The following is a 226931-nucleotide window of genomic DNA, read 5'->3' as shown; positions in this document are numbered from 1 at the left end:
AAAAAAGAGCTATATAGCTCAGTGGGCCTTACCCGGTAAAATGAACAACATTTTAGTTTAGGTGGTGGTTGCCAGATAATTGCATGCCAGGATCGAAGGTGGAGAGATGGGGTGGTGATATCTTGGGGGAGGCTTTAATCCACCAGCGGATTGATCACGGCAGATGATAATTATTTAAGATGTCAGAATGTAACACATTTGTTTTTCTCTCTCTCTCTGTTTTGACACTGCGAAGTTTTTTTGGGGGGGGAATAAAAGCGAACACAAGTGCGTGTCATTTTGGCACAGTGTAGTAACGAGTATGTTTAATATGCGTTTCTGTACAACAATCTAGGGCACAAATGTTTCCCGCAAAACAGACACTCACGCTGCGCTTGGGGATATAATGTTGACGGACGGTCCACGATTCATTGATTTGTGTGGCGTTTGATGTTAAACTACCCGCGCAAATATCTTCAAGATCTCCCCCGCGAGTCATTTGAGACCAAATCAGCTCTCCAATCGCCCACCGCAGGCTCTCGCAACGGGCCACGGACGTGGCTTTTCACGACTTCTCTCTCTTTCAACCAAAACTACAAATCTTGATACTGGGGGGCGAGTGGAGGTGGCCAGGAGCTGGTGGCAATACAGCAATGATTTCCTGAGTCTATCTGTGCGGAGCTTTGAGTGTTACCGACATACACGCGTGTGCTCGCGAATGTGGGATTCATCCGGGATTTTCCTTTTTTCACCCCCTTACTGCCACTCATTATCGGATGGAAACGATGAAGCATTGCAATCCAAGATTGTCCGGAAAATGTTTTGAGGCTTTGCTGGGTAAAGGGCATTACAGTTTTATTATTATTATTATTATTAACATAAGTGATGAATATTAATGATGGCTATCAGGTAGCTACGATGTGATTAATGATTGGGCACAGCACGTGGCTTGCTCCTCCACCCCCCCCGCCCCCCCCAGCTTCCATTTGACTGCTCGTGTATTTCCAGGCCCATGTTTCCACCTCGCGTCATAAGAAAACTCATCAGGGGAGATTATCTGCGAGAAACCCCATCTACATGCCACCCCCACCCCTCCCCATTATTTTAATAAAATCAAAACCTAATGCCAAATCTAAATTCCAATGTTCACCATGATCATCTAAATGTGTTTTTTACCTAGGTCAAAGGTCATCAACGATACCATAGCCCTTCTGGTTTCCATCCGACAAGAATAAGTCCTTCTCTCGTCGACTGTGATCAGATAATTACTCAAACATTGCGACTGACTCACAGACGGTGAGATTACGTTTGTTGTGAATTACGTGAGTTCTGGTTGTGCCCCCCCTCGGCTCCCCCACCTCCTTGTATCACCGAATGTCTTTACTTAAATTACGACACACACACACGTGTGTCATTTGGAAGCAGCACACACACATGACGTCAGCCGGAGCTGTCAGGGGCCTGAGCTCCGGAATATATTTCACTGCCTCACTCTCAGTCACCCCTCGAGGGTGGGACCTGGGCGTTTGGGGGTTGAATCCCCCTGCTTATTGTCCCCTGGATATTAACAATCGGTTATGGTAACTGATTAAGTCTGTCTGGTTTATTATTATTTTACAAACACAAATTGTAGCAATTTTATACGTCGGCTGTCACGACCAATATGTTTTGTAGCAGCTATACACGCACACACGGCGCACACGTGACATCCAGTGCTGAACTATTCTCCGTTATAAATACTGCACGGTCATTGAGTGGGCTAGCTCGAACTCAATTCCATGCAGTGCAGGGTAACACAGTAAGTGTAACACTTTCGCCATCTAGTGGTAATTCATTGGTATCAAAGATTTACAAACTTGGTTCTCAGGCAATTATTATATTTTGTTTCAAGATATCAGAACGTACGTGAGGCACAGTTGTTATAAATTTTAATTTGCACGTGTAAAACCGACGCATGGGTTAAATCGGAGCTTAATTTCAGCCGGAGTTGCGTCCAGGGCTGAATGCTGGAAAATATTTTTTTCTGCCCAACTACCTACCCACATCCCTGGTGTGGGTCTGGGGGGCTTTGCGTTGAAGTTGAAATTAAGCCTTCGTTAAAATATATATATTGTAAACACACAAGATATTACATTGACATACGTCATAAAATATATACTTATAACAAATATTACGAAGAGCGGTTATTTATACTGTTGCATTTATATTGTCTATTCAAAAGGCTTTGACGTCGATTCTAAGCATTCTATAGAAAAATATACTTAAGTATGAAAAATAAACGTTGAAATTAAAATGAATACAATATGTAACTTTCATTTATGGAACCTGAGTTGTCGAGTAGCAAACAGTATTCGGAAACAGGTGACACATGCTCCATTATACAGTGTCCTCAAAAAGACATAATAATGGCGCGAGACATGGGAAATTGGTGGGCGCCAGGGTGGTGAGATGTTAACTATCTCGCCTGGTATGCAGGAGGTCATGGGTTTGATCCCAACCCTGACGACTGTATATATGGAGTTTGCGTGTTCTGCCTGTGGTTGCGTGGATTTTTCACATTTAGAATCACGCGTTTAGAGCATTTGGCTGCGATAAACTTCCACACGACAAGCCACTTCGTTGAGCTATCATTTGTGGCCAGGACGCTTCTGAAAAAAGAGCTGTTATAGCTCAGTGGGCTTTACCTGGTAAAATAAACATCGTTTAGTTTTAGTGGCGTCCCAAGCAAGAACCTCACTCGACTCTCAACCGTGTCCAATCAAAACATGAAAGGTTTGAGTATGTCCTCTAAATGGAAGATCAGGACCACACCAAACTGTGAATGACGTGTGGTGAGAACCATCACGCTTGAACCACTGACGACTGGCCCCAATACAACCACGTGGTACTCTGGCGGAGCAAGCGGGACGTCTCCACACAAATACCAACCAGAATTCCGTAGAATGGCTTAACACATTAAAAATACAATAATGGCTGTATGCTTTGTTTAACGTCATATGAAATAAGTAGAAGAATGGGATATGTTTTTGGGGGAGGGAGGGAGGCGGGGGGAACCCTTACAAAAATAAATTCTCGTCACACTCGCGAACCTCAAACACCTGACTTGTATCCACCGCCACTGCGTCTCTGTGGCGCGCAGAAACGTCACGTGGCACGCGGCTGCAGAGTCGGCTCGTCACTTTCGGTGGCTTCAGTTGGAGATATGTAACCTTTCTATCGTATATCGATTTTGTTTATCCTATAATATAATAGACAATATTTAATGGAATTTCAATCTGCAGGTTTGATAGATGTGGTCTTCGTGGAAATAATGGGGTTTTGTTAATAACCCGGTTATATCATTGGCACTTGCACCCTTGAATTCGCCCACTATTTTCAGGGATCCCACTGGCAAACTTTCAGCGTTGGAGAAAATGCACGCTCGGACACTGTTGTTTCTTGTCATCTTAAGATGCCGGGAGGTCATTAAGATCTCTTCGTATTATCTCTGAAACTGAGAAACAAAAACGTGCAATCAGGATAAAGTACGCACAAGCGAGATTTAAAATCACAAAGCAACATTTGTTCACTCAAAGTTGGGGGCGAGGTCCTGGTCTGCTTCTCACATCCTGAGGCGATCTTCAACAGACCACAGCCGAAATGTTAAATTGCCAGCATTAATTTTGATGATGAAGACAATAATGTCATCACTTGTGTGTAATCTATAATTCAAGGCCCCCATTTGGCCAGACATGGGTTATAACGGTTGGTTTGTTTTGGTCTTTGTCCGTTCATTATTCATTAACAATCATAATAATTATCATCAGTGGGTGAAGGCACACGGCTGGATATATGAAGTCTTCACGGCACACGCCTTAATCCACTGCTGGATGAAAGCTTGCCCAAGTAGTTGTTATCTCTGGGTCTGGCGATGTAACAATTTATCTCACTCTTGCACACGAGACGATTCGGCAAGTTCCCATATTGGGCTGTAAAACGATTGGCCAATCATGAGCCAAACATCCACACAGGAGCACTGGTTGCAGTTGAGTAGATACATATATATCACGTGTTCCAAGGTGTTTAAAGTGTTTGGGAGAAAACACTGTAACTTTAAGTCGCCATTGTAAAAAAAAAACTGGTGTGGCTGTCATTTTTATTGTGACATATTGGTCAACATTATATTTGTGTTCTATTTTTGTAGCCAAACTGGAACATTCAACATTAAAATAATGAGTATTTTAAACAGTGTCCGAGAAAATCGTAACACACACTGTGTGGACATCCTCACCAACACCTTTCCATTCATTTAATCGAACTCGACAAAGAAAAAAAAATGTCCCTTACCAGTCATTAAAAACTATTGAATGCAGCATGCTCATATTTCTATAAATACAGCTCGCTCTCATGTAGATGGGTGCAAGTTACTGGGAATAATAACATTTCCCACTACCCTATGACTAACAGTTATTGTTATAGATATGGGCAGAGATCTGGTCCGGGCACCTGACCGCACATTGCAGACTCGAGGTCTGCAATGTAATCGTCGGGGTTTTGAAGGAAAATTACGTTGGCTGACTAACTTGAGCCAATGGCTCTGCTAAGAGCCTCCGGTTGATGTGGGTGTTTGAGGTCAGTCCAGTTACTGGAAATGGCCTTTCCGTCCATTGCCCAAGGAGATTTTGGTGCCGAATTTCACCGTCCTACGCGCGTCACAGCTCGCTCGCGCACACGCACACACGCGCACACGCACACACAACAACAACAACCGCCATTCGCCACTAAGTGGCGGTGACGTCACCATGACGCTTGTGCCAGGTTATGTGGTTCCTTGAGGCCACGTGAAGTGTCAAACGCCCGCTGGTAGGAGGTCACGGGGCAGACCCAGGTGCCACGGGTCGACTGACTGAAATGACCGAGATGACTGGCTGATGCACCACCTATGCCCCCTACTGTGCCAACTTGTTGTGCTTTAGCCACTTGGCGCTCCGCTCGTTGTTGTGAGCGTCGCTCCTCCGCCCTCCGTTGTTGTTGGAGGGCGACTGCCTCCAACTGCCCAGTAGCGTCCTTCACGAGCCTCCTCCACAGAGGCCGATCTTGACACCGCTGTTACCAGTCATCGGCAAGTCCACTCAGCTCCACGTCCTCCTGTACCACATCACTCCATCTCTTCTCTAGCCCGTGCCGCGCACGTTTAGCCCCCTCTATCTGGCCGAACAAAAGCTGTTTAGGCATGCGGTGGCTGGGCATGCGGGCTACATGACCCAGCCAACGCAGCCTTGCCTGCCGGAGTAGCTCGCCAATGGGACTTTGCCCAGATTTTTCATGCACACACACACACACATGCACGCACGCAAACGCCGACCCTAACCTTGCTGTGAGGTCACAGCACCCGCTGTGGTGGCAGGGCTCTTTGTGTTTGTTATGGAAACTGACGCGCGGTCACCTACCATCCTCCAGCATGCTGAACTCCTTCATGCCAAACACGTCTCCGTCCGGGGGTTCCTCCTTCACCGCCGCCGGGTTCCACGCGGGCGCCTCTCCGAATGGCACGCCGCAGTTCGCCCCCCGCCCTCCCACCGTCCCAAATGGCGGCCTCTCACCGGGCGAGCCCTTCGACCCCGCGACCTCTGCTCCGCCGGACGCCGGCATCGCCCCGTAGGCGGACGGCGTCCGCTCCCCCGACGCGTCGCGGCCCGCCCGGTGTCCGCTCGGCGGCGGCGGCGTTGGCTGCGCCATCCGGTAGGAGCACGAGGCGTCGGCCCGGCCCGCGGAGGGCGGAGCGGCTCCGGAGATGGCAACGGGCCGGCGGAGGCCCCCGCCCTCGGGCCACCGGGCGGGCTGGCCCACGAGCAGGGTAGGAGGCTGGGCGCCGCAATCTGGCCCGAACGAGAGGCGGGAGGCCTGGTTGGGGACGTCGGGCGCAAATGCTTGCTGCCGGCCCGCGGGGCCGAACGCGATCGCGGGGCCTCCCGGAGGCCCCGCGGCCGCGACGTTCACCGGAGCGGCGTGGGCGACTCCGCGGAGCGGCGAGAAGATGCCGCCGCCGCCGATGCCGATGACCGAGGCGGAGGGGGAGCACGACCGGGGCGACGGCAAGCCGGCGGCGGAGGAGAACGCGGACGACCGGCCGGGGCTCGCGGAGAGCCTCGCGCCGGAACCGGCCGTGAGCGTCGGCGAGCTTCCGGGTGACGCCGCCGCTGCTTTGTGGGACGGGGAGAGGCGGGCGGAGACGGTGATCTGCTCGGAAGGAGATGAGGAGAGCCGCGCGGGGACGACGAGCGGTTGGGGCGAGGCCACGCCGCGGGAGACGGGGAACGCCATCGGCCGAGGCGGCGACGGGGAGGCCCCGCTGCCGCCGTACGCGGTGGCAGGTAGTAGGGGGGACGCGGGTCTGAACGTGTGGACCATCTGGTGGGCGAACTCGCACGGCGTCTCCTGCTTTATTGGGACACCTAAACACCGAGACAGAGGGCAGTGTTTTTTTAAGCAGTGTCAGCATTGCGCAATTGAGATATTTACGAATAAATGTACATACAAGGAAAAAATGAACTGCAGATATGCTTCCGAGGTTCATATCTTTCGGAAAAAACCCTTACGAATGATATGGCGATACCGTGATACATTGTATGATACATAAACCGTGATAAACGGATTGTCCATTTTTGTAAAATACCGTCATTTTTTTACTATTGCTGGTCTTTGAAGTTCTCGTACATTTCTGAGAATGTTTGGAGAAGAAAAAGTTCACAACCATAATTAGCTTACAAAAATATATATATGAGAATAGGTTTTCCCCTTCTTTTTGGCAACAAAACAAGTGTTAAGATACTAAAACACCAAACTGAAACCTTTTACATCTCTGCATTAACCACAATGCTTGTGGTCAAAATGCAAACAAAAAACATTACTCTGATAATATATGCATTGTCTTTGAAATTGATTGATCCACACCAGAGACAGCTTTTTTTCGAGCCTAGTCTCAAACGGTGTTAGACCAGAGGACGCCAAAACATATATTACCCTTTAAATTAGTGTCCTGTAAATCGTTTTGTGGCATAAATGACACACGCCAATTCAAACCGTAATCGTTTTTCTAACAGTGAGTGCATTGTGAGCGGATGGTAAAGTTTCAATTAATATATTTCTTTCGAACTGCTTTTTGTGTTTAGTTTGTTGTCCTTCCCCCGAACCTCCGATTAGCACGGTTGGCTACGTACGGTGCGAAAGAAGTTCTACATACTCATGGCAGGCTTATGTTGAGTGAACTGCAGTTGAGTAACGTTTCAGCTGTATTTATCGCATACTTGATTACATAAAGGCACAAAAACAAGACTATGAACATGCTAAACACAATTGCAAAATTAACGGGATCTGATTGCACGATAAACATCACGGTGAAATGTACATTTTATTGGATAATGTCGAAATTACAATGCAGCAGCCACTCATGTACATCGAGTCTTCAGTAAGCGCTAGCTCGTAAGCAAAATGGGGTAACGTTTGTTGAAATTAAAGTTAACTATTGAATGAACAAAAGATCTAATCACTGCGTGTTCAAATTCGCGCGCTTAATGAACAGTAAACCAACCACGTGTCCGTGTCTTAAACCTCGGCGCGTATCATTTAATCGAGCCCTCTTTTCGTGCCAAGAGCAGTGGCCAACAACGGCCACACTGATCGCCGCAATGAGAATGACATTTGCATAGACAAGCCATCAGCATTTTGCGGCTTATAATGAGAGAAACGTCTTAGATCCTGATACCGAAATGTGCGCTTGGCTGACAGCAACGGGTGGGGGAGGGTGGTGGGGGGGTGGTGGCAGGGACTATTTTTAACTGCTGGGGGCACAGAATTCCAAGGATTGAATAATCGTGAGACCACAAGGGCCTCCTGCTGGTGACGTTCAACACTCCTGCTCGTTGAGATAACTCGGCGTCGTTGGCTTGGTCAGCTTCAGCTTGTACTTTGATCACTCTCTCTCTCTCTTTCTCGCGCCCGTGTTTTTTTAATATACGCGTACGTGTGCCCGTTTCCGCATCGGTTTTTAGGTAACGGGTGTCTATTTATGGTCACCAAAACTACGTTCGCTTTTCGCCGTAATGAAGTGCCTAGAATCTTGTATATGTAAAATACTTGGTGACTACTCTTGTGAAGCCAAAACAATTCCAACCTCACGTCAATTCCCAGCCGCCATCGTTTAGAAATAATCGTAGCGAGTTTTGTTGATTTTGTCACTAGCCCTGATGCAACAGGTGTCATAGGTCAAGAGTCATTTATTTTTAAGTACAATTGAAAATTCTAGATTTGAAGCTTTCGTGACTGCAAGGATTCATATTCTTTACCTATGTGACTTTACCGAAAAAACCTAAGAATATGTACCATTGAAAATGTCTAATTATATATTTTTATTTTTGTTTGTAATTTCATACCAGGTTCAAATCCTGAATGCCACAAGCTCTCTCAAGCAGCTGAAATGCAGTTACACTTAGTCTGTGCATGTGTGTTGCAGTTTTACCATATGCTGTATATTTTTTGTGCCACTTAGGCCTATTTTATCTGATACAATGTAAAATAAGTCTACCTTTAGTTCATCTTCTCCTGGCTTTTTATACATGTAGCGGTAAGGCAAAAAAACGAATCGCTGTAATACCTTTTCACACTTGTGCCTTTACTGCCCACACCTTTTCATCACTTGATGTCTTATTTCTAATAAGCCCTCCACTAAATTTGAAATAACACGATGAGCAAAGCTCCACCAATGTTCGGCTGATGGTGCACTCAAGCTTCGAAAAAGTGAGAAAAATCCCAAACTATTAATTGTATTTATAGAACGTATGTTTCTAACTTGTTCGCCATCGAAAGTGTGAACTATACTTTGACACGGCTCCCAATAAGAGCTTTTATCTGATAAGGGCTGTTACCACGGAGGCTGTTTTAGGAGCACGCTGGGCTTATCTATGCAGGGCAGGCACTGTTGTGGCAAATTTATTGGCTTTAACAACCGCCGTCCCCCCCCCCGTCTCCCCATTTTCCCCCCACCCTAAACAAAAAGAAAAACATGAACATTGATCGCGTGAGGCGTGAGCCACCGGCTGATCCACATTGAATGCAAGTTCTATTTCTTGCAATTATATTTAGTTGGTGTTCTTCCAGTTGCGTTGTGATTTTTGCTTCAGTGCTTACAATTTGCCGCTTTGAAATGCTTTGGCGCGAATGGTCAAGGGATCATCAGAATTTTTGCGCTATTTATTCACTGAAATTGCTGTTATGCATTCATGCTAGCCCTACTTTTTTGTTTCAACCCCACAATATTTACACGTTGTTATGGTTTCGTGGCGTATTTATTTGTCGATATATATGCTGATAATATTGTGAATGGTAAACATAAGAAACGCATGCTTGGAATGGGATCCCATCTTATATTTGAGATTTACGTTAGTGAATCCTTTTTAAATTGTGCATCGATCAGATCTTGGTGCGATCAAGATCAAAGCAAGTCCTGATCAGCTTATCAGCTGCTCTTTTACTTGACAGTCATAAAAGTAACGCTAGATGGCTGGCGAGACAACCCTGTTGAATGTTTAGCTGACGGATGCCATTAACAAGTGGAAATCAATAATAAGAATAAATAATTTGCAGCTGAATGATATGAAAAATACGAACAGATATTTCTTATTTAATAATGACATATGGTCTTTTATAATCTAGTGCATGAATTACAAATACGAAAAAAACATTGTTTTACTTTAGAGTTAACATTCTAAACATTCCCCCTTGAAATCAAACGCAGGCCCTCGTCTTTGAATATGCACATATACTAAGACATAGATTCATCTTTTGTAGCCTTCAGCATACTGTTGGAAATTTCTAGCAGCGAGCACTTGATAAGGCCGGCGCGGCACACGAGGTGCCGGGTGGATAGCACCACGCCCGTGCCACCTTTATCTCCCCAATGCTGATCACACACAACACCGGCTACTCATTAAATGCTGGGTCCACTTAGGGGAGGCCCGGGATCGGTTCAGATATTCTCTCCCGATGTTGGCTGTTCGCGGGAATCAAATTCTGATTGCCGAGTTCGTGGTGTTGTGCGCAAACCATTACACTCCTGCTCCCCCCAAACTTATAAATTAACAACCACCCACATTCATGTGTGTGTGTGTGCCTGAGACCTATGTGTGTGTGTATCAGTACAATAGAAGTTTTATTTAAAAGATCTAGTGGTGAATAATGGAAATGATATCTGCGTTGGGGTGAGCGGTGGACAAGAGGAAGAATTCTAGATTTGAAGCTTTCGTGACTGCAAGGATTGATACTCTTAGTTCTTTCGGTAAAGTCACGTCGGTAAAAAATGAAATAAAAATTATTAATAATAAAATAAAATAACAAACTATTATTTTATTTTTATTAATGAAATTTAAATTAATAAAAATAGAATAACAAATTATTATTTTATTTTATTTTTATTAATTTTAATTTCATTTTTTACCTACGTGACTTTACCGAAAGAACTAAGAGTAAGAGGAAGAATGTTCATCGGTGGGCAGATAACGGGGAGTGTCGCAGCATGTTCATCTGCAGCAAGATGTCCGGTGTGGGTGTCGCTTGCCTGTGAGCGGCAGGTAAGTGAGGGAGTGGTTCTGGCTCTTTTCCCGCTTTCCGTTGCAGACGTAAACCTGCACGCTCACGGGCGCAGCGACGTTGCGGTCTTGGTACGGTGGGACGCGCACCAAGGCACTGGCCTGCACGCACACGCGACACGCACGCACGACACGCAAGACACGCGACACGCACGACACGCACGCACGACACGACACGCATCAATCACGGGAGTTCCTCGGCAGCCAGGATCGGTTTGCGTGGCTGAATGTCCATGCACCGTGCACGGCATCCGTAGAGTTAAAGTCCATTGTTAAAGAATCATAAATCGAGGGCAGTTTGGGCTCGGTTGATAAAACTATTCAAAGACAAAAATCCCACATAGCCGTGAACAGACTGTTGGGGCAAGTGATGTTAGCGAGCTCCTGTTAGGGCGGCACGACGCACAAGTGGGTGGGTGGCCAGGACCACATCTGGCCGCCTTTGCCTTCCCAGTGTCGATGTTTCAGACACTGCACTGGGTACTTAAGGGACATGCTGCAATTGTTTTAAACGCTTTCATTGACTGCTGTTAAAGATCACTCTAGTTTCTCACGTTTTTGCCATACACGATATATTTGATGTCACATCAACATTCAATCACATCGTGCAAACGGCTGTCCCACTGTGAGTCTGTAATGATGGATGATGCCTCTACAGGGGGGTGGACCATCCTCTACACTGCTGCGTGTATTAATACCAGACGCAAAACATTTTATTTGACCGTGGCATATTCCATAAATTGTTTCAGCTCGGGGTCAAAATGCCATTCAAGAAAATGTTTGTTTTACATTGTGGTGATGTAGCGGCCGCTAGTGGCTGCAGGGGTCACAGTAACCAAATGCATACGATGTCTATGAATCGAAACCCATTGGTTATTGCAAGCACAGTACTATACATGCATTGTGAGCTTAAACGTGAACATTGCTGAATTGATGCATCTGTTGCACTTCTAAGACTTTATATGAAAGTACAATTATAGACATGAAAATTGCAATCAAGTAAACTTTTACAACCTAGTTTGGCATTACAATCATACGTTACTAACATATGGGATGGATATAATCTTATGGCATAATATATTTAGCTCTTCAAATTTCTAATGTAACATTGCTTCCCGCTACTTGACTAAACATTCCCAACTAATGAACGTTGCGAGCGATATCTGGACCGGTCCAGGGCCGAATGCTTCCATCACCAACACACACTGACCAGCATGGAGACCTATGGTGGTCAAACAACCCCCACGACATGGGTCAATTTGGTTCCTTTAGCGCGCAGTGGATTAACACAGAGCTCTACGTAATTATTGAGGCCACCGAGGTGGATTCAGCGATGGGGGAGGGGGTGATTGGAGAAATTGCCCCCCCCCTCTCTCCACCCATCCGTTGTATGTACTGTACGTCGAACTTCTTTCGTACCGTACGTAGCCAAACGTGCTAATCGGAGTGTGCGGGGGAAGGGCAACAAACTAAACACAAAAAGCAGTTGTCAAGAAATGAACCCCTTGATGACCCATGCATTTGTATTTTATTGATATTTAACATGGACTACACATTGCTACTTAGTTATTTTTGTACGAACATTGGGGGGCCCCTCTTGGGGCGTTTCTACATCCGCTTGTGCGGAGTAGTGTGCGTCACCAGAACCGTGAGCTAGCAACTTAGTGACACTGCTCCCATCCGCAGCAAACCCCAGGCGGTTAGCCACAGGCCTCTTGGGCGAGCCGCACGCTCTGCGAAGATGCGACGCGTCTCGCCGTGCGAGCGAGGCACTGACCTCCGCTGTCAGCGAGCGTCAAGGGGGCCGAGTTCACGTTCCTCGCTTTAGAAACGTCGTCCCCAATGTCGCCGAAGCTTTCCCGATTTTTGTTCCACTTTAAAAAGCACAAAAGAAAGTTCTGGGCTCTTGCTTGACTCATGATACGAAAATAGGTTTATATATATTGTTGCTATATTTGCAAAGCGTAAAGATGCCAATGACAATTTATTTACACCCATAGTGTGGATAACGTTCAGTATTTTAGAACCTTCCACGTGTGAAACAGCAAGGGAAGGGCGATCTGGGAAGCGGGGTTGGGGTTGGCACAGGGCTAGGCGGGCCCTATGTGAAGGTGGGGGCCAGCTTTGAACGAGTAGAGCCACCCACTGCATGGGGGCTAGTGGTTAAGTAGGCGTGGCTATACCAAAGTGGGCGTGGTTGACCGAGGGGGAGGGGCTGCCAGCTCAACACGTGTGTCTCAGTTGAGCCTCCCAGAAATTTGCCAGCCTTAATTCCCCCTGTTTCTAAGCGAACAAACAGCACAATGCAATCTCGTTCCGTCTCTGCAGTCTGCAGTGTTTCGAGTGCAAATACAGCTTTCACCTTCACAGCAATTGGGGTTCTGTTGAAACGGCTTTATCTACTCACCGAATGGAAGTTCTCCATCGTAAGGTCGACCTCCTTCTCCCACACAGTCCGTCCATCTTTGAGAGTAAATATTCATATACGTTATGACTTTCAAGGCAATGTGCCAAAAGGCAACGGCGGGTTATGAACATTTTTTTAAATTAAATATCGTGCAGGTATTTTGTCATTCGGTTGAGCATTAAAAAAAAGCCAAGCCCTGTATCTCAGCAGTCAGAAAATGTTAATATTACGCGTCCCAGATTCTCACTCTTCTGCCGTACGTTTCCTTTATACGTATACAATGTTCATCTTCTTGGTTCTTTCGGTAAAGTCACGTAGAAGGGAAGTAATAAAATAATAAAAATAAAACATAATAAAATAATGCGCTAGTAACTTAGTGACACTGCTCCCATCCGCAGGGAAGTAATAATAAAACATAATAAAATAATTATTTTATTATGCTTCATTTTTATTATTTTATTACTTCCCTTCTACGTGACTTTACCGAAAGAACCAAGGAGATGAATCCCTGCAGTCACGAAAGCTTTAAATCGAAGTATACAATGTTGTTATTTCCTTGCGATACATTTTCACCCGTAGCTGGCATTCCGAGCGTACGCATTATTCAGTTGCGTTTCATGTTCCTGTTTGCGTTTGGAGTCCACATCGCTTCATAAATATACATCCTCTCAACCGTCTCGCGCCTTTTGTTACCCCGCTGTACGGGAACTAACGCGAGGGTTGTCTCACCCAGCCTCCGATTTTACTTCTTTGTATTTCCCTTCTCAGCGGAACTTTTAATTGGCCCCATGTGAAACTCTACAGGGCTGAAAGCAACGAGTGGTGGTGACACTTTTGCCCTTCCCCGTTTGTTCCCACAGCCGGGTTCGGAGTGAGAATTTGTACAGCTGAGGTGATAATTCACCATGTGCATTACAGCTGCCAAATGACAACCCCCCCCCCGCCATGGGTCGTCTTAGCACAATTTTTCAGCGGCAGGGAACGCGACTGGGATACAATTACAGCGATGCAAATTCGTTTCCAAAGTGAAATGGTATAACCCCACGTGCACGTTTAATTGTTAATGTTTCAATATGGATGTTTACAAAAAAAATACATTTATTTACACACTTTTTTACGATATGAACCAAAACCACCAAACTTAACAAAAAAAGGGGAGGTCACAACTTAATGAAGCTCTGTATACAGTGTACACCTCATAAAATATATACGTGTGCAGGAATATTAAAACGTCTGGTTGCCGCTTAGCAAGAAAAGAACGCAGACAAAGCGATAACAAGATCAAAGCCCTCGTGGTGGGGCCGCTCACCTTCCCCCTTCTGTGTGAAGATGACCTTCGACTCTGGAAGAAAATTGCTTCCAGTGATGACCATCTCGTCTCCACCCATCACAGAGCAGCTGTTGATGCTCAACCGCTCAATCAGAGGGTGCTTCTGTGCAGATCTCTGAGCTGGAACGGACATCATCATCATTATAATTAGTATTACCATCATCATTGTCGTTTTCATAAAAGTGCCATTGCTTTCCATTACCAATGATTACCAATGTTAATATCATCATCGTAATAAGTGTCATCATTCACAATTTATCACGGTCATCGTAACCGTCGCCATGAATGAAGGATATCGCTTTTTAGTGGCCTTTTGATTGTGTTTTTTTTTTACATAAATACAAAAATTAACATCAAACCCCGGTTCTAGAAATCTCAGAAGTGGCCGCACTTGAATTAACACGCATTGTCCAGCAACAATGTGGGATTCATCAGGATATTCAAATCCCATTATCATTGAAGCTTCTGCACTTCAATCACGGGCCCACGTTGTCAGGTGGTTCCGTGTGATATTGAAATTGTCTCCGCAGCCTCATTACTGCGAGGGGCTTGAACAAGTGGCTCTCCAGAGAGCCGCCCGTTGCTGCTGCGCCTTGTGGCCACACGGAATCGCGACGCCACACTTGTTCATTTGCTCCCCGCTAACATTTGTTTGCGTGCGATTTGCAGAAGCGACGTGTGGAATAGCTGACGCCGACACAAATTGGTGAATAGCGTGCATCCAGCCCTCGGCGCTGACGAGGGGCTGCACTGTAACACCCTTGACAGCGAGAGGCAGTTCCGTTCAGACGCGGCGCTAAGGTTGTAGGAACCCCAGTGAGAACCATTAACAGCTACCCCCCCCCCTGCAACCACATTTGTAATTATTTATTTTATAGCTTACTATCTTCTATCGATTGTGGGCTTTAGTAGGGGAAGTCAAAAGACAAAGATCCCCCGTATAGCCTGAACAGACTGTTGGGGCAAGTGCTGTTCGCGTGCACCTATGAAGGCCGGAACGGTACACAAAGGGGGTTGTGGGTGGCGAGCACCATGCTCAACCGCCTTTGTTTCCCCAGTGGCGATGTTTTGTACATCTCCACCAGGTACTCATTTGAGGTTGAGTCGACCTAGGGGAGGCCCAAGACGGGTTCAGATATTCGTCACTGGCGTTGGCCGTCGGCGGGAATCTAACTCGGGTCACCGGGTTCGTAGTGCAGCGCGCTAACAACCACACTACACTACCGCTCTAACAACTACACTACCGCTCTAACAACTACACTACCGCGCTAACAACTACACTACCGCTCTAACAACTACACTACCGCTCTAACAACTACACTACCGCGCTAACAACTACACTACCGCGCTAACAACTACACTACCGCTCTAACAACTACACTACCGCTCTAACAACTACACTACCGCTCCCCCGCGGCCAGCTAAGTGATGGGTCGGGGCCACGTCCCTCGAAGGGATCCTCCCCGATGGTCGAGACGAAAGTCGGAGAAGCAGCCAAATGAGAGAATGTGTCTGAGGGTCTGTCCAGCCCATGGAGATGGAATCGGTAAGACAGGAGCCAGATGGATTGCTGCATCCGCGTGTGTGAGGAATGGTGACGGCTTGGGGGAGGCCTTCACCCAGCAGTGGAGAGAGATCATGGACATTTGCATTGTGTGTATCTGCAGTATGTCGTAAATAATAATGTCACAATTAATTGCTCCACTTCGATCCTCCCAGTCATTCCGCTTCAACGATTCGATCAATTGTCACAATTTGGCCGAGCGATTTAATCCGCGAATTATTTCTCGTTTGTATAGTTTCGTCCGTTCCATTGGCCCAGATGTGGCGTACACATATCATTTTCAAATACATCAATTTGTATATATTAACAATACATTATCATAGGCACAATAACGTGCTATTCTCATAGGCACAATAATGTGCTACTATGCATCGTCACATGCCCAATTATAAATATTGATGTTGTTCAGCGACAAGCATATTACACCCTCTTTGTCAATCTACTGCTGCGTGAACAATCGTCGGGGTTCTTTGACTTACTCGCTGGTCACTGCGGATTTGTGAAGCTGTCCCGAACTGGTTCAGATATCGCCACTGAATCGAACTCTGGTCGCCCGGCTCATAGTGCCCACCGAATGTAACTGCAACTCATGCCCAGTATGCATTGCGGAGGAATCGTTGTTCTGCGGTCATCCTTGTGACCAACAGCCCTTGCCACTGCGTGCAACCGTCAAGTCGGCCGCACCGCGCGCTGAAGAGTAAACAGTGCCGAAGGAAAGCGCGTCACCCGTCAACCAAGCGGGTGTTTTTTTAATTTGTATTTTCACCAGGTAAGCCCCACCAGGAGCTATGCAACTCTCTTTCAGAAGCGACCTGGCAGCCACAAATGATAGCTCAACGAAGTGGCCCATCGTCACGTGGGAATTTAGAGCAGCCAGACACTCTAAACGCGCGATGTTGATTGTAAATGTGGAGGGGGAAAAAACCGGAGAACCCGGAGAAAAAGGTGATTGCACCATGCCAACAGTATTGCCGCTGCGAGACATCGAGGTGGCACGGGAAAAGTAGCCACAGCAACGGCGAGAGAACGCCAGGTGCTGTGGTTGTCGTGGTGTGTCGTGGTGTGTCGAGTGAAGAATCGCTTGCCGGGTCACCAATCCCGACAGAGCCAGTTCATGATTAAGCCCTCATTGTTTGACGGACATTTGGACCCCTCCAAATGTCCCCCACGGACACAGTTGTTGTAACTTGCAGACCCCCCCCGACTGGACATATTTGAAAAATAGCTTCGTGGCTCTTCGGATTCCTCCAGGATGAATAAAGATTCTATAACTAAAGATTCTATAAACAAAAACAAACGATTTTATTTTTGATTTTACCAGGTAAGGCCCACTGAGCTGCTATATGGCTTTTTTTACAGAAGCGACTTGGCCACAAATGATAGCTCAACGAAGTGGCCTATCATCACGTGGACATTTATAGCAGCCAAAAGCTCTAAAAGCACATTGATTCTAAATGTGGAGTGAAAAACCGGAGGACCCGGAGAAAAATAAACGCGACTAACCGCCGTGTACTCACTTATACTGCGGTACAATTTTTTTGCGGTATCAAAATGATGAAAGCAGAATAGGCTTTAACCTTACACACGTAATTATCAAAGCACTTTGCGTGTTTTATCACAAGCATGTGTGCTTAATGCATGTGGAAATGTATAGCAGCCACATGCTCTGAACGCGTGTTCCTAAATGTGGAGGGGGAAAAAAACCAGAGGACCCGGTGAAAAAAATCCACGCGACCACGGCGGAGAGAGACATGCTAATTCCACATAAACAGGCGTCGGGGTCCAAGTCACGACCTCCTGTATACCAGGCGAGGTCTTTAACATCTCGCCCGTAATCCGTGGCCATCTGACTCCGACAAATCAGGCGTGCGCGACTGTAGCTGCACGACGGCAACCGCCAGTGCAGTGGCGAGGCACTCCTCCTCTTCCTGGTCTCTCCGTGCCATTTGGAAGCACGCGGAGAGAGAGATGGGGATGGGGGATACGGGGAGTGGCAGAGCAGAGCAGCCAGCAGCAGCAGCAGCAGGTCGCCGCAGGTGCAAACTGTTCCGGGAAATGTGTGAAAGGCAGCTGGAGTGACTGAGAGGCACAACCTGACCTATAGCAAACAGGCGCATGGATGGGTAATGCATTGCTGGTTGGATTTTAGCAGATGCGGCGAGGCGTTACGCTTGGAATACACAAGCACAGCCGGGGATATTATTTGGTGCGTGCATATGAGTGTGTGCGCGCGTGTTGTGTGGGAAGCATACTGCGGGGAGCGGTGGTGTAACGGTTAGCGCTACGCTGCGTTCCGAACCCGGCGACCCGTGTTGGATTCCCGCTCACGGCCACCACCAGTGACGATTATCTGAACCGGTCCCGGGCCTCCCCTAGATCGAGTCGGTCTCAAATGAGCACCTTGTGTGGCGTGTAAACATCGCCGCTGGGGAGACAAAGGCGGCCAGCCGTGGTGCTGGCCACCCACCCCCTCGTGTGCCACAGCGCCGGCCTTCATTGGTGCTGGCTAACAGCACTTGCCCCAACAGTCTATTAAGGCAATACGGGGGATCTTTGTATTTGTGGGAAGTGGTGGTGTTGTGGTTAGTGCGCTGTGCCTGGCGATCTGCACTCGATTCCCAGCCATGGCTAACGTGAGTGGTGAGTGATTTCTGCACCGGTTTTGGACTTCCCCTAGGTGCACTCAGCCTTAATTGAGTACCTCTTACAGGATGTAAGCATCATCACTGGGGGTGAGAAAGGTGGATCGGCGTGGTCGTGGTCACACCACCTCTCGTGCGCCGTTGCGGCCTTCATAGGTGCTGGTGAACAGCACTTACTTTCACAGTAACAGTGTGTGAGGCTATGTAATAGGTCTTGGCTAACAGCACTTGCTTTAAACAGTGTGTCAGGCTAAGTAATAGTTCCTGGCTTACAGCACTTACTTTCACAGTGTGTAAGGCTATTTAATAGGTGCTGGCTAACAGCACTTGCTTTAACAGTAACAGTGTGTAAGGCTATGTAATAGGTCTTGGCTAACAGGACTTGCTTTAAACAGTGTGTCAGGCTAAGTAATAGTTCCTGGCTTACAGCACTTACTTTCACAGTGTGTAAGGCTATTTAATAGGTGCTGGCTAACAGCACTTGCTTTAACAGTAACAGTGTGTAAGGCTATGTAATAGGTGCTGGCTAACAGCACTTACTTGCACAGTGTGTAAGGCTATGTATATATATTGTTAAAAAAACGTCATTCATGAACGTACGGTTATATGCTCAACATTGAACAGATGAAATGCCCACATCACTTCCAGTACAGTGGTGGAAAACTGGCAGCACGACTGGGTAAGGATATTTACATAAGTTCCAGGTGTGTGTTGAGTCATGGGGCTCGGTTAAGATTTCATGTCAAAATAATGGGATTTTTAAAAATAGTTTTTTATAGTTTGGAATTCATTTAATTACACTTCCTAATATTTAACCTTTTTTTAGACATGAATGAGCAATATTTAGGTTTTAGTCGGCATAGGCTGCTGCTAATTTGAAACTTTGAACCGCCATTCTTTGTCCGTGTTTTAAAACAATAAAAATAATCTAGAGGCCTTTGTCATGCACACATCTACTGTTGACATGTGTACGGCGATAAGAAAAAAATGCAAACATCAGTCCCATACTTGCATATGTCAGGGTGTTGCATTGCAAAGAATCGAAACTAAATCCCACGTTTGTTAAAAAATAAAACAGCTCAATGGCCATTAAGTTTATAGGTAGTTTGACCAAAGTTGAGCAGCTGCGTGCTGTGGCAAATGGGGGCAGGGGGATGTTGGGGGGGGGGTGTTGGGGGGGGGGTGTTGGGGGGGGGGGGATGTTGGTGGGGGGGAGATGTTGGAGGGAGGGGGGGGATTTTGGGCGGGGGGGAGCTAAAATTCAGCTTGGTCTGTCCAGGTCTGGTATGGAGGAGGTCGTGGGTTCGATCCCGACCATGACGCCTGCATATTTGGAGTGTGCATATTCTCATCGTGGTCGCGTGGATTTTTCTCTAGGTCCTCCAGTTTTTCCCTCCACATTTAAAAACACGCCTTTAGAGTATATTTGTCTGCTATACATTTCAACGTGATAAGCCACTTCGTTGAGCTATCATTTGTGGCCGGATCGCTTCTGAAAAAGTGCTTCATAGCTCAGTGGGCCTTACCTGGTAAAATTTAAACATATTTACGTCCCAGAAAACACCACATCCAATATTACGGTTGCCATCTCCAATGTACCTGTACATAAAACAGGGATGTGTTATTATGAGTAGTCTGAGACTTTTAAAGTCCCTGGAATAGTTACAGGTGACCCAGGATGGACGCCTCAAAAAGGAGATGATCACCGTAAAACCAGGACAGGTGACAAAGTAGAAAACAAATCAACACATCCATGAAGAACACTGCCCTAAAGATAACATTTCTCTGATATGAAGATCGCCCAAAATGTGACCCAATATACATGTCTTCCTCGTCAGGACAACGTTATCGACAAACGTGTTTGTCTTTTCCTACTTTTCCTTGTGCACTGCCGCCAACGAACGCAGCGTCACCACCCACCACCACCAACCACCCACCACCACCACAATTATTTTGGACGATATTCAGCGTGAAATTAAATCCCCCGGGGCGTTGCGTGCGATTGTCATCGCGATCGTGTCGGCTCTCTCTCGCTCGCTCTCGCGCGCGTGTGTGTGTGTGCGTGTGTGTGTGCGTGCGCGTGTGCGTGTGTGTGTGCGTGCGTGTGTGCGTGCGTGCGTGCGCGTGCGTGTGTGTGCGTGTGTGTGTGTGTGCGTGCGTGCGTGTGCGCGTGCGTGTGCGCGTGTGTGTGCGTGCGCGTGCGTGCGCGTGTGTGTGCGCGTGCGTGCGTCACCACGTACAGCACTCGATGGGGATGGAGGCGACCTGCAGCGACACGGGCTCCGCTCCTCCGGCCTGGGGCACGTGGGTGCGGAACACGAGGCGCACGCGCGTGTTCTTGCGGCCCACGTCGGTTTCGCCCGAGCGCAGCTCGATGTCGGCGTTGCGCAACTTCAAGATGCCCGCGCAATCGATCCTGCGGCGGCAGTGGAACCCGCGGAGCGAGCCGTGCTCGTTAAGCGCAGCGGGGGGTGTGTGTGGGGGGGGGGACGCTGCTGCCACCGTCTCGGAAGCCCGTTACACTCTTTGCTCCCCGCGCGTTATTAATAAAGCGGGGGGAGCCGGCACTCCATCACTGTTCTTTTATTTAACCAGGTGGAGGGCCGTTGAGATTCATCGGTTTTTTTTGGCGAGCGAAGTTGCGAGCCAGTCGTCGTTACTTTTTTTTGCTGCTGTTTGTTCGTCATTAGAGAGCAACGGTGACTGTCGCTGGCGTTATGAATTCGAGATGATTAGTCGTGTTATAAACGAGTCGCGTCTTGCGGACAATCTAACGAGAGCCTGCAAATGAGAGCACGGTGCAAAAAAATATGTCAAAGGACACCAGAATTAAACGGGTGAAAAATTGCGACCGCGATTTTTCCTACAATTTGTTGCATGGAGGAAGGACATAAATAATCGGCCCTGAACAATCGATGCTTTGAAGATGTAATGGAATAAATAAGCATCTTCAAATTGTTCACAACATATTCATCCATTATATGGCTAAGTCATTAATGTTCTGATTACTGAAAAGCATATTCATTATGATTAATAAACACGACCAAGGAGAGAGAGAGAGAGTATTAGCTCAAGGCGCAGGGTAGTTTGCTACTTTGATTGTATTCACTGGCGTATGTAGCATTGCAATTCAAGTGCTATAGTGCTGTTGACTTGAGGTTCCCAATTTGAAAACACAAATCTGCGATGTTGCGGCGCCCAATCATGATAAGATATTCACTGGGTTTTCTTTTCAAAAGCATGTGCATTTGAGATAAACGTGGTATATTTTGGCTTTATGCAATTAAAACAAACCTCACGTGCAAAAGGGTCTGGGGCATTTCAAGACTAGGACACACACACACATTGACACAAACAAACACATGCTGAAACACTGACACGTACACTGACACACACACTGACACACACACTGGCACAAACACACACACTGATACACACACTGATAAAGACAAAGACAAAGATCCCCCGTATAGCCTTAACAGACTGTAGGGGCAAGTGCTGTTAGCGAGCACCTATGAAGGCCGGAACGGTACACGAACGAGGGGGTGGGTGGCCAGCATCACACTGACACACACACTGACACACACACTGACACACACACTGATCCACACTAAAACACACACTGACACACACACTAACACACACACTGACACACACACTGAAACACACACACACGTACACTTATGCACACACACGTACACTGATGCACACACACGTACACTGATGCACACACTAACACACATACTAACACAAACACACACACTGACACAAACACAAAACAAAGACCAATATCACCCGTACAGCCTTAAACAGACTGTTGGGGCAAGTGCTGTTAGCGATCACTTTTGAAGGCCGGCACGGCACACGAGGGGGTGGGTGACGCACACGCACACACGCACGTGTGTTGGTGAATTACACGGCCTGACCAACAGAGCCCAGGAGGGCTCATTTGGGTGGCACGTGAGAACATAAAAAAACAATCGCAGACATCCGAACAAATGTATGCAAACACCCAATGCCACTGAACAGACCACCCGGAATGGGTTTCATTCTCATCAGATCTCGGAATCTCCGCAGCCTCTGGCCTGGATAGTGCTTGCTGATGGATGACGACCACTCTTCATTGTCCGAGGCAGCTGCGAGACCGGCGCTACGTGACGGGCAGCCGAGGGCAATGCAAACAACACAATCTACGGTACTGCACTTCTATGCTCCCACGTCGTCTATGCTATTCGTACATTCCACCCCCCCACCCCCGACTGACCAGCGTGGTGAACTATGCTCAAATAACCCTCATGATAATTGTTAGTTTACCCTTTTATCTGGCAACAAAACTGACACCTTTTTTACAAGGAGTCATGTTTGCATAGACCACAATACCTGCAGTCATAATGCAAACAAAAACACAACTCTGATAATGTATGCACTGTCCTTTTGGCTTCATCTGGTCCATCACCATGTGAGACTAGGCTCTAAGGACAGCTGTCTCGGGTGTGGACCAATCAACTTCAAGGACAGTGCATACATTATCAGAGTTATGTTTTTTGTTTGCATTATGACTGCAGGTATTGTGGTCTATGCAAACATGACTCCTTGTAAAAAAGGTGTCAGTTTTGTTGCCAGATAAAAGGGTAAAAAAACAATAATCATATTTTTACTGGCAAATGAGGTTCCAATGGTGTAAACCCTCATGATATGCGCGACTTTGGGCAACTCATCCAGCAGTGGATTGACACGGAGGGTGTGGGGGGAGCAGTACGTGTGCACAACTTCCACTTTCACTCTGGCCACCCGCTTTATATTTCTCAACACAAAACCCACGCCGCATGGAATACCCCCCCCCTCACCGTGCCGTCACGTTCCCTCATGCTGCTGCTGCGACCACACTCAATACAGGTCGCCTAGCTGGTCCTGGAGGTCGGCAATGAAGATCAACGTTCTCCCGGGGGGGGTGGGGGGCACACATATTGGAAGTGAGTTGTGCCCCTATGTCGTAATGTTTGACATTTTGTCTAACACCCAAAGGAGGGGTAGGGCGGGGGGGAAGTTTGTTGCTTTGTCGCTGGGCCCCGCGAACAACCGCGGACACCCATGACCTGCATGCACGGGTGTAATAGGCCCTCTCTGCAAAGGCGGTGTTGGCCTTGCTGACATTTTATTCAAACAAACGGGAGGGAGAATAATATGGAAAATTACAATATGTGTGTGTGGTGTGGAACATCGTGTTTAATGTTAAGGGCCGCGACGGCGGGCTCGTCTGCAAGGAACAACCTCGCCGGCACTAAATCCCAGCCCCACGGGTTGACCCAACAAGCCCAAAGTTGTAACAAGCTTTGCGGACGCCCAACCAACCAAATGGCAAATATTTCCCATCAATTATGCATTGCATGCGAGGCTCTTGCATGCGATCAAATGAGCCTGGATGCGCCCGATCCCATCGGCGGCTAAGCACCGGCAGAGCGCTGACGGTGCTTGGATGGGAGACCCGCCAAGCGCAGAGAGGCCGCTCTGGGCTGCCGCGTGACGGGCTGGGGGAGGCGATAACCGCCAAGTCCGTTGTTTTGCGTATTTCTATGGTTCCATGTCGGCTCCCGCCGCCTTCGACCCACACTGACCAGCATGGCGAAGTATGATTAAAAAAAAAGATATCCTCCTATAGAAAACCCGCACAGATGCGGAAAGATCCTCTTCGACTGGGGTATTGCCAAAGAGGGCTGTAAATGTGCATTTTGAGCCTAACGACGAACACCCTACAGAATTCCCTGCGCTGCTTAGCAGCGAACGCATAAATGCATCAGCTTAAGCTCAAGGATGCTGGCGTGCCGTGACGGTTCGCACGCTGCATTGCGATCCCCACCGGTTCGATCTCCCGGCGCATCGATTGTAACGATGGGGAAAGTTTAAATCCCACGCCACCGCCTGTGTTCACCCAACAGTATAAATTGGTTTACAATTTTTTTTTTTTATAGCATTCACCCTTTCCGGCAATGATACAGGAGGTGTTAAGATGTTCAAACACCTAATTATAGACACCTATTGCAAGGCATCAAGTCTGCATTAAGCACACATGCTTGTGGTAAAACATGCAAACAAAGTACTTTGATAATAATGTAAGGTTGAAGCCTATTCCCTTTTCATTATTTTGATACCGTAAAAAAAATGTACCATAGTATAAGCGAGTGCACGATGGTTAGTCGCGTGGATTTTTCTCTGGCGGTCCTCCGGTTCTTCACTCCACATTTAGAATCAACGCGAGTTTAGAGCTTTTGGCTGCTATAAATGTCCACGTGACGATAAGCCACTTCGTTGAGCTATCATTTGTGGCTGCCAGGTCGCTTCTGAAAAAGAGCTGCATAGCTCAGTGGGCCTGGGTAAAATAAAAATAGTTTATAGCCAATTGGCAGCCTGCGTGTAGTGGGGTAAACAGTGCCTGTGCCTTCGTGCGTGTGGGGAGCGGTGGCGTAGCGGTTAGCGCTACGCTGCGTTTCTCTTCCCGCTCACTGCCAACACCAGCGACGATAGTCCAAACTGGTCCCGGGCCTCCCCCAAAGTCGACTCAGCCTAAACTGAGTACCCGGTGCGGTGTGTAAACATCGCCACTGGGGAGACAACGGCGGTGGGGCTTGGTGCTGGCGACCCACCCCCTCGTGTGCCGTGCCGGCCCTCATTGGTGCTCGCTAACAGCACTTGCCACATAATAAAGGTTGTTTGGTTTAGATCGCGTAAGTATAAATGTGTCGTAACCCTCCACCACCCGACACAGCCAATTAGTAAGGGATTTACTAATTCACATTTACTCAAGTCAAATATATGGATTTACACTCCAACACACCGTGGGCTGAAGTAGTAACTAATTGGCGTTTTGTTTACGTGACAAATCCCTGAGTAATTGGCAGTCTCAGGTGGTGGAGGGTTACGACACAACATTTGTACTTACGCGATCTAACCCAAAAACCTTTCTTATGAATAATATTGGTCGCGAAAGCCTACTTGTTCAACTGAGCACTTGCCCCTGACAGTCTGTTAACGCTATACGGGGGGGGGGGGGGGGGTGGTGGGGTGGGGGATGTTCTTTGTGTGCGTGTGCGTGCGACGTGTGGTGGAGGAACAACGTACGTGGCGAGCATGCCGTTCTCGGGCAGCATGGGGATGTCCAGCACCTTGGTGTCGCCCAGCACAAGCTCACGGCTCGGCGTCAGCACCGTCTTGCCGGTGACGCGGTGCACCTGGTAGAAGGGGTGCGGCCGCACCGGACGCTCGTCCGCCGTGCCGATGAAGAGCTGCAGCATGAGCGGCGTCTTGCTGTAGCCGCAGAGCTGCGCGCGGCACGGAGCGGGGGCGGCGATCGCGTCTCGCGGTTTCAGTCGGGGATCAATATCGTCGCGCGCGCTCGCCTTGCGGCGCTTAGAGTTGCAATCCAGAGAGGTCGCGGGCTCGAATCGATCTCCCGGCTGAGAGTTTTATAAATCCTACACACACCTCCCCCCCCCCCGAACCCCCAGCCTCTGTCAACCCAGCAGAATAAAGAGGTAGAACGCCACGGAGCGTCGATCGTCAGGTCGCGTGCGGCGTGGGGTTAAAGTGCGGGGGTAGTCCCAGCTCTTCCGAGATGTCTGACAAGTGTGGAAGAGGCGGCCAAAGTAGCCTTCAGAGGGGCGTTCTCGAGATTCCCCGAGTGGAGGCCTCCCCGCGCTCTGTGTTGGTCTCGTGGGGGACGGGGAGAGGTTTTCATCATACTTCACCACGCTGGTCAGTGCGGGTTGGTAAAGGGCGGGAACATGGTCATTGGATAGTACAATACAATGAATGTCGCTGTACTGTATTGCCCTCCCTTGCCGACACCGTAGCCCTGCAGGAGCCTATAACACCTGTTTCACGCACGCTGGTCACCCATCCAAGCGCTCAGCTTTGCTATGCTTTGAAATCTACGTACCACTGGATCACAGGTGCAAGGGTCCGTCTGTTCAGCTGTCAACCCCCTCTGTTAACTGGCCACCAGACGATGCTCAACAGTTGACACTCATCCGTGGGGGCCATGGCGGTCATAATGGCGTGAGTCGACACCGGCTGGAACCCTCCTTGATCCCTACTGATCTCAAATTGAGCTAATCAGCAGCTTTTGCTGATCTTATAGGTGGAAATTCAAGTAACATTGTTCGTGGAGCGAGGACCAGATGCTTGCAGCTAACTCAAGGTGTACCTACGTCTGTTCATTGTTCGTCACAGGTAATGCCACGGAACAAACGTGTACCTAGGGGTGCAGCGGCGCAGTGGATAGCGCTTGCTGCGATTCATCCGGTGGGTGACCTGAGTTCGATATTGGGCCGCGGCTTAACATGAGAGTGATTTCAGAACCGTTCTTGCCCTCTCTTCGCCACCAACCCACACTCGCCGTCCTGGTGAAGTATGGTCAAACACACTCCCATGATCAACATGATGGCGTGAAGAGGCATTCACCCAGCAGATTGAGTAAGGGCGATAAGTCAATTGATTGATTGATTTGATGAACATATTTCAATAATGGCAGTGCCCGTCCAGTGCTCGCCGAGCTGCGTTGGCTTCCAGGTTGCCGAACAAATCCATGATAAGGTCGCACTCATCCCACACACGACGTGCTTGCCACCACAATACCTTGCTGATCTAGTCAAGGAGCATAAACCTTCAAGTAAACTCCGCTCATCCTCGCGTCAGCGGCTTTTGGCTCAGCCATCGAACAAAGACGGTCACCGCATCGCGTGCCTTCAGACGCGCTTATGCGGCCGTCTGGAAAGCTCTCCCTGCCAATATTAGAAAGCCACTGGAGCTATGCACTTTGAAATCATCGAGATTGACGAACTCATTTCTTTAGAATTGCTTTTTGTGTTCAGTTTGTCGCCTTTCCCCGACTAGCATGGTTGACTAAGTACGGTGCGAAAGAAGTTCAACATCCGTACATGCATACGAATCGGACGTTGCGACCCACCTTCTGTGCACGACACCCGAGTGCCACGCTCAATTCCCAAGGTGCAAATCGGTCGCTTTATCCGACCGCTGCGTCATCACCGTTACCGCGGCACTGTTTGTCTCCTGTGCATTAAGGAAAGGCCGGGTTGGCCTCGTGGTCTGCGTGCCCGCCTCTAATGTTCGGGGAACGCAAAGTCCCAACCCCAGACCCCCCCCCCTCACGATAATGCGTCTCGGGGGGGAGTGATCACGCGAGTGTGCTGCGTGATAATTAGTGGCGAAAGACAGAATCCCCACCGAATCGTTCGGACTGTGAGCTGCGTCCACGGCCAAGTTTGGAGAAACACCAGCAATGACTGCCATAGAAACGCCCCAGTAGTTTATTGCTGAGCTCTTAGCCCACAGCTGAAAGGCCTTGTGCTCAACGAATGTACAAGATGTTGGCACATTCATTTGATCAAGGCTATCGGATAAGTATCTATATACAATATTATTCATGTATATATAAATATCATGTACGTAATTGTGAATTCTTGAATATCCTTTTCCCTTTGTGTCAATGTGTAATGTTTGTGTTAATATGAACTTGTTTGGTTTCATATTTCATTCTACATTTTAATCTGTTGCACTCTTGAAATCCGTTTTCTCTTGTGACGCTTAACTATGCATTTACATTCTTTACCAACAAACATTTTTTGCCGTCAGGACCTTTACCATTTCATATGTTGCAGCAATTGTTATTTATTGCAATAGAAATTTCACAGCTTCGTGTTGACTTTGACCCACATCTGCTTCCAAACCTTCCCAAACACCTTTGTTCCCGACAGAGTATTGATCATTCTAGTAATAATAATAATTATTATTATGATTATTCACGCTCCTCTTGTCCATCGGCTTCCGAACGAAGGCTTCCCCCACGCCGCGTCAATCACGGGGATCGTTTGCCGGCACTTCACCGCACCGATCAGTGCCATTTGGTGGCCCCGGGCAAGGGCTCAGAGCACATCGCCCGCCGCTGATGTTAGCCACAGACGGGAATGAAACTCAGGTCGCCGCCTTCATCGCGCCACGCGCACAACTTCACGCCACCGCTGCACCCCTTCTCACGGGGCTGTCGTGAACTTTGGAGAAACTTCATTGTGAACAAACAATACAGTTACAGTCCCCACAGCACGAAGTAAGTCTGTACCTCACTGCTCGGAAAACGTTGCGATATATCAACAGAGAAATGTATGACCATGTAGTGCTGGTTATGGTATAGATTACAGCCATAAGAAGTGAGTAATGCCAAGTGGCTCGTCTAGCCAGGAGGCATCACGGAAACGTTTTGCCCACGTGAGATTTACGCCCCACCCCCCCGACATCACAATCACGCTCATTATTGCCTATTGGCCAGCGTTTAGAAGCGACGGCTCCACAGGAGGACACGTGCAGTGGCCATTGTGGGCCTGGACACAGCAGGGGGGTGGTCGTCGCATCCTGCAGCCCGTGTGTTCTGTACTCCACCTCTTCTGTTCTCCACGTGTGTCCCAGCTGTTCCCCCACAAACTCACCCCCCCCCCCATCTGCTTTTGCTCGTAAATGAGGAAGGCAGCGGGCGCCACGCGTTGCTTTTCAAACAGCGAAACATCTTTCTCCTCTTAACCCATCCACCCACAGTTTCCAAAATACAAGGAAAACTACTTAACCGCGACAAGCTGGGCGCACGCGTTCGCTCGCGCCCTTCCGCTGCGCACCTGACCCGCAGCCCCCCGCCGCGTCGTTTTAGACCCAGGTGAAAGTCACCTGCCGAAACCGTTTCTTCTCTTTGTCCTCAAGCATGAACATTTTGGTGTCGCGCAAACCTTCCGAGTCCAGTCCGTCACGAACGCGCACTGAGCGCACGTAGCGAGCTCTTCGAATAGCACGCTGTTAAGTCTGCTGTGGCGCCACGCTAGGCAGGGCTTCGTTTCATTTCGCTGAATATTGTCCCAGGTACCCAGTAGACTGGCGTGTCGGCATGTGACTTGGTAGCCGCATCCGAGGCGAAGGTTATCCTGGATGCGGTCTTGCCGGGTGTGGAAACGTTTTCTGAAAGTTAGGCACTGATACTCGGGCACAGTGGTGATGCTACCGAGTGTGCAGGCGATGAAAGAACCAGAGGTTGCCCAGGCACTGGGCTACAAAAATTTGGGGAAATTGGACATGGAGGCCCCATTTCACTCATTAGACCAATTCTCATGCCCACCATTGTACGTTGTTGTTGTTGAATTGAAAATGACGTGTGTATGTTAAACATTTTTCAAAACTGTATTTAGCCAATCGTGCAAATCAGAGGTGCGGGGAAAGGACAACAAGCTAAACACAAAAGCAGTTCTGAAGAAATGAGTTTTGAATTTAGAATTAATAGTGCAAAGCTCCAGTGGTTTCGTAACATGTTATTGCTAGGGCTATGAGCATGGTGCATACCATAGGGTTTAAATTCAGCCGGGTCTGTCCAAATCAATGACTCTAAAAACATCTACACGACCCAGCGCGCCACACCTCTTATAGCCCATCGCTCTGGATGTGGCTACCAGTTCATTTGCCACCAACTCTCGCCTACCAGCGACCCAGACAAAGAAATATATTGAGTACAGTCTGTTGTCTCATAACGCGGTAGTTGCGTTCCTTAAGAACACCGCATTATGGAAAAATCGCCTTAGAATACATAATGTATAATATATGGGTAAAGCACAGTCCACGATAACACGTGAGATGCTTACTCATGCTGAACAAACACTGAGGCGCGTGGGTTGTATCTAGAAGCATCCAGCAGCATCCCGCCACGCAGTTCCGTTCGCTCCATCGCGGTGTATCCAATTCGCATCCGCGTTATAAAAAAAGATGTGTTCCCTAATACATCACGTTACATCTAATTCGCGTTACAAGACAACAGACTGTGTCAGAGCCCGTGCCAACTTCGCTCCGCCCCCGCCAGGGCTGCGAGTCGAGTCGCGGGTGTGCCCGTGCGCGTACCTTGACCCTGATGTGGCTGCCCTCCTGGGCCTTGACGGCCCCGCGGCTGCCCTCCGTCTCGTAGTGGGCCCTGTGGTGAGAACGCGGCTGGGACTCCAGACGGAGGTCGTAGGAGCCCGACTGGCTCGGTAGGGGCCAGTCGAGCGGCGGGTACACGTCGCTCCTGCTGGGGCACAGGGGGCACGCGCTGTCAGCGGTGGCGGCAGCAGCAGCAGCGTCGGCGCTTGCTTAGACTCGGGGAAATGGGTCTCTGATTATGATGATGGTGATGATGGTCATAATATTTGGTGTGTAATGATGAAGTTATATTTCATATCTGTATGCGGATGACACAATACCCACTTGTGCATGGATGATGATGATGTACACATTTGCAAGACTACGATGGTGATGATAATAATAATAATAGATGATGATGATGAAGGAAATAGATGGATGCTGCTGCTGATGATGATGATCCGTTATATTCACGATCTACATGTAGATGTTGCAATGTATAGAGGCATGTGAAAGATGATGATGATTTTGTGTCCGAATGAGTTAGAGTTCAATATCAGTAGATGTACAATAATTATTGTATACACATTCCATAATGCATTGTAATAAACGCTGTCTTTATCTGTCATATAGCTCATTCAGCTGGGTTCCAGTGCTGACGATCCACCTTGCAGCATTTCTGCACTCAATTCTGGCAGCATAGTCTGTAATTGGTGGGGATTTCATGTGCACAATTCCCTTTAAATTTGAATGAAAAACACGGAACTGTATCCAGCCCATGATCAATTTCGTACGTACACAATTCAGCCGAGGATATTGTTTGCTGAAGATCACAGTCCAGAAAATTGTGTGGGTTTTGAATGCCAATTTATCTGTGGATTGAATTAATGAACGTGCTCAGGAAATGGAATTAAGGGCTGAAAAGGGGACTTCATACTAGATTAAGCAGGAATGTGCACTAAATCCTAATGGTTGATTCACCATTTTTTTAATGTTCACAGAAACAAAGAGTACAGTAGTAAAACAATACGATTAGCAGCCCTTTGTCAATACTTTGCTGGATGAAGGCCTCCCCATACCGTGTTGGTCATTGGGGTTGGTTTGACCATACTTCACTGTGCTGGTCAGTGCGGGTTGGTGAAGGGGGGTACCTAATTGGGCTGAACGATTAATCGATTTCAAATCGAAATCGCAATTTGAAACAATACGATTGGCAAATCGCAAAAGCTGCGATTTGTCGCGACTTGAAAAGTCCTCTTACTTTCTTATTGGAATTGTTTTTTTTATTATAACTTTATTTATTTAACGTAACAATTGTTCTATGTCTGATTGTTATATTTCAATGAAAACATTTTAATAAATACATGTTGAAATCAATTCATGTATTTTAAGTTCTCATCCTTGAATTAGAATATAGAGAGCAGTTCATATTTTGATGGTATCATGTGGTAATGCTCCATCACATGTTTGAAATCTATTACACAGTGAATATTTAACTGAAGCTTGACAAATCAAATCGCAATATCTTTCAGAAAAATCGCAATTAGATATTTTCCCCCAAATCGTTCAGCTCTAGTGCCTAAAGACTGGCCTAGATGCGACTCGCCGCCGATGTTAGCCGTGTCCAGGAATGGATCTCAGGGTCACCGGGTCCATAGAGTGCATTGTTAACCGCTGTACCACCGATCTCTTTATACGCATCAAATGTCTATATACGTCACAATAAATAATAAATGCATCGCAATCCTTTAGTTGTCATCAAGTGGAGGAATTAAACATGTTTGAATGCATGCCACAAAGTGTTTGCTGCGTACGTGTCAGCTGACAGCCGGTGCCCCCTTGCAAGCGAGACGTTTCATCTCGAGGGAATTTGTGATATTATTGTAATAATAATAATAATGTGTACATCACAATAATAATGTGTACATCAGCGGGGGCCCGACGCATGGACATGTCAATGCAGTGTGATGCCTCCCGAGATGAACGCAGGGCCAACCGCTGGTGGCGGATTACTCACTCTGGCGCAGTTTCAGTCGAATTGTAAAAGTCCCACATTCAGTGGCACAGAGGTGGGGGTGGGGAGGTTCCTGCAGCTATGTCCACACGCACACCCACGCACAAGCAGGTTGCTATCGGGCTGCAGGGCGATGTTGTGTCCAGCTAAGGGCTGTTGCATCATATCAACTGCTTCTTTTTTGCAATTGTATGCTGCTATATCCATGCCTCCTGTCTTCACCGACACACGCTGATCAGCGTGCTGAAGTATGGTCAATTAACACCCACGGCTCGCACGGCATGGGAAGGCCCTCATCCAGCAGTGGATTGATGGAAGAGCTGCGCGTTGTATATGCGAGCGGTAGAATCTCATTTAAATGACCTCGTTATAACGAAATTCATGTTGTGTTCATAATGGCTTAATTTAAATGCAATGAAAATACATAATTTACATAATTGGCTTCATTGAAATAACGAATTGCTCTTAAAGTTTATTATAACTGGATTGAACTGTAATTATACTGTGATTATAATATATGCACATGTACCATGTTGACAAGTCTTTTGGAAAAAATAAATAAAAGCAAAACACTACTCTATGTAATGTACTGTTTTCCGGAAGGTTAAGTTCCTAGAGTAATAAATGTTTACAATCTGCACGGCTGTGTGCGCTGCAGCATCCGGTGCCGTGGTGTGGGCACAGCGGGGAGCGCAGCTGGTGCATCTGCCAGTCAGGTGTTCGCTCACAGCACTTGCCCCAACAGCCTGTTAATGCCATGCGGGTGATCTTTGCTTTTGTATCTCAGTCAACCCACGGCACCCGGGTCTGTTCGGCGACCTCCTGCCAGCGGGACTTGGACAGATCACGTGGCCTCAGTGCACCTAGCATGGCACGAGCGCCGTGGTGACGTCACCAGCAACAACATATGTCTATACGGATATTTGTTTGTATTATGTGCTATGGTGTGCCATGCTCAAACTACGAATAACCCGACACTAACGTGGCTGTGAACGCGCTTTGAGTTTGTGTACCTTTTGAAACGGCTCACTCAATTGTTGAGCACTCTAAAATAAAAAAAAAACAGTTGTGCTGGAACACAACCACTTAAATGAGATGCTAATGCCCGGGAGAAAACAGCCAATAGTTTAAAATAAAATGTACAAGCCATCAGTACGACTCTATCGAAAAATAGTCGGATATCAAACCCTGTAGACAAGAGGGGCTTTCTGAAGCTTCTTCGAGTGGAGACCCTTCAGCCAGCAGTGGTGTGAGCGGGGCTGCACTTTTACCTTCATCTAGATTTTAAACACATTTCTTTAGAATTGCTCCTTGTTTTACATTTGTTTATCCTTCCCCCACAACTCCGATTATCGTTGTTGGCTACGTACGGTGCGAAAGAAGTTTCAACACACACACACATACGTACAACCCTACTACTCGGACAGGTGACCTCCGATTAGCGCGGTTGGCTACGTACACATTCAGCGAAGATAAAACGTCGAGGTCACCGGCTGGGGGGGGGGGGTACGTACCTAAGGAAGGGGCTGTGGGTGCACATGTCTGTACCTAAGGAAGGGGCTGTGGGTGCACATGTCTGTACCTAAGGAAGGGGCTGTGGGTGCACATGTCCGTACCTAAGGAAGGGGCTGTGGGTGCACATGTCTGTACCTAAGGAAGGGGCTGTGGGTGCACATGTCTGCCGGCTGCATGCTGACGACGGGCGGCACCGCGAGACGGTGATTGCCGAGCCCGTGGTAGAGCAGCGAGTCGTAGTGACGCCCTCCCACAGAGGGCCGAGCCTCCTTCCTGGCCCTCGGGGAGTCGTGGCCACTGCCGTCGTGCTGGTAGGACGACGCGTGGTGCAGCAGCTCCGTGCTGCGCGTGAGGTTGTAGGGGCACCCGAGGCCCGGGGCCAGTCCCTGCGTGCGCTTGGGGGACAACGATCGTGAACGCGCGTGGTGCTGCTGCTGCTGTTGCTGCTGCTGCTGGTAGTGGTATAGGTGCTGGTAGTGAGGGTGGTGGTGGTGAGGGTGCTGCTGCTGCAGCTGCTGCTGCTGGTAGTGGTGGCGATCCACGGCGAACGCCATCGCCAAGTCGCCACCGACGCTGTCTCCGTCTTCCCGTTCGTCGCGCTCCATCGACTCCGGGTAGCGCCTCTTGCACGGCGACCCTGGCCGCGTGTGGCGCGCCTCGGGCGGGCAGCCGCCCTCGTTGCCGCAGGGCGAGGGGAGCAGGTTGATCCTCTCGGTGCTGGGCACGATCTCCTGCTCGACGTCGTCCACCTCGTGGACGTATCGATCGCCCCCCTGGGAGCTATCCGAGTGGCAACTGTGCGGGGAGAGGCTGCGCGTCGGGCTGAGGCTGTGCGGGGAGTCCCGGTGGGACAGGAACGAGGAGTCGTAGGCCAGGACCCTCGGGTCCACCTGCTCGCCGGGCGTGATGTGGATTTTGGGGCACTTGAAGAGGCCGCCGCCGCCGCCGGCGTCGTAGCTGAACGGGGAGGGGTACGGAGCGCCGCTCCCGTTCCCTCCCGCCGCGGCTTTCTGGCCACCGGCCATGAGGTAGCCGGGACCGAATGCGGCTTGGCTGCAGTCGTGCTGAGCTGCGAAATATCCTGCCGAGAAGTTTACATCTGACACGACAACAACGACAACAACAACGACAACAACAACAAAAATGCCAGCCGTCACAACTGTATGGATTATGAGAAATCATTGCCACAGCAATTCATCATTTGTCAGCGATTATCCGTTTGCTGCCGGATGAAGGCCTCTCAAAACCATCATCACTCTTTCTCACGATTGGGCGATGAAATAATACGGATAGCACCTGCACATGAACTGATCCCCTCGCTTCATCTCCCCAACGGACATCCTCTGGGACATATTTCATTGATTAGCTGCCCCTCCATCATTATTTTGACCATCGGTTATCATCTCCCCCAGCGACGTCTTCTACCCAAGCCCCACGTGACTGCTCTTGAGTTTTAAGCTGTTCATCATATTTCTGGCGGACCTTCTGGGATGGCTTTGTGTCACAAAAAAAATGGATTTATGGTTTTGGGCAGAGAGATTTACGAAGTTATTTTCATAGATTGCACTTTACATGTATTGAATCATTGGAAATGTGGAAAATTATAAGCCACCAAAATAATCAACAGTTCTTGAAGTCAGCGGTGTGAAGGTGTGATCTTTCTGCCCTCTCTCTCTACGCCGTTTAATGGACACTGCCCAAAACATCAGCCAAAGGTATATTGTCTATAATGAGGCAATATTAATGGCAAAGGTTGTGAGTTCATGTTGGTTTAATGTTTGCTTTTTCACCGTGCCTTTGATCAAATCTCCCAGATGCATCTGATCTCATATCTTGGAAGCTCAGATCCTGGATCGTGTTTGTATGATTGCTCACCATGCATGGCCGGTGATTAAAAGCTGTGGAGCTACAAGCTAGACAACTGAGAAAAGTGGTGGAAAATCCATCTCCATCAACAACCTGCACTGACCATCATGGTGAGGTATGGTCAAATAATCCCCACAACCAGCACGGTGCGAGGCCCTCATCCAGCAGTGGATTAGCAATGGTGAATGTCCGTTCACCATTGAAAATGCAGTCCCTTAAATTTGCACTTGACTGAAATGTCTCCGCTATCGTCATCAATGCCATTATGATGATGTTATGTCCTCGTTTACTCCCGTAGATTCTTGCTAAACGCAGCATTACGCAAAGCCCAATCCAACAGATCGTCTCTGTCGATCGACCTGGCCGAGCGGAGATTCTCCCTGGCCTGCTCCGCTCATTTGGAACTTTGTGCCGACGCACGTACCAAGTATTCCACAACTCCCAACGTCTACGTTTAGGAGCCCGCTGAAGTGGCCGCACTTATTCGGCAGCCTGTTCCCCGCGCCTCCCGAGGAGTTTGCGATCGCGCAGTGACTCTCTGTTTCGCGAAATTGTTGCACATTACAAATTGCACGATTATTTTGATCATGGTCATTATTATTATTGATGGTTATTATGATGATGATGGTTCGGTGACAGATACTGCCACACGTTCACCCAGACTTGAATTGCGTGAAGTGTTATTTTTTAGTAATGGTGCATTAAAAACCACCAGGAATTGTGCAGTAGATTAAATACACGTATTGCAGTGGGGAACATCAGGTGGCCCCTAATGTCGTGATGATGGCTTGCCCGCTCAAATTCCATACGAGAGAAAGAAGACAGTGAGTTTACTATTTCTAACAGATTGGACCCCCCCCCCCCCCCATTATTGTATGCAAATGGTTATGGCATTGGATCCCATTGAAAGCATTGAGGTAGTTGTGAACAAGAAACAGGAAGCATGTAAATGTGACTTTACCAAGAGGAAATTGATATTACGAGTGAAAGCGATTAGCAGTTACAGTCGAATACAAAAAAACCTCGCAAGCTGAGAAAGTGGAAGTCGGACGTACCCCTAATGCGTTCACTGATCCCATTATGCCCGCGACTCTGACTCAAGCAAAACTCCACGTGATTGAAATACACAGGCGAACCCGAAGAAACGAATGGTTCTCGCTCAAAGGCACACTCAGTCTCCTTACTAGAAACGTGCACATTTTCACTCAACCACTGCCTGCAATTGTATTCATCATCATTGTAACTTAATACTTTTACCGCAACTTCGCATCCCAATAAATATAGCAGTGCAAGCCAAAATGGTTGAGCATGTTTCCCAAATATCCACAGATCTAGAAAAAACAAGTTAAAGTTCAACATCCAAGTGCATACAATGTAACAATTATAAAATTCTGTAATCCATCTGCTTCTTCACACAATTGTCTTAGCTAACTTGAAAACGTTAAGATCTCTAAGCTGTTCTTGAATTGATCGGTCAATGGAGTGATATGGACAGGCAACGTCGCTCTCTCGCGACCGCGAGAGAGCGAGCGTGCAAGCTGTATGAACAATGGCAGTGTTTGTTTAACAGCCACGATCTCCTTCTCTCCTCCTCCCTCGTCCTCAACTGCGAGCGTTGCCTTTGCACGGAGGCAGAACGCGCGAGGCGCAGATGGCCGTGGGGCTCAACGCGCTCCGGTCAAACCGCGCGGCACCGATCGGCGAAGTTTTTGCGCGAGGGCACGGGGGGGGGGGCACGGGGGGCACGGGTGGGCACGGGGGGCATGGGGGGCACGGGGGGCACGGGGGGCACGGGGGGCACACGCGGGGCAGTGGCCACGGCGTGCGCGGCGTGCGAACGAGCAGTGGTCGCGGGTGTCTCGCGAGAGAGGAGAGTTGCTGTTGTTTAAGGGAGGAAGACGAAAAAAGATGTATATTTTGCGCGTTGCGTGAGCAATCAAAACATCTAAATGAGGCACTGAAAAAAAATTGTCAATTGTCTTACGTCATCGCCGCAAGAGAAAAGTCCCAGGAGCGGGGCCCATCGCTGTCAATTTTATCGCACCAATTCACGAATTTGCAACGTTTGTGGCGCGAAAATTAACCAAAGGTTGTGTGCGCCGACTGGGGGAGGCTTCTCTTAATTTGGCAGCTCGGAGCTGGCATATAGTCTCCCATTACCGCTGTCAATAGCAATGTCAAGGCATAGTTTTTTTTTACAAAGATGTTAACGTCACGAATATGAAATGAAGCGATCCACTCACCTTGCGTGGACTCAGCTGACCGATTCACCACCGATTGCTCAAAGAGCAAATTCAAAAAGTTGTCTTCGAAGCTGTCGCTCATGTCAGAGGTATAAAATAAAATATTATAATTCAAAAACACAGCTAACTATATAAACAACAACAACAAGAAAAGTTTGTATGCTACTGTATATTTTTTTAAGAAACAAACCCATCAACTTTGGTCAATAAGTCATGTCTCTTCAATATCCGCTCAGGGAGTCGATCTCAGAACGAATTTTGGTGGAATTCAAAATGCCAACCCCCCTTCGCTGCAAGCCGCTCTCTCGTGTCGATATTTAACCCGGGTGCAGACTTCCTTCCTGCCCCGCTTTCGTCAGCCTCACAAAACCACAAACACCCCACGTGCGGGTTCTTTTGTTATTAACAAAGTACACTTAACAACAGCAAGTGATTTCTGCGGATGAAAATTGACAAACAACTCATATATATTTGGCCTACATTATCACGAACCTTCACTAATTGGAATGAATTAGATGAAAAAAATTATTATAATTTTCACCTCAAATGACAACATAACTTCATTTTATTTTACTGACGATATATCCTGCCGTGTAATAATTGCTGGAAGGGTGGAATTCGGGAGAGGCTGTGTAATTAGTTCCAAAGATACCTCATCCCGCTATGCAGGTGCTTTGAATCAAGGTATTATGTACAGGGGTTTTTTTTTCTTCTCAAAATTAGGATAATTACCATTAAATGTCATAAACTCATAATCAAGTCACCCGCACTTATCAGCGCTCTCTAATTTGGTACACACATTACCCCTAATAACGTCTCATCTCTCTTTTAACGATTTTAAAATTGTCTCCCGAGATGGCAGATTTTCTCATTGCAGACTCAAAGCTGAACATTTGCTGAACAGTAATGCCCCAATTTCCAATTAGTGAGCTCTTTACGTGCTAAAAAACATGCCCCATGACATTAGGGCAAAGCCGTTTATATACTGTTTCGTAGACCGCAGTAGGAACTCGGCTGCGACACTGTTTTATCTTGCACACAAAGACCCTCCGTACAGCCTTTAACAGACTCTTAGGGCAAGTGCCGTCAGCGGGCACGCGTGTGAAGGCCCACACGGCCTCCATGCAAGGGTTCGGGTCGCCAGCCAGCCAGCATCACGCACAGACGCGCTTGTCTATTCCCCGACGACGTTTACACACCGCAGCGAGTGGGCTCATTTTTAAGGCTGAGTCAACCTAGGGGAGGCCCAGGACCGGCTCAGAAACAAGGTTAGTAGCGCAGCGTAGCGCTAACCGCTACACTACCGCTCCCCACTTGAACGTTGGCGCACACACACACACACGTGGCCTCATTCCCAAGATGTTCTCGTTTGCAAGGGCGTTGCTATGAAGCCGTCGAGAAAAAAATTAAAACCGTGCAACTGTTGAATAAGAATGTGCGTGTGTGTGTTGGCGGTTGTGGTTTTGGTCACATTTTATTTTTGGGTGCAGATACGCATGAGCTACCCACCGAGTGGTTTCTGCCTGCACCGGATGCATACGAGCAGGGCATGAGCCTGCCGCTTACATTCACTGCCACCAAGTCCACAGGTGGGCGCGTACAGTTGCTGGGAATTTCTCGATGCGTGCGTGCGTGCGCGTGTGTTTTGTTCCATGAAGTGACACACATTGTGAGGCCCCGATATATTTTTGTTGTTGTAATATAAGTGGGGGGGGGGGAGGAGGGGTGACGTGAAATGTTTTCTTTGGCAAGTTCAGTTTTCGAACAGCACTCCAAACCTGCCTTTGTCCACCTCTTGATTTCACAAGAATGTTAATTCCACTCTGACCCCCAGCATCCGTGAACCTAGATGCACATATTCTGCTCTTGTGTTCTTTGTTGTAACGTAACATATTCCTCGGGTGTGCACCGATGCAGTCAATTGCTGAGTTGTTTTATTTTTAATGCACTCACAATTGTCGACCAGCATTGGGAGATTGAGTGTTAAATGTAAAGTACCATTAATTGTTGTGCTCGCTGGCCTACGCGTGCTGAGGTCCACCCGCTGTTGTGATGAGAATAGATGTCAGAATCAAGTTTGGGGGCCTTAACTCCCTTAAATGCACCTGGTGACCCCACTCGTTACGGCGCAATTCCATTGAGCCACATCTACCTCATTTGCAGTGTCGGTCCGCGTGTTATGAATGAATATCCCGCACGGTGTCAACTCACTCATCGGGCAGCCCTCCTTACTTCTGTTGTTTTAATTAACGTCTTTGTTGAGGATGTACAACCCTTTGTAAATCCACTGCTGGACAGAGGTATGTTGTGAATCGTGGGGGGAGGGGTGGGGGTGGTGTTGGACCGTACTTGCGAACTGCTCGGCGTGGGTCGGTGAAGTTGATCGAGAGGCTGGGGCTGTGAAGGGAAGGACTGGATCAGATATCGCTCACCAGCGATGTTATCCGTGGCCGGGAATCAAACTCTGCTTGCCGGGTTGATGGTGCAGCACGCTAATTACTGCGCCACCACTTCCCCTAACAAGGCCTACAAAGACAGGGCACTTGGGTTTAATTCGATTTCTCTTTTTTCTTCTTCATTTGGAAAGAATTCAAATTTGCACGTGTCCTTTCCTACGGATATCCATATGCTCACTGCACTTGTGTCCTGAGTAACACGGACAACATCTTGGATTGCTTTTGCATCTCGGCTCAAAGCCAACAGCCGCGTGCAAAATGCCCCACGACATGGTTGGTGCGAGGAGGGAGCGAGGTCGTTGGAGAGACTTCTCACGCATTTCTCACCCTTCGCCGGTAAGCGGCAGTATAACGCAATGGGAAATCATTGCAAGGTCGGGATTATTGTTGGTAACAGACCACATTTTGACTGCATACCAGAGCGGCCCTTGTTTGTTTACTTTTAAAATCGTCGTATTTCTACGGACGAATATCTCTGGCGTGTGTCCAGTGGAAATCCGATCTCTTTTTTTTGTATAATGTCACAGGCCTTCCTGGGGTTTTCCCGAACAAGATATCTCTTGAACAGCGTTGTTTTCTTCCCACGGTTTTCCACGAATGGCTGCAACTCACCACCAGTGGATGAATTTCCGTTCAGTAGGAGGCGCTCTCGGCTTAACGTGGGGTCTGCCAAGATGCAAGTTGTTAAACGTTTTAAAAACGGCAACATTTGAAAAATGCGCGACAACAAAAAAACCCCCGAAGAGATCTGTTGCCACGTTTCAAATTGAACACGGTACCGTACATTTTTTTTTTGAACACTCAAGGCCTGATCTGCAGCAGCCAAATATTTCATCGGATGCATTAATGAGGCCACGTAAAGGAGCACTTTGTATCAATGTAAAGGCATCGTTCTTATCATTAAAGCGAACGCCTTTGGCTGTATCTATCTCCGCTCCTCTCGAGCGCACCGCGATAAAGCCGTCGTCACCAAAAAATACAGAGATCCGGTAATGTATAGACGCGGCGTGCAAGGTTATTTCGAGAGAACGTCTAATTAAATTGAACCAATTTAATAGACTCGTGTACAGTCTAACACCGCGCTAAGCAGATTAGGGTCTATGTGGGCGAGAGACGATGTCGAAAAAAATATTAATTTGTAAATAAGCTGTTGTGCGCAACCATCTCTCTCTCACGGCGTTGAACGTCCAAATATTCCGACGAAGAAAGGATCGCTCCTTAAGATCGTGGGTGTCATGTTGCCGGGGATTATAGAGTGCACTCTTGAATTGGTTTAAAATATATATAATGCATACATTACCTTTATTTTAACTAGGGTGATAGCTCTATTTTCTATGGAAAAATACTGTGAGAAAAAAACCCCTCCAATTTTAAGTCATGAAAGAAAAATTTGCATCGTTGTACACGTAAAAAAAAATCGTTGTTCATATCTGGCAGAAATTTTTTGTACGAAAAATGTCAGTCAAATAATGACGTGAGAGGCACCGCGTTGAATGCGTGGCGCAAGAGTGAATGTGTAGGAGGAATAATGGCGCAGCCCTGCAATGGCTTTCTCACACCACTGCTGATGGAAGGGCCTCAGCTAGAGGGAGCTCTAGGGAGCCCTCCTAGGGGGTATGTTGCATACCCTTTTAATGCTTGGCCAGACATCTCGGAAGAGGTGGCTGTACCCACACTTTACCCCACCACACACGTCCTGCCGATCGACTAACTGTGGTGGGCCCATTTATACTGCTGGGTGGACACGGGTGGGAGAATAAAACAACGAAAACAAAAAATAGTTGCTCCATTGTTTCAACTTCTGCTCTGGGAAAGTCGAATGGGACCAGCGACCTCTGAGTTGCAAGTCCAGTGTGCGAATCGTTGCACGGTGGCAACTTCCTGCGACTCTGCAGCTCGTGTACAATGCAGGGATAATATCACAGAAGTGTCCCGGGCTTGCAGTCCGTAGGAGTCCTTCTCAGTTTCAGTCCTCGGGCTTTCCGTGATTATCCAACCATCGGGTGCTTGGGGGTAAGTGCAGCGGCTTAATTTGCCAATGAAGAGAAAATATTGGTAAAGACGAAGCACAGCCGACGACTCGTGGTTGGGTGGAAGGGGAATGGGCGAGGAGTGGAGTTGAGCAACACAGGTCCAGAGGCAGCAGAACAGAGAGATGCCCTCTTGTGATAACTTCATTGTTGTTTTGTTTTGTTTTTATACCATTTCTCTATTTGTTCATTAAGTTATTTTATTTTCTGAGGGTTTCCGTTTTTTTTTACTTGCTGAATCATTTCTATAAATAGGCTTTAGCCTTTAACGTCACTATTGCATACAATTATTGCATATAATTATTGTACAGCCGAGTGAGATGCAATTAGTATGAATGACGCCATATAAAACTGAAATTATTATGACAATCCAAAGGGCAGTTAAGATAATGTGTGGTGGACTAATCAGACCCACCTGACCAGCATTGCAGAGTAGATTTAAAAACTAGTAATGACGTGCAGCCTTTTATCAATCCACTGCTGGATGAAAACCTTCCCACACCGTATCCGCCGAGGGGGTTCTTTGACCATATTTCACCACATACTCTTAGTTCTTTCGGTAAAGTCACGTAGGTAAAAAAATGAAATTAAAATTAATTACTTTTTATTTTATTAAGTTTAATTTCATTTTTTTACATACGTGACTTTACCGAAAGAACTAAGAGTATGAATCCTTGCAGTCACGAAAGCTTCAAATCTGGAATAAATACATATTTCACCACGCTAATCAGCGTGAATTGCTTAAGCAGTCGGAGGGAGAGGTGGGGGGGGGGAGGCAGCATTGGTTGCAGACATCGCACACCGCTGATGTTGGCCGTAGCTGGGAGTCAAACTCAGATCATCAATCTACTCTAGAATATATGAAATATATATATATAAAGTGCAGTCAATTCATTTCCGCACGAAGGCCTTCACACACCGTGTAGGTCGTCAGGGCTGTTTAACCATACTTCACCGCGTTCAATACACACAATGCCAGGTGACGAATGAAGTCCTTCCGTCTATAAATGCTCTAGACGTGAGGCGTGCCTTTTACAACCATTCCAGGGACGAGCGGTCCACACATTACCGCTGGTGCCACGCTAAATGCTGCCACGCTAAATGTTTAGCGGCTTGGCACCGGCAGTATCGAGGTGGTGCCGTGGTGCAGCTCACTTCAAGCGGATGCCTGTGAAGGTGCTCTTCCGTTTCTCACGCGAAGCGTCCGCGCTTTGCCGGGGCAAGAATAAGAGCGCCTATTGATTCATAGCAGTGCACCTTTAATAATAAATACGTAAATAAATGAGAATGCCTCGCAGTTTTGTTTTCCTGTATAAACACATTAAGTGACACGAGACTGCCGTGGCGGTCTGGAGGTTGGAAGGTGTGTTGTCTCCATTCTCTCTCTCTCTCTCGTGCTCGGCGCTTTTCCAGTGGCTGGCATCCCAGCGTCGGTGTTTAATTAACAAGTCTTTTATGTCTGGCAGGTAATTAAATGCGAGATAATTAAGACACGGTAATGAGAGTAGAAGTGTTTAATTATGTGGCTAAATGAAGTAACAAGGTGTAACGGTGCACGCACGGTCTTGAAGGCACGCCTGTCACCGCGCAAGCGAGTCGGGTCTGTAGTTCAGCAATGACTCCAGGCACTGCTTCCTAATGCACCTCATCGCACTCGTACGCTGTTAAGCAGATCATATTTAAAATATCACCCAATTTTTTGTTGTTGTTGAGAATTCCACATCTCTTTGGCCTTGGTGGGGATGTGGGAGACCGTTATTCTTAGCAAACGTGTCACGAGTCTAGACGTGAAGCTTTCGTGACTGCAAGGATTCATACTTTTCGGTTTTTTCGGTGAAGTCACGTGCCTTTACCGAAAAAACCGAAGAGTGTGAACGTGTCACGGTTTACAAGACGTGATCCATAGTGCCATCCTCCTCATTTCGCTCGTTTGGTATTTATTTATTTATTTATTTATTTTTTACGTGCATACAATGTTTTTTTTTTCCCATGTATACATTATTACAGATTTATTAAATGGATGTTGGGGTCCTGCGACATTATTAGTGATGCGTACCATATTACGCTTTACTATCTGGAAGAATAAGAAAAAATTGCGTGAAAAAAACAAAAAGTCTGTTGCAAGATATGGAAGCGTTTTTCGTTTCTTGTGTTTTACTGCAAATGCTTTTGGAGATAATGTGCAAGATACCTATATTCATCTTGCATAATTGCTTTTTTTTTGCACATAGAAGATCTATCCACCTAATTAAAATTACATGGTGTCATTACGCCCTTTGACAAAGTTTATTAACGTTACGAAGCATTTATCTCGGCGAGCACAATAATAGCATGCATTTGAGAATCGCAATAAAGTCCAAAATCATACATTTGCAGGCACATAAAAAGAAAACCTTAGCAACATCACTTTGGCTTTCAGTGAATGGGAGTAATGGTATTATTTCTTATCAGTTCTGGGGAATGGCTATAAATGATATTGTGGGCCTTTTCTAATCAATTCGCAGAGTAATTTACTGTGCGGCATTAGAGAGCGAATATTTTATTCCCGTAATCTTGTGATATGTAAATGGAAATACAAATGTACTGTCCCTCCCTCCATCATGTCAGACACCAGTAAGCTTTAGACAAATGACTCTAGTGAGCAAAATCCACAGCAGATGTAGATTTGAGACATGGAACGGTAATTGATTTGCAAGACTTGCACCCCCCTCCCTTCCGGCCCCCCCTCCCTCTCCACTTTTTTAAATATTTCCTCCATCTGCAATGACTTCTACCATTAAGTGCTGCCACTATTGCAGAGCATTTTTCTTGCTCAGGCCTGTCCCATTCATTTATAATCCTGAATTCTGATCAGGCCACTTAGCCCCGTGCAATTTACAGCTCAAGGAATCAATAGCCTGTCCCTTTTTTTGTAAAGAATTATAGAAAGCTGCTTCTAACAATACATCGGAACGTTCAGGCCCAAGCATTAACTCCAAATATATCACTTTGTTAGTTCACAATGCCCTTGTAAATTAAGCATATTGAATGTCCGCACCGCAGGTAAACATACATAACTTGCTTTGCGTGACAGCTGGGGTGAATAGGAGGTCAAGCCAGGCACAGCGGCTAAGGTCTCGCCTGGTGCTGGGAAGGTGCCTCATACCATAATTGCTTCCCCGCAATTCTTTACAGTATTTGCCTCGAGTGTCGGGGGGCGGCAGTTGGAGACGCGGGCACGATGTTAATAATGAGCGATTTGTGACCGTAAAGACGTCTACGTCTCTCTCTCGGCGTGGGGGCCCCCCAGAGTCGTGACGACGTCGTGGTCGTCGCTGCACGCTGCTGCTGATGGTGGTGCTGGTGGTGGTGGTGCTGGTGGTGGTGGTGCTGGTGGTGGTGGTGGTGGGCTTGCGTACTCGCACAGCGCGTCCCGCGGGAAACGCAATTAATTGGTCTCCGCCGTGGGAGCAGAGAAGGTGACTGAACTGTTAATTAAACAATGGATGACGAGCCTGGCTTTATATTTAGGTGCCAGGCCCTTTTCTTTGTTGTTCTTGTTGTTTTGTTTTTTTGGGGCACGCTGTCTTTTTTTGGAAGATGTTGAGCCAGCGGCATTTCGTTGATCGTTTTTTAGTGGATAGGTTCCTCCCCGGAGGTCGGTTCCCCCGTGCATTTGCTTCAATTCCTCTCTGTCTGTTTTCGTCAAAAAGAGACAGAAAAAATGTCACCGAGGAAAATCGGCTTCCTAACAAGCTGCAGTTCTATCACACCCATAAACCAGCGCCTTGTAGGCAAATGAGAGTTGGTGGATCACTGCACAAATGTTGTGAAACTCCATAATACACGATTTTTGGGTTAGATCGCGTAAATATAAATGTGTTGTTAAACCCGTCACCACCCGACACAGCCTATTAGTAAGGTTTGTCACGTAAACAGAACATGCCAATTCGTTACTAGTACAGCACACCGGTGAGTTGGAGAGTAAATCCACAACATTTGCAATCTGAGTTCCCATAAGCATCGAGGTGACATGCCCTGGCTTGCCAGGAGAAGGCAGTACAGAAAGTGGACAAATCACCATCTGTGTTCATCTGTACGGAGATCGTGTTGCCCCTTCATGAGCGTCGGTTTTCTCCGAGTGCTCCGGTTTCCTCCGGCACCGTAGAAAGAGCCTGCCATTCTTGGCTAAAAATATCTTAAAATAAAAACCCAACGCAGGACCCTCCTGAAAAATAGCCCTCTGAGCAAATGTGGCTTTCCAGCGTGAGTAAAGTAAATACAATTAAATAACCCAAACTTGCGGAAATATGCTTTGTTCTAATGCAAATAGCCGTGTTTTTGAAAGCAGAGGTGTAAGCTCGCGACGTGTGTCCGGGAGCCTGCATCGTGGACCGCGTGATTCATGAGAACGTACGTTTCATAGAGCACGTGCTTCATTCTGTGAACGGCACTATAAGCACGAGTCTCATAAATCTGAGCAATATGCGCCTCTGTTCTTTTTAGTTTATCCCCTCTACACATACATATTCATGTGTACATAGAGGGCCAGTCAAAACATTTTGAGAACAGGATATTTTAAGGTCTGCATAGACCCACACGGTGTGGGTTTTTTTTGCCGCTATTGCCACCTCTAACGTATCCACTGCTGGATGAGAGCCTCGCCACACCGTGTGTATCATAAAGGTTATTCTGACCATACTTCACCACGCTGGTCAGTAATGGGGGGGGGCGGTGGGGGTCTGTGGGTGGCGTAGATGCCGGAGAATAAAAGTGCAGTGCAGCAATGTATTTTCCTTCGCTGCCCTCTGCTCCCCACCACGTAACCCCTGCAGCCAAAAGCAGCCGCTATGCATGGGTAAGGCCCGGCCTAGCACTGTCCAGGCTCAACCCTACTGCGCTCCTGAGATCTGACGAGATGTTAACTGCCTCGCCAGGTATACAGGAGATTGTGGGTTCGATCCCGACCCTGACGCCTGCTGGTGTATATTTTTTAGTTTGTATGTTCTTTCTCCCCCTGGTCCCGTGGATTTTTTCTCCGGGTCCTCCGGTTTTTCCCCCTTCACATTTAGAAACGTGCGTTTAGAGTATTTGGCTGCTAAATTTCCACGTGATAAGCCACTTCGTTAAGGTATCATTTGTGGACAGGTCGCTTCTGAAAAATAGCTACGTAGCTCAGTGGGCCTTACCTGACAAAATAAAATAATAAAAGTTTCTAGTTTGGATAATTTTATAGTCCTATAACATCGCAGCATGTAGCAATAACTACGCTTTTTATTCAGCCAGAAAGGCCTCGATTGAGTCTCAAGACTTATTCAAGAGGGTCCTGCGTTTGGATGTTTGACCAATTCCCTGAACGAGGTGTTTGGGCTTCGTGCCAGAGGCAACTTGGACGGAAACTCCACCGTGAAACCAAGGCAGGGACTCCCAAAGCTCTCTACAGATGGAGTCAATCCGCCACTGGACAGTGTAGACATATTCTTGTCACCTTGCAGGCCGAATGTATGATGGATGCGTGGCACTTCTAAGTGGTCTGCCATCCAAGTACGAATCGGGCTCAACTCTGCTTCACTTCTCAGATCTGGCAAAGAGTTGGGTGCACTCAGAACGATGTGGTCACATAGTCATTTAAAATTTCTGCTCAAGAGCTTCAAATAAGTAAAACATTACGTCCATATGGAGTTGTGTTTAGGTTGATAAGATGAGTTGTAATCCTAAACACCTTTATTTAAATCAAATAATCCATTATGTTCAAATAAGTTGTGTTTATGTTGATATGAGTTGTCGTCCTGAACACTTTTTTAAACCACCGTTCTTATACAGTGCCCTTCACCAACCTGCAATGACCAGCAAGGTGAAGTATGGCCAAAAGCCTCCACGACTCACATGGCGTGGGGAGGCTTTCATCCAGCAGTGGATTTATTATTATTCATGAGACGTAGGAAAAACACTATAGCATGTCTATTAAACGTCATGTACATCTTCATATTTATAGTATAGGGGTATGTGTCAAACATTACAATGAAACTATAACAATATGGATTAAGTCGTTCGTTTATGTTAAAATCCGATGACACGCTTTATAAAAAAAATACAAAGTAGGCCATTGTTATACCAACCATAATGTGATATTCCCAATTGTCAGACACATCAAATTCCTCAGGGGTACGATGCTGGTCACGCTAACCTTCTTGCGTGCCAAGTCAAGGAAACCATCCAAATGAATGAAGAAATGACTTGGTATTTTATTTTATTTTTTAAAAATAATTTATTTTATTATTATTTTTACATAACAAAATTTGAGTTAATACTCTTGACATGTATATGCACATTGTGCGGCGATAGCTTTGCACTGACGTGACAACACGTCTCCTGCAATCTTCCACATTCGGATGAAAAAAAACGACACTTTTCTGAACCTACCAGCATCATAGTGGAAAGCAAAAAGGTCAAAGATGTTTCTGAAAGTGGAGCAATGAAGTGCTCACTGGTTATAGGCGAGTAGAAACACGAAACGTCTCTCGCGGTCGCAAAATCGCGATTCACCTCCCCAACGCTGCGCTCCCCAAACGTTCTCTCTCTCCCCCCCCACGCCCCCCCCCCCCACGGCCCCCTCCCACGTTCCCCCGAGGTCCCCCAGTCTCGTGCAGCAGAAGAGCGGGGCTCTCTACCCCCCTCCCCGCCACACCACATACACCAACCCCCACCCCCCCATTGCTCTTTTCGTCACGACAGAGAGCATTGTGTTTCCCATAGCTCCTGGTGACACAATATGAAATGACAGCGCAATCGGTCGCAGCCTCGGACAGAGTGACAGTGATGAAACACCAGAATCGGGCATTCATCTTCTCAAATTGCCAGCCGACGGGACAATATTATTTCACTAATGCTATTGTTTGTTTGCGAGAGAGGAGGACCTTGCGAGGTCTGGGGAAGGATGCCCAACACACACACGCACGCGCGCGCGGCCCCAACACAGCTTCCTTTGGCTGAGAAATTCTCATTTAACCCTGTTCCACTGTGATGACATTATTTCATGTTTGGTTTTTCTTTTTTAAAAGTAACACGTGAAAAAAGGCAAAGGTGCAAGCCTATAAGTTCTGCTCTTCACCCTGCTGCTGCTGGAAAAGCCTCTGCTACGTGAAGGGCGTTCTCGACCAAGCCCCTCTCGCAGCGTATTTGGCCTTCTCTTCCACGATGGCCAGATAGATGTCTCAGCTAAGAATCCGTAAAACATATACTTTAAGATGAATCGCCCTTGGCTTTCAATTAACGCGACATCTCTCTTCCTGGATGCCAAAGCAGCAAGTAGCATCGATGTGACCTCGGGGGTAGCTGGGAGGGGGGGGGGCACACTGAGATTTGGTGGATCAGCGGAGGAGGTTCAATCCCAGGTTGAATTGCCTCGGCAATCTGAAACCTGCCTTTAAAGTGAGGCCCGTGTGATGAAGTATGGGCAGGCACAGAGAGGCGCGCTGTGTCTCGTCTGCCACCGCAGATACAAAACACTGCTAAATCTTGGGGGCTTAAACACGCCCGCTGTGTTAATGTTGCGAGAAAGGAAAAAAATAAGCGCAAGGCTTCGTTTTGGCCATGGCCACAATTTGCTCGCTTGTTAGTGGTGCTGCAGGCGACTGGGTTAAGCCGTGCGAGCCTCGACTTTGTTTGCAAAAGAAAACAGCGCATTCCTAAATCCGCAAGTTTTGTAGCGACGTATTCGCATTTGAAGGTCATGTATGTCCATCACTGAATTACTCGGCAGCCTGCTGTTTTGACAAACTTGCGAAGTGAATAATGTGCTCGCAGAGATTGTTTAAAGGGCACATCTGAATGGTAGCGTTCAATTTAAAGGCGTCTAAATGGCGTGATGAAGCGCTCTTGATGCATTTTTTTCCCTTCTTCTCCTCCTATGATCCGATCCCACGTGGAGGGATGTAATAGCCACTCGAAAAAGATACCGGGCTGTTTTGTTGACACTCGCACCACCTGTAACCGACACTCGCCAAAATTCGACATACGTCCATTTGCGCTGTATGCAATCGTGCAATGTGTACACCACGGATGATTTATGTTAAACATGACGTACGCTTTGCATCTGTGCATAATCACTCCTTGGGCCTTCATTTTTCTTCCTAATGCTCGTTTAATTACTCTTACAAGAGGCCTGCTAGACACAGGCTGTGAGCACTCTATGTGCAAATGCCCCCATCACTAAGGATGTGTGCTCCCACAGAATTAACATATCATTTTCACTTTTTTCCACCAGTTCCCCCTCCTTGCCTCCAGGCCGATGCCCCCAACTCCCATCTCCTTTTTATTACTTTGTTTCTATCACAACAGCACATTCACAGTTTACGTGGCAGTTATTCACGCACGCGCACGCTATGCGCACGCATATGTACAAATGGTCGGGAGTCTTAATTATAACAAAAAAGATGCTGGAAGTGCAAAGCATATATTTATGAATTGAGGTTGGGGCGGGGGAGGGGGTGGGGGCGGAGGAGGAGAGGACGCAGTGGGTTGCATTAATTGCCGAGAGCGAGTTATGACGGCGGCGGCGGCGTTGGCGGAGGAGCGTCGCGACTCGTGAAGGCGCACGCAGGGGCTGCTCGTCGTCTTGACAGATGTTGCGCATGGGCCCACGATGTTGCAGACGTCTCGCTAAGAATAGAGCCTGGCCGCGAGGCAGCTGCTCTTCCATATGGACAGAGTTTATACCTTGCGGGATTTATGATTAAACATCCCCTTTTCGGTGTCAAACGTGACTGAGCACATTATACGAATGGCCGTGGGTGGCCATCTATCACGGGGGGTAACGCGGGCCCCCCTCGCCGCGGTGACGCCTGCACAGTCGGCGGCACCGCCCCCCTCGCCATCGACGCGAATTCTCCGCTCGCGGCCGCTCATTGCGTGGCCTTTGCGCGTACAGGTGGACAAACTATCGGCGCGCATCAATCATGAGAATGAAATAAAAACGTAATCGGTTAATGACAATAATTATTTTCCTGCGCGGTAGCAGACGGCGCAGCTGGAGTGCTTGTGACCGCACCAGTTGTGTGTTTTTGTTCTTCTCGTGGTGTGGGTAGTATCAGAACTGCGTCGTTGGTCGCGGTTGCGCTGTGCGCTCCTCCGATGTTGGTTTCGGCACGATGTCTGACGTTTCGCTCCACGTGCCACAGGCCGAACACACACCAGAGGCGTGTCTGTTGCACCGCCTTTAAGACACTTAATTCTAGATTTAAAATTTCCGTGACTGCAAGGATCCATACGCTTTGGTTCTTTCGGTAAAGTCACGTAGGTGAAAATAGAAATAAAAAATAATAATAGAAATAATAAGAATAAAATAAAAATGAAAATAACTAAATTAAATCACAAGACACTTCTCCGCTTTGCACAAAGACAAAGACTCCCCGTGTAGCCTTAACCGACTTTTGTGGCAAGTGCTGTTCGCGTGCACCTTAGAAGAGCCGGCACGACCAGCACCACGCAAGGGCCACCTTTGTGTTTACACATTGCACCAGGTATCATTTGAGGCTGAGTCAACCTAGGGGAGGCCCAGCACCAGTCAAATCTAGATTGAAAACTAATTTCTTTAGAACTGCTTTCATGTTGAGTTGTTGTCCTTCGTTCGCATCTCCGATGAGCACGGCTGGCTACGTATGGTGCGAAACAACGTTCAACATACACGTGTACAATCGTCACCGGCGTTGGCCGCGAGTGGGGTTTATGGTGCAGTGCCGTTAACTGCTGCGCGACCGCTCTGCACTCGTGCACACGGACGCAACGCCGACCAACGTTCCTGCTCCTCCTTCCAGGCCAAGGCAGAGTTACGGCAGCTGTTAACGGTAGCAAAGTCTTTCCAGCCTGTGCTTCTGAGGCCCTGCCAAAGCTTTCCGTGGAATGTTATATAAACAAAATTGCACAAATTGAATGAAGCAATTGATTAGCCGTGGCCAAACATGACACTTTTCACAAGGCCCTGAAGTTTTAATGGTTTTTATCTGGAATGTTTGTCTTAGTTTTCCAGGACTCAAATCCAAGCCCTAGTTGTCTGACCAATTTAAAAGTGTTTTTTCCATACATGCCTATTTTAATTTTTATTCCCAGGTGAAAAATCGCGTGCTGTTCTTTGGCAGTATTTTGCCCACCTCTGTTACCGCTCGCAAAAAAAGAGACATCTAATCCCAATGATCTCCCGCCCAGTCGCAAACAGAAAACTTTTGTTCGCCTGTGAGTTAACGAGTGAAGCGCATGTGCCCGCGCCCCGATTCGAAATTTAGATCGAAAAGAAAGGAAAAAAAAATAACCCCGAGTATAATGATTTTAAGGGATGTATTTCGTTAGTTAATTAGTATGACCTGCGCCGCAACAAATTGTTCAAGTGTTTAATTGAGCAAAGAATCTCAGCACATTTCACACTTTTCATAAATGTTCGGCAGTTGCCCCATATGCCGTGGAAAGACGCATCGATTCCGAGTCTATAACTAAAGTGAGTTAGTATTATGACTGCAGGTATTGCGGTCTATGCAAACATGACTCCTTGTAAAAAGGTGTCAGTTTTGTTGCCAGATAGAAGGGTAAAGAACCAATTATCATAAAGTGAGGGTATTGTGCACAAATCGAGCTCGCCAACTCAGTTCTTACCTGCCTTGTTTTGTAGTGGACCAATCGTGATGGCCATTTCAGAGATTTGTTGATCTGCCCATGCAAGCAGTTTTCCCAGCTGGTTGTGTCTTCGCTGTCGGGTAAATAGGGGAGGTGATTTTTTGTTGTTGTCCCGGAGCATATAATAGGTGAGGTGAAATTCACTTCTCCCATGGATGCAGGATCATCAGCTTTAAGAGACACTGGTCTCAGGTCAATGTTGGCCAATCGATATGTTTGTAACCCAGGCGAACATAAATAACACAGATGTATACACCAGCCAATTAAAATAAATCACGCGAAAAAAAAATACACGTGCAACATTAATAAAATGAATTTGTTTCGGAAGATCTTTCCTTGGTAAAGAGTAACGTTCACAAATGCATATTCTAAGCCGTTGGAAGGCAAGCAGTTTTCATGTAACATTTCTTTGTGTTGGTTATGTTTTAGCAGCCGATACAAATCTTAGCTTCATCGGGGTTAGGGTTAGGCACAATGGCTGACCCAAAATGTCAAAACTGCATTTGTCTCGTGTTTTTTTTGTCTTTTATTAGAGCGTACGCCTCCGCACATATGGACAGCAGCCTAAGCATCGTGAGCGGCGCAACTTTCTGCTGATTCTTAACTGATTAGGCATGCTCTGTGCTCCTGGGTACATTTAGAGAGCTCTTGCTAAGGCATGCAAACCCGTCTTCCGCACGAACGGAGCCACAGTGTTCCGTAACATTTCCTCATCTATCAAATATGGTCAGAAGGAGTGACAATCTGACATTTTCCTCGCGACTGCCGCGTGCAATAAAGGCAAGCCTCCCCAGGGACGTTGTTAGTGCGCTGAATGCATACAGGAAAATGAAGCGATAGGTAGATATCAATTTGTAACAATTAATCAACCTCCCCTCAATTGCTCTCCCACGAAAGTTGTGTGCGACAAGGACAGCCCGAAAACACACCACACGTTCATTTTGATTAATGCCCTGCCCGGCGTTCTCCACTCATTAGAAAGTTATTCGCAAAACAAATGAATCATTAATATTGAATGAGGACACTCCGCGGTTTGTCTTGCATCTGCGCCAGGTAGCAGGGGATGGGGAGGGATGTGCTTTGTTGAGGGTGGGAAGGTAGGGGGGGGGGCAAGAGGGGTGGGGGGGGGGCTGCCGGGGTCCGAGGGGAGGAGGGAATCTGGATTAATTTCGGCCCAACAGCTGCCCAGAGATCCATAAAACAAATGGAGAGATAGCCAGGGTAGCTCCTTGCTCTGTCAGTGCCTGTCCACCAGCAGGATTTATATTTAATTAGGATGATCAAACGCCACGGGCTAGCAAAGCGGGCAAGCCGAATGATGTATACATTTTTACTGACCGACAAGGGTAGAGCATTATTGCATCAAGCTGGCGCAATTGCTTCGCTTGTCCCGTGTCTCGAGGTGACCAGCCAAAAAGGGTACGGGCGCATTGCGCCGATATTCCCCCCCCCCTGACTTTTGACGTCTAAAATCCACTTTGTTCATGAATTTTCACGGACATCCCAAATTTTGGAAGTGTAATGGTTTTCCCTGATAATGAGGTTGCATTTGTGTCGTTGTTGTGTGCGGTTAAATTCTACATTTCTTTTTTTTTGCTCTTAGCAACCTGCAGTATGGCCTACGTAGTTTTTTTTAATATATATGTGAAGGGGCAAAATCGTTTGAGAATGAGATTTTGAAACTACACAGACTCAAAGTTAATACTCTTTTTTGGGGGATTCCAGAACTCCTAACGCAATTGCACTTTTTTATGCGGTCATTCCACACAGATGAACCTTCACACAAGTGTAACATTAGATTGATAAGACTTTCTTTAATGCCTCTTCTTCGCAAAACTTTTGATAGGCATTGGCACACATGGGCATATGTGTGTGTGCGTGATTAAATGCACATACGGTACATCTGGCAAGCAAATAACTGTTCACTGCAAACGGCAAGCTTCATGTTTAAGGCGTCACATCAGGAGCTTAACTAAGCCATGGACAGACCGGCGCACGTCGGATGCCGTCATTTATGTATCGCCGCTAAAGCGCGTCGCGTTATCGTTGTGCGAAGGCGTTCCGCTTCGAATGATCACTTATGAGCGAGTCGATGAGTGGCGCTCAACCTTCCACGTTGTCTCCAACAACAAAAAAAACCCGCGATCAATCTGGCCGTGCCGGATCTGCACAGCGCTAACTACCGAACGGGAGCCATTACTCAAACATTCCGCAAGCAACGCGCAAACGAAAAAATCAAGTCCCCTCGGAACGGATGCTTGCACCACTCAGACGCTATATTGGTTAGTTATTTTCAAATCACATCTTTGAGAGCATCCTCTGACAGAATGCTTGTGTAATTATAGCGCGTCGCCCACTCGGGCCCAAGAAAAAATAAAAAAAAGAGTAGTCTTTCTTGTTCGTTTTAAACGGAAGCGGTCACATTTAAAGGACGTAAAATTAGTCGCCTGTAATAATTTTTGACTCGGGGTTGATAATTTCACGCAGCCCCCCCCCCCCCCCCACTTTATATTTCGAAAAGTGAGTTTTCGACGGCGTGTAGAAACGCCCGCTGCATCTGCTGACCACCGGCAGGCAATGCCCAGTGTCTCGAGGTATCGGGCGAATTCCCTCCGGGAGCCCCGCAGATATTAATGCAATTTTTCATGTCGTGTGAGGGCCCTTGATTTATAGAGTGGAGTGACGTGCCGAAAGATTATGGAATTGTGATTGTGGTAATAATGCCAGGCCTGGAGTAAATATGATAAAATACCAGCCTGCGGCTCCGTCCGTCACTGACAGCAATAAACACAGAGTCCGCAGAACGCCCGCCCCCCGCCCAATCCCCCCGCTGCTCTGCGTTCGTGGCACAATGTGGGCTGGGGCCAAATAAGTTTAGATACAGTCGGCGGAGTGTGCTTCGTTGTCGTAATCATCAAGTTTGGTTTCTCATATTGCTATGTCAGAGACGCGCAATCAATCTTTGCAAAGAACGCTTCCCTCTGTCCCCCCCCCTCTCTTGTCTCCATCCCCCAACATCGCCCCCCACCCTGGTCTCCTTCACCCCTACAGCCCGTGACCCCCTCCCCCCTCCAACTCACTTACCCCGCCCCCTCCTCCACCAGCCCCCCGCCCCCTCCCCCCATAACAAACCCGCCCACCCCTTCTGCTTTTCAACTGAAATCCATGACACGTCATGGAATAAAGGGCATTCAGTAAAGTTGTATTACTCCGATACAACTCGGATTTGTACGCATTGTTTACATTGCGTTGCGCTATTGTGGGGGGTGGGGGCGCGTTCGCCCTAACTCCCCTCTGTAATATCCAGAATTCCTTATTGTGTCTCAGAATAGATTGCGTTGAAGTTCATTCCCCATGCCACAATTACGCACCGCACGCCGTTACCATAAACGTTAATAAACATAAAAGATAAATATAGTAATTAAAACTGTAATATTTATTTTGCCTCGTAAATAACTTCCAACGCCTTTGTAGTTGCAGAAACGCCTCCTCATGGTGCGAAGAAAAGATACAAAAATCAATTGTGAATGCACTCCGGCTAAGTTCTGCTAAGTGAAACAAATGGACCTGTTTCTGCGGGAGCCAGCCCTCAATTTTTGCGAGTTCCGTTCTGCCCTATTCCACATTGATTCTGCGAGTGACGCAACGACAAATTCTCGAAACTGAAGACAATGTGATTAAAAGTTGGCCACGGGAATTGTGTCTAAGGGAGATAGGTCATATGTCGCCATTGGAGGTGCCTTTTAGCCGTTGACAAAAAAATAACCATTGAGGGGCAAGGCAGGGCCCACCCTGTGATTGGTGCCCTTCCGCTGGTGCGGACAGCCAGGCCACTTATGCGTGACGCTCAGTCTTCTGTGTGGTGGTGGTGGTGGTGATGCTGGTCTACTTTGTGTAAAAAAAAAATCATTGTAGCCCGCGGGCCGCGGTTGCTGTGGGCGCCGTGCGGTCATCCAGACACTCCCAACGGTTTTTTTAGATTTGGCTAAGAGCTAAGAGGAACACAAAACAATTACATTTTGTTGCGTCGCTGGCCAAGCCACACGTGGTCGAGTCTTGAGATGACGTTGCCATTTAAAAAGCCTGATCCGTCTCCGTGGTGGATATTTACTTTTGGCGGTTCACGGTTAAGCACCAAGTTGGACTGCTGCATTGCGAGACCGTCTTGGGAAGACCCTCATCCAGCAGTGGATATACCACGGCTGGATATCTGAGATCCACTTAAACTACTTCAATGCCTGTTACCCACAGTTGGGGCTGCTGCACTTTCTCAACTGCCCTGCTATAAAGAATTGTTCATCGCATGGCAGTCATACCGATATGTTTCATTCTCACAGCTGCAATTTTGAGAAAATTAAGTGAAACACCAAATTCAGTATGATCGTTTTCATGCAGTAATTGACAACTGGGCTGACACCATCAAATCATTCCCGCACCTACGATTAGCACGGTTGGCTACGTATGGTACGAAATAAGTTCCACATACATACATACATACAATTAAGAACTCAGTTTAATCACAGGGTGGAAAACCGTGTTTGAAACTAGGATCTCTGCAGTGATGGCTCAGGGCTGCGACCCCTGAGACACCCAGGCATCTTCATAGCGGCGATGTTTAGCTATTGCATCACCCAGGAGGTTGTCGTGTGGTTCAGAGGTCAGAGCACTGAACCTGGGTTCAAAGCCAAGCAGCTGACTGTGATTAAACTGGCTCCTCAAGTTTAGTGAGTTTATAGTCTCATCCCGGCCACCAGTGGCTGCATACAACAAAACATCAATCGCATTAAATATGGTTCTGCAATTAACTTGAATAAAATGGCTCTAGGAATTAAACAAAATGGTTTGACTGTCAAAAGACGGATATTGCACTCACTTGGCAGTATCGGTGGGAAAGTGCTGTTACCCATTGTGCGGACATGAGGTCACTTATGGGGCCCTGGAATATCCAGATCCTATCTCTGGCACCAAGAGGTTCCACTGCTTTGCAAGAGATCCTGGTGGATACTGCATCTCGTGGCGTGATGGTAGCCCAATTGGAATCAATCGGGCTGCCATATAACATCAGCAAAGGGCCACTGCACGATAAGCTTTGTGCAGAAGTGGGACATCTACAGAGGCAGGCCATCTCACACGTTAGCCCCGATTGTCTCACTGCGAAATACCTGTCCATCAACAAACGCTTCCTGTGAACACGGCTGAATTTCCTTCTCCGTGGAGAAGACTGACAAACATGTGGGAGGGTGAGTGATGTGTGGGCGGCGTGAGGAATGAGGTCTGTTGGCTTTCCCCCCCCAAGTTTGATGCCTTGGCATGGCCTCCTGCAGAGTTCACTGGAACACTCCTCCACCTGCGTTCCGCCTGACCGCACAGGCAAAGTCTGGCATCGCTGGCGATGAGTAGAAATGTAAAGATGTATTGGTTCATCGATTTAAATCGATTCTAGAGTTTACGATGCATCCGTTCAATGTCACGTATGTGTTCATTTGGCTGCTGCTCCTGCTGATGCTGATGACGATGTTGATATAGATGGATGTAATTGGCCTATGCGACACCTCTAGAGCCACCAGAGGTGCTCCATTCAGCACAATGTATAAATATAAAAACAATTATTTCTTGAATTGGAGAGGGGTGGGGGGCAGGTGCAGAGAAAACGAATTGTTATGTGCTTAGTGATGAGTGATAAGGGCATGGAGGAGGAGGAAGTGGTGGAGGGGAACATTTGGGAACTCACCAACATTGTCTGAGATTTGCGTGGGTTTGGTCATGGAATGAATGCCCTACCCATGTCGCACGCACATTTCGCATGAATAAGAACAGCAGGGTTAACCCCACGGCATTGCAACGCGATCACTATTTTAATGCAGAAAATGTCTAAATGCTACCGCATCTTAAGATACTGCAGACGCGGAAAGATATTCACCTGGAAAATGAGGGATTCTATTTTATGTTGTTATTTGTAAGGGAAAGCGGGCTAGTTAGAGAAGGGTAGGGCGGGGAGATGTCTTTTTCCTGATTAAGACACTCGGGTAAATGGGAATGGACAGTCACAAAGAAGAGGAAGGTCTTAAGCCTGGATTTGAATAGGGGGGTGGAGGCAGCAATGGGGACTGCCAGGGAGAGAAGGGATTTCCAAACATCGGTCTTCTGTGCTGATTAAGAGGCATTGGGATATACGCACACAATTAGTCATGGGCAAAAGGAGAAGAGGAATGCCTTAAGCCTGCACTTGAACAGGGGGATAAGAGACAGTGGGGCGGATTATTGGAGCCAGGGAGTTCCAGACCCCAGAAGCAGCAGTGGAGAAGGATTAGCCTCCTCTTGATGAGGGGTTGATTGGATGTTTTAATTGAAGGCCTTGATTGCTGGGATAGGGAGCACTTGGAGTGGAGTGCGATGGGAGGGGTAGACGAAGGCGATCTTGAAGGCGGTGGGTGCCACATGACGGTGGGTGCTGGCTGAGCAAATCTCGTATTTTTATTTGTCTGTGATTTTTAAACAGATGTAGTGGCACCATGGGTTTATATGGACCATGTTCTCAGCTGGAAATATTGCTGTCCGTCTTCCTGTGATCAGCAAAGTATGAAATGCTCCACTACCTCCCCAAGTGCAGCTGCAACCCAAGCACAGCCAGAGTTATGTTTACAAGGAGCAATGATTCACAGTTTCACAGCAAGAAAATACTAACTTTCGCAGGCCAGGGCAATACCTCCATGGGCCTCTTTTGATTGGACATTGACTCTCAAAGCCATAAAACTCAACACTTAGCTGCCTGTAAGGTCATCGACTATATATATTGTCCACTTTGTCGGTAATTAGCGCCAGATCAATAATACTGACTTTTCAATTACTGCACCCAGCCCAACTCTTCAGGACCGAAAAACAGGAAGGGTATAAATATATTTCTAAAGCGGCTTGTGCCAGCCGTTCCACGCAAATGCTGCTCACTTTTAACAACAAAGAGCAAAAATGAAAGGAAAATATTTACGTACAAATAAAACTGTACGTCAGGCGCCTTATACCATTCTTTAATGCAAACCTCTACGCACTTTAACAGATGCTCTTGGCAGTAAAAGTCTGAAATACTAAATAAGCTGGATTATTCTAAATTTACGGTCATTTCCATGAATAGTGGTTTACTGCCGTATTACAGTTCACCCCAGACATCATAGCTTCAGGAAGAAAAAAGAAATCCAACATACGGAAGCGGGTTCATTGTAATATTTTCCAGATGGTGCTCTAAAACCAAAAGCCAAGACATCTTTTCTTGCAAACACAGGTTAAAAGTGGTGTAAATTAAACGCATTGTTCAGCTTTTAATTGCTTTATCTATAATCAATCCACGTGTGCTTGTTGTTGTGGTGGGGCAAGGGGATGAAAAGTGGCAATAAAATGCAGTGTTTTGGTAAATGTCTTCATCGGGGTTCTTAATGGTTATGTTTCTATGATATTGTCTTTGCTCCGTAAGAGTAGGCGAGAGGGTTGGGTTTATACAGCGGATCAGGTGGTATAGATTTGAGTGGTGTCATTTTCGACCGGTTAGACAGCTGTTCTCATTGCAATGCCTAAATCTGGAAATTGCATTTATATCATCACAAAGCCTTGAAGTTGCTCCCAATGTACAGAAGCCTTCAACTCACCTTTTTTAATTATTGAAATTGCCATTAACGGAAATGTCATTATTCCATTAGTGTGAAACAGAAAATAACAAAAGCTGGAAATGTTAAATATCTTCTTCTTGTTAGCAGCGAGAGTGCTTGATGTGTTGAATTTTTTTCACACATTCGGATGACACGTGCATGAGGAGAACCCCGTTGCGTAGCGAGGTTTTGACGACGGAACTGATCGTTCCGTGGGAGAGGCAAAGGCACACGCTTGTCGCACGTGGCGTTACTCACTGCTTGAACGGGTTCGCATGTGCGCGTGCGTTGAACCTCTTTCACGCCGTACGTAGCCGACCGTGCTCATCGGAGGTTCGTGGGTATTTTGCGTGCAGTCGTGTTCCTGATCAAATAACGAACTCACCCGCCCCCAATACGCACGTGGTCCTTAAAATTGAGAATGGAAAACATAATGCAAAACTGAAAAACATAATCATAGGATCAGATAGCTGAATAATAAAACTGAAAACACGCCGATATGATCCTCGTATGTGGAATAACATTGCATCTGTCTTGCGTTTAAAAACGATATTCCTTCCCATTCAGTTTTTAATGGGCAGTTGGATTCATTGTTTTGTCATTATGGATGTAAGGGCGAGTTAATAGACCCAGCATGACTATGAATGGGGGGAAGAGGGGATGGGAATCTGGGTACAGATTATTGTTACCCATTCGCTGCAGCGTTATTTTTCAGACCAACCCGATAGTTAACACTCGATTATCCGCGGGCAAAGTGTGCAGCTTGTGGACGTGCGCTGCTTGGGAAGAAAGTAAGAATAAATATATCTCCGTCCACTCCGGTGATAGTAATAATGATTACAATTTATAAAGCGACCTTAAAAAATCGTTCTCAGGGCGCCATAGCTGCCCCTAACTTGTCGACGGCCACTGACAGAAATGTTCACGTGGCCACAAAGTTGTCACAAGTAAAAGCGATTACTGTCTGAAGAGAAGTTGTTTTTTTCGTTCTTATTTATCAAGAGACGTGGACACTGACAGAGCGTACGGATCAAAAGCTCAAAAGTGCACAAGCATCGAGAGGAGCATTCTTGGGATGACACAGGGGCACGGAACGAGTACCACGAAGATTATAAAATACGCACACACGGTTCAGACACAATTTTGACTTTTAAAAGCAAAGGTGGCTTGGGCAGGACTCGTGGCTGGAAGGGCTGATGGGCCAGTGGACGAGGAACACGACCAAGTAGCAACCACGGGAGGCAACGCGCCCGCGGGGCACGTCCACCACGGAGACGGAGCGGCGAGTTTCGTTCGTTCGTCGCTGCTCGGGCGGGTGTGTGGGTCGTTGCACCGCGGCTACCATGAGTGGCGGCGGCTGCGGTGGTGGTGACTTGAAGCGTGAGGCCTTCATCCAGCAGTGGATTCATCTCCGGTTCACCGCCACATTTACGAGTGGGCCCCGTGTCACGGTGACCCTCACTCGCCCCTCCAAATTCACCCGCGGTGGGGAGGGCCCGGGGTGGGGGGTGGGGGTTGGCCTGGCACGACTCTCGCTCCGTGCGTCGGCGGGCCGGCACGGGTTGCTGCCCGGCACGGGTTGCTGCCCGGCACGGGTTGCTGCCCGGCACGGGTTGCTGCCCGGCACGGGTTGCTGCCCGGCACGGGTTGCTGCCCGGCACGGGTAGCTGTCCACTGCCACGTGGCCGCGGCGTGATGGTTGTGGCCGAGGGCAGTGGCCACCGAGGACACCCGGCCGGGCGAACGGCGGCGCTGCCGTTGCATTGCGGTGTTTGTGCGGCGGTGAGTGGGTCATCTGTTGTGTGGCCAAGCGTGTGGGAGGTGGCGACCATTACACCACCCTCCCACATTATTACCCGCCGTCGGCCTGTAATGAGCGAGTCTAACATCACCCTCCACTGGCCAGTGCGACGGGTTGCTGATGGAGGGGTAGATGGGTGGGTGGGTGGGGAGAGGCGCGGGGGGGGGGGATTCGTGGGGGGCCAGCGGGGGTTGGCTGTGGATGTGCGCTGGGGCTGTGGGCTGTGTGGGCAGCTCAGGCAGAGAGAGAGAGGAGGAGGAGGAGGTTTATAATGACATTGCAAGCCATTTCTTTGGAAACTGCATTACAACATAATTAAGTTTAATGATGCTTCAAACTCATTAGGTGCCGGGATGCAGGCTGTAATTCTGCTCTCCTCTGACACATTTAAATGAAGGCGTTTGATTTAAACTGTGGAGCCATCGATGGCAGGAGGAAATTAACAGTCCGTGGAGTTTTTGATTTATTCGCTGTGGTTCCAATGCCAACGCTACCTACCCAATGCCCCCCCCCCCGCCAGCGTTTCTTCTTTCTGTGTATTTTGATGCATGCATACTTGCAAAAGGCTTCTTGCTTTTAATGCCCCCCATGAATATGGTTGCTTCCAAAAATATAAATAATTAAACTGGCATCCTCTCTTCGTCGAAGGGCGGCAATATTGCAAGCAACAGGGGAAAAAAGGCCACACTTTATCACGCCCTTAAAATTGTAATATTAGAATAAAACTCAGTGTACATAAACGCAATAGCTGGTATGACTAATAAAATGGTACACGCCGAGGCACGGCATTCCGATAAGAGAAAGCGTAATTGTGGCGAGCACGATTTATCGTTCGCTGCGGATAACGTGCAGCGTGTTGCGAGACTGCAAGCTGCCCCTTTTGTACATCGCACGCTTTGGGCTATGGAAACATATCAATCCGTAGGCACCTTGATGTCCAAATGTTGCCAGCAAAATTATGACGGCGGCGGCGGCCGGCTGCCTGTATCCCAAACGAGCGACTCGCGCAAACCACGCTCTCGTGCGCGCGCACGCGACCGCCGATGTATCTTATTCTTCTTTAGTTGATGCGGCGAGAGAGAACGGTGGATAATTCCCCGTGTGTCCGTCTTCATCTCGAATGATCCAGCACAGCAACCCGCGGTAAATAAAGAAACGGACAGACCAAATGGCAATAACAACTCTGAAAACACAAGTACATGAACTGTTGGGGGATGTAGGAGGAACATCTTGTTGTTGTTGTTGAAGTCCGAGGTTGAATTACGCTCCGTTCATTTTATTCACTGCACATTATTGACTGGATCCTCGCGGAGTCAAAAGTATGCCGGTGAAACATTTTTTTTTAAATGAACGTTTATCCTCTCAGGTGCCAAAAAAAAAGTATCCCTTCCAGAAAACGCGTGACCTACTCTGCCTTTCTTACGAGGGGCCCGCCGAAAATTAGTGTCATCTCTCTCTAACTGGCAATTAAGGAGCGTAAGCGCACAATGGCCGGGATATGTTTTAATGGCAACGACATGAAGGGGAGGGCGTGGTGTGGTGGGGGGGGGGGTGAGAAAAAGTAGTTTTGATAAATCAACGAAAGTGTAAACCGGTTCCGGAAATAGAGAGCGGTGCTCTGGGTGCAGTATGTCACACACCGTTAACTTCATCATGTTCGCGAGTTTTACCGAAGCATTTTTTGAAGCACGAAAATCCATCCTTCGGTTAAAAAAAAAACGGTCTATCTTCCCGGCATTTTCAAAGGATGCATCACCCCTCAACTGCCAGGAATCTGCTCTAACAAGCTCCTTCGTCTGCACGAGGGCCAACCATTGATACCGGGCAGGGGCCCAATCTGTTGGATTCAGCAGTCTCAGGGTGTGAGCTACTGCGCTCATTCGGCCATCAGGGGAGTGCGCAGTCGGGGACCCCAGCCTGCATGCTTGGCAGTATTTTATCATTTATTCTGAGCAGTGGAAACTAGCATGACGTGTGCTCTGTTTTATTTTTATGGCAGTCCATAAGTCGTCCTTGGATGGTGTCCCTTTAGGCGGAAGGCCAAACCCGAGCAAGAGCTGTAAGTTTGGCAACCGGTTGCCGAACGGTGTTCAAGACAATTTTCCCTTAACTCTCCGAATGTATTCCGCCGCCGTTGGCTAACTTGGTGTTATTTATTCGCAGTTATCACGTGCGCAACCGGTTGCGAACTTAGTGTTATTTGTACGCAGTTTCCATGTGCGCAACTGGTTGCTAACTCGTGTTATTCGTACGCAGTTGTCATGTGTGCAACCGGTTGCTTGTGGATTGCTTTGGTGCGGATCGGTCACTATCTGTTTGGTCGTTTGCTGGTTGCGAGCACATTGACCTGTGATAATAACAATAAGAATATATTATTAAAAATAATAAAATAGTATGTTATTATTATAATTATTGCCTTCCCCATTTTAAGTGCAAATGACCTGTATTTTGGCTACAATTTTTTTTATTGATAACATCTTTATTACACAACAGCATTACAAATCAGAGGCTTGTCAGTTCCCTCGAAGCACAACGATAAATTTAGGCAATCACGTCACCCTGAACAATAACAGAAACAAAGAACGACAATTCTCGCAACCTACAACGGAAGAGAAATTCTTCTTCTCTTTTCCAAAAAAAAAAATCAGCCCATGCTTAACAAAAGACTTCACAAAGTATGGTAAATGAGAAAACAACACAACACATCAAAGGATGACAAGATAGAGAAATCTTTGGGGGTCTCAATTGGGGTCGCACACACTCATCAATCGTGGGAAGGTGTTTCAGAGCCACAGAGTTGTTCTGTGTCTGTGCTCGCCACCTGCAGTCCCATTCCACCCCCTCCTCTTACTCGTAGTAGGCAACTTATCAAAAGTGTACCCTCTGCGTGTGTGTGTGCGTGTGTGAAAGTCACGCTCAAGAGACCCATCTGAAGCCTTGGCCGTTACGTGCGGAGCAGTGGTGTAGTGGTTTGTGCGCAGCGCTACGAAACCGGCCACCCCAGTTCGATTCCCGCTCACGAACAACACCAGTGACGATTATCTGGGCCTTCTCTAGGTCGACTCAGCCTCAAACGAGTATATGATGCTGTGTGTAAATATCGCCACTGGGTAGACAAAGGCGACCAGGCGTGGTGCTGGCCACCCACCCCCTCGCTTGCCGTGCCGGCCTTCATAGGTGCTCGCTAACAGCACTTGCCCCAACAGTCTGTTAAGGCTAAACGGGAAATTTTTGTCTTTCTATTTTGTGAAAGTCACGCTCATGAGATCCATCTCGAGGACAGGCCATGATGTTCCCGTCTTCGCTCGTAGCCAATTTAACCGCCCACATTGAATAAGAAGCAGGTGCATGGGGTTTTCAGTTGGCTCCTTTTGCGGGAGGGAAATGGGAACTTATTACAATCAAGTTGCCTTTTGTTTGAGCTAATGGCGCTTTTCTTATAACGAGATACGCAACGGTGGCAAATGTGTGAATTATTAATGGGGAACTTTTCGCCGCTGCGTTTTTTGGCAGCCGCTTGGAGGGACAGAACGTGGCCCTGCGGTCGGTCGACTGCGTATCAGCCCTCGTTTCAAGATTAAGACTCCGAGGTACGTGTGCTTCCTCGCGACGTGCATCATCAGCCGCGGTATGAAGGAGCGCTGTTGTCGCGTATAATGCAACATAAAAAAATACCCGTTTTACGAATAAAAATATTCCCTCGTTGATGATGCGGGCGTTCAACCCACCGCCGCTTTGACGCGATGCGAAAATCCACCCCGATGCATTTCGCGTTATTGTGGATCTTGAACATGTGCAAGAAAAACATCTCTCTCGAGCGCCTCTCTCTAACGAGGCACAGTCCATATCCCGCCCGTGCCTTTATGTTCGCAAATATACATGTTCGAAATACGCGCAAATGACTTCTGTACTGATATACCGTTGGTTTGCCTGGTGTGTTGCCATGTGCGATGTGGGTCCAATATTTAAACTGTTGTGAAAGGCTGTTTTCACGTGTCGAAAGAGCACGCTACGTGCATGTCCATGCGGACGTGCGGGGCCAGAACTAAACAGGTTCGGGTTTACATTCAGTAGCTTAATAATGGGTGACACGAGATTGTGTGTTTATACACAGTATGTAAAATGTAATTAGCACGTTCACTAAATCAACGTGTTTGTGTGCTCTGCTCGGTAATGCTCGCTCACGTGCCATTTGGCTTTGTGAAATAATAACAGTTGTAGCCATTTGTCAATCCCGTATCGGTGTCGGTCGTGATGGTTGCTTGACCATACTTCACCACCCTGATCATTCGTACGGGCTGGTGGATGGTGAAAGGGTGGGAGGGGTGGGGGCTTGAATGGAGATCAGGAACCGTGTCAGATATCACCGCCCATCAATGTTAGCCGGGTTCATGAATGAAACTCAAGTTGCTGGACTAATGTAGTTCATATAGACCATCTAACAAACATTATGTCTTGCACACACTTTGCCAAACTATTGTTTTAGGCAGTTGTCATTGCATGCAAAGTTATTTCATGGATGATTCAGTGAAATATTGATTTCGCCACCGATTGGGTACGTTCGGTCATTTGCTGGCTGCACGCATATTGACGTACAGTGAATGGCATAATTGACAGGACTTCGTCAATCCACCGCTGGTTGAAAGCCTCCCCAACCCTGCATCAGTGATGGGTGATGTTTGACCACTTGTCTCCGCGCTCATCAGCCTGCGTGTTGACACAAGGAGCGGGCTGAGGCCTAGGACCGGTTCAGATTTCACTGCCCCACTGATGGGGTGAGCCACGGCAGGAAACACCGCTCCGGTGGCCTGGCTCGTGTCGTACGTACATAGAGTATAAATAAGTCCGTCCAAAACTCAATGAATGCTCACGTTTAGTCCAATCAACAAAGTATGGAATCACCTACCCCGTAAGGGGAAGGGGCGATGCAGAAACTCAGGTGTGGCAAGGCACAATTTTAGGACACCTTAAACAAACGTGGAACGCTGTACCGAGTGAGACACAACACGATCAGCTTTTATCTGCCGCGCCTGTTTCTGCCTGAGCTCTCGCTCCGGCTCGCCGTGCGTACCAGGAAAAGCTATGACGCCGCCGGTAGCTTAATTGAACTAATTGTAACTCCGAGAATATAGAAAGGTGGCTGAGCATTCACTAGGGGGATTGGTCTCTCTCCATGACCCCCCCTCCCCACCGCCCTCGAATGCTACAGGGCTAGGGAATATCTGATTTTTAGTCAATTATTCCTACTTGCCTGCTGCCGAATCATCCCTCTGTATTTATTTCCTAAGTGGGCCCATCGACGCTGCATTAGTATTGCTATCAAGCGCACCTTGGGCACTCCTATTAATAATTGTCACCTGTGGGCGTGGCTGGGAATTGTGTTCTTTTTTTTCCCTGTCCCCCGTGCCGCAGCCCATATTTTAAAGACACCTCCGCTGGCATTTTGGGAGGCTGACCTGGCCTACCTTGACTAAAGACGCGCACATTTGTCTAAACACTTAGCCACTGTCTGCATCGCGGAAAGCTCAAAGGTCGCAGCTGAAGCTTGCTAATGGAGAGACGGCGACAACACCGGCAATGCACTGACCGCTCGCTTTCGCCGTTGTCGATTTGTGGCTGCGCTGTGAGAGCAGATAAAGTGTGGCACGATTGCCTAAAACATTACATAGTTTGTCCATGTTAGGTAACTCTGTAGCACTAACAACGGGCGTTTTATACATCTGAACCCCAATCAAGCTTTGCTTGTAACGTTCTATCGTTTTCCTTTTAAGGCCACACAGTGCTCTTGACGAACGCGCTGTGCTTATATCATTTGTGCTTGTGCACCGCTTACCAGCACAATATCACTAAATAATTTGTAATAATAGTGAATTACCATAGGATAGCCAGCCTGCGTCTCTCGACTCTTTATCAGCAGGGCCCTGCATTGGGATGTTTGGACAATGCATATTGACGAGTGTTTGGCTTCATGTGGAGGAAACTGTAATACCTGGAGAAAATCTACCCCCTTTACCCGGGGGTGGACACTCACGGCTCCCTTATCCTGTCCATCTGACACCTACAGCAGCCGGCCCTGGTGGTCACGCATTCAGGTACTGTCCAGGTTCAAAACTGCTTGGCTTGTGCGGTCTGATGAGAGTGGGTGATTTCTAATTAGCCCCGTTTTAATCGGTGCAATTTTAAGTGATGCACATCATAGCGTTTTAAGTCAATTGTGCAAACATGATTTTATATTATATTTTATCATCGCCACCACCACCACCATAATTTGTTACTTTTAGAGCAGGCATCCTGTTCGAGTACCCGAGGGAACACGTCTGTGAGCGCGTCCACCGCAGAGATGGAGCGATGAAGTGAGCTCACGTGGCAAAGGTGGATGATTGCATCGCAGGGCCTTGAGATATGGCGATGGCTTGGGGAGGCCATCATCCAGCAGTGGATAAATGATGGATAATTACGACGACGACGACGACGATGATGATGGCGACAGAAAGTGTGAACCGTTGCCCGACCACGGGTTGGTGGGTGGCGTACACCCGATTGAATTTCACGACGATATCTTCAGCCGCGCACCCAGCGAGACGCGGCGTCGCGTACGCCGCGCGATGCCAGTCGCATGTCCGCGTGGTGCTTTATCGCTGACATTTTTTCCTCTCTCGCAAAATGCCAGAGCAGGGGGAGTTCACCTCCACGGCACCGCCGATTTCGCGTGGGCTGCCACGGCTGCGTGTCGCGCTCCAAATGCGTGACTACGGGGCCCGGTTTTGGCGTGGTGCACGGGGAGCACTTTTGCGGCGCGACCTGCCATTTTCATGAAGTTTCCACGCGGCGAAATGTAACGCCAAATCGAGCGTGAAATCAAATTTCAGATATTTGCGGCAGCATTTACATGCTTCTTTTACCTAGAAATGAAGCCACAAAATTGCCTGATGCGAAACGTTTCCAACGGGGGAGGTGTTAAAAAAAAAATTGCAGGGACCTTGATATCGTGATATGGATGCCTCGAAATGGTAGTCGGCTTCGATGCAAAAAATTCCCTGACATATTTTATGATAACGTAAAAAAAAATTGCAACTGTTTAGTTTTCCTGCATTATCGCTCGGTGTCGACTGGCTTGTGTACTTGTCCGGCAATTTATCGGAATGCCGAGTACAGTGTGAAACATTACACACGTGCTTGGAAAAGCATACATCACATGATCGCATGTGCGCACCCTCACCTATTAGTTTTAATATTACAATAATGATAATAAACAGTTAAGCTCGATATCGCTTCCTACAGCAGAAAATAATGTCATGACTCAAAATAGGTCAGGCTCTGCTTACCGGTTAAAATACTCGGTGAGACCCTAAAGAAATGATAATGTACTATTCCCCAGGGTAGACCAACCTCCCTCTCGCAGTCAAATGCAAAAATACTACAACGGCCACAGCGGCAGTGGAAATCTCACCGCTGGTGACATGATACATGGCTAACCAAAACAGATTAATCTTAAACATGAAATCAACTTTTGAAAATTGCTGTATGTTGCGGGAAGCACCCTAACTATTACAACTCTGGCAAGGAAAATGAATTTTTAAAGGGGGCTATTGCTCCGGAGCTGAGATCCATCATGATTAATTCACTTTGGAAAGAATGCGATAGAACAAAAAGGAGATGCTTAAGTGACTGTTTATTTTTTTCAATTATTTTCTCCGCGTTTTTTTTCTCTCTCTCGCCACACAATATCATGGGCGTGCGAAGCCAATTTGGTCCCTTATTTTAAGAGCGCATTTTTCCAATGAATGGTTACTCATGTGGCACAGTGAACAAATGCATTAGTCCAAAATGAAAACCTCCCAAAAAATGTTTTACAAATTGCAAGGTTTAATCAAATTTTTAAAATGAGTTTGAGCCAAGTTTCAAAAAATGAATATTATTATTGCCGCATGATCATTTATCAAAAATATGAAATATTTGACTGATGATCGCACTGATTGTTGGAATATTCGGGCAACAAGACTCGCTGCTGTGCATTGCATCGCAGCTTGCTTGCGATGCGATGAACATATTCTCAAGCATATATGCATTTGTTGAATATAAATATATACACACGGGAGGAAAAATCTACTCTGATTTATATTCAGCACACCAGCCGTGGAGGGCTTTGCTATAAGGTGGTGCGATGACCCCTATGACCAATCAATCATAATGATTGAAGCATAGGAGATATACAGCACAAATGTTGATGTGTAAGTGTATGATGTGTGGCCTAAATGTTATTATAACGGAATGTTAAAAGTTTACTCCGGATAGCACTGATTATTGCTATATATTTTTTTTTTTACATTGCAAAATGCTTTATGCATTCATTATGATTATTAAATGCAGTAACTCATAACACGAACTGCACGTATTATTCAACAGCGTATGATAGTATACATAGAAAACGATAGCCCTTCATCACGCTGATGAATGGGGGTGAACATAGACGCAGTTGCTAAGAACAGTACAACGTTGGATTTTGCGGCACTGCCCTCTGCTAAAAGCGTGGCCCCACAACAGCAGTCTACAGCGCCTGCTGTGTGCACGATGGGTGGTCGCTCATCCGAGGACTATCCAAGCTCAAACCTGCTTAGCTTTCGAGGTCTGAGAAGATCAGATGCATTACAGGTGATTTGGTTATGAGCACATATATAGTACCTATGTTGAAATCTGTAACACACTGGTGCACATATATGCTTGGTTTTGCATAACAATTCAAATAGGTTTTGATTGACACATGTGCATCCTATAATCACAACAGCCGCTATTCACCACAACGTGGTGGTAAACGTGTTCATGCCGCTTGTGCGAGGCTACCTGCACTTTGAGGCCAAGTGAAAAGTCGTAACTGCATGTGACTCGCAATAAACATAAATACAAAGATCCCCCGTGTAGCCTTAACGGACTTTTGGAGCAATTGCTGTTAGCGAACACCTGGCCACCCACTCACGGCACAAAAGGGGGTGGGTGGCCAGCACCACGCCCGGCCGCCTTTGTATCCCCAGTGTCGATATTTTCACACTGCACCAGGGACTCATTTAAGGTCGAATCGACCTAGGGGAGGCCCAGGACCGGTTCAAATTATCGTCACCGGTGTTGGCCGTGAGCGGGAATCGACCTCGGGTCGCCGGTTACGTAGCGCAGCGTAGCGCTAATCACTACACCACCGCAATAAACACCACACACACACACCACAGACACACACGCACAAACAGCTGGATTTGAAACCTTCACGCATTTTCGGTCACGTAAAAAAAAAGAAAAATCATAAAAAATGTGGACGGGGCCGACATAAAATAGATAATGCATGGGAATGTGAAAGGAATGTGCCAGGTGGCTGCTCCCATCTGCATAGGGAGACAGAAGCAGCTGGCGTCTCTGTCTGTGCGCTCGCTCGCGCGCGGGGAGCGCGAGATGCAGGGATCCACGGTGGGCTGCTGGGCGCTTCTGCTGAATCTCACTTCGCCGCGGCTCGCGAGCGAATTAACTCCGCAGTCCACTCCTGCCGTTGTTCGGTCTTGCCAGGAGGTGGTAACATTTAGCTTCTCGCGCCGGTCCCTTCTCAGCCTTTGTAAGGTGCCGCTAAGCGCGTGGGAGGAAATGTGATCCGGGGTTTTAATGTTTCGCAAGGCCCCTTTTTTTTCACAGGAATCGTCGATTCATATTTTGTAGTTTATTGAGCTTTGTTCGGTTGATCGAAATACAGCAGTTGCAGCTGTTTTATGCCAGATAGACTTTTAATTTTGAATTGAATTAGACGTGAACGTGTTTATCAGATGTTCCATACATCGTCTGTTTCAAACATTATCGTTCGTGATGAATCTGAGTTTCGGTTTTTGTGGTCTTCTTGGTCGCACGTGGTATCGTATTCAAGTGCACGACCCATCCATCTACCGTTGTGATTGGCAGAGAAACATCAAACGGAAGTTTGATGGATGCGTTCACCAAACAATCACGTGTCGATCACGTTGCATGCGAACGACGTTTACATTTGTGATGGAAAGGCGATATACATTACAAACAACATCTGTTAACCATTACCTTCAAAATTATAATCACTTAGCGGAACCTCGCTCTGCACTAATGCAAGTTTCCCATTCTCCATGGCAAACAAATGTTTAAAATCCGCCGTGAAGTCCCACAGAATAATTTTGGTAAATACTGTACGTAATAAAAAAGAAAAACGCTCACGCAAAAGTTCAATACGAGACGATATAACACACAGCAAGTAGCACGGAACATGTTTTATTGCTCTTTATTAACAGCGGAGGTGGTGTGTTTTAATTTAAAGGCCACAGTGTTAGGACAGCGCGTTGATCTTGTGATATTTACAGCAATCGGACCCCATGCTCGTTACGCGAAGCTGTTTCATTTTAATTAGATGCACAGTGGGATGGAGGAATAATTCGCCACAGCCAGAGAGGCACCGGCGAGGCACGCTTTTCCGTCACACGATGGCAGTGGATTTTTGTCGCCATCGTCGTTTGCTTTCGGTTCCCCGTTGTGTGTCTGTGGTGTTGTGTGTTTGTGTCGTTGTGTGTCTGTGGCGTTATGTGTATGTGGCGTTGTGTGTATGTGGTGTTGTGTGTCTGTGGTGTTGTGTGTCTGTGGTGTTGTGTGTCTGTGTCGTTGTGTGTCTGTGGTGTTGTGTGTTTGTGGCGTTGTGTGTCTGTGGTGTTGTGTGTCTGTGTCGTTGTGTGTCTGTGGTGTTGTGTGTTTGTGGCGTTGTGTGTCTGTGGTGTTGTGTGTTTGTGTCGTTGTGTGTCTGTGGTGTTGTGTGTCTGTGTCGTTGTGTGTCTGTGGTGTTGTGTGTTTGTGTCGTTGTGTGTATGTGGTGTTGTGTGTCTGTGGTGTTGTGTGTCTGTGGTGTTGTGTGTTTGTGGCGTTGTGTGTCTGTGGTGTTGTGTGTCTGTGGTGTTGTGTCTGGCGTTGTGTCTGTGGTGTTGTGTGTCTGTGGTGTTGTGGTGTCTGTGGTGTTGTGTGTCTGTGGTGTTGTGTGTCTGTGGTGTTGTGTGTCTGTGGCTGTGACGGTCCCCGGGTTTATTTTTATTTTAAACAGGACGTTGGGGGGAGGGGGTAGAATAAAATGGACATCGCCGCTTGTTATAATTATAAAGATGTGTTCTTTGGCTTGTCTAATGGGCACGTGGTCCCTGTTTTACAGCCGTCTTGGGCCACGATGTTTAGCTGTGCATGATGCTTCTTGGCGTGTATGCTAATTGAATGCTCGGCCACCTAATGCTGCCCGCCTCGCAGTCGTTACTGCAAAACAAGTCTTGAGAAGAAGGTAATAATTGGCAAACGGCAGTCTGTCGTGCGAATTAACGAGTCGGTTAAAAATAGGGGAGGGTAAAAAATATATATCGTAATAAGGCATTCCGCACAAAACCCTTGCACGTCTCTTTTTTTTCTTCTTCTATATTTGCAACGGAGGCCGAACGCTTTGCGACGTCGTCCGACTCAGAAGTTGTGCTTTTGCACGTGCTTAAGCTGTTACATGGCTCGTGCGAGCCTTTTGTGCTGCTGTGATCTCCCGGTCTCGCGAGACCCGAGGAAACCCACTGTGTTTGTCCTGCTGCACGCTGCCGCCTCCAGTCGACCATACACACACGCGAGCAGCCGTCAGTTGGACGCCTGCGTGCTAAGCAGGCGGCTCGAGACTGCTGGGTAATTCTGCTATTTCAAATGAAAAACGTCGTCAAGTTGACGCGAGGTGTTTACACTTGTTTTTTTTTATTTCAAAGGCACTCGTAATTCATTCCAGGCGGTACACAACACGCTTACGCTACCTTTGTCTCGCTACTTTTTTTCCGACCGCGAGGACACAATGACGGCGATGGTCCCTGCAATTGTCCGACGGATGTCCGCGTTGATCGAGACCAGTTTGGCGCAAAACAACAGCGCAGCGACGCTTGCCACGATGCGTCGCTGCGCGGATGAAGACCAAAGCTTCGAACGCGCGCGATGGGCACGGGGAGGACTCGGACGAGGAAGCCTTCGAAGCCGCTCGAGAGCGTGTTGCCTCGGCTATGGCAGAGACCAATTACGGCATGAATAATTTATCGTTATGTTGTTTATCAATTTACATGTGTTGAATTAACCACCTCCCACTAATTAACCGGAGGCTGAGAAAGAACTCCTTTAACCTAATTAGCCTGCGCAGTGCTGACCTCTGTCCGTTACACGTCATGAAGGTTGACCCACCACCACACAGGCAATTTTCTCGCGCCGCTCTGTGTAAAAAGGTTATAAATCCTCCATGAATGTTACACTGCTGGCTATTAACGGACACATCACGGTGGGGGCATTAGCAGCTCGCAACACCCAGTGCTGGCTTAATGAATTATATTATAAAAATGTTTAAAAGAGAAAGGGGAGGGGGGCGGTTGCTGGCGTTTGGTGGCGGTTGCTGGCAGTTGATGGCGGTTGGTGGTGGTTGGTGGCGGTTGGTGATGGTTGCTTGTGGTTGGTGGCAATTGTTGGCGGTTGTTGGTGGTTGGTGGCGGTTGGTGGTGGTTGGTGGCGGTTGCTGGCGGTTGGTGATGGTTACTGGCGGTTGGTGGTGGTTGGTGGCGGTTGGTGACGGTTGCTTGTGGTTGGTGGCAGTTGTTGGCGGTTGTTGGTGGTTGGTGGTGGTTGGTGGCAGTTGATGGCGGTTGGTGAGGGTTGGTTGCGGTTGGTGACGGTTGTTTGTGGTTGCTGGCAGTTGGTGTGGGTTGGTTGCGGTTGCTGGCGGTTGGTGATGGTTGTTGGCGGTTGGTGGTGGTTGTTGGGGGTTGGTTGCAGTTACTGGTGGTTGCTGGTGGTTGGTGACGGTTGCTTGTGGTTGCTGGCAGTTGGTGTGAGTTGGTTGCGGTTTCTGGTGGTTGTTGGTGGTTGGTGGTGGTTGGTGGTGGTGGACAAACACACAAAAAACACTCTTTTGTATTATTTTGTTTACAAACTTCACAAGGCATGAGACTAGCATGATACAATATTCTAATGCAGTATAGAATATGAGTTATACGTAATACCAATCTCATTTTATGACAATAGTAAAACATTTATTGCCATGCCTTGTCTCCCTAAACAAGTACGCACGGTGACTTCAGATACCGACATTGGCATAATCTTAAACGGATCGTGCCAGGCCAGGCTACAACTGTGCTGGTCCAGAAACACCGTGGTGGAGCTTCCACCACACACACACAAGTGAAACAGAGTTAATAACTGACAATTACCCCATGACTACGCTGAGGCTGGTGATGGCAGCGAGCACGGCAATCGGTAAAATTTGAGCAAATATAGTGTCGGGTGTGCCGCACTAGGAAAACGTGTGTCCTGTCCAACTGATAGACGAACGGTGAGGCAGGTGTAATTTATTTTCCGGAGTCCCACCGAAGAGTAATTGTGGTGTCGGTACAGAATCAATATCATCGATTTTCAGCTGTTAAGTGCTCTCCAACATTGCTCTGCAGTGGCCACTCTTGTACGCTGATGACAGTGAATAAGCATAAAAGCACAATCATTCCCCTGTGATTTTTGCACCAAAAGAAAATAGCCACGCACCAATGGGAGCCATTCTCTGTGACCCTCTCGCATGCCGCGTCACTGAATGCACCTCTCCCCGTCACTGCCAGGTCACGTGCTGCGAGACTTGTTTATTCTATCAATAAGATAACGATTTTTTCTCGAGCCCAATGGGAAGTGACGCGAGGTCATGCCGCTGTCCACTTACTTTGACCCGGTTATCAAATTTTTGCATGGCGCATGGAGATCTTTTATTGAAACGAAAAATACATTTTAATAGGCGAGGAGCAGAATGTGCGTGTAGTTTAAGAGGGAGGTAACCACTGGATGTGCGAATGTGGCGATGCTCTCACAACCATTTCCAGTTATTGGCCATGGCTGGCTGATCATTGGTGTCATGATGCCAGTGATGGTGCCACTGCCCGCATCCCAAGGAGTTGGCATAGAATGAAGATGTTTAGGAGTAAAGTCCACGATGGAAGCTCATGCCAGTATTTGTAGTGAATAATAATGATAAGTCATAATTATGTACACGTATTTATCGATCAAAGGCCTCTCAGAGCTGTTAGTCATGGGTATTGGTACTTCACCGTGTTGGTCTATTCAGGTTGATGAAGCTGAGTGCTAAGGACCAGATTTATGGGACCCTTTTTTCTGGTATCAAGATGATGAAAACATAAATAGGCTTTACCCTTTCTGGCAAGAATACACGTGCTAAGATGTCTAAACATCAAACAGACACATCACAAACGTCTTAACACCTGCATTATTTTCGGAAAAGGTAAAGCCTATTCATGTTCTCAGCACGCCAAGGACCAATTTCGATATCACTCTTGATGTTAGCCATGGCAAGGAATTCAACTGAGGCTGATTGGTTCGAAATACAATGCGCAATCACTCTCCCGCCACCATCACCGCCATGCTCGTGATATCAATTAATAGCTTGTACATAATTCTATGGTAAATATTGTGTGAAAGACCTTATTTTGTTTAAAATTCCATTAAGGGCCAAACTATACGTTCGTGCTTGTATATGTTAATATGACAAGGTTTAAATGTTGTTAATGAGGGCCTTTCCAAACATGTCCAACCCAACGAAACTGGTATTGTGTTGATTTACTTTGATACTTCCATGCCAAGAAAGCCCAGGTTGATTGGGAAATGTTCAAGCTGGACCTGAATGGGATGTCTTTATTTGGCATTGTTTTCGGGCTGTGATCACCAAGAATGTATTTGTAATGATGAGTTTAATTGAGAAAGGAAATGGAAGACCGGCATATTTGTTGAAAGAGATTGTGTCGGTCCTATGGCTGTGCCGTCTTACGCAAGTGCGAGTATAAGCGATGCTCTTGACGACCAAGGCCTTTGATAGCAGCAGCTTATGTAAAGCATATTTAAATGAAGGGGGCAAAAAAATGATAATTATATTACACACAATGTGCATCGTAAAGTTACGACCGAAAGTTCTTCCATTTGTTTGGTATAAAAATTAATCAATTTATACATAATGCCCACCGTAAATTTATTTATTTAATACCTTTTTTTTTAAGCTTTGTGCAAATGACCAGGGAGGTTTGAAGACAGGGCATTTGTCTTCCTCATCCGCCCATTGATTTAGGGCAGCAAGGAAAGCCACACGTGCGCTTATTTATAGCATCAAGCTTTCTGAAATGCATTTGTTGAGTTGATTATCATACCGCGGGTGCGATATAGATCAGAGTGAAAGCCTAATCATTCCATGCCGACAGTAATGGGCTTGGCAGAGCAGAGGTAATTAGAGAACGTGTATACACTAGTGCTGCTCTTTGTAATGTATATGCATCGCCAGATTTGTAATGCGCTCTAATGCTTATTACACATCAAATATTTTTTGCCGACCATATTTTACGGGGCAAAAAACCTTTCAGCTAAAGTGATGTATAATGAAACGAACCCCGATTTTCTGTCTTATTCTAAATCCCCTTTAGGAGCCTGGTACTCAGAAACACTAAAACATTCCGTGTGATTATTGCTATTCCCTTTCCGTAGCCTTTACCCTAACTTGCCTGCCCCCCACCCCAACAACATACATAAAAAAAGTAAAAAAGTAAATAAATGGGCGGAAGAAGTACTGTTTATATTAAACACATACAAAAAAGACACCAAGCAAAATAAAACGCGTTAAGTGCAAAACGATTAATATGACACTGCGTTCGCGTCCTGCGGTGAGATGCGACGAGAACGTGCCGGAAGAATTATGAATCGCTCTTTCCTCGAATCCACATTTCATTGAGCGGGTAAAAATGACAGCTGTCTGTCGCATTCAATTTGTCCCTGAAACGTTGTTTTTCTCCTCTCTCTCTCTCTCTCTCTCGTGTCAAATTAAATTATTTATTTAGTTTACCCACATGGCGGCGTTGAAGGCTGAATATGAAAATGTATCGTCGTGGTCCGTGCGGATGAGGGCATTAAGTACATACACTGAGTAGACGCCCTCCAAATGACCCTTCTATTACGTGTCATACATTACGGCCCGTATACATGCAGAAACGCCGCACTGACAATCGTGTGCGTGGTGCCGGTTTTTTGTTAGAATTCACCCGGCGTTTTTGGAAATACTGGACTTTAAAGTCCCGCGCGTGTACCGTAGAAAACACACACACACACACACCCCTTGCTGCGTCGGGACGGGTGTTTGAGGGGGGGGGTGGTCAAGAAAAAAAATCACTGCAGATTAAATTATGAAGCTTAAGATAAACCGATTTATATATATATTCATACGAGAAGTCAAGAGGAAGCAAGCGCTGCGAAGGGAGAGGCCTTTTAAATATCATCGCGGTGTTAATGCTGCAGCGGCAACTTCAATAAATCCAGCGTGGCGACACTGCGCTAACCCAGGCTGGCTGGGATTTTCTGGCGGAGATTACGGCTGTCACTATGGCAGATTGAGCCGGTATTTATTTGATCTTAAAAAGAAACACAGATTTCAGAGGTGGGGCACCAAAGGCGCGCAAACACGGGATTACATTTTCCGCGTGTTAAATATTCATGTGTGTGCGTTCTCGTGTCGTAAATCAGCGTAGTTTATGCGTGTTTTTAATTTATTTTTTTAGATTACCTTAAGCAAAAAAAATGTTTACCACACGCAGTGGCGTTGGCTCCAAATAAAAAAAGGCACATATCCAGAAAAATATTTTTTTATCGGCAGTGCATTTGCAATTCGAAGTCGAAATTTAGATTCAATTTAGCCACAGTCCAGATGTACGACAGACAACTGTGGACAATACTCTGGCACTGGGTATAATCGCTTCATTTTTATTGATACGGCACGCAGTATATTCTCTTGTCTGGCTCTTTGTCCAGCAATCTACAGCATTAAAATGAGCACTGTTAGGGTACATCATGAGATATAGAGAACTTACATTGGAAAAGATTAAATTTGACAAACATATAGTGCGAGGTACCGGTAAAGCATATTTACTCGTAACCTACATGAGATGTGCTTCATGGAAACTTACAATGCAGAATTTTTTGCAGCTCATTTTCTGCAAAAAAAGGTGATGCAATATGAAATTGGCATGCTTTACAATAATACAATTGCGTTTGTAAAAATTTGTTAAAAAAAAAAGTGTAATCAATACTGTGCCAGCAGTGACGTGTAATTATCCATCATTTTTTCAACAACAACAACAAAACCTACACATTTCGGCAAGCAAGCGACAGCATGCGACACGTGCAGCCTTAAAAAAACAAACACGGCAGAAATGCAAAACAAACACGCATCTAATAATAATTAAAACACGCTTTATTTCACTGGCGGAGTCTCCCAGGAAGCATTTAATGATATCTCGGATAAAATGCCACGTTACAAATGGCAAAAATAACAGTTTCCTTGGCACGTAGCACCGTAAATTAGGTGCTGTGCTTAGATTTATTGTTCACTCTTGCCCGGGAATAATTATTCACCGCATTTGCTCTGGAAATATCACACCGTCATCCTGGTGCAATTATCTACCGTGTATGACAGCCGGGGCTGGCTTAAAGGGATTGTTAAAATGGAGCTCAAAGCCGACCCACACAATCTCCGTGCGCTAGCTTAGGAGAAAAGGAGCAGGCCCGAGCGTTGTTTTGTACAAGGCTGGACGAGCTAAAGATGATTGCCCAAATTAAGTGTCAACTCACGGACGGTGTTGGGATCATGTTCTTGACAGCATCGTGGCCATTACAGCAACAAAGTCCGAAGCGTCTCAGCTTCCATTGCCCCGGTTAAAAGTGAGGCCGAGAAACATGTGTATACATACTAGAGGTGACGTTCTTTATTTTGGGCTTCTCAAGCGCCGTCACCAACATTACTGTGCATCGTAAAACAGCGTGTACAATTTCTGGGCTATATTCATTATTTGTTTGGTTCTCTTTTCGTACCCCTTCTTTCTCCCCCCCCCACACCCCTCCCCCTCTCCTCCTCTGCTTTGGCATTCATTTGTTATAGTTATAAACTTTCTACTGCTGAAACTGTATGTCAAATTAGTTCGGGGTGACGAGGTGGTTAACGTTAAGTGAGCTCTGCGTGAGAATTAAAACATCGGGTCAAATTATCCGAAACACGCAGCGCTTGATGGGAGGGCCTGATGTGCATATTGCACGTGGATGATACCACAATGTCCTTATTATATTTGTATTATTATTATTTTATCCACGGACATCTCGTCAAAATTAACAATTGATTGTAATCATATTTTTATTCGTGCATTCCGAATCCTGTGAGGTTTAAAAATAGAACATTTTAGTTTGTTTTCACATGAGCAGGGAAGTGTGTATTTTTATCGTACGATTTTTTTCGGAATGGCTTATCTATAACGGTTAAGAGAAGCTCTGTATGAAGACCCCATAACATCATAACGTGTGCTCATTGTGGTCTCGAAACCGTTTCAATAAAATAGCGTGTAAAGTTCTTGGCCGGTCAGGCTGCAGTCAAGTTGACAAAACGAATCGATTGGAAATCGGAAACTTTGGTGGAGTGCAGTGTGCACGTCCATCTGCTTTATTCAACATTGAAAGCAACAAAAACAACAACTGAAACACGGTGGCTGGTAGCTTAGTGCTGGAAATACACGACATGTCTGGCCTACTAGGCCAGCACGTGTAAGAAGTCCTAGGCTTAGCCACCGTGGGGTGGACAAGTGAATAATGGATGATGTCGCCTCTCTCCGCCTGCTCCTCCCCAATGCAGGTCTCCGTGTGAGCACACGGGACCCTTTGCTGCTGCCACTCACACTTGAGTCTCACGGCACAACTCACGCGGCTCTTGAGGGTGCAGGTTGCGCAACTGCACAGGGTGCACACGGACTGGAGAAGCCCAGGTTCTGGGCTATGCAGAGAGGGGTCCGCATTTAATTCCTTGTGAAGTCATGCCCCGATCTACGCCTCCGCATTTTCCATCGTTTCGCAAATACGTCGTCACTTTATTATTGACACCGCTACCCGATTTGCGTCGCCTCGACCTCCACACTTACGTCGCTGACATCACCGTCCGTCCTTGGTCGTTATCCGTCACCTCTCAGCCTTCGCCTCCACCACCTACTAGCCTGTACATCGCTTTGATTTGCGTCGTTTCGATATTGGTCGTCGCAGCTTTCAGGGGTATTACCTTATCGGAGACCCATGCCAACCGTGCTCCGCCACTTGAAGGGCGCACAATTAGCACGTGTACTAGAAGGGGAGACATTGCCACAATTAGGACGTGTACTAGAAGGGAAGACATTGCCAGCTCGGCCACCTGAGCAGTTTGGGAAGTTTTAGGAGAAGCCCTGTGATGGCGTGAGTGCTGTTTGAGCACCTGCCTACACTCTCAAGATGATGTTTTATACATATGCTGTATATAAATGCTTTATACATTAAACCTTCAATGTAAGCCTACAAAATTATATCAGTGGAGAGTCTGTACGCTTCCCAATGTATCACGATGGGAATTAATTGCTGGTGGTTGACGTTTTGCGTGCTAATGTGTTGTCATTTTCAAATAATAATAATTATTACTTGAAAAAATCTACCTCAACAGAGAGAATTACCACCGTAAATCACCAGCATGCTTTGAAGTTTTAAAGATGGAAATGAATGCGGTGGCCATTATTTTGCACATTCACGTTTTGCCATTTTTAAGAGCATCAAACCCCCTCCGCTTTGATTACTTTTCACATCTTAAATTTATTAAGACTGTAATATGCTTATTGCCCGTCCATAAGCGCATTGTGTGGTATGGTATAGCGTTTTGATTACCATTAACAAGGGATTTGAATTAAATCGACACTCTTCCAATTATAAAAAATATATGCCAATGGACTGCGTGAGGTGGACACTAATACAGGCGTACGTGTTCGCGTCTGCGATTGACATAAACAGCGAGTCGTTGGCTAATTCCCGTATCGTGTTTCGCATAAATGAGAAGTAATTTTACTGAATTGTACCGCATTATCACGATTCGCTAATTACTGGCGAGTGTCCATGGTGCCTTAGCAACTTCATGGACAAGGCATGGAAGTGAGCCGCGAAGACGACACTGAGATGTATCTACCAGCATCCTGCTGGCTCAACTATCACTTGCTCAGAGGGGTCTGCAAATTGAAAACTGTGGCGTTAATTTGCGGGAAGAGGGATGCGATTCTTTGCCCCCCCCCCCCCATGAATTGTCACGATTTGGGCGTCGCAATACGTTTTTAAGAAAATATATTCACTTAAGTTTTTTTACATTACGGTGAATCTCCTGGGTCTAGTGGGTGCATAGATTTATTTATTTATTTATTTAAAAAAACATCTGACGTGGATAAATCCCTTGAGGTGGAAACCTCTCGTTTGCAAAGGTGTCAAACGTAAGTGATTCTCATATTCGCGATGCGATGCACGAATGCAGCATGAACGTAATAATCAATGTTTTGGTTTCTTAGACGAACGGACATATGATTACCGCGTCTCGCGCATACAGACATACGTTCAGGCAGAGAAGGACGGGTTCTGGTGTCGTTGTCACCACCACCGCGAGCCTCTCTTCTCTCACACAGTGCATCGATTGCTCACAAGGGCAGCCAACCACACGAGCGAGACGGGGTTCAGGAAAGGTTTCTCTACCATCGACCACATGTATACGATGAGTGACATACTGGGGGGGGAGCGAGGGGGAAAGACTGACGAATATCAGAGCACCACAATGCCCATCTTTCGTGGACTCCGAAAATGCATCGATGTGGTTGCTTAAGCTCTCAGTAATGAAGGCTGGTGTGTGGTGGTGTTTGTGAGCTTTCGTTTATCATTTATTTATTGATTCAGATATTCGTTTACATTTGAGTGACCAGACTATTTGTTTTGGTTTTTAAAGTGAAAAGCTGGGGGATAACACCAGATGCAGAGAGACACAGCATGGAAAAGCAAGCCCAATGCCACCCAGGTAGAACCTCCTCCACAAGGCAATGAGCACAGAGACACACCTGGGTCCCTTGGCTCGAGTTCACATGGAAAGACATTTTTAAACTGTCGCTAATGCAATGGTTTAGTGCTCGATTTTAATATAAAAAAATGTTTGCTACGTAATTAACAACAATATAAATTAAACGCAGGTGATTTATTATGCCATGAGAGCGTAACTAAATTATAAACCGTGGCAGTGATGGTGTGGATTATCAGGAATAATTTAAAGGCAACCCAATGCTGTGCCCAGTGGTTTCGCAACATCCAAGGTGAAACAGTTTGCGAGTCAGTGGCTGCAGTTTCACTGAAATATGGAATAACGTTCGCTGCTATATGAATAATGCGCCCTTGTTTAGCTCGCAAATGCATTCGTAAGTTTGGCCACTTCCATTAATGAGTGTTTCGTGTGTAGAAGGAAAAGCAGGGTTCCTGGAGAAAACCACGCACAGACTCAAAACTCCACACAGATGGATTCACATGGATGTCTGCAACTAGATTACATTTGCCAAAAACTTGTATTGCTCAATTTTCGATTTAAAGCTTTCGTGACTGCAGGGATTCATCTTCTTGACGCTGTCTCCCCGATAAACCTGGTCTTCACCTGATGACGGCTGCTTGCGTTGTGGCCGAAACGTCGTGAGAATTTTTTTATTATGTTTTATTTTTATTATTTTATTACTTCCCTTCTACGTGACTTTACTGAAAGAACCAAGAAGATGAATCCCTGCAGTCACGAAAGCTTTAAATCGAAATATGACTCTGCAATCGGAGGCGAGCGTTGCTGCCCCGTGTTCATCGCGTGCCAGAATCATCTTCCTCGTTGCTCTGGCCCCTGTTCCTGCGGCTGCAGCTCCTCCGGCAGACAGCACGCGGCATCCTCTCGTTGTGCCATCCACCAGAGATGTACTCGGGTCAGAGTTGGGGAAGGACTTTGAAATGACCGTGCTTGAGAAAATTGGCATTTATAATACTACGTAACACGAGTTTTTTTCCCTGGGTAGTAAGTGTTATTTCCTAATTGCTTATGCATAAAATGTATTGAAAATGTCTATTATTCCCCAGAAACTTTGCTTTTGTGACCAGGACATTGATATTTAGAAATTTACATATTTTCAATGAGAAACGGGCGAATTTGTCTCTTTTCGTTCACAAAAATCAGAAAAAAACAAGATTTGAATCATAATTAATATGTATTAATACTAAAGTAATACAAAAATGACTACAAAAGATGTAAAAGTGAGTAGTTTTTCGAGATTTGCGATTATACTGTAAATCACTTTCACGAATCAGCCCCCAAAGGTAGTCTCCCATCATGTTCTCGTTATACTGTCCTTGGTAGCGGCGTTCAAAGTCCAGTATATCCTGGTGGAAGCGCTTGCCTTGCTACTCCGAGTATGCTCCCATGTTCTCCTTGAATTTATCAAAATGAGCATCAAGGATATGGACTTTGAGGGACATCCTACAGCCCATTGTGCTATAGTTTTTAACCAGAGGCTAAACCAGTTGCCCAGGAAGCCACGAACCACTGCGACAAAGCTGTTCCAAGCCGCTTTCTCCTTGCTAGTGAGCTTCTTGGGGAATTCATTGCATTCCAGGATCTTATTTATCTGTGGTCCGATCAAGACACCGGCTTTGACCTTTGCCTCAGACAGCTTAGGGAAGAAGTCTTGAAGGTACTTGAAGGCTGCCGACTCCTTATCTACATCTCTGATAAATTGTTTCATAAGGCCCAATTAGATGTGCAGTGGTGGCATCAGCACCTTCCGGGGGTCTACCAGTGGCTCCCACTTGAAGTTGTTCCTCTGCACAGAAAAATCGGTCCACTCTGGCCAGTCCCACCTGTGGTAGTGCGCCTTGGTGTTCCTGCTGTCCCAAAAGCAAAGATAGCAGGGAAACTTGGTTAAACCGCCTTGGAGACCCATCAGGAATGCCACCATTTTGAAGTCTCCGCTGACCTGCCAGCCGTACTCATCATACTTCAAGGTGTCCAGCAAGGTCTTGATGCTGTTGTAATCCTCTTTGAGGTGCACTGAGTGAGCCTGGGGAAGAGACGGGTATTTGTTACCATTATGGAGCAGCACGACTTTGAGGCTCCTGGATGAGCAATAAAATGAAGAGGCGCCACTCATTCTGGTTACAGGCGATTCCGATTGCCTCGAACAGACTGGTCACATTGTGTCAGAAGCAGAGCCCATCTTGATGGGTGATGAAGCTGCAAAAAGGTTGGTGACGCTTCCTCCGGTCTGCGACTTGCACACTTTCATCCAACAAGTTCCACTGCTTGAGCCAATACATAAAAAGCTCAGCATTGGGCTTGTTTAAACCAAGATATCTGATCAAGTCGTTGAGGTTTATTTGGTTGGGGTAGTATGGGTTTCTCTACCCAGCTCCTATAAAATTGTCATCTGGATCGACAATGTCTTCCTCGCTCTCTGACTTGCTGCTCTCTTCTAAAGACGGCTGTTCTTTCTCCAGAGAAGTGGGTACGGGGAGTTCATGGCAGTGTGGCACCGGGGCAATGGACGAAGGAAGGTCCGGATACGTGATAGCAGGTGCATTCTTGCCAGTCCGACGTTTGGAAGGGTCCCCCATGCAGAAGTAGCAGTTGCTTGAGTGGTCAGTGGGTTCCCGCCACAAAATTACATTTATTTCACCCATGACTAATGTGTAAGAGATTCTCGCAACATTTTTCATGTATGATATATATTTTTAATAACATTGAAAATTGAAAAACATTTTAAAATAAAAAAAGCTTTTACAATTTAAAAATTTTCAACTAATTTTATAACATAAAATTCCGAGCAGCAATTGTCCATCTTACCTTCCAGAGTTGTTTTGCATTGCTCGCAGGTGAAAGGAGGTGCCCAGGGTTTGTCTTGATCACCGACAGGCATGCCGAAATTTGCCTTGTAGGCCTCACACATCTTTGCAGATGCTTCCACAGAGTACTTTTTCGCTCGTCTTGATAAATTGGCTGCAGACATAGCAAAATGCGTCTGCTGGATGCTTGCAGCCTCTTGATGCCATTTCAGAAAAATGCAGATATGTAGCCATTTAGGCAGCTGGAACTAAACTGAACTGGTGGGCTTATACTACTATTTATATTACTGGAAAGTTCTAGAATGTTCTAGAAGTTACTCCAAGTTTACTCAGCACTGAATCTATCTAGAATGTTCTGGAAAATAGGTACATTTCAAAATATCACGGTCCTGGTCACAAAAGCAAAGTTTGTGGGGAATAATAGCCATTTTCAATACATTTTAGGTATAATCAATTAGGAAATAACACTTACTACCCAGGAACAAAAAAAATAGTTACACAGTGTAATCTAAAGGTCGCGTGCGGGTATATCACCGTTACGTAAAATACCGGGAACACTGCTGCATTCCAAATCATATCTGTGGCATCACCCCAACCTCAACTCCTAAGCCCCAAATGCCACGAATCCCATCAGTCGTGCTCGCCATGTCCCCTACTCTCTTTCGACATCATTTGGTCCCATCCAACCTAGAAAACAGTGGTGCCACATCCACACACACACACACACAAACCTTGATAAAATAGAAATGTAACAATAATAATGTTCAGTTTTGCATTGCTGAGGAATCGCAGACGAGCTGGAAGACAGCAGTCAGACGATGAGCCGGTGCTACCAACAATTGCCCAAGTTTTGCGGCCCTCTATATATTAAGGTGTTATCGGCCAATTAATGATGAGTGTTTCTACGTGTAAAAGGAAATTGGAGCACCCGGAAAAAAACTCACGGTTGGAAATGGGCACGACTCTATCCCGTACAGGAGGGACAGATAAATCTTAGTCTGCATTTTGCTGTACTGCTAGAAAGTTAGGATATGGCACCTCGATGCCCAGGGGAAAAAGGTAAGTTTCGAAACAGCGGTGCGATCCACCAACCTGGTACTCCACCGTGCTGGGTCACAGGCGTGCAAAAGCCACCACTGCCCGGCTTACACGTTGACGTTGGAAACCTTCAGGACACACACGCACGCACGCATGCGCGCGTGTGGCAGAGTATACGTTATACTCGCGCAAGGGGTGGTCAGACAGCGTTAACAACAGGATATTAAATGTATGCAGAGACTGACACTTGCGACTTTATATTTAATAAAGCAACACCCAAAATCAATGCAATTATTTCATTACGTGATTACGAATCACAGATGAGGATTCCATAACAGGCCTAACTTAAGGTTGCTCTCTGTGACTTGCTGTTTCCTGTTCTGCAATCCTATTCTTTTTTTATGCACGTGTATAATTTATATCGAAATTGATTTAATATTTTTATACTTTGCATGTATATGTTTAAACCGTACAGCAACATAATCAAATTATAAACACTCGAGATGGAAATGAACAATTCAGCGTTGAGCCCACAGCAATGACTCGCTGGGCCCAGGTGACCATGTACAATCGGTGAAACTATACATCAATGCATCAATTAATGTCGACTAATGTTTTCGCATGTTGTGAACATGTATCTAGCAGTAATGGTTTCACATTACCTCTGCACCAATTAGACTGCTGCTACATTCATCCAGTGTGCTGTCTATACCATTACAATTTGTTTGCAAACATCTTCCAATGCCAATGTGAACGACGCTTGCCCGACAGCGTGTCACCTCGCCTCACTCCCCTTCTAACATCCCTCGAATTCCTGCATCAGGTAGTCCGCAGGCAACCGCACGCAATCTCGTCACATTGTACGTTTATATTTTACAAATGCAAGTCTGGTAAAGCGGGGTAAATCGTTAGACCTCCGGTACTTATAAATCACACACCACTGGCCATGGTGATGGGTGCACACACGTGAACACGAGGGGCATTTCAACAGATTCTGCTGTCTCCTACACTCCTGGCAAACACCCCGACCTCACGTAATCTTCCGCGTAATTTCATTACATCGCGAGTAAACAACAACAACAACAACAAAGAAATCTATTCTTGAATCGAAGCACGCCTTCTTCTTCATCGCGACTATTCAGTGACCCGCCGCTGCGTGTGTGCGCGGCGGTTGACGGCAGCCGCGAGAAGAAATCGTTGTCGCCACTTGGCCCCATTGCCTTGGGTGGCGCACACCGCTGAGCACAAGTCCGTCCGTGCAGACGGCGGCGGCGGCGGCACCGCCACGCCTCTGCTGAGGATGCCCCAACGCCAAACCAGCAGCAGGAGCCCGTTCACCCGGCCGCCGCCACCGCCGCCGCGGGGCATTGCGGAACGGCCCCCCCCCCCCCGTTTTTGTTGAGGGGGGGCGCTGGGGGCGGTGTGGGGGGGGACGCCAGGTGATCGTGAACCCGAATGAGCCTCTGCCGTTTTATCGTGCCAATGTGTCCGAGACGTTCACGGGACACGCATTAAATGGTTAACTAAGACTTTTAAATGTGTCAAGGATGCGTAATGGCGAATATAAATTACACCCAGCACTAATGCAAGTGCGGCATCAATCTTGCCGTTAAAGTACAAACTAATTACAAATTGTCTAAAATAGTCTGGTTTTTTTTGCTCGCCTGGTGAAGGTGTGCGATGGTGTGGTTGGGAAGCCCTCCGCGGCGATGATCGTTTTCTAGAAACAAGAAAAAAAAATCAGCGGCTGGCATAGCTGCAAGAGAGAGAGGATTTTTTCGTGAAATTAAGAATTTGTTTTATATTATCTCCTGCGCAGGTATACTGTACGCGGTGCTGTTTAAATCATCAATATTTGAAGCGAACTTGACAGCTCTACATTGTGTGTGGGTGTAGAGCAGTCGTAAATAACAGCAAACCTCACGAGACCTCATTAGAGCACAACACAGATTATTCAGATCACAGGATCGCTACATAATGCACTTTCCAAAGGTTATTGCAGTTGTCCTGATTAATAGATTTCACTACTCTTGTTTCCACGCGCCACGTATGTGCGTTAGAAAAAAAAAAGATTTTCTGTTGCAACAAAAGAATTCAAGTGCCCCTATCTTAACCGCTGGACGAGCAAATGTGGTGCATCTTCAGCTGCGTCTGGGGATGTGCGGGCAGCCTTTCCCTGCCGCACGGCGTGAAATTCACAAAAACTAAAATAAACAAGAGTGTACAGCCTTCTCACGAAAGACGTGACAATTAAAAAAGAAATCATTGCTAGCGGAGTTAAAAGGTGAACGATGGTCAATTGAGCATTACTAATGGCTTTGGAGGAGGGGAATTAGAGACTACCTTTGCGCTGATAAAATAATTTATGGCGGGTACATTAGGAGAAATTAATAAATCACATAATGTAAAAATAAACAAGGACGCTCTTTAGCTTTGTCAAGCGCCGCTACTGTACGTCCGTAACCAATTTGCGCGCACGTTCTCCACGCCGGCGATGGAAAACACCGCGGCGATGAGCCATCGACTGTTCACGACCTTCCAATACATAATGTGGGTCTGCTAGAAAAAAAATGAAGTGCTTAAAAAAGGATTGAACGAATATATATATATAACATGCCCTCGATAAAGGGCTAAAGACTAGAATGATTATGCGCGCGTGTTAAAACATTCACACGCAAAAAAAACCCTTCAAAAGCTCAAAGCGAAGGTCCTCCAGTGGGGTGTTTCTGCTCTATGGGTAATGCGGTTGGGGGAACTCGTGTAATTGACTCCTAAATAAATGATCAATAAAGAAAAAGGTAAAGGTCAGCCGTGTTATTGACTATTACAACAAACTCTATATCACTTTAAATTAGCATTTTCTCAGAAACTTTGCGGTGTTAAAAATCCGGTTTATCAACCCAATTAGTGGCCAGACTAAATGTGACTTCCAGCAGCTTGATGAAGTACAGGCCAAGAGACTAATTTAAGATAATGCCACCCCTGAATAATAAGAGAGGGAAACTTTTCTTTTAATTACATTAAATATTCAAAAGCTTCATTTCGCGGCGTATACACGATGCACCAGCGCCGTGTACACCGCGAGCGGCCCCTGCTCCGTGAGAATTAACAAAAGTTTTACATGAGGCCGTGGTGTTGTATTCATTAATGTCCCACTGGTAAATGGGCGCGGAATAAAAACAGCGGCAATTGCGCTCTTAGCGGTTTGTACGCGCGGGAGGGGAGGGAGGGACGGACGGAGGCATAAAAACGCGAGAGAAATTCATCCCCTTGCACTTGCTGACTCCAATTGCACCGCGAGCCAAAAGTTCAAGCCGCAAATTGCTCCGTGCTCCTCCGAAGCAAGCCGCGTCATAATTTGTGCTTCATAAGGATCTTGACCCGTGCCGCAGAGTTCGCGGCCGAACCGTTGTGCGCGCATCTTCGGTCGCGAAAATAAACTCCTCCTATACGGTTCGCATAATGTGAGGACGAGCAGGCCAAGGGCAGCCCTCCTCCCAAACAAACTCGACCGCGCGGCGGAAGTGGCTGACGAACAGAAGGCCGGTCCAAGGCTGCGGAAGCCGCAGAGCACACAAGTAGTGTACGCAAGCGCGCACACCTACGGCCCATTGTTTGCAATGCACTCCTCGGGCGCCGCGGTGGCTAGGAGATGTTAACTACCTCGCCTGGTGTGCAGGACGTCGTGGGTTAGATCCCGACCCTGACGCCTGCTGCTGTATACTTTGAAGTTTGCACGTTATCCCTGCCGTTGTGTATTTTTCTCCGAGTCCTCCGGTTTTTTCCTCCATATGTAGAAACATGCGTTCAGAATATTTGGCTGCTTTAATTTTCCACGTGGTGAGCCACTTTATTGAGCTTTCATTTGTGGCCAGGTCGCTTCTGTAAAAGAGCTACATAGCTCAGTGGGCCTTACCTGGTAAAATAAAAAATAGTTCATTTTAGTTTAGATGAGGAACCTATTCGGAGGGGGTGTATTTTTATTGTATCTCTATGCTGATTGTTGGGGGATTGGTGAAGATGGGAGGAGCATAGGAGTAGAGCACAACCACGGATTCTGCCGCACTACCCTCTGTTAATCGGCACATAGTACGCAGCTCCGCACGCACCTACGGCAAATGGGAGTGCATAGTGGTCACCTTTGCAAGCTGAGGTCTGATGATTTCATGCGCATTGCGGATGCTGTGGCCAAAAGCAAAACATTGGGTGAGTGTCCCGATATAAATAAACCTTTCTTTATAGAGATGTTTGCCCAGGTAAGCATGAAACAAATCTCAAGACGTTGTTTATGAAGAGCCTGCTTGGAAATGTTTAGACTAATTCCACCGTTGGAGTATTTTTGCTTGGAGGCAAAACAATATATATATACTCGTATGCATCAGAGGGAGGTTCACAAACTCCAAACTCAGAAAGGTCATACACCTACTTGCTGTACTGCTGCATATCAGGTGTCTCGCAGACATGGCCTCATTACAATCCACTAGCCCCACCTCCAAGTTGCTGGATTGTCTGCTTGCAACAACAACAACAACCGCCGTTCACCACTAAGTGGCAGCGACGTCACCACGGCGCTTGTGCCATGCTCGGTGCACTTTGAGGCTACGTGCAGTGTTGAAAGTCCTCTGGCAGGAGGTCACAGAACATACCCAGGTGCCATGGGTTGACTGAATAGGATGGATGGCAGATGCACCAACTGTGCTCCCCACTATGCCAACTCTCTGCGTTTTATCCACCCGGTGTTCCGCTCATTGTTGTGAGCGTCACCCCTCTGCCCTCTGTTGCTGCTGGAGGGCGACTGCCTCCAACTCCCCAGCAGCGCCCTTCACGAGCCTCCTGCTGCACCACCACCAACATGACCGCTGCCAACACCATCACCACAACCGCCACCACCAACACCGCCATAACCACCGTCACCACCACTACATAACTACCACTACCATTCACCAAGACGGTAACCACCACAATTCCCACCCCCTGACCGTTGATTTTTAAGCGGTTACTTTTAAAAGTTGACATTTATTTGTTTATTATTTGTATTTTTTTGTACGACGAGCCGCTGCCCAGTCGATGCGAGCCGGCCAGCTGCTCTTCACGTGCGCGCAGTTAATTTATGGTGCTGTCCGCATCCTCCATCAATCACGGCTCACAAGGGATGGCAGACTCCCGTGCATCTGTGTCGAGTGCACGTATAGTCGCATTATGCCGCCCGCAAAAACAACGACGGGGGAAGAGGAGAGAGAAGGTAGCACTGGAACAAACACCGACCTTCACGAGGCTCGTGCGCATGGAAGGGAATGGCCCGGCGAAGATGAAGGTGCGTTTCATTTTGGCTCAAGAAGTGCTCGCACTTGCAACTGGCGCACGCGAGCAGAGAGATGGGCAGCGCTTTCGATTTCATTTACATCACCACCTAAACGCGGATCACGAAAACACCTAAATAATTAGCGAGGTAGAGAGAGGAGAAGGAGGATGGCTTCCGAATTATAAATTCTGCATTGCCCATAACGCCGCTGCCATCTCCGCCATAGCATCATTACTGTTCGTTTGTAAATATCCTTTGTCCTTGAAATTGGCATTTCTTTCATTTGAAATCAGTCTCTGTCAGTGAAGATCTATCTGGGGTCTGCTTGTCCCACGCCTGGGACAATGAACCGATAAATCTCTGTCACTGCCTTTTGTGTACAGTTTTCTCCTCCTTTTGTGCTGTGCTGCACACCGAGCATACAAAAAAAGTGTTGGAGTTAAAAAAGAGAAACTTGTAATAATTAAAGCTGTTTTTTTTGTCATTGTGGCATTCATTACACTAAGAGTTGGTTGCTTCAAGTCCCCACCCCTCCACCTTCAGTTTCTAAGAAATGCAACCATATGTGAAATACCTGAATAAAATTATCCCACTTTAATTTAATGTATTTTTTCCCCTCTCCTTCTTAAAATGTTCAATTTAATTTTATTGAGGTCTCCACAAGACCTTCATTGTTTTTTTTATTATATTTTTTTGCCGAAGCTAAATTGTTTGCAAAACGATATTGCCCTAATTTTTGCCAACATTCCTCCCAGAAGACTGTGGCTTTCATCAGAGTAAACACATGCCATACGTTTGATTAAGTGCAGCTTTGTCTTTTGCATTGCCGGGCCACGGGATAATGTGCAGCAATTACGAGACCACACAACCGCGCTCAAACTTTCCAGCCAAGACCGCAATTCCGCGACGTCCTGCGCTCCTTCAAGTGACTTTGAGGCCAGGCGGTTGAGGGGACGAGGCCTGTGCCTCGCCGCCAGAGTGAGAGAGATGAGGCTGTCAGAAGGCAGCAAGCAGTGGCCGGTCGTTGAAAAACCCCGCAGCAGAAGAGGCAACCGTACACCCCACTGCGTCGACGGTGATGTATCGTCAGCCCACACATTTTTGGTTATCTAATCATACAAAAGTGCGGTCTCTTTAGTAAATAAATAAATACGCCGGAAAGGACTCGTGAGTTTATAAATAATGACGCAGATTTTTCGGAGTATTGCTTTAAAAAAATGATGTATAAAATACAGCGCCTATCTACCCTTAAATGATGACCACGGTGTAACTCGCAGCTACTTTCAGTTGGACGGAAAGGTCACGCTCGCCACACCGATGGTGCTCCTTCAATTCCATTTTTGCAAGAGCCCTAATGCATCTCATCTGGCATGGAGGGCCACCTCTCTGCAACGTGCAGCCACGGTGCCGCACGTAATCATTCCGCAGACGGCCTATTTTACGTGCCTTCTGTGTTAAAACTGAACATTTGCATATGCCCCACTAAAATTGCAGTTTCAGTTCCTCACCCTGTGTGTTTTGCACAAGCACCGCATGATACGATACATAGGGTCGCCACGATGCCGATATGTTAACTACGTGGCATGGCGTATAGGAGTTCGTGGGTTCGATCCCGACCCTGACGCCTGCTGTATATTTGGAGTTTGCGTGTCTCTCTCCCCATGGTCATGTGGATTTTTCTCCCGGGTCCTCCAGTTTTTCCCTCCACATTTGAAATCACCACGCGTTTAGAAGAGTATTCGGCTGCTCTACATTTCCACGTGATAAGCCACTTCGTTGAGCTATCATTTGTGGCCAGGTCGCTTCTGAAGAAGAATTGTACAGCTCAGTGGACCTTACCTGGTAAAATAAAAATAGTATTTTTTTTTATCAGAATGGTGTTCATTCTAAGCTAACTGAATTGAGCAGGATAAAGGGATGGGTTGGGATGTGGTTTAGGGCAGTGGGGGGGGGGGTTGGTCATATATTTAAATCATATTTATCTTTTGAAACCCCGAAATGAGTTAAAATGAAACTATTCCCAGCACTTTACTCGGCAGTGCATCACTTACAGCGGGAAGTGTCACGTCAGCAAACGCGTGGATGGAAATGATGGAGGGAAAGTGGATGATGGAGAAGGAGTGCCTCCTCTCCTACATCTGCTTGCTTGGACGTGAAGACGATCGTTAGCGTTCGCCACGCCGCGGCACCGCCGCAAACAGGTGTAGATCACGTCCGTGCCACACTGCGGAAACATTTTCAGCGGGCTCTTCTGTCGGACGCCAAAATAGTCCTGCGCCATCTGGAGTCCGCCACTCCTTGCCAGATCCTCACGTCGCCGAAGAGAAGAGAGACACACACACACGAAAAAAGGCATCAGTAAAATGTGAATTATTTCTCCAAGACACGTCCATGAACGCTCTTGTACGCCGCGGAAGTTGTCAAACAGCGAGGTTTGGCCCCCTTGATTTTTTACTCACAATTCTTTTTTTCTCTCCCCTGCACTGCGAGACAGCAAAAGTGCAGTAGAGTGCAAAACTTTGGTCGGCCTCCGAGATCGGCGGTGAATGTAAGGGTCAGAAGATGGGAAGAGACAAGAAGGGGTTGGCGTGGGGAGAAGTGTTCCACGTTGTGAGAAATGTGATTCCTGGAAGGGAATTAGGGCAGGGGCCCCAACGAATCCCGCTGTCAGATTTCATTCAATCCCACCTCCGTCGTAAAAGGTTGAGAGGTCCTACTCCTACAGCTGTTGTGTGCGGGGCCCGATTTCTCACTTATGGAGGGCTAACATTTTCATCATTATTTCCAAGCTGGCCGCTGAGCAATTCAACACCTTTGGCATGATTAATCCAAATATCATTCACCCTAATTAATCATATCATCCTAATCAGCATGCAGCCAGTCTCTGCAGGGCACAGCTGGTTTAGTCTTGCAACGTCTCCTCAGTCTAAGGGAATACCCTTTGGGCTGCTTTGCTTTGAAAATCATGTTGTTTAAGTGAGCGGAGCCAAGCACTGAAAATATATATTTGAAAGTTTCATCAATATTGTACTTTGCAGTTTTAAAGTTGTTAAGCATTAAACACGGTTAAATTAGCAATTATCTGCAGTTGGTCCAATGTAGTATGGCGTACGGTATTAATATTGATATCAATAGGTGTCAAGAATTTAATTATGTGGTCGGCTTGGGTTTTTTTTTCTGATGCAGCTCTAATTGCTAAATGCAGAACGAGAGGCCTCTCTCACTGCTCTCTCACTGACACATCAACCCGCAACATTGGAGCTTTCGTTTTCCAGAATCGTCGAAAACATTTTAAACACATCCGGCGGTTAAGAAAACAAAGCAATTGCGGAGGTCGGTGGGTTAAACGCATGAACACACTCCTCCTGTATGGCTGCGTTTTGAGCGCGGCGGACTTGAGGGCTCGCGATAGACTCACGCCGGTATCCACTTTCCCACGGGGGACTTTGCCCCCTTTTGTCTAGCCAGATGTTGGCAGTTACCCTCAGTTAGCAGGGGGCAAACTCGGGGTCTGTCACAGGCACCGAGTGTGAACATACTCTGCATTAGATCCACATGATCACCAATCCGCTCCTGCCCTCTCGGCAGTCCACTAGGGAATGCGCTGCTTCGTTGCGTATCACGACCGCCTGTGCCGCGACGGCACTGTACAGACACCTTTGTTGGCTCACGGCTTTTTTTCTTTAGCATTGCGGTTGCATTCCGCGCAAAAGGTTGGGCCACCTAATCCAGAATTGCACCTCTCGTCGATGTTAATTATCGTTAATATCGCGGCACAGACAGATGACCTTTTTGTGTGCGAAACACCGATATTTTTTAAAGGCCTACGATTTTCCTAGAATTACAGGAGAAACGAAGATTGTTTCATTATATCTTAATTTTTTTAACGTGCTTTTCTAGCACTGAATTATCAGAGTGTTTACACGCAGGCTTTGCAAATGTTTTCATTGTGCAGAGCGACGCGTCATTTTTCACGTGTGTTTGTGTGCGTTGCGGGCCTGTGTTTGGCAGCTGCGGTCGCAATTAAACAGCCAGGCAGCTTCAAACGGGGCAATCAATCACGCTGCTGGCTAATTTTCAAAAGGTCTGAGATTGAAATTATAAATCACACAACGTGAGCCAAGCAGGGCCGGCCGGCCTTCCACACAACCCACGGCAGAGCGACGGTTTTACAGGATCTGGCCGACAATACGAGAGGCTGTCGTCGTATCAGGAACGCAGCTGGTTAAAATGTGCCATATGGTAATTGTGAGATTTTGTATCCTTGCCAATTATGTGCGTTAGCATGCAAGGTAAATTACCGTAACTACATCTTCAGTCAAGAGCGGAGAGATCACGAAATCTGCCACGCTACTAAACAGCATCAGAGGCATGTTATCTTTAAGGAGCATAGCGCAGGATTTTTATCTTGAAAAGGGGAAAATTAAACAGTAAATTTCAATGCAAAAAAAACAGAGGAACGCAAATGTATAAACATATTTTGATTATTTATTTTCTCGATCAAACTTTGATTACGAGCCAAATATTTTACGGTAAGGAAGTTATTCATAGTCCTCCTGAAAATGAGCTCACGATGCTGCTTGACGTGTGTGATTTTTGTCTTTTTGTATATATATACAAATGTAATGAGCGTCGTCATGTAGTCCATCTGAAAGCCTCCCCCCCGCCAGCCTGTCTGACCTTCCCGCTTGCCTGCCTGTCCGCATGTCTATTTGCCTGCCTGGCCTGCTTAGTCTGCCAGCTTGCTTGCCTGCCCTACCTGGGCCGCCTGCCCTGCCTAGCCTACCTGCCTGCCTGCCCTGCCTAGCCTGCCCTGCCTAGCCTGCCCGTGCTATCGCTGCGTCTCGCAACATGTGGAAATGAAAGCGTACGGCGCTGAGACAGCACGGCAATCGAGTCAAGCCTCCAACTCAAAACCAGGAGGGACGTTCCATTTCATTTGGGTTTAGACATGCTAAATAAATAAAAGCAACATTAAAAAAAATCAGAGAGGAGAGGAGGCCACGATACAGTTGACACACCAAAGTAATGAATAATCCAAGCGAATCCTCAGAAGAGTAACCAATATCAATCTGATAAAGCATTTTAAGTTCTTTTTCCCAGGTCTCTGAGCCTGCCCGTGTTTGAGCGTGACACAGAGCGACAGCGTTGTCAGGGGAAATCTGTGCTGTCAGCCCAATGGTGTGTATGTCGGACTTGCGGTTGTAACGCGACATGACGGGACGTGGGACAGGCAGAGCTTAGTGTAAATATGTTTCTGATTTTGTGTCGCTCATGGGTTTTCGGGGCTCGGGGAAGGAGCGAGGAGGGAGAATTCTGTGGATTCTGTCACGCACTCTTTTTGCCGTGTTTGTTTTGCCACACTTGGTTGCTAGGTTCACTCATATTCTCGCGACGGCTGCAGTAGCTCTGTCTTAAATATATATTTTGGATTGTTTATGGGTGATATATAACCAAAGAGAAGTTGAGCTGCAAGAAATAAACTTTTATTCCGGGCACTATTTTTGATGCCTGTTAGAATCGTTGTTTACGGAGCTTGGCTTTCAAATGCAGGATATTCCTGATTTTACACGCATTTTTCTTAATAAGAATCAACTTGTCCAAACAAAGACTTTAAATCCTGCCAAACTACGGCAAAAACAAAAGCAATTAGTTGTTGCAATGGGAACGAGCCTTGTGTGTGTGTGGTATTTAAAAAAAAGGCAATTCAAATAACGACTGTTAATACTTTTCCGCCTATATAAATGTGTGCACCGCGATCCCGTGGCCCACCAAATAGCAGGGAGGGGGGGGCAGTAACGCTTGAAACATCAAAATGGATTGGGGAGAGGAGCACAATTTGATGACAATGTCGACTGCGTATGGAGATAAGGAGGGGACTAAAGCAATTCCCGTGCGGCGGCGCCAGCTGCTGCTGCTGCTGCAAGCACACACGTGAGCATAGCCCCTTGCCCACCATCCAGTATGTGGCACTGCTTCTTCTGCCCACTCGCCCCCCCTCCAATAACTCGCTCCCCAGCCACCCCCAATCTTCAAGCTCACGATACCCACCGCTCCCCCCTCACCACCCGCTCCATCCCGTCTCGCTTTTCCGCTCTCCGCCCCCCCCCTCCTCCTCCTCCTCCCGCGTGGTCGACACGGGCAGACCGAGGAAACACGTGGCAGTCTCCTGCCGGCCGGCTGACTGCAATCGCGTCTCCCACTGCCGATGAGGAGATAATGGCCTCGTCTGTGCGGCAAGAGCGGGAGGAGTGGCCCTTCCCCATGTCGCCAACGCGCACACACCCCGACACTCGCACAAAGACAAAGATCCCCCGTATAGCCTTGACGTACTTTTGGGGCAAGTGCTGTTTGCGAGCACCTATGAAGGCCGGAAACGGCACACGAGGGGGTGGGTAGCCACCATCACGCCCGGCCGTCTTCATTTGAGGCTGAGTCGACCTAGGGGAGGCCCAGGACCGGTTCAGATAATCGTGACTGGTGGTGTTGGCCGTAGAGCAGGAATTGAACTCGGGTCGCCGGGTTCGTAGCGCAGTGTAGCGCTAACCGCTACACCACCGCTTCCCACTACACACGCATCCACACACACGCTCACCCACACGCTCACCCACACGCACTCCATCCACTGCGAAGCCAGCCGCTCTGCTCAACATGCATAGTTGAGCTGCCGTTTCCCTAACCAGTGCGGCTGCGCCTCAGCAATATATTGAAATGCGTTGAATTGGTTTGAGCGTGCAAACCGCAATCGCGGGACCACCACCAAACTCCGCTGCGGCTCCAAGGTGCGGTGGCATATCGTCATAATATAAAGCTTCGCGTTGCGACCGATTCTTTTGGCCCGTTTCCACGAGGCTGTTACGCATGCATCGTGGAGGAGGATGATTACGCCCTGGGAAATTGCGCTATGAGCACTGTATATTATTGATGTGTGTCTGGTTTATTTATCTCGTGAATGTTTCGAATGAGAAACAGGGACGCCTTTGAAGCTGGTGCCAACCGAGTTGTTAAAACAAGCCGACCACACCTTATTTTGCAATCCTGCTTGCGTGCTAATTATTAACACAAAAACGCTTTGGCCATACTTAGGGAGCGTATGCTGCATTCGTAATGTATTATGCGCGTCGCTTGCTGATGTCAGGCAACAAAACATGCACTGCAGCTAACAACAACAATGTTCGGAGATTGCAAATGAATTAAGTAATAAGTCGATCCGATCTTTTGCGCCCGCAAATATCGCCGTGGTTTACGCGGAGACGGCGTTCGCGAACCGCAAATTGTTGTCATGAAAAGGCTTTTTTTTTCCCTTTCCCCATTTACAAAAATCAATCGACGGAACCACCCCAACGCTTCCCGTGCCGTCACCGCAGCGCTAAAGTCTTGACAGATGCGCTGCGATTTCCGCAGCACTGAAACAGAACCCGGATAATTGCAATAATTAGAAGTTAATTCGATTACATCAAAGCAATCTTGTACAGTCATTCTCGGCTGTTGCAAGTTAATTATCCTTTGCAGTCCAGAGTTGCTTCAGCCCCTCTCCGTTTTCAAAAGTCTACTGCCACAGAGCGCTTCGCCTAGCAAAATTGGACTGCCTATGGTGAAAGCAATACGAATAGTAATTTTCAGCGCATATTACCTTTCGGTCATCAGTATAGGTTACCCTATTATTTGTAACATAAAGTTTACTTATAAATCATTAAAACTGAGCCACGGGGTGCAGCGTTTGGCGGCTGACGGCTGAGCGAGCCAAGCCGTGCGGTTTCTGCGAGTGTGTTCGGCATTACGCATAGTGTCAATGAAATGCAATGCATTGATACAATGGTCCTCTAAATTCCAGCGTGTAATGACGTCCGCGCAGAGCAGAAAATCTGGTAGCGTTTCCAGCCGCTGTGTGTGTGTGTGTTATTGAATTGGCACCAGTTTTATCGTGCGGTCTTTGGACCATCACAATTCATGGAAAAGCAGAGCTCAGTCTCTCTTTTAATTTTGGCTTCATGTAAGGGCCCGGCTTTGAGCTTTATCTGTCATGGTGATGAATCATATCTGGGCCCCACCTTGGGTTATTTGCCATCTTCCAAAACATAATCTTCCGTTCCCCCTTTCTCCTCCTCCCCGCCTTCCCCCCTCCCCCTCCTCATGTAAACTCCTCGCTTTTCCCACTGTGCTGATGAAGTGGATTGTACCAGTAATACATTCGTAGAGCCTTGATGCAGTTATTTGCGCACTGCACGATTACACTGCCGAGCTGAATTCGATTACCCAGCCATGGCTAATATCGGTCCTGGGCTCCTTATTCACAAACCGACACTGACCAGCATGGTGAAGTATGGTCAAACAACCCCCATGACCAAAAGGTATGGGAATGCCTTCACCCAGCAGTGGTTTAAAAAAAATGTATGTACGTACGTTGAACTTCTTTCGCACCATACGTAGCCAACCATGCTAATCGGAGGTGCGGGGGAAGGATAGACAAACTAAGCACAAAAAGCAGTGCTGAATAAATTAGTTTTCTATTTAGAAAAGTGGTGGAAGTTATTATTGTTTATAAACTCTTACGCATAGAAACATCGATGGGGAAAAAAGCTGCTTTATCAAGCTGCAGCGTCTACAACATTCTTTGGCACGTGTCGTGACGGGTCCTGCATGATCCGACCGTGTCCATCCAGTGGTCGTTGAGCTGCATTGGCTTCCGGTTGCCGAACGAATACGTTATAAGATCGCACTCATCGCACACAAAGTGCTTGCCACAAATGAACCACAATACCTTGGTGATCTCGTCAAGGAACATAAACCATCGCGCAATCTGCGGTCATCCTCGCAGCGGCTTTTGGCTATCCATTGGCTAAAGACGGTCAGTGCATCGTGCGCTTTCAGATGCACTTCTGCGGCCGTCTGGAACGATCTTCATTCTGATATTAGGAAGCCACTAGAGCTACACACTTTTAAATATAGATTGAAAACTCATTTATTTATAACTGCTTTTTCTGTTTAGCTTGTTGTTGCACGGTTGGCTATGTATGGTGCGAAAGAAGTTCAACATACGAGCTATCGATGGGGAATGAAGCTATCATCCTTGCCTTGGTGGCCGCGGTTTATTTCTGGATGTCCATCACCTCTCTCACAATGGGCACAATTTACTTATCTTTTGTATTCCTTCGCTCTGACAATAGTTGTTGGACAATATTGCAAATTCCGCTTCCTGAAGTTTTGCGTGCGTAAACCAATGTTCGTCGAGCCAATTTTCGCCCCATGACTGCGGATTGACCCAAAGCGGTCGGGGTTAGACCGTGGCCAGCGATGGTGGAAAGTCGCCGCAATTGTGCGGAGGCTTTCTGCCATTTGCTCGTCAATCACGAACCGCAGCGTGGCTTGTGCAGCGGGCACTGACGGGGCATGGCAGACTGATCCTACTCCGCACGAATTCTCGTGGCTGTATTGGCACCTCCGACGTACGAACTTTATTGTCGCAATTTTCTCTTGGAGGAGGGTTTCTCTTTTGGTGGTCTAAACGTTTCTTTGTAAAGTTGACAAATGGAGGCTCACACGCGCACGAAGATGACTGACAGAACGTGATTGGAAGGCTGTGTCCGTTGGTGGGGCGAGCATGCTGACATCATCACGTGTGGCTGCTCTTCCGATTGGGCCTCCCCTGGCTACCGATTGGCTGTGGGATTTTCAGGGGGAATTGGGCCCCATCCATCCTGCATGGACGAATTGGAACTAAATCCTGTGGAATCGCTAATGCCATAATTTCGCAAATGTGCGAAAACAAACTCCGAATGAGTTGAGCTCAATGTCCAAAAAAACACGTAATGAGAAACGGAGATAGGTGATGCTGTGAGTGTATACAGGATGTATTAGAACATAAACCTTTACATCTCTTCCGCAACCCCCATTGACAGGTATGTAATTTTGCCGAGGCTACAATTGTGATCGTTTAACGCAGCTTGGTATGATATAATATCGTACTCTGTGCAATAGTCTTCTTAACAAATAAGAAGGTTTTGGGGAGTATAATCTGTTTTTGTTTGTTTGTTGTTAGTTGACCAATAAAGAAGAGACAATTTGGTTACAATCCTGCTGGGAGGAATCTGATGCAGGATCAACAGTGCCATGTTATGTGACCTATTTTATATCTGGGCATTGATCCGTTTTTTATATTTTTATTTAAATCATTAGTTATCATGAAAAATGGTTGTGATATCCACGGAATTATTATTTTTTCTCCATTGCCTTTTTCTTATGAATTTTTCAAATGAAATAAACCGTCTGCACGCACAAGCTCGCACGGCGATGGTTTCATGGGTTTGGTAATGATACGGATTGTGCTCTGCGGTGGTGTGTTTGTGCACTGAGTGCAAAGCAGTTTGGAAGCCAAGCAACGTTATATTGAATTAAAAACCAACAAATAAGGAAACCAAAACGTTTGTGTGAAAAAAGACGACGGAAAAATAAACGTCATTTGTCTTCGCTCTTTGAGTCCTATTGAGCACATCAAACACTGCACTCTAAGCCAGCACGATATTCCACGACTCGGATGATAAAGAAGGTTATGTTTAATAATTGCCAATTATAATGCCTCGCCCACTGCACTATCGTAGGGTGCACCATGCGGTGTTCGATTGCTACGTTATATATATATTTATTTTCAGTCATCCTTCGCAAGATCCGATGAATAATGTACGGACGTTTTATTTATGAATTATTTTTTTTTGACACGGGGCCACTTCCTGAAAAGTTGCGTTTGTAAGTAGAGGGCACTTTACGGGCTGCCTTTGAAGGTGGCACCGCTGTGCAGATTGTGCACATGTACCACCGTCACCGGTCACACCACACGACTCGTCACCGGGACGGCGTCATCGTTAACCCTGGAAAAATAGAATTCTCAGCGTCATTGGGTTGTTGTTGTTTTTTTGTTTCATGACAAAAAAATACCAGCAAATCATCTACATTCAGGAGGTAGGCGTGTAGGTGGGTAGGTGTGTGGTAGGATGGTTGGGTGGGTGTGTAGGTGAGTAGGCAGGTTGGTACATATATGTGTGCAGGTCGGTTAATGGGTAGACAGGTAGACAAGCAGATACGTGGGTGGTTGGGTTGGTTGGTGGCTAGGTTGGTATTTATATACATGGGTATCCTTTATTTAACCACGTGAGGGACTCATTTGAGACGTGTCTCATTTGTACCACACATTGTGGGTGTGTTTCAGAGTTTATTCAAGGGGTTAAAACATGTACTACCTTCCCGTGCTCGACGTGGCTTTCGTGATGGAGGGCATCTGCTTTGCAATGCCGAATGCATCTGTGCCATGCCTGAACATGCCATGCATCTTCGTGTGACGTGCAGCTTATCAGAGAATGCGGTCATCAGCACGCAGGGAATGCTGGCAACGTGCAGCGTCCTCAAGATGTCAAGAGCCGGGTCACTTCTTCTCGCAGCGCTGGCCTTGTTAATGATCATGTCCACTTCCCAAAGGCAATTTGTGTGGTCCCAATTTGCGTAGTCTGTCTTTGAGTTTGTGTCGACTGATTTTTTTGTGTGTGTGCAGGTGCTCCAAGGAGACTTGAAATTCCACGTGGTTTGCATCTGCCGTGGTAATAATAATGATGCCATTTATATATCTAGGGAATTATAATGTATTTGTTTTGTCAGGAAAGTCCTACAATTTGATGTGAGGCCAATGCCATGAAAAATTGTTTAGTATGTGGGAATAATGATAGGATAACACTCTAAGATCCGTACAGACGGCTTTCAAAAAACAACTTGTACTGCCACCTCCTGCCCCCCCCCCCCCCCCCATTATGGCCTGTTGTATGGCTGTGGAGTTCAATGACCATCTTACAAATGTGAAAATAACGGTTCTTCAGCGGTCCACTCAATGGCCACGTCTGGCCATGATGCCATGTGAAGTTATAACGTCTTGTACACGTGACACTGTGATGTCACATGGCCCAGCAGCACACGTTAATTAATATTGCGTGGCCCGCCACAAAATATATTTGAAGAACCCTGGTGTAAATTGTTTGCCAATGTGCAGATATCGATAATGCAATGTCCCTCCATTCTTCTGTGTTCCAGCACTGGTCCAGCTCGAGGCCCTTGCGATTGACCGTGTACATCACTGGGCTAGAAGGTTCTCAGAAAATGTATGAGTTTCATTGCTAGTGTTGTCCATCTGTTCAATACACGTCATCAGCGGCAGGATATAGTCAATCCACTGCTAGATGAATGCCTGCCCACACCTTGTCCGTCATAGGTGTGGTTTTTGATGATACTTCAACGCTGTTGGTATCACTTAGATATCACCACTGAGCGATATTAGCCGTGGTTAACATCGATATCACTCACCACTCAGTCAGTAGCATAGTGTGCTCAACACTGACCACATGTTAAATTCCAGTTATTCCAAATTGCTGACATTTATTTATTTGATCACGACGTATATATGCAGCGCAGCATTGACGTTTGTTGGTAATATCGTGTGATCCATATTTGTGTTTGGGATACAGCTGATTATGCTAGAAAATAATACTTATTTTTCATTTAGCGTGTACTAGCACGTGGAGCATTGTGTTGGCTATGAAAACCTTTGTTTGAAGCTAATATAATACGTGAAAAAAATAGAACAGTGCGTACATTTTACTGTAAAATCGGGATTTCCCGTTGAGCAAGACGGCATTTTAATATGTGAAATATCTTTGTAACGCTATGGACCTTATATAACCTGACGATGCTACGAACGAATACAGATTTTTATTACATTGTGGAAAAGTTTAACCTTTACGCATATGATGTGTGTGTGTATATACATACACATATGCTGTATATATACACACACACATGATGTATATGTATATACACGTGTACAGTATTCCAATGTAATTTTCTATTTTCATCCTAACGATTCAAGAAACTTTGGTTATTTAATATTTATTAAGCTGTCTTGGCTTCAGCTAAAGAAACATCCACGGAAAAGTAACTTCTTTCAATTAAGAGTAAAGAGTGGCAGATAAACGCATTGATCACCTTTTTTGCTCACGTGAAAGACTACACCGTTTCAAAATGATTCTGCCGTTCCAAATAATCTAGGTCAGCATTGGTTGGCAATGCCATGCATCTGTAGCACATTTTGTAAGATAACCCCCGAAATTCGTGGCACGATGGTGACCAATTACAATCTATCACGCAATTTTCTATCATCCAAAATATACGAATTACCATGTTTTGTAAAATATTATTCATTTGGGGAGGAGGGGGGTGGGGGAGGAGGTCATTTGCAGGCATGCCATCGCAAAACACATCCACGTTGTGAGGCCATTTAAAATCATTCGACATCAATATAACGCTTTCTTGGAAGTTATTTTTATTACTTTATTATACATAAAGAATGAGCACTCCCTTTTAAAGCCGTAACATTAACATTATTGGACAGTTTAACAGTTCTTTTCCCTAAATTAAAGTTAAAACGCTTAATACCAGTGTAACAGTTTCTCACATCATTATAAATTCAGATGCACCTGATGCAGCACTGCCTTCATTTACTTTGGCCTTTACAATACAATTAATTGTCTTCACTGCATTCTGCATAATCTCTCTAATGAAACGGCATGATTTTAAGCACAAATGGCACCGGTCTGGCTGCTCTAACGGTAAGGCAATTGCACTGAAGCTCTATAAATTAAATAAGAGAATCCCTGTCTAATGCATTAGTCACTTGCGGTTATTCTGAATGCTAATGTCAACACTTTTACTTCTGCGAATAGCTTGGCGACTTATTTTTTAATCCATTATTTCCACCCTCCCCCCCCCCAAAAAAAGCCAAATGTTTGTTATATTGTTCACTTTTTACACCAACTTTAACAATAAGGTGCATTATTTTTTTCCTTGCCTTACGCCCAGTGTTTCCGAGACAATGTCAGTTCTTCTTTTCCCTAATTGGATGGTTGTGACGGTGCGCCTTTGTCAAAATATTCCCGCGTTTGACCAAATAAAATAAATACGTACCTGTATTTGACCTTGAATTTTTTTTCTTTTTAGCCAACGCGTTAGTTTTGCACAAGACAGCACCATCGTCAGCTGCATAACTGAATACCAGAACTAAACGATGGCCTTAAAATCATTCTCACTTCACCAGGTAGGCAGAACTAATTGTGTTGGTGGGTGGGAGAGAAAACGAAATTAAACAAACCCTTGGTCCACGAAATTTGAGGTGAAAAAAATCCGAATTTATTTTTAATTGACTTCAAGTTTTGTCAACAATTTCCGAGCAAATTCTCAATATTGTAAAACAAATTGTACACGGGAGGGGGAACAACTGTCCACCTGTTATCATAATTAGCCACTTAATAACCTTGCCAATTGCTTTATTTTATATCATCAATAACTCATCCGTAGGCTGCATGTGCGTGTGTGTGTGGGAAAGAAATAACATTATACGGCGAAATAAAACTCCGGTTATTGTTTTCGTGAAGTCTTATTAATCATTGTACGGACACCCAAACAAAAAAGCACTCAAGGTTTCATGAATTATTTAGAGGCTGTGCTGTTTCTCCAGATCTCGCTCAGGAGGCACACGGGCCCACATACGCACTCGGTGGGGCACTACAACGGACAGAGCGCTCCCCCGTTACGTTTACTTGTCGCGACTCACGCCAAGCCAAACTACGGGAGAGGAGACGTTTTGCGGTATGCGGTCGGACAGTCGTAGCCGAGCATCGCCGCATTCGTCCGTATGCGTGCGTACAGGAAAACTCCCGGCAACAGTGATCGGAGGTGATGGCTTCCCAGCCAACTGCTCGGGCCTATCGTAGGACTTGTCACGCACGTTCACGGGCCGCCCTCTAATTCCACGTCCGTTCTAAGTGAGCGGCACGGGGACGCGGGAGTGGGTAATAGGTGTGGATTTATGACAAAAGGTATCTGTGCCCCGCGTACATGGGGGCCTCTACGGCCACAACGCTTCCGCTGCCAGCCGGAATTTTGGGTATTCTGAAGTTTTTTCATTGTTTGGACGTTTTAATCGTGTAACTTTGAGTTGTTGGAGTATATCTAAGAGAGAAGAGACGCATAACGGTTGAAATACACGCTTATTCGAAGGTGATGGGGAATGAATCCTCCTGAAATAGACGAAAATGTAATCCGTATTTATCTAATTAATTAATTACTTAATTTTATAGATGTATTTAATTATTATTATTGGTCTATGGTTAGAGACGGAAGGATTCATATGCATTCCTATGCCAAGTTGGATTGATTTGAAAGAATGCCATTTTAGAATTGAACGGGCCAATCTGCTTAAATATTTATTTTGAATAAGAAATGAATCTCGCAGCGTGTTGTTGTTCGGTAAAAAAAGTAAAAGTGAAAAAGAAACAAACTCATCCCCCCCCCCCCCTCTGCAATTGTGCAATAAGCTAGATTTAATATTCCTAAAGCCCTTTCTAAATGACTTTTATGAGATTTGTGTTAAGTTAGCTTGGGGCATTCTTCGGAAATTATTGGTATCTCCAAAAATTAAATACCTAAATCCCTGGAATTAAAGGGGCTGGAGGATTAACATATCGTGGAAGCTGACCTTTCCATCACAGCCTTCAAGGCAAGGTTTAATGAGATCATTCATTTAATTGTCATCTGTGTCTTCAAGGGAGCCTTCTCTAATGCTGAACATTATGCTATATTGATTGATTGATGGTTTAATATATTAATTTTCTCAAATTTGATTCTATTTCTTCGAGATATTTTTTTAATGCAATGATATTAAAGGAATATTTTTATGGATAAATGACACGCATACAATTATACATTCAGTGGTGGATTATTCTCCCTTTTCCTGGCATCTTACTGTGGCGTGCATGCGTGTAACACGATATTCCGCTTTACATTATGGTGCATGGTCATTTTTATTCATTTCTGCTTACCATTATTAATCTCCGCTGTCCCACAAGCTCAGTTTACTCCCTTCAATCTATACACGTTTACGTGCAACCGACATTGTGCGCTTGAATTTGCTTCCGCAATCCATTGCTCCGGTGTTTAAACAAAAGACGGAGGAGCAGAAAAACAACAACAACAACCCCTAAACTAAAATTACTCCTAAAAAATAATAATCATATGCGGCTTGATTACATTCATCATTTCGTGTAGCGCACATGCTCTAAACAATGACAACAAGACCTCAGACATAGTTTTGCTTTTGTTTTGTCACGAAGCTCGGTTTACTGGCGTTGCTTTATGACCTGTAGGTCACCCACCAAACAAGTGATTGTGTGCGAGCCTTTACAACGATTTGCTATCAATCACGGCCGGTTCCTGCCATCGTCCACGCTTGCTGCTGTGCCCTGTTTCAAAAGGACGAGCTCTGGGACCCATTGAACAAAGAAGATGCAGCAGCAGCAGCAGCAGTAGTAATAATACATAAATCACCATTCACTTTCGGGGGGGAGGGGGGGGGGTCCCTGCCTAACAGGGGTCAGCCGAACTATTATAAAGACTGCTGCTCAATCATTAAGTTCACGTGCATTTCCGTCCCCTTGCATGAGCAGGATTACACGCCCTAACGAGCACTCTCTTGGGGAGCCGCGATGGCGAGATTTTAACGTCCTTGCCCGACACGCAGCAGGTCGTGGGTTCCATCCCGACCTTGACGCCTGTGTGCTTGGAGTTTGCGTGTCTCTCTCCCCGTAGTCGTGTGGATTTTTACCTCTACATGTCGGAACATGCGTTGAGAGAGTATTTGGCCGCTATAACTTTCCACGTGACGATAAGCCGCTTCGTTGAGCTATCAATTGTGGCCAAGTCGCTTCTGTAAAAGAGCCACATAGCTCAGTGGGCCTTACCTGGTAAAAAACACGTAGTTTAGTTCGTAGTTTTAGTTTAATAGACGCCAGGTCGTCTATTACGCTGTAGTCACGATAACGTCAAACCTCAAATCGCATCCTGAACCCAAGTCGCCAATTTGCAATCACGGCGGCCGCAGCTCTGTTCATTGGTTTGGCGCAATTTTCAAAATCAGCCGTCGGGTTTTCTCTAAGAGAGTTGCCCGCGGTCTCAGATTCCCAGAGCCGCGATGCAACGAGAGGGCTTTGCTGGAAAACACCGCGGTCATTCACTGGGGGCCCTCTTGATTGGAATATTGAGCCCGGGCTGAGATCCTGCCGTGGTGCCGCCCCTTACCGATGCTTAAGCGCGGGCAATCGAGCGTGAAGCTGTCCCTCTGCTCACCGATCGCGTCTCCTCGCGAGGTAGCGGATTTGTCTTGGTCCGCGGCTACGTATTTGCCACCGACGCAGCTCGCAAGGAGATCGCCAGCCGCAAGCATTCGCCGGCTGAGCCGCGCCCTCGCTGTCTTCTCGCAGGCGGTCACGGTGCACGGCTGTGCGTGTCCACGGCTTCCGAATGCGCCCTCCCGCAACTGGTTAAATAAGTAAATGAAGTGCTTGCCTTTCTTCCACGGTCGTAATTAAACAATGTACGTTCGAGCAACATCGCAGCAGTGTGTTTGAGGCGGTGGGTGGGTGGGGGGGTATAAATGTTTCTCGTAACGTGGCAATGCAAAAAAACTGGCAGGATTGAAGGCACCATCTGCTTCTCTGAAGAAAGAAATACCTCCAGAGCAGTGTTGACTATATACAGGTTTTTTTTTCGCGGGGAGCTGCCGTGTGTAGCGGTGAACTCAGCGAACCGACTTCGATTCCCACTCACGGTCAACATTGGTGAGGAGCATCCGAACCAGTTCTGGCTATCCCCAAGGTCGACTCAGCCTTAAATGAATAAACATCAGCACTGTTGTGCTGGCCATTCCCCCCCCCCTCGTTTGCCCTGTCGGAATTATTTCGTGCTCGCTAATAGCACTTGCTCACACAGTCTGTGGAGGCTACGTGGGGGATCTCTCTTTGTTGAGCACTTGCAGTAAGATGGTGCCTAACAATTTCCACGTTGCATTACAGACTCCTTGCTGGGAGTCTAACGGCTGTTATCAGGCACTGGCCATATTTAACTTTGCATTACCACTTTAATAAAGTGCGAAAACATATCATTATAGCGAAATATGGAGAGGCGTAAACTATTCAAAGTACCCCGGTAATGAAGATTCCATTTAGGGTTTGATCTATAACTAGTATGTACACCCAAACTCATTATAATTGTATTTCTTCCTCTGATAGTGTTTACTTGATGGTAAACAAACGCAGCACAATTATTGCGTTTACTTTGCAATATGGTTCATCAACATAACAAGTGAAGAGATTTACCAAAGCCCGCAACTAAATACGTCCTCTGCACGTTTGCACAATGCACAGTCGACTAAATTTCACGTAACTAAAAGCAGCAACCACAAATGACTTAAGGTTAAAGATTTAAAGTTTAACGAACCAATATCCATTGATCATTGCATTATCTAGTTGTGTAAAAATGGCAGCTAAACCAGTGATGTGTATCACTATCCGATGCCTTATGTGTATGTGAGCCTTATGAAATATTAAACAATCTCAAATGATTTTTTTCTCTCTCCCCTCCTGTGTTATAGTATGACTGTACTCGCTGACTGCAAGGAGCATAATTAGTGTCCAAATGGCTTGCTTGATCAATGACCTGGCAAAAATATGTAGCTCTGCAGACAGGTGGACTTGGATTTTAATTAGACTCATTCATCCAATATGAACACACACACACGAAGGGAAAAAAAATCCCCACAGCAAAAGCAATCTGCCCATTTCTTGAGACGGACTCCGGAGAAGATAATTTGGTGAAGTGTGTGTGTTTGTTAGCATTAACCGAACAGAGAGAGAGAGAGAACCCGGCAGACACAACACAAAAATCCATGCTCTGCACCAAACTGAGATTTTATTACACAAGGATTTATTTCCATGCGGCATACAGTTCAGATGATTACTTTTCTCCTACCCCCCCCACTTCCCCACGCAAAAAAAAATCAATGTGCATTTTTCCTTGAGTCAAAAAAAAGTTTGTTTTCCACCATTCAATACCGTTATCGAATGCATTTCCTAAAAGAAAAAAGCTTCTTCGGTTTTTTTTTTGCCAAAAAAAATTCGTGAATAAAAACCTTCGGACGTGGGCCAGGAGAAAGGTGTGAAAAAAAATGTGCGGCACTTGCAATTGCCTGCCCACGCCTCTGCTGGGAGTTCCAGAGAGGGTCCCTCTCTCGAGCCACGTACTTTGGCCTTCTCTTCCACACCGGCCAGATGTCTTGGAAGAGTTGGGAGTAAAAGCCGGCAGTTGGCTCCACCACAAGCGACATTACCGATCGACCAATCTGTGACGTACTGCTCGGGGGGACAGAGGTGGGGGGAGAAGTGGCAAGTGTGAAGGATTGGATGTCTCTTGCCGTGGCGATGCCGTCCGTTGTTTTTTAAACGAAACCCCCTTTGCCTAAACGTGGGATTATCATTAAACTGAAGTCGGAATAGATGCCATTAAGCAAATCACTTCAATGGCTGAACTTCAAACTGAGTTTTCTGCACATTTAATGGCGTTTAGCATCGCCTGGGTATTAAGTGAGGATGGAGGTGGCACGTGAGAGAACATAAACACGGCAGGAACGCTGCAAAGGAAATTGTGGCATTACCGCGTTATTAGCTAAAGACCGGGGACAAGTTGTTTAATGGGTGGGCTTAATCGCGATTGTGTGGAGTCATTTCAAGGTCTCGGAAGCACACAGAGGCTGCGACATGCCAGTCTCAATTAGCCCTCCCCGCAGAGAGAACGCAAAGCATGTTTAGTCTTTTGTGGGCCCCAGCCGTGCGATCTCATTTACCTACAACAACAACAACAAGTATCCCCGCGCTTCGGTTCGCCAAGATCGCCCGCACATTCCCAGAGTCTCGGAGCAACCCAAGTCACACGCCACCGTAAAGCCCTCTCTCCACGGACCCACTCTCACTGGCGATTTGAGCGAGATTAGTGTGTGTGTGCGCGCGCGTATGTTCGTATTGTTCACGCCTTGATTATCACCATCGGCCGTGGTCAATCCACTGCTCGATGAAGGCCTAACGCAAGCTGGGGGCATCTCTCACGACTTTCTCGATGGTAATCGTAATCCTGATTTCGTTGGTCCATCTCCACGGTGGGCGCGTGGACGACGCTACGAGATCGGACACGCTTATGGCGATATGCGCGTAGGCACATAGTGTGAAAATAATGCGCAAATGTAACATATGGGCTAATGTGGCACGCGTGAAAATGTACAAACGAGACAAAAAAAGAAAGACGTGAAAATGTTTTAAGCCAAACGAGAGGGTTAAAAAAACAACAACAGAGCAACCAAGAGGTTCTTAAATCGATCGCATCCCCGGATTGTGACAATCGAATCAATCGGGTTGTGGGTGTGGTGGCGGGGTGTGGGCAGTGGTTGGGGGGGGGGCGAGGGATGAGTCCGTTGCGTGCACAATCTCAATACACGCGCGGATTAAAGAACACGGGCAGGTCGAATACATCTTCACGACTGTTCAGGAAAAGTAAGTGTGCTTGGGCATGACGCGTCGTGAGAAGAGGTTGATGGCCGATGGTCAAAGAATAATGAGGGGGCCGTGAATATAATAAGTCGGAAGAGCAATTTCATGTCAGTCCAGTTCATGGAGACCAATTGATGGCGCTTGTGGAGGCACCGTTTAGCTCCTCCGTTGAACTATCGGGAGCGGTCGCCAGGGAATGGAATCCCTCTGAGAGAATACGTCTAATGAGGAGACGGAGTGATGAAATCGGCTCGCATGCACGAGCTAGTTGGATTATTGCCGTGCAGGATCATCAGAGATGACCGTGGATTGGAGAGGGCTTTATCCAGCAGCGGATGAAACCACGGCTGATCACTGATAACTCCTACACCGTACGTGTTTTTAAGCAAAATTGCAAAATGGAATTAAAGTGTCTTCGCAACGCTCTCCCTCGCAATCCTTTCACTGGGTTGACGCCGTTCTACGACCACATTTAAAATTGACACGTGCAAAAAATATATATTGTTAGATGAAAAATGTAAACAATATCTCGGATATTCGCACTTGCTGTCACGATTTTAAAGATTATTATTTTTATTTATTTTTTATTTTTGACGTTTACTATCACGACCAACTTAGACAAACTGACAATTATCCAACAAATATTTATTTAAGCACGCAATGCAGCGTATCAGAAATGCTGAAAATTAAATTTGGTTTGACTGGTTTACATAAAATGACGCGTTATTTTTTAAACTCTCGCTAATTTTTGTAAATTATGACATGAAAAGATTGCGATGCAGGCATATTTTTGAACTGCACACATTTTTACGAAACTTTAAGTAAATGTATTTACTCAGCATGTCGACATACATACTACGTTTGTGTTCCCGATTTTCAAGTGAATATGACGTGTACACAAAATCAGGGGTTTGTTAAAATTTAGGATGATTGGAACGCTTCTTTCGTTTCAGATTTATCTGGAAATGGCATCGCGTATGTTGTCATGTTGGTGCCTGATCCCCCTCCTCCACCCCCGCACAAAAATCACACGGCCTGTCATCGAATGACATCAACTCTTGCAGCAACGTCGTCACGCAATGTAAATTGTCCCAAAAGAATCCAAAGAATATCTCTGCGATCGTGCTTAAACATGCACAGATCGAAAATTCAGAATGTTTAATGTTATTTTAAACTCATCCCCGATTAATATCCCATGACTTCAAGTTGAGTTGATGGCAGACTAACTTACAGGCCTGCAGTGTGTAACAAAAATACACGTGACCAAATTTTACTCCACGTCGTTATACTCCAACTCCGGTAGAACTGGAGAAGAAGAGGGTGGAAAAAATGTAGTTACAGTGAAAATTTTAATGAAAGCGTGCAATGCAATTTCACGTGGTACTTAATTCCCAAACTAAACAACTGATACGATGTTAACAACTTGCATAACCGTAATTACCACCCTCAAACCCACCCACGGAATAAATGCAATTATTTTGACCATGGATATAATGGACTGTTTCAATATAGATTTTGCACAATTAAACAAGGTCAAGAGGCTTTGCATATTAAGGAATTTTCAATTACATAAGGCTAACGGATCACTTACATGAATTTAGATCTACTGTATTTAACTACATTGCAATGTAAAAAAAAGTAGACGTTGCAGAATTAACCCTTCACGGTCTGCACTGTGCTCTGCGCTGAGCAACCGGAGGGCCTTGACACCAACAAATGTCGAGGATTATCTGCTTGTTATCCATTTGCCCTGCCTGACTGTTTAAGGTATTTTAGACTTTGAGAAAATACATTATTTATATCAAAAGCCCCAAGGCTATGATGTTTTCTATTAATGCACAGCTTAGCCCCAGAGCTCTATTACAGTACCACACCATGACTTCCTAAATTTAATTGTTTCATTAGCATGTAATTTCTAATCTGCATGCTTATTGCCTAATCCATTTCCCACGTATAGCCAGATGATGGAGGAATTCAGGAGCGTGGTCTCTTGACTAATGCCTCCTCCTGCTGCTGCTGCTGCTCCCTTGCTCAGCTGTTGTCCCGCGAGCGAGCGACAACTCCTGAAGAGGCCCCCCCCTGCCCCCCCTGCCCCCCCCCTGCCCCCCCCCCCCCCAATCTAAACCTCCCCGCTCGGTTTTCTGCGGCGACTTGTTAAGTACGAGCGGGGGTGCGGTGCTCACCGTGGGAGCCAAATTAACGGGTCAAAGATAAATTAACCAAAACCCTATTTATTTACCGCGTGCCATAAATTAATAATTTCCCCCTCGCTAATTAGCTGCAAATGAATACAGCGCTCAATCCAATTAGCTCACGGCGGAGAAATTCGCGGGCGGCTTCCAGCGGCGCGGCGTCTCGCCGCGCTTTAGCAGCGACTGCAAATGAGAAGAAGCAAGCGTCAGGGCGCGTGGCAAACGGCGTACGCGCAAAGCCCTCCCCCCACCCCGCCTTTTGGGATCGTGCACTTGTTTGCTGCCGACTGTATTGCACTCGGATACATCATTAGCGGAGCAAATATGTCGTAAATACCACTTAGTGTTACACATTTGTTGTTGCGGATTGTCAACAACAACAACAAAAAATGCGCACGTGAATTGAACAAAAAATTGCAGCCGACTCCGATCCGCGTTCAGATCGGGGACGCGTTTCGCTGGTGAGTTTTGGTCTCGCGGTTTCGGTTTTTCTGCTCGCGCGCTGTCTCCCTCGTTCGCTCGCTCGCTCGCTCTCTCTCTCTGCGCAAAGCTCAGAGGCGGCAATCCAGGCGCAGTCTTACACCGGGTTGGGACATTCACCGCACAATTAGCGGCGCTTTAGGAAACTGCTCCGGGGAGCATTGCCGAAAAGCCACGTGATCTGTGCAGTTAAACGCGAGGAAGAAAAATCGTGCACGCGCACGGCATGGATTACGTAACGCTCCCGATGCGCGTTTTTCCTCGGAGGTGTTTTTTTTTACCAATTCAATTATCAGCGCGAAAACCGATGGGCAGTGGTCAGGGGGGAAACCCCATGTATTTTGATAGTCCCACATGCTTTGCTTTGCGTTTCCAAGCTTTTGGGCAACACTTTAGTGAATCAAGCCTGGTTTGTCTCGGGTAAGTCCGTAAGCAGCGACGCAACTTCACGCTAAAACTTCCGTTCGTATCGGATCATCATTACGCGAGCAATTGTGACGCCACGTTACTGGCAGGCAGCCGGGCGGACAGACGGACGGACGGACGGAGCTAATGCACGGACGCTTTGGACCTTAATTGGAAAGCGTTCGACGTAAACAAAAAATGTGCGAAACGTTTGAGAACTTGGCAAACGAGACGGCCGGCACCGCCTTTGGGGTCCTGCCGGCGAGAGCGAGCGAGGGGCCCCCTCCCGCCTCCGCACGACACCACGGCCCATCGCAGCGTCTCCGCCCGTGCAGATGAAATACGCATTCTTGTTAGCGCCGCAACTTGCGGCAAATTCGTAAAACGCGACGGATGCTAATCTCGCGCTAATGTTGTTTACACCATATTGGTTTATTATGCATCCAATGTGTAATAAACGACGTAACAATCATTGCGCAATTAGCGGCACTATAAAGCCGAACTAATATCGTCGGGCCAGTACTGCACGCGCGAAAAGGGCCCCGCTTTTGGCCCGTTTAATGAATTCATAGAAGTTTGTGTGCGCGGTTGTAAATCTAAACTATTGATGTATTGATTGAACTAATGCCAAGGCATATGACTTGTGGTTTACTGATACATCTCTGGGTCATTGTTAATGTGATGCGCTTCGAGACGAGCTGCTAAAGGGCCTTCCGAGTAAAGTTGCGAATGAGCGAGTGATGAATGAGTTGCAAGCAAAGTGCTAAATGAAAGCACGCGGCATCGTCATGGGCTCACGTGGACTACCAGACCAGTAATATGGGACAAATGGTGACACTGACGGCTGCTCTGTGGTGCTTCCAGTGTTCAGAGGCCTGCTTAAGGCGCGGCTCCGGCTGGAGCACGCCATGTACCACACACATGTTGGTGATGTGCGCGTCTTCTTCGAACGCTGGGGAGCCCGACAAGCCCCTCTCTGTACCAGCGTGCACGGCACCCTCGTGTTCACCTTCTGAAGCGCTCGCTCGTCATCGTGGCGTGCGCGATGACCACCACCACCACGTGGCTTTTCTTTCGTGTTGTGCGCGGTGCTTTTAGCGCCACAGCGCGTGGATTTGTAGCGTTTATTTTCATTTGTTTGCTGGTGACTTTGTGTATTTCATATCGGAATCGCCTCCAGTGCTGTTGCTGCTGGCGGCAATAAAAGTTGTATAAAAGTCTTCTTCCTTCTCGAAACGATAACCGAGTAGGATGTCAACCCATACGCCGTTAACGCCAGGCAACTTTGTACAGTCTAATCGCAGGTGGGGGCTTATCAAATAGGAAACACGATGACGCATTGATTTATTGATCAGTGTCATTTATTGAATCTCGTGTACGTGCATCAAATGGTCAGTCTAAATAGATTTTTTTACAAATCGTCCACATTTACGGTTACTTGACCATGGGTATAAAATATCCACAATATTATATGGCGATGCTACATTTTGGCGATGCTACATTTTGGCGATGCTACATTTTGGCGATGCTACATTTTGGCGATGCTACATTTTGGCGTTACAAAGCGAGTGAAACTGTACAAACAAAACGGCATGTGAGACAATGAAGAATGTAAGAATATATGCCGTGGGTCTTTCGGTAAAGTCACGTAGATAGGTTCAAATAAATAAATAAACTATGATCGAAACGTCGTAGTTTTTTGTTATTTTTTGTGATTTTCTTTGAACCTATCTACGTGACTTTACCGAAAGACCCAAATAATATGAATTCCTGCAGTCACGAAAGCTTTAAGTCAAGATTTAATGTAAGAATATATTTGTGAATTGAACCATGACCATGAAATGTGACCATCATATCGTTTGGGAGGTTTGGGTGAATTGTTGCTAGTACACTCACTAACCTGGTGGTGGTAGTGATACACTAGTACACTCACTAGCTAGTGATGGTAGTGATTCACTAGTACACTCACTAACTAGTGATGGTAGTGATTCACTAGTACACTCACTAGCTAGTGATGGTAGTGATTCACTAGTACACTCACTAGCTAGTGATGGTAGTGACACACTAGTACACTCACTAACTAGTGATGGTAGTGATTCACTAGTACACTCACTAACGAGTGGTGGTAGTGATACACTAGTACACTCACTAGCTAGTGATGGTAGTGACACACTAGTACACTCACTAGCTAGTGATGGTAGTGACACACTAGTACACTCACTAGCTAGTGATGGTAGTGACACACTAGTACACTCACTAACGAGTGGTGGTAGTGATACACTAGTACACTCACTAGCTAGTGGTGGTAGTGATTCACTAGTACACTCACTAACTAGTGATGGTAGTGATTCACTAGTACACTCACTAACTAGTGATGGTAGTGATTCACTAGTACACTCACTAGCTAGTGATGGTAGTGACACACTAGTACACTCACTAACTAGTGATGGTAGTGATTCACTAGTACACTCACTAACTAGTGATGGTAGTGATTCACTAGTACACTCACTAACTAGTGATGGTAGTGATACACTAGTACACTCACTAGCTAGTGGTGGTAGTGATTCACTAGTACACTCACTAGCTAGTGATGATAGTGATACACTAGTACACTCACTAGCTAGTGATGGTAGTGACACACTAGTACACTCACTAGCTAGTGATGGTAGTGACACACTAGTACACTCACTAGCTAGTGATGGTAGTGACACACTAGTACACTCACTAGCTAGTGATGGTAGTGACACACTAGTACACTCACTAGCTAGTGGTGGTAGTGATTCACTAGTACACTCACTAACTAGTGGTGGTAGTGATTCACTAGTACACTCACTAGCTAGTGATGGTAGTGATTCACTAGTACACTCACTAGCTAGTGGTGGTAGTGATACACTAGTACACTCACTAGCTAGTGATGGTAGTGATACACTAGTACACTCACTAACTAGTGATGGTAGTGATACACTAGTACACTCACTAGCTAGTGATGGTAGTGATACACTAGTACACTCACTAGCTAGTGGTGGTAGTGATTCACTAGTACACTCACTAACTAGTGATGGTAGTGATACACTAGTACACTCACTAACTAGTGATGGTAGTGATTCACTAGTACACTCACTAGCTAGTGATGGTAGTGACACACTAGTACACTCACTAGCTAGTGATGGTAGTGACACACTAGTACACTCACTAGCTAGTGATGGTAGTGATACACTAGTACACTCACTAACTAGTGATGGTAGTGATACACTAGTACACTCACTAACTAGTGATGGTAGTGATACACTAGTACACTCACTAGCTAGTGATGGTAGTGACACACTAGTACACTCACTAGCTAGTGATGGTAGTGACACACTAGTACACTCACTAGCTAGTGATGGTAGTGACACACTAGTACACTCACTAACTAGTGGTGGTAGTGACACACTAGTACACTCACTAGCTAGTGATGGTAGTGATTCACTAGTACACTCACTAGCTAGTGATGGTAGTGACACACTAGTACACTCACTAACTAGTGGTGGTAGTGACACACTAGTACACTCACTAGCTAGTGATGGTAGTGACACACTAGTACACTCACTAACTAGTGGTGGTAGTGACACACTAGTACACTCACTAGCTAGTGATGGTAGTGATTCACTAGTACACTCACTAGCTAGTGATGGTAGTGATTCACTAGTACACTCACTAACTAGTGATGGTAGTGATTCACTAGTACACTCACTAGCTAGTGATGGTAGTGATACACTAGTACACTCACTAGCTAGTGATGGTAGTGATACACTAGTACACTCACTAACTAGTGATGGTAGTGACACACTAGTACACTCACTAGCTAGTGATGGTAGTGATACACTAGTACACTCACTAACTAGTGATGGTAGTGATTCACTAGTACACTCACTAACTAGTGATGGTAGTGACACACTAGTACACTCACTAGCTAGTGATGGTAGTGACACACTAGTACACTCACTAGCTAGTGATGGTAGTGACACACTAGTACACTCACTAGCTAGTGATGGTAGTGACACACTAGTACACTCACTAGCTAGTGATGGTAGTGACACACTAGTACACTCACTAGCTAGTGATGGTAGTGATACACTAGTACACTCACTAACTAGTGATGGTAGTGATACACTAGTACACTCACTAGCTAGTGATGGTAGTGATACACTAGTACACTCACTAACTAGTGATGGTAGTGATACACTAGTACACTCACTAGCTAGTGATGGTAGTGACACACTAGTACACTCACTAACTAGTGATGGTAGTGATACACTAGTACACTCACTAGCTAGTGATGGTAGTGATACACTAGTACACTCACTAGCTAGTGGTGGTAGTGACACACTAGTACACTCACTAGCTAGTGATGGTAGTGATACACTAGTACACTCACTAGCTAGTGGTGGTAGTGACACACTAGTACACTCACTAACTAGTGATGGTAGTGATACACTAGTACACTCACTAGCTAGTGATGGTAGTGACACACTAGTACACTCACTAACTAGTGATGGTAGTGATTCACTAGTACACTCACTAGCTAGTGATGGTAGTGATACACTAGTACACTCACTAGCTAGTGATGGTAGTGATACACTAGTACACTCACTAGCTAGTGATGGTAGTGACACACTAGTACACTCACTAGCTAGTGATGGTAGTGACACACTAGTACACTCACTAGCTAGTGATGGTAGTGACACACTAGTACACTCACTAGCTAGTGATGGTAGTGACACACTAGTACACTCACTAGCTAGTGGTGGTAGTGATACACTAGTACACTCACTAGCTAGTGATGGTAGTGACACACTAGTACACTCACTAGCTAGTGGTGGTAGTGATACACTAGTACACTCACTAGCTAGTGATGGTAGTGACACACTAGTACACTCACTAACTAGTGATGGTAGTGACACACTAGTACACTCACTAGCTAGTGATGGTAGTGACACACTAGTACACTCACTAGCTAGTGATGGTAGTGATACACTAGTACACTCACTAGCTAGTGATGGTAGTGACACACTAGTACACTCACTAGCTAGTGGTGGTAGTGATACACTAGTACACTCACTAGCTAGTGATGGTAGTGACACACTAGTACACTCACTAACTAGTGATGGTAGTGACACACTAGTACACTCACTAGCTAGTGATGGTAGTGACACACTAGTACACTCACTAGCTAGTGGTGGTAGTGATACACTAGTACACTCACTAGCTAGTGATGGTAGTGACACACTAGTACACTCACTAGCTAGTGATGGTAGTGACACACTAGTACACTCACTAACTAGTGATGGTAGTGATTCACTAGTACACTCACTAGCTAGTGATGGTAGTGATACACTAGTACACTCACTAGCTAGTGATGGTAGTGATACACTAGTACACTCACTAGCTAGTGATGGTAGTGACACACTAGTACACTCACTAGCTAGTGATGGTAGTGACACACTAGTACACTCACTAGCTAGTGATGGTAGTGACACACTAGTACACTCACTAGCTAGTGATGGTAGTGACACACTAGTACACTCACTAGCTAGTGGTGGTAGTGACACACTAGTACACTCACTAGCTAGTGATGGTAGTGACACACTAGTACACTCACTAGCTAGTGATGGTAGTGACACACTAGTACACTCACTAGCTAGTGGTGGTAGTGATACACTAGTACACTCACTAACTAGTGATGGTAGTGACACACTAGTACACTCACTAACTAGTGATGGTAGTGACACACTAGTACACTCACTAACTAGTGATGGTAGTGACACACTAGTACACTCACTAACTAGTGATGGTAGTGATACACTAGTACACTCACTAGCTAGTGATGGTAGTGACACACTAGTACACTCACTAACTAGTGGTGGTAGTGATACACTAGTACACTCACTAGCTAGTGATGGTAGTGACACACTAGTACACTCACTAGCTAGTGATGGTAGTGACACACTAGTACACTCACTAGCTAGTGATGGTAGTGATTCACTAGTACACTCACTAACTAGTGATGGTAGTGATTCACTAGTACACTCACTAGCTAGTGATGGTAGTGATACACTAGTACACTCACTAGCTAGTGATGGTAGTGACACACTAGTACACTCACTAGCTAGTGATGGTAGTGACACACTAGTACACTCACTAGCTAGTGATGGTAGTGACACACTAGTACACTCACTAGCTAGTGATGGTAGTGATTCACTAGTACACTCACTAACTAGTGATGGTAGTGATTCACTAGTACACTCACTAGCTAGTGATGGTAGTGACACACTAGTACACTCACTAGCTAGTGATGGTAGTGACACACTAGTACACTCACTAGCTAGTGATGGTAGTGATTCACTAGTACACTCACTAACTAGTGATGGTAGTGATTCACTAGTACACTCACTAGCTAGTGATGGTAGTGACACACTAGTACACTCACTAGCTAGTGATGGTAGTGATTCACTAGTACACTCACTAGCTAGTGATGGTAGTGACACACTAGTACACTCACTAGCTAGTGATGGTAGTGATACACTAGTACACTCACTAACTAGTGATGGTAGTGATACACTAGTACACTCACTAGCTAGTGATGGTAGTGATACACTAGTACACTCACTAGCTAGTGATGGTAGTGATACACTAGTACACTCACTAACTAGTGATGGTAGTGATTCACTAGTACACTCACTAGCTAGTGATGGTAGTGATACACTAGTACACTCACTAACCTGGTGGTGGTAGTGATACACTAGTACACTCACTAACTAGTGATGGTAGTGACACACTAGTACACTCACTAGCTAGTGATGGTAGTGATACACTAGTACACTCACTAACCTGGTGGTGGTAGTGATACACTAGTACACTCACTAACTAGTGATGGTAGTGATTCACTAGTACACTCACTAGCTAGTGATGGTAGTGACACACTAGTACACTCACTAGCTAGTGATGGTAGTGACACACTAGTACACTCACTAGCTAGTGATGGTAGTGACACACTAGTACACTCACTAGCTAGTGATGGTAGTGATTCACTAGTACACTCACTAGCTAGTGATGGTAGTGACACACTAGTACACTCACTAGCTAGTGATGGTAGTGATTCACTAGTACACTCACTAGCTAGTGATGGTAGTGATTCACTAGTACACTCACTAGCTAGTGGTGGTAGTGATACACTAGTACACTCACTAGCTAGTGATGGTAGTGATTCACTAGTACACTCACTAGCTAGTGATGGTAGTGATACACTAGTACACTCACTAGCTAGTAGTGGTAGTGATTCACTAGTACACTCACTAGCTAGTGGTGGTAGTGATACACTAGTACACTCACTAGCTAGTGGTGGTAGTGATACACTAGTACACTCACTAACCTGGTGGTGGTAGTGATACACTAGTACACTCACTAGCTAGTGATGGTAGTGATACACTAGTACACTCACTAGCTAGTGATGGTAGTGACACACTAGTACACTCACTAACCTGGTGGTGGTAGTGATACACTAGTACACTCACTAACCTGGTGATGGTAGTGACACACTAGTACACTCACTAACTTGTGGTGGTAGTGATACACTAGTACACTCACTAGCTAGTGATGGTAGTGATTCACTAGCACACTCACTAGCTAGTGATGGTAGTGACACACTAGTACACTCACTAACTTGTGGTGGTAGTGATACACTAGTACACTCACTAGCTAGTGATGGTAGTGATACACTAGTACACTCACTAGCTAGTGATGGTAGTGACACACTAGTACACTCACTAACCTGGTGGTGGTAGTGATACACTAGTACACTCACTAACCTGGTGATGGTAGTGACACACTAGTACACTCACTAACTTGTGGTGGTAGTGATTCACTAGTACACTCACTAGCTAGTGATGGTAGTGATTCACTAGTACACTCACTAGCTAGTGATGGTAGTGATTCACTAGTACACTCACTAGCTAGTGGTGGTAGTGATTCACTAGTACACTCACTAGCTAGTGGTGGTAGTGACACACTAGTACACTCACTAGCTAGTGATGGTAGTGATTCACTAGTACACTCACTAACTTAGTAGTGGTAGTGCTACGTAACAATGCTTAACAAAACTACATTGCCTAATATCATCACAACTTGGCCGCTAAGCATGTATGTAAGTATGTTGAGCTTCTTTTGCGCCGTACGCAGCCAACCGTGTTATTTGAAAGTGCGGGAACGTAGGTTTAAGCCTGGTTAGTCTGTGGATGTGTGACCGCCACGGCCTGCCAGGTGTTGTAGGTGTGGGGCTGGATGTTGTAGCCAGGTTATAGCAGCGCTATACATGTCACCCTCTGGTTATGCGTGGTGGGGTTTCTCCGGGTTTTTCCGATCAACCGAAATGCTCACTGACAGAATTGGCCAAAACATCCCAGTGCAGACCCCTGAAAAGTTCCCGAGACTCAACTCATTAAAGCATCTTTGTGCGTATATCTGGCAACATTTTGATTATTATCATCATTGCTAGTGGACAATCCGTTGTTCTGCAAAGGAAAATAAGAGACGGCTGTAACGTCCATGATGTTCTCACGATGCTGTACTGGGAGCGCAAACAATAATTTGCTCATTTAAAGAAAACAAATATAATGCAAAGATAATATGCATTGTGAGGTTTTGTTAATATATTTTCTAGGATTTGAAAAATATTCTGGCAAAATGATTACATTAATATTGAAAAATTATAACAATTTTAAGTTGCCCGTGTAAGTCTGCTGTATCCGTTACTCTAGCCTCTTCGTGTCACTATCTATTAAATATCTTCCGACATGCTTCCGCCGTTTCAACCCAATGTCAGATGTATTCTTTACACGTAAAAATTAAATTTAGTCAGTTACCCAGCTAGATTCGGTGGCAACAGCGCGCAGCCACTAACAATAGAGTTGTTGATGAGCTGGACAGGAGCCCAGCCAGCAATCAGCCAGGAAGTTCGAGGCATAGATTACGTCCAACGGGAGTATGGATTATCATTTGGACCGTGGCCACAAATGATGCACACGGCTTGAGAAACACGCGTGGTCACTTTTTGTTCGGTGATTCTTCTTCACGAAATAAACTCTTGTTGATTACATTTTTTTAAGGCAGTGCTAATGATAACCGTTTACACTAATAGGGTTTTTCCCCTTTTTTCTGGCAACAAAACTGACACCTTTTGCAAGGAATCATGTTTACATTAACCACAATACTTGCAATCAAATGCAAACAAAAAAGCGTTTACAGTCGTAAGGTATTTTCAGCCCGTGCATGACATATTTTGTCGATGCCAAATGACCTACTGCGCTGCCATCAAGTCAGTGTGCTCCTCACCCTGTTTTGAGGTGTAAAAGACGTTTTAAATCGAAGCATTTCACCTCTTTTGTCGCGACAAAATGAAGGTTTTTCGTTGGGTTTTTTTTATTTTGACGGGGACATCGAATAAGAAAAAAAAACAAAAAGTTCCCGTCTTGAAAGCAAGTTCCTTCACAAGAACAGCTAATCTTAGAGCTCTATCATCTATTGCATCTTTAATGCTACTTTGCAAATGTGGAACGTAAAGTTTCCGCTTTATATAAAAAAAGGTTACTGACCAGATAACCCTAATGCAGAGTGAAAACGATGGCTGAAAGCCATTAAACATTTTAAAGCTCACAAAAGTCTTTCTGCCTTCCCTCTGTGAGTAAAGTAAGGGGTTTTTTCCCCTCATGTTGCCAAGGGTCTCTGTGTCAACAGAGGAATTAAACTTTGAAATCATCAAAGTCTAAATCATTTCTTGCTCAAACAAGCATTGAGGAGGTGCTTATCTCACTTGTACAGCCCTGAGCCGGTGGTGGAAATTCCATATTCCTATGGCGGGGGCCGTTATTTTCATTGGACAACTATTGTTGAATTTCCACGAAGCGGTACTAATTTTATTGACCAAGAAGGATGATGTGCCGAGTCAAACCCCAACCAGGATTTGAACTCGCAACTGATCGATTGCAGGCTGCTCGTTCTACCACTGAGCTACTCTGCAGGTTTTTGAAAATAATATCTTTGGTGCAACTGATGAAGTGTGCAATAGTTATTTCAAAAGGACATTTTCAATGCTTATGGATATGATTTTAAATCAAACGATCATTATTGTGATTGTCAGTATTATACAGTCGCACCCCCCTATTAAATTAGTGAATACACACAGTGATGTTCACTCAATCTGTGCACGCGTTTACAAAACATGATGTGCTAAAATTAAAGCTACATGAAAGCTTTGAAGTGTAAATTAAAATGCATCTCCCTAAGAGGCCATCTCCATGGAGCTCACTCGCTCTCTCTCTCTCTTGACGTCAGGTAGCTCAGCTGTCGGGGTGATTAAACAGGGCCACTCAAATAGGGCCACTCAACCGCTGGGCGGGGTGCTTGCCACCGGGCGAGAACCGTCCCGAAGTGGAGCGAGAATTTGGCAAATCTCCAAGCCACGCAAAGTGTCCGCCCGTGTCGCGCGATCTTGGCCCTACGCCGTGGGGGGGTGTCGCCTTGCACAGCCGTGCGGCCACGTGCGAGCGTGCGAGCGAGCGCACAGGATGCCCGCTCAAGCTGCCGCGACTGTGCCGCACGGCTCTGCGATGTGTTTGTTTGGGAGTTTTTTTTTTTCACGGCGAGGAGACCGACGTCACGGTCCGCGTGCCGGGAGCTCACTCCTTGACGGCAGAGGTCGCAAACGGGGTTTGATTCCTTACCCGTACCCGGCCGCACCAGGGTCGCAAATGGGGGGTATCGGGTACCCGGTTGCGACCTCTGCTTGACGGTGGCCATACGAGCGAAATAAAGCCCGAAGCACACACACAGCGGAGTGCCCGCCGCTGTTCGCCGGTTCCACCGACGCGATGTTGGACTCGGATCGTCCTGGGCGAGGCTGCTCTCGCCCGCCCGTCAGTGAGGGTCACAGCTGGTGGGGGTCTCCGTGGCCACCGCGTGATGCCCAGGGCTTCGTTGGAACGCTTCTCAAAGGTGGCAGGCAGGAAGCGAACCATCACCGGGTCAACGTGGAGCCGCGTGGGAGGTCCTTTGAGTCACTCCTGGTCCCTAATGTTATTGGGGGATATACAGTTAAAAAAAAAAATGTCCAATAGGTTGCATAATGCAATTGCATTTAATTTTGTTCAAACATTTATGAAAACAATCACGACGGATGAATCGATGTGTGGGCGCTTTGATGTGTAAATGCTCGCGCTGGCTGGGGGCGATGTTGCAGTACTGTTTGGAGTCAAGAGGGTGCAGCACGCTCTTTGAGATGTGTCCAGGAACAGTGAGTACACTGAAGGGACACACAGGCAAACTGAGTTAACAATTCGTCCTTTAGAAACCAACGTGGAATCATTGTCACGGGCGAACGCATTTACATTGAGATACAAAACCAAGTCGGTGAATTCCTGCTCGAATTGCCGTTCAGACAGTGCTCATGTCTTATTTGCAGCCCTGAGCTACTGGTGTAAATTCCACATTCCTATGGCATGGGCAAGTTTTTTTCCACAGAACAACCAATGTTGACAAAGTGGTACCCAATGTAATGACCCCGAAGGGATGATGGGCTGAGTCCACCCCTCACTAGGATGGTAACTCGCAGCCTTCCCATTGCGAGCCTCTCTCTCGTGTTACACAGAGAGCAGTCATTCATTTTCATTATTATTTATTACAATACATTTAACTACCAGATACAGCATACAACTTCAACATGATATTGTGTGTATTATCTAAACATGCAATTATAGATTGCATTCTCTCATAATACTAATTCAACACATTGTGAATATAAGAATCCATTACTTACAATGTACCCCACAATTGCATGCAAACAATGTTCTAATATTACACAAATTATTTGGCGATGCTGCGTTGGCAGCGGTTGCACAAGCACAGACAATAAAAAAAACTCAACACATTAAGCAATAAGACTTTGGCCTTAAAAGGAAAAGTGTATAATAGGCGACGTGTTCGGCCTATTGCTTCATAGCACATGTTACATCCAAGATAATGGAGTGAACGAAATTGTATGAATCAGATCGAAAATGTATAAACAATACAAATGAAACGGCAGAATTAACCGATACTTAAATTGAATCATGACCCCGAATTGTGATCATTCATCACTTTGCTAGCTAAGTAAAACGAGTGTATGTGTGGAAAGAACGTGTCCATCATGGGGGTTATTTGACCAAACTTTACCACACTGCTCAGGGATGGGGGTCGCCACTGATGTTCAGATATCACTCGTCACTGGTAGTTCTATGTAGCCGGGAATTTAACTCAGGTTGGGTGGGTTCATGGTGACATGCCTAGCAAGCAACCAAAGATATATTTTTCTCAGGCCTCGCTTGTTAACAGGACGAGTTATTTCAGTGGACTCTCACGTGGCTTAGAGGATTGGATCAATTGATAGATCTGGACAATGACGAGTTAATTGAAAATATACACGATATGCCACGGCGGGGTCTGTCCTGTACGCTGTATTTACCTTCATTGATCAGTCGAGTACAGCTGTTCATTTGGAGAGCACCCGCCACTCGTTACGTAGCTGCTATCCCATCAATGTCTTCGCTGCGACGCGTAATTCACCGTGCAAACGGCACACGACTGAAGTGTAAATCAAGGGTACATTAGCGGTGTTGGTGGTGGTGGACACGAGCTAACGACCATTATCAAAGTAAAGTTACAACGCGGCGCGTGTCCTACTCGCTGGGGACCAATTGTAGAGGCGGATATGTGGAAAGGTCAGATATGTGAGCATCGATAGAAAGTGACAGTTTTACCGTGCACAAACACTGCATTGAGTGTGCGGTGGGGGGGGGGGGGGTTAATTGGTTATGGCGGATATGAGACATTTTATTCTGATAATAATAACAGCAGCAATAATAATGCCAATTACCCAGCAGAGCCTGACGGACTTCCTGTCAGGTGGTTCCCGTGTTGGGATGTTTGACCGACAGCATTCGTCAATGTTTGATATGGAATAACCCCGACATCGCCTACCACGAATTCCACGAAATGAAACTCAATGTCCCGCACAGACGGATTTCAATGCACGGACGCACTCCAGCGAGCGGACCACAATCTACGAGTGGCCCGAGCCCACGGATGTGCGGGGTCACGTCCCTCGCTGACCCGGACCCTCAACGACGCGTGCTGTGCACCAGTGGTACATTCATTCGGGCACTGACCAGGCTCAACTTTGTTTTTTTTTTCACCTGCTTAGCTTCTGAGATATGACAAGATCGTTGAACCTCCAGGTCAATTCGGTCGTTGCTTATTGAGCATATTTGATCGTAGATAAGCAAGATGCAATAACTCTACTGTAAACTTATTCGAAGCCAACTCTGAGCAGAATGTAACGCCGCTGTTTACAACGCCTCCGTCTATCGCCGTACAGTCCGCTATTAAAACATTGGCGCCTTACCATCGGATTACCGGGGCATTCGTTTTCAACGTGCTCACGCTATTTCAATGAAGTCATTTGTATATGTTAGCGGACGCCATTGTGTTTCAATTGGGGAAATAATGAAATAGTCATAAAACACTTTGTAATAACAGTGCTTATAACAATGGGCTCATGCTGCGTGGATGCGCACACAGTCGCGCGCGTGCACGCACGCACACGCGCGCGCGTGCGTTCGTTTTTGACTGCGGAGAAACCTAGAATTTAAAATAAGTAGCTCTGTCAGGATTGCCGCTAACACACCCGGCCGTGAATGTTTAGGTGAAAGTGCAGACGTGAGTGATCCACGATATGTGTCTCTGTGAAAACACACGCGCTCAGGCCAAGAGGGGGGGGGGGGACCTGCGAGCACACGAAACAGCGTCCGTGGTGGTGCGTGAGGTTGCCAGCCCCGTGTACGCTTTACGGCACTCCGAGTTCACCTCCTGGGGTCACTACCGCGCGTTGTTCGGCACGATTACGTCACGCACATGCTGGGAGAGGTTTTTAAAAAATAAACAAATCAGTAAGAAAAAAATACATTCGAATTCTATTTTTAAAAATATGTTTCTCACCTACCACCAAATCACACTAAATGCACCTCATCTTATCAGATCTCCGAAGCTGAGTGGGTTTAAGCCCGGTTAGTACTTGCATGAGAGGCTGTCTAGGAATAGCAGGTGCTGCAAACATCGGCTGCCAGGTGGCCAGGCGACGGCTGGTACAGCAATGGATTATCGAATCCATCTGTGCAAAGCTTTGAGTGTTATCCCCTTCTCCAGGTACTTCGGATTTGACACAAACATCCCCCAATGCAAGACCCTTCTCGAAAAGACTTGAGACTCACTCACGTATTTTCGCGTCAATAAGACAATTAAGCGTGCGACCAAATCACCCGTAAGGAGCCCGATTCCGGCAGATCTCTGCAGCTAAGCAGGTTTAAGCCTGGAGAGTAATTAGATTGGGTGGTGACCACAGTGCACAGATTGCCTTAGGGATCCGGGTTACGTTGTAGGAAGCACAACAGGGCAATGCGGCGACATCCATTGGCGTACTGTACTTCTACGCTTCCACATATAAGCTTCCCTCCCTCACCAACCCGCACTGACCAGCGTGGTGAAGTATGGCAGAGTAATTCCCCTTGACCCGCACGGCCTGGGCAGGCCTTCGTACAGCAGCCGATTGACTGACCAAAGGTGTGTGGTGAGTGTCCCTGTACAAGATAACGAAACATAAGCACATTTGTGTGAAAAGGGCAGCACGCCAAATGCCAAAGACATCATCGTGTTCATCATCATCAATGTTCATCTTCTCTGAGTGAGCAATGCCGTAATGCTGAGTTATCGACATCTTCTGATTCGCAGTCTTTTTTATTTATTTTGCCGCGAGAATGCGCATCCCAAAGAGGGCATACCAACATCAATTAAAACACACAGCACGGTCACTCGTGCCTACCGTACACATCTACACCTACCTGTCCCAGCCGCTCCATATGAACCGCAGCAGGTGATTATTATAACATTGGGGAGAATAACTTAAAACTGAACTAAAACTAAGCTATGTTTAATTATACCAGGTAAGGCCCACTGAGCTATATAGATGCTTTCAGTCGCGATCTCGCCACAAGTGACAGCTCAACGAAGTGGCTTATCGTGTGGAAATTTATAGCAGCCAAATACTTTAAACGCATGTTTCCAAATAAGTAGGGAAAACAGGAGCACCCGGAGAAAAATCCACACGACCACGGGGAAAACACGCAAACTTCAAATATACAGCAGGCGTCAGGGTTGGGATAGAACCCACGACCTCCTGTATACCAGGCACCCCTTGGTACGCACAGCAAAATTAATGGTGAAGCCATCAAATCATATCAACTATACCAGTGCATTCCTCCACCCGCATGCTCTGCATTGCAAAATAAAATGTAATGTCCTATTTAAAATAAATTAATAAATTCATAATGCACCCGTGTTGATTTTTATTCCTGAGCGCATTCGAGGGTAGCCCAGTTGGGTGTTAATGTGTCTGATCTCTTAACCCCAACACCAGAGAAATGGAGAAAAAGACATCACCATCACACCATGTTGCCTCCATTTCACTCTAAATATGTTAGAATTTTCCCAGAGTGATGGAATGGTTGTGGGTATTGAATCTGTACACAATATGCCAATTTATTGTTATTCAGATTGGGTTGAAAACCTGGTGGATTGTTATGTTTTATTCTAGTTCTCGAATTCACCACTCATAAATACTGGGATCCCTAACAAGAATTATTTGCATTGCCACGATTTAGGCATGAAAAATCTGTAAAAGAAAAATAGTTTTTTTAATCATCTCATTCGTATTGTTTTCACTGCTTCGTCTCATTCAATCCGTAACGCTCATACTTTCCGTCAAGCGCTGTTGGTGAGCGAATGCCGCTAATGCCGATTCCCAGGCAGTGCCTGTGCTTACTTGCACGGTATGGTGTGGTTTGTTGGTTATCCTAAAACTGACATTGTGCGTGAAGAAATTCGCACACCCTGTGATTCAACGAATTGTCACAATATGGAGCCGTGAATTGGTTCAAGACTCGGTCCTTTTCTGTCGAGTTCTTGTTCTCCCTGTCTCATTTGAATTGTTCATAATTTTTTCGCCTGATTTGTATTGTGTTGTTATTATGAACATAAATGCAATGACAGCAAATAATGCACATATACGTTGCATAAATTATACGTCATTGAATCTTGCCAGCATGATTTGATGCATTTATAATGTGTCCGAAAATGTTGTAATTGACGAGTTGATATACGCCTAATAAAAGGGCATGTTTTTGTGATGTAAAACCATCCCAATAATTAACACCTTTCCAAAATATGTTTGCGTGAATTGTGATGTTATTTTAAATGGCTGCATTTCAGTATCTCTGAAACTGATTATTTAAAAAATAACAAAATGGGGCCTTGTCTCTCATGGATACATTCTGATATGTTTCCTAAAGTTTCACACACATGCAGGTTAGCACAAACACCTACTAAACATATTTTAACAAAAGCCAGTTATATATAAGCGATAACTCACATCACAGCGATATCTGGCAGAATGGCCTCGACCAGATGGACCTCCCAGAGGGCCCTTCTAGATGGCATTTTGACCCTGCTTCTCCACGCTGGAAGAACCACCCACACTTTACCCCACCACACGTGGCCTGCAAATCGACTAACTCGCATTCCCATTTATACTGCAGTATAGAGGTGGGGGGCGGTGGGGGCGGGAGGGAGGATTTAGGAAACCTGCCCCCCCCCCCCATTGTTTCAGCTGCCGCGCTGAGAAGTCGCCGAACAAGTCCAGATTGTGAATCGCGTGTACTGATCGTTAACGGACAGCAGCCCTCCCAGCCACTGGTACACGTGGGGTATTTCAGTCGGTCCAGGGCAAGGGCTTTGTGTTTGTGGGGTTCATTAAGATTCAGTCAAAGCGATCCAAGGCGGGTTTTTTTTCTTCATCTTCCTATTTAATTTTTTAAACACCAACGTCAGATGGGGGCCAATAGAGGTGAATGAATAGTGGCCGCATGACTCGCTATTTACACTAAGTGATTTATATTACATGGTGGGGTTACATTTGTCTAGGTCAACATGCGCCTCTATATAATTAAAACAATCACAACCCCGGGTTCAGATAGTCCCCCAGTGAAACACTTTCGGCTGCATCGGTGCATGCGTTAAAAAACTAAAAAAAAAGATCATCAAGTCAGATTCCATAACCATAACGGTTACTCTGACAAATAGCATGCGAATGTAAACCCAACGCAATTATATCTTGGTTCTTCCTGCACGCACAAATAGTAATGTTTGTTCCGTGCCAGTAGCACTTATCATACAGGCTGTCCATAAAGGCATCATCCATTATGAAAGAAGTACAAATAAGGCTGCAGTTTGACCGGCATAGTTACTTTTTTTCTCCCTAAACAATTTGAGTGATCTTCAACAACCAATAAACAGAACCATTGGAAACAATCGCATCTTAGATCCTCGTCAACACCGGGGATTCTCTGAAACCTCGACATGACACATCTCACCAGCGCCGTGGCAGACGCCCAGTTTTTTTTCGGAGCGAAAGTCATCCGATAAAACCCCTTCGCAATACTAAACGTAAGTGCATATTTAGTTTTATTAAGCTAGCTTGAAATTACCGTTTAACCATAATTCTTTCATGGTGAACGATACCTATAGGGACAGCCTGTAACGATATCGTCTTTGCGAAAAAAAATTCTAACGAAGCAGCACGTGTGTGTGGTGTGACCCAAATGGGGAGCGGTGGCATAATGGTTAGCGCGCTGGGTTGCGAACCCGGCGATCCGAGTTCGATTCCCGCTCACGACCAACACCAGTGACGATTATCTGAACCGGTCCTGGGCCTCCCCTTGATCGACACAGCATCAAATGAGTACCTGGTGCGGTGTGTAAACATCGCCACTGGGGAGACAAAGGCGGCCGGGCGTGGTGCTGGCCACCCACCGCTTCGTGTGCCGTTCCAACCTTCATAGGGTGCTACTCGCTGCCAGCACTTTCCCCAACAGTCCGCTGAGGCTACACGGGGGATCTTTCCCTTGTCTTGGTGCGACTACGATAATGTCGCAACGCGAACATTCGCCGCTCGCCCGCCCGCGTGCGTCCCCCGCGTCCCAGTTCGGCTCTCGATCCGAATGCGCCCTTGCCCACCCGTGCACGCGATGGCACGGGCGCTGCACAACGACGCCGCCACACATTTTGCGACCGCCACTTGGCGGAGGGAGCCCCCCAACACCCCCCCCCCACCCCCCCCACGTGACGTCGCGTCGCGAGCCACCGACCGTCTCGCATGAATATTTCAAAATCCGCGCATATTTATTTTCACAGAAGTCATATATACTCATTAACCTCCCCAACCCCCTCCACCACCATCACAAAATGTATATTTTAAGCCAATTTGCAGGAAGGTAATTTTTTCCTTAATACTAGCATTGAAAATGAAAATTTCGTGAGCTAATTACTCATGTTTGATGTGAGTCAAATATGAAAAATAACACGATATATCATGGCACACTTAATACTAATTTAGATATCTGTGTTGTGATCTGCATTGTTTAGTGCCTGCATTTATGATAGATTTAGCAAACATATCTCATAGTTTGCATTTATAATAATACTGTCCATATGAGATGCAACGTATTGAGTCATTTTGTACAGATACATAATATCACTTGGAAAAGAAAAAAGTTAATTCGACAAGTATCCCTTATATTTGAGTCGAGGGAGATTCGAGACAGATCTGTGACTTAAAATGTGCCCACTTTGTTTCCATTACGCAAGTACGCACATACGTTCTTATTTTTCTTTCATCGTGGTATTATTGATGGGGTGGAGTGGTGACGCAGTGGTTACAGTACCCTGATGAGAACCGGATTTCTGGCCACAGCTGACACCAGCGGCAAAGGATATCTGAACCAGTCCTGGACCCCACCTTCACCAATCTGCAATGACCAGCATGGTGAAGTATGGTCAAACAGCTCCCGTGACTGGCATGGCCTTCTTCTAGTAGGGGATTGACAAATGGCTGAAACTTTTTGTTTATGAATAATGCTATAATGGGCTTAAATAAAATAAAATTTTATATTTACAAAACAACAAATGCTTTTTGGCGAAAATGAATAACGGCAATTGTTAATACGTTATATGATTAAGCATTAAACATTTCATAATAGTTTCAGAAAATATGGAATTAATATAACCTAATAATATAACCTAATATTAAAAACTATATAATACTTGCAATCGCTTGCAATGTATGCTTTTATATACATTATATGCGTACACACATACACGCGTATATTTCTCCTGTTTTATAATGCATTCATCATTACTAAAACAAAAATCAAAGACCTTTTAATTAAATTGCTTCAAAATAAACGTAACATTGCAGTGGCCGAGCCCGGTATGCTCCGACATTTTTTTTCCATGAAAGCATTTGCATGGACTTGTGCAACCCAAACATAAGTGCATTTACTTTATGCGCAAGGCAGACTTAATTTGTGGTGACAGCGAAATGCGCCTGCCCCCTTTAATTTAGCACTCAGAAAACACGTTGAGAATTCTTAATAATCTGTCGCTGCGAGGACGCGGTCGGTGAGAATGCCGCGAGGCACGAGAGGCACGAGGCCACGGGCGCATGGTCCGCTCTGACGCCCCATCGGTATTGCGCGAGTGTAACAAACCCACCTACCTACTGCCTACCACACCTTTTAAACAACAACAAAATATAATAATAGTTTTTTTTACCCTTCTATCTGGCAACAAAACTGACACATTTTTTTACAAGGAGTCATGTTTGCATAGACCACAATACCTGCAGTCATAATGCAAACAAAAAACACAACCCTGATAATGTGCACTGTCCTTGAAGTTGATTGGTCCACACCCGAGACAGCTTTCCTTAGAGCCTAGTCTCACATGGTGTTGGACCAGATGACGCCAAAAGGCGCACAACTAAAAGACAATGCACCATCAGAGTATGAGAGCTCGGGGTAAGCATTTACACCATTGGAACCTCATTTGCCAGAAAAAAATATGATAATTGGTTTGTTACCCTTCCATCTGGCAACAAAACTGACACCTTTTTACAAGGAGTCATGTTTACATAGACCATAATACCTGCAGCCATAATGCAAACAAAAAACACAACTCTGATAATGTGCACTGTCCTTGAAGTTGATTGGTCCACACCCGAGACAGCTTTCCTTAGAGCCTAGTCTCACATGGTGTTGTACCAGATGACGCCAAAAGGCGCACAACTCAAAGACAATGCACCATCAGAGTATGAGAGCTCGGGGTAAGCATCTACACCATTGGAACCGCTGCAATGTAACGGATCGCACAATGAGAATAGAGATTCAGAGGCTGCCGGGTCGATTCGATCTCCCGGCCAGGCAGTTTTAACAATGGGACACGTTCCTTACATATCCCTTCGTTGACCCAGTAGGAGAAATGGGTGCGCCGCGTTTAGCCAATCGACAGGCTCGCGTGAGATGGGGTAGAGTTTGGGTGCAACAACAACCGCCGTTCGCCACTGTGTGGCGGTAATGTCACCAAGGCGCTTGTGCCAAGCTAGGTGCGCCTTGAGGACGCGTGGAGTGTCGAACGCTTGCTGGCAGGAGGTCACTGGACAGACTCAGGTGCCATGGGTTGGCTAACCGAGATCACTGACAAAAGTATGGTTACTCCCATCTCTTGAAAATTATCCCACCAGTTAAGATAAATAGACCAAAATGCCCTCTAGAGGGGATGTCCATAGCTCCCTCTAGGGCTGACTTTGCGAGGACAATTCCAGGGCTGCGCTCCTCCTACCTTTTTAATAAATAGAGTAATCACCCTACCACATCTTTTAAAAAAAAATCTACCAAATACTGCGGTCTTGTATTCTTAACTCAGAGAGAGCCGGCACGTGCTTTAGATTTCCAGCGGGCGTACGTGATTTGGAAATGACTTTTACCGATCACTTCTGCTCCATCTAAAAGTGAAATTCAAACTCTGGCCAGGCCTTAGGCACTCCTCTTAAGGAAAATGTGGCATGTGGCATCGTTGCTGTATGTCTTGTGAAAGTAATCTTTGTATAAATATAAAAAGTTCCAAAAACCCTCTTTCCCATCATAGAATTGTCGACAATTTGATACTCACGAACGAAGGGACATTTGCTTCTATCTTGAGGGAACATTCCAAACGATCATTCTAGTTAAATTGTACGATGGTAGAAAATCAAAGCTTGTCTTGGTACTATTAACGTTACTATGGCATTTTGAAAGAAATAAAATGGTAAACCTAATTATTTTCACCTCAAAACGTATTTACCCAGCATAAATTGTTTTTTTCCCCACCAATGACACAACTCTTCAGATTGATTCAATGGCAATAAGTTTCATTGCAATGTGCAACAAAACAGAACGTCCTACTTTTGTTTTAATCATAGCATTAATTATCCACAGTGCAGCCCAAACAATAAGAAACGCATTTAAAATAATGCGGTATTCCTTTTTTTTTGCACACCGCTGCGTTACAGACTGATTTGCCAGCTTTATGCCTTTTCAAATCAACCTATTCAATTTCTTACATCAACGAAAGATAAAATCAATGGGACATCCCTTAGCCTGCGTAATAAAAGAAAAATAATTTTTTGCTAGCGTGCAATAAAAACTGATAGGAAACCTAGCAGGCGGTACGGATGAATAGCTCTCATTGAGCAGAGTAACCGCACATGAAGGGCAGTCTATGACCAGCTGTTTGGAGGAGGTCACCAGGTACACTTGTGCAGGTTCGCGGGACACCTGGGACGACCCGAGGATAATCGTGCCACCAGGTTGTCCCGGCAGGCTACCGCAAATTAACGCGTTTGATCGCACTTCATAAGCAAGGGGAGAGGAGGGGGGGTCGTACAGGGATGACATTTTTGGAAGTGACGGCTTGAAGGCAATCCATTTGCTGCAGGGAAGGTGCCGATAATAAAGGTAGCCGAGATGAAGATGACAAAGGCGCCGGCGGCCTAACAATGCACACCGTTGCGACTTTGCTGTCGCGCTCATGTAAACAAGGGCTTTAAGTGCTTTTCATTAGAGGATATACAACATCCCGTGCCAGCTAATAGCCAGAGAGCACCATCCACTAAGTGATGGTTGGCAGGCACGTCCACTTGTTAAGTGCTGTTGGGAAAGGCAGCTGCATTAAATTCCTAAAGCCCAAAATAATGTATGGCTACATCACGGCGACACATCTATGGGCCCAGACACAATATTTGACTTTTTAGGTGACACCTGAGATGAGAAAAAAAACACGTGGGTTGTACCAACATCTTTAAATCGAGAATCAAGGTACATTATGCGATTGTCGTATTTAACAAGTGTGTTTTCACGTGATCCCCTCACACGAACTACCTGCAGAAAATGGAATCACCAAATGTTTGAGACCATCACACAGTCACAAAGTCTCGGCTGGCCCCTGGACTAGAGGGGGCGTCTCGCGAACGATGAGGAAAGTGTGCAAAGCAATTCTCGTGTAAATGAGTTCAATTTGCGTTCATTAGGCACAACTGTAGAGACCACAAACTGACTCTATTAGCCATTGCAGTTGTTGGCATGGAGCTGCCGTCGGGAGCGTGCGCATTAATGAGAGGTTAGCCTTGGAACGGTTCGTAACACGGATTCCACGCGGAGGTAGGAACAAGATCTGTTACTGAGGTCAAAAGCTAACAAAACCCCTTCAGGAAAATGGACCACATAACTCTTTATTGCTTACACATGTACATCTTAATAAAAAAAAGAAAAACCCGTGCGTGGCATGAAATTTGATTTTTTTTTTTGCAAATACTACACAACGGCGAATCTTTCCGTGGCAGCAATGCAACGTCTGGGCCCACTCCAAGGCTGGCTCACGGGGGGGGGGGGGAGGTGGGGGGGGAGGTGGGGGGGGCAAGCGCGCAGAGAAGCCGTGGGATCACGAAACCCCCTCTTTAAACAAATGGTACGGCCCACAATTAATGTCCTGCACCTGTGCCTCTTGGTGAGAAGTCCGTCGTGGCTTGCCCAGGTGTCGACACGCTGTGCGTCGTTACGCTCTCTCTCTGTTGCTGGAGATGTTTCTATTTTGTCCCACTCGTAGCCCCGCGACTTGCCCATGACTCCACTGCGGAAGAAATGAGTTTCAGCTGGGTATTGAAGGACCCTTACATATGTGGTAGTGATAATAAATATAATAACTGGGGTATGAGATCCTCTTGTCGGATATGCTTTATCTCAGGTTGCAGACGATGGGTGTGTGTGCATCACTCTCTCGAGCGCTCAGGATACTCAAAATTCAGGTTACTGCCCCAGCTGGAAGTTGGGTGATAAAATCAAATGGACATTGGTTGAAAGTTGCAGGCACAAACTTACTTGGTCAGTAAAGCTATGCAATGAACAACACATAAATTAAAAGTGATAAAAAAATTGTGACTGTCACTGATATTTTTGCCAAATGTCCTTCTTCCTGAAATATTGATATTCATGGCAAATAGAGTCTTGAACATCCTGGGGGGAAAATGTGTGGCTTTGGGTGGGATGATGCCCAGTTTGCATTGTTTACACTGTGAACTCGTTCCACATCAGTGAGACAATGCAGTTGTTATTAATAAGTTAATAATTATAGATGCGGCACTTTGTAAATCCACTGCTGGATTAAGTCGTCCCCACATCATGACAGTCATGGGGTCGGAGGGGGGGTTGACCATACTTCACCACACTGGACCGTGTGATGTATTCACGTGACATGTGAGTAATTCAGGCAGCAACAGCCACCACCACTCTGCTTACAATTAGTGCCGTGTCAACAGTGAGCACAGTGATGCACTCCTTACGGCGATTCAATGAATTCTCATACATTTTGTGTTCACAACTTGATTCAAGAATAGATTTTCGTCTCATTTTGACTGCCTTGTTTGTATCATTACTCTGTTTTGTCTGCCACGTTACTCTAAATGTAACATTAGCGAGTAATTTCCATACATAATGTGCATAATGCGTAAGTGATCCATCACCACACGTACAATTCAATGCATGTATTTTGAGCGTAAAAAAAAAACATTTCATTGTTCTAAATCGATGCGTTGTTGGACGCCAAAGCACACGCAATGCTCCGTAACACGGAATATTCTTCGTCACGCTTGCTGAAGACGTATAGAGAGCTTCCATTCTTCTCGGTGACATTTAAAATCCCTGTTCATCATCATCATCATCAACAGCAGCCACAGTCAGTCCGCAAGGTGGCCGCAAGTCACCAACAATGCCCGTTATATTTTTTCAATCAGCCTCTTTTTCTATTAATAGCCAAAGCCACGTGTTGTTGTATTTTTTTCCATAACGCACGTGCGAGTGGAATGGTTGCACTGTATAGTTCGTACACTACGATCCGACCCACTAGTGACCCGGGTTCGATTCCTCGCCACAGGGTTGATATCAGCGGGGAACGATATATGAACGAGTCCTGGGTCACTCCCTCCCACCCCCCAACAGCATCAACCGCCCCTGACCAGCGCCACGACGTCCGGTCAAACGACCTCCGGGGTCAGGCGAGATCTTCATCCAGCAGTGGCTTCATAGAGGGCCTGTCAATTACGTCCGATGTATTATTCACATCGTTGATGTGTACAGGCCTCTGGGTCTCAACCGTCATCGTCTATGCTCTTGCACACACACGCGTGGAATGATGAAGACATTATACCCAGGGACACGCACCGCACACTTTGCATGCATGAGGCACAGTTGTATGGTGCATGTAAATGGCCACTACTCAGTAATAGCTGTTACATTATGATGTTGGTATATCATTTTGGCATCATGAGCTAATAATGAAATGCCGTGATGATGGTCTCAAATTCTTTGGAAAAGGAAAGTGCCGGAGTGGTTCTTACGTGCGTTTGCATGTTCGTGCGTATGTGCCGAAAGTATAAGGTGCTCACTAACATCACTTGCCCCAACGGTCTGTTCAGGCTATACGGGGGATCTTTTTCTTTGCCTAAATGATAGAAAATCGCAAAAGAAGTTACGCTAAAATATCCACTTTTATTGTACAAACATGGTTACGTACCATGCCGTGTCGTTTGCTTCGGTGTTTTGTGTTAGATATCATTACATCATGAAGTTCGATCAACAAGTACAAATAACTGTTGGAGGCGATACAAATGCGAAACAGGGCAAAACAAGTATACCTATGGAAATGTATTGCAGGCTTTATTATTGGGATCTAATTATGAACTAAAAATGTGAGCTAGAACAGGAGAGCATATTTGTGGAACATATAATTGAAAGTAACATATCAATGTCCCTGGAGAAGAAATGCCTCAATCAGTGCGCATCGCCCGTTGCTACACAGATCAGAAACAAGGGCACTGACAGAGAAAATGGAATGCGCTTTGGAAAGTGTGAACACAAGCATTTAGGGATGCATGGATGAGGGAACGAGCGCGAATGCGAGACATCAACTCGCCTGTCAAGGGAAGTCAGTGGACCTGGGCCAGGGTTTATGGTCAGTGGATGAGACTGGCGATGGACTGGCGGCCGAAAGAGAGAACTCATCAGAAAGGTTTACCACTGCAGAGACTGGAGTGACTAAATACGCGCAAATGCAGCAGTGCCATGGATAAAAGCCATCACAAGACCACAAATGAATAGCAGTGTTGTTAAGATTTTATTTTATCCATGAGTAGATAAATTATGGTCGTTGTAGACGATGGTGATTTACAAATCTGCGACGTTGTACAACCAAACACTACCACCAGGAAGACACTTCAAGTTAAGTGTTGCACGTGCATGGTGCAGCCAAGGAATGGAACGTGTCCAAGAGATCCCTCCACGGTGGAGATGGAGCGGCGAAATGTTCTCTACGCAGGTTGCTAGGTGGTTGTTACATCACAGTATCGTGAGAGATAGCAGCCGCTAGAGGAGATCTTTATTCAGCAGTGGATCGACCATGGCTGATGATGATCATTATGATATCCATAGTGCATTCAGGTTCAGAATAAAGTCACACGTGGATTTTCAATTCTGCCAGGTTCCAGCTATCTTGAATAGAGAGAGCTAAATATCTCTGTTTCAGAAGCGACTTGGCCATAAATGATAGCTTAACGAAGTGGCTTACCATGTGGAAATGTATAGCAGCCACATACTCTAAACGCATCTTTCTAAATGTGGAGGGAAAACCCGGAGGTCCCGGAGAAAGATCCACACGACCACTTGGAGAACACGAAAACGTCACATATACAGGCGTCAGGGTTGGGATCGAACTCACGACCTCCTTAATACTATTGAACTATTCTAAAATAGTTTTTTTGCCAGGTAAGGCCCACTGAGCTATACATCTCTTTTTCAGAAGCGATTGGCTACAAATGATAGCTCAACAAAGTGGCGAATCACGTCGAAATGTATAGCAGCTAAATACTCTCAATGCAGGTTCTCAACGTGAAAAATCCACGCGACCACAGAGAGAGACACACCGCAAACTCCAAATATACAGCAGGCGTCAAGGGCCGGGATCGAAACCACGACCTCCTGTACGCCTGGCGAGGAAGTTAATATCTCGCCACTCATTACGATGCAGAAGCCCAGCTCTGCCTGGAAGCTCACAAGAACACGGCTTCAAGGCTTAGCCCCCCCCTCTCCCGCCCCCCACCCCCACACCAATACCCCTCGCTAGCCCTCATCCCCCGAGGGCCCGATTAACATCAAGTGGCCGTGAGCCAATGTGCTGGGGCTCCAAAGAAAAGACGGAGAGAAAAGTTTAAAATGCACCCTTACCTGTTGTTAATGGCCGAGGGAAATAAAATAGCGAGAGCATTTTTTTTATACTGAAACAAAAAAAAATCCCTACCCCCACCCCACCCTTCCCGCCACTTTAAAATGATTTCCTCTAATCTGGGCTCATTAAATGGCGAGCTTATTAATTAACATTCAGACCGTTATTATTTATAGGGCTACCGCAGGAAACTGATGTCTAAATAATGAGATTTCAGGAAGTCGGCCACTTGCGTGAGAGTGATTAAGAGGCAGCACCTGCGTCAAATCACGGGGACGTTGAAGCAAGCGAACACCGTGACCAGTCGGTGGGTCTCTGAGTTGGGCCACACTCAGAATGCTCCCCCCTCCAAGCCCCCTCCAAGCCCCCTCCCGCCCCCCTGCAACCCCCTCCCACTCCCTCCCTCCCCTCCTTCCCCCTTCCCACCCCCTCCCACTCCCTCCCTCCCTCCCCTCCAACCCCCCTTCCACTCCCTCGAATCCCCCTCCAACCCCCTCCCACCCCCTCCCACCCCCTCCCACCCCCTCCCACCCCCTCCAACCCCCCTCCAACCCCCCTCCCTCCCCCTCCTTCGCCCCTCCCACCCCCTCCCACCCCCTCCAACCCCCCTCCAACCCCCCTCCCTCCCCCTCCTTCCCCCCTCCCACTCCCTCCCACTCCCCCTCCCACCCCTCCAACCCCCCTTCCACTCCCTCCAAACCCCCTCCCATCCCCTCCTACCCCCTTCCTATCCCCCTCCCACCCCCTCTCACCCCCCCCCCACTCCCTCCCTCCCCCTCCAACCCCCCTCCCTCCCCCTCCTTCCCCCCTCTCACCCCACTCCCACCCCTCCCACTCCCCCTCCCACCGCCAACCCCCTTAGCCCGAGGATGCAGCCGGCAAATCCTCGTCACGTTTCCCGTGGTCGGGCCGTAGAAGAGCCGTGCAAGCAATACTTTATATTTGCTGCAAAATATTACTTTTTTTCTGTTTCGCAAAACAAGATTATGATTTATTATTCAATAAATGCGGGAGATGGACATCTTCAAAAAGTGAACATTAACCTTTAAAAAAAAAGTTTTTTTTTTATGTAGTCGAGTGTACAAAGAGACGTTTGCCGTGGTCTATGTATGTTGAACTTATTTCACTCCGTACGTAGCCAACCGTGGTCAAAGGAGGTGCGGGGGAAGGACAACAAACTGAACACAAAAAGTAGTTCTAAAAAGTGATTTTTCAATCGAGTTTTAAAAGTGCGTAGCTCTAGTGGCTTGCTAATATCCGAAGGAAGAGCGTTCCAGACGGTCGCAGAAGCGCATCTGAAAGCGCACGATGCAGTGACCGTGTGATGGTTGATGCTCCTTGACGATAATATATTCGGCCATGCATGAGCCTGTGAAGTACAGCACCATATAGCAAAGACATCTTGCCACGTCTCTTGGGACCCAAGGCTGCACGTTCTGGTTAATTTACTCCTGGGCAGTTCTGTGATTTCGGAAGTGGATTTATATTCTGGGAAAAGGCACGTCAACCAATTCGGACTGCAGTTCAGATAGACATTCGTTGTCCACCTTTCTTCATGAGGGATGCATGTCTCAAAGAATAACGTGGTGTCAGACATACTCAGACAATCTAACGTTTTCATCAAAGCTGGGATGGTGTTGATGTATTGAGTTTCACAAGTGAGCAATATTTTCTAAAACTATAGATAATTACCTTCAAAATAATACCCCATATGTATTATTAGGATGAGTTCAAATGTGTATCATGTGAGGCCAACTGAAAATTACTATTTGAGTTGAGTTTCAATTTATTTCATTTGTTAGCCAGTTGCTGAGCTATTTTACAATGCAGATCAGTGGTGCGTGAGCACAGCACCAACACAACAAAGCCATCAACATTGCATGGGTGAGGAGTTACGACACTTATCTACAACAGCACTTTGACAGTTTAACACAGAGTAGGACTTTCGCGACCAATATTAACCATTATAAAAAGGTTGTTGGGTTAGATCGCGTTCACGACACATGTGTATTTACACAATCTAACCCCAACAAATATTTTATGAGGGAGGACTTTGATAATCTGCAACTTCAACTTAATGCCCTAAAACTGGCCCTCGACACAATAAGACCGACGTTTCGTTACGATTCGGCTGTCCCTAAACGTGCCTCGCCGACTGTTCACGTTGTGTCTCTGGCCACCACGCCCTCGTGAGCAGGTTTACGACTTAAACATCGAGGCATTATCCTGGAATCGAAACTGTCCTTTAAGACCCACATTGACCACATGGCCAACAAGATACAGAAACAAACGCTGTATTCTACCTCGACTCCATATGAATGAAGTTAAAGCCACCACCGTGCCCATATTTTATTATTGTGACACCATCTACCGTTGAGCTTCTGAATCTACCTTAAAATGTATCATTCCATTATGCCACTCCCCTCTCCGTTTGGCTCTTGACACCCCCTCTAGAACGCATCTTCCCGACCTGTACATCAACAACTCAAATACGTCCCCCCCTGGATATACAGAGAGACCATCACTGAGCTGTCTTCATCCTGAAGGTCCTCTTAATCAAATCTGCCAATTACCTAAAGTGCCACTCAGTTCCTTTAACTCCTCCCGTGGCTTCAGAAGTGTCTCCTTATTCCTACAAAAATGTCGATTTACTAAAACTACGTTTGGTAAAAAAAATAGTATTTCCGCATTGCCGCTCCATATTTTTGGATTCCCTTGCCACTCATCTCCATCCCTCCCGCTTCACTTCCCCATTTAAACCAAAACACGGAGCATACTTGCGCCTATATCTAACGTTTGTCTGGGACCTCTTGCTCTCACATGTTTGCACTGGTTTTTTTTTTGATGTGCATGTGTTGACGTCACGCTTAGACTTAACTATAGAGCTTACTTTCACGTGCAACTAACTTATCCTGGAACCTCTTGCAATGTATTTTTGTATTCGCGTGCGTTTTGTTTACGACGTTAAATGTTTAGTTTTTGTGTGCAATATTCCTTAAGGACCCTGTACTCATTCTCTGCATAGTTCATGTTGTTGTCTTTGTTGTGTTGCTGCTGTGATCAGGAACCACGGATCTCCCTTGTAAAATGGACGGGCAACTGGCTAAACAGGGTCATGCGTGGAACAAATAAAATTTGTTTAAACTTAAACAAACGAGGTATTTAACGGTTGTTAACGAAACACAAGCAAATAAAAAATCAGTGCAAATATAATGAGAGTGAGAGGCGCCATAAAAAGTTCGGTACTGCTGCAAGCAAGCTTTATATTTTAACCTAACAGTGACATCAACGTACGCGAATCGAAACGTGCCCAGAGTAAAAGTATTTGAAATCGAACACGTTCTGTAAATGATGAGAAACCCCGCGACAGCAGCAGAAGGCGTGCAGGCTCCACGCAAACAGAAACAACAACGCGCACACGTGTGCGGCTCGTAGGTAGTGGGTCTGCATGGCTCCCACAATGCCCCGTATGCACGCCATGTGAACGCCACATTGAATGTACATTACACGTGCAAACACATTCCTGCTGCGGAGGGAGCTGGTAGGAACGTTGGGTTGCTCGGTCAATGGCCACGGTCAACAGCGGCGTGGTGTATTCCGCAAATATGCCCGACTGTGAGGGCGGGCACACGCCGGCGTGAGTAGGTTAAACGTTGAGCTTTATAAGGGCACCACGGGGTGATCAGCCCCTCCCCACCCAGCCCCTCCCCACCCTTCCCACCCAGCCCCTCCCTCCCCACCCAGCCCCTCCCTGCACGACAGACGGACGGACGCGATAATCCCCTGTGGGCTGGTGTAACCAGGAGGTTCCTACCAGTATAAACTCAGGCTTGTCTGTTCCACTGCTGCCTGAAGGGACGGCCACGCTTGTAACTCTTCTGAGTTGGTGGTCTGAAACAATCACATGGCTCTAGGAAGCTGGTTGTCTGGACAAGGCCGAGAGCATTGTCCATACAATTTGGTAAACATGAATTTGTGCAAGGCACGATGGGATTCGTGCCTTCCTGCTGTTCGTGCAGCACGCATTTGTGTGCAGCTCTTCCTGCTGTGCAAGCGAGTGTAAGGCAGTGTTGTGAAAAGGCATTAGCAGCAGACCTCGCTTGGAAATAGCGCTTGACGGAAAGTCTCCGTATCGTGGGTTGAATCAGCACTCTTTTACTTGTAAGTTGCTATCACCAAGTCAGGAGGGGGAAAAATACGTGTAATTGAAGATTACACGTATGCCCTGTATTGGTTTTGTGCGGGAAAGGCATGGCTTCTTACGAAGCTGATCACTGCTGTCCACATATCCGCGAGCCCTGCGTTTAATTTAAGCTGTATTCTGCTCATTTCAAAATAAACTTTCTTAATTGCCCTTAATATTTAAGAAACATAGAATTTGATCTATGTTCATCTTTTGTTGTTGAACAATACTTATGGATATACGATTTGTTAAACTATGAATATGAAGGGTCACGATGAGGAATTTAGATTTATTTTAAGTCTAACTTTGTTCGCTATGATAAATATAGATTTTTTAAATTAATTTGTCAAATATTAACTAAATTAGGAAATGTTCGGAACAGCGACACAGAGGTGGAAAGGGTTTAATTATTGACAATAAACCGTTTTTGTTGTTATAATTTACATCTTGACCAAAAAAATAAAAGTACTAAAATAATTTCGCCTGTATAAACTTGGCAATGATTGTGAGAAATACTTGCAATTCATTGAGGCGCAGTTTCTCTCAGGTTTGTTGCTTAAATTAGGTTGCATGCTACATTTCAAATAACGTACGTTTCACAGTTTATAAAATATTGCATATTTATTTTTTTAGTAAACTATTCACGATAGAAGAAACAATTTTGTATATATACTCTATATGTAATGTTATTAAGTTGCTGCTTCAGTCAAATTATGCATAAACTCATACATTAATTATCGTGATAATTAATTTACTGCCCTTTGTCAATACACTGCTTGATGAAGGCTTCCCAATGCCACGCGTGTCATGAGAGTTATTTGACCATACTTCCCCACACTGGTCAGTGCGGGTTGGTGAAGGTGATGCCCAGGACCGCTTCAGATATCACTCACCACCAATATTAACCATGGCTGGGAATTAAACTCAGGTCGCCGCGTTAATAGTGCAGTGTGATATCCACCGCTCAACCTCCTGAATATATAATAGATGTAATACAAATAATAATAGGGCTTTCTTTTCTACTGTATTCAGTATTTACCAGAGGTGTGGACTCGAGTCATGTGACTTGGACTCGAGTCAGACTCGAGTCATGAATTTGATGACTTGCGACTCGACTTGGACTTGCATAACAATGACTTTGTCCCACCTATGAGATGTGGACTCGAGTCATGTGACTTGGACTCGAGTCAGACTCGAGTCATGAATTTGATGACTTGCGACTCGACTTGGACTTGCATAACAATGACTTTGTCCCACCTCTGGTATTTACTACAGAAGCCAGTCAACACAAAATGCCAATATATTTCATTCCTCTGAATGACAATAAAATACATTTTATAATGTTCTTAAAACGTAACCTGTTATATATATTACAGATACTCTTTGTTAATCTAAAAAACTCGCCTATAGTGTCGGTAGTATATCGGGAAGAACCTCTTCACCCCATGTGTAATGATGGAGCAATGATGACCCGATATGACCTCACTCTGTAATGGGACATGTATCGGCCGCCCTAATGTAAATGTGCATATTGTTTAGGTCATCACAGGTTCTGTGAAATATTATATTGCCAAAGATCTCACGAGCGAAGAAGCAGTAATATTAGTCTTTGCAGGGTCATCCAAAATTCGCCTTCAAGATCAGGATGTGTCCGCAACAAAGCATGAGTTATGGAGGGCATTTCAGACCCTTTGGCCTAGCGTCACTGCCTCATTGTCCACTTATCTCCAAGCTTGACCCTCAATGTGCCCTACATTACAGTAGTCCTGCAATGCAATATCAACACCGCTCATTCAAACGGCACTACGAAATGCCCATTTGCTCAAATAAAGCAGGCTTCGGTGTTGTCTATGAAACCCATCAAGGGCTGCGTGTTGCTGAACTTTTGAAGGCAAATTGATATTTAAAAATGAAATAAAGTCAAGGCGTTTCTTACTGGAGTCATCCACGGAGTGGTCGTTGTAATAATAATATGGTGCAATAATATAATCATACGTAGCGTGTTGTGCTCGAAAGCCAGCCCGTGTAAAATGAACTTGCAGGGAATTGTGCTTCGAAAGATAAATAAATAAAATGTCCGTGTAAATAAATAAATATAACATAAAAGACATCAACTTTAAAATTGATGCGAATCAATTTAGGTTTTACCCGGAGAAAATGTGACATGTAATACAACACAATACCCCCAGGGGTAGCGTTTGCAGGGCTGGTGGTGGTGGTGGGTGGGTGGGGGGGTTGCGGGTGTGGCAGGCGGATGAGATGGGGGGAGGGGAGGAGGGAGTGGAGGGAGGGAGGGGGTCGAGGAGGCGAGCTCAGGGTGAAGGGTGGTCTCTGTGGTGGTGTGGTTAGGGTCGTGGGGGGGGATGCAGTGGTGTGAACATTGTGGCATAGATACAGAACCGTGCCCTGCCTGCTGACCCCAGACAAGTGGTAAACAAAGCTACATTTGTGCGGAAAAGAGCTGAAGAAAAAAATATATATATATCTCTGAGCAGCTATCAAACGATTGGCAGTACTATACAAACTCATTACAGCACATTGCTTTCTGCGTTGCAAACGGCCCCATAGTTTAGATGGAGGGCTCTAGCCAATAACATCTGGTGACCCAACAGTATTTGTTTCAAAAGCCTGACTGCTGATGAGACTCAAAGAACCAGTAAAAACTGTTCGAGAGTTTGCCCCCTTAAATGAATGTTGTTAGATAATATTGGTCTGGAAAGTCAATAAGCCAATGGGCTAAAATTATATTTTTTTTATAGAAAAAAGAGTGTGTAGACGTAACAAGATTTTTGCTCATACGTGCAGTGCTATAGTTCTAGTGGCAGAATGCAGTTCTTTTTTAGGATTGTCGTACCAAAGTTGTTAACATTTTAGCAATTAAGCTCGGCTGTCTTTATGCTTCGTTTTGGTTAACATAATGGCCCATTGTAGATGCCCTTTTATTGCTGTGTTTTGACTCTCAAGTCTCTGTGGTCTTTTAGGACAATTCATGTCCATTTTCTTTTATGGTCAATTTTGCCACCAGCAACCAGTTCTATATCTCCCACAGGAACCTCTCTGCTTCCCCATCACTCCCCACCACTGCTCCAGCCAACAAGGTGTTTCTTGTTTGAACATGCTGGAGTGTGCATACATAACATTAATTAATTACTGTCGTTTATTTGACACCGTGTATGGCCGCGGTGTGGGCGGGCGGGGGGTGGGAGCGCTTTCACCCCTTGAACAATTCCAACTTGTTGGCTTGTGGCTGCGTCTGCGACACAAAAATGTGCAGCTGTCTGCTGCATCTATTTATTTCCGTGCGTTTGTTACCTTAAACCACCAGGGAAGTTCAACCTGTGTATGCCTCACCCCTTCCTCTTCATGCCCTACCCTCTTATTCCTTAGGCCCCAGCCCTTCCTGATACAGCCCCATTGTCTCTTCTTCTTTCGGATCTGCGCCTTTCCTGTTCAGGAACCACCCCTTCTTCATTAGGCCACGCCTCTTGTTGTTTAGGCACCACCCCTCCTCCGGACACAGGGTGGCGCTGGTTTGGGCATGTACCGTGTGTATGTTGAACTTCATTCGCACCGTACGCAGCCAACTGTGCTAATCGGAGGTGCTGGTAGTGGTGGCGGTTGTGGAAGGTGGGGAGAGCGTTGTGCTGAGTAGGTAGGGGTGGGGCGACTTCACAACGACCAAAATCCCTCTTGCAGCATAATATTAATTTCAATTGTGAAACAATTAATTCATTTGGAAATCTCACAGAGTAATGCACCCCCCCTGTATCAGATCATGGCTACAGGAGAAATATTTCACGAAACTAGTCCAAAATAATCCTTCAGGTCGAATCTGTTTCGTTAACACAGTGGGGCTCACAACTTTACATAAACTCTGAAATGGGATTGTTTGTTGCATAACAATGGAACTCATATTTTGAAATCTCAGAGTTGGATTGGCTAAATTAGTAGAATTTTTTTTATTAATGATGGGGGTTTTGTGCATTTATACTGGATTCTCCAATATGAATAAATATTCAGATTCTGACTTAGAACCTCGTGTATTTACGGATGGCTGCAACCTGGAGTCAAACCCAAGATCTCAGCGATGCTGGCTTTTCACTCTGAAATCTGGCCACATCATTACACATATTTTGAAAAACAGTTGCTGAATACAAGCCCAACTTCTACAATGAGAAGCGGCAAGAAATGAAAATCACTTTCAACCAAATTCAACTTTTCCAACATAATCATTGGCCCCACAGAAACCACATTGCCGAGAAATGGAGCTTGAGTTGAGAACATAGACTAAGAGCACTTTCCCGCAACCTCAATCAGGCATCCACACAGGGCACACCCTTTCGAGTCGTCTGTAGTAGGAGCACTGTCATAGCCGTCAAGTGTGCTTGTGGTGCAGCTACAACGGGGCCCATGGGCCAGTGAGACGCGGTTACCAGAATGACGAGAGGGAGTCGTGGTGGCGAGATGCGAACTCCCTCGCCTGGTACACAGGAGGTCGTAGGTTCCATCCCAACCCCGACGCCTGTATAATTGGAGTTTGCATGTTCTCCCCGTGGTCATGTGGAATTTTCACCAAGTCCTCTGGTATTTCTCTGCACATTTAGAAACATCCCTTCATTGTATTTGGCTGCTATAAAGGTCCACGTGATGATGCGCCATTTCGTTGAGCTGTCAATTGTGGCCAGGTCGCTTCTGAAAAAAAGTGTGCCTTACCTGGTAAATAAAAAAAATTGTTAGCTTTAGAATGTGGATGGAGGTGGGGGGATGCCCCCATTTAATGCCGCTTACCATGGCCCATACAAACCACCTCCGATGACCACGGTTGGCAACGTAAGATGCAAACAAAGTTCAACATACATACATACAACCACGGCACGCCACTTAGTAGGATGCAGTTGTTGTCCCCTGGGAGGCATCAATACAAGACATTTTCTTTGACACCTTTCACCCATCTAACTGTCCACAAATTAACTACGATAGACAAACAATTGGGCTGCACGTTGTGAAACGTTATTGATCACATTCTCACATCGGCCAGAGATGGGCACATGGACATTTACGGTGAGAAAATCATGAGTGCCACATACAGAAAAGTCAATGATGATGAGGTTCCGTACATTAGAGCACGGCTGGATACGTACGGTGTGAAAAAAAGTTCTACATACAAACGTGGTGGCTTGATCAGCTTGATGCCAATAAATCTCACGTTTTGTGTGCGTGTGTTGGCTTGGGGAGGCCTCGATCCAGCAGTAGATTTACCATGGCTGATACTGATGATGAGGCTATTTTATTGTACGGATACAATTAAAAATTTACCTACAATGCATTCTGGAACATAACATATTCATCTTATATATGATAGCAATGCAGCACAAATCAACTCGAATATTTAGAAGAAAGAGATGGCTAAGACAAAACCGATACGTGGGTAATACAAAACATACGTGAATTCGTCTATAAAGCGTATTTATGTTTGTTTATTGTTTTTGTATCTAGATAGAGGTGGTGTGAAGATGCATAGATTGTGTCATCTTGTTCCATGGCTTCTTTCAAGTCATCAGTGTACTTGCCGCTGACTCTCGATGAGCGAGTAGCAGCTACTAATGTCGCTAAACAGCTCAACAGGGAGGGCATCCATGGTTATATCGCAACCCGGAGACACTGGACACAGATCATTGAGAGTTTCCTGTAGTTCTCAACCATTTATAAAGTCGACGAAAGTGCACGTGCCACATAATCATTGGCGACACGCTATACGTTGGTACGGAGCCAATCGCCGCGTCCCACTGGTGCTTCACGCAGACCGCTTACAGCCAAAAACAGAGCTGGCTCGCTCAATATTGTGGTAAGAGAATATCTTTTAACAAAAATCCCACGCCTGTTTATTTTCTAAGAAGAAGATAATTATACCAATGCATTTGGCTCACTCCCTTTCCATAAAGCTGTATTGTTTGCAATCGCAGTAGACGCAGCATTGACTTATTCTTAGGTTTTTTTCGGTAAAGTCACCTAGGTGAAAATTTTAAATTAATAAAAGTAAAATAAATATAAAATAAAAATCACGACGTTTCCGTCTTCAGGTGGAACCGTCACAGCACGATAGCTGTGACGGTTCCACCTGAAGACGAAAGCTTGTGTTGCCTCCGAAACGTCGTGATTTTAATTTTATTTTTAATTTTACTTTTATTAATTTTAATTTTTCACCTACGTGACTTTACCGAAAAAACCTAAGAATATGAATCCTTGCAGTCACGAAAGCTTCACATCTAGAAGCAGCATTTACTTATCAATCGGAAATGGCGTCCTTTAGCCGACTGAACCCAGCGTCCTGCCATCGTCAGGCCTCTCGTATCGGCAAACAAAACGTTATCGAGCGATCGCAACGTATTAATGCTTGCCTATTGACAGTTGTGGCGAGACCTCATATTTCTATCCTCCTAACCCTCCCCCTTCTCCTCCCCACCCCCTCCTCCTCCTCTCTCGACGTCAGGGTTGTACCGGGAGTCTCCCCAATTGAACGCTTCGAGGATGATGATGAAGATGATTTTGTTTTTGGAAATCAAAGTCCAGGGGACCCCGCCCAACTATGCCATCAGCTCATGGACGGCTTTCGAGAAAGGTGTCTTGTACATTGGGGCCAAAGAGCAGCAATCGTGAGCTGATGGTGGTTGGTGGGAGGGGGGGTGGGGTGATGTAGTCACAGGGATGAAGGGAGGAGGTTGCGGAGATGGGTGGGTGCAGGGGGGTGGGTGCCGGGCGAGCGGGGGGGGGGGCAGGAGACTGGAAAGCACACGGTGGGGAGGCGAGAGTTGTCCGGCCATAAAACGAATGACTCCAGCCCGGACCAGACAGCCAAATCAATGACTGGCCCCCTGCCACCCAAACAGAGGCCCCCTCTCCAGCGCGCACTCTCACTCGCGCATCTCGGGGGCGGGAATGTGGTGTAGTGAGCGCGGATCACGAAACGCAACATTGTCATTTTGAGGTCACGGGCTTCTAACGTCTTATCACTGTGCCGCGTTGCTGCACTCCTCGCGTGAGATTTTGTTGTTGTCGCTGCTGTTGCCTGCAACTATTTTTTTTCGAGCCCTACGTAGGCACGTGTCTGCCCCATGCATGTCCTCGCCTTTCTGGTCAGGATGTAAGGGAAGTAAAATCACGGAATGCGGAATGTGCGTTCAATACTTTTAATGTAACACAAACAGACTCTTGGGGTCAAGTGTTGTTAGCAAACACATATGAAGGCCGGCAACGGTACACGAGGGGGTGGGTGGCCAGCACCACGCCCGGCCGCCTTTGTCTCCCCACTGACGATATTTACACATCGCACCAGGTACCCGTTTGAGGCTAAGTCGACCTAGGGGTGGCACAGGACCTGTTCAGATAATCGTCACTGGTGTTGACCGTGAGCGGGAATCGAACTCGAGTTTGTAGCGCAGCGTGGCGCTTACCTTTGCACTGCAATGTAATAGGCGCACACACGACACAGGTGAGGTTGAGAGGCGGGGGCACAGTGGTTGGCGGACTGCACCGTGAACCCAGTGACCTGAGTTTGATTCCGGGCAAATGCTTAGATCAGTGGCGAGTAGTATGTGAACCATTCCCTGGCCGGTGCCCCCTTCACCAACCCGCACTGGTGAAGTATGGTCAAACAAACCACGTGACTGGCACGGCATTGGGGGGAGTCCTTAATCCAGCAGTGCACTGACAAGGAGCTGTACGTATTCATATTAGACACATTATTAGTGACACCGCTTTGTTAAGCCACAGCAAAATGAGGGCCTCCCATCCCACCATGCCCGTCACGAGGGTTGCTCAACCATACCTCGCCACGTGGTCAGCGTGGGTCGCACGCGTATTTGTCGTATTTGTTGTTGTTGACAATTGAGCGACGAAACACCCGAGCAGCAGCGCCGGTGATTTTTCGATGCTTCGTTGTTTTTTTTACTTCTTCACAAGAAAGTCAACGCGGACAGTACGGTGACGGTGCTCGGGTGATAAGCGAGGTGGCCGGGGAAGACGTCGCTTCGGCTCGCACGAGGCTCTCCCAGAGACGTTCCAGCACCAGAGCAGCAGCAGCAGCATCCTGATGATGCTGCTGCTGCTGTGCATCAGTGAGATTAGCGCGGTGTAAAAAAAACACACAGCTGGGGGAACATGTGGGAACATCAGCTTCACACAGCAGGTGGCTCGATGGGAGGAGGAGGAGGTGAGAGTTGGGGGGGTGGGTGGAAAAGAAGTGGGCAAGCTCCCTAACGGAGGGAGAGAGAGAGGGGGGGCACCCCCCCCCCGCATCCCAACCATATACAGTGTATGTGGGAGAATTAGAATTATGGAAGAGAGAGGGTGGATCTTGGCTAATTTCCGACATAACCAGCAGCTGTTAACGCAGCTGCCACATTCCAAATCTGCAGTCATTAAGCCCTATGGGTTTGTTATGAACCCACTGTTATATATATTAAGAAAGTGTGCGTGCATGCATGTGTGTGTAAGTGGGGAGCGGTCGTGGAGCGGTTAGAGCGCTGCACTACGAGCCAGGCGACCCGAGTTCGATTCCCGCTCACGGCCAACACCGATGAGGGTTATCTGAACCTGTCATGGGCCTCCCCTAGGTCGACTCAGTATCAAATAAGTACCTGGTGCGGTGTGTAAACACCGCCACTGGGGAGACAAAGGCGGTCGGGCGTCGTGCTGGCCATTCACCCCCTCGTGTGCCGTGCCGGCTTTCATCGGTGCTCGCTAACAGCACTTGCCCCAACATTCTGTTAGGCTTTCCGGGAGATCTTTGTCTTTGTTTGTGTAAGTGTGGGAGCGGGAGTTGTAGGGTACTTGCACTACGGAACCAGGCCACGTGAGTTCGATTCCCGTTCAAGGCCAACGTCAGTGACAAATATCTGAGCCGGTTCTGGGCCTCCCCTAGGTCGACTAAGACGAGTACCAATTGTGGTGTGTAGACATCAGCACTGGGGAGACAAAGGCGGTCGGGCGTGGTGTTATGGTCATATTACCCAATAGAGTGCTGTGCTGACCTTAACACGTGCTCGCGAACAGCATTTACTCCAAAAGCCTCTAGGCTATGCAGGGAATATTTACCAATGTATGTTATGGATATGTATGTAAATACATATGGCATGCTATGCACTGTGTTTCCAATATATCATCTACACAAGCTAAAACGCAACTATGCATTGGGTGGACGACTAATCAGTCACGTCTTTGTTTTCGTGGGAACACTCACACTGCATGATATAGATGCATTTCCACGACAGCATTCCACGTACACAACTTGCTCCTTTCATGGCTCCGTCTAAAAACTGTGGAACAAATATCCTTGCACCATTAGCAAGAAAAAAGAGTCCGCCTACTTCAGTACGTACAAAATATTATTCCAGTAAACATCCGCGTACTTACTTTACAATTAGCGTTCTATCTTACCCCCTGCCTTTAAATTCATCTGAATATCCTCACCCAAGTCCTTCCAAAATTAATATCCATTACATCTTTATGAAATCCACCCACATGGTCCTATAACAATTGAAAAGCCTAGAGCAAGCTGTTTAATTTTTATTATTTACATACACCCGGCTGCCACGAGACATTTGAACTCAGTTTTACACAGTAGGAAACACAATCTGCTGAGGTCGAACAAAGTAGTGCTCAGCATAATGACGTTTCATTCCAATTCTCTTAACTGTGTAGCACGATGTAATTATGGTTAATGGTGCTTCCGATCTAATCAAAAGCATTAGCTCTGATGGAATTTCTGTAGTTATTACAGACATGTTTAAATGAGGCCATTTGGATGAAAAATCACGCTGCGGTGTAAATTCCAGTCGCTGCGGTTTAATGATTTGTGAAGCTCGAGGAATTGTCTCCTTCCCACCAGGTTCAACATCACACAAACCACAACATCACGGCGAGAAGAAGAGCTTAAAGCTCTCTTCTTTTTAAAGCTTGCATCTGTCTGTTAAGCAAGATCAATTAAAACTACTGGAGTGATTTTAATCAAATTTGCTTTGTAAAAGTTATCCTCCGCAGCTACGAACCATCAAAGCAATGTAAATCACCTTGTATGAAGTCGACAATGAAGTGAATTTTAAACAAATGCAGACTTTTAAAATCAAAAACACAGGAACTGTGTTTAGTCCGCATGTGCTCCTGCACGCACGCACACGGTGCATTCTTCTCTTCAGGAAACAGATCTTCCCCTCAAATCATGTAGCATCCCGATTTGCAAACTGTAAATGACTTGATCAATCTCTCTCTTTAATCATGCAATTCAAACATAATAGCCACATGTTATGTTTACATTCCAATAACAATGTTGTTTAGCCGGTCAAGACGACTGGGCTCTGAGCTACTTTTTCAGAGGCGACCTGGCCACACGTGACAGCTCGTCGAAGTGGCTTCTATCATCATAGCACGTGGGCATTTATAGGAGCAGCCAAAGCACGTCAGGGATAACCCGTCGCACCCGGAGAGAAAGCCACGCGAACCCGGGGAGAACTTGCAGAACTCCAAACATACAAAAAAAAGGCATCGTCAGGGTCGGGATCGAACCCACGGGCTCCCTCCTGCATAGCAGGGCAGCGAAGATCAAATCTCGCCACTGCGGCGCCCCACGCGTACGAAGACGACAGGGCAACAACGACGTTTGTGGAACTACGGTCGTGAGACCGAGTTGTTCATTAAAGCAGTTAGCGAGGGTCACCCGGCGATCTTTTAACTTTGGGCGGCGAGCGGGGGATGTGGGTTGGTGGTTGTCAACGAGAGTGCACGCAGCCACATGGCACGCGCACGTGCTCAATTAAATACTTCCTCTCATGGAAACAGGGCAATTAAATGTGTGCATAACCACTGTACCCAAGCGCGCAGTATACAGAGGAGCCAAGAGGGCTGGGAAAGTGCTGCGGGGAGAAGGTGTAACACGCGGCAGCGGCGGCGGCGATGATAATGATGATGATGAAGTCGCGGAGGTGCCCAGGGAAGGATCGGGAAAGGTGGCTGGAGAAAAAAGGTAAGCAAATAGACCCGTTTGAGGAGTCGCTCTCAAGGGGAATGCAACCTGGGTTCGATTCCCAGCCATGGCGAACACGAGTGAGCGAGAGATACCTGAACCGGTCCCGTCCTCTCCTGGGTCTCCGTCCCCCACTTTTACAGCCTTTGCGTGACTAACCACGTTGCATGGGGAGGTCTTCATCTAGCAGTGGATTGACGGCGTCCTGTAAATTATTATTAATCATTAAGGGAAGCGTTTTTTTTTTTTATAAATGAACCTCAACAGCGGGTAATTGAGCTGTTTCACAATCATCAGAGGAGCCCAGAAGACACGGTATATTATGCATGCGCGCGTGTAGTGCATGAATTCAATTCTATTTTCTGTGAACGTGCAAATGATTGCGCCCGTACAATAAATAACAATAAAGCGAAACGTCGTAATCTCGCTGCAGGGCGGCGGAGGGGGTGGAGAGAAAAAAAAATAAACAGCGTGTCTTTGTGCTAAATGTCCATAAGGTGATATTGATTTTCGTTAGGAATCGTTAATAGCCCAGACTAAATTCAAGTGGACAGTTCTGCCCTCGAACCGAGAAAGGCGTGACCTAATAAAGGACTGCCCGGGAGCGAGGCTTGGCTGTTCCCCGTTGACGGCTGATTGGTGGCGCTTCCGTGAAATAAATGAGTCAGCGAGTGTTGCCTAATCACTCACTCTCATGCAAACACTCGCGCGCGCATTGGAGGGACGCGACGACACGAGCCAGCCATGCCCTCCCTCTCTCCCACGTCACACGCCGCCGGGCATTTGCATGCCGTCAGGCTGATTAATATTAGAAAACAAACAGCAAGGCTGATATTACATGTGCGCACGCGTGTGTGTGTGCGCGCGCGCGCGTAAGAGATGTGTATTTCTGTTGTTTTGGAAGGAGGTGGGGGGGGGTGTATGTTGCCGTGTTATTTAACCCGTTGTTAATAACTAACAGATAGCCGCAGAGAAATATCACGTGGATTTTTGTGTGTCTTATGCCACTATGTGTATGTGGATGGACGATGCTTGCCGCGGTGGTGTAAATGGTTATCACACGGGTCTCGCAATACAAAGAGGTCACCGCCGGTGCGATCTCCCTGTGTGGCAGTTTCAAACGATGGACAGGTTTCTGAAATTCCCCACCGCCATCCTGCCGCCTCTGGCAGCCAGCAGCATTGACGGACACACCACAGATTCGCACGATCGATCGGCAGGTGGCAGATGGTTTGGGTACCCAACCTCGACTAAAGTGTGGACGTCGGGCCGGCGTGGGAGAAGAAGCGACATTCTCCTCCAGAGGGGTTCTAGAGCTCCCTTCAGTAGGGAACCTCGTGCCCCGCTGTGGCGTCAGCAAGGAGATTCAGGACCGCACGTTTACGTCCAATATCTTCAATGTACTCACACGGGGACGTGCGTGTTCGTGTGTACACGAGGCGATGTTGGTGTGGCGGTGCTGGCCGTGCCTGAATTAATAGATAATCACTAACTGCACTTGCTCCAGGAGTCTGTGTAGGCTCCCGTGGGAAATATTTGCCTGTATGTGTACGGAGCATTCAGTGTTGGTTGTAGGCACTTCAGGACAGGTTTTCCAACGTCCTTGGGTGTTGCGCCAAAATAAGAGCTGTGCTAAATGTCAACGTTATGGAGATACGGTCAACATAAAAAAAAACATTCTGAACTCATCACACCGGCTCTAGCAGACGCGCACAAAGAGAGGATCGCTGGCACCAGGGCTTGATGTATCACTAAATAGTTTCCGGGGTCATCGCTGTACTGAAGTAGGAACGTGATTAGCGGACTCAGCCACAGGTATTGTGGACGTGGTGTGCCGTGTTCAGAAATGTTTTCTGTGTCACGAGACCCAGAGCGACCCTGGTTGAAATGAATAACCGTGGGTTCACGTAATTGTTATATAATTTTTTTTATATATATTTTAACTGTGACGTACTTTTAAATGTCGCACGTGGTCTGCGAAAATGTCTGCCGGCTCTTGCCAGCAATGTCACGGCGTCTTCAGGATCCAGATCGGAGTGAACAAAAATCCATTGGAAATCCTCCGACAGGCGTTCACGGAGAGAAGGAGGGATGTTCTAACCATTGCTCCTGTGCAAATTGGCTCGGTGGCAAGGACACACACTGTGCGATGGCGTTTGGATCGGAAACATTGACACAGACCAAAAGGATGGAACAAACACGCTGGGCTGAAATAAAATAAAAACGTGCAAAGAATCGCGTGAATTATGTGCACGCCTCGGAATTGCACGGAGCCGCAGAAAAAGAAACACGTGGGATCGGAGAACACTGCGCAAGTTAGACAACTCGTATTGACCTCGGGAAAAGTGAGTGGGATTTGGCAGAAGAGGTCACGAGAACGGATAATGGCCCCAGGGGTCGAGACTAACAAAAGGGGTGACAGCAGTGTGAAGGAGTTCAACATTCCCGGAAAGGAGTGCGCAGCAGGGATGGAGCTATGAGATGAGCTCGTCGACAGGAAGCTCCACGGCACTAGTAGGACTTCATTCAGCAGGGGATAGACAATGGCTGATTATGGTATGTTTGTTGAACTTCTTTCGCACCGTACGTAACCAACCGTGCTAATGATGATGTGTGTGCATGCGCAATGCAACGCAGAAGGGATATATACACGTTTTAGTTCACTCTGTTTCAAAGAAACATATCACCTCAAGAGTACGGGGGCATCTACAATGTCACCGTTTTTGTTTTTCGCAACTTCACTGTCTCCCTTTGGACACATTTGAGTTTTGGCTGTCGACGGGGCCGGGGGAAGAAGAAAAAAAAATCTGAAAGCTTTCCAAAAATAATAGGGAAGAAAACCACAGCAAGCGATGTTTTTTCCTGAGGTCTGACTGTTTAAAGCGGCATTCCCTTCGCGACGTTTATTCTCTTGCCCGAAAGTACTGTACGGTAATAGCTAATTGTTTTGATTCTATGAAATGGAGGAAGGAAAAAGTTAATCTGGAACAAAGCTCATGCGAGAGCAGCCTCCAAAGTTATTTGCCCTCAAGGCAATGCATTTGGTCATGCGCTGTCTCAGCGTGGTTCTGATTAGTACGGAAACAGTAAATTATCGTTTCTTAAAGAAAGCCGGCAAAACGGTTTCAATTCCACGATTTTCGTCCTGCATGTGCCTGTTGTTTTAATACCGCGGTTTAATAAATAAATATACGACCGCACATAGGGAAAAAAATTAATGAATGCAAAAGCCACAATCGTGTAACGGGGAGGCGAGACATCTGCAACATACGCGGCCATGTACACGTTGACTGACACATCCGTCACAAGCGAGGCATATGCAGCATTTCCCGTTCCTCACCACGTTTTTGTTTGAACATGAAAGCCACGGTTCTTCTTCGTCACCTTTGTAGTTTGCTGTTGTTGTTGTCTTATTATTCATATTTTGTTTTGAAATTCCAGAACCTTCTGTCAGCATCATCACGACGCCTGCCTGGCGCGAGTGAGACGCGTTCGTGTCTCCGTGTCGGCCTATTGATCATTGTCCCCAATCTTTCCCCGTGTGGTGTTTACCCCTCTGGCCCTAAAGATTATTGCGGCAAATTATCCCTTGATGCAATGGCTTTTTACAAGGACGCGTTTTGGTAAGAAGTTGGGGGGGGGGTCCGTAATGAGGTGAGCAAAGCTGCTCTGCGAACAACCGTCGCGTTCACTTGGGGCACTTCCACGCTGTCGTTTGCGGCGTTTCCTCCTCCTACTCCTCCCCCATTTATTTTAAACCACGAGAGAGAAAACTGACACCTTGTGTTGAAAGAACAAAGACAAAGCTCCCCCGTATAGCCTGAACAGACTGTTGGGGAAAGCGCCGTTAGCGAGCACCTCATGAAGGCCGGCACGGCACACGAGCGGGTGGGTGGTTGGGTGGCCAGCACCACGGCCGCCCGCCTTTGTGGCGATGTTTACACACCGCCCCAGGTATACTCATTTGAGGCTGAGTCGACCTAGGTGGAGGCCCAGGACCGGTTTAGATAGTCGTCACTGGTGTTGGCCGTGAGCGGCAATCGACCTCGGGTCGCCAGGTTCGTAGCGCAGCGCGCTAACCGCTACACCACCGCTTGAAAGAACGCACACACGCGCACACGCGCGCACACACGCGCACACACACGCACACGCGCGCACACACACGCACACACGCACACGCGCGCACACACACACGCACACGCGCGCACACACGCACACGCGCACACACACACACGCACACGCGCGCACACACACACACACGCACACGCGCGCACACACGCGCTCATTGTCGACTTTTCCAAACGAGGATAATCTTATCTTCGAGTCCAATAATGTTTATTGGGCTCTTTTGAGGTGTAAAAAAGGTTCTTACGGAATGTTGGCAGCAATTTACCATTTAATTGATGCAGCAGCAGCAAAGGTCCTAACAAATCGAATCAGAAGAAGAGGCCGAAATAAATGTATCAACTTCCGAAGGTCTACAGTGTAATACAACGTCATCTACAATCAGACTTGGATCGCGCTTCGTGCACCATTTCAAACGATAATTCGTAGCTTTGTTTCGCGACGCTCGTTTACCATAATCATTATTTTAAAAAATGTACATCCCCCTGTCAATCCACTGCGGGATGAAGGCCTCCCCACCACCGTGTTGCTCGTGATTGCGTGCCTATACCTTGGCAGGCTGATCATGGAATCTCTTTTACATCCTTATAACAGCTACCAAAGATAACAAGGGAGAGCCAATGGTGGTACAATGGGTTACACGCACGCATCGTAAAACGCCTTCGCTTGAGTCTCCAATCGCAAGCGGTGTCTCGGCAAAGCTTCTTGAGCCCAGTGAAGAAAGCGGAGCGGTGGACCTGAAGGGTTTGCCTTTCCGAAGTTTGATTAGCCGTTCGGTATGAAAGTAAGTCTACTCAAGTGCCGTAAGTTATTGAATAACCTCTCGCCCGCTACTCCGGTGTCGTCTCGTTTCTCCACCACTTACCCTGCCCATCAGACGGCGGCGACTGCAAAGCCATCCCAAACTCGCCCACACCTCCCCCGGTGGGACCCACACAGATTTATTCTGAACCCAAATGGAAAGTCAGAGACATGAAATATGGTGGCGAGTGGAGTGACAGTGATAAAGTGGCCCAACCTTAAATTAATCTGGCCGAGTTGAGAGCTGTCAGGGGCAGGGAGACTATAACTAATGTTGCATGTTGTGCTCGCCTCCCCGGTCCTGTCAAAAACGCCCGTCCTTTTCGGGGGCTTCTCGCTGCATCTCCAACCCAGGACGTGATCACACAATGCACGCGGTGGGGGGGGGGGGTCTCGCACACGCTGGGCAGGCCGGGTGCCTTCAACAGAGGACGGCCGAGAAACTGAGCGGCAACAACTTTCATAAATCTCAACGCGCGCCCCTAAAAGAGTTTTTCGTCTGCCACGAACGCTTGGGCAGCTGCGGCTTTTCTCATTCGCGGCGGCTCACGACAGCAAAGAACAACGTTGGGTTGTTGTTGTTGTTGACGCCTACACACCAGCGAATAACAACGTTGGGTTGTTGTTGTTGTCTTGCTCTGTCCACCGTGTGGGACGATGGCGGGACAGAGATTTGTTTTGTTGAAAGCATGTTTAACAAACAAACAAAAAAAACCACACAGCTTGCGGACACAACATCAACATTGTAATTAAGTGCAGCTTTAATATTTTTGAATGGTTTCAATTTCCCCCCCGCCCCCCCCCCACTGTACTCGGCTGCTGTTTCCCATCAGCGTTCGTCTCGCTGCTGTCTAATTTCGTGCGGCACGCAGCAAGGTGGGGAGGGAACGGGAATCAGCGTTTCCCAAGTAACGCAAAAGAGTCTGAAGCAAGCAGCACTATCGTCTCGCCAGGCAGGGGCGTCGCTTAAGGCCATTACAACATTCACGGCCTGCCACGTGGCCGCGAGCTCGCGCGAGTCACGGCATCACGAAACATCGTAGCCAAATGTTTGCTTTACTTTACAGACCACACACGGGACACGGGCAGGCTGCAAAAAAATACATTAATGCAAGTAGCTAATGAGCTCTGCAATCAGTCCCTGATGTGTTATATTTTCCCTGATATCCTGCGCAGGCTATTAGCGGTACAGTTCCTCAGCTCATGAAAACGGAACAAGTTTCAGCAATGACTTTAATTGCTGAGGGGTTCAGCCTTCCCTCCCTCCCCCCGTACTAATCACTTACATTCAATTCCGATTACCTGTATGAGGTTGAAAACAAGTCGGAGTGATCTTTAGCTCCCCCACTTCGTGTAAAATTGTCTTCCCCGTTTACAAACAAACGCAGGGCTCAGCCTCTCACACGAGACGAAATAATGACTGGAAGTAAAACAAAAATGATGCCAGTGTACAAATGCTCTGGTCGTCCACTCACTGTGGGAGTTTACGTGTCAGCCGAAACCCTTTTAAAAGCCTATAAAAATTGATAGCCGGGCTTGCATGGTCATGAACTCAAATACTGTATATAATTTGATTTTGCTGAGAATGGGGCAAGGTTTGAATGCATTGGCATTCCTTTATCAGCTTAAGGTCAAGACCGAGAAAGATAAAAAAAAATCACCTTCCTTTTACTCCACCGCCCCCCTCCTCTCGACCTGCGAACCAGAAAACAACCCACCACCACCGCCACCGCCACCACCACCGCCACAACCACCACCACCGCCACCACCGCCACCACCACCACCCGCTCAAATGTGCACAAATCCTACATCTGGCGTTTTGAGCAGAGCCGCGTTATTACAGGGGGATTTATGTTTCAGCCCGACGTGATTAAATCACATTTATGACATGCCAGGGTGGGGCACCATATGCACTCCCAGGGCTTCGGGATCTCAGAAACAAGCAACCGACTCAGTTCCCATCTGGAGATGGGCTGCCCTGCCAGTTTCCCCTCCCTCACCACGCGCCCCCCCTACCGCGAGCTGTTAGCTACCTCGCCTGGTATACAGGAGGTCGTGGGTTTTATCCCGATCCTGGCGTCTGCTGCTGTATAATTTGAGTTTGCGTGCGTCTCTCTCTCTCCCCGTAGTCGCATTAATTTTTTCCGGGTTCTCCGGTCTTTCCCCTCCACATTTCAGAATCAACTTGCTTTCAGAGCATTTGGCTGCAATAAATGTCCACATGATGATAAGCCACTTCGTTGAGCTATCATTTGTGGCCAGGTCGCTTCTGAAAAAGAGCTGCATATCTCATTGGGCGTTGCCTGGTAAAATAAAAATAGTAGGAAGTTAAATCCTTTGCCCCCCCCCCTTCACGCATCGTTCGAGTGCAAATTCTGCCCGCTATCGCCCTCGTCAAATGCTTACATTAACATTGTTGAGTTTTACAAAAATGCATCCCAATTTTGAAATAATAATAATAATAAGGCTTTTTTGTTTTGTGCTGCGCGCGTGTGTATGCGTGCGTGTGTCTTTATTGTTTTTGTTTGTGTGCGTGTGCGTGCCTTGTTTTGTTTTCGTTTGTAGGTATTTACTGTGACCTCTGCAAGGTCAAGTTGCACTGCCTTGTTCCAAAATGGTTTTAATTCCTGTCGACAGTTTGCTTTTTTGTGTGTTATTTTGAAGAAGTGCTGTGTAATTGCGAATGGACGCAATCTAACATTTGCAAACGTTTCCCGAACGCAGTGTGCAGGTGAAGGTTGGTTTTCTGTGGGCACTACGAACTTCCTCCACACACTAAACCACCCTCCCCCCCCCCCCAAAAGGGAAATGGTCACGTATTATAATCAACAGGACTCTCCTGATATATAGTTTAATATCACGGGACTAAACCATACGAAATATACCCAATGTTGTCAGATCTCGGAAGCTAAGTTTGTTTGAGCCTGGTACATTCTTTCGGGGACCTGCCAGGGCTTGCCATGCGTTGTAGACGTGGGGCTGTGAGGCGTGGCCAGGCGATGGTAGTGCTGACTGTCACCTCTCGGTCACTTTTCTCTGGCTCCTCTGGTCTCCTCTTTACATCCGTACGTGTGTGTGTTGAACTTCTTTCGCACCGTGCGTAGCCAACCGCGAAAATCGGAGGTGCGGATTCAAATAACAATTCCACTCATTAACAGTACTAGTTAATCATCTCGATGCAAGACCCTCATAAAAATGGTGTTTAAGACTCTCCAATGAGGCTTTCGTGCGTACGCAATTGACATGATTCTCGTGATAATTACCGTGAGGCCTTCCTGGGTAAGCAAACAACTTTTTATTCATCAACATAACCAACGGTGACGGTCAAGCCCCCGCCGAAGGAAGTCCTGCCCATGTCGTCGCCATCCCCCACACTCTTTGCAATCCGTCTCGCGCGCGCACGTGGGATAATCTCATCGCTCCATCTCCTCGGTGTTTATCCTCACAGCCATGTGCCCTCCTTCGTCTGCCATGCAATCGCCAGTCTCACCCATCAGCCATCATCACTATTAGCCATGTGTCCTGCCTAGGCGCATTTACATTTCTGAACACAAATGAGCAAGTATTCGTTTACAACGACAGCATTGTTATTCTTCGTTCTTTCGGTAAAGTCACGTAGAAAGAACCAAGAATATGAATCCCTGCAGTCACGAAAGCTTTAAATCAAAATTTGACAGCATTGTTGTACGTGTGCACGTTTAACAGTTTTGCGATGAACCCAACGGGAACATTCTCAGCGTAGGACATACAAGACTGCCGAGACCGCTGCTGCTTCAAACAAGTCACACGGTATACAGATTTGTCCAAGCGGGGATGTTATCGGCTGACCCATTTGATTCTATCCCAGCCGCTCGCTCCAGCGAGCAAGGAATTCCAGCAAATCGCCCCCAGGGCCCACTCTCCAGCAGCCCTCCTTCTTTTATATCGATGGCACGGCACTTATCGGCATCTTGGAAACTCCGAAAGGAGCATACACTATGTTCTCAGCATCAGCGACAACCGTGGTATCTTTTATGTCCGAGTACCGATCGTCCGATGTATGATAGAGGGAAAAGTAACTCGGAATTTAATGTTTGCCTGTTCAAGGTAAAGGGAAACATAATTCTGCCTGATAATAGATCGAATTTTATTTTCGCGACACCGCTTATTTGCAGCCCCGTTTGGCTTGAGTGGCATGCACACACTGAAAATCAATTTGTTAATCCACTGCTGGATGAGAACGTAGCCACTTTGTCTCAGTCGTAGGGGTTGTTTGACCATACTTTACCACTCTGGTCAGTGCTGGTTGGTGAAGTGAGGATAAGAGAGCAGAGGACTGATTCAGATATCACACGGCACTTATCTTAGCCGTGGCTGGGAATCGAACTCGGGTGGCTGTGTTTACAGCGCAGTTCGCTTACCACTGTTCCAGCACGCACACACACGCACACCTATAGCATAACACATTCCCATAGGCAGGACGATTGGTGAAAGTAGAAAATAACGCCTTTATGTAAACTAAAGTGTTTATGGGTAAATAATTAAGTTGACGTGCATGTCAGGGTGTTTGTTTATTGCTGGGTCTGTCCACAGTGGCGGACGGCTTGAGAATACACGAAGACATTTTCACGGTATTTAGCAACGAGATACAGTCGGATCAAATCTACCCGGAGACAACGCTTTCACAAACACCCTGTGGGATCCCCATGGAAACTCGTGGCAATTTGGGAAAATGACAATGGAAAATTGTTCAATTCACTGCGGGGCACCATGGGACATTTATTTAAAGGCGTATACGGGGTCAAAAGGTAAAGTGCCAAGGTTGACAAAATATCGGTTTTTTTTGGCAATGAAGTGTATATACGCATTCAATTGTTTTTAGCTATACATTTTAAAATGTTTTCAGGATTTTTGTACATTTATATTTTAAACCCCCGATAAATATTTCCGTTCTTTTTTTTTACTATAGTACAAGATCTGGCTTAAGTTTGTGCATGTAGTAAAAAAAGAAATCATAGGAGTTGTAAATAATATTTTACTTGTTCTTTAAGTTAATTTTATTTCAAAAATCTGTACAAAAAAAATACAAAACGATTCCATGACTGGCAATTAAATGTAAATGAAAACAGACATTTGTGACTGACGCAATGTAATATAAAATAGGGGGGCGGTGGTGGGGGGGTGGCGGTTGGAAGTCGGGGGGGGGGGGGTCGGGGAGTGTTTGGAGGGGGGGGCAGATGGAGTAGGGGGATGGGGGGAGGGGCGGGGGTTGCCCTTTGTAGCAATAAATCTTCGAATTGAAATGGCCAGTAAATGAAATAAACGTATATCAAATGGAGCCGCACATGCATCAGCACGCACTGTGTGTACGTGCTCGCCGGAGAACCATGTTACACATGTTCATCGCTTCCTCTCTCTGGGATACCCTGAAGCGTTGCTCTGGGAGCATTAGGCAAGGAAAGGGCATCATTATACATTACAGAGCCGTACGACTAAGGGGAAGTGACATCATCGCTTGCTAAACAACTCTGTAGACCCTGGGAGATTCCCAGAGCTCTTTCTGCATACTTCCCAAGCGCAGGGAAAAGGGGTTTAAAAAAACACAATTGGCTAAAGCGTAAAAAAAATACCGCTCGCAATTCTCTTCGGGAGCGATTGCGCGTGAATGCGGTGTATTGCGATTATACGAGTATATCTGGGTCTATTATCATGCAGTCGTACATCATGTGTTTCACCATATGAGAATGATAGGTTTGTGTGAATGATAGCTATTCATATTCATCGGAAACATCCCCTATTCACCGCATGCAAATACACGAATGCACACGTGCCGTAATGTTAAGTTACACAACGAACAAATATTGTTTTCTCATGAGTATATGTAGAGAAATATAATTCTACCTTCATTAACACGTAGGCTTTTGTGACCAATATCGTCCATAGTGCGGTTTTTTCGGGTTAAAACGTGCATTATGGATAATTGTACCTGTTCCACAGTCAGTAATGTCAATCCACTGCTGGATGAAGGACTCCCCACGCTTACCGGTCGTGGGGGTTGTTTGGCCATACTTCACCGCTCTGGTCAAGAGGGAGGGGGCCCGGGACTAAGTTCAGATGTCACTCCTCCACTGATATGAGCAGTGGCTGGGAATCAAATTCAGGTCACTAGGGTCGGAACACGGTGTGCTAAGCACTGCACCGCCACTCCGCCCCTGTTCGAGTGCATTGTAATGAAGCTGCATCATCTGTGGCCATGCATTTACCTCATTTGAGCTCATTCCTCACGACTTCAAAAGGCTAATGACTCAACGCCAGAGGTCTAAAAAACGTACATACACGAAACGTTCACTTTTACCGCATTTGGCTCCATCTTCAGGTGCAATAATTGATTCGTCGGGAATTGAGTTGCCAACAGAGGTTTGACAGAAACAGACTTTTCATTGCCCACAAGAGACGCCACAGATGGTACGCGAGACTGGCGTGTACTGTGGGTCTGGCAATGGATGTTGTGCAGTCTGGCCGAACACGCTTGGTGCGGCGCTATCACACGAATCCATAGTCAGCTTGCGCTGCTGTGATAATGCAGCGCTACGTGTGATGTCGGTGCTTTATTTTTTTTTTACTTAGAGGATGCGGCTTTTGTGCAGATGCTTGAGAGGGCCCTTTATTCATCTTATGCTCGACAGCAGTCCCACTCGAGCAGAATAAACTGGAATGAAAGTCCAACTAAATACACCATGATTACCATGCAAACAGTGTGGCTGGCTTTCACCATTCGCGATGCGTGACTTAAAGACGTTGGAACGTAGCATCGCACCCTCTCCTGAAGGTAAACGTGCAGGTGGAGCACTGCAATTCCCCGCTTGCGCCGCTGCTGACAGAGGGTTTTCGCTGGGGCTCGACAGCCCCTCCAGAGGCTATTTTGGCCTACTCTTCCATGCTGGCCAGAGGTCTTGAAAGAGGTGGGAGTGCCCACATTTGACCCCCGCCATACGCGACCTGCCAATGGGACTCGCTGTGGTTGTACCCACTGATATCCCTGGGTCGATACAGGCTGGGGGGGGGGGGGGGGTGAGCCAGGAAAGAGGGGGGGGGACTTTAGTAAACGTAACCACGGTTTGCGACCACCGTGCCGGGAGATGGAACCAGCGACCGCTGGATTGCAAGTCGAGCGTGGTGACTGTGACCCCAATACCCTCGGCTACATTTTTTTTGCAAATAAAGGAAGGGGAAAACAACCGTGATGAAAGGTTTATTGAAAAGGGAAATTCAAACCGATTTAGTGCCGATGCAACATTCCCACTCCACTCATTTTAATGTTCAATTTTTGGCTAAGCAGATTTCCATCTACTGCATTTAAAGGAGGCATTTGTTACAGTCGAAAAAAGAATATCAGGGGAATGATTGTTATATGATATGTTAAACCGTATCACAGATTAGCACACACAATTCATCTTTCTGTCGCCCGCGCTCTGCAGTGAGTGCTGGGAGTCTCCCGAACGCGTGCGTGTCTTTTTGGGATCCGTAGCGCATCTCGCAGATTTATGGGGTGAAGGATGTGGTCCGACAAGCCTCGCAGTGGGAGAGAGAAAGGGGACAGAGTTACAGCGAATGCACAGCCGCCTACCCTATCCCAGATGCATCACTTCCCCCGGTTCTCAGCAGGTACAGACTTACGACGGTTCTTAGTGCTTCCCGGCTTTGCATCCAGATCCGTCATTTTCATGCAGTCTCTGCGGGAGAGCAACAACACTGGGCCCTTTTTTGTCCCTGGCCGTACACATCGTCGCAGCTAGTGACATGTCATAAAGGAGAAGACAAAACTGAGCCACCTACGGTCCGGAAAGGCCATCCTTTAGACCAACCAGGGGCGGACAATTTGACCACAGAACTCATAAGTGTAATTTAGCACCCTGTCTGGCCAAAATACACCGGCAAACAAAATAAAAACAAAACTAAACATATAACCTTTAAAAAGTGTGTTTCTATCGAGAGAAAAAAAAATATCCTCATGCTCTGAAACAACTACCTTTCAGCACAGATCGGATCAGCAAATATTTATTTCCACTTCCTATGTATGTATGTATGCACGCACGTGTTTGTGCGGAGCAGCGGTGGCGTAGTGTGGTGAGTGCAACTGTGCCATGAATCTGAGTTCAATTCCTGGCTACGGCGAACGTTAGCGGGCTCGTGATATCTCAACAATTCTTTGGACCTCAGCGAGGTTGACTCTGCCTCCTCAGCACCGAGGACATACAGGTAGTCGAGTGTGCTGCTATCCATGCCACCCCCTTAATTAGGGGCTTGCTAACAACGCTTGCCCCGTCAGTCTGTGAAGGCTTGGCGGATATCTGAATGCATGCGTGTCCATGTGGGGAGCTGTGGCTTTGTATTTTGTGTACTGCGCTATAAGAACGCGGCCACCTGAGCATATTCCCCGGCCATGGCTTTGAACCGTAGGTCGGCTCAGCCTTAAATGCGTACCTGCTGGCTGTGTGTTAAAACATCAGCTCTGAGAATAAAAAGGCAGTCATGCGTGGTGCTGTCCATCACCACTCACTCGCCTGCCATGTCAGCCTTAGCACGCGCTCGCTAACAGCACTTGCCCTCGCAAGTCTATATGGCTGGCTATAGGGCTGGTCATTGACTCACCGTGTACGTATATATATAAATGCGTGTAAATCAACATATGTATTTAATTATTTATTCAGCGTATTCTGTTGCACCAAAGGTGGTGCTGATACAAGGTTAGAGCACAAAATAAGAGCCCGCGGGAGTTGTCCATGAATGATTGATCCGAAGTTGAGTGGTCGCGCTGCGTCCCCTCGTTCCTCTCGCTGCTCAGTCCGCTGCGTGGAGCGGAGAGCGGATCTGGGGCTCCCTGTAGGCCTCGGATTTTGCCGCATCTCGGTGGCGATGGAACTGAGTCCCCCCTTTTTGAACAAGAAACACCACTCGACTATCGAGTAGGGAATACGTGAAGAGTGTGGAGAGGCAGTGTCGTGGCCAGCGCGCCGCGCTACGGACCAGCGGACCAGAGTTACCGACCACAGTTAACGTCAGTGGCGAATATTTGAACCGGTTATGGGCTTCCCCTAGGTCGACTTAGCCTTCAGTGAGTACTTAGCGTGGTGTGTTAACATACGCGAAGACAGGCGGTCGGGCGCGGGGGCTGGCCACACCACCCATCAAGCTCCGAGACGGCCTTAATAGGTGCTCGCTAACAACACCGGCCCCGGCAGTCGCTGTGTGTATACGTGAAGGACAGCCAACAGATTTTGAGGCCGTTCATGTTCAAAGCACCGAGACTTTTACGCTGCCGATGATAAAACCAAGCAACCACTGACATCATTCGACTCACATTCTTAGAAATTAAGCAGGTGCATCTTCTTCATGCTAAATAAACACGTTTTAGAGTATCACTCACACATACCGCACGTAAAATTGTCAACGTTTAAAGGGTTGGGGTGCGGGGCATTGTGATATTTAATTTGTCACTTTATTCTTTCTCTAATAGCCACCTTCTGGTTAAAACACATTGGTTAGGACACATTTGTTAAAACACATTGGATAGGACACAATGGTTAAGACACATTGGTTCGGGCACATTGGTTGGCTGCTACAGTGGGTGGCAGTCACACCGGTGGTGGACATAGTGCCGACAATAACGGACCGAGAGTTGGAACCGAGATGCACCTGGAGAGAACACCACGCGTCGTTTTTTTTCAAATCGAAGGGGGGGGGGGGGACCCCTCCCGTTGAAGACTCTCAGTGCGCGGGTGTCTGGTTGTGGTCTCCCCACACTTCTCGTGTGCCCGCAGGCTGCCGAAGACGGTGCACACGACGCAACAATCGCTGCGAGGCACTAATACATCATTACAGTGACATCTTGTGTTCTCAAGACGGCTGTGGGTTTGCCTCGCCTTCCGCGACGTTTCCTTTGTTCATGCACTTTTCTGTCGTGAGAACGAGTTGTTGTTGTTGTTAATGACACAGAGAGAGAGAGAGAGAGCTTGCTGACTTGATGTCACCTTGTGTTGTGTCCGAGACAAATTATTTAAACACAGCAGCAATTATTTTTAATTAATTGTATATATGTATAAAAAATATAATAGTGTTTTAAATGTTTCTTATTCATCTATTCCTGCGATTGTGGATAAATAAAACATTGGCAATTATTCCATGTAACCTTCGGATACTTTCACAATGCAAGCTGATATGGCTTAGCAGCAGACGCAACATGACACGCCTGTACATATTGTCGGCATGCGTATTTCACCGCATTTGTACAATACACGAGACCGTTTTACAATAGACATGTTTTGAATGTACAGCAGTAGTAGTGGTATTGGGGATAATTGGTGGCATATTGGTCTCTGAACCCGGTGACCCGAGTAGAATTCCTGACCACAGCTAACATTAGTGGTGAGCGATATCTGAGCTAGTGCCGGTCCTGTCTTTACCCGTGCCGACCAGCATGGTCAAGCATGGTCACACAGCCCCTGTGACTGACGTGCTGTGACGAGGCCTTCATCCAACAGTGGAGAGGCATAGGGTTGGAAGTTATCATTAATGATGAGTCTGTTTTTACACGTCATGAATCAAATATTTGGAAGGGTACCGTTTGAAAAGGATGTGAGAATACGTCCTACTTCATGGTGGTCATCCTTGCGGGTGCTTTCCCTCCTTTGGCTGGCATTCTGTCACAAAAGGAAGCAGGCGATATTGTCAGCTGTCTAAACCCTTTCCCCTCCGGAGACGTCTGCGAGTTTGCAGAGAGGGGTGTCCCGTTCACAGCTGAATCTCGGAACGTGCAAGCGGTTAGCGTTAATGTCATTTGGAGAGGCGTCGCAGCGCCATTGTTTTTAAAGACATTGCACTCACCGCAGGGAACTGTAGCGACACGACCGCTCCCTGTGATGGCTGGTACCAAGCTGTGCCACACGCCCTGCTTCTGCGTGGGTTCATTTTCTCTCCGGTCCATGCTTTTCTCTTTTTGTCTCTCGGCTGTGATGATTTCCAGCGTGCATCTTTCCCGGCTTCTTTGTGTAAACTTCAGTTTTTTGTTCAAGTTTATTTTACGTGGAGGGGAGGGGGAGGGGGGGTAGGCATCGGGGGTCGAAATGTAGCGACACAAATCATCTCATGTGCAGGATAGATATGGATTGTCGCATCGATGGCAACGGCTTCGTGGCACCGTCACACTCAAGTAGATAGATCAGGGAGGAGGATGATGATGATGATGATGATTTGTTAAATAATGACAATGGATGTAATGGCATGCTGCCACGACATCAGGGGTTAGCACACTGAACTTGCAATCTCCAGGTCTCCGCCGTTGAAACAATGCACACGTTTATTAAATCCCCCCCCCCCCCACAGTTAATTGATGGGCAGGTGACGTTGTGGTGGGGTTAAGTGTTGGAAATTCCAACCTCTTCCAAAGATGTCTGGCCCGTGCATTTGGTCTACACGTAGAAGTGTGGGCCCCATAGAGTGGCTCTCAAGCGCTCCTCTTAGGCGAGGCCCTTCCAGAAAGCAGTGGCGTGAGCAGGCAATTGCAGGGCTGCACCTTTACCCAACGGACATAATCCCATGTAAGTGACTTACGTGGGGCACACATGTCACGTAAGCGCTTTGTTTTTAACGGGAAGGTGGAAACTCAACAGGTATGCGGGTGTCTCTATGAAGTATAGAGGAAGATGACATTCGCTCACGAGGAGTCGTTGAAAGTTTCTGTTTTATTATTATTTTGGTTTAGCTTTTTTACACCAAGAAAATGTACTCTACCCTGAGGCAGGCTGGTAATCTATCTAGTGAACCAAACAATGTCAAGGTTATTGGCAAAAGAGACTCATAATGTCAGCATTTTCTTTACTTTTTTCTCATAAACACTTGAGTGGGTGGCTGTTTTCCTCCTGACAAATTCGCCGTACTTGTATTTCATTATCTCGTGAGCACTTTCTAATCATTTCACTGTAGCACATTTGTCTGAACTGTTAAACACTTGTTTATCAATGTATTTATTTGGCTATTCATTTATTACTTTCTAGCTGCCCACAATAACGCAGTATCATTTCAAAATGGGCACACAGTAATATATAAAGTTCCCAGAAATTGCTGCGACGAGAGCAAAGCATTTGTTTTGCTTAGGGATGCTGGTCAAAAGGCAAGCAAATGCTGCCATTGTGTCAAATATTGTTGGGAAAAAAATCATCCATCCTTCTTCATATCAAATAAATCACGGAACACATAGAGCAGCAATATGCATTAGTGTAGAGCAATTGTTATTAGGTTTGGCAGAAGGGAATGATTGATATACACTTATACATCATACAACACAGACAACAGGGGTAAGAGAGGACAGGCAGCAGGCCACAGGCACCATCTTATAAGTCTTATCGGAACAAGGTGCCTTTCTATAATCTCATTTATTCAAGAACGCAAAATGCCTAAATGAGTTGCTGATAAAAAAAAGAGAACGTGCAGAATTGTGTGCCTCGGGATTATGTATAACTACACATATGTTGTATGTAAGTACATCCGGGTAGAACAGTACATTTGATTGTGTGTCGTTGATTCTTGAGCTGGCTGACTGCTGAGTTGTCCAACTGCTGTGATCCTGAAGTGGAAATCAAGTCAGCCATCCGTGATTAAACCAGGTGCTCAGGTGGAGCAAGCCGATGGTCTCAGCCTTGTTACCAATTACTGCACACATACACAACTTCACATCATTACATTTGGTTTTGCACTTAATTTGCTTAAATTCCATCTCTGAAATTGACAAATATCCATTTGACTGCCATGTAACAAATAATCCCATAGCAGAGTGTGTGAGAAAGTGCGAGCACCCCCTTCTATTAGGTATAACGTGGCCACTGGAAGTACTTTTCAGAAGTCCTGTGAAAAATATTTTCCGTTTTAATTTTCTGACACACGGAATGCGCGTACACTGCCGTGCAAGATTTCCCAATGGATTATATCCTTTTTATTTTCCTCAGGACGTGACGCCGATAGCACAATTGGAATAACTTGGGGAATTACAAAAATAATTACCCAAATGTTGTTTTAATGAATTCTGGTCACCTGCATTAGTATTGTCAATGACAAAGTGCAAAGCGTTTGGAACATGCGGCGAGCACACGCAAGGCTCAGCAGTATGTTACCATTAGATATCAGCTGGTTTACAAGAGAGGGCATGCAAAATGTTTTGCCTCTTTCCTTGCACCGTGCGCACATTGTGGAATGCCGCGCCCAAACAGAGGCATTCTCAGCCATGAGTGAGTCGTCCGATTTCTGTGCTACACAAACAGGCTCCCACACATACCAATCTTAATGGCTCCACTGTTTTACAAACTTAAATATAATCACTTTGTTAATGGTCGTAGATAGCGCTCGTTTGAGAGTTGTTGTGGGGTTGTTTTTTTGTTTTTGATTGAAACTCAGAAGGCACAATGCACTTTGAACCGAGTCGAAGACACGAAGACATGGGTGACGCTGGAGCGAGCTGGCTTCAACCTTGCGTATAAAGGCCAATTGGGCTGCAATTGATCGCGCTCGAACAATGCGACGCCTGATGCTGTGATTTCCTTCTCAAGCGGAGAGGGGGGCGGGGGAACGAAAGCATCGTCTCAATTGTGGCCGTGGTAAAGAACGATCTCCGTTCATCCTATAAGCGCCCACTGCCAGTTGTACGCATACACACAGCAGGTACGGACGCAACGCATCAAGCAACTCCTGATATAATCGAATGGATTACCAGACTCAACATAGAGCTAGAAAGTAGTGCCAGTTGCTTTTCAAAGCCATACGAAGGAAAGAAAGAAATGCACTTAGCCACGAGGATGTATTCAAGAACAACCACCGCCGTTACCAATACGTACATTTACATTTTAATGTACATGACCTTAACCAGACATTTGTTTTAATTTTAATTATGATTTCTAGTTTTGGTGTGTATAAATATTTAGTTGATTCTCATTATGTTCACCTCCAGCTTTAAATCACTGAATAATAATAAATCACGGTCATTTGTGCCATGTTGGTCACGGGGGATGTTTGGCCATGCTTTACCAAGCTGATCGATGCAATTTGGTGAAGGGTGGGTGGCACTCACGACCAGTTCATCGTACGTCACCGTAGAGGAGTGTACGCATGGGTTTGGGCATGAGGACACATTGCTAAGAGCTGTTGATATATCCTGCTCTGTAGGTGATGAAACGTTTAGCCAAAGGAGGGAACATCTCCCTGGAGAATGACCATCGTGGAGATGGAATATTCTCATTTCCTTTTCCAACTACACTATTCCATCTAATTACACATAACAGGACAATATAATTTGTATGTATGAAGTGTAGAAATAAACGTATTAATAATCATTTACACCCCTGTGGCAATCCACTGCTGGGAATTGCAGGATTTGGGAATGCCGGGTGGGCTGTGACCGGTTCAGGCATCGTTCACCACTGATGTTAACTGTGGCTGGAAATTATCGGGTTCATAGTGCATTGTGCAAGCTGGTGCTACCGAAATTATATGCAGTCTTTTATTCAACTTTGATTGAAAGACAGAAATCGAACATTTACACTCCAGATAAACCGGTGGGAGTAAAAAAATGGGTTGATACCACAGTTGTATTAATGTATCCATGATATCTTTACATATTTTGGCATCCAAACGTTACGTGGCGTTGACACGGCCAATATTTTTCATTAGTGTGCATTTACCGAGATGATGGAGAGTCATAATTATCAGAAATCGTATGGCCGTTGTAAATTTTTACAAGAATTGTAATTGTTAAGCATTAATATCAATTACTATTTAAATATGTTTGTATAAAGAGGGAGGGGAAGTAAAGAGTGTGTGCGTTAAAGAGTAGCGTGGGACAGATAGCAGATAAAGGGGGTATTTTTGAAGAAAAGATCCTCATGGAAAATTGTCGAGCATATTTAAAAGCATTATTCATGGCCACATTCTATTGTATTACGTTTCGATTTAAAGCTTTCGTGACTGCAGGGATTCATCTTCTTGGTTCTTTCGGTAAAGTCACGTAGAATGGAAATAATAAAAGAATAAAAATAAAACATAATAAAACAATTCTCACGACGTTTCGGCTACAACGCAAACAGCCGTCTTCAGGTGAAGAATGAGCTTGGCAGTGTCTCATTCTTCACCTGAAGACGGCTGCTTGCGTTGTAGCCGAAACGTCGTGAGAATTGTTTTATTATGTTTTATTTCTATTGTATTACGGTTACGTGCGGCTAAGTTTTGACAGTGCAAAGTCCCGATCGTTACAACTTAGCGCAGAGCTGTTTATGCTGCCCGACAGCATGCGTGCCTATACCACCACAGCTAACCCCTGTACCCCTACACACGTGAAAGGGTTTTTTACTTGAACAGCTTGACGACTTTACTGGCCATTATCGCGGCATATATGAAACGCAGGCATGTCACCATTGTATGTTATGTGTGTATAAAAAAATATTTGACGTGAGCGCGTGTGCGTGCGTGAGTATAGACACACGCACGCTCACGTGTTGTATATCACATCCTTTCATATCACATCCTCTCATAACGAGACCATTTTCACTTGTGATTAAGTTTTCCGCAGGAGGTAAACAAAAAGGCATTTGGTTTCAAATGTCTGGGCTGACAGCTCTGGAATCGGGTGATGGCAAAATATTGACCGCTATTAGGGCCGTTCTGCTCGTAACAAACGCACAAATTTAATGCAATTCAGGAATTTCATTATCAGGAAACCCATCCATAATGGCAACAGTCGTAGTTGGCAGTTGTGGAGTCACCGCCCGTTTGGTTTGCCGCTCCGCAAAGCCGAGCGCAGAGTTTCGCCGTTCGTTCGCCGCGGTGTTGCCTGGAAAGGGAAAATGTATCCCACTGTTATTCCTCTCTCTCTCTCTCCTGCCGCCGATGGCCGGGGCTCTCTTGCCATTGTCAGCCTTGGCTCTCTCTTCGCAGTCAATAGACTCGATAAGCAGCTGGCCCACCCGAGAGATTTATCGGCATCAAACGGATTTTATATCAACAGCCATTATTGCGCCCGCCGCGTTTTGAAATGCAAATTTCTCGGGACAGGCTGCGGCGGCTGCGGCGAGAGAGGCTTGTTGCTTGAAACACCGAGTAATGCAGAGACATAAATACGTGTGTAAATAATTCCATATTATGCATGCTTACAGGGAGTGTGTGGGGGGGGGGCAGGAAGGGCGGCGGGCGGGGGGGGAAGCCAGATGCTGCCTCCAGTGCGGTGCGAGATAGATTTAAAGCCGAACTTGTTTATCAGCCATTCCATCAAAAATAACCGTGAACTAGGTGACAGATTAAACCAAAACAGCTTTTTGACTCAGGCGAATGCCCATATTAGGTCAATTGATTTTTTGTGTGTGTGCATTGTTTTCAGCGACAGTGGCTTGATGCCGTGGCTGGCAGTGCCTATTTACGTATTTCTGCTTTTTGTTTTTTTTTGTTGCATTGTGTCTCGCAGGATAAAATTAATTGTGTTTCATTACGAGCGCGCACGTGATTGGTGCATTATGGAACAGTCTATGGTTTCAGCCTTAAAAGGTCATTACGGGGGATTAAATGTCTCGTGCTGAAAGAGCACACAATACACACACTGCATTTACCACAATGAAATTCATAATATGTATTACACGCCTACCTCATGATCATCAATATCATAACCTATTTTACCAGCAAACGGTGTGCAGGGAATAACAGATGCTCCTTATAACTACTCTGTGTTTATGGCAATGGATCCCTTTCACTCTGCGACTCTTACGCTTGCTCGATACGTCTCCTCTTGCTTGTACGAGCTCAGATAATTCCCCTTGCAAGATTTTTTTTTTCGGTATTTGCTTTCCCTATTGACCTCGGCTCTGTGTCTCTATAAGCTCGGGGGTTTGCAATGTCTATTCGCACATTCCACACGCACGGGCACCAATGTGTGCGAGCACAAAACATGCAAGTGACCGAACGAGCCATCAATTTGTAGCCCGGCTCGCCGACGTGCAACGAATTCGCGGTAAATTTCGCTGAACAATTGAGGGTTGAGGAATTATTTTTTTTCTCCTCCCCTCGGTGATTTGGCCCCACGTCAATATTAATGGGAGAGAGTGCAGGAGTAGCAACAACACGAACACGATGTTCTTAAATCTTGACTTCAAGCTTTCGTGACCGCAGGAATTCATACTCTTTGGGTCTTTCGGTAAAGTCACGGAGATAGGTTCAAAGAAAATCACAACAAACTACGACGTTTCGATCGCGACACGAGCGTTCGTCATCAGGAACTCTTCAGGAACTCTTCCTGATGACGAACGCTTGTGTCGCGATCGAAACGTCGTAGTTGTGTTACTTTCTTTGAACCTATCTCCGTGACTTTAACGAAAGTCCCAAAGAACACGATGTCCTGACCAAGCTACGCCCACACGCCGCCCCCCTTCTGCAGAGCTGCCAATGAAAGTGACATTTTCGGTGATCGCGTTTCAACGACGCCTCGAGCCACGAGGGGGCACTGTGCGCTGTTGGCCGCGAGCTGTTCGTGTCGGAGACTCCAACAGCGCGAGAGAGAGTCAGGGAGAGAGTGTAGGGGAGAGTGAGAGAGAGTCAGGGGGAGAGTGTGGGGGAGAGTGTGGGGGAGAGTGTGGGGGAGAGTGAGAGAGAGTCAGGGGGAGAGTGTGGGGGAGAGTGAGAGAGAGTCAGGGGGAGAGTGTGGGGGAGAGTGAGAGAGAGTGAGGGGGAGAGTGTGGGGGAGAGTGTGGGGGAGAGTGAGAGAGAGTCAGGGAGAGTGTGGGGGAGAGTGAGAGAGTGAGGGAGAGAGTGAGGGGGAGAGTGAGGGGGAGAGTCAGGGAGAGAGTCAGGGGGAGAGTGTGGGGGAGAGTCAGGGGGAGAGTGAGGGGGAGAGTGAGGGGGAGAGTGTGGGGGAGAGTGAGAGAGTGAGGGAGAGTCAAGGAGAGAGTGAGGGGGAGAGTGAGAGAGTGAGGGGGGAGTGTGGGGAGAGTGAGGGGAGAGTGAGGGGAGAGTCTGCGGGAGAGTGAGGGGAGAGTGAGAGAGTGGTGTAGAGAGTGAGGGAGATTCTGAGAGAGTGTGGTGGAGTGAGGGAGTGGTGGAGTGAGTGGTGGAGAGTGGTGGAGTGAGAGAGTGGTGGAGTGAGGGGGAGTGGTGGAGAGTGGTGGAGTGAGGGAGTGGTGGAGTGAGGGAGAGTCTGAGTGAGAGTGGTGGAGTGAGTGAGTGGTGGAGTGAAAGAGTGGTGGAGAGTGAGAGAGTCTGAGAAAGTGGTGGAGAGTGAGGTGGAGTGAGAGAGAGTGGAGAGTGAGAGAGTGGTAGAGTGAGTGGTGGAGTGAGAGAGTGAGAGTGGTGGAGAGTAGTGGAGTGAGAGAGTGGTGGAGAGTGAGGTGGAGTGAGAGAGTGGTGGAGTGAGAGAGAGTGGAGAGTGAGAGAGTGGTGGAGTGAGAGTGAAGTGAGGGAGTGGTGGAGTGAGAGAATGGTGGAGAGTGAGTGGTGGAGTGAGAGAGTGGTGGAGTGAGAGTGGTGGAGCGAGAGTGGTGGAGTGAGAGTGGTGGAGTGAGTGAGTGGTGGAGTGAGAGTGATGGAGAGTGAGTGGTGGAGTGAGTGAGTGAGTGGTGGAGTGAGAGTGGAGTGAGGGAGGCATCGTAACGAGGGAGCTGTTTAGTTGCTCGCCATCGGTGCATCGCGGCACGATGCGTTTACAATTCCGCGCGCTTCGTAAGGAAATGTACACGGCGCCTTTTAAAGCTATCGTCAAAGCCTCAAGGAAAGCACGTTTTACGTTGAAAATATTTAATTGTACGTCTTTGCTAAGTAATGCAATGTTTTTGTTTTAACACAGAAGTCCAAATATGCATTGAATACGTGCACATTTGGTGCACAGATACAAGCTTTGAGAACAAGATACTAAACATATACGCGCACCCGTTACCTTTATTTTCTTGCCTCGGTGTGGTGACCTGCTTTATCTGTGTGGTAACCTTTATCTGTCTGCCATTCCCTCTGTTATTTAATTACTGCACAGATTTTACGCGAATTCTTAGCATCGCCTTTTCACTCATCGAGCCGCCCTGCATACGCAATGCACGCGCGTGTATCTATGCAATTAGTAATGAACAACTATGTTGGGTAGAGGTAACACAACCGCAAAGCCATGGCCATTCCACACCTAATGCGTCTCCACTGAGACACGTGGACACATCAAAACGTCACTTACGAACCAAGACCGCTGTGTCTGGAGACACGCACGGCACACATCTAAGGACAAAGATATCAACATTTTCTCACTTCTCTTGACAGGTGACAGCTCTTCACTCTTAGCAGAAGCCTTGGAACACTCGTTCCCTTCAGACATCCATTCCATTAGGCCGTTAATAGTAAGCTCAAGCACACGGATTCTTTCTTTGTACCATAAAACAACTCGCAAATACGACTAAAAGGGTCACGGTTTATAATGCATATCTGAGAGCACCTGAAAACAGTGTTCGGGCTACAGCAGGAGCTGTATCTATCATAGGCTTTTATATCCTGTATATACACACACACAAATATATAAATACATGCAACGGTATATCTCAATGTCCTTTATACAAATGAGCACACGTTGACATGCATAATCTCGCATCCAAGTTAATCCCTGGCAACTGTAGTTAAGCAGGTACTTGTGTGTGTGTGTGCTTTTTTTCGTCGCGTATGATTTGTTTTTAATGCGGTAGTTGAAGTACCGGTAGCACACTGGTTCTGCTCTTGCAACATCAGAGCCACCGCGTTCTGAATGTCCACTTTGTCGCAGACGCATGTCCCCACAGAAATTACCACACTCTGGCAGAAATCAAACAGTCGACTGTGCATGCTTGGACCAGTGGCAAGTGCACTAACCACTAGGCTATCCAGTCGCCTAATATATAGTGATTTCTGCTATATAGACAAGTTTGCCCTCTAGAACAATGTGTTTCTCACAAGCAATACGCACAAAACCAGATGCAGCTTTTTTTTTTTTAAGGCGGCCTTCACAATTGCGTGGTCATGCCGGCACGGAACCACGCGGCCTGCCGTCATCATAATAATAATCGTCGTTATCATTTTCTACGAAATAGCAATGATACAGTCTGTGTCTGTTTTAAGTCGACGGTGCGGTCTGCTCCATTGCTCAAGCATAGCGAATTGAATATACGTGAAAGCAGCATTTTATACGTGGAATCATTAGTCGCTTTAATAATAATGATGATGTTCTTTGCACTTGAAAGCCTCAGTGAGCAATAGGGCCTAAGAAATAATCCACACGTGTATGCACGTTGAACTTCTTTCGCACCGTACGTAGCTAACCGTGCAAGAGATTACACTCAATGAAGAATCTACTGCTGTACTGACACTTCTGCGTGCCACCCCACGGCCCAGGCGTACAACACGTGGTATTCCCAGGTGGTCTCCCATCCAAGTATTAATCAGACTCGACCCGGCTTAGCCTTCGAAGATCTGACGAGTTCTGGCACATTCAGGCTGACTTAACTGGCCCTGCCTAATACAGGTTATTAGCAATCACTAGTAAGGACAGCATTGTTGTCACAAGCCAGACCTGTTTCTCACTACAGTGATTCGGAAATTGCTCCTGTTCACTACTGGGGCAGCTCCAGGATTTCGCACGCACATTGCAAAGATGTGGGCAATCATTGGTGTAATCATAAAGTAAGTGGCTTGTACTTGGGCGGCATAGTATATGAAGCAATTAGGACTTTAATTAAGATAGAAATAATTTGTCCACCTTTCTTGATAAGGGAGAAATGCTCGTAAAATTCTACCGTATCGGACGTATTCAGACAAACGAACTATTTCAAAAACGCTCGGAGGGCGATGGTGCATTCAGCCTAGTGTATGTGTCAAACCGTTGCGTTATTGAACAGGCGGAATGGTGGTACAGTGGTAACACTTGTGCCTCACAGCAACAAGAGCCTGGGTTCGATTTCTGACTATGGCGCCCGTCAATGTGTAGTTTGTATGTTCTCCCCATGTTTTGCACGGGTTTCCTCTTGGTTTCCTCTCAGTTCTCTCGTTTCCTCCAGAGAAAAAATAAAATGCAAAATATAACTGGTAATGGACAAACATTCCGATGCTGAAAAATATCTTGCAAATTACTCAATTGGGATGACACATATAGCAACATTGCCCGCGACTGCGAATGCTTGCAGCACTTTCCCCAAATCAAGTCTTGAGACTCGCTGAAGCTCTTCTGGGTAAGCAAGTGTAATCAGAATAATATTCATTAAATGAGCAATACTTTCTAAAACTATACTTACATTTAAAATTACATTTTAGATCCGTTATTTTTTGCTGATTTTGACTGCGAGGTTGCCTAATCTGTACAACCTCCCTGCGATAGAACAGAGCCCTTTTCACTCCTATAACCTGTAACTACAGCCGTGCAAATCTTCTTCTGCAAGAACCGTATGATGTACACTCTTCTAAAAAGGCTATCGATCATTGAACAATCGAGTGATATCAACTAAAGTTTCGCGTGAACATCCGAGTCGGATGAACGTCGCGTGGCTGCAGAGAGAAGCGACCTCAGAACATGCACTCGGATTTCTGGGACAAGTTACGTCAGTCCATTCAGCGATGACTCAAACTGTAGCAGGTGGAGGAATCACAATGACCTGCTGCTTATATATGTATGTATGTTAAACCTCTTTCTCACCACACGTAGCCAGCCGTGCGAATCAGAGGTGCAAGGGGAGGATGATGCTTCATCTAACGCAGGGTTTGGCCAGTGGATGTAACCAGACCGTGCATGTGTATTGGTATTATTAGACCCGCTACACATGTCTGTTACTGCGAGAAGATTGTTGCGACTGATCGGTGCACTCTAGGGTTGCAACTCCTTCGTTACTGCAACGACAGAACGCTACTCCCTACCAAAAGACGCCGTCGCCAATGCTCTTTGAGCTATTCTCGCGAGCACTCCACGCATTAATAAGGCAAAGGGCACGAAAGCACACAACTGAACGGTGGTGGTTAAAAAAAAACCGCGGGGCGATGTTTTTACGTCTCTCTCCCTTGCTGTGCTGTGCAAGGAGAGAGACGTGCGACAAAGGGGAAGCATCAGCCCAGCGCCGTGTGTGCGCGTGTTCGTGCGCGCGCGTGTGCATGTGTGTCCACAACAGTTCGCTCTATAACATCACGCTGTCGCCATTATGAGGCCGTTGCGGCCCACATCTCATAGTGTGAATGCTGTGGCAACGGTGAAGACTGCATCAATTATGGTCTTTAATGACAAAAGTGCTATTTGCAGCAGTTTGATGGAAACCTACTGAGCACTTAGCACAAGAGGTGCATGTAGGTCAGCGATAATCATGGAGGCAATTGCAGGGGTCCATGCGATCTCGTGGTGTGGCACATCTCTCCTTGAACCCAAAGGTCAAGGGTTTGAGGCTTTGCGGTGGTTAAAGGTTGACCAGCATGTTCTATCGGAGGGAGGTGAGGAAAGGGGGGGGGCATAAAAAAGACAAAAAAAGACAAAAATCAACAGCAAAAAATGTTTGCTTCACATGTCCACTCCACTGCTGTTGCCACCTACTGTGATGTGGCCAAAAGCGCCTGTCACACAAACATCGCACGCAGTTTGCCGTGCGCAGTGTGAGCAAACTATCGTGCTCTTTTAAAACGAAAACTATGAGGCCCACTGAGCTGTACAGCTCTTTCTCAGAAGCGACCTGGCCACAAATGATAGCACGGTTGGCTATTTACGATGCAAAATAAGTTCCAACATACATACAGACAATTGGCTTATCACGTGGAAATGTATAGCAGCTAAATAATCTCAATGCATGTATTATAAATATGTAGGGAAAAACTGGAGGACCCCGAGAAAAATCCACGCGAACACGGTTAGAACATGCAAACTCTAAATATACAGCAGCAGGCGTCAGGGGTCGAGATCGAACCCACGGCCTCCTGCATAGCAGGCGAGGCAGTTAACATCTCGCGGCGGTGCATTTTTACAAAATCATTCCGCACACTCACGTGCACGCATCTCGCTCGCAGTCGGGCAATCACTTAGATAACAAAATGTCCTGTAATGGATGGGTGGGATCGTCAAATATCGAGCAACTTGAACAATCTACAGCGGTCTGCTGCCAACTTGGACAGTCGCGAACTTTAATCTGAAATGCTTACCCGTAGCACAGCCCAGCTTTAGGTCACTTACTCCGGATTGGTATTTCTCAAACCGCCGCCCTGTCTTCGTTTAACAAGGAGCAATTTATGAGCATCCTCCTCCTTCTCCCGCGCGAGCCAAGCCGCGTTGGTTGTTTGGAACGCCTCGCTTTCTTTTGGTTTTGAAAAACAGAAGTGTTGCTCATTCTGTTGGACGACACTGAGACAGCGGTACTAAAGATTGGTAAATGGCATTAGACCTTTAAAAAACAACAACGGTGCAGTGGGACCTTTTTGGGTATTTCAGTTTCAAAATGTTATATGAGCAATAGGATTTCTTTAGCTTGCTCTTTTGGGAGAGTGGGGAGGGTGGTGTGATGGAAAGAGTAGGCATCTTGCTTGCCAGAGCTCTGCCTGCCTTTCCAATCGGGTAAGTGGATGGATTGGATTTATGGACGAACAGATATCGAGACATACGTGCATACAAGCTGTACCGTAGTGTGTGTAGGTGAGTGCGTACATATGGGTACGGGGAGCGGTGGTGCAGTGGTTACACAACCAGCGACCCGAGTTCGAATCCCAACCGCGTCTAACGTCAGTGGTGAGCGATATCTGAACCGGTCCTGGTCCTCGATGTGGTCGGCTCAGCCTTTAATTAGTGCCCAGTGCGGTGTGGATAAATCAGCACTGGAGAGGTGAAGGTGGCCGAGAGTGGTGCTGGCCACACCTCAACCCCCACCTCGCGCACCGTGCCAGCCTTAATAGGTGCTCGCTAACAGTACCCTCCACAACAGTCTGTAAGAAAAAGGGTATCTGTCATGATATATTGGCGGTGATGGTATAGTAGAAGCGAGTGCATTGCAATGCAATGCCGTGTTCAATTCCTGGCAATGCACATCACCAATGGCAATTGGTGTTTGAACTCGCTCTTGACCTTCTTTGGATTTACTTTGCCTAAAATAAGCATCTCGGCATCAGCGCCGAGGACACAGAGAGAGAGAGAGCTTGGCATGGCTCCTCTCTTGCTCCTCCGGCCTTAATAGGTGCTCACCAACAGCCCTCGGCAGTCTATAACACGCAAGCCAGGTCTTCGACGCGTGTACACAGACCGTTAAATACAACAATGTGTTCACTTGCTTCAAATAAAAAAAATTAGCAAATAGAGCGAGAATCGAGTCGTTTGTTTAATAGTCTCGTGTGTGCTTGTCTGAGAGCGCTAATGGTGCAGTGTTTGCATTTGCTCGAAGCCGGTCAGCCGCGGGGGTCATGCTGGGAGGAACAGCTGGAAGAGTGGCCTCTGAATTGCGGGAAGCCTCTCCTCCTTCGCACCTGCACGCCGTAGCAAGAACTGGGGCCACGCGCCGCTGTGGGCGTCTGAATACCGACACACGACCGTCGTATACACGGCCAAGAGACGCTCGCTCAATGTTGTGCCCCTGGCCAGCACACACACGCGCACGTGCACGCATTCACACAGTCGGCACACGTGGAATCATTCACACAGTCGGTACACGTGGATTCATTCACACAGTCAGCAAAGATGCAATCATTTACATCGTCGACACACAGACATTCACACATGCAGCACTCATGCATCCTTCACTCGACACGCACGCACACGGTACGCACACACACACACATCGCATACACAAACGCACATACACACACACGCACACACACTTACACACGCACACACACACGCACACACACTTACACATGCACACACACACGCACGTCTTCTTGCAAATTATTTTGTCAAGGCGCCCTTCCCCCCTCCATCCCAGCTTAAATAGTCGCTCCAAGCCTGGAGTGTGTCATTCAGACTCTGTCTACTCGACAGACCTGCTCTCCACCTGAGGACGGCTGCTTGCGTTGTGGCCGAAACGTCGTGAGAATTATTTTATTATGTTATATTTGTATTTGTATTTTTTTATTTCCATTCTACGTGACTTTACCGAAAGAACCAAGAAGATGAATCCCTGCAGTCACGAAAGCTTTAAATCGAAACACACGCACGTGTCAGATGTCCACTGTGCGGCAGCGACCCTGCCGAGCTGTAGGTGGAGAAACAAGGCGTGGATTCGTCGATTCAAATCGATTTTTACGTTCACTACTCACCCGCAGATTCGTCCGTTTGAGAATGATTTGCAATGGGGACATATTACGTGCAAAGTTCATGCCGAAGTTATGTTTGCGGTGATGGCAATAATAATAAGTCATTGACAGCTGTTACATTAAACCGACAATGCACTTGTAGATGCGGGCCTTCCCACACCGTGTCGAAGATGGGGTTTGTTTGGCCATACTTTACCACGCTGGTAAGATTGGCTTGGTGTACGGAGTGCCCAGGAATGGTGCGGTTATTACTCGCCGCCAAAGTTGGCGATGGCTGGGAATCCAGAACAGGTCACCAGGCTCACAGCGAAGCGCGCTAACCAAAGCGCCACCACTCTTACTAAACTTTTGTAAGAATTCACAGAAAAAGGTGCTAGTGTCACCAGTGCTGACTGCAGGTGGCACACTGTGAAAAACAAACATCAAACTAATAAACAACTGGGCTTTGATGCAATCATACCCAATTAAAATAATAATACTGCCACTCCACAGTTGTGTATTGATGTATACCTCAAACTTACAGTTTTCCATTGTTGTGATATCATTAAAACACCCTTTTGGTTTCCACAATATACATAAAAAATGAGAGAGGGAGAGAGAAAAACAATACGAACAGACGGTAAAAATGCGACTGAATTAATGGGTATTTGAATCGAGGGGGTGACTCAAAATCGCGACAATGCTCAGTCACTGGGTGGGAGGGGGGAGGGGTGAATCATTGCATCGATGTATTTATGTATTTCCCCACCTCCTTGACCATCACCGTATTTACTTGCTCAGCATCTTCGTGCGAGGCAGCTGCTGTCAAGCGTCGTGCGTGCGCTCAACAAGAGAGTCTCACTTTTGTTGGCGGAGAACGCCGCGGTCTAATTGGACGGAACAAACTCTGCCTGACCCCCCCCCCCTCTGTCTCTGCACATTTACCTGAACTAAAGGCTGCACACCTGCCGCACGCGCCAGGTGTGGAGCGTTCGGTTTGAATGAACGCGCAAGGACAAGGGTGTCCGCTGCTGCGCACTTTCTCCCAATCGAGGCGCAGAGGGAGATTGGAACCCCTGCAGTGGTTGGGCCAGTGCACAAGCACGCGTGGGGAGGGGCTCCAGGGCCTGTCCAAGTCTCGGTGGGGTGTTTACCATATCCAATTGGACAAGACAACCATCTCGAACCGATTGCGTACCCCCACAGGATGCCAGCGCAAGGGGTTGGGGGGTTCAAATCGTGAACTTTGAGACTCGGGAGGCCAAGCGCAACTGCTTGGCTCACAAAAGCGTGCCGCGAAATGTTAAGGAAGCGGAAATACGTACGTGGTCGAGTGCGTGTTGAACTTCTTTCGCACTGTACGTAGCCAACCGTGCTCATCGAAGGTCCATGGTCGCATGGACTTTGGGTTTGGGGTGAAACGGCCGCGCAGCGGCTAGCAACGCACTGCTCTCTACATATCTGGTGACATTATTTGGGTACCCAGCCACGGCTTACATCGCGAGCATCTGAAATTTGATGCGCTCCCAGGGCCCCCCCGCCCCCTCCTCAACTTTTACCAGCCAGCAATGACCAGCGTGGTGAAGTATGGTTTAGCAACAGCCATGATCGACATGGTGTGAAGGAGGATTTCATCCAGCTATGTAGCATCGATGTTAATGAATTTAATGTATAATGGGCGCGTTATTATCACGATGTATTGTTTAGCGTTTGACGTGAATATTAGAATAACATATTCGTATTTCGTTCTACTCCAGGCTCAGCGTGATGACCTGATGGTCATCGCCTACTTAAGAAGTCTTTGAAGCGGATGTTCCTGTTTATGTTTTAACATCTTACATTAGAATACAATTAACATCATAACGGGCACGCCATCTACATTCCTTCGCGACCTATTATTAAATGCCTGTAATTAAGTATATACCAGCGATCTCTCTTACTTGGGAGGATATATATGATTATTGCATTAATCGAGTTGATCTGCCAATTGGTTGTATTGATCCTCACAAACCCCTTTGCACCCAATAATTGGCCTTACATTACTAAGCGAGGCGATCAGTAATGCTCAATAAAGCGACACGAAACAAACTCATTTCAGGGACAAATCTCCATTTGGCCGTCGACTACATTAATTGAATTGAGCAATAAACAACCAAGTAACAACAACAACAACAACAAAATAAAACCACACAGCACCGCAATTTCCCTTTGGCCACCGAATCCGACTGCGAATCCACTTGGTCGAGGGTCGCTCTTTGCGGCTCTCAAGGAAGCGGAGTGGACACGGGGGGTGACCCACGTGACCGAGTCGGCGTGCCGGTGACTGCACGCCACGTGGCCGCCTGCCCGCTCCGCACTGGGAGTGTCAGCGGGAGACAGCCCCCCCTCCCCACCCCCCAAAAAAAACACATTTTTAGTTGACGTGTCCGAGTGCTAATCAAATGTTTTTTTTTGTAATTCCTGGAAAAAAGAAGCGTTGTCTGAACACCCGTAACTGTATGATGCTCCTGCCGGGACTTACAGTGCACAAATCTCGCCGTGCACTGTTGTAGCAGAGGACATGAGACTGATTAAATTAGCTGATATTAGCGTGAAAAATCTCTCTTAAAAACCTTGTTATGGGGCTAGGACACGCCCGCCCTTAATCCGAAACAGCGAAACAATTTTACCGTATAAGTAGCTGCTTTGACAAGCTGTTTACATTAGGGGCATATGCAACCCTGTTTGGTTGCTTAGTTATTTAATTTTATCTTTTTTTTTGCAATCCGTTTGGCACATTCTACAAAGTAGCATAGTCTGCTTTAAGATGGCACGTTTATATTAATGCTTCGTGATTTCTATGCTAAAAGACCAGATTTCTTTTCATTTTTAATGTACCGGATTGAGAGGTGTCTTCAAGCTCAGCGATCCGTTAATGGCCGTGTCACTCTCACCCGGCGACAAATAAGGGGAGAAATTAACAGCTGTCACAGCGTGATGTGTTAATTTCCTGCCAGGTTCACACCGGCCAATTACATGTCTGGTTAAAAAAAAAGTCGCGTGGCTTTGAGTAATTAGGCACGAGAGAGTGGGGAGAGAAACAAGGAGAGGGATGAGCCCGGCTGAGAGGGAGCAATCGAGAGATAGCAGAAGGGGAAAAAAATGGAATCGTGCAAAAGGATGTAAGTTTCACACACACACACACGCGCAACACACAAATGAGAATACACAGGGAAGAGGAATTGGGTAACGTGTGGGAGGGATGCAAAAGATGGCACCGGCTTTCAGCGCGTACACAGGACATCGAAAAAAAAATACGCAGCCTTGGATGAGATGGCCTTTACTTTAATTTCACTAAATTAAAAATGCGAATTAACACGGGCACCGGAGGAGCCGTTGCACATTTGACCCCTAATTTATATTTTCTCATAAAGGATGGCCACGCTTTGGCAAAATGGCCTCGCTAAGCCGTTTCCTCCTACCGTCTGTAATCTAATAATAATGCCTTTGTTTTACCAGTGTCAATAGTCATTTATCACAGCCCCTTCGAGAGATGTGGCTCGAGGCCCAGGATGAGCCCCGGCTCAAGGAAGCCGCAAAGAAGAAACTCCGACCGGGCGTCCCCGTCACCTCGTTACAGAGGACGGTCCACAGGTTACGGACGCGGCCTGGGAAGCAAAGCGGCTGAGCACGAGGGGCAGAGCCTCCCCAACCTGGGGAGAAGCCCCCCACCCCTCCACCCCCCCACAAGGGAGTTCGTGGGGGACGCGGCGGCTGCTGCTGCTGCTGCGTTCTCTGCCCTACCTCCCCACCCGTCTCCCTCGCCTTATCTCTGTTGATGCTGGTAGCTGTGTCTTACATTACAAGCGTGAACCCACGGGTCTCGCTCTACACTCACAGCTCCTCTCCGAAATTCTGGCAGATCACACCCTAGGGGGGGAGAGGACTACTGTAAACTTGAGAACTCTCCGTGTCAGCGCATTTCACTTGGACATTTTTTCTTCTTTCCTGCTGTATAATAAATGGTTCGGCGAGCAGAGAAAAGAGAACTTTGGCGGGGGGGGGGGGGTGAGAAATGGCGAATAATTTGAGGTACCCTTTTTTGTTATATAAAGGAAAATAATCCAGAAACTGCTAGATCGCTTGCAACTCGGACAAGCAAACAACGTGTCTCTAATTGCGGCCGCACACCTTCGCCATCCTCACCTGCGGCGTCCATGAGAGCCGCAGAGCTGTGCACGCAGAGCGGGCGTGTCTACTCGGAGTGCGCGTTAGGCATCTTCACGGGCAGGTTATTCCTACAGGGCTTCTTCACACCACACACAACACCACACCACACACACACAACACACACCGGTTGTTACCTTCCGCCGTACTGCCTTTCCTCTCGGGTCAATGGGAAGAAACGCCCACTGCGCATTTAGAGGGCCCAGATAAGGAATAGTCGCGTGGCATTAATATATAACAATTTGGAATGTCCAGTCGATAAAGGAAACACAAATATAGTTTTCGTGCACATTATTATCCAGCGTTTGAATTGCTAAACCAGCGCAGCAAAATTATAATTAAACACATAAGGACATTAATACATTATTTATGAAATCTTTTTTTACAAATGCTGGAGTTTTTTTCATGAGGGACGGGGGAGGGGGGCGATGAAGCGGTTAATGAGCTGCGCTACGAACCCGGCGACCCGAGTTCCATTCCCGCTCACGGCCAACACCAGCGACGACTATCTGAACAGGTCCTGTACCACCCCTAGGTCGACTTAGCCTCAAATTAGTACCTGGTGCAGTGTGTAAACATCGCCACTAGGAAGACAAAGGCGGTCGGGCGTGGTGCTGGCCACCCGCTCCCTCGCGTGCCGTTCCGGCCTTCATAGGGTGCTACTCGCTAGCAGCACTTGCCCCAACAGTCTGTTGAGGCTGCACGGGGGATCTTTGTCTTTGGGGGGAGGGGTGCGAGGGCCGGGGGTGGCAGGGGGTGAACGGGGGACAGGGTGTGGAAGGGAGGCAAAGTGGAGGGGTGGGTTGTGACCGTGAGCCATTGCATTAATAAAACAGTTGTGGAAATGATCAATTTGTCTTTGTTTACCGCAAGTGGACGTTAAAACCTGCATGTGGTGTTTGGGTTAGTCTGTGCCCACTGACCTTTCTGACTGGTGAACCGTAAGTAGAACAAGCCGGGTAAAGTAACTAATGAAACGTGCCCCTGTGGCATCTTGCTGTAATAAATTTTTCATAAAATGTTGCCTGGAGCGACTCAGCCGAAGCAACACATGTAGTGCTGGCCGATGACTGCAGCCAAGTCTGAGACGGCAGGAGGGTTGAAGGAAGGAGAGCGTGCGGGTGGGTGGGGGTTTGGCTGGCTGTGGAGAGAACAAGACAAAGGGAGGGGGGTAGGGGGGGGCAGGAGGGGGGCGGGGCTTGATTGGGGGGGGGCACTTTTTATAGCAGTTACAAGTTGCAGCTTCCCTCTATGTTGCTTCTTCCTTGCAGGTGTTTTTTTTATTCATACATGCTCAAATAATTTGCCTTCCAAAATCAAGCGCCTCTCATGTGGCCAACATAATCGGCATCCACAATCAATAGGATAGTATTTCATTAATTCGCTAACTACACTTAAGCTGGGCTTAAACTTAAAAATTTTGTTTGGGCAATCCATGCTGCAAATGAAATTTGTGAATGGCAGAATTTGTACTCCGGATTACTTTCGAGTACATTGCGATGCTTGTAAAGGGTAACAGCAGCCGTTCAAAAAATTGGCCTAGCGTACAACATATGGGTTGTGTGTGGACTAAGGACCTTTATTAACCTGCCGGTCCAAAATCTGCCAAATTTCAATATCCTCGGGGCATTTCTACTCTGATTCGGAGAATCATTCAATGAAAAAAAGTGCAACATGCCATATTTCATAACTGGAATTTCCTGAAAAAGTGGTCTGCGACCTTTTACAGATGTGAATAAAACATAACTTGTGGGCGTGTGTGAATGTATGGGTATGTTTTGTTGTGAAACGCACGGGAAATTTGCATTGTATTGAATTGCGTTCGAGGTACAACCGTTCAATTCATGAGCCATTAGCCATGAAGCGAGCACACTGTCAATGAGATGTTTCATCAGAGCTGTGTGTCATGTGTGAACATTTTAAACAAACAAATACACATAATAAACATGCTAATGCCAAGCGTTGCATGGGGTAGGTTTATGCAGACATGGTCGGTTTGAGTTTAAATTGTGTTGGCTAACGCAACACTTGCTCGGCTTGGCTACCACGTCACGCGTTGAGGCACGTCGGGGAAGTATGCATTATAAGCATGCGCGATGACGGTGGTATTCCATAACGCGCTTGTGTAACAGAGTAACCAGTCCATACCGTGGCTACGCGCAGCGTGCTGCACAATAGTGCCGCCCCGTACCGAAGCGATCTGCGACTTGAGGAATTGGTGTTTTCTAAGCCGCATCGGAAATCCACGTCGCGATTCGCTGCATTCGTGAACGCCGCTGAGTGTTTTTTTTTGTTGGGCCGACGCCCCACGACTCACGGAGAGAGGTGCTGAACAACCGTCTGATGGCCACCATGCCGGGCACGTGGAGTTTTTGGTCTCGTCTGGGCCAGGGGCCCTCCCTTCCCGGCAAGCCACCCTGAAAGGTTACAGTGCCCCAATACTCGGCTCATCTGCCGTTCCCAATGCCCGTTGCGGGGAAAGGGGAGAAAAAATAGCCGCCCAGTGCCTTTTTTTGTTTGGTCTGTCAGGCAGCCTCCGTGATTAATGGGTTTGACAAACCCGCGCTCACGGGATATTATCTGGTCGTCAGCGAGCCAGGAGGCAGCACTCGGCGCATTCGCTGTGTACATTTTACGCCCCAAACTAAATCACTCACACAAAAGGGAGGGCTTTAATTGAAACCGGTGGATTTAAGCCCCAAGCTAAACCGCCTGCAGCAAGACACGTTTTCTTTTTTTTTAATTAAACGATGTTCGCAATTTACAACTCATCTCCATCGGGTTGCGAGCGACCAAACCAAGCCGAAGTCAAACTTTGTGAGCGTTAACAAGCAATATAGCAATATATAGTGGGCAATAGAGCTTATACACGGAGTGTATGTGCACTAGCTTATCATTATGAATCGCTTTATGGACCACCAACTTAGTGACTTGTTTACGACTCGGCGTTACCCCCCCTCCCACTCTTCCTTACCATAAGCCTCTACGTCGCGGTCCTAGACGTACCGTCGTATTCAAACGTGGCGCTGCATTTGTAATTCGGCGCTGGGCCGCAATGCAAATTAAGCGTACGCAGAAAGTGACAGCCGTGTGGACCGATACACGACAGGCAAACATCGCCCAAAAAAACGGGTTGCATGTTAAATACAGGGCAACATTTGTTTAGCTTAAGCGTCACTGAAGTCCATAATGATGCATGCATTTCCGGACATAGATGTGGGGTTTTTTTCATTATTATTCATGGATATGTAAATATGTATAATAGTAATTATAATTATGTACATGGCCTTTGTCAATGCACTGCTGATTTAAGGCCCCCCACGATGAAGACGTATTTGTGTTGTTTTGCTCTCTACAACATTGGCTCTCTGTGCCAAATAAGAATAATACTGAATTAAAGATAACGCTATTACTTAGCCGACAGCAGTAAACGCGCACGCAATTTGATTGAACAATAAACGCGCCCCGTGCCATCCGGGGCGCCTCGACCATTTCCTTGATATTTGTTGTTGTTGTTGTTGTGTGCCGTTATTTATTTACTTCTTCCCAAAGACTATTTCCTCAACAACTATGGGGGTAATGCCAGCGTTTAATAGAAACGGGTCAGACCCAGGTATGCCATTTTGTCATGTTTATCTGTTTATGGCGTGGTGTTTGGATAGAAGCAAGCAGTTTCGCATTGCATCCCGAAGGCAAGAGACAGGGCGCGGGGAAGATTTATAACGCTGACCGCTACTCCGTGGTGGAAGCTAATGACACAGACAGTAATATCATTGATTTGTACGAGTAGCCCGCACCGGCCATTTATCACAATTTATGCTGGGAGTTTGGTGCGTGAGGAGGAAAACGTCCAGCGGTGCGGAGATTGATTGGGAAGTGCCCGCGCGCGCGCTTTCACCGCGCGCGCGTACGGCGGGATGGCAGCCTGCAGAGCTGTAATGGGGCAGTCCCTATCAGGGCCACGGAGATGGATGGAGTGTCAGGTGGCGAGGAACGGGGCAAAACAGCGACGGGTCTATCATAAACCAGCCCCCCCCCCCCCGAATCCCGCCCCCACTCTGCCTCACAACTGCACCCCCCCCCCCCCATCGGCCACCTCCTTGAGGACAGCAAACTGGGTTCCTTTCCTTGAGTGTACAGTGTGGGGTTGCCACCTGTCCAGCTTTCCCCAGGATTCTCCTCTTTTGGTGGTAATACAACGGGGTCGTGTGATACTCTTACGTTGGCGGTGGTGAGAAGGAATAACAAAAAACGCATCTCATCGGTCATGAACACTGCTCCCAAAGTGATGTGTATGAACTAGGGGTTGTCCGGGGGTGACTGCGGGGCCCCTCACAACCGTTCACGGCCTTCGGCCAGAAAAGTCACGAAAAAAGTTGCACACGAACGACGCATTCACACAAGCACCCGATGCTCCGTTTTTAAGTTTTAAAATTAAACATCTTTGAATTGTATTATGTTTTGAATTAGATAATTTTCTTTCTTAATTAAAAGCTTATATCATTTTACATCTGGAAAACTTAATTGAAAAGGACATTTCGTGTGAATTTTCTCTCGTTGTTAAGTCGATGGCTTTGCCGGGGGTTCGGTTCGATGTGGACTTTCACCTGCTTGGGATTGCGGGATCGAGAGAAGGCGACATGGAGCTGCTGGCCGTGCGAGAAGACCGCCGTCTGCAGATCGATTCCAACGTAATCGAACGTCTGTCAATGCGCCTCCGTCGTTCATGCAGGGGGCACGTAGATTTGCAGCGACCCCTGCATGAAAACGACGGAAAGTGCAGCGTTCATCACAGATAAAGTTGTGCGCTTATATAAGAGTATGATAATAGGTGACGTTCCAGGTAATGGCCCTTCATGCTGTGAAGAAAGGTCACATCTGTTCTTGGTAAGGTAGCCCATCCAGGGAAATCTGTAAGTCCCTCCTGGGACATTAAAAGTCCCAGTTTTTGCCAGTTTTGCAATAATACATCGCTCAAAATATACGTTTGCTTATAGTTCTCCCCATCTTCTGGTGCTGTGAGTTATTATTGTTCTTCTCCACATGATATGTCCCGTTGTTGTTTTGTTGTTGTTGTTGTTGCACCCCGGACATGGCGACACTAAAAGTTCCTCGTTGCGCAGAGCAAACTTTGGAGATCGCGGAACGACGGAGGCAGTGCAGCCACGTCACTGCCGCAATGACGCCCGTGGCGTAAAGCTCTGAGAAGCCCTCCCCGGAGAAGCTGGCCGGAAACGCGTGCGATATTCTCGGGGGGGGGGGGAGGGGCAACGGAACAACCGACCAGCCCAACGACGGCAAACTAACCACCGGTGGCACGCTCAAAGGTCCACGAGGAATCGCGTACGAAAAAAAATGTACCCATCGAGCGTTTCCTGAGTGTCTTAGAGTTTGGTCACAGCAAACACCCAGATTGTGATCGGAACCACATCGAAGTCACCTTACACCATAGCTGGTCGCTGGAACAACAACAACAACAAAAAGGGCTTTTGTCGGTACGAGGCGCAATTCTTATTTGTTGTGTTTGGCCCAGGGGAGCAGTCGGCTGGCACAGAACGGCCTTTCCAAGCAGTCTGAAATGCTGTCCCTGGACAGTGGAATGAAGTGCGGCTCGGTGGCACCGACAAGCACCGTGGACCGGGCGGTGCGACACCCTCTCTCGCCCTCCGAAGTGACACTCGGGCATATGCACAGCACATGTAAATTCTCACATTTTGTCCGCGACGGAATGGCTTGACCTGCAGGCAGGAATGTGTACGGCGTCTACGGAGCTAAGCGCGGCAATTTCGTACCTCCAGCTGGAGACGCGAGGGGATGGCAATGCGGACTGAGATGAGCGAGTTTTATTAATTTGTTGCTTCAATGTCGAGATACGGATTAGGCGTCGGTTTGTAAAAATGACGAGGAAATATTCGACACCTTTCAGAAAAGCCTCGTCGTCATCGCGTTCTTAAATCCAAATGACAGGAACACGTTTCAAGCGATGAGATATGTAATAGATCAGAACGGACACCACTTAGTGCAATAATTCAGAGGGGCCGACTTTGTTGGGTAGGTCATGTCTCTGGAATTCAGATAAAAGGCTCTTCAAGGTCGCATTGGTCAGTGAACTAGAAGAAAGGGGGAGGGGGGGTAGTGTGGCTCGCAGTGTGAATGTGATGGTCTCGTGGTGATGAGTTGAGAAAACTAAGCTTGCCTTTTAAGTGATTTTTTTTTCAAACTATACACGTTATATAAGGACGACCAGTCGTGATTAGTTCTAACACACTCTCACTTCAAGGAGTCGCTAAGTTGCAGTTGTAAGAATGCAGTTATAATGATCATGGTGATAACGATCGTCATTGATAAATACGATTATATTTCAGCTTAAAAAATCTATAGTGGTGTATACATTTTACCGGTAAAGGGCCAAAGTTCAAAAGTCAGAAAAGGTGCAACCAGGGATGTTACAGGGGTTCCTATCTTTGTACCCAAGACAGCCGTGGGATCGAGTGAAGCATGCTTAAATGTATTCCACTATGAATAACGGCACAACAGACAAAATCCAGAGGACAATGCTGTGGGCAGTGCCTGCTGTCGTTGATGAAAAAACAGATGGGCTTTCAGTGCATGAGAACCATTCAGCAAAGAAATGGTTCTGTCTAGCTTGTACCCTGACCACCAATGCACGTTTGGAAATGTGGATGTGATGATTATTGGCCAACGTGTATTATTGTACCCCTTACAAAAGCCCCAGATTCCATTCAAGAGGGCAACAGCATTATGACGGTTTATAGCAACCTTCCATCCGAAGACACATGATGTAGTACAGTGTTACAATCAATATCTTTTGTGCTGCATTTTTGTTGACATTGCATGATTTTTTTTTATTCCATGACAAGCATTATCATCCATTGTTCAAGGCATCAATAGTTTTACCCATGTTCGGTTTATGAAAAAATGTGTGCATTAAAATCAAGTTGCGTTATTAATTTATAATTTCACTAACAGCCCATCACAACCAATCTATGCAACTGCTAAAAAATATATTGGGATGCATATATTACTGTTCGGTGTTATGACAGCATGTGAAACACATGTCTCTGCAGTTATTCTGCATGGAAAGTTGTTAGAGCAATTATTCGTTATTGCTTAACTGTGTCTAATTAACACTGTGAGGTCATGGCGAGGTCAGTACTAATAGTGAACTAACATGACACCCAACACAATCACACGCTAATGCTTGTACTTTATAAGGTCAGGGGAAATATAAAACTCGCCGGATACAAAGTGTATCACTAGAAAACACGGCATCATTAATATGCCCATTTCGCACATCATCTGCATTTTGCCGTTTGTAATGGTAAACAGCATGAGGCTTGTTTTATGTTCTCTGGCAACTGTCCTATGGTGTCGTGCAGTCGGTGGATGCTCAATAGAAACACATCCGGAACGTGAGAACACAAAATTAAAACAAGAAGTGTAAAAATTAGCAAATAGCATGCACCAGTCGTATCTTGTGGTTCAGATGATTAATGCCTAATGGTTATATTACTACGATTCAATACCATGGACCTGTTAACACCACTGAAAGGTTGAGTGGTTAAACAAAAAATAAAGAATGAAATAAATGTTTAAAAAATGAAATTAAAAGTCTTAATTAAAAATTGTACCCATTTCATAATTTCCACTTGTAATTTTCTGACGAATAATCGCACCATTCTTGTGTGTGTGTGCCTCCTCTGTAAGGTATTTGAAATAGCCAATGAGAAAATGTAAAAAAATATTAAATAGATGTAACCTGAGCATTAAGATGTAATGGTCGGAATCTTCCCTTTAAGACTGCTGAATATCTGCCACAGGCCTGCCATTTATGTGCTGTCAAATTGTGGGGCTGCATACAATTGACATTACTGAATGAGCCCTGTTGTGTGAAATCTGGCTAGAAGCATGGGAGGCTGGCAATTATAATTTCCAGCGATATTAAAAAAAAAAGGCGATAACTCTCAACACAAGCAGGTGGCCAGCTATTATCCTACTTTTATCACAACTTCTGCTCCTCTGGTGCTGAGTGTCACGATGTGGGACAGGTTTTTTACCAAATTGCTTTAAGCACCTGGGTGATGATGATGAAGTTGCATGACAAGAACATGGTGCCAGGTATGCGAATACAAGTGAAGGAAGTGTCATCATTGCGCATTGCCAGAAGCAAACGAAGGTATGGGACATGGTTTTTTTTTTGTTCAATTTGAATATCATCATAAGTCATGGTCAATCCACTGCTGGATGAAGGCCTGCAAAGGCTGCCACCAACTCACACAATCCTACCATGCAACAACCCACCTGGCATCTGCTCACGAACCGATTTCATTGGTCCACCTCTCTCGCAGACGTCCTTTTTCATTTGCTGCTAATCATTCACGTTGTTATATTATGAAGAAAAAACACGCGCAGATTAGGGTATATATATATACCAAAACATATATTAATCACGATTTCCATGAAGCAACCCAAGATATACCTGACGTACTGACAATCAATCGAGTAACGGATGAAAACAAAACGCTGCTTTGTTGAGAATTATCCGCGTTTGCATGTAGCAGGAAGCCTAATGTTGTTCCAATTTAACAAGGACCTCTTCTCTTTGAATGGGCCACACACACACACACGATGTGTAGAATGTATATATATAAGCAGCCCTCACTGACTTCCTCCCACCCCCTCTCTTGCCTCGTACCCTTTCTAGTGGAAATTTCCAGTCCAAAGTTAGAGAACATCCCTATCAATCTTCGTGTCTATCTCAGCAGGTTCTTTCGAGCATTGCAATTTGCAGTTAGCGCCGCGCGTCCAATTTGCATACGAGGGAGATCCGGCCGTGGCATTTCTGGAGTGCGAGGGATCGACAGAGATGGAGGGGCAACGAGAGAGGGGGGGGGGGGACGGACTAGAGGGGGGGGAGGAGGAGGGGGAAAAGTTGACCCGAAAAGTTGCAAATCAGCAGTAGGAAGCATGAGCTAATGAGCTAATGGCAGACATGAGTGGTCAAAGCATTTGCAATCATTTTAATTTATGAGATATCGCCACCCGCTTCGACTTCATTTCTCTCCCTTTCCCCGTGACTGCAGCATGCAGTAAATTAACACGCGCCCGATTATTGTGGGCCTCGCTCCTGCTCTTGCAAGAGGATTTTTTTTTTCCAGCATGATGCCCTGGACAGGCCTCGTATTTCACGCCGACATTTATTTGTCCACAAAATGGCCGGGATTTATTAGCAAAATCTTTGAAAAATTCCACATGACCTGATGCATTAATTACCGGCTAGTAAAGAGTTTTGCATGGCTGGGAAAGGCAGCGAGGGATCGTTTGAAATGCACTGGAAACTAAACTGCAGATAAGAAAGTCATAAAATCAATACATCAGCGCTTAAGAGGACTGTATATATATCTGCAGCCCTAAAATTGCTAAGTGCTTCTTCATAACTGGTTTGCCATAAAATTCAACATAAAGTACAATGTCTTTTTTTACATTATTTCAAAAATCAAAATTTACAGACCAATGCATTTACCATAAGTAAGTGTCACAGTTTAAATCATGGGGCATACAAATGTAATTTAAATTCATGTCGTTGCTTGCAACTTTCTTTGATTAAATTTACATCTGACAATAGAATATCTAAAGATATGCCTGCAACCCGAAACCATATCTCTTTGTAAGAAGTTGAAGTTGAAATTTGATTAAACGCACGTGAAAATATAATGTTGTCTTCAGGCTACAATTTGTTGCTTATCTCAACAGAAACTCGAATATTATTATCGAAGCAAACAGTTTAATGTTCATTTTAAGGAATAAACTACGTGATTTATCCACACATATGAATATTTCAAAAGTGAATCATGTACGTATAAAGTCGGTATCTTGTGCACACATGCATAATCGTATATACTTGTTACCCGGAGACTCTTGGAAGTTTAATATTTTTAGGGACTGTAAAAGTTTGTAAATCTAGAGGAAGCGATTTGCCTGTGACTTGCCCGTTTAAAGAATTCTAAGAGAAGTGAAAAAAAAATGCACTTAAGTAAGCGTGTTATATCAGGACGTAGTCACGTACACCCACTCTAAATAAAGACCCAGTCACTCAGAGCGATTCAATCTAACAATCACAGGTGCACAGATGTGTCCGTGGCACAGCGCAGCGTTTTGAATGAGCATGGGGCGCGTTGAAGAGATGTCGTCGCGAGAAGATTAAGGCGACATTTTTAGCGCTGTAACAAACAAAAAATGTCCTCCTACGTCACCGTCACAAAATCCCACGAAGGTAAATCCCTGCCGAGATTAAATATCCCGCAAACACGTTTGGTGACACAGCGAGACCAAGTGGTACATCAGCTGCCGGGCTTGCGTTAAAACATTTCAATTTCACTCAAATTGAGCTCAATTCTGCTCTGTGCTAGCGACGAGGCGTGCGTGAGTCCGCCTCGCAGTATGCTCACCAATTACGATCCAGATTACTCTAAACAGAGAACGCTGTGTTACATTATCCGGGATAAACAACATACGACCGTGTCATAAAAATCCACGCACCGACCGCGCTCGTAACACACGCTCTGTGTGTTTTTATAAAGCATCACAGCATCTTCTTGAAAATTAGCAGTGAGCGCCATTTATGGAACACATACAAACTATTGTAGATAAGCACAACCAGCTTCTGCATATATATGTGATATATACATACACACTAATAAAATCGGTCCTTAATAGCCACCTAATGGGAGATGGTAGAGTGTGTTTGAAAAGCTGTTGATGGTATATTTAAGTAAGGGCCATCAGTAACAAGATAATCCTGCCTCGCCTTCCTAACAAGAAAGCTGCAACACCACCGCAGATGACAGCTTGTATTGTTATAAAGTCTTTTTCACATCTCACATTAGCTATTACCTAACACCTTTTATGATGACAGTATTACAGTGTAAGCATCCATAATTTTTTTCCCTTCATCTTTGAACCGAAGCAACCACTTCAATATATTGTTCAAACGGTATCATTAACATTACAGTAGGTGATTATTTTTAAGCTTGTGTAGAGACCTGTAATTTGGTTGTTAATTCTGACAGAATTTTAACATTTAATGTTCCTGCTTATTGTTTAAAGTGAGATTTCTAGGTTCAATAAGAGCTGTTTCCGAATACATATATTTTCTTTGCATAAAAAATACAGAGAATACAGCTTGGGTTACTCGCATGCATGCTGGGGATAATTTTTTTAATCAGAAAATATGCATAATTATTTCAAGAAGGTAAAAACATTTGCCTGTCTGGCACTATAAACACCACCACCACCACCCCACCTTCTCCTACCATCGTCGTCACGTCGCCAACATCAACCACGTGGTTCTTTCCTCCAAATGACCCGATCTTTGCATGTTTCTGATGAAGAAAAAAGGCAATTGTGGAAGCTCTCCTCCTTTGCCATTGTGGCTTTTGATCTAAATTGTCAGTGTAAAAAAAGAATATGTGAAGGATATCGTAATAATGAATTAATAATGAAATAAAAGTACCCAAATTTTTTTGAGAAATGTTAATGTGCTTCTGGGGTCGCTGTATTTTCTCAGTGTGTGCTCGTACTGCAGCTGAATTTGTTTAATAGTCTGATTCCTGTTTGTCAGATTGTGCCACCTTCAGCCACCGATAACAGTACCCCCAGTGATGTACGCATCTTCTTTACGACATTCCTAACTAAAGTTGGGATGTCACAAAGTTATGGGGAGTGGCGGCACATTGGCTAGTGCACTGCGCTATAAAACCACCAGTCTGAGTACAATCTCCTGCCACAGCTCTTGACAGGGGCGAGTGATATTTTGATATCTTAGCCTAATATCTAATTGATTTATTTTTCGTGACTTGCATACCTTTTCTCTATTTTGCACTCATACCGTTTGTTGTTGTATCATTCTGACCCGCCCCTACCTGACATCTATGAAAAATAGCTTTGTAGCCCATCGGATTACTCCTCCAGTCTAAATAAAGATTCTGATTCTGAAGCACGTCCTGGGTCCCCCCCAGCACCCCCCCGTTGCAACCCCACCACATTGAGCAGCATGATGAAGTATGGTCAAACATCCCCCACGACCGATAGAGCACAGGGAGGCCTCGGTCCGGCAGCGGGTTGATAAAGACCTCCATAACATTATCTGTTCTCGGCCTTTGTTACTCCCGATGTACAACACGTGTTTAAAATAGCGTTTGTTTGAAATTATACGGCTGAAAATTTGCGGAAAGGTATGCCCGGGCAGATTTCCCCGAAATGTTTTTTAAATAAAAACGTCTTGCCGATGGGTCGCACAATCCGAGCGTGAGAAATCACGTCGATCAGCCAAGGCTACGTAAACAAATGGTTGCCTTGATGGCCCTGGGTCTTGGCGTGTAGCGGGCGAGTGGCCAGACAATCGTAGAGCCGGACCTTTGTTCCATTATCACCTTACACGTGTGTGTCCTGTATACATATCAGTGTGTGAAAAGGTCTCAGACACGGGCCGTTGGGCAGCGGCCTGTGACATTTCATTGTGCATCGAGGGAAAAAAAAGATGTGCAACATCAGCATGTAACAAGTTAGCCAAGACGGAGGGCCTTGCGAAAAGCTGAAACGTTTGGCACTAATGTGCGTTTTTTAAGGATACTATCTTGTTTTGATTTGGTGCGGGCACGCATTTAATAAACCTGTTTAGGGAACAAAAGCGGTCCATTGAAAGATGTGTATATATTTTTAAAATTAAAACAAGATGCTTTTTCCTACTTTATATGTATTGCCATATATCAATTTTCTGAAATGTTTGCATTGATAAAATATGTTTCTTTGAACATATATATTACTTTTATTATTTTACATTGTGCTTTATTGGTAAATATATATATATATTACAGTGGCCCAGGCTGGCTGTATAAATATATTAACTTCTGTATAAGTTTGAGCGAATCTGCGCTCAACATTTCTAAATATATTTAGTTAATTGCAGCTCTAGACATGGCTACTCACCAACATCCCACTGTACGCTAGTGAGCTCCAATTTCCGGAAAGTTACATACTGGCATATAATACCTACTGTAAACAACCGCAAAGGAAGTTTTAATTTAAAAAATGCCACAATCATAGTATAACCCACAAGATGCATTTCCTTTTAGACAGTACGAGGTAATGACAGCTACAGATTTTATGCCCTCCGGACTGTATAAAAAGTCAGCCTTAGTGGTGATACCTATCATGCAACACAGAGATAGCAACACCACAGAGAAACATTTACCCTGATTTCTAAATGTTTACGTGCCCCCCACCCCACTTGATTTAATTAAAAAGATTGCCATGAAAACAAAGCATGTGTCCTTTAATATATATTTCAAATGTTAGCTTAACGTGTTTATTGTTGCGGAGTTGCCTTTATATTTGTGGCTTAATTTTTGTTCTTTGATAGAGGCAATCAACGGATAGGTTTCAGACACAAAAAAATCATCAAAGACATTGTGTGTGTAATTAAGATATTATTATTGAATATATTAACTTTGATGTTGAATTAGCTAAAGTTAAAAGGAGTTATGTTAATTGCTTAAGGCTTGAGGCAAAACTACTGGCAATGTGGAGTTATGAAGAGAAGGCCCAAAGAGACGAGGCAGTGTCCGCACAACTTAATCCGGTGTCCCACACCACGTTACGGAGACGTTTCGACATTTGCATGAAGTTGTTTATTTGTTAATAATGGTGGAGTTGGTCCCCCCCGCGCCCCACAATGCATTTCTCAAAATGTGTCATTTCCGCTCCGTTTGAGGCAAAGCGTTATCAATGTATTACTTATTCCTGAACTCCGCTCTCCTTCATTTTTTACATCTCGCTCACCCTCCTCTGCCACTTCGTCGATCGTCAGGGGTCATGTGTGTGCGTGCGCGCGTGCGGCGGGAGTCAGGGTGGCGTAGTTGTGGCCAATCCCCAGCGCGCTCTCCTGCGATGTGCGGCCGGCGCTTTTGGGGCAAAAATAAAACCCCGAGAGGGGGGGGGGGGGGGGCTCCCTCCGGTGAGGAGGGGGGGGGGCTCCCTCCGGTGAGGAGGGGGTGGGGGGCTCCCTCCGGTGAGGAGGGGGGGGGCTCCCTCCGGTGAGGAGGGGGGGGGGGCTCCCTCCAGTGAGGCCTCTTTGCCATCAGCAATGACCACGAAAAAACAAGATTTGCAGGGCTGCACCTTTGCCTTTTTACCGCATGCTCATTTGACAAAATGTGGCATTTCCGTTCCATTTGATGGCAACGCATTATATATTTATTTGATTGTTATCATGAACTTGTTTTTTTTATATAACTCATCTGCCCAGTGTCTCAATCGTCCAATGTCTTGTTTGTCATAAATCACGTGTGTTCCTCTAGTCTGTTTAGCTCATGTCAAGGGTGCTTACAAAAAGATGAGTACTGTAACCGTGTCTTTTTTCATATGCGCAGATGTCGGTTGGCATACACCAGCGTCGCCGTGGTGGGTCGTGGTTCGTGATATAAGTGTACGACACTATACACCCCGGCCACCTGAGTTTGATTCTCGGCCACGGCTAACACCAGTGGCGAGCGATATCTGAACCGGTCCTGGGACCCTCTTTCACCAGCCCGTACTGATCAATCAGAATCAGAATATTTATTTATGCTGGAGGAATCCGATGAGCTATCAAGCACTTTTTCACAGATCTCCAGTAGGGGCGGGTTAGAACGTTACAACAACAAACATGACACAAACACGATATGAGTGCAAAGCATAGGAAAGATAAACAAAGAACTTTTTTTAAAGATATACAAATAAAACGAAACTGTTTTTTTTATCTTACCAGGTAAAGGCCACTGAGGTATGAACTTACGTTTCAGAAGTGACCTGGCCACAAATGGTAGCTTAACAAAGTGGCTTATCACGTGGTAATTTACAGCAGCAAAATCATCTCAACGAGTGTTTCTAAATGTGGTAGGGAAACCCCGGAGGGCCCGGAGAACAAAATGGACGCGACCACGGGGAAGACACAGCGAAGTATGGCCAAACGCCCGCCGTGACCGAGAGGTGTGGGGGAGACCTTCACACAGCAAGCGCTCTCTCTCTCTCTGCGTGTGCTGTGAAAAAGGGCCATTGCCTGAAACGTCGCCTGGTGTACACTTGTTTCTCATTTTCAGGCAGTGCTATCGACGAATGTGTTGATCTTCATTCGGTGTTGTTTGTGCACTACGGCCAATGCAGCAGCAGCAGCAGCACGAAATAATTCACTTAGCACCGAGCATGAACGTGGGCTACATTGTGGGTGGATTTGACCACATGTCACATGTTGCCTCTGTAATGCAGTTCATCGGAACCAGAAGCGCGTATAATTCATCATATGGAATGCGGAGCTCAAAAAAGATATCATGTTTAAAAAGAATCCCAGTTCTGTACATTGTTATAAAATGTCAAATATGCACCCCTTTTAAGGTTAACTCTCTGGTCCCGTTATACATTAAACAACAGGGAATACATGATTTCCTGTACAACAAGGGGAAAGAATGGGAATACTTTGTAGAACGTCAGTTCTTAGTGTTCGCTTTAAGTCCCTGCTTGGTGACGAGCATTGCACCAAGACACATTTAAGACACCTTAATTACAGATACGAGAAAGGATGGCTCGTTTTCTAAACGCGGTCCACCTCTCTGCAAATAAGGTTGAGCAGTGACTTTTGTGCAACGACTTTGACTTCTGAATTCTTAAGTTTCATCCGCGAACATGTAACTTGGTGTGCGAGCACTAGGACCTCATTCCCACGCGAGTTTCGTCCCCGCTCTGCTCTCAATCGTGACTTTATGTGCACGAAAATGTGCGGTTTTGGGTGAAACACAACTCGTCCGAGAAGACCAGGCAGCGCAGAGATTGAAGCGCGAAGCGGAGCCCACTGAGACTCCTAGGTTGACAATCCAGGTATCCACCGATGCCTCCACCGGGTTCTCACAAGCCTCGTGAGTTGATGGTCACAGGCCAGACAATAATGGTTGCTTACACACACAAACTCACGTTGATTTTGGTTTTGCTTTTAATTTGGACAAATTCCAACGCTGAAGAAAAAAAAATACGGTATTGGTTTGACTGTCATACGAAGAACATTACTCTGAGTGGCAGAATGGATGGGAAAGTGCTGCTCCCTCACCGTGTGGAACAGAGGTCACTTGGAGGCAGAATGTAGAGCTGGGTCGGTGATTTCCACTTATCTGGGAAGGGTCGCGCTGCTCTGTGAGCGTTCTCAAAGGACGCGTCTTATGACATGACACCGAACAATGACGGTCACCGCATCGCGCTGCGCTTTCAGATGCGCTTCTGCGGCCGTCTGGAACGCTCTTCCTTCCGATATTAGGAAACCACTGGAGCTGTGCACTTTTAGATTGAAAACTAATTTATTTAAAACTGCTTCTTGTGTTTAGTTTGTTGTCCTTCCCACGCACCTCCGATTAGGACGGCTGGCTACGTACCGTGCGAAAGAAGTTCAACAAAGACAGACTGAAAGTACAATTGGGATAACATTTGGAGAGATGAAAACCTCTTCAAAGCGCCCACGTAAATCTCCACACTTGAACATTCTCAGCATTTGCTGGTTTGCTAATATTTAGTTTCTTTGTTCTTTTTTTTCCAATTCCGATTGCATTAAACCTCCTCCTGGGCACGAGAGACCTTCTCGGTGTTGTTGCTGCAATTCGCGCGTGTACGTCACTGAACTCGATCACGGATCCCACTCACCGGCGCGCATTTGCGCTGTACAACGGCGGGCGATAACGTGCGCGCGTTTGACGATCACGACGACGACGACGAGGTGACGACGACGACGGCCGAGGTGACGATGTTGACGAGAGCACCGGCGGAGAGAGTCACCAGGGCCCGCACGCACGCACGTGCACATCTCTGCGATAGCACCGATTATATTGGGCCCGTAGTATAACAACCGCCAATCCCAGTGCAATCATCGGGGCGCCCGTGCATAAAATTATAATAGTTTTAATTTAAAGAACACTTCAGATTCTGCACTGTTTAATATTTAGACAGCCTTTCTGCAGTTTAAGCCGACTTAACCTTGACGGCAGAATTCTGGTAAAAGTGTGACTGAAAATGTTGGGGGAGGGGGGGGGGTGAAATAAAACCTCTCAAGATGAAATCAAAAGCACAGCTCATTTAGTCTAACGAGAGCAGAATATAATTAGTGATACAAATGTTGAATCTAAGTATCCTACTGAACACATAAATTAAATTGCGCATCTATAAAAAACACACGCGACTAAGAAGAAACATCCTGCGTACAGGGACAGTGAGGCCGAGTGGCTTTAATGAGCATCGATGAAGGCCGGCACAGCAAACGTGCAGGAGTGGTATGGCCAACACCAGCCCGGGGCCACCTTTGTCTCCCTTGTGCTGATGTTTATACATCCCGCACCCTTTTAAGGCCGAGTCGACCGAGGGGAGTCCCAAAACCGGCGATGTTCGCCGTGGAATCAAACTCTCGTATCAGTGCACCGTGCAGCAGCGTGCACGGCCCGTTGTGGCAAGTGCCATCAGGGAGCTCCCCACGAAACACACAACACGCACAGACATCATTATCAATGCTACATGCCGTAAACCGTACGAAACAATGACAATGGGGCACTTTGGGGGTGGCGGCTTCTTAAACTGGGTAACCTGAGGGGGGGGGGGGCGCGCCTCTGGTTGCCATACAATGCGTCGCAATATTGCGAATCAAAGGACGGCTGAGTGTCTGTCGAGTGTTTTGGACATTCAGGTGAGGCCCGTTTCAATTCGCGAGGCGTGTTGTGCTTCACGATGTCGGCTGTTTACATTCTTCGGCTAAAGGAGGGAAGCCGCGAGACAAAAACATCTTCCCCAAACACCGCGAGAAGAGACGGGTGTGCGAGGAGTGACACCAACCTTGACAATAATGACTCCGTTGGGGGTCTATGCCCATAATAAATGAGACACACTGCTGGCAAAGCATCGACGGACATCTCGTGTCCTTGTGTACGTTGTACAGTGTCCTGTCCTGCGTACGTGTATGTAAACTATTTTAGCGGTTCGCGTACCGTAATGCGATCTCAATGACCTAAGGCTGGATTTCTAGCCAAGATGCAGAACGCCACGTGGCAAGTGATATGTAAACCTGACTTCATACATCTGCTACGGTTGATACGTCCTCGAAGGACAGCATGGTGCTGAAAATCGGTAATCGCGATTGAGAGACAAATCAGTAGCGTGCGCGTGCGTGTACGCACATTCTAAGAACATGGTTTTTACAAATTTCCGACCAAGTGAGCACTTAATCAGTGTTATCTGGTTCCATTATTTCAACAAGGTGGGAATCTTATCAGCACAATGTCTACATGGAGGGTACCTCCATTGCCCCGTCTGAGAATTTACAGAACAATAGCCGTGATGGAGGTAATTGCACCAAAGCAGGAGGATGACAGAGACCTTGGGGCTCATGTGGCCACTACCGTAAATGTATCGCCAATTGCAATGATTATGATTGGATTATCGTAGAGAATGCAACTGACACTATAAGGACCGCCTCTAAAATCAACAGTAAAATCTATGCATATATCTTTTTTTGTGAGACCAACACTATTAATATACGTAACTCAATCATCACCGGAAAGACACTGTCCAGTGCAGCAAACCTTTTGTTGTAGCATTCAAACCAGCGCTTTCAGGAGGCTAAGCTGTTCTGTGGAAATGTCTTAATGGCAGCATTGTCAGTCTTTTGGGAAAACATTGCATTACATTTTTACCTAAGTGCGCGATAACGGGATTTTTTGCACGTGAGTATTTTAGCATGCATAGATTGTAACATGCAGATGGGTTATTTTGTATTTTCACACGCGGAAAACTTCACGGAAATAATCATACAAATGCATACTCAAGCATATGCACAGGATTGACTGCATATGTAACCGTGTTGTAGTCTGTATACACAGCATCTCGCGCGCACACACAAACACGAAAGCATGCAATTCAGTGTTAGCCGTTCGAAATTAAATAGTTACGGTGGATACATTGTTTACATCCGCACTTTCATTGCAGCATACTGCATCCTTTGTTGTAACTTTTTAAACACTCCATTAAGGCATGTAGTTTCCATTACCATAAGCGGCAGCATTCCCATTAACTCCGTTAACAAGCGATACCGCATTCTACAATGGGCAATATCAATTACAATAAACAATTAGACCCTAATTACCTGATGTCAGCATCGCAGGCTTGGTAAACAAACACGCTGCCACACATGCCACGCACCAAAACTGGGGAAGGCCACTTAATTAAATATAAGAGAGAAGCGTTTTAATGAGCGATGCAGAGCCACCGCTAAGCCTGGAGACGTGAATTTCTCAGCAGCGAGGATGTTCATTCGTACACAAGCGCCGCCGTGATGACGAGGCAAGAGTAAATGAGATATTTTTTTTTATGTAGATTTAAAGTTATGTCGCTCACGTTTGGATAATTGTGCCGTTGATTTCTCTTGGAAAATGCCAGGGTGTCAACCCAGCATAATTAGGCACCGGCTGCAGACTTGCTGCCTCTTAATGGCGGATGGAAATTACTGCTCTGCATCATCCTTAAAACTCATTAAAAAAGAGCGATTTCGGCCGAAATTCAACGCCCGATTCGTTAAAAAAAAGAAACGTAATAAACTTTAAAATAAATGCCGATCTTAATTAAAGCAATCAAATATGCCAGGTTTTTTTTTTGTTAAAAAGGGGCTCAGAGGGTTTTCGAATGCGAGTTGCCTTTCTCCACCTCGAAGATTTCGCCACCGCAATAAAGGCTCCAAATCACAAGGGATGTTGTTAGTGTTCAGAAGCCATTATTAAAATGAAGCCAAATTTATGGATGACACTTTGCAACAATTAATCAGAAAGTGTTGATTAATGAAGTTACTTCATTATCCTGGGCGAAGCTCAGGAGCTGGGAGAGCCATCCAACGGATTATTAGGATGTTTGTCTTGATTAATGTGCTGAAGATGCGCCTGACGCACGCGAAACTTCTTCATTATGCAAAGAAATCATAAATTTTGAATGAGTCCACAGCACAGATAACTTTCCCCCCCACCACCCCTATATATATTTTTAAAGGGGATAGTACATGAGGGAGGAAGAGAAAGGTTCTGCATCACAGATTAACTAAGCATATTGGAGGATTTGCAATCAAGAAGGTGGGGAACGGGGATTTGAGAAGTGACCCCATCATTTGCATTATGCGGCTGGGTGATTAATTAGTTTGTTCTGGGGCTCAATTAAAAGGTTCGGAGTCAGGCTTGTGGATTGCGAAGTGGGGCCACATGGCTACAGTGAGACAAATAGACGTATAAGCCCCAATCTTGTGAAATGTGCTCACACACATTGCTGCACTCCGTACCGATGGTTTCATTTGTTTCATTTGCCTGTAAATGGACACAAGGCAGTTGCTCCCTCCGCCGTTGTTAAATGAGATATTTTCTTGCAAAATATATTTCAATTTATCAGCATTATTTCCTGAAAGAAATTCCAATTAGCGATTTGTTCTGTTACAACCGCAATGGGCTTGTTCGTGCGCACAGGCCGCGGCTTTATAATTTTCGTAACGGAAGTTATTCGATGCTTATTCAGAGTGCCGTTAATGCGAAATATAAACGAGAGAGCACTGACCAAACATGAAAATGAATGTTGTTGTAGAAAGCACACTTTAATTGTGCGTAGTACATTGCAAATAATCAATTGTTGCGTTATACTTGAATAATGCCAAGTGCACATTGGTAATTTTTTTCTCTCTCTGAATTTGGTGGTGCGCTTATTACACTACATAGGAAAATATACACAGTGCATTTGTTACATTATTCCGAGTGAATCGTATTGTGTTATGAATACATTGCCGTGTATATTTTAGCAAAATGCCATTGTTTTATATGTAGTAAAATAAAATACTCTTATTTTGTATTTATTAATGAGACGAATATGTTAAATATGTTAAATTAAAACACATTTCTGATTACAAACAAACGCCACTTTCTTTCGAGAACACCTTGACATTTGCCATTTGATATTTTCTTTTTAGTAAAAAATAGATGTAAAAATAATTTGAAGCGGCAGAAACACACCAACGGGCATTTCGCCCTAAAAACATGGCAAAGGACCTTCTGTAAAGGGAGAGGTTTATACCTCTCCGTGCCACACAGCTGAATCGTACAGTACACACCACAAATGTTTTTTAAAGCGGGTTGCGTAGTTTCCCACAACCGCTGCAACAAATACAGTAATTTTAATTTGGCCCCATGTTGCTGATTAGCCTTAGGGCAAGGACCGTTTCCCAAACATTCCTAGTAAGGCGGAAAGCCACGTACATTTTGTGTAATGTTCTGGAACTGGCCATTGCCTCCCCATTACTTTTGCACACTGTACTTGACCAAATCATTGCTTTCATTCAACAAAACAAGGTCAACACGCAAGAGTGTGTTAGAAGAATGAAGAAAAGAAGGGATTTTAAAAAAAAAAACGACAGCTCGCAGTCATTGTGAAATTTCCCAAAAAATATATTTATTCATATACCGTGTTCCGTTGCGTAAAATACAACAATTGATTATTTGCTTCACATGCCATCTTGGCTTATCGAATCGCAGCGTGTCGGCGTGCGCGCACGTGCGTGGGTGATAATGGTCACGTTTGGAGTGTCGTTGAGCAGCCCCTATTAAAAAACATCGCTCTACGATTCCCACTGGCATTCGGTGGTGCCCTTGTAGCTGGCGTGCCCCACCATAAACTATAAATGGGCATACAATGAGCACCTGTAATGGTGTTCCCGACACGAGCGGTGGGGCAACAGAGACACACGATGGCGGATGCAACGCCAACGCTTCGTGTTTTTCTTGGCTGGCGTGCTCGTTCGCTGCAATCTAACAAGTATCTGATGGAACACTCCAACTAAGTTGAAAGATAATATCCAGTAAACATGGAAGGATGGCCCAATATGAGGGCACAACTCACAATTATCCTGGGTTATGGGGGCAGGGGGTTGGTCCCGTATGAAACACAAATTCAGATCGTGCAAAACATATACATTTGACTTAAACCATTTATTGTTTACCTAGAATAGGGGTGAAGATGAATGAGTCGTATGTGTTTATTGCCTCTCTCTTCCCTTAGGCTTCTGGCCACAAAGTCACATTTTGGTCTTGAGAGTACTTCAGTACTCATGTGGTACATCCTAAAACTTCATCCAACTGGTTTCTGGGCCTTAAAGGAACTTTTTTTTTACCGTATCTGGATTCTAAACAATGACAATTCCGAACAGGTGGGCCTCTAGGAGGCTGCCATCTCTGACGCTGAAGCCTTCACGTGGCTAGCAGACCTTGACTATGGCATTTAGCTACTGAACATATCGCCATACGCAACGGAATAAAATTGTCTCTTTTAAAATGATCAATTTACTTACCAACTCGTGTGCGGTCACTGTGACATGGAGTCACTGACTCTCGACAAGTGAGGAGCAGCTAATATTTATGAGCGAGCACGGTTAATCCACAACTCGGATAATCCACTTATGGATTGTCTTGAGTTAGATGCATATGATGCGTTTAGTCCAACAACGTAGTTACGGCTTTGAAATCAAATTAATTATATATATTTCTAATTATTTTAATTCATTCCAATGCTCATTCTTCCATTAAACCTGCATCGCTTAAACAAATTCCATCAAAGCAATTTCTTTTACCACAAAACATTATTGCAATAATGAAATATTAATAATGCATTTGACTGTTTAAAATTCACTTCCCACAAAAAAATTATATATATGTTTTGATGAAAAAGCACTATCTGAGCCGAGTAAAGAGCTGCTTTTTACAGGCCCTTTTTAACGTTTCCCAAGGCTGTAGTTCCCCATCTGGTCTCACATTCCAGAAGGCTGGGCCGAGCGCAGTTATTTTAATTGTAACAGATTTTCCCTCCAACGCTACGCCACAGCCACACGAGAGAGGACAGCTGGAGGCCTGCACAACGCAAGTACCAGAGGCCCAACGTGGAGGCCGTGCCGCCTGGCCGAATGGCCGCCGGCGACTTGGGAGATTCACTTTCGAACCGACGTCTCTCGCAGCGTGAAACCCAGACGCAAATCACGGCCACTTGCCCTTCGTGCTGGCATCGCGTGCCCACTTAGTAGCACAAAATGTCATGGGAAGAATTGAACGACGGTGGCCAACCTCGCGTGGCAACGTACCAGATCTTGGTTTCCTCCCCCCCCCCTTTCCTCCACGACAGTAATGCTCCAAAACTAAATGCTCTGTGAATTTGTGCCACAATATTTAATTCCGTGGCCTACTAATTACAATGATAAATAAACAACATCTACAGAAAATGTAGCATATGCTTCTTCATTAACACAACAAACACATTTTTTTCACTTGGGAGGGTTTTGTTTAGAGTGCTGTAATTCTTTTGACTCTATGCTTAATTGTTATTTTCTTTTGCTGAAAAAAAATCTGAGATGTGAAGCCATAAATGTAAAAAAAATTACTGAGATTTTTTTTTACACTTATGGCTTCAAATATGCATGCATGTGCGTGCGATTTCCGCGTAAACCTACACAGAATTACTATTTTATCCTAAAAAGACTGAAACGATGTGCGGTGCACCGCCGACACGATAATGTTCATCGGTGCGCGCGACGTTAAGCGGCTTCACACGCCACCCTCTCCATGAGACGACAAAATGATTTCATCACCAATGACGACGTTCCCCTTGCAGGGGTCCTACACACACATTTTTTTTACACATTTTTTTTTTACACATATTTGGCCGTAAATTGTGACTGCGCGTTAGTTCGGCCATTTGGGCAGACTGGAAAGATATCAAAGAACCCCTGTGAATGTGTAAAGTTAAAACGATGGGCCATGAAACGGCAGGGTTCTGACGCCAGTGGTGGGGACGGTGAGGTTTTATACATTTTTCGAGGGGTGGAACCGTGGAGGTGGCGGTGTGTGCTTAAGAGGGGACTGTGGGAGCAGTGAGAACGCGGGTAAAACAGCACTCCGATGTACAAAGCACACAAATAAGCGTCACCGATTTCCTAGCTAAAATTAGGTGGCGCACAGCTCCTGTTTACGGCACAGAGCCAGCGGCAGAGACATTGCACATCCGTGTAGCGGCAACGAGTCTATCCGCAGATTAACCAATGACAAGTTCCCCACAAAGTGGTACCCATCTTATGGAACCCAGAGGCATGATGGGCTGAGTTGATCCTCAACCAGGGTTTTACCTTGCAACCTTTCAATTGCAAGCCACTTGCTCTACGAGCCACCAGGCCGTGTGTCCATCCACGTTTCTATGAAAGCCTTGCTGTGCTGGTCACGGCAAGTTGTTTGATAATTACATTAGCACGGTTGGCTACGTACGGTGCGAAAGAAGTTCAACGTGCGTACCCACATACAGTCGGTGCGGGTCGGTGAAGGGGACGGCCAGCAAAGGTTCGGATATGACACGCCGGCAATGTTAGCCTTGACCGGGAGTCGAAATCAGGTCGCTTAGGTTCACGGTGCAGGGCGATAACCATTGTGCCACCGCGATGAAAATCCTGGCATTGCACGGCGGCAAGCTGTGCTTACAGTGGAAACATTATACGACGCATTGCAATGGGTGCTCAGGTGCAGCGTCGTTCGTAAACTCTCTTTGGGCCCAAAGGTGTGATCTGCCACCCTCTTTTTTCTCGTTAATTCCATTCACCAGATGGCACCAACACAGGTAATTGAAAAGTGTCCTTCTACCAATGTATTGGCAATTATGTCATCGTTGTTCATCTAAACTTAGTCCACGAGTGACCGTTCTCAGATATCATTAATTGCAGGATGATCACGGACAAATACAATAAATAGAGATGGTCATAAATGAGTGGCTGATGACATTTCTAATTGTGTTTTAGAATGGCTACGAAGCCCTTCTACGGTCAGGTATATGTTTATCACGAGAAAAATATAAACCCCACAAGTAAAATGTGCCGGGCCCCCGTAAAAAGAGGTTGATTGGTATTACTCGTAGGGTTGACTCAGCTTAATGTTCTAAATTGTATTTAATCCGGTGATAAACAGTTTCGACTATAAATACAAACAAATTACCTCCCATGGAATGCAACGCTGAAGCCAATTGAAAGTAGGCAAACACACTACCAGTTGCTATTGCATAGAGTATACATTTTTTGGTCACGTTAGCATATTTTCATGCCAAATGCTTCAACACATGTATTTTTCAGGTGGAACTCCACTGCAGATGAAGGTAACCAAAGAGGACGTAATGGTGGTGCCATTTGGTAACTTTGCAGAATTATCGGAATACGGAACCGTTGCTGTGCTAAAGTGGAGAGAGTGTGAACACGTTAACGGATCAAACATTCCATACGTGTGAGAGGCATTTGTGACTGTACTCCACCTATAACCTATGTATACAGTCTTCTTGGTTCTTTCGGTAAAGTCACGTAGAAGGGAAGTAATAAAATAATAAAAATTAAACATAATAAAATTATTCTCACGGCTGCTTGCGTTGTGGCCGAAACGTCGTGAGAATTATTTTATTATGTCTTATTTTATTATTTTATTACTTCCCTTCTACGTGACTTTACCGAAAGAACCAAGAAGATGAATCCCTGCAGTCACGAAAGCTTTAAATCGAAATTTATGTATACAGTGTTATTCACTGATTTTCAGAGGCGGCCACTTTCGCCGATCAAACATCATCAGTGTGAGGGCCGCCACACCGTCTGTAAAGGGGTGTTCTCACATCTGTGATGTGCCGCACTGAAGGCCACCAGGGGCTGCAAATGGCCCGCGGGCCTTGCCATGAAGAACGCCGCTCTAGTCCGTGATGTACCTGGCAGCATATCTGCTGAAAGTCCTTGAAGGCCTTTTAAGGAAACTTGCATTAATGACCTCCAGTAAAAAGGTAAAACTGTAGCCCTACATTAACTTGCTTGTGCCACTGCTGGAAAAATGTCCTCCACTCGAGAACGCACTCGAGGGTATTTGGTCTACTCTTCTACGTTGACCAGGCGTCTTATGAAACAAGCCTCAATCTGTGGGATGAGATGCAGAAAGTGAAAACCGATCCAGAATTTCCTTGCTTAAACCCATTTCTGCTTAATATTATTGGCTTGGACGCCAATGACTGATGGACTATGTTTGTTATTTATATCTGTTAAACATTTGAATTTATATGTGGAGAGAGCGAATGGAGTCCTGCTTATATTGTGTCAGGGTAGAGGCATTGGCACAAATAAACAGAGGCTGGAAAACCCTCGAGTGACGACTGGTTGCAAGTACCTGCGGACGTACCTGAACATCCAGGATTGGATCATTGGACATGGGTCTGTGTGTCTGCATGTAAGGTTATGTGCCTCTTTGTAAGAATATTGATCTGTACGCGAGTCTGTGTGCTATTATGTTTGTCTCTTGGCGGGGGGGGGGCCTCAATATGGGTTGGTGACCCTGGCCCTGAGGTAGCGCCATCACCACTTGTTGCGAGGTTCGCAGTTCGAACTTGACAGGCTGCGCTGGTGGTTAGTGCCGTCGATGTATTAACCATCGCAAGATGTTCCGAACGCTTTGCAGTGGACGTTATAGATCACCTGAGATCGTCAACAATGTATATATAATTGTGTGCCGGCATCATGATCCTAATTGACCAAATTCAAAACAATACCTACAAATTACTCGGCTACAAATCGCAACATCGTCCATCCACTGCGAAACTGCTGCAGATGGCGTCCTGAAACACAACGCTTTGCGATAAAAGAACGCCACGGATACCAAATGTATGATTTATAATTAGTTGAGTGTAGTGGTCACTTCACTTGTGGTGCGTGTATGTATGTTGAACTTCTGTTGAACTTTTTTCGCACCATACTTAGCCAACTGTGCTTGTCGGAGATGTGGTGTGTGCACGTACCTCCATATCTAAGATTGGTCTAAAACTATCAACCAAACAACATCTTTTTTTACCAGATAAGGCCCACTGAGCTATATAGCTCTTTTGCAGAAGTGACCTGGCCACAAATGATATCTCAACAAAGTAGATTATCACGTGGAAATGTATAGCAGTCAAATACTCGAAATGCATGTTTTTAAATTTGGAGGGAAAACCCGGAGGACCCGGAGAAAAATTCACGCGACCACGGGGAGAGAGAGGTGCAAACTCCAAATATACAGCAGCAGGCGTCAGGGTCGGGATCGGATCCACGACCTCCTGTGTACCAGGCGAGGTAGTTAACATCTTGCCACCGTGGCGAGGACTGTTCTTGCTCGTGTACCCCATCGCCACCAGATCCTTAAACTATTTTGCTTCTCTGTTTAACTCTCTGTTGTTGGCCTTGACAAAGAGCTGCTTGGCTCAATGGATCTTATCCGAAATAAACGGACGGACTGATTTGTACATCACAGTGACGCGAGATTCCACTCTCATAAGAGATTATCAAAAAGTTTCAGAGTACGGTATGTAAACGTAAAAACCGCCCTTGTTACGTTATAATTTTAGGAAGTAAATAGTAACACGTGTCCAGGTATTATTCTGTTTCTCGATTTGAACACAGAGATGGGGGATTCAGAGTAGGCCAAACGTTAAAGTTGGTTCAACTTTTACTTTTAATCTCATTCCCATTAACGTTTTGTACATCCTTGATATACAAGCCAAGGTTTTTTTTCAATCTCATTCCCACTGGACTAACGCACTGACTTTGATCAGCAATGGCTAATTATAAAGGTCTTGGTCTCGATTAGAATTTGCACCTAATAACTCATGAATCTTTTGACCTATCTTTGCCCCCCCCCCCCAGTTGCCTGCCCCCCATCCCCCAATTGTGAATGTAAAAAATAAACAACATACGTAGATCTGATTGCTATTGCACCATTGGACGAGGTACCACTTTGGGTGAGTGTGCCAATGACACTCCTCCCCGCCGGTGTTTCACTGCAGTTGCTCTTCAATAGAGGCTCTGAATTGTGACCGCTTTGCCCGTGTGTTAAGTTATTTTAAACAATTATATTCTTTCACATAATTTGTTCATGTAAATATATATGATCAAAAAAATGGCTTCCCTACGTGTCGATGCGGTGCAAATGTTGTGCGCCTTGTCACACTGCCTCGATATCCGTCGTGCCGAGGAGTGTGAAGCGAGATTCATCGACTTGCTGCTAATGTCTCCGTTATTGCCGTTATGCATTTGATATGTAAAACAATATACATACACTTGCAATGTTTTTAAACATGTAATCATAACACACACGCACACTTTTTTTTGTATTTAACGCTGATACTAAAAATCCCGCAATGGGGACATCTCGATATAAATTCGCCGCATTTACAATTCGGGTTGTGAATCGTGAACAAGTTGTGTTGATGTAACTGCGTACTGTATCTCTAATCAGCGTCCGTGGACACTAATTGCGAGCGCGGCTACTGCCCGGCACAGACTTGTTGGCTGTATACAAAGCAAGCCCGTGTGAGCTGCCTTTGGTGCTCACGACTTATACGTTCGACAATTTTATACAGCTAGCAAATGAGGATTTCCTTAAATAATTTCATTGTAGGTCTTTGGTTTATTGAAACAAAGTTGCTCTTTGAGAGCACTAAGAGACGTTGCTTGTCCTCAACGGACATAGGGCAGCCCTGTCAAGTAATTTGAAATGTAATTAATGGAATTGTTTCATGTATGGTGCCGCTCTGATAATCGAGTGAGACAATTTGAGATGTATTGGTCAGCACTATCTATTACCCATTACCATCAACATTACTCCCGTTATCATGACCGTCGTGACTTCTTCATCATCATCATCATCTTTAGTACAACCATCATTAACCATTAATCTACCAACGTTACAATCTCCACTCTCGTCATCTCTGTTATCATAACCACACTCATCAGCATTGCCTTCGCCCCAATTACCTGTGTCATTAACGATACAATCACCGCCGTTATTACAATCGCCAAATTAAAACGCATTATCTTCGGGCACCATTGTCGTTATCGCCATGGCCATCGTTAGCCGAGACGCTACCACGTTCTCAAGAGTCACATCGCGTGTGCTGCTATACACTCTGTACATACCACCATTTAGATTCAGACTATTTTGTTGTTATATTATACGATATTGTTCCGTGTATATGTACCCCACCTGCAGTATATTCAGATATTCCCGTGCACTCAAGACGGACTGCGCGGGTGCCGCGTGTGTAACAGCGTTCAGTGGCGTGGAGATGTCGGTGGTGAACTCCCCACAGCCGTGGCAGTCAACGTGCCCCCTAACACGACGCACAATGAACCATTCGCCTGCGTTTCTTACCTGCAATGTGTCGAACGGGCGACGACTACATTGCGAAGAAGCGTTGTGATGCCAGCTATTGCCATCACGGAGTGTTAAGTGGACTCATTTAACGGTGGAACTCTCGCCCAGTTAGTCACTCTACACGCCACCGCATACGGAGAGCTAGCAGGCTGCGGGACATCGCGTGAATGTCGGTGGTAATAATGTTGTTCGAAAGCGTGGCATATTGTCCGACTCCCCTTCTAAATCCGTATTCCGGTGCTGTCGGCTTTGGGGAGGCTTTCACTCGGCAGTGGATCGACCCTGGCCCGAGAGATCGTGATGATGAAAACGATGACGCTTGGAGATGATTGACGCTAAAGTGTCATCGCGATACGGTGGCTGGGGGGGGGGGTTGGGTGACGACTGCGGTCACCACCTGTGTGCCGCCTCGAACCTCCACCGCGGAGATGGAAAGAGGGGTATGGTGCGGGCGGGGGTGAGCGGTGCAGGTGGCAACACAAACGTCCGTGCCAACGGTATCTTGTGGGCAGAGGCGACAATTCCACCGCGCACATTGCGACATCACAGCGTGCGTGCGCGCGCGCGCGCAAAGCCTGGCGGGTCACGCTTTGCGCTGACAAGAGCCGCCACGTTCATGGATCCGTCGACGTTCTCAGAGCGACAGCGCACGTGGTAGGATGGACAAAAGTGAGTGGTGCCCCCCCCCCCGTCTCTCTCTCAACCCGTTAGACACCAGCGTCGTGACCGTCCGTCGTTACGCCGACTGTTTGATTGACGTATCGTATAGTGCGTGAATAGGAAGCAAAAGTTTGTTTTTTGCTACGTATATGTATCATTTCGTATGGCTTTGTTGTTGTTGCTCATCTTGGGGAATAGATTTGCGGAAGGGTTTACGATCGTGAGTTCAAAATGAACAGTAAGAAATAAGAATTGTTTAAATAATTGTCGTCAATCCACTGCTGGATGAAGGACCCTCCGCGCCGTGTCGGTCATGTGGGTGTTGTTTAGCCATACTTCACCACGCTGGTTACTGCGGCTTGGTGAAGGGGGCTGCCAGAAGACAGGTTTAGTTATCGCTCGGCACGGATGTTAATGATCCGTGGACGGGAATCGAACCCAGTTTGCTGGGTTCATAGCGCAACGCCGTCATAATTAGTTGCACGCGTGTAAGCAAATACACGCGCGCGTAATGCATTATTCAGGGCGATAACGAGTAATTACCGTGTGCGTGTGCGTCACGTTATTATCTGCTTTAGATACTGGCGGTGAAGAATGCACGTCTTGAAAGAAAGGTTCGGTACGTGAAATGTCTCAAGACTGGTCGTGACAAGGGCTCGGCACGCGGTGCGCGTGTTACAAACACGCGAGCGGGGCAGTAGCGGAGAACGCATTCTGGATGGCACTCGAACCCACACGCAGCCTCGAAACTTCACGAAAATCCGCGGAGGATTTTGACAACTCCCTCGATTTTTATTGTAGGTCCGGGGTTGGCCGCCTTTCATCGGCAGGTTCGATCGTTAATGCCTTCTTTGTGCTTTTGATAATTACGTCAAATGTATTTTTTGTAGTTCTTTGTTTGTAACTCCAAAGAGCAAGTGAGCTTTATATTACTCCAGGCGCGCGTGCGTGCGTGCTGTTAAAAGTCGGATCTATCGCAAACGGTTCGGAGGAGTGCGGACCAGCAATTCACAGAGGAGCAAGATATTAACTTAGAACACATTACGAACCCGAGGTCCCCGCGTATGTGTGTGTGTGTATATATATAGATGCACAGCCGACAGTCTACCGCTTTGAAAAGAAAACTATGACTCTAAACGCGCGGCACCGCGCAAAAAAAATAAAAGCAAAGAACGCCGCATGCCCCCTAGGTACGAGTGCTTCCATCACGGGGCGGTGGAGCAAGCATTGCGTGATCAGATGTCACGTTTCCAGTCCGCCCTTCAGCAATAGCGCAGCAATAGAGCACATGCGTTTACATGTAGCTTTTGACCTCAGGTCAAGTGTCAACTGCGTCTTGTGTGTTTCTCCCGCAGTGGCGGCGCTTTGATTATATTAAGCGGTTAGGGGGGGGGGGGGAGTGCGCCCATACCGCGTGCATTGAGATGAGCAAAGGCTGCTTGCTGGAGAGCCGAGCGCTGCTGGAGCCACACGAGGAAGGGGGTTTGGATGTTTTGGATTTTCGAAAGACAGGTGCGTTGGTTGATTGGTTGTTGCTTGCGTGTGCAATGTATTCTTTCGCACTTATACGAGTGTTGTTGTTGTTGTTGCTGCTACTGCTGCCCTATCGTGGTAAAGTTTGAGCGGTATATACTTAATTGGTGCAGGTTCATGATGACAATTTCCTCTCTCACATTATGCGAGTGTTCGCCGATTTATATTAAACGCACATAGGCACGAAAAGACGAAATTGATACGGTGGTTATTTATTTACACAAATAAAACCTTAAGTTACGCATAGCGAGCAAATTACATTTGCATAGCAGTTGTGACAATTATTTTTCCAAAAAATATATATGTATATAACATTTCGCGTTCCAAATTGTTTGCAAATAACTTTGCTTGCCGGAATGCAACAACGAAGGCGGCTCATCATTACGGGATGCGCATTGTCCGCGTCGCGGGTATAATTGTGCATTAATTACGCTCGAAGGTTGCCCTTTTTTACGGTGAAAACAACAGCAGAAAAACGAGCTAATTTCCAAACGCCTAATGATCTGAAATCCTAGAATTGCTCTCCGCGTGAGTGTAATCTTACAAGCCTTTTAAAAATAAAAACCGGAACGTGCGTTCCTGTGTGCGTCCTGTTAACGTGCAACGGCATCTACCGAACGCGGTGCTTGCCACGGGATGTCCCTGTGTGCATGTCACGCTGCCGGACAATTGTGGGATGGGGTGGAGGAGAGAAAAATCATCTTCAGACGCAACTCGCCACCGAATGATATCTCGCGCACAGCCAGGTATTGCTCTCCAGTTCATCTTTCCTAAGGCCTTTTCGCAGCAGCCGACTTCGAGCGAAAAGATCAAAGAGCGAGGTTGCGTTCGTGCGCAATTCTGTGACGCATTGTTGTCGCTGTTTGTTGTTTACAAGGGGAACGGTGAAAAGTGGTAGGGGGGAAAATGTAAGCGCCCTATAAAACTTGTTTCTGAACGTCGGGGATTACCATTAAAATGCGTGTTCTCCCAGGCTGCTCACTCGCGGAATTGTCGATGACCCGGGCTATTGATTGAACCCGAATGAATAATGTGTGTGTGGGGGGGTAAGCGTGTTAGTGGTGGTATTCGTGAAATGCAAGACGCAGCGTTAACAATGTATATACCGTTATGGGCGTTTAGACACCACCAAAAAAGGATTACAATACAATGTTTTAAAAGTCCAGTATTACTCGTTAATCCTTACGAAACTTCAAAGTATCCTTATTGAGTACCGGGAAAGTCGCGACGCTACAAAGCAGCTGCACAAAACATGCTTTAAGCACCGATGCCCAGGGTAGTGAACGTTCCTGCACCGTGCAGTGATCGTAACGGTACCTGCAAAAGGCACTTGCCTCATCCGTGCGGTCCGACTGCCGGAGCAACTTAAATCCCAACAACGTCGCTAAGTACACAATCGCACACTTCCCAACGTTGCCGGCAAACGTTTACTCAAACAATGATTAAAAGAGGCGAATGAATGAATGAAGGAAACTAAATCAAAGGAATATTTGGAGCGCTCCCGTGCCACACTCCCGCCCCCCTCCCTCCTTACGCCCTCCCCGCCCCCTACAATAAAAACAGACTGCGTACGGCACATCATTTGCATATCATATTCACAGACCTTTAAACTATTTTGCACGCTGTTTTAAAACAAACTTGTACGTGTATGCTATTGTCTTAACGTTTTATAGTGTAATGTACAAAAAAACCAACCACGCACCCAGATGCTGCAGAGATGCCTTACGCGCTATTCCAAAGCAAGCAGGATGTTTAGACACGAGCCGATGCCGCTCTTAAACTCGCGTAGAGAGAGAAAATAACAATGACGCATTCAAGTTGTTATCTCTGTTAACACGTGGACCCCGCTCGCCTTCAAGCGCCGCATTAAAACTGTCCCTGGAAAACAAAGAACTAAGGAGAGAGCAACACGTTCTGAAGACACGGCCATTCAGTTGGCGAGCTGAGCCCCCCTGCTTTAAAAGTAATTTGCAGGAAAAGAAGAAGAAAACAACACACACGGGGGGGGGGGGGGGGGAGTGAAATTAATTCGACGCCTTAATTAAAAAAAAAAGCAAGCGAGAGAGGAGGGTGTAAAACACAGGTGTGGTGATTAGGGCTGGGGTAGGAAGCACATCTCTGCCCGGCGGCACACTCGGAGGCACGCTTAGCAGCGGCGGCGGCGTCACGGGGCTGACCTCCGCTCGGCACGGTGAGTGCCGAGACCCCTCCCTTGCTCCCTGGGCTCAAATGGGCGCGTCGGTTCCTGTGTGAGATGGATGGATGGACACATGTTTCAACCCCCCACCACCACCACACCACCACCTCTCTCGCCACCTCCCCCCCCACCACCCCTCCACCGCCGCCGCCCCCACCACAACCCCGACTCGCCCCCGCCTCTCATCCCCTCTACCGTCCCCCAGCCATCGCCGGTGCCGACGTCTTAGTCGGTCGTCGTCGTCTTCTTCATCTTCTTCTTTCTTGCGAGCCCAACAACTGTCGTGCGTGAAGCGCAGCCGCTGGACCCAGCAGCGGCATCAGCATCAGCGGCATCAGCAGCATCAGCGCACGGCACTCGCCGAGTCCGACGCTCCCGTCGGCGCTGCGCTAAAGACGCAGAACGCGCAACGCCGCTACTCGCACAGACCGCTTTCAACAATAATAATAATAATT

The 226931-nt window shown here is 46.4% G+C and overlaps 1 protein-coding gene and 1 long non-coding RNA gene across 5 annotated transcripts; one reads left to right on the top strand and one right to left on the bottom strand.

Annotated features, from left to right (window-relative positions):
* Window positions 1–274: 274 nt before the first annotated feature.
* LOC144727556 (uncharacterized) lies at window positions 275–39483 on the bottom strand. Of its 3 annotated transcripts, none has more exons than XM_078606439.1 (10): window positions 38120–39483; window positions 34146–35091; window positions 30485–30650; window positions 25661–25860; window positions 20785–20960; window positions 14318–14458; window positions 13009–13064; window positions 10571–10703; window positions 5409–6413; window positions 275–3472 (listed from the first exon to the last, which is right to left on the bottom strand). In XM_078606439.1, exons 1-10 carry the CDS (start codon window positions 38199–38201, stop codon window positions 3426–3428), a joined length of 2952 nt encoding a protein of 983 aa, XP_078462565.1. In that variant the 5' UTR covers window positions 38202–39483; the 3' UTR covers window positions 275–3425. The 3 variants fall into 3 exon arrangements, with proteins under 3 accessions (XP_078462565.1, XP_078462563.1, XP_078462564.1); XM_078606437.1 differs by having other exon boundaries at window positions 34146–35109; window positions 38120–39482; XM_078606438.1 differs by having other exon boundaries at window positions 30485–30647; window positions 34146–35109; window positions 38120–39481.
* LOC144727557 (uncharacterized) lies at window positions 38843–106820 on the top strand. Of its 2 annotated transcripts, XR_013587420.1 has the most exons (5): window positions 38843–39387; window positions 39610–39708; window positions 66201–66277; window positions 104360–104405; window positions 104890–106820. It is a non-coding gene; the product is annotated as an uncharacterized LOC144727557 (long non-coding RNA). The 2 variants fall into 2 exon arrangements; XR_013587419.1 differs by having other exon boundaries at window positions 38845–39387; window positions 104158–106820.
* The last annotated feature ends 120111 nt before the right edge of the window (window positions 106821–226931 follow it).

This window comes from Lampetra planeri, chromosome 26 (assembly GCF_965212315.1).
Source record: "Lampetra planeri chromosome 26, kcLamPlan1.2.h2, whole genome shotgun sequence".
In the NCBI taxonomy this organism is placed as follows: Eukaryota; Metazoa; Chordata; class Hyperoartia; order Petromyzontiformes; family Petromyzontidae; genus Lampetra; species Lampetra planeri.
The sequence above is the reverse complement of the archived record's forward strand: the minus strand, read 5'-3'. Positions and strand labels throughout refer to the sequence as shown.

What these genes read in the sequence shown, in the direction of transcription:
- LOC144727556 (XM_078606437.1), bottom strand. Translation starts at nt 38,201, where the DNA reads ATGAGCGACAGCTTCGAAGACAACTTTTTGAATTTGCTCTTTGAGCAA. An exon ending in ACCCACAGCCCCTTCCTTAG is followed by an intron (nt 30,651 to 34,145) that starts GTACAGACATGT and finishes CCTGTGCCCCAG; the next exon opens with CAGGAGCGACGTGTACCCGC. An exon ending in CACTTACCTGCCGCTCACAG is followed by an intron (nt 6,414 to 10,570) that starts GCAAGCGACACC and finishes CTCGGTGTTTAG; the next exon opens with GTGTCCCAATAAAGCAGGAG.